Source organism: Watersipora subatra, chromosome 1 (assembly GCF_963576615.1).
Source record: "Watersipora subatra chromosome 1, tzWatSuba1.1, whole genome shotgun sequence".
NCBI classification, from domain to species: Eukaryota; Metazoa; Bryozoa; class Gymnolaemata; order Cheilostomatida; family Watersiporidae; genus Watersipora; species Watersipora subatra.
In genome coordinates this window covers 42,122,710-42,411,067 of record NC_088708.1, presented here as the reverse complement: position 1 = coordinate 42,411,067, position 288,358 = coordinate 42,122,710, and the positions used below count along the sequence as shown (strand labels likewise).

General features: G+C 35.7%; 12 protein-coding genes across 12 annotated transcripts in view; 6 read left to right on the top strand and 6 right to left on the bottom strand.

Annotated features, from left to right (window-relative positions):
• LOC137387823 (cadherin-87A-like) overlaps positions 1 to 21,943 on the bottom strand; it is a 54,722-nt gene extending 32,779 nt beyond the window's left edge. Inside the window, exons 1-20 of the mRNA XM_068074336.1 lie at positions 21,935 to 21,943; positions 21,337 to 21,395; positions 19,765 to 19,862; positions 17,153 to 17,352; positions 16,254 to 16,346; positions 15,623 to 15,733; positions 12,685 to 12,945; positions 12,189 to 12,273; positions 10,928 to 11,058; positions 10,405 to 10,629; positions 8,836 to 8,994; positions 8,458 to 8,622; positions 7,736 to 7,797; positions 6,874 to 7,114; positions 5,626 to 5,643; positions 4,367 to 4,570; positions 4,038 to 4,110; positions 3,348 to 3,529; positions 2,728 to 2,854; positions 974 to 1,119 (exon numbers count right to left, since the gene is read on the bottom strand). Of these exons, the coding sequence (XP_067930437.1) occupies positions 974 to 1,119; positions 2,728 to 2,854; positions 3,348 to 3,529; positions 4,038 to 4,110; positions 4,367 to 4,570; positions 5,626 to 5,643; positions 6,874 to 7,114; positions 7,736 to 7,797; positions 8,458 to 8,622; positions 8,836 to 8,994; positions 10,405 to 10,629; positions 10,928 to 11,058; positions 12,189 to 12,273; positions 12,685 to 12,945; positions 15,623 to 15,733; positions 16,254 to 16,346; positions 17,153 to 17,352; positions 19,765 to 19,862; positions 21,337 to 21,395; positions 21,935 to 21,943 (2,649 nt within the window). The remainder of the gene's footprint in view (positions 1 to 973; positions 1,120 to 2,727; positions 2,855 to 3,347; positions 3,530 to 4,037; positions 4,111 to 4,366; positions 4,571 to 5,625; positions 5,644 to 6,873; positions 7,115 to 7,735; positions 7,798 to 8,457; positions 8,623 to 8,835; positions 8,995 to 10,404; positions 10,630 to 10,927; positions 11,059 to 12,188; positions 12,274 to 12,684; positions 12,946 to 15,622; positions 15,734 to 16,253; positions 16,347 to 17,152; positions 17,353 to 19,764; positions 19,863 to 21,336; positions 21,396 to 21,934) is intronic.
• Positions 21,868 to 80,722, top strand: LOC137403521 (cadherin-87A-like). Its single transcript, XM_068089461.1, has 37 exons — positions 21,868 to 21,967; positions 22,974 to 23,028; positions 24,430 to 24,516; positions 29,134 to 29,273; positions 30,223 to 30,363; positions 31,082 to 31,318; positions 31,711 to 31,830; positions 32,259 to 32,337; positions 36,957 to 37,072; positions 37,616 to 37,816; positions 38,233 to 38,397; positions 39,056 to 39,198; positions 43,416 to 43,566; positions 44,104 to 44,255; positions 45,672 to 45,832; positions 46,845 to 47,026; positions 48,721 to 48,847; positions 50,010 to 50,288; positions 51,361 to 51,564; positions 52,687 to 52,954; positions 53,903 to 54,086; positions 54,720 to 54,894; positions 56,090 to 56,292; positions 56,593 to 56,778; positions 64,011 to 64,155; positions 65,264 to 65,371; positions 65,769 to 66,008; positions 67,051 to 67,277; positions 67,719 to 67,942; positions 69,698 to 69,839; positions 70,067 to 70,279; positions 70,800 to 71,000; positions 71,732 to 71,903; positions 73,601 to 73,758; positions 77,473 to 77,693; positions 78,319 to 78,548; positions 80,268 to 80,722. The coding sequence occupies exons 2-37, from the start codon at positions 22,986 to 22,988 to the stop codon at positions 80,426 to 80,428; spliced, it is 6,186 nt and encodes a 2,061-aa protein (XP_067945562.1). The 5' UTR covers positions 21,868 to 21,967; positions 22,974 to 22,985; the 3' UTR covers positions 80,429 to 80,722.
• A 2,950-nt stretch (positions 80,723 to 83,672) lies between these two features.
• Positions 83,673 to 84,128, top strand: LOC137387812 (dynein light chain Tctex-type protein 2B-like). The gene has a single exon (XM_068074325.1). The coding sequence runs from the start codon at positions 83,673 to 83,675 to the stop codon at positions 84,126 to 84,128; it is 456 nt and encodes a 151-aa protein (XP_067930426.1).
• A 17,875-nt stretch (positions 84,129 to 102,003) lies between these two features.
• Positions 102,004 to 102,480, bottom strand: LOC137387793 (octapeptide-repeat protein T2-like). Its single transcript, XM_068074305.1, has one exon. It carries the CDS (start codon positions 102,478 to 102,480, stop codon positions 102,004 to 102,006), a length of 477 nt encoding a protein of 158 aa, XP_067930406.1.
• A 988-nt stretch (positions 102,481 to 103,468) lies between these two features.
• Positions 103,469 to 116,563, top strand: LOC137387781 (myosin-11-like). The gene is made up of 14 exons (XM_068074296.1): positions 103,469 to 104,320; positions 104,448 to 104,521; positions 105,427 to 105,481; positions 105,609 to 105,679; positions 106,275 to 106,301; positions 106,765 to 106,840; positions 109,104 to 109,208; positions 110,544 to 110,644; positions 111,082 to 111,221; positions 111,483 to 111,571; positions 112,721 to 112,851; positions 113,662 to 113,707; positions 115,117 to 115,184; positions 116,509 to 116,563. The coding sequence occupies exons 1-14, from the start codon at positions 103,469 to 103,471 to the stop codon at positions 116,561 to 116,563; spliced, it is 1,890 nt and encodes a 629-aa protein (XP_067930397.1).
• Positions 116,564 to 117,312: 749 nt separating this feature from the next.
• On the top strand, positions 117,313 to 129,184 carry LOC137387757 (uncharacterized). Its single transcript, XM_068074266.1, has 7 exons — positions 117,313 to 117,383; positions 118,082 to 118,258; positions 122,082 to 122,173; positions 126,041 to 126,092; positions 127,023 to 127,181; positions 128,787 to 128,862; positions 129,038 to 129,184. Exons 2-7 carry the CDS (start codon positions 118,086 to 118,088, stop codon positions 129,182 to 129,184), a joined length of 699 nt encoding a protein of 232 aa, XP_067930367.1. The 5' UTR covers positions 117,313 to 117,383; positions 118,082 to 118,085.
• Positions 127,146 to 140,783, top strand: LOC137408353 (coiled-coil domain-containing protein 158-like). Its single transcript, XM_068094853.1, has 16 exons — positions 127,146 to 127,181; positions 128,787 to 128,862; positions 129,038 to 129,136; positions 129,761 to 129,937; positions 131,046 to 131,177; positions 131,537 to 131,695; positions 131,835 to 131,923; positions 132,204 to 132,318; positions 133,715 to 133,948; positions 134,637 to 134,786; positions 135,109 to 135,332; positions 136,133 to 136,238; positions 136,880 to 137,008; positions 137,137 to 137,286; positions 138,373 to 138,581; positions 140,132 to 140,783. The coding sequence occupies exons 4-16, from the start codon at positions 129,818 to 129,820 to the stop codon at positions 140,244 to 140,246; spliced, it is 1,932 nt and encodes a 643-aa protein (XP_067950954.1). The 5' UTR covers positions 127,146 to 127,181; positions 128,787 to 128,862; positions 129,038 to 129,136; positions 129,761 to 129,817; the 3' UTR covers positions 140,247 to 140,783.
• An 18,318-nt stretch (positions 140,784 to 159,101) lies between these two features.
• LOC137404751 (corticotropin-releasing factor receptor 1-like) lies at positions 159,102 to 179,455 on the bottom strand. The gene is made up of 11 exons (XM_068090986.1): positions 179,129 to 179,455; positions 177,261 to 177,371; positions 172,550 to 172,647; positions 171,875 to 171,981; positions 170,064 to 170,187; positions 168,378 to 168,531; positions 166,327 to 166,387; positions 164,209 to 164,278; positions 161,600 to 161,685; positions 160,562 to 160,697; positions 159,102 to 160,040 (listed from the first exon to the last, which is right to left on the bottom strand). The coding sequence occupies exons 1-11, from the start codon at positions 179,385 to 179,387 to the stop codon at positions 159,612 to 159,614; spliced, it is 1,635 nt and encodes a 544-aa protein (XP_067947087.1). The 5' UTR covers positions 179,388 to 179,455; the 3' UTR covers positions 159,102 to 159,611.
• A 13,286-nt stretch (positions 179,456 to 192,741) lies between these two features.
• Positions 192,742 to 198,276, bottom strand: LOC137406462 (G-patch domain and KOW motifs-containing protein-like). The gene is made up of 6 exons (XM_068093048.1): positions 197,887 to 198,276; positions 196,263 to 196,389; positions 195,326 to 195,490; positions 194,621 to 194,809; positions 194,042 to 194,350; positions 192,742 to 193,110 (listed from the first exon to the last, which is right to left on the bottom strand). Exons 1-6 carry the CDS (start codon positions 198,271 to 198,273, stop codon positions 192,884 to 192,886), a joined length of 1,404 nt encoding a protein of 467 aa, XP_067949149.1. The 5' UTR covers positions 198,274 to 198,276; the 3' UTR covers positions 192,742 to 192,883.
• A 1,157-nt stretch (positions 198,277 to 199,433) lies between these two features.
• On the bottom strand, positions 199,434 to 240,749 carry LOC137393981 (voltage-dependent calcium channel subunit alpha-2/delta-1-like). Its single transcript, XM_068080700.1, has 21 exons — positions 240,699 to 240,749; positions 239,694 to 239,932; positions 237,905 to 238,209; positions 236,703 to 236,855; positions 232,448 to 232,612; positions 229,859 to 229,990; positions 228,972 to 229,100; positions 226,885 to 227,006; positions 225,380 to 225,548; positions 223,550 to 223,732; positions 220,879 to 221,023; positions 219,533 to 219,760; positions 215,643 to 215,808; positions 215,103 to 215,295; positions 212,417 to 212,572; positions 210,937 to 211,151; positions 209,007 to 209,223; positions 203,509 to 203,716; positions 202,216 to 202,354; positions 200,769 to 200,931; positions 199,434 to 200,513 (listed from the first exon to the last, which is right to left on the bottom strand). The coding sequence occupies exons 2-21, from the start codon at positions 239,850 to 239,852 to the stop codon at positions 200,306 to 200,308; spliced, it is 3,555 nt and encodes a 1,184-aa protein (XP_067936801.1). The 5' UTR covers positions 239,853 to 239,932; positions 240,699 to 240,749; the 3' UTR covers positions 199,434 to 200,305.
• Positions 240,750 to 241,686: 937 nt separating this feature from the next.
• Positions 241,687 to 251,933, top strand: LOC137397200 (PDZ domain-containing protein GIPC3-like). Its single transcript, XM_068083491.1, has 5 exons — positions 241,687 to 242,146; positions 245,373 to 245,742; positions 247,593 to 247,699; positions 249,356 to 249,437; positions 250,745 to 251,933. Exons 1-5 carry the CDS (start codon positions 241,763 to 241,765, stop codon positions 250,927 to 250,929), a joined length of 1,128 nt encoding a protein of 375 aa, XP_067939592.1. The 5' UTR covers positions 241,687 to 241,762; the 3' UTR covers positions 250,930 to 251,933.
• A 10,265-nt stretch (positions 251,934 to 262,198) lies between these two features.
• On the bottom strand, positions 262,199 to 288,116 carry LOC137404972 (uncharacterized). Its single transcript, XM_068091202.1, has 11 exons — positions 287,911 to 288,116; positions 286,113 to 286,164; positions 281,356 to 281,499; positions 280,086 to 280,217; positions 278,267 to 278,464; positions 276,826 to 277,012; positions 275,286 to 275,371; positions 270,038 to 270,722; positions 269,067 to 269,248; positions 263,652 to 263,756; positions 262,199 to 263,482 (listed from the first exon to the last, which is right to left on the bottom strand). Exons 3-11 carry the CDS (start codon positions 281,470 to 281,472, stop codon positions 263,453 to 263,455), a joined length of 1,722 nt encoding a protein of 573 aa, XP_067947303.1. The 5' UTR covers positions 281,473 to 281,499; positions 286,113 to 286,164; positions 287,911 to 288,116; the 3' UTR covers positions 262,199 to 263,452.
• Between the last annotated feature and the right edge of the window lie 242 nt (positions 288,117 to 288,358).

Sequence of the window (288,358 nt, the reverse complement as noted above, 5' to 3'; positions counted from 1 at the left end):
TAGTTGTTTTTATACGAGAGTTAATATTGGCTATTGCGTTCAAATTGCAGCGTTGGGTGCCTTACTCTGTCGCTCTCTTTGCTACTAATGTATAGGCGTCATAATCGCACTTTTGCTTGATCTGAGTAGTTTTACTATGATCATGTTTTGTCGATTTTAATCTTGAAACATCCTGGCACTCAGACCACGTCAAACATCAAAAACCATCACAAATGATAGAAAACTACCGATACTTTCTGGTAATATCTACTAAATTTTGTGCCAGTCCATCCTTAAAGGATGAGATTATCACTATGGAGAACCCTAGTTACGGCTGATGTTACATATTGTAATATGTAATTAGTTTTTACTGTGATGAAAAAATCTATAATCACAACAGTGTAGTAATCATTTTTACATGTAAGCGTAACCTTGACAACAGTAGCCTGAGATTCTCAAAGGGTTTAGAATGAGCCGTGGGTGGATTGACTGCGGGCTAAAATTACTAGCTATACACTAGGGCTGTGGTTCTCAACCTGTGTTTCGTTGAACCCTAGGGGTCTGCTAAGTCAATCTCAGGGGTTCAGCAGAGGTCTCTCAAGGCAACAGCAGAAGTTACACTGAGCTATAAGGTAATGTCTTTATGAAAAGTAATGTAATTTGTGGTGTTCATGCTATGTATTGGTTTTGTGCTTTGAACATGGTGGTGTTAGTGCAGTTAATTGTTGCCCCAGTGAAGCATATACCAATGTCTTGAATGTGAAAAATATCATATTTAATTTTTCAATAAAGAAATGTTCAGTGAAAATGCATAGTAAAAGTGAAACTTGGGGAGTTCAATACATCCGACAAGGTTAAGAACCACTGCACAAGAGCCATGCTGACAGTACAGTTACCTATTGCTATAACATATATACCATTGTGAAAAATGCAATCGGGATAGTTTCAGATGCATGCGATTAGCATTGTTGATCAATAAAATCAATAAACTAACCATAAAATCAAAGTTTGCTGGGTCGACTGATATACCGAATTGATCTGTAGCTGTGAAATTTCCAGGGAGAATGTCATATCTCAGCTCACTGCCAGTGTCCAAGTCGAATGCATTTACTTGTATAACTTTGGATCCAATTGGTGTGCCTAAATAATGAACAAACAATGAATATCAAAGTTATAAAGTGCATACAACTCCAAATTAAATGGCATTGCTGACTTTTTGAACTAATCTAGCAAGATAGAGGACACTAACATAAATTTATTTAGGATGGTTTTGAAACAGCACCTGCTGTCACAGCTGGAATAGTCTGTTCTTGGGCTATCTATTTTTTTTCCTTGAAATAATAGCGATTTTTCATACATGTGAGCCAAAACCCTACTCACTGCCTGCCAACGGGGGTCCGCACCTCGATTAACCAAGTTGTTGCGCACATGGAGCCTTCATCAGTTATTTGTAATGGTGCATTTTTTGAAATTTTCTTTCTTGATGAAAAAAAATTCAATTCACTCTTACAAAAAAACCTCATCTACGATACAAAATGGAAGCAGAGCAAATGGTCACCGCGCAACATCAGATAGACTTACAGAGAAACTAGCACAAAGTTTTTGTAAATTTTATCAGAAAGTATCAGTATTTTTCTATCATTTTTAATTGTTTCTGATGTATGAGGTGATCTGACTGCCAGGATATTTTAAGATTAAAATCGATAAAACTTGATTGCGTTTAAAACGCTCAGAAGAAAAATACGTGCGAAACGATGTCACTAGTTGTTATTGCTGCAATAGTTGACATCGTGTTGATATAGTTTATATGCAATTATAGACATCATAATTGTACTTTCGATTGATCTAAGTGTTTGAACTGCGATCAAGTTTTATTGATTTTAATCTTGAAACATCCTGGCAATCAGATCACCTCAAACATTAAAACAATCCAAAATGATAGAAAAATACCGATACTTTTTGATAGATTCTACAACAATTTTGTACAGGTTCATCATTAATAGGGAGCTAAACCTTTTAGCTATCCGAAAAATTAGAGAGGTAAGGTAACATAACTCTTAGATAAGTACTGTATGTGGCGTCGGTATAGAAACGAGGTAAGGTAATACTAACTCTCAGATAAGTACTGTATGTAGGGGTCGGTATAGAAACGAGGTAAGGTAATACTAACTCTCAGATAAGTACTGTATGTAGGGGTCGGTATAGAAACGAGGTAAGGTAATACTAACTCTCAGATAAGTACTGTATGTAGGGGTCGGTATAGAAACGAGGTAAGGTAACACTAACTCTCAGATAAGTACTGTATGTAGGGGTCGGTATAGAAACGAGGTAAGGTAATACTAACTCTCAGATAAGTACTGTATGTAGGGGTCGGTATAGAAACGAGGTAAGGTAATACTAACTCTCAGATAAGTACTGTATGTAGGGGTCGGTATAGAAACGAGGTAAGGTAACACTAACTCTCAGATAAGTACTGTATGTAGGGGTCGGTATAGAAACGAGGTAAGGTAATACTAACTCTCAGATAAGTACTGTATGTAGGGGTCGGTATAGAAACGAGGTAAGGTAACATAACTCTTAGATAAGTACTGTATGTAGGGGTCGGTATAGAAACGAGGTAAGGTAATACTAACTCTCAGATAAGTACTGTATGTAGGGGTCGGTATAGAAACGAGGTAAGGTAACATAACTCTTAGATAAGTACTGTATGTAGGGGACGGTATAGAAACGAGGTAAGGTAATACTAACTCTCAGATAAGTACTGTATGTAGGGGTTGGTATAGAAACGAGGCAGCTTGTTATTGATATCTGTCAACTCTATATAGACAGTAGCAGTTGCTGACCTTCTTGGTACCCCACCATCTTCTGCTTTCACCTGCAAATAGCAAACGTATGTCAGATGTACAGCCGAGACAATGACTGAACAAAGATCACCTTCAGAATATGTGTGCAAAGAAAAACTGAGCGACTGTCCGCTATAAGAACATTTGCTTTAACGTGTGGTTCTTTAGGATTACAAAGGAAATTTTAGAATTAATCCATTTCATATATAAAAATTTAACTTATCCTTTAACTCTTGATAAGATTAAAGTTATAATCCTTCTGCTACAAAAACAGTAAGTTTGTAATAAACAAATTCTATTTTTTATTTAATTATATTTGTTATCAAATAACATCAATTTCTCCACATTTTGGACATTTTTTAGTGTAAGGGTCTCAACTATTGGAAAGACAACTCCTGTACTTGAAGTAAGCTAATGTGAACCTTTTGTATCTGAAGCCAAATATTTCATAACATACTACTCTAGAGTAATAGTATAGTTGGTATCTACTACAAAAACAACAAATAAACGCTGAAATGTATTGACCTGAATGGCGAAGTTGTTCTCTGCATCGTAATCTAACCCAGAGTTAACTGTCATCTCTCCAGTAAGAGGGTTTACATAGAATCGTTGAGAGTTGTCTCCACTTATTATCATGAATGTTATCTGACCACCTGGCTCATCCGAGTCATCCTCATCAGTAACACTGATGTTGACAACATTGCTTCCTGCAGAATAGATGTCTTCATAGAAACAAAAACGACTTCACTCGAGATCGCTATGAACTACAAAGTTTGACGTTACTAGACAACCAATTAGTGACTACATAGACTAATATTAGGTCAACAAATTAGTGACAACACAGAACAATATTACCTCAACTAGTCAGTGACTACACAGACCAATATTAGGTCAATCGGTCGGTGACGACACAGACCAATATTAGGTCAATCGGTCGGTGACGACACAGACCAATATTAGGTCAACCAGTCAGTGACTAAACAGGCCAATAGTAGGTCAACCAGTCAGTGACTACACATACTAAAATTTAGTAATTATAGTGGCAGCATACATGTAGTTGTGAACCAGATTTACTGTGTTACCTAGTTTGCCAAGGCTGGTCATTTAATACAACTATAATTTAGCATAGATAATACGCTCATTCTAATTATCAAAGAGTCGCAACTTCAACTTCATAAATTTCAAAATCAGCTCATGTTAATTATGTACACTCACCAATTGGTGTGGATTCTGGGATACGCTTCCTGTAAGTGTCAGACTGAAATCGTGGGGTATAATCATTGGAGTCCTACATATATAAAGTATAACCATAGAAAGTAAAAAAGCTTAAAGTGTCAATTACGTTCATACTCTTAAACTAAGGGTATGTCTATTAGAACAGTAACAAATTTTATAGTCATTTTGGCTATATTAAAAATGAAGCAAACAAAACTCAATAACTCTTGCAATAAGCTTTGAACATCTGATCTCAATAAATAAAACTCTTCATATTATTTGTAGTTCAGAAACTTTGAAAAGTTATAAAGCGATATATCGTTTCTTACAAGGAGAATGACGACTATCTTCGCTGTGTCATTAAGCTGGCCATCTGAAGCTTCAATAGTCAAATCAAATTGGCGGCCATCTTGTTTTAATAATGGTCGCCTGAGAGTCAGCACGCCACTGCTGGGGTGCAATTGAAAGGCATCATCAGCCGTGTTACCCGCGATGATCCTGTAGGTAACAATTTCTGAGTCCTCGTCTATAGCCTGTGATTACAGAGAAATATGACAGACAATTTTATAACTGCTCCAAATACATAAAAGATCTTCAAGGTTTCCATACAATCCTAAATCATTAATATCATTAATAGCATTAATGTATTAGTGATTGTCATACATATACTCAAGTCATTAAATTAACTTAAATCATTAATACATTTTATTAATAATAAATTAATAAAAAGCTATACATACGACATCGTTTATTTTCTATCGAGACCATTTAACGTTAACGTGGTTTGTGATGTAATAAGGTGTATGCTTGAAAATAAAACAGGCAGTATTTAACCACGATTAGAGGTTTTTCTCAGATTTTTCACTGCTGTTCAGTTTATGACAATTATAATTCTACTTTCACTTCACATATGTTAAAAGAATTCAGAACATCAAATCTAAATAAAAAGCTAAATAAAAATTATCTTTTATGATGGGCCAAGAAAGGATCACTAGGAAAGGCTGATGCCAGATTACTGGCACAGTCTACGAATTATTCAACTAATACCCAACATATTACTTTACTTTTTAAACAAAATAAAGCAAAATAAAACTCAACATTCAGTAAATTTTATTTAACATATAAATTGGGGTAAATAACATTAAAATGCAAAATCGAAACACGGTAATATCGAAACACAAAATCAAAGCGATAACTTAAATGTGTGCATACAAAACAAAATAAATAGGTAAGCGCGTAATGAGGCAAGCAAGCTAGTTGTAATAATCTAAAGTCCGATATATTGTGTATGTACATGAATATATCATCTCTCAACAACTAACACTGACTACAGAACAACAATTATTGCATGTGCGGCTCTATTTGCGTAGCTGTGAATGTGCTGTGCCAAGTTTACTCTGAAAAGCCGGAGTAGTGAGGATACCACCCTTCTCTCTCTCACTATTGTTATTTATCAACTAACTTCCAAATCGGATAGAGGGGTGGTATCTAAACTACTAATAAAGACGAGAGACGGAAATAAAGGAAACATAGACGATGTGTGACAATAACATATTGAGACAAGGGAACATGAAAGCAAGGAGCCTACCGTGAGAGAACTTGTGGCCTAAAACAGTAGTTAGTGTTATCAACTCTAACGGACATAGGCAGGTATATCCCACTTATATCCCACTTGTTGGTTAAGCACACAGAATACTAGTGTGATATTGATAAAAAGTTTGATTTTAAAAGCAGCAGATGTTAATTTTCAAAAATGAAGAAACACAGGCTACAACTATTCATACAAATTTTAATTTTCATGCAACTCCTTTGAATGAGTTCTAGTGAGTAAATTAATTGCAAAAGAGCTTGACTGAAATAAAACTTTGAGCCATGAGTAACCCTGTCAATTCAATCTCTGTTGGTGATACTCTACCGCCGTCTATAACATGAATAGATGATATCTAGTCCATAACAAATCATGTATTATCTGTCTATAGCATAAATAAATTAAATTTAGTCTATAACAAATCATATATTACCTGTCCATAGTGCAAAGAGATCAGATTTTTAGCTTAAGACTATGGATTGTAACATGAAGGTGATTTGATCTAGTTGCCTAAGTCAGTAGTAAATTCACTTAAACATCATATATAACCTGAGAGTGATCGTTTTCAAAAACAAGTGTCATGTATGTCAGTTGATCAAAGAAAACAGAATCGTGTAAATACAGCGCATTGTAGTGCAGGTCTATTGATCAGCTAAGAAATTAATAATTCTACAGCCCAATTTTACACAATTGCTAGTACCATAAAATATATATTTGAATACCGTGGCGCCATATTTTTCAACCCTTCCCCTATAATGGCGGTCATATAAAGGTGGCATTTAATTAGAGGTTTTACGGTGGGTTTAATTCTTAGCAAACACTTGTCACAGTCAAAAGAGATCTGTAACACACAGATTAGAGATTGCCAAACTAGAAAGAAAAACAATTAACACTGAACAAAAAGTTTAAACCTCGGTTGAGTGCTAGAAAAAAGATTGCATTGTAAGGGATTCAAACTCATTACTTTCAACACGATAGATTAACACTTAAGCAACTACATCAATAAACTACATCAGCTTTTCCAGAATAATTATACATATAACTATTACATCAGACAATCTCTCAAGGTGCACTAGGCTTCCAGGGTACTAATCATAAGAGTTTTATTTTGTGAAATTGCCAACTAAATGCTTTAGCAAGATACAAATCTTCAACTATGGAATATAAATCAGCAAGTTGATATCACGAATGATGTGTGAAAGTAATTCTCAGATGATGGAATTATGAAAGACTTCACTGCTGACTTACCCTGACTCTCACTGGCTGCTCAAGAAACATTGTTCTGTTCTCATAGACGCTAGCATTATAAATGTGGCTATCAAATCTTGGCCCATAAGGAAACTCGCTGTCAAAGTTTACCACGAAGACAGCAGTAGAAAATCTGCCTCCACCATCAGTGACTAGTAGCTCAAACTCAAACCTAGCCCCGGCATTCTCTGATGGGTCAGACACAAGATATATGCTCCCCGTCTCATTGTCAATTCTCACTCTATAAGTGTAGATACAGTGTACTGATTGTTAATCGGTCATCGACCAAAAGGTTTCAGAATTTATCTCAAGTCACGAACCTTATACTCAAGATCATTCTTACTAAACGCTGCCACGCTGCCTTCAAAGGTTATTAATGATGAACTTACATAAAAGTTTAGTATATTTTATCAGAAATTATCGATATTTTTCTACCATTTGCAACTGTTTTTGATGTTTGAGGTGATCTGACTACCAGGATGTTTCAAGTTTAAAATCGACAAAACTTGCTTGCGGTTAAAATGCTCAGATTCAAGCAAAAGTGTGTGCAACTACGACGTCTAGTTTTTAGTTATTGGTATAGTTATTATGAAGTCTTTACACTTCGGCAAATAAACCCAACATAATAAACGCATAACGCTACAACTTGAATACAACAGCCGATATCAATAACGAGAGGGACAGGCAGCCACTCAACTAGTGACATCATTTCGGTACGTTTTGTCTTCAATCAGTTAACTGTCAAACTAGACCAAGTGAAATTGCGCGCCACCACCGCTTATCTTTTCCATAACAATCCAAACATTTTTACCTGTTTGAAACTCAAGACTAACTGAGACTAAACACTATTAATCATACTTACATGTCTGAGGCATCTATGGTGTAGGTCAGTCTACCAAAAACTCCACTATCCGGATCAGTAGCCTGTAATTGACAAAGAAAAGAAAAGTTGTCATACAAAGTTACTGCTCCGGAGTAGAACCGCACACGATTTTACACAAATCATTAACAGCTGCTAAAGTACAAACCTTCCAGGCAGCAACCTGAATATATTGATAAACCATTGAAATCAACTTAGACACATTTACTATATGAATACGAGACCAACTCCCAAAATGTAGTCACAGACTAGTGATGTTGGTTCTATTACTAGTATTTTACTATAGAGCTTACTCTTTTAAACTATAATCCATATTTCACTCTTTTTCAAATAAAATTACGGTAACTCCATTTGTATAATACAAAACAGCAAAAAAAGCTAACGATAACACACATACTTTCTTTAGATACCCTATGTGTGTGCAAACCAATAGAGCAAAATGATTAGCCCGGATAAACATCTATGAGCTAGATTTTGTCTGAACACCTAGTTAAATGTCTTCATGAAAATTAAAACCTGTTAATGTATCACTGTAACATCTGCTACTCGATGGCTAAACCCTTTAAAATGAGCGACAAATCTTCCAATTTTTAGAATGTTGATAATGCAATAGAGCTTTCCAGAAGCAAGTAGGTAGGAATGACTATTAGTCCTCTAAACATTATTATGAAAGTCAAGGACAAATATTGTATAAGAAAGCATACAGTAACGGTGAGAAGCAGAGAACCAGGCTGCACATCTGGATTCACTAGCTGAGTGTAAACACCCTGTTCAAAGTAGGGCGAGTTGTCATTCACATCGAGTAGGTTGATCACCACGGTGGCCGATCTCGTCAGATTAACAGACTCAGAAGTGTCTCTTGCTGTTATCTGAAAAAAATCAAATGATTGGTGTAATGAACCATTGTGACAGGCTGGAATAACATGCATGGGAGTTATCCTTCCTATAAATAATAACTTTGATTAGAATTATAAACTTTTTTTAGTTTATTGAAACAATGCTAACCTCAATAAATGTGAATTTATTGGCTCAATATTTTTTTAAGGCAGACAATTCTAAAGCATTACATTTTATAAACTCACAATCAGCTCCATGTAGCGATATTCTGGTTTTTCAAAGTCAAGGTTGGCTTCCTTCTTTACAGCTAATGAGAGCACCGCACTACCAGTGCCATATTGCGGTGACAGCTGAAAAGTGTCACTGCCAAAGCCTGTCATTTCTACGCTAAACTGGTTGTTTGGCTACAAAAAAGAAAATATATCCCATCGTCATCACTGAGATATACTTTTATACTAGTTAGACAGAGTGGAATAATCAGACTGTGTGGAGAAATAAACAGCAGGTAATCTTATAGAGGCACTACAAATATTTTTATCTTGCGCAAAACTATAAAATGGCTAACGAGCAAAGCAAGAGGTAAATTCTAAAAAGGCAAAACTGCAAAAACTGAAATACTGGTCTTGTCTAACAGTACACACCAAGCATACTAACTCATACACAATAATGTTTATTTAACAACTGTTCACATGGACAAAATACAGGGCATGATATCTGCTTTGGACCACACAGAACTAGCTTCTCCAGTAGCTGAACAAAGCCATTGTGTAGAACCCTAACTTCTTGTCATTCAAGATAAGATGCATTGAAACATTCCAAGCCATATTTTTCCAAAGCAAAATGATTTAACAAATGCAAAATAACAAATATTGTATGAGTTGTGTACTCTTGCAATATTAACAAGCTAGCTGTTTAGTGAGTTCATTTGTCAATCTTCGTTTTATCTCTAAATACAGACATCTTAACAAAAAATTACCACTACAAGACAGTAGAATGTACACTGGAGTTGTGTTCTTCTAAGTTGAATAATTGTTCCTCTAATGATATGGCGATGATTACAAATAATAAAAAAGTTCCTAGTCCAGTATAGTTCAAGTACAAAATCTTAATAATAACAATAATGAGACATTGAACCCGGCGTACAGCTAATTTTTAACTGCTTAAAACTTCAAGGAATAAATGTTGACTTTCATTTGATTCAAAATCTCTCAACTGCAACCTGTGAGCTCCTTTTCCTACAACAGGCCATAAACCTCGCAAAATGGTACAGAATGACTAAACAAAAATTTAACCAATCAAACGACCCAATGACATTAACTATGTATTTAGATTGGTCAATTCTAGTTCCTCGCTGTTACATTCACAACTTCTAGTTTATGACAGAAAACATGGTTCATGAGTAAAACTAAATTAAACAAATAAATCACTACAACTTTGAACTCTTTGCTAGTACCTGTCTAAACGATTGCTCTCACCACAATTGGGTCATGCTATTGATTCAATCACAGAAATGTTTTATTTTTGTCACGAAAATAAGACATGCTTTTATAATTAATAAAACTTGTGCAGTAGTTATTTTTGTGAAGTTTTATTGTTTGAAATTTTTCCAATGCAACCTGAATAGAAAAATTCAGCCTGAAAAACAACCTACGTGCAAGGGATAGCTACAGATATTGGTGAGAAACATCATGGTTATAATCTAAATGCTGACATTAAACAGTAGCATAATAATACTTCAACTTATAATGTTACCTCAACACATAAACATAAAATGCTAACAAACATAGAGCGTACTATTACGCTAATGCACTCACTGGAATATCGATGTCTATGACAGACAGAAGAAAGCCAGGCAAGTTGGTGTTGACACCTAAACCTTCTTCAACATCCAGAACCAAAGGCGCAATCAGTCTCTCATCTGACAAAGCTCCCGTATAAAATTCTGGAGCATTGTCATTGATGTCGAATATTTGCACTGTTATATAAGATAATGTTGAAGCAGTCTCATCAATAGAGCCATTTGGGAACAACTCTGACCCCTGCACGATCAAAAATATTGAGATAAGTATTATATTCTAGGAGTTGTCTACTGTAGAGGAAGACAACTTTCATATATAAACATGTAAAAAGTTTTTTAAAAGAACACGGTGTGCGAAATAGGTATAAACTATGAAAACCAGTGGTAAAAATTATAAAATTATAAAGCACTGCAACAGCTTTTAAAAAGCTATAGCTTTAAAGCATTGCTCATCAATAAAATTAGACATCCCAAACGTCAGTAAGAACACTATAAATAGCTCAAACTCATCATGCAATACAAAAGAAGACAACACCAACCTTAATAGCTACAGTATAAACAGCCTGCTGGTGAAACTCCTCTCTGTCCATTCTACTCCGGACAGTAAGGTTGCTTTCAAATATTCCGCTGTTGTTTTGTAAAGGAGACAGGTCTAGCCATCCTCTTGTATCTAAAAAGGCAGCAAACGAACAATATAGAGGAAACTAGTAAAAACTAAATAAGTCAATGAGAATGAAGGACTTTCCACAAAACAAAAGTTTCTTTTAAAGGCAAAGGTATTTCTATTAATCTAATTGTACAACAAGTTCAATGGCTATAATGTACACCAAGCTACCCCAACAGTTCTAGAGATTCAGTGTGAACCACATTATCTCAACAGTTATAGGAGTGAGAATCACAACTAAAAAACTACCAACCATCAAAATTTGCTCTGCAAAAACTACCTACATATATATGTATATGCTGACTGCAGAAACATATTATATTGCAGATGTGCTGCACTAGTGAGCACAACCCGTGCTGGTAAGCAGCAACCTAGTGGCGAGATAAACAAAAACTGAATTCAAAATTTAGTAATATTTATAAAAGAACAAAATTTTACTTTATGTGAAACAAAGAAAATTTAGAATAAAAACCAATCTACTAACCTGAGGACAGGTTAGTAGATTATAGTTAGTAGACAGGTTATAAACTAAGAAGATGAAAGCCTCTTTGTTAACACAGTGGAAGGTGAACTGCAATAGTTTAAACCAAAACCATGGATTATGAGAAGCGGTTTCTTTTTATAGCAGAGATATGTCAAGTCTGGTCGAAATCCAACTGGGTACATTTTTAATCTTTATTACGATATAATATAGGAAAGCGGTTACAAATATTCAAACCACAGTTGTATCTTTGACATAAATGTACATATTTGTTACTGTTATGAAATTTTTCATAGCAACATATTTACAAGAGGAATATAGATACAGGTCAAATTAAATGGCTTACATTAAACTAGTATGATTCATGTTCCAAAAATCAGTCATACAGTGAGTGTAGCAAATTACATGGTTGGACAACTTCCGATTAAAGCGCAAAAATTGAAGCGCAGAAAGTAGCGGGCCTTGAAATCACAACTAAAATATTTACCATCAGTTTTTATGGGGGAGCCATGCTTATAAGAGAAAAAAATTTAACCACCTTATCACTAAAACCAGAAAATACGTTGTGGTGCAGACTTTCGAGAAGACAATTGTATTCAGTGGTTTGGCATTTGATGAGTCAGCAAGACCCTATTAAATGAGTCAAACTGTTTACCATTAAGTAGATCTAGCACGATTCTTCTTGGAGGTTGGGCCTCTCTATCTCCATCTCTTATTGAAACGACATCTATTACAGAACCCTGGCAAAGATAACATTTATTGTTATCTTTGAGATAGAAAAAAACAGCAGCCTACAAAACACTCAATAGTGATTGAAGACCATTGGTCATCAGTGAGTATAGTGACCATTGGTGGGTATAGTGACCATTAGTGGGTATAGTGGTCATTACTGGTCCTTAGTGAGTATAGTGATCATCAGGGGGTATGGCGGTTATTAGTGGTCATCAGTGGGTAGAGTAGTCATCAGTGGTCAATAGTGGTACACATACAATAGTCACAGTAGTCATGACATTGAAAACCAGTAGCCATAAATATCCCAGTTATCAGACACCTTAAGTACCAATTACGCTTGGCAAAAAATAACGAACTTGTTTTATTAAGCGTTGACAGACATAAATTAATTTTATCGACGAGTATACAGCAGCACTTACGACAGCAAGTTCTTCCCAAGGACTTGGAGAATATGGAGCTCTGAGGAAAACAGGCAGACGATCTTGAGAGTCCAAAATGTTGATTACAAAGTTTTTTCTTGTAAGATTAAATGGTGATGCAGTATTGATAGCCTCTACAGTCATTATGTAGCTCCTTTTTGTCTCAAAATCAAGAGGAGTTTTAATTACAATATCCACTGAATAGTTGCCATTGCTGACCTGTCGAGGTTCAAGGTCGAATGTGTTGCACGCCTCACGAGACTAAAATTATTAATAGAGATAAACAACCGTACAAGTAAATATTTCACTTGACACTACAGCCACTACATATACTGTACATGTCTGTAACCCAGGCTATATCATGGTCACATTAAAAAAACATCAGGATGCTTGATGAGATAGCAAAAATGTTCTCTAAAAGGTAGCTTTAGGTCTAACTTGATCAAAACTAGTCATTGCTTTACTTGACTCCTAAAATACATATTCAAGCTGAATCTATATAATATCTATACAACTTTTTATTTACACAGTGAATATGATAGCTCAGGTGGGTGGATGTTAAATCCATCTGGTGTGAAACAACTGCGCTTCTGTTTGCCAGAAGGCCTCATTGCCATCAATTTTATTCAAAACTGATAACATTATTCAGCATCTAAAATAATTAAGCTGACGATGTCTGTTGACAGCGCACAAGGTAAAATGAAGCTCAGCTCTATTATACCAGGTTTTCTGTCTTTAAACCTCTTCTACACCCGTCCCCTAAGGCTAAAGTGTATTATTTAGGGCTGGGATGCGCACATGCGATGGCAAATATTTGATAGCCGTGACCCTGAGCTGTAAACAGGAGTGTGAGCTGTATGACAACTGCCCTGCAACTTAGAGAACTGGTAACAAAAATCAATCCAATTTTGAGCAGAAAGACCTTGACCAGAGCAACTCATAAAGGCTGCTCTGCAGTACATTGTTATTGCAGTCGTTGAGCACTTATCAAGCTAAGCATGAAAAAGCAAACTGTCTCATATCTATGGTATGCAGGGCAATGCTAACTGATAAAAAAGAACAACGCAGATTGGGATTTGAACTTCGACTTTCGAACTGCATTCCTACAACATCTACCACTTAACCAAGAAAAGGCTATAAACCATAAACAGCTCTGAACATTTGAACACGCTCTGATAACTAACTACCTATGGCTATTGACCTGCATGGTGTTGCAAACAGTGCTGTCAACAGTGAAAAGTTCAGACAATATTGCGACAAATTTTGGCGCAGCATAGCTCAAAGAAAGCTAATGCTAAATGCACAGGTAATACTGTATTCTACAAGCAATGTGTCGCTTTCATCACACATTTATTCTTTGTATTTTGTGAGATAAAAGCGGTGACAGTTAGTTTAAACTCAACAGTGGCTACGCGTTGTCATAGCAACACTTACATCCTCTCTGTTCTGAAAGATGACAAAGGCAATGACTGTATAATGGAAAGGATATGAGACATTAAGCCAAGCACAACACAAAGGCCCTGCATATTTATCAATTCACCAATCCTCTAATAACCTAAGACAAAATCCGGTAGGACTAAGCTTATTCTTTAAGACAGCGCTGCCAACTCTTATCCATTTAGTTTTTACTGATAAGTTCTACAGCCATCATTATTTATTATTGTGTCAGTAAACGCATGTTCTATGGAAACTGAAAATGCGTAAACAGTTTGATTGGTCATTAATTTTCTACTAGATCTTACAGTACCATTAGTAGAGATTGTACAGTAACAATATTAGAGATTTCACAGTAACAATATTAGAGATTTTACAGTATCAATATTAGAAATTTACAGTATCATTAGTAGAGATTGTACAGTAACAATATTAGAGATTTTACAGTATCAATATTGGAAATTTACAGTATCAATATTAGAGATTTTACAGTATCAATATTAAAGATTTTACAGTATCAATGTTAGAGATTTTACAGTATCAATATTAGAAAACTACCGGTATTTCTGTTATTAAGTAGTCAATTCTTGTTGTCAGGTTACACACGGTATAAAGGAAACACAAATACAGCAATTACATGAGACGAGGCAACCTGAAAATGACAAGCTTTGTGTATTGACTTGAGGAAGCTAATATACTCTAATAAGAGAAACTGTCCCCTTGCAATAATCACTCAATTATTGAAAGAGGTCTGCCTCTAGAAAAACTAACGGTAAATTTTCACACGCCTTCATCTGTCATCATCTCAGTGATGAAATTCAAAGATGGAGAGTACTAACTATGACTACTGCCTGCACAGTACCCTGAAACAACAGAGACTGTAGATACAGTAACAAAAGTGACTGTAGATACAGTAACAACAGTGACTGCAGATACAGTAACAACAGAGACTGTAGATACAGTAACAACAGTGACTGCAGATACAGTAACAACAGTGACTGCAGATACAGTAACAACAGTGACTGCAGATAAAGTAACAACAGTGACTGCAGATACAGTAACAACAGTGACTGCAGATACAGTAACAACAGAGACTGCAGGTACAGTAAACCTGAAGTTCTTTAACAATGCATTCAGGTCAACAATAAAGTCAGCATTTTACAATATCCATAATCAGCATGAATTAATTAGTAAATATAAGACCATAAACATAGACTGAGTTCCTATAAAGACAATGGGTATAAAAATGGTGTGTGTTTATGCAGACTAAATATAAAACGTTTTTTAAAAATTGTATATAAACAACATGATTTTTCCGTGACCAATTTACCAACTGGATAAAGTTTGGTAAAATCAATTTCATACTGTAAGAAGCAGCGCTGACACAAATGTTTATTATAAACATTAAGGCTGTGTCGAGTTCTATTAGAAGTCATAAAAACCATTATTACAGCTAATAATATAACGGAACTGAACTAGGGCTATGAGAGCCAAAAATACATACCTCCTCAGATGAAGGATCAACGTAGCAGGAGATGTCGGTCTCAGCGTTGCTGCCAGTATCAGCATCGGTAACCGTGAAAGCATTACGCAGTCGATAACCAACTTCCTCTGCCTGTATATAACAAATCTTAAATCAGGCACTTGATAGAATCAGGGACTACTGGAAATGCAAGACTTCATGTTTTTCAATTAAAAAGTATCAGATACAACATCTAGGAAAAGCTCTTAAGAAGCCTCAGGCACGTTTGCAAGTGTAAAGAATTGACTCCTCATAATTTCAGACATCTATCTAGTAAGTGAATGCAGAAGCACATCATCAAAAAATACTCAGATGTCTATTAGAGATTTAGTGTTGCTATAAGTTAGAGCCAATTTACCTAAAATATGGCCATAGAATATCATATCAGTGTTAAGTACCACGTAAGGCCATAAAATATACCAGTTTTAAGTAGGCCACACTATAAGACATACCAGTGCTAGAAGTAGGTTATAGAATTATAGAATAACACACTAGTGGTAGAAACAGTTATAAGACTGTAAAATAATATTTTAGCGCTAAAGGTAAGTTATAATATCTTCAAAAGAAAACTCAAATCCACATTTACCAAGTATAAAATGAGTATAATATTTACCTCCGCTATAACGAATGAGCTGCTGCCTCCTTGAGCAAAGAGTGGCGTATTATCATTGGTGTCCCTGACATTAACAGAAATATCCTTTCTTGTCTGCAAGAATTCATAAATTCTATGGTTAATAGTATTCTATTGGTCTCAACCTATTAATTAACAGCACCAAGACAAGCATATGACTAGTTGCTATATTTGGGAGTAATCTTCTCATAAAAAGAAGAGATTTTATTTAATGCATGTATTTTGAATGTCACAAGCTTTAGGTACGAAAAATCCACTTCACAGAGGGTTTGAACCCAGAACCTCCAGGTCTACAGACAGGCGAGCCAACCCATTAGGCTATGTATCCAAATGGTCATAGCAATGAATACTAGTGCACATATTCATTACATTGGATAAAATAGGCACGGTTGAATTGCTTGGAAAAATATGTAATACAAAGTTGATTAAGCTGGTTTCTAACACGGCTCTTACTATAGTAAAAATTTAGACTCGCTTAAGTTACTAGCTTACTAGGTAAGTTACTAGCTTACTAAGTAAGTTACTAGCTTACTAGGTAAGTTACTAGCTTACTAGGTAAGTTACTAGCTTACTAGGTAAGTTACTCAAATTCAATGGGTAATTATTTTATTACGCGTGCAACTCCGGGCATTCAGTTAATCTTGCTATAAGCATAATATTTACATTTTTGCAAAAGATATGAATGATGTTGTACCAATGCTAATTTTTGTTAATTCGTAAACATAAAATAATGGTTAATTTATTTGTTTCAATCAAAATGAATAGTATAACTCATTAATACCATAGCTCAAGACACTCAGGCAAAGTATTCATAAATTGACAACGCTGCCAGTCAGAATTGCCAAAAGATCCAGAAAGAGGCTTAGAGCTACTTCTCTTACCATACTATTGCTGTTCTCATCAGTTGCTGTCACAGCAAACTCTATCTGAGAGTTCCGTTCATAGTCTATTCCTCGAGTAGACACCACATTCACTGTGTTGGCATCCACTGCTTCAATTTTAAAGTAGTCATCGATGTCTATGTTAAAACTGATAGGATCACCATCAGGGTCTGTAGCTCGCAATGTTGTCAAGATTTTATCTGTAAAAAAATCACATTAGATAAACTACGCGCATGCGCATAAGACCACACACAGACAAACCCATGCTCACACACATGCACATATATAATCACACAAATTTGCTTGTGTGATCACACACACTTACATGCCTACAAGAGCGTATAAGCTTGAGATGCCAGCATTACTCATTTGCTAAAAGACAGAAGGGTGGGAAATCAAGCAATATTTTTTACAAAGTTGGGTGATAAAGTTGCTTAGGTGGATTAGAATCAGCAAACAGTAAATCTATTTATGTCTCATCATCACATCATGGCAGTATGTCGATGAGAATGTCCTCATTTTAATCTGATCAAACATCTCCAACCATCTTTATTCTTAGCTTTTTTTGCCAACCAATCCCGTCTATACCTATATAGATGGGATTGGTTGTGTCTATATCTTGGATAGTATCTATACATGTATATAGGTTGATTCATATCTATATTTGTGTCTAAAACTTATAATCTGTACAGTCAGTTTGAACTCTCTCACAGGTTTGTTCTGGCTTCTAATTTGAGCTGCTGAGTTTAGCTCTCACTCTTATCATCTTACAAGGTAATCCTGCATCTGCTCTAGTCGTATAAACTTTTTTCAAAAGTCGTAGATGCACTCGAGCTGTCATAAGTACATAACTTATTTATCGATTTCATGGAGAGATTGCAGTTTCTTTAATTTCTAAGCTTTTTTTCATAATTTGTGTTTGAATGCTAATTTAGCCATGTAGGAGCCTCTTTGGTTGCATTATATATACAGAAACCTGTGTTTTTACTTTGATTTTGATAAATACATAAATATAAATCAAATATCAAAGACCACAAATACAACAGAAGAAGAGTTGCCAGTGATCTTTGCAAAAGAATGAATACAAATGAAACTGACTTAAGAAACCATGTAGACACTTTACAGTTTGAGTAAATGATATAGGTCTACTACAAGCAGAACATAACATGTACACACACAAGTTCCATTCAGCAAACTTCAGATACAATTACATCAACTACAGTATGTATGTTGGAATATCGGTCAAGTGTTATTTACTCGCACTACGGCTATATGGTGTGAATAGATGAACTGCCGATTGTACGAGAGACGAACAAAAGTTTTTCTCTCTTCCATAAGAACACAATGATAATATCAATTATTAGAAACACGATTGAATAGAGCTATTCAGGCGCACAATGCCCTTCCTACTGAATACAGAGAGCTGCGTGAAGTCAAGCGCCCACGACTCACTCATTTACCTTGAAGAGGCGAAACTGATGCTCAAATACAAAAAGATATGTGACTGTCTAAATCTAACACAGCCTTGCAGGCCAAGCGAGATCATTTTTAGCGATGAAAATGTTCATGGTACACATCTACACAGCTATAGAAAACCAAAGTGTCTTTCAAGTTATGTTGGCCATGTGGTCACCCGGTATGAATGCATCTCCCAGCTTTACTCATAAATACAGCAGATATTCGACTGTATCGACAACCACTCGCATTACTGTTTGAATACGAGCACTCGTAACTGACACCTCTGAGCCTTTCTCCAGAGCGCAGAACAAACTTGATAAACTCTCCTTTGTGAACAAAAGAGAGTGACGCAATGCTAGTAATTCCATTACTAGCACACACAGGTCTTTCTACCTCATAGCAAACACTCAATGATAGCTCAGAAATAACAACTGTGTTTGATGTACAACGTGTAGGTAGCGAGAGTCCTGTATTAAATGAAAGTTGACTCTCGGTTAATAGTTAGTGCTGGATTAGTAGGCCTACAAATCATTAGTGTATCATGGCACAGTATTACGAGAGTTCTCAACAGTACAGAGCATTCAGTACAAAATCACAAGCAAATCTAACACAAGGAAACGTCTGATTAGCTCTGTTAACATTCCCCAAAAGTTTAGTAAATATAGTAACTTTCTGCAAATTTTAACAGTTGATCAGCAGTAGTGACAAAAGTAATAACATAACTTGCATGCATTAATATGGAACCAGAAACATCAGTTTGTGTCAACTCCTTTTGATAGTATTTTTAGGTAAGTTAATGGAATATTATTATATAAATAAGTCAGTGTTTTTCCTAAGCTAGTCTAGGTTAAATTGGCTTTGCCATGACAGAACACTAAACGATTTCAAAGATGTAAATGCTAATTTTGTATGTATACACTTATTGATGCAGTTTGATGGTATAACATTTAAATACATAGGATCTAAGGCTATATTTCATCACAAACATTGATTCATGCTCAAATCGACTATTTCTGCCGCAAAAACCTTCTTCTAACCAGATGCACGTATTAAAGGCTAAGTTCTTACAAATTGAAAAAATAAAAAAATAACTAGAATGTCTTACAACTTCTCAAAATAATTTTGGTTAGTAAAACTGAAACAATATTGATCACCTTTCTCATTCTCATTCACATCGAAGGAAGATGGGCTGGAAGCAAACTCGGGTGGACTGTTAACCAGTTGGGCAAAGGAGCCTGTAAAAAGATACAAGGTTATGTAAAGAAATCATTTACGCAGTGATGAACACGACGCATTCCATTAGACTGGAATGCAGTAGTGGGGCAACAGGGAGCTATGCACACCCTACTGATCAGCTATATTCACATGGTAACAGCCAGCCTCTCCTCAGAGCTTTCGTCACCATTGCGACGCAATGATTATTCAATTAAACTGATCAGAAGAATATCTATCCAGTTAGCAACCCTGTTTTTACCTAATACCGTAATACAACAATATAATAATATCGTAATACAACAATAGCAAACTTGCTAGCATAAAGGAAAGATCACTTGAACATATTAATAGCACAACTACTGAAATGATGAAATTTGATGTGAAATAAGAACTGAAGAATTACAAAGTAGTAATAGTGGTCACTGATGTGGCACAACAGCAGCAGACTTGCAAAAGAATAATTCATAGTGGTCACTGATGTAGCGTAACAGCAGCAATATTGTGACCAGTTATGTGGTTCAGCAATAACATACCTGCTAGAATGGTTGTAAGAACCAGCTGTCCTATGAACATCTTCATAATGTCCTCTTGCACTTGTTGGCTGAAACATATGTGAGCAAGACTAGGTCATCTCTGCATGTTTGCAATAGGAAAAGGTCGTCTCCTCCTTATTACAAGGCATCAAGTCGTTTAAAATTCAAATTTCAACAAATTCATCGATGAAAATGAATTTGTTGCTGCACCACACAATTCATTGCAAGCTCTTTTGTAAACACTTAAAGCGTGTAGCAAAAAATGATGTAGCAATAATAGAACAGATGCTTGGCAACATTGCTCTTATAGCCGCTAACCATTAAATAAAAAACAGCTGTATGTAACGTCAAAAAGTTAATTGCTTTAGAATTTAAACCTATGAACTATCTGAAACCAGATGCCATTAATGAAAATGGCTTAATTTCTTAACGAAAAGAAAATTGCTGCTACTGCAAAGGACAACCAAAACCCAACTCAAACATAAATCTTTATGAAATTTTAGTATGACTATTGTACGTTAAAACAGAAGGCTCACATACTTATACAGTCATTCATAACTCTTTTACTTTGAACTCAGTAACAAAACACAAAAGTTGGAGTAAAAGACCCTTTGGATTCGCAACATTTGGGAAACAAATGACAGTCATTAGCACCACTAATATACACCTACTACCTCCTCTTATTCATAGGAAACTAGAAAACTGTTTGATTATTAATGTAAATTGTCTGATAAGTACAGGTAGCTAGTTAGTTATTACGTTGGCCAGTAGACTACTGCAGATCAAAAACGTCTCTGCTGTTATAACTTTTGACCGACGATCATTCTGATTATTCACCTTAAAAGCAGACTACATCTAAAATGTTTATACTAATCCTTAGACAAACAAAGCATTCTTACATAGATTGTACTTCACTAATGCATATTTCACTTTAATTCCGAATACAGCATAAAACACTGACTTAGATAAGAAAGAAATAAAATTAAAATAAGACGAATAATAAGACGCGTAAATAAGACGAATGATAACACGTAATTCTGAAAATACACACTAATAAATAATATGAAGTAATACTTACTAATAAATTCAACTATTGCAACTCATCTTTAACAAGACAAGAGAACGCCTAGAGTAGATATTGAGCTAAAACCTCTCTGCTGTTCTCAGTCCTGACACAAATCATAGACTCATTCACGTGCTTACGCTAGACGCGACCTATAGCATTGAATAAGCCCAACAGCGATAGTTTGTACTTATTGATATTATTCAACTTCAACGTGCACAAAGTATTTTAATTGTCGCAAAGGCTATAAAATAGGCGCGGCTTAAAAATACTCCGCCTTTTTAACATGTAGACTGTGATTGTAAAATTCTCTCCGAGTAATTAGGCCTTAAACTAGTTATGTGTAATGCGCTACTCACGTTTTGTATTATCAAAGGCTTATCAAGTTCGTTGTTAATGTCACTACCTTGGCGAGCTCTGAGTGAAAAGGTTGTTGACTATAGTGTGTTGTCACGCATTAGACACGGCAGATCTTAAACTTAATGTTTTAAATTACACTATCCTAAAAATTACATTAATCATTTGTACTGTGTGCAATTTTGGCTGGTAAGTTGTTATTCTTACATTTGCTAGACAGAATAAGATTCCATGTTGTACTTGATGTTACTTATTTTTATGTTCAGTCTGAGTTTATATTACGTCTTGTTATTTGACAACTACACCAGTGTTTTTTAAAAGTTGCATAAAGTTAAAAAAGCTGAACTTTTAGACAACCTAGAATGAGCAAGATAGTATCTGCTGGGAGAAACCTTTCAGTACACACAGGTCCGTGTAGCTCTCAAAAAGTTCACCTCATTCGTTGTATCAGCTAGCAGCGGTCAGTGTGTGTTAATATAACATATAGTCAACACATTTTAATGCCTGTAACAAAGATGAATTTGTTTACTGTTTGATCTTTGATAAGAATTCTCGGAATACTGCTGTTCTGCGGAAATTATTGAGGTTGTCAAGCATAACTAGTTGTCATAATTATTATTCATACACCACTTAATTGAAGTAACGACAGGTATTATTTATTAAGAGTCATACCAGTCACATGCACTAGTCATTGAAAACTGTGTTATTTAGATGTGTCTATTGTCTCTATTAAAAACCAGGCTAATGATATACAGTGATAATGAAAAACTGAGCTAACTTTTCATTAAAGTCATGTTAATCACAAGTATTTGTTTATTGAGTCTCATGCTATTTATATGAATTGCTCACTGTTGGTTATGTTAGCCTCAAGTAATTTTATAGTTGATTTGTAACTATGCTTTTGGTATTGACTAAGTTGCAGCTCAGCATAGGTTAGTGCAGTGCTCGATAAACACTCACTCACTTTAGATATCAGCTAGATATTTTCACACAGAAAAAATGCATTCTTGTTAGTCCATAGATTATATAACTTTTGGTGGTTTGTCTCTAGTGCTTTTGGCAAAACTATGTTCAGTTTTTAGCAAAAAATGCTTTCGTTCCGACTAATTCCTTTCTACTTATCAAAACTGCATGCGTTGATACTAGTTGTCACTTGATTAAACTACCTTTTAGTTGGCTTGCTCTGTTGTTGTAGCGAGTGCCTGCTATGGAGCTGCTGGGTTTAGCTTTCACTCTTATCATCTTACAAGGTAATCCTGCATCTGCTCTAGTCATATAAACTTTTGTCATGGTAAATGCACTCTGGCTACCATAAGTACACAATTTATTTATTTATTTTATGGAGAGATTGTAGCTTCTTTAATGTCCAAGTTTTTTTATTTTCTGTGTTTTGTGTGCAAGTGTAGCCATGTAGGAGCCTCTTTAGTTGCATTGTAGATACAGAAGATTGCGTTTTAACTATGATTTCGACAAATACAACACCACAAATATCAACTGTAATCATTGCAAATATTTTAGCACAAATATTAACAATGATAGATTTTTTTAAAACAACAACACAAAAGTTAACGCGGATTTTTGTGAACACAACTGTGCAAGTGATTATCAAAAAAATTGATCGATGAAAGAAAAACTGACTTTGTTACTGCGATGTACCATCGAAGGGAGGCATTAAATTTTATAAATTAAAAAGAACTAGTATAATATGACTAACACTCACCAATCTCAAACAGAATGCTTTTGATCATAGTTTGTTTTCCTTAAATATTAAAACTAGATTAGATTTAATTTTTAATCTGAGTAATTCTGCTAGACATTAATGTACCTCATTGCATTGAGCATGTGTTCTGACTGTTTTTTGTCAAGTAATTTGTTCGGCATAGACTAATTCAATCAAATTGGTTGGAATAGATCTGCTAGATTGTACAAATTGTTCACCAGTCATTATGACGCTTTTAATGTTCTTTATAATAAATAAAAAACTATCATTTTATTACCAAGCTAGGTGAATGCCCGGCATTGCACAAGTAATAAACTAATTGCCTAATGAATTTGCATAACTTACTATAATATGAGCAATGTCCTTCGTCTGAAGCCAGCTTGCGTTATGTTACGCGTAATATACTCTAACGCAATCAAGAACTTGAAGCGTGCTAATATTTTTGCAAGCAATGCATAGGTATGTGCCCTGCTATTCCATATTATGGCAAGGACAGCATAATGCAGGTTAGATCACTGGTCTGCAGACCCGCAGGTTCCGAGTTCGAATCCAGTAGGAAGTGAGTTTTTCATTAATAAAACTTTGCCGTCATAATTGGACAGATGAATGACAGACAAACACTGAGATTTATATATATAGACTCAAGTTAAATGTTTATTATCATTATCAGTGCTTGTGGCTGAAAGTTTTTGTGCTTGACATTGTTAATAACTACATGTAGTTCTATGACACTGAGTTACTGGAAATACATATATAGGAAATGCTTTGTTTGTTTTTTTCTGAAAAGAAGGTAACTAAAGTTCTTGCTGTTAGGAATGCAGTAAATGTAGGTAGCATAACAAACATTGCTCTGTTGTACAGAGAAAGGACATAGTGATAGCTTCTAAACTTTTACTATATTCTTCGTGTAATTCATCTTCAACTTTTTCAGGTGTTCTGAGCCAGAATTCTCCTCCCCAAGCCTCTTTTGTGCAGCTGTACGGAACTGACAACCACATACGAGAAGACACACCCCCAGGTCAGTAGCCCTTGCTCCACTTTTTTTCTTAAGCTTAAAATCAATTCTTACAATAAAACGTTATAAGCTCTACTTTAGATTATTCTATATACATGTTTGTGTTTAAACCCGCCTCAAATGCCTTGAATATCTAATATCTTTGTCAACCATCTCTACCATTCTTTGTATTGATTGTAAAAGGCGACAATTTAAACATTTGACAAACTGTTGAACCATCATACATCAGCTTCTTAGTTTGAGATATAAATACCTTTTTCAGTTGTCATTGAAGCTGCATATAAGGTTAAAAGAAGGTTTAGTTACAGACGAACCTAATTTATGTTGTTTATGGGCACATGGGAGTTTAGCATGAAATTTTGTTTATGTGATTTGAAAGCTATGACAATTAAGCTAACTTTTTTATTGGGGAAACAATGCTTTCTTAATGTTGAACTGAAGGTCAGATTTCTGACACTGTGATACCACCTGTCACCAATTTTTTCTGATACTGTAATACCATATTTCATCAACCTTTTCGAACACTGTGATGCCACCTGACATCAACCCTTTCTGGCAAAAGTGGTACCACCTGTCATCAACCTTTTCTGACACTGTGATACCAGCTGCCTTCAACCCTTTTTGACATTGTGAGATCACCTGTCATCACTGACACTGTGATACCACCTGTCATCACTGACACTGTGATACCACCTGCCATCACTGACAGTGTAGTACCACCTGTCATCAACCTTTTCTCATGTAAAATATCACATGAGTAATATCACCTCCTATTTACAATTTAAACACTGTAAGCACTGTTTATGACAACCTTAGTTTAACAGACCCGAATAAGTATGTGACTTTATGTTCCAAGTCAGTACAGAACCTGTCTTAGCACTACCTGATAATACAACTCCTCTCATCAACACAACTCCTACTACTTCCTTTCTTTACTACAAAAAATAGCCTTTAAACATGAACTTACACAAAATTGCAGTAGATGTTATTCAAAAGTATCAGTATTTTTCTATCAATTGTTTTTGATGTTTGAGGTGATCTGACTGCCATGATGTTTCAAAATTAAAACCGACAAAACTTGATCGCGGTTAAAATGCCCAGAAGAAAAATACATGCGGAATGATGTCACTAGTTGCTACTGTTGCTATAGTTGATATCAGATATTGCGTTCAAGTTGCAGTGTTGCGTGTCTCTTTTCTGCCGGTCTTTTTACTGATGTGCAACTATTATTATAGACATCATAATCTCACTTTCGCTTGAATTTGAGCCTTTTAACTCTGATTAATTTTTTATTAATTTTGATTTTGAACCATCCTATCAGTCAGATCAAGCAGTCAGAACACTTCAAACATTAAAAACAATCGCAAATGATAGAAAAATACTGATACTTTCTGATAAAATCTAATCAAATTTTGTGCAAGCTCACCTTTAAAGGTGGTAAACTGAAACCACATAATCTTTTACTGTCACATCCTCCCAAGTCTACATACTTACTCAACTCGTAACTCCTTTGTTTCAGGTCTTTATGATGGGCTCAATTGGGCCAACCAAGCTCAATAACCTGTAATCATAGAAAAACTTGTCATGTTATTTTTCTAGCATTCATTCTATCAACTCACATATTGTCTGCTTGGGTAAACAATGTTTATAAATTATGAAAAGATCATATCACACGTGATTTATAAATGACTTATCACCGTCTCAAGTTTCTCTTATTACACGTCCAGAATACAAACCGTTGCATCAATTTGGCCTTATGCCTCAGCAATTAGTAGCCAAGCAACCGTACGTATCTAGTTGGAATTTGCATATGAGATCATTTCTGCAGCAGGAAGCAAAATATATTTCCATGGTGACGCCAAGCGTTAGGCACCTTTTCATTTGTTTAGGATGGTTGACATAGCGATAAAATACAAAACATAGATGGATGATCCGTTCCATGAGCGGAGGATGAGATAACTTACTACAGGCGAGTTAAGCTATAATATCAACATTGTATTTTGTTTGCTCAGCCATGCGTGTTTCGAGTAGGGTTGCTGGAAAGTTCGGAATGCATATGTGATTACGCTGGACAAAGCCTTCCCAAATTTATTGATGGTCAAGTGCTCTATCACGCCGCCTTTCTTGGGACTAGCAACAGTGATACTAGCCATCAGCATAGAACTACCTTCAATTGTTGTTACGAATCAAGGGTCATGCAGAGTTGCATTTTTGCGCACAGCCAGTTTAAACAGCCAGTCCACACGAATCACAACTGTGAAGTTATAATAGGAGTATGATAACTCCTAAAGCATTGATTGGCTTGCAGCTAATGTTTGTACATGTCCCAATGAGTATCTTGTTAATAGTTCACAAAATTTGTAAATTTGGTTTTCAGAACTAAATTTGGTTATTCATATTATTTGTAAAATTTGTCTGTTCTGTACAAAGACACAGGCTTTAGTCATAAAGGAATCAATTATTATATGATAATATAATATAGTATTAATGATAATTATATGTGAATTTTAAATGAAACATTCTCATTTTTCGCAGTTAACCTACTTAATTTATAACAACTCTTGCTTTTTTCATGGTTTTAAATGATAATTTTTACACTAGAAATTCCCCTGCCATGCAGCCCACGACCAAAGTGATATTGAAAAAAAGAAAGGGTACTGATGGTTGAGAAATGCAATATTAGCAGTCAAATGGCACTGCAGTGCAATAGGAGAACTGCAATGGTAGCTGCAATGGTAGCTGTAATGTACTGGGTGTTATTATGTACAACAAACAGCAATAATGAAAGGAAAAGATTATATGTTTATATAATCTATATATATATCTACCCTGCAATAGGAGAAATGCAATATTAGAAGTAAAATGGCAAGCTGCTGTGTAATATACACCGTTGGAAAGTTGGTTGTGTTGAATGTGGAATGGTTTGACAGCGATCTGTAGCAGAAAGCAAACATTAGCATTCACGTGTGTCTGGAAGTTTTTTGCAAACTGGAGCAAAATAAAGAAATGGGTCATGATCACAGAAACCATGGTTAAGTCAGGTGTGTGAGATTTAGCGTCATCTACACTAGCAGAAGAAAATTCTCAGTTATTTTGCGAAAAAAAAATTTGATTCCAGCTTAATTACAGCAGATTTTATGGTCAATAAACTGAATGCATGTTTACCATTAGTGCAAAAACATAGTTTTGAGAAAACTGGTGTTAAAGTTTGAGAAACGAAAACCAATGAAATGTAAACAATTTTGTTTACATTTCAAAACGTCATAGCAACCAATATCAAGAAGTTGTGATATTTATTTAGATTTCTGAATTTGTATCCAAAATATTATGCTGAATTTAAAAATCTAAACAGATTTTAGTTGGTTGTGGTAGAAATAGCTGTATATCTATAAGAAAATGTAGGCCTATTACTTAATTTTGCAAATATTAAAAACGGCTCGGCAGTACCGCGATATTGGGCACAGCCGTAATATCATCAACAAAATCTTTAGAAAAATAATAACAGTAACATATTGCACACCATCGGTCACTATATACTTTGATCTTGTAAGTTCGAATGATTATTCTTATAATTAAATCTTATAATAATCTTATAAAATCGAATAACTAAATCGAATAATAAAATCGGCAAAAAAGAAACGATAACCTTTCAGTACTTCTATGTTAATTACAGAAACCTTCGGCAATTAGACAATGCCATAGATTGGTGAAATAGGCATGTTTTTCTCACGAAATGCGCACGACTTAATAGTTCTACTATCTGTCGCACGGCTTTATTGACGTTTTGTTTGCCGGTCTTAATTTTGATTAAAAAAGGCTTGTCAGGTTTTAATGGCGATTTTAGGCCAAATTAATCTGTCTAGTTATGTATTATCTGATTAGATGGGTAAGTTTTAGGATATTGTCTCAACTTTTCAAAGACTTGGTAACATATTTAAATAGGTTTATATGTGTTTTGTATCATTATTATACTTGAACGACTCTACACAAAAATGGTTAAATTTTTTGAGGGGATTTCGGTACAATGGTTTGGTTACAGCCGTTGACGGATAATTTTTCGGGAGTTGTGTGCGCATATGCATTTATCATAAAGCTCCCAAACAATCGCTTCGCGCGTGTTTGGTCGTGGGAAAATTCATAATGCTGGCACTAGAGATGCTGGTGATAGAAAATGACATCACTGGTTATGTTGGTATGGCTTATGTGGCCCAATGTTACTGGCATTGTTTCTAGAGCTGGAGGGCAATGCATGCTTATATAGATATACCTAGTCATTTTACACAAGCTATAGCTGTGCTTATAGATAAATCTACATCTGCAATCACGACATCAAACACATTTCACCTTTATATATTTAAAAGAGTCCAATGATTTCCTTTTCATATATATCTGGTGGTACTAGTCGTGTTTTGTACAGTGTAAAGCTAAAATTCTTACATCTTTACCTGCTAATTAGCTATCTAGGTTGGGCTATTCGGGTAGTTTCGGAGTTTCGAATGAATATGGTCTGACTCAATACCATATTTCATATTCACATACCAAATACAGTACTTCAGTTATGTATGCAACATCAGCCAAGGAAAACAGTCGTATGTAATGAGCATCACATTTGATTTTCAGGCACAGCAATTTACAATGTGACCTTATCTGACCCAGACAGCCCACTGAGCGCTCTCACTATGAGAATTGACTCCAACACTTTCAAGTTCCGGTCTGTCATTGACAACGAGATTATTCTTTTCAAGTCTCTCAATTTTGAGGTATTTAGTCTATAATATACCTGTATAAGTATCAGTGATTGATACCCCTGGTCTATAATGCAGTCACGTTCGTAGTTCTGGCTTACTACTTTATCTTTCTCGTGACTTCAACACATTTTAAATAATCTCAGAATGTATGTCATCACCACATTTTGGATAATCTCAGGACATATGACATCACCACATTTTGGATAATCTCAGGACATACTATGTCATCACCACATTTTGGATAGTCTCAGGACATATGACATCACCACTTAGATAATCTTAGGATGTATGACATACCTTCTTTTTAAGTAAACAGCAACGTGACAAGAAATCACTTTTTGAATGCACATTATCACTTTTTAAGTAATGGTGAAGTCATATGAAACCAGTATATTTGTAGTGAAACCAAAGACAAATTACTCCTTACCTTTTGGCTAAACTCTCAGAATTATGATCTACCAATTTTTAAAATAAATAATTAAAGCTACATGTATGTATATTGTATCATCACTTTAAGGTTAACTCAACGGCGCATGACATCAATAAGAAGAATTTAGGTAAAAGGAGGTTTACAGCATCGAGGCGTCTATTGTAGTCCCAGATACATATTACATCCAACCACATTTTCACTCAGCTTAAGACATTTTAACCTCACATTGTTCAATTAGTCTCATAAATATGTGACATAACATTCCTGTCTCACTTCGTTGTTATGGATTCTGCATTCCCTCATCTGAAAACACTCCAAAAAGATCTGCTCGAAGTAGATCAGTGATTTGAGTTAGTAGACTAGGTCATCCTCTATCAACTAGGTCATCCTCTATTAACTAGGTCATCCTCTATCAACTAGGTCATCCTTTATTAACTAGGTCATCCTCTATCAACTAGGTCATCCTCTATTGCAAATGCATGATTCTGAGTAAACTCTCCGATCGTTTTTAATCACTTTACCATTGTGCAGGCAAGTACAACAGCGTCTTTCGTGCTGACTGTATCTGATGGGGAGAGTGATACCCCTTATGTTATTGATGTTGCTATCGATGATGTCAATGATGTACAGCCTAGATTTACACAGCTCAGATATCAGAAACACATACCTGAGGTTTGTTAACTTCTTGAGGTCTAGTCTTAACAGATTCCTGAGCAGTGATTCTATCATTTGTAGTCTGTACTTACCACTGTTGTAGTTTGTACATACCGCTATGTTAGCTTGTTCTTGCAGCTATTGTAGTCTGTATCTGTACTTCCCACTATTTTTGTCTGTGCTTACCACTATGTTAGCTTGTACTTACCACTATGTTAGCTTGTACTTACCACTATGTTAGCTTGTACTTAACCACTATAATTGTAGCCAGTACTTTTACCATGATTTCTGTTTTAGTATACATGTAAATACAATAAAACAGTAGCACAAGAGATAAGTCTGTGGATTAAGGGTTATTGCAGCTGTAAATAAAAAATGTCACTATATATAATAGTATAGCTGGTGAAATTGACTGTATGATTATTATACCAGATGTGTCATTGTCCACTCTGTATGCTTACTCAAACATGATAATATTAACTTGTATCTACACTAATGAGTACATACAATGAATTTAGATCATGCAAATGATTACATAAATGTATTTCATGCATATTCATGCTTTATTGTCACAAACCTTGTAGCTCTTTGTACTTGCTTGCAGCGTGTCAACTTATTTCTCATGTCCCTTCCAATTGTGAACATATTTATTTTGAACATTGTTTTCAAATAACCAATAATATCATTCGTGATTTCTTTGGCCCTTTGCTACAATAAGGTTCATTTAATACTACAGTCAGCACCTGTTGGATCGGTTGTCTTCTCTGATGTGACAGTCAATGACCAGGATGTGACAAATGATGAATTACAAGTCGTCTGCACATACAACTCAGCCTTTCCTCAGGCGTGCAACATATTCTATGTGAACACTAGTGTGTCTACCAACACCGAATGGCGAGGCAATGTCTATCTCCAGCAACCTCTTGATTATGAGACTATGCAGGAGGCATACCAGCTTCACCTCACTGCTATGGTAAGCTTAGATGTCTCACTCAGCGCATGCCACTGTAGATGACATGTGTCAAAATAGTTTATGCACTATCAGTATGTGTCAGTTAATATATTTGTGGACACTGCTGTAGTTGCTAGCTCAGACACTTTGCTGTGCATGTCACTTTAGATGTCTGCTTAGAACATCGTTGTATATCTTTATTCAGACAACTCATCATGCATGTCATATCAGACATCTCAGTTTGTCGGATATTTTTTTCTGTTTGTTTCTTGTGGATTAAACATGAAATATTATGGTTTTTATGATATATGCTAACTTGATTGTAAGACGTATCTGTAGTAACACTGTTACTATTCATCATTGGTATGATAGCACACTGAACCGTGTCACCCGCATATTCTGACCTATTTCAGGATGGGAATGCAAACAATGACTTTTTAATGAATTTTGAAATACTTATTGATGATGTCACAGATGCCCCTCCCTATTTCACTGCCAGTTTTGATACTCGAGTCCTAGAAGATGTTCCACAGGTAAGCTATTAGTTGACTGTGTTATTTCGATGGCTACCATATGTCATATAATATCTGATTCTATAATTCCTTAGGGCTGGTTGGCTATAGATATACTATACTAAGGAAAACTGATTTCAAAAATAACCCTTCTATAGCCTTTTATCTTATCCTATTTAAATTGTAGTCATTCCTCTGTCTCATTTTGTGCCATCACTAGACTTGAATGGTGACACACAGGGTAATAGCAAAATTAGTGGAGTTGTCCATCCTTTTTACTAGCCTTGCTTATTTCAGCCCAAGCATTGGTTGCAACCTTTATTTAGATTTCATGTTCGGCCAACCAGTCTTTGTATCTTTGAATTATAATAATATGGTTACATATTAAAACATGCAGTTTCACTTCATATTCAGATTTTTATAACATACCTACTAATTTGCTTGGCCAGGGCACTTATGTACTGACCGTAGAAGCTGTGGATGGGGATGAGAAAGACCAACGACCAATCAGATATGCTTTTGTCAGCAGTAAGTGTTGAACTGTCTTGTTATTTGTTAGTTGAATATCTGCTGCCGGATAAGTGCTAGGCTAATCAAATGGGTGAAGGTAGATCAGCAGTCGGCCCCTAACTAGTAAAATTTACAAAGTACACTTGTCATTTTTAACAGTTGTATCAGGTTGACTATTGATCGATTTCCTATCTTTGATCATGAAAATTCAGCAGTATCAATTACTATCAGATCTACTATATAAACGGTAATCGTTGTCTGTCTGTCTATCTGTCTGTCCGCCTTATAGAGTACCGTACTTTTCGGACTATTAGCCGCTACCAGGTATCTAGGGCGCATTAACGAGAATCTCCGGTTAGTGCACCTCTATTCGTCGTTTGCCGTTTTTACACAAAAAAGAAAAAATGATTACATCTCTATGGCTTTCTTTTTGCTTCATGACATGCGATGCTTTTTTCTCCTCGACATATTAGGGCTGATTCGTTTTCGGCAAAACGATATCGACAATAGACTCTCTCGGTATTAGAATTAAGCGATTAAATTTATTAACTCTATGAAACACGATGCCATTTTTGTGAACCTCTATTTCTGGCTTTTCTTAAGGTTCAATTGCTAAATCGCTGTTAAGGTCACTACTTTTCACGCGGACAATTGTATTATCTCAATTAGGAATAACATCTTGATTCTCCCACCATCGATCTGACAAAGACACTACAATATTTTATTTTTACAAAACATATCGTCGTGCCAGTATCGTCGCATTCAGAGTTTTGATGAATAGCTCTTGGTGGAACAGTAACTTTTTTATACACACACTTCTATGCAAGAATTGTTATTATTAATTCAACATATTTGCGAATTTTATTTTGTTTTCTCAGTTCGTATTAATTGTATCATTACTGAATCATGTCATATTGTAATCGTAGCAAAACAGACTCAATTTAGCTATTACTTGCTAATTATTTCACTGTTACATCTAAACCCTTTATAGTCGTTTTATTTTTAAAGATTATTTGACCTGCACGAGACCTTTTTTTTCATGATATGAAGTTTAAAAGTTGTTTGACAAAGTAAGTTTGAAAACCTCTACAGTTGTTTTAGGTAAAATGGCAAGTGTTGTTATATGTTAAATACAAATCAATTTTCTGTTCAGTTTTTTATTACCCCGACAACGCTGGGTTGTACAGCTAGATGTATTAGCATACAGATCTTTCCTGTTAAACCCAACCAGTTAGTTTTTCGTAATTAATTTCACATTTTACAACAAACATTTGTAAGATTACTGTAAGATGTATCATGTAAGATTGCAAGTATCAGTTATTCTCCACTCTCTTATATTTACATACATTTACATACTTTGACAAATATATATATAGATAAATTTAAATTCTCTTATTACATTTATAAACTTCTTATGACTTTTGAAGTTTATAATATAAGCTTTTTAAAGTTTGTTTCATCATTGTTATTATTTCAACTTGCATTCATTTAAACATAAATTGAGTATCGTGTTTGAAGTTTAAACATTATTCATTTTCCTATCACTGTTATTATTACTTGATTAGTTTCCAATCTTTATTATTAATATTATTCTTTTATTCAACCATTTTTGGCAGACATTGTTTTAATAAAATTTCAACTACAAATTACCATGATATTCTGTCATATTTTTTAGTATCGTCGTATTCAAAGAATTGATGGATAGTTTCTGGTGGGACAGTAACCTTTTTATACCCACACACTTCTATACAAGAATTGTTATTATTAATTCAACATATTCACGAATTTTATTTTGTTTTCTCAGTTTGTATTAATTGTATCACTACCGTATCATCTTTTATTGTAATTGTTGCAAAACCGACTTAATTTAGCTATTACTAGCTAATTATTTGAAATTTACATCTAATCCCTTTTACAATTGTTTTATTTTTTTTAATTTATTAGACTGGCAGAAAACCTTTTCCTCATGCTATGAAGTTTGAAAGTTACAGTTGTTTGACAAAGTTTGATAAACTTTACAGTTGTTTTTATTTTCTCTTAAATTATTTCAACTACACAAAACACTTTCCTCATGATAGGTTACCTATCATGTTTTCTCATGTTACCTATGTAGTTTGAATGTTAGAATGGCAATTGTTGTTATATATGTTAAACGCAAATAGATTTTCTATGCAAATACTTTTTTATTACCCGGGTACAAGTACAGCTTATGGTGTAAAATGTTGAAAAAATACTTTACCGAAGTTGTTTTCTCGCCTTGAAGCGGATTAAAATTTACATTATTTTATTTTAATGGGAAAAATTGTTTTGGATCTCAAACTTCTGGAACTGATTATGTTCGAGAACTGAAGTTCCACTATACATTATCAAAAGATATAGGTCGCTAGAAGTTATGAAATTTTAAATTTACATTGGTTTGAAAACCTTTACAGTTGTTTTATTTATTTTTAAATCAGTTGTCCTGCACAAAACCTTTTCCTCATGGTATGAAGTTTGAAAGTTGTAGTTGTTTGAAAAAGTTTGAAAACCTTTACAGTTTTATTTTCTCTCTTAATTTATTTCAACTACACAAAACACTTCCTTCATGATATGTAGTTTGAAAGTTAGAATGGCAAATGTTGTTATATGTTAAATACAAATCAATTTTGTGTGCAAAGACTTTTTTTACTACCCGGGCAATGCCGGGTAACACAGCTAGGCTTGGGGCCGTGGCGTCACTCGGGGATGCGCAGGAGACCTTTTTCGACCCGAGTACAGCGAGAGTCTCCAGGTGAGGCTTTCCGGATGAATGAGTTGGCGAATGAGTTGGCGATTGATTGCAAAGCGATTGAGTGCTAGGCGATTGATTGTGAGGCGCTTGGTTGCGAGACGATTGGTTGCGAGTACAAGGTGATTGATTGCAAGGTGAGTTCGAGGTGATTGATTGCAAGGCGAGTGCGAGGCAATTGATTGCGAGGCAAGTGAGAGGTGATTGCAAGGCGAGTGCGAGGCGATTGATTGCAAGGCGATTGATTGCGAGTTCGAACCGATTGATTGCGAGGCGAGTGCAAGAGCGCGATTGTCAACTGCTCGGCGGGTAAAGACTGGTCAGCCGAGGCGGGGGCTCAGCGGCAGAAGTGCGCGATCGTCAACTGCAAATATAGACGGGTATGAACGGATGCATTAATCTAGACACATGAATCTAGAATATTTACTAGATTTTACACGCATCTAGCTGTAAGACACATTGTAGATTTCCATTGTTCTCCCCAACATTGACATGTATATGTGCATACATACTCTGATCAGGACAACAATTTCAGTAGACTGCATATTTTGAGTTGTTTTACAGCATGAAAGACAACTCTCAATAAACCTTATGCTGCACGTGAATCTGCTCCTGTAGGCGGGTAATGCAGCTAGTGTATTATATAATGGCTGTACATGACTATAATCTATATAGATTAGTAGATATATAAATTCAGCAGTATCAATTACTCTCAGATGTATTATATAATGGCTATACATGACTATAATCTATATAGATTAGTAGATATATAAATTCAGCAGTATCAATTACTATCAGATGTATTATATAATGGATATACATGACTATAATCTATATAGATTAGTAGATATATAAATTCAGCAGTATCAATTACTATCAGATGTATTATATAATGGATATACATGACTATAATCTTTATAGACAAAGCTCAGTGTTTGTCTGTCTGTTTGTCTGTAGCTCAAGTGGAAACGGGTAATAAAGATTTGGGCAATGAAAAAATTAAAGCATAGTTTAGTAAAATATATACTAAAACATAGCTTCAAGTGTCTGTTTAGTAATCTGCATTCATTTAAGTTAAATTCAAAGTTTATGTTTTACATCTGTCTTGAAGGTAAAGCTCTGTATAGTACATACTGCGCACCAAATACACTCAAGTGTTACGATTTAAGATCTAGGAAAGAAAAATCCCGTTAGCAGGTATTGAACTCGTAACCACCAGTTCTGCAGACGCTCGAGTTAACCACTAAACTACGTTGTCTTGGCCATACTGTGGAATGATTGTGCACATACTGATGCAGTGCTTTTTACGGACATTCACATTGTGTTTACCAATATGTTGCTTCAATTCTTCCTTTCACGTTATGCTTGTAAACCATTTACTAAAAAATAAACACTCTCGACTGTGTTCCAGCAGTGTTTCGCTAGATGCTAATCTAAGTGTTATGCCTTCCTTAACTTCAACAGCGTTATCAATTTAACCACAAAACAGCGCTTGCACAAATACTATCGATTACTACTAACATGCTTGAAGATCACGACGCTTCAGGACTATCAATCTACAAACTATCACTACTAGTGTAGCTTGTGGAGAGAATAACTCCAACTGGCTACACGCCGTGTCATGCACCGTGTTGATACAATTTTTTGACAATCGAAGCCCTATAAATATGATCTTGGTGTAAGCTTTAACTACCATCACTGAAACTATCTCTCTCATCTCTTACTTGTACGCAATCATATCCTATGTCTATTGTTACCCTTTGGTATGCAGGTGAAACTTTATCTCTACTCCCATAATTCGTGGGCTCAACTGAATGAATCATTGCATTCTTGTAACGTGTTGTTACACTATATATCCTCGTATTGATAGACCCAGGATCATGGTTTAATATTGACCCTGTCACGGGCAATATAACCACTGCCCGTACTCTCGACCGGAATTCTCCATTGCTAGGACCTCAAGGCACAGTCACATTGAATATCACGGTACGTACAGCACGAGCCAAGAGTTGAAATATAAATGACATAATATAAAGTATTATAATAAAAGAAAAGCATTAATAGCAAGCATTATGTTTGGTTTGTTTTCTTTTACTGCTTAGCAATAATAATATCAAATAAGTTAGAGCACGCAATTTAATTGGCGACAGAAAACTCCGAAAAAGGATCATAGTATTTTTATTACAGACATGGTTATGAGAGAAGAGAAAAGAGCTTCAACTGGTGACTTGCATTCTTATTGAATTGTATGAAATTTAATGAATGTCTGTACAAATATCAGATATACCTGTTCTCAGATGTCCTGTTTCAACCTTTTATTGTTATACTTCTCTTTGTTCTTACTCCAGATGTCTCTTTTCTCTGTGAGATCTTGTTGTAGGTTTTTAAATTGGTTTAAAGATTTTATTGCGAAAATCATTGCATTTGTGTAGTCTCTGTGGCTTGTATTAAAACCACTATACAAATCTTCCAATTAGAAAAAAGTTGTAAGACGTGTGCTTGTTTTGATCTCAACTCTATTTTTGTTAGGCTCAGGAGCTGCTCTCTAATGGCCAGCTCGGGACTGACCCAGCCACCCAGTCCTTCACTCTAGTTGTGATAACTATTATAGATGTCAACAACCATCCTCCATCTTTTGCACAATCTCATTACTCAGTCCGCATGCCAGAGGATTTACAGAACGGGCAAGCGGTGCCAAATCTCACTATGCACGTTAGCGATGCGGATGGGGTATGTGAACACGTGTTGGGTGTAAATATGTGTGTGATTCAAGGACAGTATCAAAAAATAGCAGTTTTAATTTTTTTTTATAAATTTAATGCTGAACATCTGACATGCATTTAAGATACTATTTACAAATACAGGTATATTTTGATTATGCGTTTGTTAACTTTGCTGAATTATTACACATCCACATCTATGCCTCTTGTTTAATTTTTCAGTCATTTTGACTGCCTCGGCTATTTTGCCATTGTGCTTAGTTGCTGTTCCTGTTACCCAAACTTGATTTTTGTTTATAAGTTGTTTTCTGGAAGAGTCAACTACTTCTCTTTTAATCTCTGGAAAGATTACGTCGAGTGTTTTAAGTTTACTCAATTCCACCATAAGATTAGAATAGTACATAAGTGAACATTTGATTATTGTAGATGGATAATGCGTATTTCAAGTTTGTTTTCTCTGGGCTCCAAGAGTATGAAGATGTGTTTAGAGTGAGCCCCCCGGAGGCGCAAGGCTCTGCCACCGCCACCCTTGTCATTGTCAATAGCTCAGCCCTTGACTATGACTATGGCCCTAGACAGTATACCTTAGAGGTAATCCTTTTTATTCATTACTAATATTACTATCAGTTCACCTCATCTTATAAGGTGGCTCTCACGCCTTGTCTGTTATCAGGGTGTGTGATATTCATGTATGCATGCCTTATTTATATACATGCCTGTTGTTTATCCATGTATTTATACTTTACATATACATATATGTCTTATATACAGCATATATACCTTATCTGTATACATCTATATCCACATCTTTATCTTTATACATGTATATTGTAGACACATGTATGTAATATATGCATGTATATATTGTAGATAAGGCATGCATGTATGTAAGATATAAATTTATATATACCCAATCTATATAAATGAATAATTATTTTATATACGTGGATACATACCATATATCCATGCATGTGTATCTTATCTTCATACATGCCTTATATAAGTCATGTATATATACATGCATGACGCTTATATATGTACATGTATGCATTTTAGATGTTTGTTGACTATTCTCTTCGATTAAATATTTTAGTGTAGTGATACTGCAGGCTTTTTTATATTTTATAGTAGCTACAAATTCCTAAAGCTATTTTGTGACAAATCTTGTGGCTCATAAAACATTGGAAGTTAAATAGTTTAATGTATGGCACCCAAGGTGATTTGGTAAGACTGCTGTCATGTTATCTAGGTAATTGCAAGAGAAGTACGTACGAATGCCAACCTCTCAAGCTCAGCAATTGTTACCATCTACCTGGACGACTCTAATGACAACAAGCCTACCTTTGATGTCTCAGCGTATAACTTACCGTATGTTTCTGAATTAACAAGGCCTGGAGAGCTTATTGCTACGCTGCCTTTGGTAAGAAAATTACATTGCCTGTTGTATGGTTATACGGACAAAAGCATTAATATGAACTTTACATTAGTTTAGTTTACTTACTTTTACATTAATATGAACATTACATTTTTACATTAGTGCTGTCAAGTGCTGCATAAGTGATGAACTGCTTCAAATATTTTTTTAATAATATATCTGAATAGAGGAGACTCATTGCTTCATCTTGATATATTATAAGTGCAACTTCAAAAAATTGGCTTGCAACTGTGACATCATATATATATTGAAATTGGTCAAAATTCTAGGGTGGTCCATTTGCTTTTCACACCAATGTAAGCTTCAATGGTGTTGGCCAAGTTTATTATTGCTATTATTTTAATGCTGTCTGTCTTAGTGAGTTTATTGAAAAGAAGTATTAGTCAACCTGAAGGGTTTTTGACCCGTAGTGTATTAGCCACTTTGTCACTTTGGATGATATTCAAGTTTAAAGGCATGTTAATTAACTTGTGCTTTGTTTTTTAGGAATGATTGCTCTATCGATTTAATGTGTTTTTTGTGGCAATACTGTAGATCATATTGTTTAACACGTGTGCTGAGTTTTGTTCATGGCATATTAGTCAGTATGCGTTGTCTGCGGCTGGTTCAATCAGTCACATCAGGGAATATCACTTGACTTCTGTTTATTATTCAGGCAACGGATATAGACACAGGATTATTCGGAAGTGCAGGAATTATATACACCTTGATTGGCTCTGGCAGCCATCGGTGAGTCATATAATCATTTCAACATATAAATCTTGTGCTGTTTATTCCCTTTATAGATAAACTTACACAAGATTTTAATAGATGTTATCAGAAAATATTGGTGTTTTTCTATCTGTTGTGATTATTGTTGATGTTTGAGATGATCTGACTGCCAGGACGTTTCATGATTAAAATCGATAAAACTTGCTCGCAGGTAAAACGCTCTGAAAAAAAAGTGCTAAAATCATGTCACTAGTTGCTATCGTTAATATCGACTATTTCATTTATTGTTGCTGTGTTATAGGTCTCTATTCTGTTGGTTTCTTTGCAGCTATAGACGTGATAATCACACTTTTCCTTGATATTTTGATCAAGTTTTGTCAATTTTTAGTTTAGAAACATCCTGGCAGTCAGATCACTTCAAACATCAAAAACAATCACAAATGATAGAAAAATACTAATACTTTCTGGTAATATCTACTAAAATTTTATCAAGTTCATTTTCAAATGAGCATAGAAGTTTCTACAGCATTTCATAGAAGTTTCTACAGCATTTCATAGAAGTTTCTACAGCATTTCATAGAAGTTTCTACAGCATTGGATCTGATTCAATTATGGGCTACAACACTAACCAAAATTTATCCATAACAACAATTCTATTTGTCAGATGGCACAAAATTTAGTTTGTTTATATTTTGCAAAAAATAGTCTATCATGTTTTGATGGGTTTAGGGGTTCTGTGTCTATGTTTACTATTCTAATAATGTTGAACTATACAATACCATGCTGGTAATATGGCAATTTTTGAATCTAGGCTTTATTTTAACAGAATACAGGTATGTTTGATTCTATCTATAAAACACAGCATTGAGATGATTGGCCTATAGAGATATTTGTGCAACTTTATACTTGATGTTTAAGTCTTTGCAAACAGCCAACCTAGAACAGAATACAATTTCAAGAATCTGTTAGTATTCTTACGGTATTTTCAGAAAAAAATCTTTAACTAAGGTTTTTAATAGTTGATCAGTTACCAAGATGAAAGAAGCGTGTAGATCTTCTAGAATCAGGTCTAAAGAATAGCCTGACTGAAGTCACCTTGTACTACTACTATATGTCATTGGGTGACGCTGAAAAGACATTTCATATTAAATTGAACTTATTAGAGATTTGATGTTGTGTCTCAAGCTACCACTGACTCATGTGTTTGCATCATCAAAGTGAATTGTAGCGGTATATGGCGTAGAATGAACGTTTTTTTTGCATGAATACTAATATAGACTCACTAACTTACTTTTTGTTTAATTTCATTTTATTGGCGATAATTTCATTTCAAACAAAGACGTTTTTCAAATTAAGCCATACAAGAATCATAAAGAAGGGCAGCAGTCAATCAATCAACACCAATAGACATATAATGTATTGTATGTTATATATGTATTATATGGTATTAGACATATAGTGCTTAAAATACCTTTCTCTGTTAAGAGAAAAGATATTAGTGATAAAACTTATAATATTATATATTATAATACATTATTAAACAATATTCTATAATAGTATATTTAAGAATAAATATTTATTATTTTAAATATAATAATATTTTAATATATTGTTAAATGATATCATTTAATAATATATATAATAATATATTATTGTATGATATTAGTTAACTTATGAGTGATAAAGTGTGATGCCTAATTTTTAAGATTGAAGTTTAATTCTTTTTAAATAGAGATATGTCATAAACTGAACTTGAAGTAATAGTTGTGAAAGGTTAGATGTTTGTGTTATTATTCAGTATGTGAATGAAACCGTCTTTTGTATCATTACATTCAAAGTTTGCTTTGTCCTTACCAACTCAAAGCCTGTGGTTGTACGAGTTTATTTCCACCTGTTTTGTTAGCTTCGAGTTAGACTGGCTGACTAACGAGCTGAGGCTGAGAGACTGCCCCACTCCTGGTACAAGGGCCTGCCTTGACTATGAAACTCTTGATCAGTATGACCTGACTGTTATAGCCACTGGTAAGCTGTTTGGTTATTGCCTTATAAATCCTTTATAGGTTTTATAGAGAATAACTTATGGCTTTGATAGGGTAGACTTGTCGGCTTCCTGTAAATTATAAAGTGAAACTTTGATCTATAGATTTACATTTACCTGTCTTCCATTCTATAGACAGTTGAACCTTGACATATAAAGTTATTTCATTCTAGTAGTTGTTTCATATGTCCAATATTCTATAAGAATATGTAGTGTTTCATTAATTTCTTTTTAGCTTAGTCTGCAACGATAAATTTTTCATGTAGTTACATGTTTCATAAAAATAAATGCATTAAATGAATTAAAAAGTAAAAAGCAGTAAAAAAATTTAATGTAATTTAATTCAACTCTAAATTATATGTAAAAATTAAATTAAAAACTAAATTAATAAAGGAATAATCAGGAAAGAAAGTTGCTGTTGTTCCTTTACCATAGAGAAACATAAAGTGTAGGCTTGGCAATTTGTAGGGGAGTACAATTAATGATATAAGTATGCAGCCCAACTTTTATTCAATATAGTTAAACTTCACTCAATTTTTACACATTTTGGTATTTTGTTTTAGTAATCTCTGCAATATATCTTTTATTCACAAAATTGTAGAATTCACTAAAAAATTTCTTACATCGTATACTGAAAATTACTTACATGTAGTATGTCAACAAAAATATTCGATAAATGCCTATCTTTGTTTGAAGAATTGGTATGTAGAGGTGATCATAAGTCAAGGTTTGATTCTATTTATACAAATCAGACCTGTCTTCAGTCTAAGTATATAATGAGTGTCATCCCTTGCTTTTAGGTTTAATTATCGGCTAATGATGGGATCTTGTCATATTACTCAGTCTATGTTCAGGGTTCACACCTCACTTTATCACTGAACTCTATGAAATAACAGATATTGGTTGGTTGTTATCTTATGACTATTAATAATTCCAGAGGAATTTTTATAAGTAACTTATTGTTTCAAAGATAAAATGGTTATTTGTAATTATATTTTTCTTTATGAATTTTATCAAAATTTTTTAACATTACTCGAAGGAGATAATTTATGGTATATTAAGGGTTATATTGAGCTAGTAACCATAGGGTGAGGGGGCGACTCTACAAAGGTCCAATAATTCCTATTCCGATGTAGACTAGGCTGCTTTGAAGTGTAAAAGTATGTCGAAACTCAGGACAGGGATTGCCATTATGTGAACCAAATCTAAAGATTTTATTTTATGACAAGGTTATTACGCCGGCGTGATATTTGTCAGCTGCCTTGGCACAAGCCATGTGGCTCTATGTTCTCTAATGGTTATAATAGTAGGTAAATTTGTTTGTTCCAGTCTGTTCATTATCAACACATGATAAAATCTTTTTCAACTGTTATACAGTAACCACACATAATATGTCCAAACTGGTATAACGTGACTTTACTTTTTAGATAACAATGGTACGGGACATGAGACACGCCTCCCCCTATTCATTACCATACTAGATGAAAATGACAACAGTCCAGAATTCACTCTAGATATCTATGAATACAGAGTTCAGGAGTTGACAACTCAGCTAAGGACAAATCAACCTATCAAAGTTTGTCTAGATTTTAAGCTAATATTGCTAAGCTTTGTGTTGGATGTTTCGGTCATCATTTTACTCTTATAATGTATGTTCGTGTTTAGAATAAACTGGACTCTTCTCCGAACAGTAAAGGAGTCGTCACTCATTTGGTCTCTCAATAACACCTCATGTGATCATACAATAGCACCTCATGGGGCTTTGCAATAGCACATCATGTGGCTTTGCAATAGCACCTCATGTGGCTTTGCAATAGCAAATCATGTGGCTTTGCAATAGCACCTCATGTGGCTTTGCAATAGCAAATCATGTGGTTTTGCAATAGCACCTCATGTGGCTTTGCAATAGCAAATCATGTGGCTTTGCAATAGCACCTCATGTAGTTTTGTGATAGAATCTCTTGTGGTCTCACAATATTACTCTTTGTTCTCCTTTGGTTGATGTGAATTCCCGACAATAGACAGCATGCTTGATTCTTTTTTTATTATTCCTCATAACTTCTGGTTTTACGATATTGATGATCATTGTTGGTAAATTTTTGCCGTTTTTTAGGCAACTGATGAAGACAGTAGTAGAAATGGTAACAACCGGATTCGCTATTCTCTGGTCACTGATCGCCTTAATCTCTTTGCAATAGACCCCATCACTGCTACACTTTCTGCCACCAGACCCATGCACTTTGAAGATGGAGGAGCAAATGGAAGGTATAATCTTTTAATCGTGTGGCTGGGTACTGTTATGTATATTTTAATAGAGTGGCTGGGTGCTGTCGTGTATGTTTTAATAGTGTGGCTGGGTGCTGCTGTGTATTAGTAAGCATTAGAAAAAGAGAAGACAACTCCTTATATCACATATTTGTATTCATTACTGTTTGCTGGACATATGCAAACAATTGTCGGAATCAATACTCCAAGACCCTTCAGTTAAAGAACTTGCATCAAATTTAATAAAAGTTCTCTATTGTTTAAGCTGATTAGCGCTAACATATACATCTATGATGAAAGCTATACAGATTGGTAGAGCTAATATACATCTATGATGAAAGCTATACAGATTGTTAGAGCTAATATACATCTATGATGGAAGCTATACAGATTGGTAGAGCTAATATACATCTATGATGAAAGCTATACGGATTGGTAGAGCTAATATACATCTATGATGAAAGCTATACAGATTGGTAGAGCTAATATACATCTATGATGAAAGCTATACAGATTGGTAGGGCTAATATACATCTATGATGAAAGCTATACAGATTGGTAGAGCTAACATATACATCTATGATGAAAGCTATACAGATTGGTAGAGCTAATATACATCTATGATGAAAGCTATACAGATTGGTAGAGCTAACATATACATCTATGATGAAAGCTATACAGATTGGTAGAGCTAACATATACATCTATGATGAAAGCTATACAGATTGGTAGAGCTAACATATACATCTATGATGAAAGCTATACAGATTGGTAGAGCTAACATATACATCTATGATGAAAGCTATACAGATTGGTAGAGCTAACATATACATCTATGATGAAAGCTATACAGATTGGTATACTCATTAAGCCTTGACATTGTGAATTTATATGGTTTTACTATTGTTGATTAAAGACATAACTGTGAAATAAATTTAGAACTTTGTAGCTTCCTAAAATCAGTTGCAAATTTCAGTTGATTGATTATTACAGAAAGGCCATCAAAACTCGTTTAAATTGCTTCAGGCTTGCGTAAGCCTTAGTCACATTTCTGTATCACAGTCTGGTAAAAAATAGAACCCTTTTTGGAGTGTTGTTAATTTATAAAAGAATAGGTAAGAATAATAATAATAATATTCACATAAGATTCGTGAATAACGGTAAAGCGGAATGTTCACTTGTTCAATTTCTTTTACAAATTGGTTCAGCTGTGTCATACTCTGAGCAATAACAATAATAAACAATAGTAATAATAATAGTAATAATAATAGGAACTAAAACTGGTCTAATTTTAATTAGTAAACTAATAAGTAATAATTAAACTAATTTTCTTTAGTAACTCCTCCTAAAGTACATATTGCCATTGTTATGAACAATTCCTGGTGTTGTTTTATTTTTGGTTGCTTGTTCATATAGAATCCAGATCATAGTTGGAGCTGGAAATCTACTAGATGGAGCAGACCAGGTAGACTTCACTCGTAACGTAACTGTTAATATCCTTATTGAGGATGTTAATAATAACGCTCCCATATTCCCTACGAACTACACTGCAAGCATTCTAGAGAACATCAGACCTGGTGGGTGTTTGAAGCCACCTTCTAGGAACTAAGGCTATGTTGTTCCACTAGGCTTACAGAAACTAAGGATATGTTGTAACACCAGGCTCATTTGCTCACTGTCGTATGATATTTTTAGTGACCTTGAATATTTTGTTGCAGATTTTGCATGAAAACAGATTTTGTCCAAAATAACAGTTTTACCTCGGTTTTCGACCATAATGTATTCCAGAAGTCTGTTAAAAAGGCAAATTGTTCACATTCCAATAAAAATGTTTATTACAAATAATGGAAATAATTTTAATCTATTCCAAACTTCGAAAACAATGTTTTTAACTATTTTACGTTATTTTGCATCATGATTTGTATGATGCAACTATTTGTTGTAGAGTAGATGACTAAAGTACATCGAAATTCTCATAAGTATTTCATTAATAGGCGTGAGAAATTATTATTCAAAATTTGAGGGATTCAAAAGTTGAGATGGGACTGTAGATAACTTTATACAATACAACTTTGATGATATAGTTAAGGCATCCAGCCTATGTTAACATATATAGCAGATAACTATATGCAGCAGTTACTCTTGATGGGCTCTCTTCTTTAGTGTAGCCGATGCAATTTTGCTTCTACATGATATTCATCCAATAATCATTTAGTCACGAAAGCTTTTTTACTTTTATGCTACTAAATATTTCCATCCACAATGAGATTTGCTTTAAAATCTACTGTATCTTAAATTCCGATGAACAAGCATGCACATGTAGAAATGTTAGCATTACATATTTTTAACTTTGTCTAAGGCACAATTAAGCCAATGCAGATGTTTTATATGGTTGTAATAGAATTATGCTGGTTCATTTAATGAGAAGACAACTCTTTTTAACATGACTCGTGTGCTTTTCTTCTGCAACTCAGAAATTATGAGTGCTGCTTGAGCGATGCTGTCGTTAATTCAGCTATTATTTACAACTGCGCATACTGTTTTTGGGTGAGGTGTGCAGGATATAGCCAGTTAGTCTGTGCTCTGCAGGTACACAGATTGTAGTGGTGAAAGCAGAAGATGCGGACCATGGGCTGAATGCGGCCGTTACCTATAGCATAGTGTCAGGTGATGACTCCGACACCTTTGAAATTAATGCTGATACTGGAGTTATTAGCAGACGAAGTGGGTCTGTCCTGGACTATGATATCACTTCGCGGTATTCGCTGACGGTAGCTATTATTCATTCGTTGTTTGTTATTTTTTTTCCATTTTCATCCTAGTAGTGTGATTTAGGGATGAGTAACGGGTAGTGATGCCTGAGACGAGACTTTGTCTTGATTTTTGGAGAATTCTTTAGTCGAGACACAATTTTGTCAAGATCTAGTCTAAACAATAAATCGAGACAGCACAGTAGTTATCTATCTCACGGTCAGACAACTCCATGTTTATTATCTGTGTATTATTTGTGAATCTCCTCAGCTTGTTCTAGCGAATCTAGTTAGGTTAGATGCTAGCAATAATTTGAGACGATATGTATTTTTTGTACACAATATTTCGTGATTATTAATTTTTTTGCTACAGTTCAAGGCCAGTTTTAGTTTTTATTCATCTACGGACTACGCTCAGTTGTATTTAGTTGTTTACTAAGTTTTTGTTAGTGCAACGATGTCCGAAGTGTGAAATACAAAAAAACTACGAGGCTATATGCATGCAATGTAAAGCTGTGATAAAATGCACTGAATCGAACAAAGCTGGATCAAGACGTCACCTGAAACTATGGCATGGCATTGATTTTGATGAAGAGGGGAAGGCTAGAGACATTAATTTTAAAAAGCGAAATCCCATTGAAGAATATATTGTCAATATGATCATAGTTCTAGAGCACGAGTGAGCTGATATACAGGGCTTCCACCTGATCAATTGCGTAATATTATGTGTACCCATTTGTGATTTCATATTACACTACATTAGCCTTAAAAACATTAAAGTGTGCAATTTATTTGTTCCCAAGTGAGATAATTTTCTTGCATTCACAGGAAACAGCTTTCTGAGGTTGTTGTGTATTATAATAAGCTGCAGATCGACAGTTTGTAGCACTTGTGCTTGTTAATAATCTACATGTGTTTGGTATGTCAATGTTGTCTCAATCTCGTCTCGCAATTTGCTTCTCGTCTCGTCCTGTCTCGCCTTACTTAGCTATGTTGACATCATTGGTAACTGGGTCTTCTAACTTAAGGTTTTACCTTTGCCTATTGGGAAGTTTTTTACATAAAATATTTTCTCCTATGTTTTTGTTTGACTTGAAAGACAATAAAAATCTCTGTAGTTATCTTATTAGCCCTGCTATTGGTCAGTTTTTTGCCACTTTGTATCATAGTGAGGATACAGTATGAAGGGTGTTGTTGTTGCACTGGTCTACCTTGAATCATATTTTATATGTGAGATTATAACTGCTACAAGGGAGGTAGTATCCAAAAGATTTTGACCAGCACTTTGTGCTGGTCAAAGCCAGCCAGCACATTAAGTCATTAGCCAGCACTTTGTGCTGAAATAAAATTGTTTTACAAGCTGAGCTGGGGAGTTAAATATATGTATTACTTGATTGGCAATAATTTTGTTTCAAACAGAAATGTTTCACTAATTATGTCCTACATAAAAGAAACAAAGACAACAGTCAATCAAATAAATGGTCTGACATCAGCATTTGAAGGTTTGACACATGATATTTCCATGAATACAGTTGTACAAATGTATATGTAAAGCTACTTTTTTCTCCACCAAAAGCATCTGACCATGATTACGATTTAGAATCAAGGCTTTGTTGAGAAGAAGCTTACTGGTATGTCTGGCTGTTGTATATGGCTTGGTCAAAAACAGACATTTCTCTTTTTCCATTGCTTATGCATTTAATTTTTTGTTGAAGGTGCGGGCTACGGACAAGGGCAATCCCAGGCTAAGCGGAGATGTTTATGTTATAATAGAAGTGATTGACAACAATGATAGGAATCCTGTGTTTAATCCCCCTTCTACTTTTGTCAATGTGTCTGAAGGTTAGCAGTCTAAAATTATCTAATGTATTGCAAGGTGAAACTCGCTGTTTTTACCTGCTGTATTTGCTTTCAGTCTTATGTGTCAGCATCATTTACTACCACTTGATTTTGATGGCAGAGTTTATTGATTCTCGGTTGATTAGTATTTAGGGTGAGAGTTATGTCACCCTGCTACAGATATTTATCATTGCATAAAGTTAGTAGGATAGGTTAGGGCTTGTGGTTAGTGGAAGAGATTAGTACATGTGGTTAGTGGGAGAGATTAATGCATGTGGTTAGTGGGAGAGGTTAGTTAGTATATGTAGTTAGTGGGGGAGGTTAGTGCTTGCGGTTAGTGGAAAAGGTTAGTGCATGTAGTTAGTGGGAGAGGTTAGCGCTTGCGGTTAGTGGGAAAGGTTAGTGCATGTAGTTAATGGGAGAGGTTAGTGCTTGCGGTTAGTGGGAAAGGTTAGTGCATGTAGATAGTGGGAGAGATTAGTGCGTGTGGTTAGTGGGAGAGGTTAGTGCATATGGTTAGTGGGAAAGGTTAGTGCATGGAGTTAGTGGGAGAGGTTAGTGCATGTAGATAGTGGGAGAGATTAGTGCGTGTGGTTAGTGGGAGAGGTTAGTGCATATGGTTAGTGGGAAAGGTTAGTGCATATAGTTAGTGGGAGAGGTTAGTGCTTGCGGTTAGTGGAAAAAGTTAGTGCATGTAGTTAGTGGGAGAGGTTAGTGCTTGCAGTTAGTGGGAAAGGTTAGTGCATGTAGTTAGTGGGAGAGGTTAGTGCTTGCGGTTAGTGGGAAAGGTTAGTGCATGTAGATAGTGGGAGAGATTAGTGCATGTGGTTAGTGCATGTGGTTAGTGCATGTGGTTAGTATGTAGAGGTATAAGTTTTAGAAGTTATCATAAAGCACACTTCGTGTCTCGCATAGGGTAAGTCTTAACCTGTGGTCATTGTCATGGTTAGTAGGCCTAATGTGCCCAGCCATTATCAAACAGCTGGAAAAAGCTGTGGCTATTCTATTAATTTTACACTTTATAAGAATGACTAACATTAAGTGATGTTTAAAGACGTGTACAGATATCTATATTTTATGTAGACTGTTGTCCTCAGATACTTTGCATTAAATACATACATGCACCTTTCTATGTTTTATGGATAGTGTCTGGCTTTTCTTACAGATGCTGCAGTTGGCTTCGTGGTCGTCTCTATGAAGGCAATTGATTTAGACATCAATGCTCTCCTCCATTACTCCTTTATTGAACCAATTGAGGCCTACGATACATACTATCGTCTAATCAGTCTCGATGCATATAACTACACAGATCTCTTCAGGATTCACCCTTCTTCTGGTCAAGTGTTTGTCAATGCAAAGTTAGACATCAATGTAGTGAAGAGGATAGTATACACAGTCCAGGCTATTGACACTGCAGCTTCAGGACCAGTTCAAAGTGGCACAGGTACTTATGTTTACTTGTATCCTTGTTTCATGTCTAGCTGTTCTTATGGCTAACTTTAGGCGTGTAAAATGCGCTGTATTACACTGAGGCTACAAGACCAGTTGTTATATGACCATTCTATATGAGATACATGTAGTCTGTAAGCGCATGACGGTGTAGGTATAATACTTACGTATGATACATACATGGGTATGTGCATACGTGTGAACATGCATATATCATAACACTTGAAAACGTGCATCAAGATGTTACTGGTGCGCATACTATACATTATGTGTGCACTATATGTACATGGCATATGAGAATTACTTATTTCTGTAACATACTATTTGCTGCAACCACAAGTTAAATTGCTTTACTAACGAATGATAATGCATCTCATAATTAGAAATATTTCTGAGCTTTTAGGACCTTGCCACCTCTGGTGTTACGCTTGTGGTTTGAGGAATCGTTTATGAGCAATTCTTTGGTGTATGCTTCTAGAACTGGTAACTAGTTGTTTATGCTATTTGCACGTACTTGCCCTGTGTTTTACTATAATGATCCTTTGTTTGATTTATTTAGTGACTTACCAGTCAAGTATACCCAAGATGGGTGGCTTTAGTAAAAGTGATTATATTACACGGAGAATGTGAGCTCGCTTTTATACTGGCTATGGAAAGTCATTGTATGTCTGAACCCTAGATAATTTATGCTGCTCATTTATAGGATGCTTTAGCTTTTTGGTTTATCTCCACTTATCTTTTCTAACTTGCAGAGTTGTCTCCACTTATCTTATCCAACTCACAAAGTTGTCTTCACTTATCTACCTTGTAGAGTTGTCTCCGCTTATCTTATTTAACTTGCAGATTTGTCTCTACTTATCTCATTTAACTTGCAGAGTTGTCTCCACTTATCTTATTTACTTTGTAGAGTTGTTTCTACTTATCTCATCTAACTTGCAGAGTTGTCTCTACTTATCTTATCTAACTTGTAGAGTTGTCTCTACTTATCTCATCTAATTTGTAAAGTTGTCTCCACTTATCTTATCTAACTTGCAAAGTTTTGTCTGCTTATCTTGACCTGTTTTTAGGACGACTTCAGATCGAAATTCTCAATGCCAATACGCACTCTCCTGTATTCCGTGACCTCGATAAAGTCAATAAAGTGCATGAGGAGCTGCCTGCAGGCAGCGTGGTAATGGTCTTATCAGCTGAAGATGATGACAGGGATCTTGTATATTATGAGATTGTTGATCAGAATGTTTCGGGTGCTCTCTCTGTTCATCCTATTACTGGTGAGCTTTCTGACATTTAGAGGTTCACCCTCACAACTATACAGTCGAGAAAATCATTCGTATAGCATGATTCCCCAGGTGTTAGTGTCTGTAAATACGAGTATTTATGGGAAGTATAGTCGCTGTTAACAATAAGAACAAATAAAAATAATGTTTGTGTTGATTTATGCTGTAATACATCGAGTGAAAAGTATATCGAAATATGACGTTCTTGACCTTTGAACATGTTCGTTTGCAGTGAATTCAATTTCATTTCCAAAAATGAAATTGTATCTGCTGATACATTTACCGTGTTTGTCAGAGCTATTTAAGCTGTATCATTGTTGGTTATTTTCGCACTGAGATGGAACCACATGGTCAAACAGATGTTTTCCATTTCTCCTTAGACAACTTAGCCATAGGTCCTAATGGTTTTGCGGGTGCCACTCTCTTGTTTGTACAGTGGCCTTGAAATATACATGTAGTAGAATATCATTATGCTTGACAACCCTGTTACGCCTATTTAAATTTGTTCATCATAAGAGTTGAGTTGAATACGCGCTTAATGTTTACAACTAATGATATTCTTTAATGTTTGTAGCTCTGGTCCTCAATCTAATTTTCATTAATAGATCTTTGTTGGAAATCCTTCTATTCGGTTGTTTCAAATAGAAATCAATAAAAATTTTATGCTAGTCTGCATCAAATACAGTTTGCTTATTTTGTTTGAAAATCATAAGGAGAGAATTTGAGCTTGTATACATCATCAAGCTTAGAGTAGTATAAAAGTATAAAAGTATAATGTTCTTACAGACTGCTGGCAAACCAGTCTTTGTGTTTAATTTCTGTGTAGATAACATGTATCTGAGCAATCAGTATACGCTGTATGTGTTGTAGGCGCATTAAAGTAGGTTGATACTGTAATAGCAGGTATACCTGCGGCTTAGTTACATTGGCGCTTTCCAAGTTTCCTTCAGACATTTGCTGGCTTTCTCACTCATAGTTTGAAGCAGCCAAATGAAACTCTAGTTATTTGAGTAGAAATTGCTGCTTAGCTAAGCACAAGTTACTAAGAGCGAGATTCACAACTTAAAGACATGAAAGCAGGTGATTGTAGCATTAATGCAATGTTACATGTTTAAGGGCTGGTGACTGTGGCTGGAAGAATCGATTACGAGGTTGTACAGACGTTGCGTTTCACAGCGGAAGCTCGCGATAGGCGGACAAATGGTAGACTTGCTCATACAGTTCGTCAAGAGTTTACTGTAGATGTAGTCAATATAAATGACAACCAGCCGAAGTTTAACCAGGACTACTATCAGGTGGAGTTGCTAGAGAACATTACCAGCCGTCAGAGTGTCGTCAACGTAGTTGCAACTGACCTTGATTTACCTCCCTATGGTCTTGTGTGGTTAGTACATATTTTATGTATATATATATACATGTATATCCTAATGTCTTACTGCTTGCTATATTTGACATAATGCAATGTTGTATGTTGGTATTTAGTATAAATAGGTGTTTTTGTATATAATAAAATAGTATAAATTACTTACACCAAATAAATTTGGTGTAAGTAATTGTGCATCGTGCAGTGAAATTGTGTGTGAATGTGTATGATGATGCAATGTGGTATGAGGTTATGTATGCTAATGCAATGTTGTATGGAGACATGTATGATGATGCAATGTGATATGACGATATGTATAATGATGATGCAATGTGGTATGGAGACATGTAGGATGATGCAATGTGGTATGGAGACATGTATGATGATGAAATGTGATATGACGATATGTATAATGATGATGCAATGTGGTATGGAGACATGTAGGATGATGCAATGTGGTATGGAGACATGTATGATGATGAAATGTGGTATGGAGACATGTATGATGATGCAATGTGGTATGGAGATATGTATTGCAGTGTTGTTTTTTTCTATAGCGTTTTGGAAATTTTGTAAGATTTCTATTGTTTTTTGGTAGTCTTTAATTGGTGAAATTGTTTTTTCAACAGCGAAACTGTTTACATAAGATGAATGAGATGCTAGTAGAATATTTTTATTAGCCAAGCTAACAGGATGTGACCATTCTAAAGAGCTATTGGTTGTAACGTCCTTCTAACTCCCCTGAACTCGCAACTCCTTCACAAACCTAATGAAACATGACATATTAAAAGCAATATTTTCTTATAAATAGTAAAGTCCAGCCTCGTTCGGTAGGCTTACACATGGTTTATTAAATAGTAGTGATGCTTGAGTTATTATTTCTTACTGTTTAATTAATCAGCAAATCTCCACTCTATTAGACTCACTCCTCTCTTAGCCAACAACAGAATGTCACTATTGTACCTTCAGGTATCAGCTGCCTGCAGACGTTGTGCTGTTTGAAGTGGATGCGCTAAGCGGAGCCATATATAAGAGAGATGGTGTTGTCCTTGACAGAGAGACACTTGAGGTACAGCAACTGTCTGTCATCGCATTTGATGGACCAGGTAGCCCCAGCCGATCCACGACTGTTCCTGTTCATATCTATATTAAGGTACCTACATTTTTGTCCGAATTTTCTGGAATGAATGAATGAATGAATGTACATCTTATGCAATCATTTGGTTTAGTCTATGTGTAAAATACATGAAACATCACATTGGCTCTCACACAGGTTCATATCACATAACCTCGAGTATGTTTCTCTGTCTAAATATAGGACTAGTTCTATGTAGTCCATTCATTTCATTTCTTCCACATTTCATTACTTATTCAATTTTCATCAATCGCAAAACTTGTTTGTATATAAACTATTCATAGCATAAATGCATATTTTAATTCAGACTAAAATTTATCTGGAAGATTGAATTTGTTTTTCATTACAAATATGTTTCATGGTGTCGCTTATTAGATGTCTTTGTTCGAAAAAGATTTTTTAAACAAAAACACCTGGCAGTGATATTGTAAAATAGATTTTTAGTGAAAAAAAGTTGTACTTTCCAGATAAGTTTTAGCCTAAAGAATTACTCCAATTATTACTATTAGTGTAGAGTTCCTTTGTAGCTTTAAATTTCACTTTATTTTATTTGTGTTCAGTTGTAGAATTACTTTTAAACATAAATGTAATATACTTGTCTAGTTATACTTGTTTCAAATTTTGTATTCTTTTATTATTTGGATTACACAGGATGTGAATGACAACAGTCCTTATTTTATGGAGACGGACATTTACAGAACTCTCCCCTATGATGTGCCTGTTGGTAGCTCTGTTGTCAATGTTTATGCATTTGATGCTGACGTTGATGATAGCATCACCTACTCTATCAGCTCGGCTGATTGTCACCTCGAAGCTTGCTTTTCTAGTGAGTCAGTTCCTATGATTAAGTTGTGGTTCCATGAACTGGGAAGGTATTGGAATGTCTTTCTCATTCTTCCTAATTGCATAAAGCCTGTGATTCTCGCTTGCTTGGTTTTGATAACTGATTGCTTCACTGTAATTAATGTAGTTTAGGCTGTATTAGAACCCTAAATATGATAGTCCGTAATATACTGAGACAGTCACGTCTCTACATATGAAGTTAATCCGTGACTGCACTTGTTTCTTGTGTTAAAACTCTCGTATGCTGGAGTAACTATTTTTATAGAAACATTTGTTTAACTCAGACAATTGCTAAAAAACAATCTAATATTTCTAGCGCATTAAAACAAATACATTATATAATACTATGTATAACAAACTTTATAAAAAGTTTAAACTACATGCAAAAACTATATTAGTAAAATAATAATCAATAAAAAGAATATTTATTGTTATCTTATTTGAACGCATGTTAATGAAAGTGTAGACTTGGTGATGTAGTTAGTAACTCATTAGTAAAGGGAGTAATAGAAGCACATGGCTTAACTCAGTAGTAAAGTAAGTAATATAAGCACATGGCTTAACTCAGTAGTAAAGTGAGTAATATAAGCACATGGTTTAACTCAGTAGTAAAGTGAGTAATATAAGCACATGGCTTAACTCATTAGTAAAGGGAGTAATATAAGCACATGGCTTAACTCAGTAGTAAAGTGAGTAATATAAGCACATGGCTTAACTCAGTAGTAAAGTGAGTAATATAAGCACATGGCTTAACTCAGTAGTAAAGTGAGTAATATAAGCACATGGTTTAACTCAGTAGTAAAGTGAGTAATATAAGCACATGGTTTAACTCAGTAGTAAAGTGAGTAAAGATGCACCTGGTTCAACTCACTCCAACTTACAAGTTCAAGTACTTTAACATAAATTCTATGTTTGCTTCTATCTTGATGTTTTGTTTTTAATTTCTTTATAGTTTTGACTTTTATTTACAAATTTATAATGATTTGATAAATTTTCTATGTATGTTGGAAATCACTTCGTATATCAAGATAAAGGTTTGCTCAAATCCCAAGTAGCATGTCAAAAGAATTCAAATATAGATGTTGACTGTCAGGCAAACATCTATCAATACAATAGTGTTTGTAACAGTTATAAATACAGTTTTTGATGCCGTTGAAATGAGTTTTTAATCGCAATAGGTTACTATGAGGTGACAGCAAGTGGAGAGGTCTATACTATTCGTAACCTGACCTTTGCCCCTGACCATATGATAACTGTTGTTGCTATGGATGAAGCCGGTCATTACGCCACCGTTCGGATACACGTGACTATAATTGGGAATAGTTACGCACCTGAATGGATATTCCCTGCCTACAATGGAGACAAGATAGTTATCTGTGAAGTAAGGCTACTTGATGAATACAATAATTGAATCTTATTGGAAGGGTTTCAGAGATGGGAGTTGTGGACTCATGTTGCTCTGGCAGTGAATAGCCAGCTGTGTTTTCAAGTGGTTTGCTCTTGGTATTATTTGTCACAATATCTGGGTTGTTTCACTTTAAACTGTCGCATCAGTAATTAAATGAGTACAAGTCAGTTTTGTTGGTATTTAGACTGGGTTCCTAGCATTGAGTTCACTTTTATCTAAACATGCAGATAACATTTGCTGATCAAGTATGGCCAATGTTGTTTTAAATTATAGAATCAACTGATAGGAATAGTCATAAATCCTGATACTCCTGTGTCAGCACGCGGGGCGGTGAGTTACTCATTCCTTATCAATGGTGAAAAAACGGATGACTTGGCCGGCACCTTCCGACTCATATCTACATCTGGCAGTATATTGAGCAAAGGACCTCTTGACTGGGAGCAAACAGCCAACTATCTTGTATGTATGATATGTTTCTTACTAATTGTTTTGTTTTAACCATGTGCATGACTGATCTGCTGTGGTTTAAATATATTATATTACATACTATATTAACAGCTCTCGTACTTGAGAAAATAATTACTAAAACTATTAGTAGCATGATAGAATGTAGACGATGAACTTGTGACAGCTGTGTAGAAGGGATCATTCTATAATTTATTCATATGACTCACATCTGCCCTCATGATAATTTGCGTCATTTTAAACAGTAATATTTGTTCGTGTTACTCAACTGTTCTCATAATTTTGTCAATGCTGCTCAACCCTGGCTCTTCTCCTGTTCAAGGTGTTTGCTATTTCTTATGAAAAATCTTATCTTAACCAGTATCTGATGTTTAATAGGAATGTGACACCAGACAGCATTTGTTTTGTAAAACGTGTGTGTGTGTTATTTGAAATATGCTTAGATCTTGTTAAAGGTGGAAATATTTTGTGAAAGTGTTTCGTATTTGGTGAAATTTTTAAGTATTTTGTGTGCATACAAATCTGCATGCAATTCTTGTTTGTCTAACAATTAAAATTTTGTTAAAGCAATTTAAAAACACTTTTTTAATATTAAAGTATTTTTCTAATAGTTTACTATTAGACTAAAATTACCAGAAAAACTAAATGAGTTCAATACATATACACTTGCACAGAGTCTAGTTGTTTGCTTTTGAAATAACACACCTTTATGTTTTAAAAATAATAAATAAAATAAAAATTATCCTGCATTGTTGAAGAGCTCAAGTTATTTGTAAATCGTCTCTAGTTATTACTTCAAATAAATATCATGCACAGACCTGCAAGGCTATAACTTATAATGGTTATTATATAAAGCGCCTGATTAGTTTTGATCTGTGTAACAGTTATTGTTTATATATAGTAATCTGTTTCTATCATCCTTCTGTTTGTATATTCATATATTATAATGATGTCTCTCTTATCACGTAACATATTATTACCGGTATGTTATTTTTGCAACTCTAGGGTACTTGAAAAACCAGATAGGCCTAATGATAACCACTTTAAAAATTATTGATAGAGTATGTATGGTAAAACAAATGTTCTTTGATTAGAGTCATGTGGTACATTTTTGTGTCAAATAAATAGGGAAATTCTTTTGGTGGCGCCAAAGTCAGATGTCTATCACTAAATGTGAAACTAAACCTGGCTTGTAGAGGTGGCACTGAGAGTAAAAATAAAAAAAGATTGTGAAATAAGCACAAAATGTGAAACTAATGTAAGATTGTGAGGTCGACAATAAATGTGAAACTAAGATTATGAAGTTAACACTAAATGTGAAATCAAAATAAGATTATGAAGCGTACACTAAATGTGAAACTAAGACAAAATTGTGAAGTTCACAATTAATGTGAAATCAAGATAAGCTCATGAAGTTAACACTAAATGTACAACTTAGACAAGGTTGTAAAGTTGTCATTATATGTAAAATAATGGAATGCGTATCAAGTTTACAATGAAAGTCTACTTAAGGTAAGTTTGTGAATTTGGCGCGAAATATAAAATTATTGCCAGATTGGAAAGTTTTAACCTAAATTTAAGATAAATGTGTGAGTTTTACTTTAAATGTTAAATTAAAATAAGTCTGTGAAAATTAAATGAAAATTGAAAATTTGTCAAGATGTGAAAATTGTGTCAATATACACATGTTGGCTTTATTATGGACTAACTGTGCTACCCGCCGTTGCCTAGGTATTAAAAATCAGCTTATAAACAATGAGAGGTAATGAGAGTTGCCAGCCACTTGTTATTAGTCTGGCACATTGCCAATGCATAATTTGAGTAAGCGTATTAATAAGAGCTACCCTCTTTGTGATGTTACGCAATCACCCTGCGTAGTACGTGAAGCCATTGCGTATTTGCTCCCATATAGCGACATATATCGCCTAATGAGTTGATTAAACTTGCGTGGCTGAGTTGGTAAGGCATCTGACTGGCGAAACGGAGGGTTCGAAATCAAATCTTCTGCAATACGGATTCGTCATCCCAAGATTTTAATAGCTATAGCTGGAACTACACACGTATTACATGTTGTATTACACAGATGGAGAGGATGGCTTGGATTATAACGAGAGCGATATAAGATCGTTTTTCTTAATTTTGTATTTAACCGAAAACGCATGGTCATCCCCAGACATGAATATAATGTGCTCGTTAAATGCAAGAGTTGTCTACTCTTAATGAAAACATAAACATGAGAGGATAACTCGCACTTGTACTAATATCATTACAACATCCCTTCACAAGCTCAAAAGCTGGCATATCTATATAATGATCTACTAAGATAAATCGGCACATAAAACCTGTGACAACCACATAAGCTATCGTAAATTTGTATGGGTAAATGCAACGCAAGTAAACAACAAGAATATTTGTCAAGATAAGGTACGTAATAATATGCAATAGTGATTGTCTAGAGTTCATACTTTGTTGCTCAGCGATATGATGTAGCAGCATGTCGCAGTATGGTAGTTACTATAGTTCATAGTTTGTTGCTCAGTGATATGATGTAGCAGCATGTCGCAGTATGGTAGTTACCATACTCTTAAGCTTATGCCTCATATTTATCTGGCTGTTGCCTGAGCCGCATACTCATCCTCGGAGTTGCCGTCATAGCTGATCTGACATTAACTCTGCGTCTTTCCGCATTTACATTAGAGTCATTAACTGAGATTACTGCTGACCTGTTCCGTACCAAGTGCTGACCATTATCTCCCTCTATGATAACCTTTCGATCGCCATCTTGGTTAGCTCTGACTACTGTGCCCTCCTGGCTACTATCTCTCACCATAACACGATCTCCACCACACACTGCTGGAAGATCTTATACCTTAGGATTGATATCGTGGTTCATCTTCATTCTCTCTTTGTAAAGCTCATTCTTGGCTTTAAACTTCTCATGATCGGGTAGCTTTGGCATTAGACTATCAGGATGTACTGCCAAAGTTGTCTTCAGCATCCGTCCCATAAGCAATTCAGCGGGAGAGTATGCTCCTAACTGTGGTGATGCTCTGTAGGCAAGGAGAGCTATGTATGGATCTTTCTCCTTGCTGAGCAAGGATTTTACTGTTGCAACCGCTCTCTCAGCTGCACCATTGCCGCGAGCATACTTTGGGCTACTTGTGACATGGGTGAATCCATATGCTTTTGCAAATATCTGAAAGTCCTCAGATGAATACTGCGGTCCGTTGTCAGACACTAAACAATCTGGAATACCGTGCCGGGAAAACATACTTTTCATGTGGGATATGACATTCTTTGATGTAGTATCTCTACCTAGTAAAGCTATCTCAGGGTATCTTGAATAATAATCTGTCACTATCAGGTAGTTGTTTCTCTCTAGTTGAAACAAGTTAGTGCCTAACATTTGCCAAGGGCGATCAGGGGTAGTGGAAGGTCTCAGGGGTTCGTATGTTATATTCAATTCTCTCTTACACACTTCACAATTAGCTATCTGTACCTCTATTGCCTTTGCCATAGATGGCCACCACAAACTGTTTCTAGCCCTTGCTTGGCATTTAGTAATGCCTAAATGTCCCTTGTGTATATCTTCAAGAACCTGACTTCTCTGGGATAGGGGAACCATCAATCTCATGCCTAGCATCAGCAGTCCCTTGTTCATAGTAAGTAGTCCTCGCCTTTCAAAGTACGGTCTCAGGATTGTGTCCATGGATGAAAGGTAAACTGGCCAACCCTGTTCAACATAATGAATAACCTGTCTCAAAGTTTCATCTTCCCTTTGTTCCATTTTGAATTTCTCCAATCTGTCGCAGCTTCCATTCCAATGCACACTCTCTCGTACGTAGCTCTCAATCCCTTCTACTCGTACTATATCACTCTGTTCTGGTTCCCTAGTGTTATATCGTGATAGTGCATCCGCTGCCTTGTTGTCAGTTCCACTCACATATTTGATGTCATAGTAGAATCTCTGTAGTCGCAATTTGAAGCCTTGAATTCTGGGAGGCAGCTTATCTAGAAACTGATTACCGAACAAGGGAATGAGGGCTTTGTGATCTGTTTCAATCGTTACATCTTTCATTCCTAAGACATAATGAGAAAATTTCTCCATTGCCCAGCACACTCCTAGCGCCTCCTTTTCTATTGCTGCATAATGTTGCTCAGTTTCACTAAGGGATCTACTAGCAGCCGCCACTAGCTTACGAGTGCCGTCACCTTGAAGTTGACTCAGAGTAGCTCCTAGTCCTTGATTGCTGGCGTCTGTGGTCACAAATGTGGGCTTTTCTGTACTGTATGGAGCAAGGATGCTTGGTTTGCTGAACAGCTCTTTGACTTCTTGAAATGTACTCTCCTGCGCATAACCCCAGTGCCATTCAATACCTGTCTTCAGCAAAGCCCTCAGAGGGGCACTCTTCTCAGCCAGTTTCTCTGAGAAGCGTGCATATTGATTTGCAAGACCAAGGAAACTTCTTACAGCTGTCACGGAAGTGGGTGTGGGAAAGTCTTGTATTCCTTGTATTTGCGATCCAGCGCTTATACCCTCCTTGGAGATGATATACCCAAGAAACTCCACACATTTTTGACCAAACTTACATTTTGACTTGTTCAGTGTCATACCCGCCGTCTTGATTGCGGCCGGGACCAGCTCCAAACTTTTGTCATGTTTCTCTTCCGTTTCTCCAAATACACACACATCGTCCATATGAACTATCACTCCTTCAATCCCATTCAGCATTCTATTCATTTCTGCTGAAAATATTTCCGGGGCACTACAAAGGCCTTGGGGAAGTCTTTCATACATGTATCTTCCCTTATGAGTCAAAAAGTAGTCAACTTTTTTTACTCTTGACTGAGTGGTATCTGAAAAAATCCACTGTTAGCATCAATTTTTGAAAACTTTACACCGTTTCCCAGACTAGCAAGACTGCTCTCTACAGTGGCCATTGGATGAATTTCCCTCATCACATATTTGTTGAGTTGGGTGAAGTCTGTACAAATTCTAACTTTGTCTTGGCCATTTTTTGGTACAACGACCATTGGTGCAACCCAGGGTGTTGCTTCAGTAATTGGCGTGATGACTCCATCCTTCACCATCTCATCTAATGCTTGCTCCGCTCGTTTCTTTAGCGGGAATGCTATTGGTCTAGGGACGTGTATGGCAAAAGGTATGGCATCCTCCTTTAGTGTGATGGAATGTTCACTCTTCACTTTTCCTAGACCCTTGAACAGCTGCTGGTCCACATTCACATCACTCACTTCACATCTGTCAACATCCACTGATATTAACTGTAGTGTTTCACAGGCTTTTCTGCTCAGCAATGGTGTCTGTTGATTCTCAACTACATATATATCTTCTTTTGTGGCAAATTTACCAGCTTGGATGCGGCATCTTATAACCCCTAAGCAATTTAACTGTGCTTTACCTGCCCCGTATAATCTTTTAGTTGAAGGCTCCAATCTCCCTTTGAAGTGATTTGGTCCACAAACACTTAGTGCAGCCCCAGTGTCGAATTTAAAGCTGGCTGTTTGCCCCTTCTTCAAGCTTGTGTCTACTTTGACTGTAGAATGCCATGCTCCTGTGTTGATGGATTCCACTAGGTTTATTTCCCCTAAATAAACCTCCTCCTGAACCTCAGTTTCATCTTCTTTTAGAGCATTTATTTCTGCTCTTCCTCTGCACTGTCTGGCAAAGTGGTTAAATTTATCACAGTTTCTGCATTTTTGACCCATAGCGGGGCACCTTACTTGCTTGCTATGATTCCTTCCACATCTGCCACAAAAGCCTCCACCAACTGTTTTTATTGCTGGTTTGGTTTTCCAGCTTTTCCTTTCACTCCTTACTACCACAATATCTCCATCCTTGATTTCCTGCTTTTCTTGCTGTGGGGTGGCAGTTACATTTTTGAACTTGACTGCCATTTCTTGCACTCGAATTGCCTTGACAACGTACTCTAAAGTGAGCTTCTCATCAGGCTCTCTCATTAGCTTATCACGAAGCTTCACATCATCCATTCCAAAGAGTAGTTTATCTCTGATGAGTAAATCCCTCTGTGTTTCAAACTGACACCCTTCAGCTAGCCTCTTCAGCCTCATAAGATATACATCACATGACTCACCTGACTGAGTGCAGCCGTGGAATTGAAATCTATTCATTATAGTTCCGGACCTTGGGTTGCAATAATCTTGAAATTTCTTTAACACGTCATTTAACTTCCTCCCATCCGTTTCTTCTTCTATCTCATGAATCAGACCATTTTCATCAGGGTCAGTTGTAAATTCTAGCTGTGAATATACTTCCCTTACATCTTCACCTCCCACATGTCTGAACAAGGCAAGCTTCCTTTTTTCTGCAGCCTTGCTTGTTGCCACCAAATCTATGGCCAGCAAATAATCTTCAAATGATCTGGACCATTTTCTCCACTCTCCAGAGAAATCATCAGCCCTCAGATCTAAGCCGTGTGGAGGCGAAACACCTTGCATGACACCCAGGAACAAGTTTAGACCGCTGCCACCATGTTGTATTACACAGATGGAGAGGATGGCTTGGATTATAACGAGAGCGATATAAGATCGTTTTTCTTAATTTTGTATTTAACCGAAAACGCATGGTCAACACCAGACATGAATATAATGTGCTCGTTAAATGCAAGAGTTGTCTACTCTTAATGAAAACATAAACATGAGAGGATAACTCGCACTTGTACTAATATCATTACAACATTACACACGGCCAACTTTGAGAAATATATATAGACTACCAGTCACAGAGTTTCATGCAAATGGAAATATTCTGATGCTTGTTGCTTGGTGATATTTAGTAAGATTTTATCCCTTTTCAACTAAACTGCTACCCAGTTGTCATTTTAGGTTATATTTTTGCTATTTTTGCTATTCTTTTGGGGTTAAAGTTCAAAATAGGATTACATGCATTCATTAAGGTCTATAAAAAAAACTTTGAGTTTTTATGGCTTTTTTGATACATTGTATTTATATTATATATATAATATATTATATGTATAATATATTAGATATGTTCTATATATTTTGTTGTTTGTGGAAATAGCAGAAACTGGGTGTAGGGAAAAAAGTTTCAGCTTCAATTACTGGTGAACTTGACCTATTTTTATCATTGTTTTATTACCATATTTAGACTATGGTCCCTACCCTGACATAAACTAGCCACCTTGTTATCATTAGCTTTTTTATGAATTGGGCTGCTCTCTTGACAGGTGCAAGTGCAAGCTGAAGCTGACGATGGATTTACGTCTCAAAGGTATCTTCAGATAGAGATATGTGATCTTAATGACAATGATCCAGAATTTCCCATATACAGCAATGGCTCCATTAAAGATTATAATTTTGAAATTATGAGCGGTAAGTTAATCATCCTTTGAAAGTTGTGCCGAACGATAAAGTTATTGCATAAAATTATCATATTATTAAACCAGTTCTGTACCAATTTGTCATTATTTGTATAGTGCTATGACAACAAACAGTATCTGATGTTTAATAGTGATATGACACCAGACAGTATCTATTGTTTAATAGTGATATAACAACAGACAGTATCTAATGTTTAATAGTAATATAACAACAGGCAATATCTAATGTTTAATAGTGATATAACAACAGACAATATCTATTGTTTAATAGTGATATGACAACAGACAATATCTAATGTTTAATAGTAATATAACAACAGACAATATTTAATGTTTAATAGTGATATGACAACAGACAATATCTAATGTTTAATAGTGATATGACAACAGACAATATTTGATGTTTAATAGTGATATGACAACAGACAATATCTAATGTTTAATAGTGATATGACAACAGACAATATCTAATGTTTAATAGTGGTATAACAACAGACGATATCTAATGTTTAATAGTGATATAACAACAGACAATATCTAATGTTTAATAGTGATATGACAACAGAAAATATCTAATGTTTAATAGTGATATAACAACAGACAATATCTGATGTTTAATAGTGATATGACAACAGAAAATATCTAATGTTTAATAGTAATATGCCAACAGACAATATTTAATGTTTAATGAGTGATGTGACAACAGACAGTATCTAATGTTTAATAGTGGTTCGATGAAGCATGTAATTTTATTTAGTGACATGTTAGCATGCAGCGTATGTGGCATGGTCTGACAGGATGCTACACGTAATGATTCAGAGTGCTATGACAACATACAATGTATAAGGTTGTGTATTGATATGACAGAAGGCAGCGTGCTATGTTCTTATTACATCATAAATTATTACTACTTAGTCTCTTGTTCTAATATTACTGTTCACTAGTAAATTATTGGTTATTATTTTATTGTCTGTTTCATTTTGCTTGTTATTATATTAATGTTTGACATCACGCTGAGGTATTATCCGTCATGTTAAACATTAATAATCAACTTCATACCATCGACTTCACACCATCAATGTGTCTGTAATGATTCTCAGGCGTGGTTGACTGTGTTAGAGATCCACGTCGAAATAATGCTTGTGGTCGAGTCATCGCTACAGATTTTGATTCACCTCCCCACGCATTGATAATGTACAACATCACAGGTATGCACTCATCTGCTCACTGGTGATGGATGACTGGGTTGATTTCAATAGCAAAATTTTATAATAATTTTAGAAAAGTAGCTCAAAATTACATCTGTTTCTAGTCTGTTATCTAGATGAGCAGTTTGAATAGAGAAATTGTCTACCCTTTTTTTGACAGTTTTGACTGGAAAAAGTAGATGAGTTTCAATTCAAGAAAGACATTTTCGCACACTTCCATGTTTAGTACAAGCTTGTTTAGTTTGTTGGTTTGTTTGTTTAACTGTTCCATTTGCTAAGGTTATATTTTGTTCACAGCTTGGTAGCATACAGGTAGTATCTGACGGGCTCATTTTTTCTCAGATGGTCTTTTGGCTTTGATATCTTTTTAATTTTATCACTGATTCCCTCGTTGTAGGTGGAAATAGGGAAGACTTCATTATTGACCCAGATACAGGAGTTATTAGCTCAACAAGAGAGCTAAACTCCACAATACAATCTCTTCATTATCTTGAAGTGACAGCCTACAATTATAGATTTGAGGGTGGAGGAAGAGTTGTCCTTCCAAATAATTCAGATCGACGTACCACCTCGGTCTATATCAGTGTTCTGTCGTCTGCTGGCACTCCTACACTCATCAAAGACCGTTTAAACCTATGTAAGTTGATAACTTTTCCTGGTTGCTAACTTGGGCTCTATCTAATTGTTGTATGAAAAAAATTGTTAGCTAATATTGCGTCTTCTATCTTGATGTTTACCAGCCAACATAAAATAGAAGTTCATACCTGAAAGTATTGTCTATTGATAATGTATTAATTAAATATATAACTGATAGATTTTATCAGAATGAGCAGAAAATAAAGATAGTTCACAGCACTATCAGTCTACAGACAGACATAGCTATTAGAGACATAGTTATTTGAGATATAGCTATTAGAGACGTAGCTATTAGAGACATAGCTATTGGAGACATAGCTATTAGAGACATAGCTATTAGAGACATAGCTATTAGAGAAATAGCTATTAAAGACAGCTATTAGAGACATAGCTATTAGAGACATAGCTATTAGAGACATAGCTATTAGAGAAATAGCTATTAAAGACAGCTATTAGAGACATAGCTATTAGAGACATAGCTATTAGAGACATAGCTATTAGAGAAATAGCTATTAAAGACAGCTATTAGAGACATAGCTATTAGAGACATAGCTATTAGAGACATAGCTATTAGAGAAATAGCTATTAAAGACAGCTATTAGAGACATAGCTATTAGAGACATAGCTATTAGAGACATAGCTATTAGAGACATAGCTATTAGAGAAATAGCTATTAAAGACAGCTATTAGAGACATAGCTATTAGAGACAAAGCTATTAGAGACATAGCTATTAGAGACATAGTTATGGATGGTCACATTACTATAGTGTGTAACTATCAGTATATAGTACATATAGATAGTCACACTACTATTATAGTGCGTAACAAATGCATATCAAAATGAAATAATTAATTACATGTTATAATAAGATATATAATTTTCTACTTTTGGTTATTTTTCTAATTTCTTCCAAGTGAAGTTTTATTAACCACTAATTCCTGTTTTTTTCGGACATGGAAAATAGCACACTCTCTATCTTATGTATTTCTTACACTTTATTTGGTTGGTCAGTCTCTATAGTTGCCTCTCGGTCAATCCACAGATGCAGCCATAGACACACAGATCGGAACATGTCTGGAGAGTGTGAGGCCCGCAGGGCTAAGGGCTAATGTGGAGTACAGCATGCAGAGAGAAAGGCTGTATAATGGGAAGGAAAAAGTATCTGAAAAAGATGGAAATGTAAGGTACTCTGTTGAATCTGAGAGTGGACGCATCTGTACTGTACGACTCTTCAACCCAAACATAATTGGGTTTCACTACAGATTGCAGGTGGGAGTTGTCTACTCATGGTAAATATAAAAGTAGAGTTTGATGTATGTTTCCAGTGAATTATAATTATAGCTTTGGTCAAGAAAAAGTAATTTTGTTTTGTAGGTACCATGAATTCCCTATTTTTAACAATATCAACAAACTTGACCGTTATGGCTTGGTTGTCTTTAACTGTTTAAATATCTTTACTTACTATGTTCAGTTTCAGGTATATTTGTTCTACGAGGAATTAAGAGAGATGCATAGTTTAGATAAAAGTTAACAAGTTACATAAATAAAGCTGTGTAAAATGAATGATTTCATACTCACACTACAGGAATACATTTGTACAATGTAAAATTTGGAAGCGTGTAAAGTGTATGTGCAGAAGATTATGATACTTAGCTGAGTGTATTTAGGTAGTCAGAAGTCACTATATACAACTATCATTTACACTGACAGGTAAATGCAGAGGCTGGAGGAAACTTTGCTGATGGAACGGTTTATGTCTGGGTTACAAGTAACCTACATAAGATACGAATAGTTGTTAATGGACCTGTTGAATATGTAAATGCAAACAGAGAAGAGATACTAAATGCTTTATATAGCATTTTTGGTACTAACATTCTCTGGATAGACTCAGTAGGACACTACACCACTAAGGATGGTTCTATCGACATTTCAAGGTTAGTTTGAATGAACTGCTTTTACTATTATAAGTGACTGGCTAAGTGTGTGTTCATTGCTATTCACTTAATCATTCATATTGCATCTCTACATCATGTCACGATAGAAATCTTTTTGATAGCCTATATTGCGGCGTAGTAGCAGATATTTTATCACCTATATACGATATTTTGTCTACACGTGATGGGTTATCACTGACCATAAAAACCAGAAAACTATTATAACAACAATCAGAGTCAATGATATCGCTTATTTGTTAGTTTTGTGTCTAAAACTACGCAGCAGCATTCTTGCAAAGACACATAACTTAAATAGAACTTTTACTATGTGCTTGTACAACTGTGATTGAGAACATTGGCGAGCCTCTTAGAAAAGAGCTTCTCTTTTTCTCTCCACCTTGTTCTACCTTCTCTCTTTCTCTCTACCTTGTTCTATATTTTTCTCTTCATCTTTCCACCTTGTTCTACCTTCTCTCTCTCTCTACCTTGTTCTATCTCCTCTTCATCTTTCTACCTTGTTCTACCTTCTCTCTTTCTCTCTACCTTGTTCTATATTTTTCTCTTCATCTTTCCACCTTGTTCTACCTTCTCTCTCTCTCTACCTTGTTCTATCTCCTCTTCATCTTTCCACCTTGTTCTACCTTCTCTCTCTCTACCTTGTTCTATCTCCTCTTCATCTTTCTACCTTGTTCTACCTTCTCTCTCTCTCTCTACCTTGTTCTACCTTCTCTCTCTACCTTGTTCTACCTTCTCTCTCTACCTTGTTCTACCTTCTCTCTCTAACTTGTTCTACCTTCTCTCTCTACCTTGTTCTCTCTTCTCTCTTTCTCTACCTTGTTCTACCTTCTCTCTCTCTCTACCTTGTTCTACCTTCTCCTTCTAACTTGTTCTACCTTCTCTCTACCTTGTTCTATCTTCTCTCTTTCTCTACCTTTTTTTACCTTCTCTCTTTCTTTCACTCTATATTTTTTTCTTCTCTTTTCTTTCTTCTCTTCCCTCTTTTTTCATATTCTCTTTCTTTCTCCTTCTTTTCCTCTCTCTCTCCTTTCATTTTGAGGTGCTATAAATATAAAGGCAAGACAAGATGACTTTAACAAATAGAAATGTTAAATAAGATGGTCACCAATGTTATGCATACATGAAATACTTTAATTGACTTTTAATGGAATATAATAGGTTAGTTGTTCTTAACAAATTTATCATAATAATGTAACAGTTTAGATAATCACGTAATAGTAAAACAAATCTACAATCTGCTTACTGAATAAATTTTAGAACATTAATTTGGACAAACATTGATGTAAATTAATTGAAAAGTATTAAAATTGAACTTGGTCATGTAAAGAGTTGCTTTTACTGTTTTTAATCTTTGTGAGACTGAAAGAAGAAACAACTGCAAGGAAAAATCCCTTTTAATCTTGTATTTATAGATAGTTGCAATGTATTAGTGACCCTTTTTAACAGCAACCTATATTTGTGGAAAAAGCGCAGGTCACAGATTTCCGTATTGCTTGTTAATCTGTGTAACACACAGTTTAAAAATTGAAAGATTTGTTCTCATAAGTAATTTAACATGGAGATTTTATGTTTTATGTACAAATAAAATTGTGTCAATCTTTTGATAAGTTATGGGAGCGCTTGTTTAGATTTATCTAGCTCAGCTTTCAACTGTCGGCTAGAACATATCTGTTGCCTGCGGTTTATTAACTTAAGAATCTTACTAAGGAGACATCTTTGTTTTTTACTTGACAATAGGTCTGATGTCATAGTCTATGCTGTGAACAAAACATCTCTGTACCTGTTGGAAAGAAACATAAATACTATTACTTACATCAACACGAGAATCAACGGCTCTCACCGATCCATAGCGTTAAGTGCCAAGATCCTTCGAGCAGAAGTAAGTTGTACACAGTCAGTACTCTCTTACAGGGTATATCAACCATGTACATCTACCTTTTGGTACCTTGATGTACACATTCATCACTCTCTTACAGGGTATATCAACTGTATACATCTACCTCTTGGTACCTTGATGTACACAGTCATTAATCTCATACAGAGTATATCAACCATATATACATACCTCTTGGTACTTTGATTTACACATTCGTCACTCTCTTACAGGATATAACCACTAAATACATATACCTGCAAGGAGAAGCAGAACCTCAGACAACCACTGTTTTTCCTATTGGACTCCTCATAGCCATGTTACTTTTGTTACCTCTTCTTCTGCTGCCGTTTCTTCTCTGTTGCTGTCTCTGTTGTCCATGCTGTACTTCTTGCTTCGGAGGAGGTGGAGGCGGAGCTAAGGGGCGAAAATATCTAGTCATTGGCGTAAGTTCAGGACTCCAGCAGTGAGCTTACTTACTGTTGGCATACGAATGATGCAAGTTTCATATAAAGTACTTATCACATTTTAAACATCTTATTTAGTTCAGACATTATATGATATTTATTAGAGTTAATTGTTATTGCCACGACCTTGCTGCCCCAGCTGCTAGTTTTACACCCAATTCGATATAGCCCATAAGCTAGCCTGCTTATTACGCAGTCGTACTAACCGATCCGTGCATGGTTCAGAGGTAATTCAGTTATTCAGTGTAAAGAATATGTTTTTATGCAATGCAACCTTCAAAGATGTTTTTTAGACTTAATCTCAGTTTTGTACAAAATAGTTTTTGTAAGGATATATCTGTTAAGTTTCGAGTGCTTCCAACTTATGTTTGAACATGCCCGACATATATGACTACAAGTATTTAAAACACGTCTAAACATTTCTAAAACAATACATATTTTAGGCATGAGTATCGTAAGGCTTTTTTAAACATGTTCAGACATGTTTTCTTATTGACAGGAGGGTGAGTCTAGCGGTGGGTATCATGAGGAGTCCTTTATAGATGATTGGTACGAACAGTCTAAACTCTACAACAACCCGGCATACATTTCAGACTGGGACAGCGGGTCTGTTCATATGCTCATCGGTTTAGACAAGGCACACGGAGGCAAAGGTGCAGCTGGTGTGGCAGGAGCTGGAACTGGACAGGAGATTACAGAGGTTTGTGTTCCGCTGATGTTATACACTGAGGGCAACTCGACAGTTGGTAGAGTGGGCAGAAAAGCTTGTTAATTGATGCAAGCCTTTTCTTGCCATAAAAGGTTAACTCTGCATTAGTTGACAACTCTAAAACTTTGTTCGGATGGTTAGTTTGAGAGTTCAATAACTTTAATTTGTAAGGCACTATTCTGTATTGACACACAGTTGTACGTATACACCATGCATGGTTGTATACACCATGCATGGTGTATGCAAGTGTGCATGGTTGTATACACCATGCACACTTGCTTTGTATAGATGCTGAAAGAACTTATCTTTTACTCTTAGCACAAAAGTTTATTGCTGTGTAGCTATGTCAGTAATATGAAAGCTTGTAGTATGCAGGTAACTTTTAATTGTGAGATAAAGTGCTTATCAACCTGAATAAATCAGTGGCGTAAAAGCTCTTTATACTGCTTAGTAAAAAGCGGAATCCAATTACGTAGTTGAAGCAGTTGAAGTGGAAAGAGAATAAACAGTTATTTCCTTACTATAGAGTGATTTGTGTAAAGTTTTTTGTTTTCTGACCCATTTCCGAACGACTTACCATTTCTTGACCAGCTTGTTAGTATTTCATTACACTTCCCTGACCAATGTCTAATGATTTCTTAATCATCTCCTTACCAACCTTTGAGACCTCTAATTAAATTTCTCAAGTATCTTCCTCTCACCTGACATGTCTTTTTTGGCAGGAAACTGAAGAGTATTACCAGCAGGATGTTTCTGGAGGCAGGACGGCAGCGCAGGGAGTAACAGAGGCTGTTCATGGGAAGGAGAGAGGGGAAGCGAGTGGAGAGTGGATAGCTGCTGGCTCTAGTCAGATAGATGGAAATCTCAAATCTCAATCTGCCGTTATAGTTGACTGTAAGTTAATGGAGTTCATAATGTATGGGCTTGAGTCTATTGTATATCTGATTGAATGTGCTAATAACTTTATTATCGTAAAACCTCTATTTGAACACCATGGCGCTCTATTTTTTAACCCTTCTTTATTGTGTCGGTCAAATAGAGGTGGCGTCCATATAGAGGATGGCGTTGTATTTTTCAAATAGCTACTCAGAATTTTGGGAAGCTAAATTTAATCTTTTACAGGCGAAGTGAATGTCACCTATATTTTGCTCTCTCCTTCGGACATGTCGACATCAACTCTTTTAGATGCAATAAATCTGCTAACTTACCTCCAACTTGTCTTAGATCTCTTAATAAATGTGCATTGAGAAACTGAGAAATATCTCTACTCGTTGATATCTGTTGCTTGCAATTAACCTGCGATGATATTATAGCCTGTGCCCTGCTTTGCAATTTGTTGGGGCTTTCAATTTTTTATTTCATTCTAAGTTTGAAGTCATATTTTCATTTTTCACTGTGTTTAACAATGTTACATAAAATCTTATTGCACTCATTGATATGTTCGCTACAGTTTGCAGTCAAAACTGATTTCTTATGTACAATAGAAAAAGAGTTATGAGCGTCGATCCATTATAAGCCGTGTTAAAATAACCGCAAGGATGTTATTAAACAATATGCTATAAATCTGAAAATTTATAAGTTATATAATGATAATCTATCAAATGCTACAAATATATGTTCAAGAACAAACGACAAACAAATCATACTTATAATACATGCAGAAACAAAAGTTAACAGCTTGGAAAGGAAAATATTTGCATTGTTTGCTCGACCAGTTGTGTTATGATTGTTGCTTTTATTTGAAATGATTTCATATTCTTCTGGCTGTTTAATACCTTCCGCAATATCTTCTTACCTCAACTCTTCTTCTGCACTGTTGAACTAGTTGATATTAGCGTCCAAACAATTTTTTATCAGAGCAAAACTTGTATGCATTGCACTTTGCACAAATAATGAAAAACTTTTAGGCGCTAAGCACAACTTTTAGACTATAACTAGTCATTCATATACCATCACACATGTAAATCACTTTTCACATGTGTCAAAGTATTAAAACAGCATTAAACAAGGAACTATTACTAGCCTGATACAGTTCATAATTATTTCTATGGTGTTGTAATCAAAGTTTTAACAAAAAAATGAAAAGCTTTAGAGTTGGAAAATGGATTTCAATACGAACAGAAACAACGAAATAATTAATTATTATTGATGTAACTGAGTCATTATTAGTACCATTTTGTGGTCACTTTTTTTACTGATCCCTTGCTATTATGGGTTCATAAAAATCAAAAAATGAGGTGCGCTCCATTTTTCAATTCTCTTCTTATAGTGGTGGTCAAATAGAGGTGTCGTTCAAATAAAGGTGGCGTTCTATTAAAGGTTTTACAGTACATTAGATGTGATAGAATTTTGGTATATGACTGACAGATTAGAAGTACAATGATAGATCAACACAAGTTCAATGACACGGGAACAATGAAACAATTAACTACTACTAATACTACTATTACTTCAGTCGCTGTTAGAAAAGATTCATAAAACAGTTAAGACTTGAAAAATCTCAATCTATGTTAATATCCTGGTTAAGCTTGTATATTGCACGAAGCAGAGTTGCTGAATAAATGCGGCCTTAATGATACTTCTCTTTTCAGCTCTGGCAACCGAAGTCTCGGCAGAAGGTGAGACAGTGGTGCTGGAGGAGCGTAGAGAGCAGCATTCATCAGAGGACAATCAAGCAATGAGAGAAAAGATGCAGCCTTTGCTTACAACTGGTGTAGGGGACTTGCAAATGTCCTCCCTCAGTCCTGCAGTGAGTTTTATTTCTAGCGGCTAGTGATAGAATAAAAGTCTAACTATCTAGCGATACAAACATTAGATAAATCACTTTGACAGTTGTGTTATTTTAATACGTTACTGAACAAAACTATTTAAACTGCTATCTTAATAGTTTATGTTATGGAAAGGTATGACAACTCATTCGACTTTAGCAATTCACGCTACTAAGTCTTTGGCTTTTACCCTTTGCAAGTTTATTTCCCTTTCTGTGGGCAAATTAATTTCAAAGAAATGGTCGTTTTTTGTGCTCACTAATTTGGTCAAAAACTGACAGTTTGATCTTTATGAACTATATTTATATAATCCCACGACCAAATGAGCGGAGTGAAGTTTGAGAGTTTTTATGATAAATGCATGTGCACACAACTTAGGAAAATTATTCATCAACAACGTCGGAAACCCTTGTATCGAAATCTCATCAACAAATTTAACCATTTTTTTGTAGATTCGTTAAAGTATAATAACGATACAAAACACATATAAACCTATTAAAATATGTTACCAAGTCTTTGAAAAGTTACCGCAATATCTTAAAACTAACCCATCTAATCGGATTATACATAAATAGACAAATTAATTCGCCCAAAAATCTTTATTAAAACTGGCCAAGTCTTAATTTTATCAAAATTAAGACCGGCAAACGAAACGCCAAGCGACAGAGAATAGAACCATTAAGTCATGCCCATTTCACACAAAAATAGCGTGCACATTTCACCAGTCTATAGCATTGTCGAATTGCCGAAGGTTTCTGTAATTAACGTAGAAGTACAGAAATCGTTTCTTTTTTGCCGATTTCAAAGTAACTGAAATTTTGGAAACTTTTGAGTACTTTGCTATTCTAACTGATGTCCAAAGCAGTGAAAGTAAAGGAAATGACGATGATATTTTTTTCTAACGATTCTTATGAGATTATTACAATATTTAATTATAAGTTTGGATGACTATTGAAGTCTTATAGTCACACTAACAACATCGATGATGGGCAGTATGTTACTGTTATAATTATTTCTAAATAGTTTTGTTAAATAGATTTTCTAAAAATCTGTATAAATATCACAACTTCTTGATATTGTTAGCTATGACGTTTTGAAATGTAAACAAACTTGTGCATTGGTTTTCTATTATTACTGTATTACTATTACTAAGTTTGGATATTCTTTTTGATACTTCTTGATATTATTAGCTATGACGTTTTGAAATGTAAACAAAATTGCGCATTGGTTTTCTATTATTACTGTATTACTATATTAAAAATATTGGTTATTCTAATAATATCAGTGCATTTTACTTCTAATATTGAATTTCTCCTATTGCAGGAGAGATATAAACATATAATCTTTTCCTTTCATTATTGCTGTTTGTCATGACCAAACACTTTTTTAAATATATTTTCTAAAAATCTATATAAATGTCACAACTTCTTGATGTTGTTAGCTATGACGTTTGGAATTGTAAACAAAATTTTGCATTGGTTTTCTATTATTACTATATTAATAATATTGGTTATTCTAATAATATCAGTGCATTTTACTTCCAATATTGGCCAATATTGCATTTCTCCTATTGCAGGGGGAGAGGTATAAACATATAATCTTTTCCTTCCATTATTGCTGTTTGTTGTATATAATAACACCCACACCCAGTACATTACAGCTACCATTGCAGTTATCCTATTGCACTGCAGTGCCATTTGACTGCTAATATTGCATTTCTCAACCATCAGTACCCTTTCTTTTTTCCAATATCATTTGGTCGTGGGCTGTATGACAGGGAAATTTCTAGTATATATAAAATGATCAGTAAAAAATTCTCCACAAAAAGTCTGACTAATGACAAAATAACATGATATAAATTAGCATTTTTTAGATAATAGTTTTTTCAAAACATTGTCGATACTTTAAATTCACTCTTTTGCTTGTAACTCAAAAGCCGTTTGTCTGATCTTTATGAGCTAAACATATAAATGATCAGTAGGAAATTTTCTACAAAATCATATTAATAATAATTAGATTACATCAATATAAACTAGCTTTTTGTGAAAAATATATTTTTAAAAAATGTGTCAATGTTTGTTACTAAAAATGACAAAATTACATTTACATATACATGAACTTTTCAGGGATGCAGTTCGTTTCCCCACATTTTTAAATATATTTTTTTCGCATACGCTATGTGGCCATCAATGTCTGCATCTTGCTGAAGTTAACTTGTAAAATTATTAATAACTGGAGGCATATCAGTATTTAAATTATTATTGTTAATAATTTGTAACCACTGCAATGATGTGTTACCAGCATCACTATCGTCTACTAATTGTTGTGGGTGCCACGATGTGTCAATGATGTGTTACCAGCATCACTATCGTCTACTAATTGTTGCGGATGCGGCGATAATAAAAGCATGTCTGGGAATATTGATCGTCACATTAATTCACTACAGTCCGAATCGAAATCACATTAGTGTAAATCTGATCCACTGTTTTTAACGTTGTCCATAAGCTAGTTCACATCTTCATCTGAACCTCAAAAATGTTTTAATGATTGGTTAGAGAAGCCAATTTCGTTGCTTACCAAAATCCTGTTTTAAACTCCAATGTTTTTCGGTTTTTCTTAAAATCTTGAAAGTAACATAATCAAAATAAGTAAGAATTTCATCGGTCTAATATGTCCTCAATAACATACATGTAGTCCCTCGTTTGACTCGGTTTGATCCTTGTTTGATGTTTCAACGTGTATGAAAACTTACATGTATTTCAAGAAATTGTTCAATTCTTTACTGAAATCTTTGAAAGTAACACAATCGAGATAAGTAAAAATTATGTTAGTCTTATATATTTTGCACAAAATCGTTTTTTGTTTGACTCATTCTGATGCTGCGACGTATAGGAAAAATCGATTTAAAAAAATGCAGATGCAAGCGACATAAATTTTGCACTGCCCGTAGGAAGGTGCAAATATAGGCAATATAAATGTTAGAATACATATGCAGATTTGTTTTAAAGACTAATTTGGTAATACTTGTTGATTGCTTGTAAATTCACACCTTTTTAAATTCATGTTTATCTTGAATAAAATAGTTTCCGAAATAGAAATAGTTCAACATTGTACATTAAAACTTTTTTCCCAAATTCATCTCATCAATTCAAACTATAGATCTATAACAAGTTTTGATTGCTTTTAATAAGGCAAGCAGCACTTCAACCCACAGATTTAACTGTTACCTAAAAGTTTATATATTTAGTTGTTTATTATATTAATGTTATAACAAGGCTATTTATTTTATGTTACATATAAATTCATGCTCTGCAAACTTTCTGAATTCTGGTTTTACCAAAATAGATATTTAGCCCATTTTGTCTGCTATTATTGGTTGGTAAATGATAAATTAGCGATCACAACACATAAATTTGTTTGAATGTGAAATTTTGTGTTGAATTACAGATTTAACAAGTTTCCTGTAGTTATTAGCTACAAATATGGATGCCAAATGCAAATATATTTTTTAGATATCGAGATGCTAGTGTTATCATGACAGCTTCCATGAATGTGATGGGATCGTTTACTCTATGAGTACACATGCTGGGGGTTTCATGTTTCATGGTCTTACACAAATTAAACGCTAAAGTCTGACTCATGGCTTTTGCAAAGTCTTGATTCCACTTTAAATTTTTTTCATCTAATTCTTACAGACAATCGATATGCTAGACTCGGCAAGTGTCTACAACGCAAAGATTTCTTCTGCTGGCCATAAATATGGACACCGTCAACACGGAGATAGCTTCTCCCACACAGCAACAGTGCCTCGCTATGGAAACCGCTACCACACAGACAGCGATGATTATGTGACATCACAAAGCTACGAGTCGGACTATCACTCAAGTCGAGAGCAATGGCCACCCTCTAGAAGCAGGTACTTTTGCTGCTAATATTAAATGTTGTTGTTAATAAAATCATTGTTTACCTTCTAAACATAAGGTTCTGATATTCCAATTGTAATGGTTACACGAGTGGAGATATATTGGTCATGAGTCAGGAGCAAGACTAGTGACTTCAAGAAAATAGAAGCCAAAAAGGCATTTTTCACAATTTAGTAAAGTTGTTAGAGGAATGCTCAGCAAAATACACTATTGGACTATATGTTTATAGCTATTTTACTTGGTTTGTGAGGGGTCTATTTATTAAAAGCTTGCCAAATAAAAGTTGATAGCTGACAAATGACACTCGATATATACCACGCTTGGGAACCGACTTTCATTAGGTGACACATGTAAAGAGACACACTTGATATTGGACATATGGCAACTGACATTTTATCATGTGACACATGACACACTTGATATATGACACTTGGCAATTGACATTTTACTGTGTGACACCTGGCTAGTGGCACACTTGTGATGTAACGCTTTGCAAATGACATTTTATTATGTGACACATAAGCAGCATACTTGATATTTGACACTTGACAACTGACATTTAATCATGTGGCACATGACAAGTGGCCCTTCATGTACATCAAATTTGTTTAATTATAGACATGAGGAAGAAGCTGGAATGACTATTGTTTTGGATGCACAACCACGTGCAGGAATGCAGGCAGATAATGTGGAGTATGAAGTGCTGACTACCAATTCTACTGACAACAGATCTCGGAGAAGAAGTGGACAGAGCTCATACAGTACTAGAGGTTCAGCATCTCGCGCTGGCACCCTGCCTCGCAACGGATTTACCATAGAGTTGGATCCTAGCACACATGCGGGCGCAGGTTGGTCCATGTTTTGCTTTTTTCAATGGATTATTGTGTATACCTCTCTACCCTGTCAGATGTATACACAGTCAAACATGGATAACTCGAACTTCACGGGACCGAGCGAAAGTGTTCGAATTATCAGAGCGTCCAAGTTATCAGAGCACTGTCACAAGTCCATGTATTTACTTATTTATTAGTAGATACATGTACATATACAAACTATAATATAAATCAAAAGCACAAATGGCTTGTTTCAAATTAAATGCTTCTAATGTAAAGTTTAAAACGTTTTTATCAAAATGTATAGATTTTTCTATCACTTGAGATTGGTTCGTTGTTTGAGGTGATGTTATTGCCAGAACGATTTTTAGATTGTCATTGGCAAAACTTGATCGTTGTTGAAATGCTCTAAAGAAAAGACATCTTTTTCTTTTGAGCGTTTTACCAACGATCAATTTTGCCGATTTTTCTTGAAGTTTATGCAAAGATTACCTCGCTTTACCTCGCTTCCGAAGGGCGATCGCTAAGCGGATGTTTGGTATAAATCAAATTTCACCAAACCTTTAGAAAAGTCGTTGACAAAAATATTTTGCCGATGGTGGTAATAACGACGCTTATGAATTACGAAAAGTTGAGGTTTACCTCTATGGCTTGGAATAAAGTGATTTTCGAAAGCGAAAACAACCGTTTCGGTAGTCGTTGGGCAAAAAACAGTTCGAGTTAACAGTGTTGAGTTCGAGTTATCTATAGCAATTTATCATTACGTGGGAATGGACCAAAGAAACCGTTCAAATTAACCATGTGTTCGAGCTATCCGTGGGCGAGTTATCCATGTTTGACTGTATATGGCTAGCTACAAATTAGCAATCTTTAGTAATATGTGTATGTGGTATTATTTAACACTTTTAAATCTATTTTATTCAATGTTTTTACATTATTATTTTACTTCATATTAATCAGTCAATGAGTATCTGCCACAATTTTCATTTGTACAAAACTCGTTTACAACATCATATTTTTTTTACAAATACTTTCTGGCCTAATATTTTATAAAATCATCAATTTTGTTGGCATCAAGCCTTAATTTAAGTTTCAAAAGTGCTTACTATTAAAAAATCTCCTTCTCATCATGTGGTTTTAAGGACCTTAACAACTGTAGCTTTGTGGTTAAAATGTAGGTGTCAAAATGTTTAAAGATGTGCTACTCTTGATCTCATCAGTAATATATGTCTGTGTGTTTTACTTAATCATTTTCATGTTGTATTTACCTTTGATTAATTTAGACTTCTCTTTGATCGCACTCCTAAATGGTAATAAAAGTTTGTTACTAAATTTCCTAACAATCTTTGGCAAAGTTTTTGTTTCTGGCTACTGGAGGCAAATAGCCTGGTATGGGTCATTGACTTTTTTGAACTTTCTTGGTGCAGTTTTAATTAAACAAGTGTTCTCGTGATAACAAATTAATTCCTAACATATTAAAATTACTAAATATTTGCAGTTCAGTGTGACAATACTTCTTTGCTAGGCAAAAATTGATGACTATTGAAAACATATTTTAAAACCATTCGAAGGGTTCACAGTTGTTTTTTATTAAAAATGTCACCTTGTAAGAGCAGATGACTCCAAAATTGAAGTTAGTTTGCGAAGGCTGTGTTAACTAGGTATATATTCTTTACAACTCAGTACCATGTTGCATTAGAAGCATTACTTATTCCTCCCTTAATACTCCTGTAGGGATGGTCGCAGACAAAGAGGAGTATGTGATTACGGATGATGAGGGCCTTTCATCTGAGTTCTTCAACAATGCACCGAGAAGTCCAAAACAACGTAGACACTACAAGAAGACGACTCTGACTAGGACCTTGACAGACAGAAGTGATGATGAGCGTTACTAACTTCGCTGCTGACACTAAAATGCTAGTAGATAGCTCTATTGCTTCGCTGTTAATGCCTGCATTTGGCACTTTTTGCTACTTTCACCTCACATTCAAATAAGTTAATTTTGACTGTGATCACTTGCTTTCCGTACTCTGTGAACTTCTGCCTGTGCTTAGTAATAAATGTTGCGCTACTAAATATAGTCTGGTCATTGGAAAACTGAATCTGAGAAGTATATATACAATGTAGTTTGAGTTCGAAAATACTTTTAGGTACTGCAAAGAAAGCACGATGAATGAGATACACAGATATCACAAGTTATAAGCTAAGAGTAAACTGCAGGTTGAATCTTATATTTTTGAACATTAGATAAAAAACTTACAAAAATGGCGTTTCTGCGAAGTATATCATACTCTGATATATAAAAACATGTCATGTTAAAATACATATAGTATGATAATAAGCTATGTCATTCTAAGGCAGTACCACTTAAATAGTGGAGTGCACGCCCCGCCCAACCCCCCTCCTGCCTTACATGGGGCACAAGGCTCGGTCAGAGAAGCGTGTCTAATCTCAGGGATCATGCAGTTCATATTTTTGATTTCGATTTTGTTACTGTCTTAGAATAAAGTTTATATAACCATCATTATATGGTAAACACGTTATATTATGACAGACTATCATATTATGGTAATCTTATTGAATTACGTTTAGTGTTACTTGCCGTAATAAATATGAATTTTGAACCAGGTTACTGATACAATGCACTGAACATATTACCCAGCTATTACCATTTCATATACCGGTATTAGCTCTAAGGTATAGAAAAAACAATCTCATGCATTACATAGAACATTATCATCAAAGGGCGAAATGAATATACAGCATATCTGCAGGAAGCTGAATTTACAACTTAGCTGAAAAAACTTGTGTAATATAATAAGTTGTGTAAAATAGTTGATAACCAAAAGCAAATATTACGATTATGATATGTAAACCAACATGATACAATGGAAAAAGCTTGCAAAATAGTATGCCAGCAAAACACTGGGTTGTTACCAGATAATCTAGCATCATGATTGCAGTTCACCAAATTAAATTTATTCGACAAGGTAGAGTACTGAAACCACTGACAATTTAGCAAAGTACAATAACAAACTGAAAAGATATATAATGACAGATTATCATGGAGCATTGATATATTAACAGAAGTACAATGACAGATTAACAGATATACAAAGACAGAATAACGGAACTACAATGACAGATTAACAGAATTCCAATGACTGAGTGACAAAAGTACAATGATAGATTAGCAGAACAACATTTACAGATTAAGAAAAGTACAATGAAGTATTATCAGAATGATCTATAGAAATGATGGTATGAAGGCAAGGTAAAGAAAATTTTCTATCAATAGCTTAGACATTTTATTACGTAACATAATAATTAGATAAAAACATATAATATTGACAAGCTGTATCTTCTTATAATACACACTTTCCAGATCATAAGTATCACTGAACCATTACTGTGGTGTTGCAATTCTGTTATCCCCTACGCAAATTTGATGTTCAATTTAAATTAATAAATTAGCCTATTGATCCCTGATTGCATGTGAGGAAGATGCAATCCCAAAGGAGTATTCACAAGCAAACACGGCTACTACTAAAGGATATTCATATCCTTAGTTGTATAAGAGCCCAAGGTTCGATGTTCTTATGTAGATGGGGTCGTTTGCTAAAAGCCTCAGGAGATGTTCTGAGTTCCTTCTTTAGATGATATGACAGAAGGTGTGATTGTTGAACACGCAATCAATTAGGTCCGTGAGTAGCTTAATGCATGTAGATCTGGTTTGAGTGGGATGAGCATCTCAGATAAATTGCATAGCAAGCCAATGCACAGAGTTAGAAGGATAAACAAGGGTGGCATTTTAGCTCTGGGTACAAAGTTGCTGGTCTACAACCCTGAGTCTATTGCTTTGCTGATATGGTGAGTACAGTGTGCTCCAAGTATTTTTAATAAGAACTCTGACAGATGTCTGCAAGTGGGTGAACCAGGAAAAGTACCTAGTGATGACTTAGTTGTCAATGCTTTGCTAAAGTTTAACAAGCTGTTCAAATTTGGAAATTTAATCTTGTTATACCATTACTATTACTAGTACCCTGGCAGTCTACTGTGCTGTGAGATATCATTAGCAGTGCCGATTAAGCGCAGAGAAGAAATATTCTGGTAAATAAATAATAGTAAATAATAGTGGTTGATTGGTGCAGGTGGTGGAGTGTAGTCCACCAAGCTGAAAGCTGTAGGTTCAAAACCTGTTGCAAGCAATATTTTTCTAACCTCTAAGCTTTGTTTTACCTATACACAGACAAGACTTTTATATTACAAAAACTAGATGAATGTCCAGCGTTGCACGGGTAATAAAAAGGTTTTTGTACAGAAAATTTACTTTTAATCAACATATACAACATTTATCATTCTAACATCTAAACAAAGGTGTTTTTTTATTTCTGTGTACTGTACTATTTCTGTTTACTGTGTTTATTTCTGTGTAATTCATACCGTGCCAGCTGCAGTACCTACTACAGCTCTATACTGATTGCAATAGTCTTGTTGGCTATATGAGTTTAAGCATTTCCTTTCACATATGGGCATGCAATTTTTCTTCTGGTATGGCTTCACGAATTTTTCTTTTGGTAGAGCTTTAGCATAATGCTAGCCGCAGTGAAACCATGAAAGATTGGCATGTGTTCCAAGTATGTGCCCAAATTATTCCATGGTATAGCCAGTTGAACAGTGTAGTGTGTTGGATAAATGGATGTCAGCAGAACTGAAGGTTGTGAGTCCAAATCCAGTTTGCAGTGGATTTCCTGTTTACAAAACTTTATTGCTATAGCTGGACAGATGGATGGACTGACAAACAGACAGACAGATGAACAAACATTGATATTTATATATATAGATTATCGCTACTACGCGGTATCTTTTTCTTATAAAGAAATACACACGTAATGAATATATTAAGTTTTTAAATTTAGTTCTACAAAATTGCAGCTAACACAAAATAATCACAGGTTCTAAGTCAAGTTTATTGCAGACCCCATTATATATTTCCTGTGATTGTCAGCTAAAGTATCTCAGAAACTCTCAGAGACACTCAATTTATGTTTGACCATGAAACTAACGAGAGTTACATATTTTGAACCCGACTTACAGTGACCTTACAGTAACCTTGTTAATTCATTTAGAAAGAGCATCATGGAAGAAATACTAAGTTCTAGCGATGCACCTCTGGGACTGATGGGAGCCATAGCAACCAACCAATTTGTTCAGCGTATCAAGAAGAAACTACGCTATGAGCCCACTTATCAACTCAGGCCCCGGACCTTACCAAACATGAGTCGCATTTACCAGCTCATCAGGCGCACCACTGATGCCCGTCTCTCCACTTATGTGTACGACCCTAATACAGCTCATACACTCTCTAGAACTATAGCGGCTGAAGTGAAAAAATGTGTCAAGGACCAAGAAGATGTTCGAGAAGGGCGATACCGGGTGGTAACTATGGCAACTATAGGAGAGAAAGCTGGTCAGGGTGTTCAGATAGCTAGTCACTATATCTGTTCGACACCCATGGACAGTCATGTTTCATACACACTCGAGTCCATTAGTTACTTTTGTATTATAACTGTGTATGTTATATACAAGGAGTAGTCTTTATGTGAAACTTCTGAGCTTTCCAAAACCTTGACCTGGGCCTCAAAGCATAGTTTTATAATAGTAATGGATGGATATAGATAGAAAAATTTACATTAGTCAACTTTACTCTGGCCTGAACTGTATGACTTCTCATATTCTTCATATAAAATTTTATACAAACTTAATATAAGGTTTACGAGTATAAACAAGTCAAGAATAGAAATATCAGGTTTCCTTAAAATCCTTAGAAACTAAAAACAGATAATCATGCAAAAGACAGCCAATATGATAGTTTTCTGCAGTGATGGACAAAAATAAATTCTTTATTCAAAATATAAGAATATACCAGACATAGGTATGTTATAAAGCTTAATCAAACTCCATTTAAAGCCTTTGAGGCTTCAATGCGATCAATGATTTCTCATGTGACAGCATCTGAACTTGTGCCTTCCATCAGCTGTATTTGTGCTTCTTTTCTCTGAGGTCAATATGAACCAAACGGCTCTTATGTTCCGGCAGAACTCCCAATTGCTAAATCTGAATTGATCCCTTTAGTGCGTTTGCCTATGAGAAATGTTTGTCTTTATTAAAATATAGTTATGATGGTTATATAGTTGTTATACTAAATCAAGTCCATTTTAGAGTACTTTGTGATGATTGGGTATTATTAACCAGAATGGAAGCTAAAATGCTACGAAATGCAGTACTTCGGCTTCATTTGCTAAGTTTGGTTTACCCGAGGCAACCGGGTATATTTTAATACATCGACTAAAGCTATTGTCAAAAAGTCAACGTACTTGAATATGGTTTGGTTACTTAATTCTCATGTTAAGGTTGTCTATAATATTTTGGACCAAAATATTCCAAAATGTTATAAAACCTGTAATTAAGCTCACAGTGGATATATGCTCATGGACGCGGTCCATAAAAAGTATTTGTAGCAACATACTGGATACAGGCAACTGATACCAACTTCTGTCCTAAAAATTAGACTTTATCGTTGGACGTAAAATAAAATAAGAATTCTAGTATTAAGTACCAGTGTCAATAAACATGTTACCTGACATTGATGGTCAAGATATAAACAAATATATCTACTTACAATATAACATCAATGACAAAAGCGCAAAAAGTGAATGAAAATGTAATATAATTATGGTGTAAGCGAGTGAGACTGAGAGATAAGATGGTTGGTGTTTGCATGATTAACTGTAGATAAACACTCCAAACCTGAGAAGAGAAATTGTCAGCTCACGCTCTAAAAGATGGCCACCTAATCACATGATTCTAATGCCATAAATTGTTAACACTTTGTTAACAATTTTTAACAATACTGAAGCAGTCCATTCCGCTGGCCAATGGCTCTAAAAACTGTGCCTTGTGTCTAGAAGAAAAATTTTATATTATATACAGGCCACACCTTGGTTCATTGAACAAACGCACTGGACACGCTAGCAAATTGCTCCTGTCCAATTTTAAAATCTAATGCTTCTATGAATCCATAATCTTCCAGCTACAAAGTTTTAGTAATTTTAATAGTTCTAGCTGTATATAAGTAACCAAAACTGGTATAAGCACTTTAAAAGAAGATTGCTCTTACCAAGCAGGAAACTAATAGTAATCAAGTGTTTTATCTAAAGTTATAGTCTGTTTTATTGATTATATATATATATGTACATATATATATATATATAATTGTTGTTTACCAACCAAGCACAGTCAGCAAGTACAGCTGACTACAGAATGTTTACAAGTATGACTAGTGCACTAATGCACAACTATAAAACTTTGTCTAATGTCAGAATTGAGTTTATATTTTTAAATACTACCTTCACGTGCCATATCTTGATTTATGAAAGTTTTGGTGCAACGGATTAAAATTTTTATTTTGTGTCACATTTATCTACAGATAAATGTGTAAAACAACTATATTTATAAACATCTAGAAACATCTATACAACTTATGGGTATCTATATTTGAGAGTTTTGTCTAAATACGGGTTAGCAACTTATAGTAGACCAAGTAAAAGTAGTGACAGTTGCATGAAAAGTTTTGTATAATACATGTGCACTCCTTTCTAATCTACAAAGGAATGTCTATAAAATAGAATAACACACTTCGAATCACAAATAGTATGCGTACCTAATTAATTTATACATTGCACTAGTGAAATTGCTCACTTTGTAATTTTAGTGCAGTTTGTTGGTTCTGATACAGCTAAAGAAACAATATTTTGATACAAAAGTTGCAACACTAACATATATAATATTAACGTTTTATTATAACCAGTTAGTTAGTAATCTTTTATTGTTTGATAACAAAATAATAAAAAAACAGTTAACCAGTTAATAAGTGTAACCAGCGTTATAACCAGTTAATTTAGGAAATGAAGATTTATTAGGCTCATCAAGTTGTTTTCGCCTCTCTACCAGGACAAGTTTTCTATGTCATATACTGGCTGTTCTAATTACAATTCCCCAATTCTACCTCTACTCTCTAATATAAACTGGTTTGCAGCAATTAAACAGCAACGTAACTATAATAGTGTGATGGATTTACTAAGCTGAGTTGTTTTAATTGCCATAAGCATTCAGCTATTCTCAGATTAGCCCTATAATTTAAAAGCCAGCTTGCGTGGAAAGCCCGTTGATTAACACTCAGCCCTTGCTATATAAGCAATGGTGCTTCAGTGTTAAGACGGGAAAACATAGAGCACAGAGCTAGCGATACAGAGTACAAACGACTGAACTAAAGACTGAGAGTTACGTTCTTAATCTGCATTAAGAACAGCGGTAACATTAACTTTGTGCAGCTTTGTATATCTTTGGTAACATATATATTGCTTAACATTCTTACATTTACAAGTGTAACTGTTTTGAGTATTTATTATTTAACTCATTTCAGCATTACGCTTGATTGTAGTGAATTGTTCTAATTGTTACACCTTTTCATGTTTATAGAGCTTGTGTGAATAAAAGCCATTATTCACCAGACACTTTGTTTGCAACAATTACAGTTGTGCATGAGAGCTATTACTCATTCGGTATAAGACAACTTTTTCGCAGAACCCACTTGCTAGTGGCTAGTCAGCGCTGACTTCCACAACATTGGTGGCAGCAGTGGGATATCTGTAATCCTGTTGCTACTGAAAGTTTAGCTGTACGCACAACTTAGTGATTGTTGAACAGCTCTCTGGAAAGGGATGGCTCAAGGCGGAGACTCCAGAATGTTTACTAATCCATTTCTGCCGATAAGTAAGCCATTCTTGGACGCGACTAATCCATTTACTGATACTGATGAGAAACAGCCAAAGCAAGTCATGCACTCCGATACATCAGTACACGTTGATGGGGCGACCTTCATTGACGATATGTACCGGAAATATGTGTTGGAACTGCAGGACAGACAGGCTGCCAGCAGTCGCATATCTTCTTCAGCAGCAGAAGGACTCCACAATTTGGCACATCCTACTGTTTCCACTCCCCGACCAACGGAGCAGCTACAGTCAACCAGGTTGGTCGAGCCTACTTCGGAGAAAAGTGATGGTTGTTGGTCTACCCAAGAGTTGTTGCGCACACTCAAAACAACTAGACCAAGTCTGTAATAAGAAGGCTGAGGTTCCTAACTCTACACTCAGTGGTCGAGTGGATCTCAGGTTACCACACTTTGATGGGCATGGAGATGTAAACTTATTTAAACAATTTATGTAAACATTATGTAAACAATTTACTGAAATTTGTGACGTAAGCGGATGGGATGACCGAGTCGCACTAATACAACTGAGATCCTGCTTAGAGCAAACAGCCAAAGACTGTGGAAGGGCTGAAACAGTTGCTGAAGTAAATAGGAAGCTGCTACAGATGTTCGGACTGTCTGCATCCGAAGCAAGAGAACAGCTGCACTATTTACACCGACGAGCAGGAGAAGATTACCTTTCGTTGGGTAACAGAGTAGAGAGGCTGTCGAAGTTGGCCTATGGTGGTCTTGGGTGTGCTGTCGAGAATGAGATGGCCTTAGAACACTCCAGCGAGCCGTGGATGACCCTGCACTTCGGCAGCACCTGCTGCTGGTCAAGGCTTCAAATCTGGAAGATGCCATTACCGCAGCAAAACATTATGAAATAGCTGGGCGTCAACCAGTACAACCCTCAAGAACTAGAAATCCTCCAAGAGTTACCCAAATAGATAATCCAAGCGGTACTAGTGGCAAAGCTGCAGAAGACAACTCTGAAACAGATCTGGCTGAGGCTCTGCTCTCCATGTCATTAGAACTGGAAAAACAGACAAAGCTGATAAAAGATCAGTCTGCCCGGATTGCTGCTCTAGAGCAAAGAAGTGTTGACACAACCAATGTCAAGTCTCATAGAGCCAGACGTTGCTTCATATGTAGAGACTCTTCCCATCTGATGCGGAGTTGTACAGTACGGAAGAAAAGACCACCACCATCCACAAACCCTAATCAGGAAAACTAGCAAGGTTCACTCCTAAGATTACGGGTAAAGTGGGTGGACCGGTGACAGATACCCGTTACGGAAAGCTAAATAAGCAGGACAGGAGAGAAACAAGGGCAAGCCAAGCAGACAGTCCTGGTGAGTTGTCACAATTGAAACCAATCATTAGGAAACCTGATTTGCTTTCCTTGCCTCTCCATTGCTCTGGAGATGCTGCGAACCCTCCGGTAGGTCAATCTAATTGCAGTACTAGGGTTGATGCAGAGCATCCTTGTATAAATTTTGCAGCCACTGCTTCTGCACTCTATATTCCAGGAAAAGTTGAGGGCTGTTCAGTACACTATTTAGTAGACAGTGGATGTACCCTCAACTTGCTGGCAAGGAGAATGTTTGATAGGCTGCCACGGAAGTTTCTTGGTGGATTGCTGGCATTTGAACACACTACAGGCACTCTGGCAGATGGATCTGGTTTGAAATTTTATGGACAGATAAAATTAGCTGGCAGATTAAGGTCAGAACCAATCGAATTAGACTTTGTTGTTGCAGATATTGAACCAGATGCTATACTTGGAATGCCCTTTTTAGTAAGCCATAATTGCTTAGTTAGTTGTTTAGACTCTACTGTTGTGATGAATAGTAAACACCTTAGATGCACCAACCAGCATGGTATAGGTTTTGTTAGTAGGGTACAGGTAATCGCTAATGAATCTATTCCCGCTAGATCTGAACAGTTGGTCCGGTGTCGGTTGTTAAATAATATTTGTACCCCTGTTGGCATAGTAGAAGACACAGGGGTTGCGGCTAAGCATGGCATAGCTATTGCTGCTAGTGTGAGTACATGGAGTGAGGAAAGGAAATTTTTTGTTAGATGCATTAATCCTGCAATGCAAGTATGTCACCTTAATGCTGGATCTATTATAGGGCAGTGCGTCAGCTTGGAGAAGGGACAGATTGTCAATTCATCTGTTCATATGATGGATGGGAACCACAGGAAGCGTGTCTTAGAGGAAAATATCCCTGCTATTCCATCTCACTTGGAGAGCCTATATGAAGAGGCAACTGAGGCATGTTCTCAGCTTTCGCAAAGCGATTGCCAAGTTGTTGCATAGCTTCAGTGATGTCTTTTCAAAAGGTGACTCTGATCAAGGACTGACTTCTTTAATGAAACATTCTATCCCTGTTAAGGCGATGTCAAAGCCAATTAAACAGGCTCCAAGACGTTTAGGGGTGGAGAAAGAAGCCGAGGTCAGCAAGCAAGTTCACGAGTTATCAAAGCAAGGTCTTATTGAGCCTGCATATGGAGCATGGAGCTCTCCTGTTGTACTCATGAAAAAGAAAGATGGCAGCTGGAGGTTTTGCATTGACTATCGCAGATTAAATGCTATTACAGTTCATGATGCTCACCCCTTACCTCGTATAGATGAAAGTCTGGAGGCCTTGGCTGGCAGCAAACTCTTCTCTACACTGGATCTCATGAGCGGCTATTGGCAAATTCCACTAGATGAAGATGCTAAAGATAAGTCGGCATTTTGCACTAGAGAAGGCCTGTGGAGATGGAAAGTCTTGCCATTTGGTTTGACGGCAGCTCCGGCAACATTTCAACGAATGATGGAGCAAGTGTTACATGGACTGCATTGGAAGACTTTGCTGCTATATCTAGACGATGTTATAGTCATGGGTAACAGCTTCGAAGAACATTACCTCAACCTTGAAGAGGTCCTATCTCGGCTTCGATCGGCCAAGCTCAAGCTTAAGCCATCCAAATGCCATCTCTTTCAAGAAGAAGTGGCATATTTGGGACATATAGTTAGTAGTAATGGTGTAGCAACTGATCCAAAGAAAATATCTGCTGTTGCTACTTGGCCATCTCCGAAGAATGTGACCGAGCTACAATCTTTTCTTGGGACTGTTGGTTACTATCATCAGTATGTCCAGGACTTTGCCAACAAAGCCAGACCACTGACAAAGCTAACCAGTAAAACAGCCAAGTTCGAATGGACTGAGGAGTGCCATGCAGCTTTTAACATACTGAAGCAGTCGCTACTGACGGCCCCAGTTCTGGGTTATTCAAACCCAGCCCTTGATTATATCCTGGACACAGATGCTTCTCTTAATGGGGTTGGTGCAGTTTTGTCTCAAATCCAAGATGGCCAGGAACGGGTAATATCCTATTATAGTCGTGCTTTGTCACGTGCTCAGCAAAACTATTGTGTGACTAGAAGAGAACTGTTAGCTGTTGTTAAAGCTGTTGCTCATTTTCGTCCATATTTGTATGGTAAAGAGTTCAAAATTCGTACTGATCATGCTTCACTTTTATGGTTATGCAGGAGGACTACGCCTTCTGCCCAAGTTGCAAGATGGTTAGAGATCTTGAGCGAATTCACCTTTGCCATAGAGCATCGACCAGGGAGCAAACATGGGAACGCTGATGGGTTATCAAGGAGGCCATGCCACGACTGCACCAAATGCGACAGAGTCACCAAACAATGTGGAGGACCAAGCATGGGCCAAATTCAACATGAACTATCAAAGCGGGCACAAAATGAAAACCCTGTGTGTACTAGGATTGCTGGAGAGAAGTTGATTGCACAAGAGTGTGCCGATGACTTATTGGATGAAAACCGCATTCATGAAGTGGTTGGTACAGACTGTAAAGCATCAGCTAGGAGTGGACCAGAGTCCTCACAAGCTGCCAGCCTAATCGTAACTAACGGTGATGGTTGTTGCATGGTAGAAGATTCCAGCACTAGTGATGACTCCCTGAATGATGAGAAGCAGACAACTTTAGATTATTCTTCTAATCAACAAGAGGGTCGCAACCAACCTTCACCAACACCACAGTCGGATACACCTAGCTCTGATGAACTGTGTCAGGCTCAGTTGCTCCCAAGTGATATTGCGACTATCTACAATGCTGTCAAGAATCAACAATCTCTGGATCCAGCTATAGTCAACCTTGGCAGTACAGAATTACGAAAGCTTAGCACCATGCTCTCTTTAATGCGAATAAGAGAGGATCATGTGCTGGTAACTCGTATACTTGTTGGGAAAAGATCTCGGGAGGTGACACTTTGTCCTATGAACATGCGGAAGCAGGTGGTGTGGAACGCGCATACCCTTTCTCATGCCGGGATAATGAGGACCCTCCGGAGACTTAGACTGACATGGTACTGGCCTGGAATGATGTCTGATGTTCGACGTATAGTGAACAGCTGCGAAATATGCCAGCGAGCGAAGTCTGGAGGGTTGCATCATTCTTCAAGTCATAGACCTCTCTGGGTTGGCCGTCCTTGGCAAAAGGTTGCGATTGACTTAGTTGGACCGCTGCCTTTGACCCCTCGAGGAAACAGATGGATTTTAGTGTTGACAGATCATTTCACCCGTTGGCAGGATGCTGTACCTCTACCTGATGCTACAGCTCCTATAATTGCTGAAGCTTTAGATAGCCGCATCTTTTGCTACTTCGGATTACCCGAAGAGCTCCATAGTGACCGAGGAACACAGTTCGAAGGTGACCTTATGGCAGAACTTTGCGCCATGTGGAGAATCACTAAAACTCGGACAACTGCCTATCATCCCCAATCTAACGAGGTGGTGGAACGTGGAAATAGAACCTTGGGCGATTCCCTTCGCTGTCTTCTACTTAGTCAGATGGAAGCGCAAGAAAACTGGGACATCGTGCTACCACAGATCATGAGGGCCTTTAGGGCAACCCCACATGCAGCAACAGAAGAAACTGCAAACTATTTGATGCTAGGACGGGAATGTAGGCTACCTGACCAGCTAATAGGTGGGACACATGATGTCGATGAGACTACACGAAGTGAATACGCCTCCCATATGCAAGACCAGTTAGATACTGCTTACCAGTTGATTCGCACTCAACAAATGCTACCTCCTAGATTACCTGAACAGGAGGATGCAATCTTCAAAGGAGATCTGGTGTTAGTGCAAAACAAACAGAGACGTAAAGGGATTCACCCAAAATTACTACCAAAGTTTAATGGGCCATTCATTGTAAAGAAGGTCTTTGACAACGGCACTTATAAAGTTGCTGGTCAAGGAACCATCAATGAATGCCGTCTCAAGCTGTTCACGCCGGCATCTGATCCAGCTGGACAACTGAGAAGCCCAAGGACCAGCTCGGATGTTGACCAGTCAAGGAATGATTTTCCCAGTGATATAGAAGAGCATATCGGGCCTGAAGAGAATCCAGCATCACCAGATGCTGCACTCGATCAGCATTTTGATGATCTCAACATGTCCTGGGAAGAACAAGTTCCGCTTCCTGAACGGCCAAGGCGAGCCTTGAGAAAACCTCCCTGGTTGAAGGATCATGTGTTATATTGAGCTTCGAGGCCTTAAAAGAAGATATTGGTATGTCCGATGACACCAAGTTTGGAAACTCACTTGGGGAGTCTCGGATGCCTTTATCTACGGTCTCGAGCCTTGCTATAGCATCAACCATCACTCAAAACATTCAACTCACTCGAACCAGCTGTATTATTAGGATAACTAAGCATTGTAACCTAAGGTTACAACAGGGTTGTCAACATTGTAGCTGAATCCCTAATCCATCCTTTATCGACGCTTGTGAGCCAATATTAAAATACCGGCACTGCATCTAGGGGTGGAGAATGTGATGGATTTACTAAGCTGAGTTGTTTTAATTGCCATAAGCATTCAGCTATTCTCAGATTAGCCCTATAATTTAAAAGCCAGCTTGCGTGGAAAGCCCGTTGATTAACACTCAGCCCTTGCTATATAAGCAATGGTGCTTCAGTGTTAAGACGGAAAAACATAGAGCACAGAGCTAGCGATACAGAGTACAAACGACTGAACTAAAGACTGAGAGTTACGTTCTTAATCTGCATTAAGAACAGCGGTAACATTAACTTTGTGCAGCTTTGTATATCTTTGGTAACATATATATTGCTTAACATTCTTACATTTACAAGTGTAACTGTTTTGAGTATTTATTATTTAACTCATTTCAGCATTACGCTTGATTGTAGTGAATTGTTCTAATTGTTACACCTTTTCATGTTTATAGAGCTTGTGTGAATAAAAGCCATTATTCACCAGACACTTTGTTTGCAACAATTACAGTTGTGCATGAGAGCTATTACTCATTCGGTATAAGACAACTTTTTCGCAGAACCCACTTGCTAGTGGCTAGTCAGCGCTGACTTCCACAACAATAGCTGTAATAGCACTTACGCCACCCTAAAAAAGAGAAGGCAACTCATTATGTAAATAACATCGTACCAAAAAGTCTCTCCGCGCTTGTTCAGCGTCCATTCCATGGCACCGCACTATAACATTTCACTCCACGCTAAGTTTGAGCGGATTCGCTAAAAAGCAGTTCTCACTTGAACTTAGCGCAAACATACAAAACTCCAGTGTCGTAGTGTATGCATAATTTGCATGCTGTGTTTGCTCTTGGCTTAGAGCGTTGAGTTGCCAGACACTAACGTATGTTTGAAATGCTTGTACCCGAGGAGATAAGTTTTAGTGTCGGTAAGTTTTCTATTATGTCAATTTTTTTACTTTATAGTATTACTTTGATATATTTACGTGATAATAAATTATTTTTGAAGTTATGCTATATATCGATTTTACATGTTTTGTGTGTCAGCTTTTCGTCCGCCATATATGCATGCAAGTCCTACTCGACTCAACAGGATTTGGTACAAAACGAAGTTTCGTATCGGCATAACATACCTGCCAACTCTCACGCATTGGGCGTGAGACTCACGCAATCACCCCAAAGAAAAAATGAAAATGCGTGAGAAATGCGTGAGATTTTTGCCCCAATTTCCACAATTTTATATATACTATCATTGATACATCAATTGCCCCAAAACCAAATCTCACGCATTGCCCCATTCTTGGGTTGGCAGGCCTGCGGCATAACTTGATCGACATTAAGAAAGTTTAATTAAACATTAATATCAAACTCGTGATAATTAAGAAAAACATTTGGTATCGATTTAGCTTAGCAGTGAGCTATCATCTGGTTGAATGTATTCGGTTTTAAACACGTGATTAATGCTTCATGTTTTAAGCTTTCAAACCATTTTAAATAATATCAAGCCATGTCAAAAAAATTAGATTTGTTTCAGATTAAACTAATTTTGTGAAGTTTTGATGTAGTGCTTTTAATAGTTCTATGCTTTTTTACTGCTAAACAATTTATAGAGCTAAACTGTTAATCTGCAAACTAAATTTTAATAAAAGTTTACTTGTTTTACTTAATTTTTAGTGGTATGTCCAAAGATGGATGGTGTTGCTAAAACTTCAACATAACTAAACTTGCAATTTCAAGCTATGTTCAAAAAAGGATTTAAAGCCATCAAATCTATTGGTAAAAAATCAAAAAAGAAAGATAAGAGTGATGGTGACAGCGTATCACAAGCAGAATCATTAAAGGGAGAGGACGCACGGAGGCTTGAAGATCAAGGTGAGCTACAATAACAGGGAAGATCAACTATATTTATTTCATCAACATGCATAGATGCTGGAACAAAATTTTCTCATGAAAGTGGCAGGTGTGCAATATTTATTGTTGTTAGCTCAGGGTTTTAAAGTAGGCTAAACTAAAGATGCAAACTTAGCAAATATCTATAGGTTCTACAATTTTTAGCCTTTGACAACTTACAAATTTTTTGGTGCAGGTAGACGTAATCGTTTGAGCACTGCCTCGGAGGTGGGAAGTGGTGATTATGCTGGTGCAACAGGATATGTTCGTTCACCTAGGCGAGGTCCGCCAACTCTTGCAGATGTTGTTAATTCTGCATCTGTTAGTTCAGCATCTCCAAGGCGACCAATATCTTCTCAACAGTCATCCACTAGCCGCTCCACTCGTGAGGTTGAGGCTGAAGGTATAGCACTTATATTCAGACTTACTAACTTTGATAATAATAATAACATTAATAACAATAATAATGACTTATGAATTATTTTTTAATTTGCAGTTTTAGTTTATGAAAACAGTACAAACCTATACACATTATATTTATAAATCTCCAAATGTCGTTGTTACACATCTGTTACCATATTGAAGAGCTGCTTAAATGAGATTATTTGGTTAACAGGATACTGAATTTTATTTTTGGTAACCAGATGTATTCTCTGTGCTGATTCACATGTTTTCTTTCTTATCCCGAATGTTCAAGTAAAACCAATGACTAGCCGTAGCAGACGTCTGCATGTATTAACTACTCTTCATGCACCTGTTCTATTGTTGATCTTTGACACCCAATCCCTTGTGCTTAACCATGTTCTTGCCGAGCAATTTGAGCCCGAGCTGATTTAATGCCAAAATCAACACAAACATTGATCTTAATGTAAATATGCGTTTTATTCATTCTTACACAATTGCTTTGAAACGGTAGCGGAATGCCTGCTCTATTGTCTTTAGGCAAATGCCTCTGGCTCACATTTCTAGAGCTTTTAAGTACTAAGCCTTGATACACAATCACGCAGTTATTGAATTAGGCTTCTTGGACGGTTTCTAGAGTAGAGCAGGTCTAAAAGCAAATGCATTTATCATCTTTTTAGATTGTCTTTTCAAGTATTAGGTTTAGAAATCTAATGGACAATAATTGGGCTTCCAACCTTAGTATCACAACATAGATATTTCTTTTAACACATGAATTTTCATAGATGCAATTTAAACATAAGACATCTGTAATGCCTGATTACAGACATTTGTCTAAAAGATTCTGTCAAAATCTGTTCAACTATGGGAATGTGATACAAAAGCAATGAGATCTGCTTTGTAGATAGTGTTGTGGCCATGATGGAGAGTCTAAAAGCCCAGAAGGAGGCTAGTAAGCAGGCGACGAGCCAGCCACCTACTAACGCTGTGAGTTGAACGCACTGTCTTAGTTGCATGTTCTTGTTTATGTGTGAGCGATAGCATGAAGGTTGAGTATGTCTGCTTAGTTATCTGTAAGCAAAGGCTTTGCACGTTGCAAGCAAAAGCAAGCACGTTGCGAAAGCAGTGGTCCTGTGATTTTGGTTGAACATGTGTGAGTCTAGTTGCAAGGGCACCCGACCAGCTGGAGACATGCCCAAGGTTGGATGTTATTCATGTCACCACTTTTCACCTTTTTTGGGAATTGAACCCCATTCTTTTGATTTCAGGTCGGGCATCTAGGCCACTAGACTATGACTGGTCTCTTGATTATGTTAGTTGGGAAACCAATCAAGTATTTGTCTAATCATTACATTTAGTAATTTGATTCTCTCTAATTAACTTATGCCAATTTCTTATCCCATCTCCGATTCTAAATATTGTTATTTTAGAGTTGTCTATTTATGCATGAACATTGCTAACTCAACATAGCCTTCTTACTAGATATTTAAACTGAGTGAGTGTGAACCTTGGTCGGGAAGGTCATCACTCGACTCGCTTTTTGAACCACTAAACATGAAGGTAAAACCCGCTTGCATGTCTCTACATATCTTGTCGCTCTAATATATCTATGCTTGGTTTCTAGGGATCTTGGGTATAACTTATATCTAATGGTGGTGGACCGTCTAACTTCCTTGCATATACTAATTTATTATTGCTTTGCAAGCAAGAAGTGTCTGACTTATAATCAATCCTCTTCTCAGTTATCGTCAACGTCTTAACATTGTTATAGCAGATTGCTTGACCACGAATTTACGATACCATTTATCTGGTTCTACCTTGCCGAGCAAGCTCTATCTTTCACTCCTACTCATCAACTTCTAAGCGAAAACCAAGATTTTGAGGTTTTTGTAAACGTTTGCGATCGTGTCTATTGAATCTGACTACTATAACATACCTATTCAGTCTTCAACAAAAGTTGTCAATTACAAAACTGTTTAATGATGTAAGCAAGTTTCTGAAGTTTTACTGCGATGACTGCATTTCTGCCTAGCTCAAAAGATTATTTAGCTCCAATCTTCCAAATTCATATCATCTTACTAATGTCATATAAACTTACTAATGACGCAGGCAATCCTACCATAGTCATATGTAATCCTACCATGGTCATATATAATCCTTTTATGGTCATATGTAATCCTTCTATGGTCATATGTAATCCTACTATGGTCATATGTAATCCTACTATGGTCATATGTAATCTTACTATGGTCATATGTAATCTTACTATGGTCATATGTAATCCTACTATGGTCATATGTTATCCTACTATGGTCATATGTAATCCTGCTATGGTCATATGTAATCTAGCCATGGTCATATGTAATCTTACCATGGTCATATGTTATCCTACTATGATCATATGTAATCCTACCATGGTCATATGTAATCCTACTATGGTCATATGTAATCCTACTATGGTCATATATTATTCTACTATGGTCATATGTAATCCTACTATGGTCATATGTAATCTAACCATGGCCATATGTAATCTTATCATGGTCATATGTTATCCTCCTATGCTCATATGTAATCCTACCATGGTCATATGTAATCCTACCATGGTCATATGTTATCCTACTATGGTCATATTTAATCCTACTATGGTCATATGTAATCCTACCATGGTCATATGTAATCCCACCATGGTCATATGTAATGTTTACTAGCATTGCACACAATTGTTTAAGGATCACATGTACTCCTAACCAAGATCACATAGAGTTCTACTAATAAGGCATGTAATTTTACTAGCAATGTATACTCCTACTATGATCGCATGTAGTCCTACTGATAAAACATGTAATTTTACTAGCCGTGTGTGTTCCTACTATGATCGCATGTAGTCATATTAATAAAACATTTAGTTTTAATAGAGTCACACGTATTCCTACTACCATGACCTGTGACCTTGCTAATATCATTGTATGTAACCATGTAATCCTTCTAAAGCCGTGCATAATGTCAATGCAGATGCACATAATCTTATTAAGGTAATACTCAGTCTCAGTAATAATTTTATCTAGCGAGACGCAGCAGTTTGATACATTTTCTGTATAATGGCTGTATTTTTGTATATGATAAGCTCTGCACTAGTAGTCTCTGGCTGTATGCCAAGACTAGACCTCTGTTTATTTGTTCTAAAATACCTTTATTTTACTATCTGTTGCATCTACTTGGTTAAGGAGCTGCACTCCGAGTCAGACCATGATTCAGATGATGAGAGTGTCTCCAGTGAAAGTGAATTGACATTCAAAAAGAAGGTATTGAACATTATTTATATTTCTGATTGTGCTGGTGTGTTGCTCCCATCCTGTGGTAATTATGGCCTCTCCTTACGGGCTCTAACCCAACAGTGAAGTGTATGTCAAAATGGTTTCCTGTTATAAATAATGATAGATTTCTGTTTTTCCAACTGCTTTGTGTGTTTGAATTATTCTACTTACATGCTTTTTACGTTCAATACAGGAAAATTTAAACCGGTTACCGTAATTTAAACAGATTCAGATTGGCTTTTTATGGTGCTAGAATATTCTATCTTTATATCATTAAAATAAAGATTGTTGTGTTTTCATATCAGTTTTAATTGTTCCTATGCACACTTACAAATAAACTAAACATCTCATATATAGGGTTGTTTTAATTGGATTAATTAATTACAGGTTTATTTATAATACAAGAAAATCCAGAACTTTTTGATACTAGTTAAAAATACTAGTAAGGTAGCTCCTTTCTTCTTTCTTTTGTAGCTCTCAAGTGTGTCATATGTTTTCCCTTTTGCTCTGCTTTATAATAGGTGGTTTCTGTTTCTATTTCGACTCAACCCAGTCTAATGTGTTTGTAACTGTTTGCCGCTTTCTAGCTAAAACACAACCAAGAAAGGGAGGAGCGCAGAAAGAAGGGTCTGAGTGTGTCATCTTCATCAGTAAGTTTGTGGGAATCTCTTAAGGTTTTCTTCTGTTTCTTGTTCTTTGGTAGATTAGTGGTAGATTAGTGGATTATTGTGTTCATCAGACAAGAGTAGGCGATGCTTACAATAAAAGAACGATGAATTACTTGAAAGATACACGCATGGTGTGGGTATATAGGGTTGAAAGTTTTGAAGGAATTTATACTAAAACAGCAAATTTTGCTTTGGAAGTTGCCAGATTGAATAAAGTGAGACAGTGACATGCAAAACCTAAAAAGGAAGTGATAGTAGTTATCGTATACACTACTGCTACATGTCTATAGATTATCAGCTAGTGTATGTAGTAGTTGTCGTAGACACTACTGTTACATGTCCATAGATTATCAGCTAGAGTATGACCACTATTAACATTGTTTTCTAACAGCCTTGTCCGTGTACTAGATTCTTCAGAGACAAATTGTTTCTCATGACTTGAATGGCAGCTCAAGTTTTTATTGGGTACTGAATAGAAAATACTCTAGTCAAGTTATGAAGCTCTGACCTAAATTACAGAGTGAAGAAAGTTCTTGGGGAGATACTTCGGATGTTCTTCCGAGTCCTACCAGGAAACCTACAAGTTCTGTACCCACTGTGAGTTTCCTAAGCTGTCTTCATTATACGGTCTCACACGTGATGCGCTTGTATTGGTTTAATTTTCCTATGATTATATTATTATGTGATTATATTATTATGTGATTATATTATTATGTGATTATATTATTATGTGATTATATTATTATGTGATTATATTATTATGTGATTATATTATTATGTGATTATATTATTATGTGATTATATTATTATGTGATTATATTATTATGTGATTATATTATTATGTGATTATATTATTTATATAAATCTAAATGTTTGTTGGTCGTATGTCCAGCTATAGCGATAAAGTTATCGACGCAAAAAACTGCCTCGCACTGGAATTGAACTTATATACACTAGTTTGGTAGACAGGTGTCCTAACCGCAACGCCACCATGCCATATTAGGGAATAATTGTAGACATACTTATTACATGTGCCAATCTTTAATGGTGCACAAGACTGCCAGTGTACTAAAAGAGAAATGTGTACCCAGATTTCCCAAAAGGCCATAAATATATGTGCATCTAGCATAAACTTAATTAAACTTATACTAGTTAGCCTAGTAGTTGTTCCCTCTGCAAATAATAAATCTGAACTTCTCGATGTATCTGATTGCGTTTTAAAAGCTATGCACACTGTCATCTCAAGTCTCTCATTTCCTTATACTTTCTTTAAAACTCTTAATTATTTTTGTTTACGAACACTGTATCGAAACGATAGGCTGGTCAACATTGTTTTCATCTTCTGCTGTTTAGCATATATGTCCCTGCGATGAAATTGTGTCAGTGTACGAGAGTAATATTTTCTGCTATATATATTTGAGGATTACTTATGCCTCAAGTAAGGGAATTCTCCATTTATACAGCCATCAAAAATTATTTGTGTATGCTAAGCTAATAGCAAACTCTCTAGCAAAAACCCTAGCTAGTTTATTTAATTGGTACTCTCTGCTGTATAGCTGTTGTGGATTGTTAAGTTCACTCGGTATGCAAGACATGACCTATCGTCATTCGGTTTAAAATACAGAAATCTCCTCCATCTGTTTTACTTAATAGTAAAGACTATACATGAGCCTTACACACTCACTTTCACCCTTTACAAACAAAGTTTGGTGCAGTTCTGAAGCGAAGCATATCACTGCTATATATCTGAGTGCTATATATTTCTAATATATAGCACTCAGAAATGAACAAACACCTTCATTTAAGTTAGAATAGTAAATGTTGATTAAAAATAAAGTTTCTGTGCAAAAAAGTTTTATTACTCATGCAACACCGGGCATTCTCCTAGTAATCATATAGAATTGTTATCTCGTATGATTATATTGTATGACAATATTGTATTATAGTCATATATACATGTAGTTGTTTAATAAGCTGTGGTGCATTGTGGTCATCTTTGCTGTTTGCTGAGACATTCTTGTCTTATAGCAGCATATACTTTATGTAACTGTTCGATTTAACATGCTTGCGGAGCCATGTCTGCTGTTTACAGTGGTGTACTCGCATTATAGTCATATTACTGCGGCGTGTCCTCATGAAAAGGAATGATAGTTGCATGCTCCAGGATTTTGTCAAAGCTATTCAATCTATAAATAGGCTCAGTTCCCAAAAGATTGCTTTTACTTTCCATTTTAAAAATGACTTCATTTGATCCTCTGTTATTTAAATGTAAATAGTGACTCGCTTCTATTTACTGGCATTTAAATGTCATCCCAAGTAGCCACGTAGTCGAATCCAAGTGAGTTATCCTTGCTTCATTTTAAACATTAAGTTCATGTTGCCAAGTTGTATTAAGGAGTTGTGAGGCCAGTTTTTTTAAAGAACTGTAGTTTTAAATTATTGTTAATATAAACCTTTTTAAAATTTCTCACAACTGTCTAGCAGAGTCTCTAATAATATCCCCATAAGTGACATCATTTCTCACAAGTCTAGCAAAGTCTCTAATAATATCCCCAAAAGTGACATCATTTCTCACAACAGTCTAGCAAAGTCTCTAATAATATCCCCATAAGTGACTCTAATAATATCCCCATCGTCTTTCTCTGTGTTCCTCTCTCTGTATTCCTCTCTCGGTATTCCTCTCTCGGTATTCCTCTCTCGGTATTCCTCTCTCTGTATTCCTCTCTCGGTATTCCTCTCTCTGTATTCCTCTCTCGGTATTCCTCTCTCTGTATTCCTCTCTCTGTATTCCTCTCTCTGTATTCCTCTCTCTGTATTCCTCTCTCTGTATTCCTCTCTCTGTATTCCTCTCTCTGCATTCCTCTCTCTGTATTCCTCTCTCTGTATTCCTCTCTCTGTATTCCTCTCTCGGTATTCCTCTCTCGGTATTCCTCTCTCGGTATTCCTCTCTCTGTATTCCTCTCTCTGTATTCCTCTCTTTGTATTCCTCTCTCTGTATTCCTCTCTCTGTATTCCTTTCTCTGTATTCACTGCCAACTCCAGCTCCATAGTATCGTTATCAAGCCAATAAACTCATCTCTTTTTTGTGACTTACCTTTTATGTTTCCACTTTACAGTTTGGTGCTCTTCTATGCTAATATTATTTAGTAAGTGTACTACTGTAGAGGGTGTATTCTACTATGTGTACTTTAATGAGTGCTGTATTGAGTATACTGTGTGTACTGTATGTACTGTGTGTACTATACTGTGTTTACTGTACTGTATATTGTCTTTACTGTACTTTATGACTCTATTGCGCGTGTGTCTATTGTAGTATATGCACTAAACTATGTATGTGGTGTTGTGTACTGTAATTTTGTATTGTTGCTTGTACTGTATGGTTTTTACTCTAGGGTGTGTACTGTTGTTTGTATCATTGTGTTTGTATTGTAGTGTATGCATGATAGTATGTGATATGTATAGTGAGTGTACTTTTGTGTATATCATATGATATTTGTATATTGTAGCTTTAATCGAGCCACTGTATCTAAGGTGTGCATATTTTGCTTATGTGTACCTACACTTTTACATGTTTGTGTTGTAGGTATCTGAGCAAGTGAAGCCAACTCCACAAACCGTAAGCTTCGTGTACTCACATTATCTATCATAATGCTTATATCAGTTGTCAACGCCGTTATTGAAATTGGCAGTCTTTTTCGCATATAAATTGCGTAAATCGTTAGTCTAATCATAAATTTGTTTGTGTTACATGTATGGATTACAGGTGGTTTGTACAATGGAGTGTCACAGAATAAAGAGCGTTTAAACTTCAATTTTTTATTTATTTTGTTTTTCTATTTAGTATATCTTTATTCATTCATCTTTATTTATCATTCTGCCATTCTTAATATAAACTGTCATCTCTGCCGCTGGCTCTATTTCTACTATTGACCTTGTCTATGTTCCAAGTGTTTCAAATATTTGCTAGGTGAAAGAGGGGGATGAAAATAGTAACTCGCCGTGGTCTGACCAAGAAGATGAATCCCACCCAAGAGAAATGGCCATCGCTAAACCACCGGTCTCTCCTGATTTAGTTAGCGAGCTCTCTGACTCGTGGACTGATGAAGAAACTGGTCATAAACCTGGAGCTCAAGCTGATAGTGCTGTCACTTCATCTTCAGCACCTGAACCCAAAGTCTCAGTTTTATCTGACGATGTTGGTGCTGAAAACAGTAAAGTAGCTGAAACAGAACTCCCTCTGAATTCTACATACGATATTAAAAAGATAAAAGAGACAGAACTCTCTTTGAATGCCACCTATGATGTTGAAAAGATGAAAGAGACAGAACTCTCTTTGAGTTCTACATATGATGTCAGAGCTAAAGTTCCACAAGTTGCGAGTCACTCAGACTCAGAATCCGAGTGGTCTGAAGCCGATGGTGAAGGCACGGGAACTCTACCTTTGGCCCAACACGACGCTAAAGAGGATCTGTCTGTTACGCATTCTATCGCAGTAAGGGAAGAAGGTGCAGACGGAGACTGGGAAGAAAAGGCAGTTCCCGCTGCACTCCCTCAATTGACAGCTTCTGCCTTGGTTGAAGCAACAGAATCTCCTAGAAATAATCCAGTTTTATCTCCACTGGTCAGCGAGGAGAGTGTGTGGTCGGATGATGACAGCGTTGAGCAAGCGGCAGCACCTCCAAACTTTGTAAAGACTCTCTCTCTAGACAATGAGGATGGGAGCGTTAGTGGCTTATCATTGGAAGATTTGATTAAACCAAACTCGGCTATAGAGAGCCTAGCTGAACGCAACACTGAGCGTAGACCTGGTGGGGAAGAGAATAAACCAGCTACCATTGACTTTGGTTTGCAGACTTCTTTTTCAGCAGCTAGTTCTTCTGAGTTTCAGGTAAGATATTTAGTTATTACTGAAAAGTACTTGTTAAAGGATGTCAATAGAAAAAGAACCTGGTCTCAACTGTGAGGGAAGGTGTCTAAGGAATTTGCTGACTTATGTGTGAAATGTCTGTTTATAGAAGCTGGGAGCTGAACTAGATTTGGTATCCGCTCGTCTGCTTGATAGTGAATCAAAGGAAGCGTCCCTCACTCGGTATGTTACACTTATTGGTTGACTGTTGTGGTATGTTACTTTCATTGGTTGTCTGTTGTGGGGTGTTACACTTATTGGTTGACTGCCGTGGTCTGATACAGTTATTGGTTGATTGTTGTGGTCTGGTACAGTTATTGGTTGACTGTTGTGGTCTGTTACACTTAATTGTTGTCTGTTGTGGTCTGTTACACTCATCATTTGTCTGTTGTGGGATGTTACACTCATTGGTTGACTGTTGTGGTATATTACTCTCATTGGTTGTCTATTGTGGTACGTTACACTCATTGGTTGTCTGTTGTGGCCTGGTACACTTATTGGTTGACTGTTGTGGGATGTTACACTTATTGGTTGATTGTTGTGGGATGCTACACTTATTGGTTGATTGTTGTGGGATGTTACACTCATTGGTTAGCTGTTGCGATATGTTTAAATTATCAGGTATGTTACTTTCGTTTTTCGACTAATGTTTTATTTGGTTCCAATATTACATTTGGGCTCTATTTGTTGATCTGTGTATAATGTAATTTGGATTTAATTGGTTGACCGGATATAATTCGAGCAGTTTGTTTCACATCCATTCCTATTTTTGTACCTGAACCCTTCATAAATTTGTTTCATAACTCAGAACTGATATGACTCCTTATTTATATTCCAAGTTATTATTTTTCATTCAAAGCTGTTGCAATGGAATATGTAACAGATTACTTTAATCTGCATGCCGAAGAAACAAATTATATGTAATTTTTTCTTGTTTTCTATTTTAACTGCCTTACCACTATTCGGTTACACTATATCACCGAAGATGTGAACTGTGAGCTCCAATCATAATAAAAAAAATGTTGCTACTGCCTGTGAATTGATTTTTTTATTATTGTTGTATTATTGTGTTGATTTCTTCTTCACAGAGAGAAAGAGAAGCTTGAGGAAGAGCTTGTAAAGGTGCGACAAGAAAAAGATGAGGTATTTACACTCTTTATAATGGCATTTTTTTAGTTTTAAATTCTGTTTTATTCACTGAGAAACAATTAATTAGTTTCATTCTTTTTTCAACCATCTCCTATCGCTACACGCTTGTGTTTACCGACAGCTTGAGGCAGCAACCGGTGACCTTAAGGATGAGCTCGAAGATCTGAAAGCTCTGAACAACAAGATGGCTGAGTAAGTTCCCTGACAGTGCATGATGACTCCTCGCAGCACCTAATATTTAAATATCAGTGATACATTAATTTAGAAGCACGTTTCTTCAACAACATAAAATATTCATCCGATAATTCTATTACATTTCCAAAATTCTCAGTTTTTGTAATACATTCGTCTGTCAGTATGTGTTGTTTTATGCTACAGCTAGATCAAGCTGTGTAAAAACATAAATTGGAAGTATGTCCTTGCATTGCGGTCTAAGAATGTCGCGATAGAATTGGAAATGCCGTCACGAAGAACTATAGTGATTTAGTAATTATAGTCATACTTCTGTCACGTAGACTAGCATTGTAGTGATATTGAAACTATATAACTTTTATAATTAAGCTTGTGCTATATAGCACCATGGTGATAAGGGTGTCAATATAGCTTTACAGTGATATACATGTAGATGCTATATAGCACTTGTGCTATATAGCATTGTAATGATACCTGTTGTATGCTTTAGCTATAACACACAATACACTTATAATTACCAGCATTTGAATAAATAGATGAAGTTAGTGTCTCTCATAAATGAGGAGAGCTAGCACTTGTCTCTCGTCTATTGCAGGGCTGAAGGTGGAATGGTGAAGAAGTCGTAAGTTTGTTCAAAGAGTTTATAGCTGCTTGCTATAGCACTGATGCACCAATTTGCATTTTTAAAAGTCAGCATGTTGACAGATCATAGGACAGTACCGTTACCAAAGCTGTAGTAATGGTGAATAAATGCATTAATGCAAATATAGCACTAAGCACTAGATTACATGTGAGCCAATATAGTGCATATGCAATTGTAATTCATTTAAACTACTGGAGTGTGTATTTGAGTCGGTGTAGTCCATCTGAGATTATGTGTTCAAATTGCGGTAGTGCGTATTTGAGTCAGTGTAATGCATCTGAAATTACGTGTTCAAATTACTGTAGTGTGTATTTGAGTCAGTGTAGTGCATATGCAATTGTAATGCACTTGAATTACTGTAGTGTTTATTTGAGTCAGGATAGTGCACATGAAATTGTAATGCTCATGATCTACTGTAATGCGTGCATTCATCTGGCTGTAGCATGTATGATGATGTGACACAGAAACTCAAAGTTATCATGGATGAGAATGAACGGCTCGCTGCCAAGCAAGTCGAGGTAAAAATGTTTGTTGCTTCTTGTAGACATAAAGTTTTTAGTCAAAGTGAATTATTTTCCTATTACTGCTATGTATGCAGCTTCAAGTTGAGTAGTTATCACACTATTGTTGTGTTGTGTATCATGGAGCCTCAGATATAATATTTGGGATACTGTTTTGTCTTCGACAAGTACTAGCTTGTGGCTAGAAACCATATAATGAGGCTATAAGTAGCAAGCACTATAAGCACTTGTGATAACATCAAAGTTCATCTTGTGTGGTCAATACTTTTAAGGAAGACAAGCTCTGCGTACTTATGGCAAGTTTAAGGATTTGTGAAACATCAGCAGTTTGCGAATCTTTTGGTTTCTTCTTTGTTTGCGTAGTAGAAGACAGACAAAGAAGAAATGATGCATCAAAAACAAGCTCGGAGCTGAGCATTTTACTAATGTTGATGATATTATTAAAATTGTCAAAAGCAAACAGAGCTTGTCTTCCTTAAAAGTACTGACCACTAAAGATGACCTTGATGTTAATACTAGTGCCTGTGGCCAATTGAACATGGAACTTAAAATTGAATGCTTGCCTCCTACAAAGCTACTGGTTAGCACAGTTAGTAGCCACAAGCTAGTACTGTACTTGTCGAAAACAAAGCTGTATTTCAGTCTCACTCATTTCCTTGTTCATGACCATCTCTCTCCCTCTCATCTTGCTCGTCAGCTGTGTTATTTGGTTTTTGCTAAACACGGCTCACGTCGTAACTACTAGTGAAAATTTGCTACCTGGAATACATATCATAGTATGTTAACTTAGGTATAAGGGCTTTTGTTTTCTAGTAGTTAAGGTTAGGTGGAGAAATAACCTGCTATCTACTGTTGCTTAGTATTTGTGTTCAATGCCAGGAGTCGTCTTATCTCACTTTTCCTGTAGAGGGAAGAGACTGTTTTAAGCTTAAAAAGAGATGTGGAGGAATTGGATCAGCTACGCAAACAGCATGCGGTTGTAAGTAGAGATTCTTCAATGGCTCACATGCATAATGCTAAAAACTGGTCTATGATGTTTCATTTTGGTAGATCTCTACTATGAAATAAGCTATGCTTGCATTACACAAACTTGATTATTGGGTGTGAGAAATCCTTGAGAAAGGCGTTTCAGTTCTCTCTGTTCAACGATCCTAGTGCAAGGTTAGACAACCAATAATAATGTGTTTTCAGCACATAACTGCATTATTAAAGACAGTTACATGTAGCTACTGCGCGTTGTTGTGCAGAGAGGATAATGGTCTCGTTATGTATCATCCTTTCCTTAGAGGGAGAGAATACTAACTGTCATAACGACTGACACGGGCAATAATCTAGTTGGAGGCTATTTAGCTTTCAGCTCTTGTACTCTTTACTCGTTTAAACATATTTGTGATTAAAAAATTATATAAAAGTTTATTATTTAAGATGGTTTTCCTTGATTAGGCTCTTTTAAACTACAGTTTTTTAAAGTCAGAGATCCTTTGGCTATGTGAAGGATAGTTTTACCCCCACCACAAGATGGTTATAAGTCAATCAGATTATGATTCCCAGCTACGTGTATTTACTATGTAGTCGTGTATGAAGGTAATACAGTAGATGCTTCTACGATGTTCATAACCCGTTCCGAGAGCATTTACATTATAGGGATTTCGTTATATGAACAGTGAAATACATGTAAATTGCCTAATCCGATCCAAGATCATTCCAAACTCACCCTTTAGGCTCTTCAAAAAGGCAAAAAACTTAAGTTTTTAATTTAATGACTGTACAATAGCGGGTGTAACCGTATATGATTATATATATATAGTATATGATTGAATTGTATTGACAAGTTTTCTTGTTTACATATCATTTTTACTCGATTTACGGTCCATTATTACGGTGCTTTTCCGTTAAGTTGAGCGCATACCTTTGGTGGGAATTGAAATCAGTTTTTTCTCATTTTTTTATACAACATATCTGTATACCACATGCTTGTGCTGCATAGGAAAAAATTTTGTCTAAAATAAAGTAAAGGAGAAATATATCATTACTATAATAAGAGCCTGTTATCATACTGTCTGTCTGTTCATCCAACTGACAGAAGCCAGGGTTAAAGGTTAGGATAATAATGAAGCAAAAAGTTTATATAAATTCTTGATTTTAACTAAAAATTTATGTTATAAGAGAGTCTACCGTAAAAAGAATCAAACGAAGCTTTGGTAGTTTGACAAATGTGCTCTCAACTTTCTGTTGTCTTCATTAAGTAAGTGCTCAATAGGTTCAAGAAGAATGGTTAAAGCGCCAGGAGGAGTTGCAGTCGTCTGCAACCAGTTGGCAGGAAAAGCATTCTCAGTTAAGCAATGCTCTCTCACTGGATCAACAGGTTGGTTTTTCTTTGTCTAACTTTTTTCCTCAAAAAATCGCCATTTCTGTCAGTGATTATCGGTTATTCACACGCTTACAGATTCTTAACTCAGTCCTTGTGGACTGTTTGCAATCTCGTCGAAGAAATGTGTTTACAAATAGTCCTTTAAATGCATGGTAAGGAGTTGAAGTAAACTTACCATAACCTATCAGCGTTGTTTCAACTGAGGCCTGTCTAGATATATTTACAGTAGGGGTAAATATCGCTAGCGATGCTCACTGATCTGGAACCAGCATTACAGAGTTTTCTGTGATATTTGAGAATCGTAAACTTTCCTAGTAAGAAGTCAGGTAGTGAAAGGCTATAAAATGGATGTAATCAAATGTATTTATTAATCGTAGCGATAAGCTTATCAAACAGCAGTTATTGACTTTGTGTGTCTTTTATTACTCTAATATAACGTCATACGAGACAGAGTACATCAGAAGTAATCAGCTGGCAGTAAAGTATTGTACATTACTTTTAGTAAGTACATGGCATGGCTTGCTCTTCTATTAATTTTTGTTTTGTCGGAGGAAATTAATTTGTATTTCTGACATGCTGTGCAATTTATAATATAATTTCTGCCGTAGCTGTTAAATCATCGTTAAATGCCTACTTAAGAAAGATCAGCTTTCAATACATTTAAAGTCAAACTTTCAACTGATGGTTTGTGATAAACAACAAGCATAGTTAGCCATTGCTTTAAGCTTGTACACCTAGTGCTGCACGATAAAACGATATTGCACGATAGGTGTCAATTTTGTGTGGGACGATTTCATTTTGAGGCGTTTTGTAGGTCGATTCTGTAATCGGGTATATCCACGTTTTCGATATCATGTCAAGACGATAAATATCTGTGTTTAATTGGCAAAACCAAAATCGATTATCGCCGGCTTTCGTGACTCAATATCGGCATAGCACTAGTTCCTAAAAACTTATTTGCAGCCTGCGGATTTCCTTTTTCTTTGGGAATCTTCTAGAAACGGACCTGCGATGTAGAAAAAAAGTTTCATAAAAGTTTCTAAATAAAGTTATAGAGAAAAGACAACTCCTAATTTTTTGTGTTTGAAAACGATTATCGCCCTTGTATTTCGGTTTTTAGTGAAATGTCACAATACTCTATACCGAGAGAGCATAACTCCAAAGTTTCAATTCTGATCGATATATGTAGATAGCTCATAGTGCCAATATGTTGTTTTGGCTTGTGGTGTCATATCGCACAGCTCTATGTACACTCACCACTATACCGCCTCCCTGTAGGCTGTAGATGAGTCACTGTACATGGTGGGTTTATATTGAATTATTTGTTAGAAGCATGTGGAATTGATGGAGGAGATGAACGGGCTGAAAGAGCAGTTGACAGCGTTGCAATCAGAGAAAAGGGAAACAGAGTTACGGGAACAGAGTGCAGTGTGAGTATTTGAATAATTACAGTCATATGCTGAGATGTGTGGGATTTTCTCCAGTTTTGTTTATACACATGCACTCTAGAGAGGCGTGTGTGATTTCAACGATTGTCAGCCATGGGAAATGCTTGCGATTCATATTTTCTGCTCAGAAAGTATTAAACATGAGGGTCTTTATGACTTTAATAGCTTTGCACTCCTCTATATTTCAGCTTTCTACTGTCATAAATTTATTTGTTTTTATAACAAGACTAGATTATATTAGAAGAGTGACAACATCTATTACTTGATTTATATGCATATATTACTAAATGTATATACATAAATTACTAAATGTATATACAGTATATATATAATATTATGAAATTGTATGACACGGTAAGTTTATACATAGATAAGAAGCTGCTAAAAGCATGCGCTGATAATGATTATATCCTCTGCAGTAAAAAGGTAGAGCTGCTGAAAGGTCAGCTGGAAGACAGAGAGGGTTATGATGTCATAAAGCTAGAGATGGAGCGCTCAACCAGAGAGCATTCGGAAAGGATTGCTAAATTAAACTCAAGAATAAAAGAGTTGGAAAATCGTAAGTGGAGGCTGTATTATTCACATTCTGTGGAATCTTATCTACTTCATTGTTAATCTAAACCAGACATCATTCAATCAGCGTTTGTTGAGGTTTATCGATAATCGTAGCTGTTTATTTTATAAATTTTTCATCATTCAAGAATTGCAGTCGTTATATTTATGCTATCATCTGAAAATCTTGCCTGTCTTGTGTGAATACAGTACTCAGCTCAGAACTGGAAGGTCTCAGCTTTGATTCTAATGTGTTTATATTCTGCAGAGCATGAGCAGGAGATTCGCAGTATAAGTGATAGGCATAAGCAGGTACTTGCTCAGCTGAATGCAGATCAGGAGAGAGATGCCCAGAGGGTCAGTGACCATTTTCATAGCCTACTTACACACATTTGTTAATTAATTGTCATTTACTATTGACTTTACTGTGGTGAATTTTTATATTTTGGTGCAACAAGCAAATAAGTAATACGAGTTTTCAGTTGAGTGAACCAATTCTGGAGAAAACCTTCACGCGGGAAAATACTAATTACATGCTAGCCTTAGCTCTAATCAAGTGAGTTAAGCAAGACGAAATACGGCGTAACAATTCAATCTTTTTTGGCGAGATGAGGTGAACACAAAGTTGTAGATATCAAATTTTTGAATTAGCTGTTATGCTGGCAGGCAAGTTCGAAGAACAATTTCGGCAAGAATTTTTCTTCTACACCCTCATGGCTTTATCGTCAACGCTGCAGCTAGTTTGAACAGACAGTAGCAAGTGAAACTAAAAATTGATTTCAGAAAGATTAAATAATTGCCTTTTTATCAAAACATGGTACCTATTATTATGATCGGAGACTTTATTATTCTGATGTGTCACTTTATTATTCTGATATGTCACTTTATTATTCCGATGTGTCACTGTATCATTCTGATATGTCACTTTATTATTCTGATATGTCACTTTATTATTCTGATGTGTCACTTTATTATTCTGATATGTCACTTTATTATTCTTATGTGTCACTTTATTATTCTGATATGTCACTTTATTATTCTGATGTGTAACTTTATTATTCTGATGTGTCACTTTATTATTCTGATATGTCACTTTATTATTCTGATATGTCACTTTATTATTCTGATAAGTGATTATTATTCGATTATTCTGATTCTTCTTATTCTGACCTTATTATGCTGACATGGACCACCAACAACTTTGACTGGTGCTTATGATGAAAGTTTTTGGAAGATAAACATTCTTAGAGAATTGCTATGCTATGATACTCATTAAATTCTTATCAATGCTGACATATCTATTGATTTTTTGTAAAAAAGACACAACATGGATATAGGTTAACCATCATTGTAATGATCTATTTTTACCTGCATACTAATAGATATATAAGCATGTACATAGATAGACAGTACTACATCACTTTTTAGCCTTACTTTAGCCTTAGGCCTAAAATGTTTGCACATTTAAAGAAGTTTTGTATCACTTGTCATCGATTGTTACTTTAGGCTGACCTTCGGTATGACTCTCTAAACAAAGAGGTAGGATCTTTGCAGTCGGAAAATAAGGATCTGCAGCAAAAGAACTCTAAGCTCAGGACAGAGCTGAGTGAGAAGGTCAAGGGTATGATAACTCAGAGGTGTGTTTGTCTATAGACCTTAATGTAATAGAACATTCTAGATCTCTAGTAATCGTAAATGGATAGAGATATACATTTCCTTAGCTATTGCGTATTCATACTTTCTTGAAGATGTGCACAATGTGTGAGTGACATCGCTAATACTTCTGCTAGTTTTGTCTGAAAGGTTCTTATCAAATTCTATACAGTAGACACTTGAACTATATAAAGAATCCATTCTGGCAACGTTTACGTTATGGGAATTTCTAATTATACGAACAGTAAAATACATGTAGATTGCTTAATCCGTTAGACCGTAATAACAGAAGGTTTAGATACTAGGAGCGTCTACTTTAGGTGTAATTTCAATAATTTCAAAATCATTTTCAAAGTGTTGCATTACAGTTTACGGATATGAACTATTTACATACAATAAACAAATGATAATGACGAATAATTATGAACGTTTTGGACAAAGCTGACCAATATTATAAAGACAGCAATTTCCTTTGTTTACTTCATTAGAAAGGCCGCATGACTAACATAATAAAGGTTCAATGACTACACCATGAATTTAAAAGAACTTTGGAATTGTGTTCTCCTTTTTGAAAAAATACTAATAGTTGTGGCCAAATGCCAAATTACAACTGAAATCATTGTTTTAATTTTTTTGTAATAATAATTTATAAACTCACTACGCAGTCATTTCAACCAATCGGTTGTATAACGTGAAAAGCAAACATTACTGAATCTTTGGCTCTAAGGCTAAATTCCTTTTAGGAGTGTCACTGTGAAATGTTTACCTATTGCATCTGTTCACTCTACTTTCAGGGATTATGAACAACTGCAGAGAGATCATGATTTGCTTCAAATAAAGGTAATTTGTCTCTCCATTTGCTATATTTTGGAAGCATATATTATATAAATGGATTGTGGAAAAAGTCAATTCCTTATAACTTGATAATTGAATGGAAAACAAGCAGATGGAAAATACGGTTATCGAGAAAATCCCATACATGTTTCAACTAGCAAGGCTAAATGAATGACATCTTTTATAAGTATTTGATGTTTTATTATCTTGTGTCTTTATGTATCGAGCTTGTGAAAGTGTCACTCAAACAAATTCATGCATCAAGTCAGAGATTTAACTTTGTTATACTTTTCACTCATGCTAAGTTATCATGTTATAAGCAAGTAAATTATATGAGGCTTTCTCATCATAAAGATAGACTGACAATAATAATAATCGTTTGTCCAATAATCGTTCGTCCAATAATCGTAAGGTCTGGAGTGTTGAATAGATTTACTCATGAACCTACGTTTCGGACTAGTCGTTCATTCAATAATTGTTCGTCTAATAATCATTCGTCTAATAATCGTTCATCTAATAATCGTTCGTCTAATAATCGTTCATTCAATAATTGTTCGTCTAATAATCATTCGTCTAATAATCGTTCATCTAATAATCGTTCGTCCAATAATCATTCTTCCAATAATCGTTCGTCTAATAATCGTATGTTTAATAATCGTTCGCCTAATAATCGTTCGTCTAATAATCGTTCGTCTAATAATCGTTCGTCTAATAATCGTTCGTTTAATAATCGTTCGTCTAATAATCGTTCGTCTAATAATCGTTCGTCTAATAATCGTTCGACTAATAATCGTTCGTCCAATAATCGTTCGTCCAATAATTGTTCGTCTAATAATCATTCGTCCAATAATCATTCGTTCAATAATCGTATGTTTAATAATCGCTCGTCTAATAATCGTTCGTCTAATAATCGTTCGTCTAATAATTGTTCGACCAATAATCGTTCATCCAATAACCGTTCGTCTAATAATCGTTCGTCTAATAATCGTTCGTCTAATAATCGTATGTTTAATAATCGCTCGTCTAATAATCGTTCGTCTAATAATCGTTCGACCAATAATCGTTCGTCCAATAATCGTTCATCCAATAACCGTTCGTCTAATAATCGTTCGTCTAATAATCGTTCGTCTAATAATCGTTCATCTAATTATTGTTCCGTCTAATTATCATTCGTCTAATAATTGTCTAAATCTGTTCTGATTAATTAGTTTCTAAGCTCTTATTTAGTTTCTTATTTGTAAGGGTGACAGCAGTATTCCCTGTAAACAATTTTGGGCAGACAACATCTTGTCTAATCGGAGTTGTGTACTCACAAAATGGGTGTTATATAGAGCCTTAGCTATTAAGTGCTAGAAGATTAATATATTGAGGTGATCATATGTTGAGGTTTGACCGTATGTCACTTGCTTTTGTAGGTTGTCGAGTTGCAGAAGTTATCTGGAAGTCTGCCAGTAGTCGAGCCTCAGCAGCCTTCTTTGGTAAAGTGAGTAGTTATTCTGTAATCGTTATCAGCCAACCTCTAACCTATATAGCAAAACATACTTTATATAATTCACTCTATAGTGTGTGTTCAGTTATTCCTTACATGGAGCTGCTCTGAGTATGTATGTGTGAAATTCTTTCTTAAAATTTGTTTTCATTTATTCAAGGCAGATTTCTGTTTAAAATTTGCTTTTTCAAACCTTCCTTTCCTTAAAAACCCATTCTATATCTAGCTGAACTGAATTGAGGTTACCCGTAAAGTTCTGTTGTTAATAAAAACACCATACAGAATTTGCCAGTTGAAAGGTCTTCACTGATGAACACCGCTACAGCAGAACAGAAGACACTCATATCAGTTATCAGTATTTTAAGGGCCTTCATGAGCCGACCGACTCTTTGAAGATGTGTCATCAAATGCTTTCTAAAAATCCTCCAATCATCGTCATTAATCACTTTGATACTTGTTTTTTGTATGCATAATCTATTCAGTTGATAGGTTGACGACATGCATCCATGTTCACTTGACCCTAAACTGTTTGCGTATGCACACAGACTTTTAAAGTTTTTAGTCACATCAGCATTGCCACACGCTCTCCCTTTTTTCTTTCTGGTCAATATTGATCAGACATCCATGTTTGTAAATACTAACAGTGAGGCTATATTTAAAAAATGCTATCAAGATGTTGCTTTATCCTATCTACTCATCCACACCTGATTCATGTTCATCATACAGAGTTCACTGCTCTGGGTCAGCAGACATGCTGTCAAACTACTATTCACACAACCCTGCTAACAGTTGTCTCTTTTCACAAGATGGCTATCATTGGGTTTGTCATAGTTCTCAAACGCCTATTCATAGTATGTTACTATTTCTCTTATCCCTGTTTATAGTATATTACTATTTCTCTTAAACCTGTTTACGGTATGTTACTATTTCTCTTAACCCTATTTATAGTATGTTACTATTTCTCTTAAACCTATTTATAGTATGTTACTATTTCTCTTAACCCTATTTATAGTATGTTACTATTTCTCTTAAACCTGTTTATAGTATGTTATTATTTCTCTTAAACCTATTTATAGTATGTTACTATTTCTCTTAAACCTATTTATAGTATGTTACTATTTCTCTTAAACCTATTTATAGTATGTTACTATTTCTCTTAAACCTATTTATAGTATGTTACTATTTCTCTTAAACCTATTTATAGTATGTTACTATTTCTCTTAACCCTATTTATAGTATGTTACTATTTCTCTTAAACCTGTTTATAGTATGTTACTATTTCTCTTAAATCTGTTTATTACTATTTGCATTTTTACAGTTCTGTAAGGGTTATGGGTATTACTCACATCAGGTGTGACAAGGTCTTCAGGTAGCTTGTTTACTGATTCGTTTTGCATAAATGAGGGAGTTTGAATGCCAAGTTTTTAGAGGTTCCTTTAAATGATGCAAAACTTAGCTATCGTTCTTCATCTACATGTATGATAAATTCTAGCGATAATTTAGTGTCATAGTGTTAAGAGAGCGTATCGGTCCAATCCACTTTCATATTAAGACTGAACCAGTTTTTATCGGCTACGTTCACGTCTGTAATGGTACATAACTACAGGATTCTCTAGTTCATATTGTAGCTGAGCTTTTGTTGATTCAAACGAAACTTGGAATACACTCATTGATTTCCTGTTGACTTTAAAAAATTTCTTGCCATTACAAAATATCTTTATCTTGGTTTATTCAGTGCGCACGCAATCGGTTAGTTTACCTTATTGATTCGCTTGCATTGAGGATGAGAAACCTCGCAATTAAGTGGCCGGACTCTGGAATTAGAAGCTTCTTACCGTATTCAGTTGTGTTACGAATTGAAATTGGCATTCAGCGCTGCGCTGAGACGTCTAGATGAAGATTATAAGGCAGCGGCTATGACAACGAGCTAAGCTACTTGATGCCTACTCCATTATGCAAATATCTTTATATTATCGTGCCTCTCTTTCTATGAATAGTAGTCGGCAGTATAACATTGTTTACAACTCAGCGTCCCTATCGCTAGAGTAGCGCTCTAACAAGAATGTAAAACCAGTGTGTGTGGATACTGATAGCTGATAGCTTGCTAGTTGCTCTTTCTAACGATTAATTTGGTCAGGGGATTGCGGAGGGCACCATCAGGTGTTAGTGCTGCACCACGGTTGATGTTCTTTCGTAAGCTTTCAGCAGACTGCTAACTATCATTGGGCTGCATTTCATTTGTTTCTATGAGTATACCTATCGAAAGAATAATTATTTTGTAATTGATAGTTTCAGATTTCCAGGTAATTTTAGTAATAACATTAATTGTTGGTATCTCTCTGAGTACTTCTTTGTGAATTGCGAAACCTTTCTTTTAGGTTTAGGTGTAATTCAGTCAAGTACAAATTTATTTTTGCTACTGTATTATATTTATTTTGTTGTGCTTGGGATAACTCTGTTAAGATGGTATTAATTATGCTATGAGTGTGATATCCACACGGCTAATAGTGTGACGTTCAGTACATTTTTAGTATAATGTTAACTCTATTAGCTGTATCATGTTCACTCTATTAGTCGTATGGTGTTCATTCTAGTAGCAGTAAGCTTTTTACTTTGTTAGTAGCATGGGTTCTATTAGTAGTATGATGTTCATTCTATTAGTAGTATGGTGTTTACTCGATTATTCATATGATGTTCACTCTATTAGTTGTATGGTGTTTACTTGATTATTCATATGATGTTCACTCTATTAGTAGTATGATGTTCACTCTATTAGTAGTATGATGTTCACTCTATTAATTGTATAATGTTCACTCTATTAGTCGTATAATGTTCACTCTATTAGTCGTATGATGTTCACTCTATTAGTCGTATGATGTTCACTTTATTAGCAGTATGATGTTTGATACTGGGTTGGAGTTACGCTCCAAAGAAATCCAGCTACGTCGAGAGCGTGCCGAGCATGAACTTCAAGAGGCACGTAAAAAGCAACGGATGCGTCACAACAGCGCTGGTACGCTGACACCAGCTAGCTGTGAATCAACACCGAGGAGAGGTCTTTCACCAGGGTATAACTACCGTGTGTGCGGCTTCCTCCGTGTGCTGCTCGTGGCGTGTTTTCTAGCGCCATCTAGTGCCATCTAGCTCTTGTCTATTTTCTCTTTTCTAGTCCACTTTATTCTAGGTGTGGCCAGAGGTTTCGTTTTGTTCATATCTCCATTTGATGCTTGCCTTTCCTTGAGCTGAGATTAGGTTTGAACTCCACACACCTGCATTTCACTATATTTATTACAGTAGGAGGGTTGGCATTACAAGTTATCTAGGAGCAGGATTTCACTATATTTATTACAGTAGGAAGGTTGGCATTACAGGCTATCTAGGAGTAGGATTTCACTATATTTATTACAGTAGGAAGGTTGGCATTACAAGTTATCTAGGAGCAGGATTTCGCTATATTTATTACAGTAGGAAGGTTGGCATTACAAGTTATCTAGGAGCAGGATTTCACTATATTTATTACAGTAGGAAGGTTGGCATTACAGGCTATCTAGGAGTAGGATTTCACTATATTTATTACAGTAGGAAGGTTGGCATTACAAGTTATCTAGGAGTAGGATTTCACTATATTTATTACAGTAGGAAGGTTGGCATTACAGGTTATCTAGGAGTAGGATTTCACTATATTTATTACATTAGGAAGGTTGGCATTACAGGTTATCTAGGAGTAGGTTTTTTACTATATTTATTACAGTAGGAAGGTTGGCATTACAAGTTATCTAGGAGTAGGATTTCACTATATTTATAACAGTAGGAAGGTTGGCATTACAGGTTATCTAGGAGTAGGATTTCACTATATTTATTACAGTAGGAAGGTTGGCATTACAGGTTATCTAGGAGTAGGATTTCACTATATTTATTACAGTAGGAAGGTTGGCATTACAGGTTATCTAGGAGTAGGATTTCACTATATTTATTACAGTAGGAAGGTTGGCATTACAGGTTATCTAGGAGTAGGATTTCACTATATTTATTACAGTAGGAAGGTTGGCATTACAGGTTATCTAGGAGTAGGTTTTTTACTATATTTATTACAGTAGGAAGGTTGGCATTACAAGTTATCTAGGAGTAGGATTTCACTATATTTATTACAGTAGGAAGGTTGGCATTACAGGTTATCTAGGAGTAAGATTGAAAAAATCTTTTGTTCTCTCGTGTTCCAAGCAACCAAGGAGATCGTCTAATCTAATAAACGCAGCGTTCTAATCACGAGGCTTACAGCATTCTTTAAATTTTACTATCAAAACGTATAACTTACATAGTAAATGTTCGTCTTTCTTTTATTTCCCTCCACTTGCTGCTATTGGATAGCATTTATCCTTTAGAGATATAATAGTATATCTGGATGGGCTGACACTTTTTTGACATTAAGACTAATGTGAAGGGTTCAAAGCAGAAGTTATATTTATGATAAAAATATTCAATAATGACATTCATTCAACCAGAACTGAGGGAGAATCATATGAATGATTCAAGTTTCTTTTTCGGTTTTTATGACTGGCTGTGTAGATGCAAGGTTGCCTGAAGTTGTTCGAAGTCTTCCCTCCTTAACAGCTGGGTATTCTACAAGCGCCTTTGTTTTGCTGCCATCGGCTTGTTGGAAGTAGTCATCCGGACATCGAATGTTTTGATATTCTTTAAATCTCAACCAATTTCGAAATCTCTCACTCGGAAAATGATGGTCTGTGTTACGGACTTCCTCAAAATAATGTTCGTTTTCAAAGTCGAGCGGGGTGGGTACAGTATAGGCCCGCGATATTTGTGTCAGCTGCTCATTTTCTTCTATAAGGTAGTCTATATACTCACACACCAGGGATTTGAGTTTGCCACGCTGCCGGCCGTCTCTATTGGACACGATATAGCGACGCTGTCGTCGGCTGGTATAACTGGGACCTGGAGGCGTAGTTGCAGCTGGAACTGGAACGCAGTGAGCGCTGCCTACTACTTCATACGTTTGATTCTGTACTGGTTTTACTGGTGGGCAGGTCTCCTTAGGAACGGATGCTTCCTGTGTGGTCTATAAAAGAAGAAAAGCGTATTCCTTAAAAAACGGCTCTTACTCAATGCTAAGTTGCTTCAAACATTTTTCCATAGTTCCATGTTTTATTTTTATACCATTTTACGCTTCAAATCTGTAAAAAATGGCAATTTCATTCCATTTGATAGAAATATTTGCTGTGATTTTTACTGTTAATGGCAGTTTATTACTATTCATGACAAATTACGAAAACAAGCTACATCTGGTGCTAGAAACAATTGGTGTTACAATTATGACTTCTTAGTCACTGAGAATGTCACTTTTTTCTTCAGATTCCGGTGTATTTTCTTACTGCTTACTGAGTTTTCTTTGTATGACCCGATGGTATTTCACGTCATCTATGCCTTTGTAAAGTTTGAATGGGCTAAAGTTTTCTTTTGCGAGTGGACACATTGTTACCTGCTGATCAATACCCATAACTTGTAAAGTAACTAGTAAACTTTGCAACATTTGACAAAACCACAATGTTATTGCTTACATTTATAATCTAACAACGGAGTATTATAGAAATATCGCGTGGAAAACTCCTGGTGATACAAATATTGAATAATTCCTGTCTGAGTATTTTGTGGTATATTGAAGCTGTTAATAGGTTGGATCTGAATATACTTGTGATAGTTAGTATGATATGTTGAAGTATAAAGAGTGCTTAGCTGTAGTCAATCACTACAAATTCATTTCCAACAAACAGAACTGCTCTCCTCAGGTGACAACTTTAGAGCAGTTGTCACCTGATGATGGCAAATTTATATCTGTTTGAAATATGTCTGTAGTGATTGACTAACGGCTAAGTACTCTCTGTATGCCATATTATAGTATAGGTATACCATTGATATTGAACATAGATTATTGAAAACAGATTTTAGCTAAAACCTTCTTAATCTGAAAGTATTAACAATAATACTGTAGTTTTCTTCAGGAAATCTGATGAATTTTTGCATAAACATTCCTCGTTTTATCTATTAATGGAAAAGCAAAAGATAGAATGTTTTTGCATTGACTCACTGCAAGTGCTAACCTTGTTATGGCAATACTCTGCTCTAAAACCGTCTCTTGGAACTATAGAAAACACTTAGAGGGATTGTTTGCAAAAGAACACTTAATATTTACTTGCGGTGGGTACGAAAATTGACTCATCTCTGTATAGACTTCTTGTCGTCCTAAAGTTAAATCTATTGGTTGTTCCGCTGTTTCCTGTGTGCTGTCTTGGTTGGCAATAACTGCGCTAAAGTCTTCTTCGCTGCCATCAACAGGTAGTGAACCGTCTGCTGGAATGGCTTTGACACTCTCCAGTGTGGTGTATGTGAGATTGCTGGTGTTTTTCTCAGACTCCATAGCGTCCAGACTCTCTGCAGGCAGTATAGAGGCTGTGAAAAGCTGATTTTGAGCATCGAATTCAGATCCTGGCCATTGTATCATAGACTCCTCCATCTTCAGCAAAGTTGAGGTCTTTGCTGTTGCGTTTGAACGCAGCTTTTTGATTGTTGAATTTTTCATAAACAACCTTTTACGTTGCTACACGTAGTTTGAGTATCATCTTCTTTCTCTCCCTCTCTTTGTTGTGCTCACTTTAAGTATTGTCTCCTCTTACTATAAAATTCAGCTGCCATAATTCTAACATTGCTGCGGTATTAATTATGGAGTTGTGCTTTCATTGAGTTTGAGATTTTGCTAACCACTAAATCCTTAGCCAATACAATTTATCAGTTTTGTGATTATTTAGCTCAGTTTATGTAAAATGGCTGCTGGAAACAGTTCTTGAATTTATATATACACATATTGTAATATATTTTTAGGAATTTCCCATTTTCTACTTCGTCCAGCGATGACGATGATGACATTCGACAGCAGCGATTCAGCGGCAACTTATCACTAGTTACAAACAGTGGTACGTCTTTATTTTTAAGAGATTCTTTATTAGTCATGCAGTTTACCTGTTATTCTTATCAGGTTTCTTGTTTGAATAATTAAAGGTTGACTTGCAACAAAATTCACATTACAGTTATTTGATATCAAAAGATTCACTATGTCTCACTCTGTTGTGTTGTATGTGCCAATTATGTAGAAATGTGATTAAAAGCTCTTAAAAGCTCAGAAACGAAAAGCCGCCGTGGATTGGATTCTCTTTATTTCTCTGATGTAGTCATGAAATTTATTTATTGTCTTGTCACGTGATGTTCTCACGTGAATTGAAAGACCAATAAAAAGCTCAATATAAAACTTATCGTAGCACTAGTTTATGACAAACACTTCGGGTTTTACCGAAGACCCCGTATCAAATATACCGGTAGATGCTCGCTACTTTACAGTTTCGGTTTGGTCTAATTGGCAAGTCGTAATCTGATCATGTGACCCAATATTTCGCAAATAATTTCTGCAGCACTTTGCGATTATCACAAGTGACCAACAGGCTCGTCATGATTATTAGACAATGATATGTACTCCTTCAAGCTAAGGTTAAAAAATTAAACGAGTTTTTACAGTAAGTTATAAGATATCAGTGCTAAAAGTGACAGCATTACAATGACGATAAAACAGACGCGTAAGAACAATAGACATGGTTTTATTGAATGTGTGAAGTATATTTGTAAAAATATTTCGACGAATAAGGTTGCATGAAAGTGTAATCAGAAACCATCTACCACAGCTACGTCACATTTGAGCCGTATTGGAAAGGGAATCCAAACTACGGCGGTCTCGTGTGGCTGCGATTAACTGTTCGCTTTTGAACTTTTAAGGGCTTGTAATCACATTTCCACATATTTTACACCTACAACACAACAGAGTAAGACATGGTGAATCTTTTGATATCAAATAACTGTAATGTGAATTTTGTTGCAAGTCAACCTTTAATTTCCATATGTTGCTACATGTAAATTGCTTACGATTGACAAGATAAGAAAACCCTTCAACATATAATGGATAACTTCTTTCATTGGCGCAATTTGTCAACTATTGCTAACACGGGGCTTTTATAGGGTAAATCTAGCAATTTACATACAATATTTACTAATTTAATTAGAATATTTCATAATTTAAATCTAATGCAGCTGTGATATTGTGTTAAGTTACGGGTTTCCTACAGGTTTAATTATATCACTGAAAAGACAACTTATAACTATTTTTGTTGTATATACAGTCTATTTATGATTTTCCAGCATACGATGTGAAAGTCAAGGAGATATTTGTCTCTAAAGCGATTTCCAATTAATGGCGTTCCAAGTTTCTGGAGTATTGCATTTATGACTGTCAAAGTGCTGAGGCTGATATCAAAAATTAAAAAGAAAGCATATAATATAAAACATTTTAACAACAAATAGTTATGCTGAGTTAGTTTACTTAGGTAGAGTAACCATCCGTATCCTGTATTGTTAGACCCACAGTTCCACTCGCTCGTCTTTAACTTTAAGTGAAAATAAAACCCATTTTTGCTCGTCATTTCCTTATTACCTTATTGTGACATTTTTATCATATTGCATTCATTTTATTGCTGCTCGCACTTATCGGCTGCATTTACTAAAAGATTATCGTCGTTTTTTGAGCTCTCTAACAAATTTAAGGCATTAAAGTGTATTCTTTGAGAATAAGTGAACCAACCAACATACCCGTGGTATGTTCTAGAATGTTCTAGAACATACCCATGGTATGTTCTAGAATGTTCTAGAACAAAATGTGTTTCTAAGTAAAGATTTGAGCGTATCAAACTGGTTGTTTTATGTCACTGAATCATGACTGTCATGTAGAAATAAGTGTAATAAGACTGAGAGATTAAGCATGTCTGATGAAGCTAATCCCACGACCAAACGAACAGAGCGAAGTTTGAGAGTTTTTATGATAAATGCATGTGCACACAGCTTACGAAAATTATTCATCAACAATGAGACGAACCCTTGTTTTGGAATCTCATCAACAAATTTAACCATCGTTTTGTAGAGTCGTTAAAGTATAATAACGATACAAAACACATTTAAGCCTATTTAAATATGTTATCAAGTCTTTGTAAACCGTCGGCATTATCTTAAAACTTACCCATCTGATCGGATTATACACAAATAGAGAGATTAATTTGGACGAAAATCGCCACAAAACGCTTGAAAAGCTTGGTTTAATAAAAGTTAAGACCGGCCTACGATACGCCAATAAAGCCGTGCGACAGATAGTAGAACTATTTAGCAGTGCGCATTTCACGAGAAAACCGTGCTCATTTCACCAGTCTATGGCATTGTTTACTTGTAATCGAATTTATTCGAAGGTTTCTGTAATAAACGTAGACCGTTTGAGGCGTAGACCAAATTACAGGTACGAAATTGTGGTACACAGTTTATCAGCCTATGTTTTTTGTCCAATCACCGAAGGTTTCATTATTTAAAATGTTAGCCGAAATTCTTTACAACTTATGTACAAGCTAGGGCGGAACTACAACGCCCCTTTATGACGAGAACATTTTTTATTTTGCTGCAGTTTCAGACGCGTGAATGCTCATACTTGCTTTCTGTTAAAGATCGCTATCAAAACCATTCTACATTCAACGCAACCCCAACTTTCAAACTGTGTATAGTACACAGTAGCTTGCCATTTTACTTCTAATTTTGCATTTCGAAGTTATAATAAACATATTTCCTTATTGTTGTTGAATTACATACATTACAGTAGATTAGGCCTACAGCTTTATAACACTTGTATAACAGCTTTTATTTTGCTGCAGTTTGCTGAAGTCTTCCAGACGTGTGAACGCTCATACTTGCTTTCTGTTAAAGATCGCTATCAATACCATTCTACATTCAACACAACCAACTTTCAAACTGTGTATAGTACACAGTAGCTTGCCATTTTACTTTTACTTATGCATTTCAGAGCTATAATAAACATATTTCCTTATCGTTGTTGTTAAAATACATACATTACAGTAGATTAGGCCTACAGCTTAAATTAATATTTTTTTATCATTGTAAAACAGGTTTGAGATAGTAGTAGATTAGGTGTGGTTTTTTGTGTGATTAGGTGTGATTTATTATTGTATTAAACCAAGCTTTTCAAGCTATTTCTAGAACATTTCTATTTCAATTTCTATTTCAAACAAGTCTCATTTACACTATACTCTGTCAATTCCTGCTGAGAACTACTTTTTCAACAACCAATAATACCCTTTCCTTTTTCCATTATCACTTTGGTCGTGGGCTGTATGACAGTGGAATTTCTAGTCTTTTAAAATGACTCATAATTTTGAAATCTTGCAGTTTCCAGCCATGTTTTTTAATGCTATAACATCAGTCAGGAATATTATTCTTACAGATACAATAATATTAGCATATCTATTTTACATCTGCCTGCTAAACCTGTATCACCTAGATAACAGTAAAACAGAACTGAAGCTCACACCGCTTGCTAACATGTGTGAAGACGGTGGTCTTTAACTGATTACAGTAGATACATGTAGTAATCAAACGCTTGCTGTGTGGCACACAGGATGACCTCTAAAGGTATAAGCCGACTAGACCCTTAGAGAGTTTTATACCAACTTTCATGTGCTGGAAGTAGTGATTTGTAGGTTGACATTACTTGGATATCTATTGCCCTTGAAAACCCTCAAAGATTCGCTAATGCATTTATACCTTGAATATTACATTTTATTAGTAGCTAGATTCCACCAGCAAAAAGCATATTTATGGTTAGAGCGGGTAATCGGCAGCTGATTCATTCGGACAACTCGTGTATCTCTAGTCTTTATTTCACTGTATACATTTCTCTATTGCAGCTCAGCAGAAGGAGGTGGAGCGGTTGGAAGAGAAAGTCAAGCAACTAAAACGGTAACGCATCACTCAGACCTTTACTGTAGCTCTAGTGCCTTATTACTCAGGCTTTTACTGTAGCTCTAGTGCCTTATCACTCAGACCATTACTGTAGATCTAGTGCCTTATCACTCAGACCTTTACTGTAGATCTAGTGCCTTATCACTCAGACCTTTACTGTAGACCTAGTGCCTTATTACTCAGACCTTTGCTGTAGAACTAGTGCCTTATTACTCAGGCCTTTACTGTAGCTCTAGTGCCTTATCACTCAGACCTTTACTGTAGCTCTTGTGTTTTATCACTCAGACCATTACTGTAGATCTAGTGCCTTATCACTCAGGCCTTTACTGTAAATCTAGTGCCTTATCACTCAGACCTTTACTGTAGATCTAGTGCCTTATCACTCAGACCTTTACTGTAGATCTAGTGCCTTATCACTCAGACCTTTACTGTAGCTCTTGTGTTTTATCACTCAGACCATTACTGTAGATCTAGTGCCTTATCACTCAGACCTTTACTGTAGATCTAGTGCCTTATTACTCAGGCCTTTGCTGTAGCTCTAGTGCTTTATCCTTTAGGCCTTTACTGTAGCTCTAGCGTCTTCTTATCAAGGCTTACACTGTGAATCTAGCGTCTCCTTACTCAGTTATTTACTCTAACTCTAACTGTAGTCTTTACTACAGCTTTGGTGCTTTATCACTCAGGCATTTACTGCAACCCCATTGCTTTATCACTAATACCTTCGCTGTACCTTATCACTCGCGGTAGCAGCCCTTCAGGCTTGTATTGTTTGTGACTGAGCCAACACAGTATTTTTCAATGTGTCAAGTAGTATCATTTGTGGTTATCCAGCAGCCTTGTCATCATTTCTACCAGCGGCAGAAGACTTGTCTCCTTTCTACACTTCTCTTTATACCTTACTATCTCTTGAGCTTGTAACTGTATCAGGGAAGTGGATGAGTTGGAGGAGGCAACAAATGAGCTGCAAGCAGAAAAGCGAGCTATGAACAGACAACTCCTTGAAAGCAAGGATGAGTCAGAAGACCTCCGTATACAGAATAGCAAGTTACAAGAAAAGCTGCGTATTAGAGACCAGGAAGTCACTTTGTATGTCTATCTATCATATCTGCATCTATTGACAATATCCACTATCACTGTGTTTCAGTGCTTGACATATCCATTTTCTGTACTTACCCTAACTTACATGTGTGTACATGGTATACATGTGGTACATATGGCATGTATGTGCACATGGTATACATATGGTACATATGGCATGTATGTATGTATGGTATACATATGGTACATATGGCATGTATGTACACATGGTATACATATGGTACACATGGCATGTATGTACATATGGTATACATATGGTACATATGGCATGTATGTACACACGGTATACATATGGTACATATGGAATGTATGTACACACGGTATACATATGGTACATATGGCATGTGTGTACGTATGGTATACATATGGTACATATGGCATGTATGTACACATGGTATACATATGGTACATATGGCATGTATGTAGTACATATGGTACATATGGCATGTATGTACATATGGTATACCGTAAATTTCGGCGTGCAAGTTGACCGGGCGTATTAATCGAAGTCCAAAGTTTGGTTTAAAAATCCTGGTTTTAGCATGTACCTGCCATATAGATCCGCCCCCTTCTCTGACTCAAATTGTTTGATCGCTAATAGTTCAGTAGGCATCTGAACGATACGTATCTGAAGAAATGGCATTCAAAGTCGCCATCAGCGAAATTGCCCATGTTTTTTTGTGCTGTCGGTAATACGTACAACAATTGACAAAAGAATGAGAGATGGATGACAGTTCTAGTGAAGATCACAAGGCACAAGAAAAAATAGCTATATTTCACTATCGTATTGGCCCGTCTCACCAAAAGAACGAAACAGCCACCTTTGATAATGTGTACGTTTTTACAGAAAAGCAATACCGCAAAACAGATTGCTGTCAGGAATTGTAACTCATGTATGAGAAAAAGAATGGATGGATGATAGTAGATGTGTCAAGTAGATTACCAATGTGTGGGCTTGTGGGCAGATACTACGAAAAAAGTATCAAATTTGAAAAAATACGTTATTCCAGAAGAGAATCCTCGTCATGACAATTAGAATGGTGTGAAGAATGGAACTTTGTGTTTGCTCTCATGTTGAGTAGGATTACTAGTATTTTACTATTTTATGAATAAATAGCTATATGTATATCTATTACGTGATCTATTATGTTGCGCTATGTGTGGCTCCTTTTAACTCTGTTGGTATGCTATTGTCTACCTAGGTGTGTTTCATAATTACTCTGATCGCTCCGTATCTATTATTGTAGAAGGTTTTTACATTAGAGTAACCTTGCATTTATCTGGTACATGTATCTGTAGATTTACATTTATCCCGTATGATGCAATCTTTTTTCTCAATTGCCAACAGTAACTTCAGACAGATGAACGGAAGGGCACCTTTCTTATTAAAAGGGAGGAGATTTGCGTTGTTTGTCATACACGCCTACAATGGTCTTCTGTGTAATTTTCTAGTTAAAAAACAGGACATGTGCCAGGCATAGTTACCAGTATGTGTAGTAAGTAATAACCCTCTACAGGTGCTGTATACTCTGTCAGTGGCTTAAACTTCTCTTTATGCCGTGTCATTTGTACTGCTTTATGATAATAATTTAGGGAACTCAACAAGAAGTTAGAAATAGAACTTACTGCAGATGCTGAGAAAAATAAACTTCGACAGGAAGCTGTTTTGGTAAATATATTTTTCTGTAATCGTTTTTCCAAGATTGTTTGCAGTGTTTTAGACTTATAGGAACAGCTAAGCGTGTTACCAAGCTTTACCGGGTCTCTTTCTATGTTGTACTTGTCAGAGTAGGAGACGCTTTGAATAACTAGCCAATGGTTTTTAATACTCATGCTTCGTTTAGCTTGAGAGCAAAGTGTCGAGGCTGAACGAGGCCAACACTGAGCTAGAAGGAAAGTTTGCATCTGTCACGGCGCAGCTAAATGCCAGACAAGACCAGCGGGTGAGTTGCATATTCTACACTCGTGTGGCATGTCTTGATTATACATGACCAGTATGTTTGCTGTATATCTTATGTGGAGCATATTTCTTTGGGAATTTTTCCAGTACAAATTCGATAAAAAAACAAAAATTGGGCAGTTTTTGTTTCGAAACTAAAAGCGATAATCTTGTCTATTTCAAGTAGTAATGTTGAGTAAAGAGAAGGAGATTCAATCGGTTCTTTGACTCAGTTTCTCAGTTTTATATTAGTCACCAATTTAAGTACTAATGCTAGAGGTTCCATAGAGTTACAACACATCACTAGTCATGCTATCATAGACATAGAGGTAGATCACAGTGGTAGACGTGTTACTATAAACATGCTCCCATAAACATGGAGTTACCCTACACTTCCAGACATGCTACCACAGATATAAAGTTACAGCAAAATGTTGGATATGTCGCCACAGGCAGAAATTAGATATGTATTACATATGTTACCACATACATAGAGCTACTCCGTGATGCTAGAAACACCACCATAGACATTCCACCATAAACACGCTACCATAGACATAGAGTTAAACCATAGTGCTAGACATGCCACCACTGACATAGAGTTATACAATAATGTTTTGTGCTGCAGAGGGTATCTGGTGACACAAAGACTGCTTTTGGTGAGGTGTCTGCCTTGGATGCTGAAATGGTGCAGCTGCGGACAGAGGTGGCTCAACTGAGGAGCAGCGCGGAGGCAGAGAGGACGACCTTCATGGCTGCCATAGAAAACAAAAACCGTGAATTAAATACTGAAATGGCTGAGAAGGTAATATATGTAACAAACCACATCAATTATGTGTTACGTATGCAAGCAGATACTACAAGGGTTAACAGTTGAAATCAAGTGTTATTACTATGATCTGTCTGGCAGTACACATACAGTACTTATATAAGATGTCTTGTATTGATTGATATAATAACATACACAGGTTGAAACTGTTGAAATGCCTTCTGGTTGTATTCATTTCAAGAGAGTAAATTCACAAATATGCAGCCATTGACTTGAAGGTTAAATTTTTTAGATTTATTTATGACATATTTTGGGTCTGCTTAGCGTACAAACAAATCCATTTTGTGTAGCAGTTGACATATTGTAAAACTAAAGGTGTCTTTAAATCAGTTGAAGTTAGACAGCCATTAAACTTGACATTTTGTAAATCAGTGCTGTAAATCACTATGATTTTGGCTCTTGAGAGAAAGTGCAAATGTCTACTCAGAATAGTCAACTTTTTAGGCGAGCCCATCATGAAACCTTTTTTGGAAATGATCAGCAAAAAAAATTTTTTTAAAGTTCTGCTCATTAAATACTAAAAGAATTAAAATTAAATTAGCAACAGTACGCCAGTGTTAGGTTTTCTTCTTCCTGTAATAAGGCTGTTTGTTGTAAGTGTTTCTTCTTTCAGGTCTCGATTTATTCAAGAGCTATTTTTATAATTATTGTGTAGGATATAGTTATATGATATATAGTATAATGGCTTTAGTATGAGTAGTAATAAAATATAAATACTTACAATAAAATATTAGCAATTCTTAATATAAATATTTTATTTATAGCATTATGGTATTAGTATTTATATTATAGTATTTATATTATAGTATTTGTACTATATAATCACAATGATTCCAATTAAGTGTGCTCAGTGTGTCTAAACAAGATATAGTTTCATTTTTGTAGTAAAAATAAATTTATCATTTTTATAGGAGGGAAGACATACATAATTTATTGTTGTCAACCCAACATACTTTTTAATTGTTCTGATGTTTAAATTTTTCAAGCATACACCTTGGATTAGCTTTATAAAATGCTTGCTTGCATACATTATGTACCTGGTAATATATTTAGAGTGGTATGGACTATTATAACTCTGTTACAGGAAAGTGCAAAGGCTGCTCTCGATGAGGTGACCAAATCACTTATGCTCCTACAGGACGATATACACACTAGTTATATTACTCTCTCCTCTCATCAGGAACTTCTCTCTAGGGCTACTGAACAGGAGGATAGGGTGAGACAACTCTGTTTATTTTTCTCTGACTCCTCTATTCTCATTCTTATTAGGTGACTAAAATGTGTTATATTTGATTCAACAATTCAAATAGTAGTTTAACCAGCACTAGCTGTTTTCTTGCACGGAGCTAATTGATTAATTTCAAGCGAATGCTTGCCTCTAGCTAGTTTGCAGCAGGTAATAAGTTTGTGGTAGGGTAAGATCAAGGCCGAAAGTTTAAAAATCTTTTATAGATTGATAGCAGAAAATGGTTGAACAGCAAAAGTAATTGAGACAAAATCTATTCATAAATCTTTAATATTTTCTTCCATGCACCCAGAACATATCCCTGCACGCATTATGGTTCTGTCTACTAGATGCATAAAGAGTTGAGTTCTGTAAGAGAAAAACTGGAAACATACAGTAAGGAGGCTGTAGAAGCCAAGAACATCTGCTCCATGCAGCAGATCCTTATCAATGAGAAAGACCGAGAGCTCAAGGACAAGGAGAAGGAGTTGAGAAGCATGAGGAGAGATGTTAGTTGTTCTCTCTTGACGCTATAGTGTAGCTAAACAAACTCATGTTATTTTTGATCGGAGTTGTCCAACCATGATCATTTTATGTCATGTTCACTGTGATGGTAATTCATCTCTAAATTTATCTTATTTATCACAGCTGGATGGCAAGTCTGAAGCGCTTTCCAGTGCTAATGCGCAGCTACAGCAGTCTGCAAGGGAGAGGGACAGAGATCATGAGAGAATCCGGTCAGTATAGTATGATAAAATTGTTAATATTGTGAGGTAACGGTGTGGTTATTGAGGGTAAAATAGAGAGTATCATCTAATATCTATGTGGATACTGCTAGTTAGCAATGCAGGTCCCACAAATGATTGTCATGTGTAGACATGGCTATCATGTGAATAACTTACTGTGGTTTTGTAACTAGTGTGAGGTTATACCGTACAGGCAGCATCAGGTCTGCAGTATGATAATTGTTTTAATACTTTAGAATGCGCATTTTAATAGTATTTATTTGTTCTGTAGAGGAGAGATGATGAACATGTCTCTGCGTCAGGAGTCGCCTACTCGTAGTGACTCTATCAACTATAAAACTATGTTTGATGAGTTGCGGTTGGATAAAGAGCGAGAGAAAGCTACAGTATGTGTTTGCAGTAATATTCATAGTCTTTGTGGCTGCACCAGCATTGTTAGAGCTTACAAAATCTATATACATGTATATAAATCTCAGTGATTGTCGTCTGTAGGTCCAGTCATAGCGATAAAGTTTTAGGAATGGAAAAACCACTTTGCACTAGAATTGAACTCTGAAACCCCAGATCTGCAGACAGGCGTGCTATCCACTACCGCCATACTATGGAATAATAATGCTTATCTAAGCACGCTAATAATCTAGCATGCTTGAAGATCATGATTGAGTGAGAGATCATGAGATCTTTAAAATATTTGAATAATAGCTAAAACAGATTTTTTAAAAACATTTCTTACTTCTTATGCTACACACTTGCTCAAGATTTAAAACAGTTTATAAACAGTAGCAGGTAATAAACAGTAGCAGGTAATAAACAGTAGCAGGTAATAAACAGTGGCAGGTAATAAATAGTGGCAGGTAATAAACAGTAGCAGGTAATAAACAGTAGCAGGTAATAAACAGTGGCAGGTAATAAATAGTGGCAGGTAATAAACAGTAGCAGGTAATAAACAGTGGCAGGTAATAAATAGTGGCAGGTAATAAACAGTGGCAGGTAATAAACAGTGGCAGGTAATAAACAGTGGCAGGTAATGTAGCTGCCATTGGCTAAGTCTCTTTACTCAATGAATTTGAGTAACTTAAGCTAGTAACGTAAACTAATATTTTAATGTTTACTATAATAAAAGCCGTGTCTATCTGAAGCCGGCTAAAAGCGTTAGGAAAAAAGATTACACCTCACAGGAATCGAACCCATAGATTCAGATGCACGGACCTGAAGCCAAGTGCACTTCCACTAAACCATGCAGCCACCTTGCTACACTTTAGAATTATTGTGTATATAATCATTACACCTCATGATCTCTCATGGGTACTGGACTGCATGCAAACGTATTTTAACCAATCCCAATTAACTGGACATACGAACGACGACAGACAAACACTTTATTTTATATATATATATATATAGATTATTATATACCAAGGTATAGTACACTCAGTTTAACATATTACATGCTGTGTTATATACATATTATATACCAAGGTATAGTACACTCGATTAAAGTGATGTAGAACAAACTATTTTTAAATTTTAATTTTTTTAGCATTCAATGATTACAAACACAAGCAACTCTTTGTAACACGAATCTGCATCTATTTTAGGAAAAATCCGTTTTTGCTTGTTTCATTTCACTTGTTTTTAGTGCAGAAAAGTATGTGAAAAGTAGATAAAATAGCAAACATATAATTTAGTGTGTCATAATAACTACAACATTAATTGATATATAAAATACTGTGGTCTGTATCATAATAATAGTTTAATGTAGCTCGAAAGTCTGTGTTGCAGTCAGATCAGCTGATCGAGAGGCTCAAGTGGGAGATATCAACACTGGAGGAGAGGCTACAAAGTGCCAAGGCCGATCTACAGGATAAAGTAAAGCTGGAGACAAACTATTTACTGTCCCAAGGAGAGGCGGACAGGTTCAGGCAGGAAGCTGGGGATCTGGCGAGAAAAGCTACAAGACTGGAAGAGAGAGTTGAACATCTGCAGAGAGAAACTGAGCGTTTCAAAGACACCAAAGTGAGTAAACTAATTGTGCTAGTAAGTGATACAATGTATGAGCCCAAATGTTAACCCGCTTATATTGTGTCTTGCTTATGGTGACTTCTGCCTATTGAGTAGGGTTGTTATTATAATAAATATTATTATTGAGGGTCATCAATAAACAATAGTCTAAAGATTCAAAGTTTGAACTTGAATTCAAAAGTTTGTTTTATTTATACTTTGAAAGTTGGTTGAGCGATGCTAGCTTTAGTTACTTTAAATTCTTTTTCAATTTCCAAATTGAAATACAGTAATGAAAAATCAGAAACGAATATTATTGGCTGAGCAAAGGCACGATCTGATGAACATTGTTACCCACAAACCGTATATAATAATGTACTCTCACCAACAAACCACCCTTTTTTTGCAGCCTCAAATCTGTGCTTTTAGTTACAACTTCAACATTAGTGAATCTTTATGTAGCACTCTAAATAACTGTCAGTAGATTGCTAACACTATTTTCAGATAAGCTGATTATGAGGTCTATTATGCCTGTGATATATCCTGTATTTTAATTAAGTAGCGTATATTTCAAATTGTTTTATTTTTGCAATAAATTAAGTAAAGTTGTATATACTGTTTTTCTATGTTGTCTGTATCACTCACTATTTTTAACTAAAACATATTTTGCATGAAATTTATTGTTATTTGTTCCGATTGGCAGGTTGAAGTGGACGTAACTAATCAGTCACTAAGAGATGAAAATATGAGGGTAAGAGAGGAAAACTCTTCACTCAAGTCTCAACTGGAATCAATGCAGAGGGAGTTGTCTGGCTACAGTGTGACTAGGGAGGAAATGGAGGCAGCTCTTGCTGTATGTAGGCTGTCTGTGTTTTGTTCAAGTTGTCTTCACCACGCTGAGCATATATACAGCAAGCAGAACTTGAACATTGTCTAAATAGTTTACTTGATTTTTAAAATGCGTCACCAAAAGTAGATTGATGTAACAGTAATTACTGGAAATATTCTTATGGTTAGCTGTCGATCATTGCTTTTGGCTCATCTATAGTTGTAAAATCAACACAACTTTTAGTTTTTATTGCATACTATTATATTATTATCTTATATTTGTACTTGCAATAGTCTGAATATAGCGGTTATTGAAGCTTGTCAATTACTGTTAGTCACTTGTTTAGACTGCCAAGCTGACAACAGATGTCAATGACATGACACGACAGGAGAACGACAACGAAGTGCAGCTGGAGCGTAAGCACAAGATGGTGCTCTACAGACAAGCGAAAAGTCTTAGGACAGAAATAAATGAAAAGAATGTGAGGTTGCGTGACTTGGAGAGAACAAGCGAGAAACTGAAAGCTAAAGTTCTCAAACTGAAGGCAGAGAATAATGCATTAACCATTCGGTAGGATGTAGGTCAGAGGTCATGTAGTGTTTTCTCATGAGTTAAAGTTATCTTACATAGGCTGCCTCAGTGAGGCTTAATTTGCTAACTGCAGTTGGTTAGAATGTTCACAGTTCATTCTATTAACATTGTAGAAATATTATTTATGATCTGTCACCTACGTTAAAAAGGATAAATAAGTTGGTCTCATTTAAATGAGGGAATCATCACTTACATTTGCCTTTGACCAAATTTCATCTGTCTGAAGACATAGGTGACAGAATATTTCTGCTTGTCTTTGTTTACCTGGAAACAGGAAAAAATCGATCGATGAATATTTTGCATATACCTTATGCTATATATAAGTCTTTTCTTTGTGAGCAAATGTCCACTCATTATTTATAGTCGTCATAGTACATTCACTATGTACATGTGTGTAGCCATGCAGTATCATCATAGTACATTTACTATGTACATGTGTATAGCCATGTAGTATCATCATAGTAAACTTACTATGTACATGTGTATAGCCATGTAGTGTCATCATAGTACATTCACTATGTACATGTGTATAGCCATGCAGTGTCATCATAGTACACTTACTATGTACATGTGTGTAGCCATGCAGTATCATCATAGTACATTTACTATGTACATGTGTATAGCCATGTAGTATCATCATAGTAAACTTACTATGTACATGTGTATAGCCATGTAGTGTCATCATAGTACATTCACTATGTACATGTGTATAGCCATGCAGTGTCATCATAGTACACTTACTATGTACATGTGTATAGCCATGCAGTATTAATGTGTAGGTTGAAGGACAGAATATCAGTAGACTCTCAAAGAGCATGGGATGTTAATACTGGTTTAACACAAGCTGATGTTTATCAAGAGGAGGTGAAGCAACTCCAATCACAGGCTAGTAGACTACTTACAGTTCCAATGATTCTATTTTTTCTCATAGTGGATGCTTGAAAACCAATGAGTCAATGTGAGAGTCTCTTTATTACGTCATGCAGGTGAATGACCATACTAAAAAGTTTGTTACTTGCATTGATATGCCAAAAAATTTCCTAATTTTAGATGAAAATAAAATACTGAATCCAGTCATGTTTTGTTATTGAAATTGAGTTGTGATACACTGTAGTAGTTTGTGTTCTATAGCCCCTGAATATCCTTAGAAAATATCTGAGAGGGATGTGGTTTATGAATTTATAAAAATAATTTCATAACTTGCTACAATACGAACAAGCCGACACTCATCTGTGATAGTCTGTGCTGTTTTTGAAGCTGGATTTGTGTGTAGGTAACAAACCAAGTGCTATAGTTTACAGTTTGCAAGGCTCTCAGCTTGCTTTTACATGCTGTATGTGTCAGCATTAACTATCAGAGCTAATATAATTGAATTTAATCGGCTGATGCATAGCTCACAAATTATTCAGTTGTGTATCTGGGGTGCAATGGATAGTGAATAATGCCTTGAGTAGTGTATGGTGCATTAGGTAGTTCATAGCGCCTTAGGTTTTGCACACCACTTCATGGGTAACTGTGTATGATAGTTGGAGTCAACAAATGATAACATGGAAGCTCAGGCTAGGAAAGCAAAACTCCGAAAGCAGGATATCAGTTACTTCCAGGGCAAAGCAGAGGATTTGGAAAGAAAGAACCGGCAGCTCAGTGTAAAACTGGTACGTCTTTTGAGGAGTTGACAGACAGCAGTAGCATGATGTGATTCAGAGCTGTCATGCATCTAGAATAAACCAACAATACCAGTTACAGCCGGTATCATTGTGACTGTTTGTCTGAAATCTTTTAGAATGATAGTCAGCTGATGGTAGAGGCAGCCGAACGAACTGCTGCTGACCTTAGGAACCACGTGGCACAACTGACTCAAAGGTTGCGACAGTATGATGAGCTGGAAGGCAGCGCTGAGATGGCCATGGATGAGCTGCGCACCAGCGGAAAGGTGGTATATTAGACACACATATATAGCAATAATTGTCACAGGGGTATTTACACAGATAAACTGACAGTTTTGATTTGAGTGAAAACAATCTAAATTTTTCTGTGTGCCTTTAGATTACAAATCTAGGTGAGAATATAGCATATTTATTATTAATCAGATATTCTTACTTCTGTTGCTCACCAATTTTACTCATCACTTTCCATGCTTGTTATACTTAGTGATTCCTTGTGGTGAACAGTGCAGAAATATGAGGAATATGTTTTACTACGAATGTGTTTCTTGCTTCAGCTGATCTTTTTCATAAGGGCTGTCAGATCTACCTGTAGCATGTATTGTCAAGTATAGCAAGAACCTGTCCATCAGTTACTAGGAGGTTATGTCTCTAGTGTTTTTTCACCTTCTGTGGGCTCTTTTAGATTGCTTTACACACTGCCTTGGACTGTCGCAGTTGTTCCTTGACAGTTCTAATCTGTTTTAGATTCTGTTTTTAGAATTTGTGTGTGATATATTTGTGATGTCATAATGAGGTTTTAATGGCAGTAAATGTAGTATAAGTGGAAGTGTTATAATTTAAAGTGTTTTACTAAAGGATGTTTTTGCCCCACGAGCTGATTTGTGTCTTAACGTATTGAATGAAAAGTTGGGTTGCCTTAGTTGTGCCTCTTACTGTACCAGCACATGTCATGGTTCAACTTTCAAAAATGTCGAGTGGTGATGACAGGAATGCATCCAACCTTAGATTGCTCTCTTCTGCTATTAGGCATGTCTCCAGTCGTAGAGGTTCTGTTGCCACTGAACTCAGACATGTCCAGACAAGATCACAAAACCATTGCTTATACAACAATGTTCTTAACAACATGCACAGTCTCTGCTTCCAGCAAGCTAGGCAGACATGATACTCAGTCTTTGAAGGATTGCTTACTCAATTTCCCTTTGTAAAGCCTCTCATAAGGAAGAAGCTTTTGGCACTCAGACTAACTGAAGTTATACAATTAGATATCTATCAAAAATATATGTGTATCTGCAACAATTACCTTATCTATTCCATGTGCTCATCATTTGTATTCTTTTTAAACTTGACATCAGAAAGAGAATAGAGATCTTGAAAGGGAAATTAATCACCTCAAAAGGAGACTATCGTTGGCTGAGTACGACCGATCAACTGGCAGGTCTTCACCTCGATCTCGCTCAGCATCTCCTACGTGTAACCACCCTCGCAGCAAGAGGAGCCACAACAGATACAGCGGAGAGCCGCTGACGGACTATGAAAAGGATAGACGATCCTTAACAAGAGCGTAAGTGCTCACACCAGGCATCTTTCTAATAGGTCTAATTGGTGTTTCAAGGTACATACTATCTGCTGAGCTAGCTGCAGCATGATTTATACATATTGTTGTTTGCAGAAGAAGCAAAGTGATGGGACATTTGATCGCACCTTGAACTTAATTTGTCTTGTCTAAATTTATTACTGACCAGCTACTTTAGCTTTTAACAGTAGATCACTACTTGTAGGGTTTTGTTTCTCACTGTGATTGGTCAAGCCTTTGGTTTTATTTGTCTTTTCTCATGTTTGATTCCGAACAGTATACTATTATTATTTGCATCTTGAAAATATTTAAAGGAGCTACCTCTTCTAGAGATTTAACTTGTCTGCTACCCTGAACATGTTTAGAGATGGAACTTGCAGTCAAATTTGCTGAGAAAATGCTATATATAATTTGGATAATAATATAATACAATATATATACTAATATAATCAAAAGTATAATAATTCGTAAATTATTTGTAATCAAGAATCTTTTTAGTTCTTGCATTAGCTAATAATATTTGTTTTGGACCCAATAATAATTCTCTTGTAACATTCTTTACCTTTAAAACAACCCATTATTCGCCAACATTTAAAAGTCCTAATAAGAAATGGTGGCGTAGTAACACTAACAATTGTCCGAATCAATGTGCAATTACGGTTTTTGTCTGCTCTCGGTTAGTTTAATTTGGCAACTCTCACCCACTCAGTGCAAGTAGATTGTTAATTGCTGTCACAGATATCGTGGCCTTAAAATTGTTTATTGTTAATGCTTGGAGTTTTTGTAGAGAAGGATTTGAGGCAGTAAGTTCTATCTAAAAATGATCTCGTGCAAGTGTAACTTACGCTAGAGATCCCGATTCAATCCTTTATCAGAGTGGCTTTAACAAAAACCTTCAGATGGATCTTTGTTGGTTTTTGCTAGCGTTTACTTGTCTGAAGTCTCTGGTTCGCCGTAAATTCCTAGCAAAGCTTTACTAAGCTATAGATATTAAGGTAGTCAGGTTGATGACTGGAGCAAGTAGTATTAATTATATTTCTCTCACTGTTGCTTTTAAAATATATATTATCGGTTGTTAATTGTACATTTCTTTAAGGACTTCTCATTTAAATGAATCCAAAAGCTGATTTTTTATTCACTGAAAGAAAACATCAAGAATTAATTTAGAATTAATTCTAGAAATATGACAATTAACATAAAATGAACATTTCATTCAAGTTATCACAATGAGGTTGTTTAGCAAGGCTCTTTTTTGGTTTATCATCACTTATAACAACAATGACACGCCATTGCCTAATATATTTGGTCATTTGCTGAATTGCTGGAGACCAGCAATTCAGCAAATGACAACATTTGCCGAATGACAACAAAGTTAGATGTAAATTATATCAACTCTATGCAGTACAATTTTGGACAGTGCTCAACAGTATTATATTCATGTAGACCTTCTGTAGGAGATTTTCTTTTAAAATAGATCTTCCTTTACACTTATTGGTCTAAACCAACCTTCGGTTTATTCCAACTGATTTCTATTGCAGTGCATGGGCTGTGCTTGATGACCACGGTATGGGGCCTCCAGCCGATCAGCGTGTCTTTGAGAACCTTGATAGAATATGGCGAAGGAACGCGAGCAGACCGACCCGCTATCTTTAGTTATAAACTATAATATTTACTTCAAAGATTTTAGTTGTTCATCTAAATGGAATGTAGGCTCCTAGGAAGTTATTACATTAATAATCACACTGCACAATCAAACTTTCATCATCGGATGCATTTTGAGTTAGTGGTGTCCGTCGGATGGCTTTTTCTGTTAATTAGTATGCGTTATTCTATGAGATGACTTTTAGTGATAACACTTTTTTATTGTTTCCTCTTCTCCGATGTTATTTTATTTCATGGAGGTTAATGCTCATATTTATTTGGTTCACCCGTCCAGTTAATGTTCCAACAGCGGACCAAATTATGCTTTTCAACCAACAATCTATTTATACTTTTGTGGCAACATATCTTTTTGTTCTTAGCTTTAAAGATCACTTGTAATTTAGGCTGTTGCTGGAAACGGCAATCATTTATAATTTGCTTCATATTCTCACTCATTATTTTTCTTATATAGTGTAATTATTATTTTAAGGTATCTCTTTAAATTTCAACTGTTCCGGGATGAGTATGTTGTTTTGTTCATGGACAATATTTAACTTAATATTTCTGTTGTTATATGATACAAATATTATCATTGATATTTAGATTGTGTTTTCATTGTTTTTGTATCAGCTCACAATTTAACCATTACTTATAGTTGAACAGAAAATCTGAAATTTCTCACCGTTTGCGGATTAAGCAAGCAAATGATGTCAACTGAAAACACGGAATTGTAAAATGTTGCTACTTGACTGGATCAATTGTTTCTTAATTACATTATTCCGCTACAGAACTTGTTAGAAATATCACTTACAACCAAGTAGGCTATGGACCGGAGCAGGCAAAAGAGCTCTAGAAATGATGTTCCGTTGGCACCCCTTTTCAGTGGCAATTTCTGCAGTGAATTAGACTAATTTGTGTATGGAGAATTCAAAACTGAATAGTTGCCGCAGCTGCCATTCCCACTTCTATAAGAAATTTGATAAAAACAATATTTTAGGACTTATCTCCCCTGTAAATAAGATTCTTTCCATAGAAGCATCAGATTTGCAACTTTTTATCATAATTATTTTGCTGTGATTTAGGATGTCATTGGTGAAGTCAAAATTCATCTTCTATCTATTTTCGAACATTCCATATCCTACGATTGTTACACCCACATGTAAACTATATACATGTATATACGTATATGTACATGTGTGTGTAATTGTATGGTTTAATAGCTTTATTTTACAAAAAATTCAAAACACTATAATTATGTTTTATAACTTGACACTGATGAATCATAGAAAATAATAAGATACAAGATAAGTGCATTCCTGGTTTGAGCTTTGACATGACTTGTGTAGCCCACATACAAGGCTCTCAAAAAATTAATTTGATAAACATTGACTAAGCGCACAGGTCAAACGCCTAGTCACTGTGTAGAAAGCTGGAAAACTACTTTTTAAATAGCCTGAAAGGTCTGTTTCCAATGGTGTATGCCTTCAAGTTATCTGCAAGGGCTACTAGATTCACAGAACATATGCTATCGGAGACTAACAACAGCAAAATTGAGCTTGTTATGAGAAAACACAGTGAGGTGAGTGAGTATTTTTTTTAGATTTGTGGTACTTTACCACTCGAACATTTAAGGTGAGATAACGGGACTTATAATTATTCTATAAAATAGTTATGTGATTTAATTACACAATTAATAATTATTATTAAGATGAAAGGAAGGCTGACATGGTAATGTGTGCAAACCAGTAGTGGTGGCTACTGATCAAGATGCTTGTATTCAGTTTGAAAAATAACTAAATTTCAATCCAGCCAGGCATTAATCATTAGTTCTGCCCTTGTTTATCAAATGGACAAATCATGTGTGTATTCACTCTAGTTTATTGGTTTAAGCTGACCAAGTGATAGTGATTTCTCCAGTCAATGTTGTCCTGGCAGTCATTTAGCTACATGAAGAGAGTCGAAAACCTGCTACTCATGATACACCTTGTCAAGATGAAGACGAGCCACCAAAAAAAATCACAAGATCCACTTATGTTGTCCACTTATACGCATCAAGACCTACATTTAAACATATATGCATGATTTTTGAAAAGAGCGTGTGGTACTGCTCACTTAAATCAACTACTCGCAAAGCTGTCTTTCATATGGCCAAAACTGTGTCTGCTGGTATGTCCATCAATCCTGTAAATTAACCTAAGATATGATTTCTTCAGTTGCATTGACTATGATTAAGTAATTGATAAGCAGTGCCCTGTGTTGTTTTGCAGACCAACTTGTACTGGTATGGCACCAATGATTGGCATCATATCTCGCCCTACAAGCAACTATGGCCCTCACAACGAATTTAAACTCCTATTTCCACCTTCAAGCATCATTTCACGTAAACAACTTGCTAATTTTGTGAGCGTTGCACCTGTCTACATATGCAGATGGATGAAGAATGCTGCTACCATCAAACAGGAAGAACATGTACTTTGTAGAACTTTGATCAAGATGTGGTTGCTTCAGAGATGGCCTCTCATAACAAGTGTTATGACGAGAATATCTGCGTAATGCTGGATACACAACTGCGTAAATGGTGAAAATGTTGATCAATCTTGCCTCAACAGAATCAATTAAGATTTTTCACTACTTACCTATGGTATCTTGGAACTTTCTATGTAAGGGAACAAGCAGCAAGCTGTGCCTCTAACTGCAGTTTGTGGATATCACAGCCCAGGTTCCCAGAGGGCAACTGAGTTAGAAACCTTCTCAATGGACTAGTTCACATCTATGGCAGACATGATCAAACTACCATAAATGCAGTGAATCCAAGCTATTGAGGATGTGGGGCCATCCTTATGGATGCCATGGGGCTTACCCAAGCCCTGCCTGCCATTGCCATTCCTTCAACGTTCCGTCAACTTGTTGATACCATTCTCGATGTGCTTATTGCTCATACTAAAAAGTACAATGCTGCTTGTGTGGATTTCGTGATCGAAAACTATTGCAAGAATAGAGCTACTAAGGCTACTAAGCTCAGAGATGAACTTCCAATGTGAAAATCTCAGAGGTTCGCATGGTTTCTCTAGCTGTGATGCAGTTTGATCTTTCGCAGACTAAGGGAAAAAGAATCATAGGAAACCCATAAAAACAGAAGTCAACCTTCAGCAGGCAACGAAAGGACTCTGAGAATCATCGGGGCAACTTTATTCTCTCTCGGGAAATTTCGGGACAACTTTATACTCTCTGTGAGACCTACACATGCAGACTCTATGGCCAAGAAGATAGCACCCAAGAAAATGGCACAGACTTAAACTGACTAAGGGACAGGCTTTTTGTGTTTATTTCTAGGCCAGTCAGTCCCTCCCTCCCTTCAATCGCTAAAAAACCATGTGCATTGTGTCAACTATGTAGCAGCTATACCTACATGTATAGGGAAAGAGTCGACCACACAACAGCCAATGCACCATTTCCTTATTTACATGGGTGGATACTGGGTAAGGAAAATGATGAGTATGCAGTGAAGTGTCATACCAGAATCATCGCCCCCCATCTGATATTCCACAAGCAGTTTTATGGGAGTGTCAAAAATCCAGGTGCTGAGGGAACTGATGTGCCCGTATCATGGCAGAGCTGCCTTACACAGAGCTTTGCACATGCGTGCACTGAAACAAAACTAGCAGGAGTAGCAGAGGATGCCGATGGTGAGGAAAATGACTAAGAACTCAACATATTGAACAAATAGTTAGGATATACGATATTTTGAAATATCCCAGATTGTTTTGTAAGACTGTTGAGATTAGCTACTAATACTACTACTAATAATAATACTAATAATAAGCAACAATTATTATCTTTTATGATTAATCAGTGTCAGGTTATAAAACATAATTATAGTGTTTTGAATTTTTTTGTAAAATAAAGCTATTAAACCATACAATTATACACACATTTACATATATGTATATACATGTACATGTATATAGTTTACATGTGGGTGTAACAACCGTAGGATATGGAATGTTCGAAAGTAGATGGAAGATGAATTTTGACTTTACCAATAACATCCTAAATCACAGCAAAATAATTATGATGAAAGGTTGCAAATCTGATGCTTCCATGAAAAGAACACTATTTACAGGGGAGATAAATCCCAAAATATCATTTTTATCAAATTTCTCATAGAAGTGGGAATGGCAGCTGTGGCAACTCTTCAGTTTTGAATTCTTCATACCAAAATTTGTCTGAATCACAGCAAAAATCGCCACTGAAAGGGGGTGCCAACGGAAATGCAAGATAAACTGCCTTGGCCCACGGCCTAAAGTAATGTGCCACTCCACAGGTGCTTAAAGGTTGACTCGCAACTAAATTCACATTACAGTTATTTGGTATCAAAAGATTCACCATGTCTTACTCTGTTGTGTTGTAGGTGCAAAATATGTGGAAATGTGATTACAAGCTCTTAAAAGCTCAAAAACGAACAGTTGATAGCACTACTCGCAAGACACACTACTTGTGCTGTAAACAGGTGTTCATAGAAATCAAGTGTTGAGAAAGTGAGGCTATACTATTACATAAAGTAGCATCTATTACCATTATTAAGTCAGCAATCTTGAACATATAGGGGAATGTTATAACATGATTTTGACTGTTGAAAGAATTTTGATAAATAACTTGTATAATATTTTAAAATAAAACTGCAAAGTTGAAAAGAGGAAGTAAAACAGATTTGTGTCTGTTCATATAAATAAGTTAAAAGAACTGAACTTCTGAATATATAAAATCAAATTGGTTGATGAAGGAATCTTTGAGTATATAGCTTGCTGTTTTTACTGCTAGAAATAAAGAATAAATGTCATATTTAAATTTATTAACAAAATTAAAAAGTGATGTAAAACATTAATTTACAAATGAGTCTCTATACAAGGTTGGCAGACAAGTTGCTAAATGTAATTGAATATTCTAGGTACTATACTTACCATACTTATATACTTACTTACCAAAAGGCTGCATTTCATTGATTTGTTTGTTTTAAAAGTTTTACATTTAGTAAGCAAAAAAATATCAAACAAGAATAAAACTTCAATTTATTAAATTTCAGTCTGGCAAGTTTTCTATTTTATCAATAAATTAGGTGCAGAAGAGCAGCAACATTACAAAAATCTTGGTATTTCATGTCCACCCATGTCCACATGTCCACATGTCATCCATGTCCACATCTTTTAAAGCAAAAGGTTGAAATATTTTACACTTGTCACAACATTTTAAAAGTATTAATTTATTTTTTTAACACAATTGACTCCAATAATTATTCATCAATTACAATCAGCATTGTTTGTAAATTGCTCCAAATTGTTCATAGCTTGTCTCAAGTGGTAAAATTGGTAATTACACATTAAGTGTGCTATTAATTTTGTGCATTATATTTTGCTTTTTATGATGTTTTCAATTTAGCCTTCTACCTGTGCCAAACATATGTTTTAAATCTTGTGTATAATTTCATAATGAAAATTACTTTAGAAATAGGGATAGAACATATATGATTTTTGCTAATATGCATTTTCAAAACATAATTAAAGCCCTTGATTACAGAAAGAAAGGATAGTCTATGCAAATGATGTTTGTTAAAAAAAACACGCAATTGAGGGGATTTACGCAAAAGGTCAAAGATACGCAACCAGACAATGTGATTGGCAGAGATATAAATAGCTCACGCATGTCATCCTCGGCATGAAAACAACAGCTTAGCCGGTCAAACATACATTAGACTATCGGAGTCGGCACTCGAGTGCTCTTAATTACGTTATTCAATAAGCATTATCAATAACGACCAGCCAAAAATAGCAGCGAGAATACCGGGCTGTGAACTGCTTACGTGATTGTTCAAAGATGATGTTTTGTAGATAACATTTGAATACGTAATGGGATACGCACGAATAATATTAATATATGTATAGACTCTGCTTGCAGATTAAACAAGAAATAATTCAAATTTTCTCAATAAAAAAGCTCCAAAGCTTTTGTCTCTTAGTATAGCGTTTTGACAGCATCCCTGTAACAGGATTTAATCTAAAGCTGATTGGCTTTAGATAATTAGGGCCCCTATAGGCTAATAAGTTAATAGGATATACATGTAATCCAAAGCTACATGTATATTTTATGCATATTTCAAAGCTATAAATAAATTTTATATATTCCAAAGCTCCAAATACTTTTTACATATCCATATACAAATAAACTTTATAGATACCAAATGTATAAATGATTTTTACATATCTCAAATGAACCAACATATTTTATTTATATCATAAACACAAATCGATTTTGTTTATTTCTTTGTATACACTAATTCATCTAGATTAAATTCAGCATATATGCAACTAATTTATTTATTGTTTATGGTCTTTCCTAAAATAATACTTGAATTAGTTATATGGATGTGCTGAATTTAATCTTCATGTACAGTATTAGTATATACATGAGGAAATAGGTAAGGACAATCTATTTGTATCTATTAGATAAATAAAATATGTTGATTCATTTGAGATATATATTTATTTATACATTTGGTATCTATAAAATTAATTTGTACATATGGGATATGTAAAATATGGTAGTATATATGGATATATAAAATATATTTGTAGCTTTGAAATATATGTAAAATATACTAATACATATACCTAGATATATAAAATCTACATGTACATTTGAGATACCTATATATAAAATACATTTGTACATTTAAGAAATATAAAACAGATTTGAACGTTTGGGATATATAAACCTGACTCAACCAATGGTTTTTTCCACGAATCAAAATCTAACAGCTATAATGATGGCCAATGATATCAGTTTAAAATGACTTACTTCTAACAAAAAACCAAAGTAGGTCTGATCCTTAAACTATTTATCACGCTTGACCTGCTTTGTAGTTTAAATAAAAACCAGGTATTTAAATTACACTGGGTAACACAGAATGGCAGCCTCATATTTTACGTCTTTGTTTTTTATAGTATTTTGGACCTACTATCATTGTCAACTTTATTCAGCTTACAACTGCCAGCATTTTCAATCAATCACAATTTCACCACTGTCATCTCAATGAGGTAAAGCATAATGTAACTATGTCAACTCCTGTTATGTTAATCAGTTGGAAAGAAAACCAGAACAAATGACGGTAGTGAAACTGTGATTGAGTGAGATTGATCCCATGTGAGCTGATACAATATTTATTCTATGCTTTACTTCATTATCTTCATCACTTAATCGATATCACTACTGCCCTGGATAATTGTGTTACCTAGCAATATCATTTCTGCCTTGTGAAATTGTAATTACCTAGCAATATCACTCCTTTCTTGCATAATTGTAATTACCTAGCAATAGCACTCTTGCCTTGCGTAATTGTGGTTGCCTAGCATTATCACTCCTGCCTTGTGTAATTGTGATTACCTAGCAATATCACTCTTGCCTTGTGTAATTGTGGTTACCTAGCAATATCATTCCTTCCCTGGGTAATTGTGGTTACCTAGCAATATCACTCCTTTCTTGCATAATTGTAATTACCTAGCAATAGCACTCTTGCCTTGCGTAATTGTGGTTGCCTAGCATTATCACTCCTGCCTTGTGTAATTGTGATTACCTAGCAATATCACTCTTGCCTTGTGTAATTGTGGTTACCTAGCAATATCATTCCTTCCCTGGGTAATTGTGGTTACCTAGCAATATCACTTCTGCCATGGATATTTGTATTGCCTATCAACATCACTCCTGCCATGAATAACTGTGTTACCTAACAATATCACTTCTGCCATGGATATTTGTATTGCCTATCAATATCACTCCTGCCATGAATAACTGTGTTACTTAGCAATATTACTTCTTTATATCATTAATTTTAATCTACTGCTATAATATTACTCGGCAACATCAGTTTTTATGCCACACTGCATAAGCCTGAGTTGCTTTGTATAAACTTGGTGTTCATGCTAAGATAACTCCGTGCTTCTGTCAACTGAGACATACTATTGTGGTTTGCTTCTAGATCGGCTTAAGTTCATTCAAGTACATCTGCTAGATTCAATCTGGTAGATTCCACAATTTTGTTCCAGCATACATTATAACAAACTATTAACAACAACAACAATTATTAAACTAACAAATTATACAAACGAGCTACCAATTTACAGACATGTTCACATTGTCCATATACCTCTTTTTGCTACATACATATTGTCCATATACCTCTGTTTGCTACATACATATTATCCATATACCTCTATGTTTGCTACATACATATTATGTTAATTTATTAAGAGTATATATAGCTACTCTGAGAAGTTTTTTTTGTTATTTCACAAGAGATAAAATAGAACTGCCATAGTAGAGTTGGGTTTTCAAACAGTCACAAAAGAGATAAGTTTGCCTGATGAATCAGAATGACTCTTGAAGCCCTCACTTATCTAATAAATGTGTCACTAAAACCGCTCTCACTCCCTCTCCTCCTCTTCAGTCGCTCAAGCAATTGTTTTATTGGTCCTTATACCTGATATATCAATATCAATACCTAATTCTGGTAGATTATTCAGAGTTCCAGAGCTAATAATATCACTTGATAACATTTGAATGCGGTGTACCTCGGTACATTACACAACATTTCGGCACAACAGGATAACCTTGCTTGGTTATTTATTTATAAAAATGTCACGTTCCTAGTTTAGTATCATCCCTTTCCACCAATTTGTACTATCACTTATATTCACACTGAGTGTATTTAGATATGGTACAATTACATACATGCGCACCGAACACATCTTTAGATTTGGTACCGTAGTTCATATAAATTTAGCATCCTTTTAAGTCAATCACCTTAACATCTTTGATTTTGAATAAAATCAACTTGGGAAGCCCGCTGGTCACCAACTAATAGCTATAGTGTATTGCATGAATGACCATCGTGTTGCAATTACTGCGCTGTTGGCTATCTATAGATTTACGCAATACTAACAACTACAATACTAACATTTCTGAAGATCACTTTAACACCTACAAACTTTATTTTATAATTTTTTAACTAGTGGTAGACTTGCCATTAGCTCAGTTATCTCCCCATATGAGTATGTGAACACCCACGCAAGTTTTCTGTGTATACCCAAGTTTTCTGGCACTTTCTCATAGGAAATGAGCTGCAACAGCTATGGTATTGTTGCTACAGTAGGTCATAGCACTCAGCCATATTTGTTGCAGTAGTTCCACTATCCAAGTATAGAGAAGCAATTACTAATGAGAGAGCTTAAGCTAGGAATACTTGTTGACCAAACACTATAGACTTCTCCATAGGTCGAAGAGTTTATCTCCCTTCACCACTTGTAAGCCACAAGGTTTATCACATCGTGAGAGGCAGTCTGGACATGAGCTATCGGCAGGGTGAGACAATCCTCACCCTTTATGCGTGTCCAACCGGTAGTGAGCAAGCGATAAGTCCATCTGGCTGTAGAGATGTACTTAGTACGATTGGTCTAATACAATTTGGACCAAAAACCTTTAGTCTATTCGCTGATTCGTCTAATATACCATTTAGTCTATTGGCTGATTCGTCTAATATACCATTTAGTCTATTGGCTGATTCGTCTAATAGACCATTTAGTCTATTCGCTGATTCATCCAATATACCATTTAGTCTATTGGCTGATTCGTCCAATATACCATTTAGTCTATTGGCTGATTCGTCTAAAGTTGATGCAAAGACAAGGATAGACTGTTTTATAAGCACTCACCACATCTTCACTAGCTAGAAGCGGGAAGAAGATTGCCCTCCAATACACCCTTCTCCATATCTATTTAGCTTTTCCTTAGCTTTCTTAATAAGCTGAGAAAGCTACATAATCCTGCAAGTCTGTGTGAGAGGCTTTGCCTTCTAAAGCCTATCTGGCTTCCTTAGCCAAAGTTCCTGTAACATAGTCAGGCGCGCGAGAGACGCCTGCAGATACAACACGTAGACATAAGAAAACTTAAATCAGAGACTTGTATTTAGTGCACAAAAGTTAAAATAACAAAAATTTTATAGTACAAAAAAACTTAAAATACAAAAAAAAGAAGAGAAAAATTTAACATGATGAGCAATATTAAAATTACCGTATACTGCTAACTCAAAGTTTTAGACCCTATATGCCAGTGCTCATAGATACTCTAAATATCATTATTGTCTGTTTCCAAAAACAGTGTGCAATGTAAACAGCCAGATGCAGCAAGTTTTTCCTGGTTTGGGTAACAGTTTGGGTAGCACAGTTACACACACAAGACACTCCAGTTTGGGTAGCACAGTTACACACACAAGACACTCCAGTTTGGGTAGCACAGTTACACACACAGGAGACTCCATTTTGGGTAGCACAGTTGCACACACAGGACACTCCAGTTTGGGTAGCACAGTTACACACAGGACACTCCAGTTTGGGTAGGTCAGTTACACACACAAGACACTCCAGTTTGGGTAGCACAGTTACACACACAAGACACTCCAGTTTGGGTAGCACAGTTACACACACAGAAGACTCCATTTTGGGTAGCACAGTTGCACACACAGGACACTCCAGTTTGGGTAGCACAGTTACACACAGGACACTCCAGTTTGGGTAGGTCAGTTGCACACACAGGAGACTCCAGTTTGGGTAGCTCAGTTGCACACAAGAGACTCCAGTTTGGGTAGCTCAGTTGCACACACAGGACACTCCAGTTTGGGTAGGTCAGTTGCACACAGGATACTCTAGTTTGGGTAGCTCAGTTGCACACAGGAGACTCCAGTTTGGGTAGCACAGTTACACACAGGACACTCCAGTTTGGGTAGGTCAGTTGCACACACAGGAGACTCCAGTTTGGGTAGCTCAGTTGCACACAAGAGACTCCAGTTTGGGTAGCTCAGTTGCACACACAAGAGACTCCGTTTGGGTAGCTCAGTTGCACACACAAGAGACTCCAGTTTGGGTAGCACAGTTGCACACAGGACACTACAGTTTGGGTAGCACAGTTGCACACACAGGAGACTCCAGTTTGGGTAGCACAGTTACACACACAGGAGACTCCATTTTGGGTAGCACAGTTACACACACAGGACACTCCAGTTTGGGTAGCACAGTTACACACACAAGACACTCCAGTTTGGGTAGCACAGTTACACACACAGGAGACTCCATTTTGGGTAGCACAGTTGCACACACAGGACACTCCAGTTTGGGTAGCACAGTTACACACAGGACACTCCAGTTTGGGTAGGTCAGTTACACACACAAGACACTCCAGTTTGGGTAGCACAGTTACACACACAAGACACTCCAGTTTGGGTAGCACAGTTACACACACAGGAGACTCCATTTTGGGTAGCACAGTTGCACACACAGGACACTCCAGTTTGGGTAGCACAGTTACACACAGGACACTCCAGTTTGGGTAGGTCAGTTGCACACACAGGAGACTCCAGTTTGGGTAGCTCAGTTGCACACAAGAGACTCTAGTTTGGGTAGCTCAGTTGCACACAGGAGACTCCAGTTTGGGTAGCACAGTTACACACAGGACACTCCAGTTTGGGTAGGTCAGTTGCACACACAGGAGACTCCAGTTTGGGTAGCTCAGTTGCACACAAGAGACTCCAGTTTGGGTAGCTCAGTTGCACACACAAGAGACTCCGTTTGGGTAGCTCAGTTGCACACACAAGAGACTCCAGTTTGGGTAGCACAGTTGCACACAGGACACTCCAGTTTGGGTAGCACAGTTGCACACACAGGAGACTCCAGTTTGGGTAGCACAGTTACACACACAGGAGACTCCATTTTGGGTAGCACAGTTACACACACAGGAGACTCCATTTTGGGTAGCACAGTTGCACACACAGGACACTCCAGTTTGGGTAGCACAGTTACACACAGGACACTCCAGTTTGGGTAGGTCAGTTGCACACACAGGAGACTCCAGTTTGGGTAGCTCAGTTGCACACAAGAGACTCCAGTTTGGGTAGCTCAGTTGCACACACAGGACACTCCAGTTTGGGTAGGTCAGTTGCACACAGGACACTCTAGTTTGGGTAGCACAGTTGCACACACAGGAGACTCCATTTTGGGTAGCACAGTTGCACACACAGGACACTCCAGTTTGGGTAGCACAGTTACACACAGGACACTCCAGTTTGGGTAGGTCAGTTGCACACACAGGAGACTCCAGTTTGGGTAGCTCAGTTGCACACAAGAGACTCCAGTTTGGGTAGCTCAGTTGCACACACAAGACACTCCAGTTTGGGTAGCACAGTTACACACACAGGAGACTCCATTTTGGGTAGCACAGTTGCACACACAGGACACTCCAGTTTGGGTAGCACAGTTACACACAGGACACTCCAGTTTGGGTAGCACAGTTGCACACACAGGAGACTCCAGTTTGGGTAGCTCAGTTGCACACACAGGAGACTCCAGTTTGGGTAGCACAGTTGCACACACAGGAGACTCCAGTTTGGGTAGCTCAGTTGCACACACAAGAGACTCCAGTTTGGGTAGCACAGTTGCACACAGGACATTCCAGTTTGAGTAGCACAGTTGCACACACAAGAGACTCCGTTTGGGTAGCTCAGTTGCACACACAAGAGACTCCAGTTTGGGTAGCACAGTTGCACACAGGACACTCCAGTTTGGGTAGCACAGTTGCACACACAGGAGACTCCAGTTTGGGTAGCACAGTTACACACACAGGAGACTCCATTTTGGGTAGCACAGTTACACACACAGGAGACTCCATTTTGGGTAGCACAGTTGCACACACAGGACACTCCAGTTTGGGTAGCACAGTTACACACAGGACACTCCAGTTTGGGTAGGTCAGTTGCACACACAGGAGACTCCAGTTTGGGTAGCTCAGTTGCACACAAGAGACTCCAGTTTGGGTAGCTCAGTTGCACACACAGGACACTCCAGTTTGGGTAGGTCAGTTGCACACAGGACACTCTAGTTTGGGTAGCACAGTTGCACACACAGGAGACTCCATTTTGGGTAGCACAGTTGCACACACAGGACACTCCAGTTTGGGTAGCACAGTTACACACAGGACACTCCAGTTTGGGTAGGTCAGTTGCACACACAGGAGACTCCAGTTTGGGTAGCTCAGTTGCACACAAGAGACTCCAGTTTGGGTAGCTCAGTTGCACACACAAGACACTCCAGTTTGGGTAGCACAGTTACACACACAGGAGACTCCATTTTGGGTAGCACAGTTGCACACACAGGACACTCCAGTTTGGGTAGCACAGTTACACACAGGACACTCCAGTTTGGGTAGCACAGTTGCACACACAGGAGACTCCAGTTTGGGTAGCTCAGTTGCACACACAGGAGACTCCAGTTTGGGTAGCACAGTTGCACACACAGGAGACTCCAGTTTGGGTAGCTCAGTTGCACACACAAGAGACTCCAGTTTGGGTAGCACAGTTGCACACAGGACATTCCAGTTTGAGTAGCACAGTTGCACACAGGACACTCCAGTTTGGGTAGCACAGTTGCACACACAGGAGACTCCAGTTTGGGTAGCTCAGTTGCACACAAGAGACTCCAGTTTGGGTAGCACAGTTGCACACACAAGACACTCCAGTTTGGGTAGCACAGTTGCACACAGGACACTCCAGTTTGGGTAGCACAGTTGCACACACAGGAGACTCCAGTTTGGGTAGCACAGTTGCACACACAGGAGACTCCAGTTTGGGTAGCTCAGTTGCACACACAAGAGACTCCAGTTTGGGTAGCACAGTTGCACACAGGACATTCCAGTTTGGGTAGCACAGTTGCACACAGGACACTCCAGTTTGGGTAGCACAGTTGCACACACAGGAGACTCCAGTTTGGGTAGCACAGTTACACACACAGGAGACTCCAGTTTGGGTAGCACAGTTGCACACACAGGAGACTCCAGTTTGGGTAGCTCAGTTGCACACACAAGAGACTCCAGTTTGGGTAGCACAGTTGCACACAGGACATTCCAGTTTGGGTAGCACAGTTGCACACAGGACACTCCAGTTTGGGTAGCACAGTTGCACACACAGGAGACTCCAGTTTGGGTAGCGCAGTTACACACACAGGAGACTCCAGTTTAGGTAGCACAGTTGCACACAGGACTCTCCTATTTGGGTAGCTCAGTTGCACACACAGGAGACTCCAGTTTGGCACAAACTAAATTTACTGGTAATTAGATCAATAGTATATTTTGTTGAGTTATTTTTCAGACCAGTTGTACCATTAGACGAGTTGGTTTTAGACCAATTGTACTATTAGGCGAGTTGGTTTTAGATGAATTAACTTTGGACCTATTAAGATTGGACTAATCATTGTAAGACCAGTTGTTTGGGACCAGTTGGGACGGCCAGCAGAGTATGCATAGTTTACAATATTTAGAGAACCAGAGAAGATCCAGTTTGTGACTACTCTGCTCAGTCTGCTGGTTTTAGGGTCAGCAGAGCTTATGTATTCTTAAAAACCAAGATAACTGTACATAACCTCAATTTCAGGACAGAGTGAAATAAATGTTTACATTAGCTAAGAAAATTTGATGCAGTTCGTAATGCGTGCATTTAGCTGGGTGGCACCATTGCACCCTCTGCCTTCTTAATACTACAATTGTGAGTCTTATAGACTTTTTACTAATGTTTGTAGACTTGATGATAACATTGCACATATTCAAGAAACTATATACCAAAGTGACCATTACAAAAAAATCATAACTGTACATTGATGTCACGGACGCCCAGATGTAAAATGCATTACAATCGCAGTAAATATTTGCCTGGATATCTATGTAGTTGCATTAGAAATGCATTAGAAGTGCAGTACCAGTACTAACTAATAAGCATGTTGCAGCCATGCAGTATAATTGCATTACACACTGTTATTACTGTACAGTACACAGTATACATGCAGCATAATTGCATTACACACTGTTATTACTGTACAGTACACAGTATACATGCAGCATAATTGCATTACACACTGTTATTACTGTACAGTACACAGTATACATGCAGCATAATTGCATTACACACTGTTATTACTGTACAGTACACAGTATACATGCAACATAATTGCATTACACACTGTTATTACTGTACATTACACAGTATACATGCAACATAACTATTTTCTAATGCGCAGTAAGCAGCCTTGGTGCAGAGGCATTATTGCCTATTGCACAGTATGCAGTGCTATATGTAGTAGGAACTTTGCATTCCACTGTATATACTTGCACGGTACATTTTCATAAAAACTCAATCAGAATCAAGCATTGAGTTGACTTAGTTGTGATCACAGTACAATTGCAAGATATGAATTCTGCTCAAACTTGAGTATGAGTAGGCAAACACAGTGGTCACAATTACCATGTTGTATATGGCTGAAAATAAAAATCTACAACAGTTTTAATAATTAATTACACTGAAAATACTATACAGTGATCACTATTTCATCGATTGAAATGGTGATAATGCCTGACTTCCTATTCTGAAACGATATCGGAGTTAGGGCACAAAATCATTAGCTTGCTGAATATTGCATCTGGCAATTTTGTACAAAGCAGTACAGATGCTTGGAAAGTCAGCAGTGTCAGTCAACCTACAGTATCAACTTCTCACTAATGCGCAGCTGCAGTATACATGCAGTTTCAAGTTTTGAGAAATGCTCTTTCCCGGTATGCATGAATTGCAAAGTTTCAGGTAATTTGTCATGAAAGTAAATGCGCAGTAGATAGTAGTGGGCGATTGCAGTAGGAGTGCGAGTGCATTATATGTCTACTGCGCATTAGAAAGTTGAAATGCACTGTAAAATTACTGAGTACTGCACTACAAAGACACAGTACACTTCTAACACTTCACAACAATGTATATATGCTCAACATCATATACTAGCATACAGCTGCATATGTAATTCTGCATATTACATCTTCTACCAGCATATAGCCGCATATATGTAGTTCTGCATATTACATCTTCTACTAGCATATAGCTGCATATGTAATTCTGCATATTACATCTTCTACCACCATATAGCTGCATATGTAATTCTGCATATTACATCTTCTACCAGCATATAGTCGCATATATGTAGTTCTGCATATTACATCTTCTACTAGCATATAGCTGCATATGTTGTTCTGCATATTACATTTTCTACCAGCATATAGCTGCATATGTAATTCTACATATTACATCTTCTACCAGCATATAGCTGCATATGTAATTCTACATATTACATCTTCTACCAGCATATAGCTGCATATGTAATTCTGCATATTACATCTTCTACCACCATATAGCTGCATATGTAATTCTGCATATTACATCTTCTACCAGCATATAGTCGCATATATGTAGTTCTGCATATTACATCTAAAACTAGCATATAGCTGCATATGTTGTTCTGCATATTACATTTTCTACCAGCATATAGCTGCATATGTAATTCTGCATATTACATTTTCTACCAGCATATAGCTGCATATGTAATTCTGCATATTACATCTTCTACCAGCATATAGTCGCATATATGTAGTTCTGCATATTACATCTTCTACTAGCATATAGCCGCATATGTTGTTCTGCATATTACATTTTCTACCAGCACATAGCTGCATATGTAATTCTGCATATTACATCTTCTACCACCATATAGCTGCATATGTAATTCTGCATATTACATCTTCTACCAGCATATAGTCGCATATATGTAGTTCTGCATATTACATCTTCTACTAGCATATAGCTGCATATGTAATTCTACATATTACATCTTCTACCAGCATATAGCTGCATATGTAACTCTACATATTACATGTTGGCAAGTAATCTCACGCTAGTCATTTTCAGCTTATTTTTGCTGACACACCAGGAGAACCCCTTTCATCAGAGAAACCTGTATATTCATGTTATCTCAAGGATCCATTCAGCATATGACAAGCAATCAAATCCTGTATTACAACTTTTTTCGATGGCCTTTCTCGACATCAATTGCTATCACCTGTTTACTCATGCTCTGTACGCTTAAGAAGGATGCATGCACAGATAGTAGGTGTTATCCATAAGCACCTTGATTCCTTATCGCAGCCGTTACGCCCTGAGAACAACCCGCACCGTATGTTTGTGAATTACGTGTAAATATCGTTTATCTGATGTCGTGATGTAGTCTACTTATCAAGAGGCATATAAAAGACTGATTTCAGTGAGCTACAAGCCATTGAGCATTTCTCGCCTTCCCTGGAAGCCTTTCTCACATCAGCCATGGTGAGCGCAAAATCATTATTCTTTTAGCGAAGTTAAGTGAATTTTTCCACAATTATTTATATTGAACCTGTCTGTATTGCAGCTAATGTTGTTTTGCTTAAAGCAGTTTTGTCATTTGGTTACATTGACGGCTTACAATCACAAGTTTGCCGGTTCAAGCCCAGTTGGTGGTATCATTTTGTAAAGGTTGGCTATCAACCTTTCACTTAGGTCTTAGTGCTGGCACAAGAAATTCATCTATAATGTGTGTATGGCTGGCCAAAAGTAAGTTAGCGGAATAGATTATATGAGAAACAATTTCAGGTAGGCGTATCAACCCAAGACTAGGATTGTTGTTTTTACTGAAGGTCAAGGCTAAGACAAACTTGTAAGATTTATGTAAGAGGTGAAATCTTGAATGCAGTCGTTTACTGTCAATATAAGTGTCATTACCTTCATTATGCAGCTCTAGAGAATATTATTATGGCTATAATACAAAACGGAACAAAACTATATTACAACAAATATATTATGTTTTATAATTACCTGCTTGTATCATTGATTAGCACTTGAATACGAAATAAACAAGTGATTGTTCCAGGTTTCATCCAAGTAATAGTTATAAGAATATTGAGAAAATGAGGAATTTCTAGATTACCTAATCCAGATAAATACATTATAAACGTGCTTTCTCAATAACTATTAATCATGAATAACATTATCTGAATAAAGTACAGTGTGTGAATATAATTTATACAGATGATGGTTTTTCTCTACAGTCCATGGGGACTGAATCGCAATGTGGCTCACCTATGATCCTCAGAAGCTACACACAAGTTCATGTTAAAATGGTACTCTGATAATACAAACAACCATATTGATGGTGTTATCTAGATAATGAAATTGTATTAAAATTGCTTCCGATATCAAAAGTAAAAAGTTGTATTTAAATGGTATAGTTGTTATAGGAAATAAAAAGATCGGTAAAAGCATGTTGGTAACTAGAGCTGTACGATAGTATACCTAAAGTCACAATATTGCCAGCCATTAGCTGGAACGACCAAACATAGCTCTATACAATCAAATATTTTCAATGGATTTATAGCAAGTACCTGCAGCCACATGACAATTAAATGCATTCTTAGAACTTTTTATTTTTCCCTTTTTGTAGAGAACCTACTTTCACCTGCTGCTAATCTCTTGTGCTTGTTGGTTAACTGCCAACTGTTCGCCTATCGACACCTCAGTTCATGAAACAGCTGACAAAGCACCTGTCGATACTTTTCGAGAAAATTCGTCACTTGCCAGAGCTAAACGCAGCTTTGATTTAGACTCAATCCTCCAAGACATGGTTAACAACAACTTCAACCCAACCCATGTGAGCACAGGCAATCAAATACCTCAACAGGTACCCGGGTCAAGATGGTCACGATCGATCAGGCACGATGATTCGTTGGAGAGTAGTGCCGCATCACAGCGAAAGGTTCGCAGCGTTTACAAAAAACTGTATGAACTATACAGGAGATGGAAAGCCAAAGGCAATGAGAATCTGAGCATGGCTGATTCCAATCGCAAGGTCTACAGTACGAGATGGATGAGTGTTGGCAAATGATAACTTTTTTTGAGAGTTGTTGTTTATGGCCAATCGTTTAGCTGTATACTTTTGTAGTAAGAGGCAGATCTTGCAGTTTTTAAACTCTCATAGCAAACCAATCATTTGTGCTTCAGCATTTATACATAAACTTAATAAAATCAGAAAAAAGCATTTCCATTTTATTTTGTGACTTCGCGGAAATATATATATTTACTTACATAGATTATATTATATGCTATATAACATACACAAATAAATACCAACATAATATACTGAAAGTTTAGATTATTTGGTATTTGTGAACATCCACCGGTTTGAGAATATTGTTTAGAGGGCTGGAAGCATTGTAATATATAAAACAATATATAATATATATAATATATTATATAGATAATATAGTACAACTTGTTTTATAAACATTTACATACAAGTTTGATAGTTGGCTAAAATCTGAAACATAACTTCGTAGAACTATCCAGGCTTTGGGCGATTACTGCTAGCCTAGATGATCCCGTGTGATGTCTTACTCACGCAAGACAGCTTTAGCCTGAGAGTCAGTATCCGTAACTAAGGGCAAGGTTGTCTGCTCAGTATCACAACAGCCACTCTTGTGTGTTTCAACAATAACCGATGCTTGACAAGTCAGTGGGCTTACTTTGCGAGAAAATTTGTTAATGTAGATGTCCGAAGGTAGGCTGCCTCTTCTGCTGCCAGATAAGGTGTCTTCACTGACTCTACGGCTGTTATTCGCTGAAGAATATTGGCACGCTGTAGTATCAGTTTCTGTTGTTTCATCTTTGCTTCGAGTTACAAAGTAGCTGGATCGACGTTTCTTTGACCACCAGTAGGAGGACGGCAGCGTCTTTTCATCTTTCCATCTACGATGACTTTTAGCAATCGATGTTCTTACTTCAGCATTCAGGAAACAGTAAACCAGTGCTACCACAAAACCCTGCAAATGTGAAAACTTTAAAGTTAGCTGGTTTCAAATCTCAAAATTTGAGTTTTCAAAGAGCGCATACCTATTTATTTCATGAATAAATGCGTGGAAGGCCATGGAATGAGGTTATCATAAGATTAGCCCATGCATTTTAGTTTCAGTTCACTCTAAAAATCATCAGGTATGAGATAAAACCATTACACAATTATATCATTTATACGATTGGCGATATATCATTTATACGGTGGCAGTATAATCATCATTTATACGGTGGCAGTATTTATACGGTGCCACCGTATATCATTTATACGGTGGCAGTTTTCAAATCATTTACCTAAAATGTTGCCACTAAACAATTAAACCCCCATCTTGAATCTCTATAATTCAGAGTACAGCGTCTTCTCCAGATTAATATCTTCACAACCTTAGAATTATATTTGTTCTATATGCAAACTCCGCAAAGCTAAGTAGATGTGACCATAAAACAAGTAGTCTAAGATGTTAGTATGCAAGTACGTAAAGAGTTTAATTACCTGCGTGGATTGGACTAGGGCATTGAGGTAGTACCAGATAGCTGATGTAGCCTTAACTCCTGGAGGAGAGTAGTAGAGCATAATATATGTCCCGCCTAGCAGTGGTACAAGAATGAGTGTAGCCTTCACCACTTTCCTATAAATATAACTCGTATATATACTTTTACTAGCTGAATGCCCGGTGTTGCATGAGTATTAAAAAACAGCTTATAAAACAGTGACAGGTAATCTAGTGGCCTGTCACTTGCCATTAGTTTGGCAAGTGTCAGCCTTTGGCAATTAGCTATTGCCAATGGTTAATTTGAGCAAGCTAGTAAACTTACTAATACGAGCCGTGAGAGCAAGCAGAAAATGACGTCTCCCCATAACGGAGAGCGGTATGAGTATTTTTACTCACATAGCGACATATACCACCCTATATGAATCCATCAATCTTACGCAGTTTAATCGGTAAGATATATGCCTGGTGAACGAAAGGTTCCGATATCAAATCTTCTGCGACATGGATTTTTCCTTCCAATATTTTAATAGCTATATCTGGACAAACCAAATCACACACAAACTTCGAGACTTATATATATAGATTAGGCAATCCGTAATCATCTTTATAGAAAAAATGTTTTACTTATGGTGCTACTAAAAATAATAAAATGGTGTAATAAACACAAAAATATACATTTATGCGAAGAAAACTTGAAACTGCTAAGCTTATGTACAAATCTTATCTCTTTTGACTAAATATTAAGAGAATTAGCAATACAATTGTTGAGTGCATCTTTTAGTAAGAATAAAATACAATCATCACTACATGGATATCTGTTACTTGAGAATTGAAACATTTCAGTGATATAAGGAGCTAAACCATTCAGTATTCATTTGATTACATAATAATATTGGATAGAAATTGTTTCGTTTTGCAACAACATAAGAGGAATTTTGAACGGCAGTAAAAATAGTGTCCTTTATCAATATCGATTTTCCAGACTATCTTAGTTCTAAATAGCTTAGTCTAAAGTTGAATCAGTTTTTAGTACTAACCTGTATTGTCTACTTTCGTTTAATCTGGATTTGCGTAATTTGCGATAGAGTGTGTGTATGACGACAGCCATGAAGACGATGTTGGCCTGAAATAACAAGAAACAGATTTGCAAATCAACAATAACCACGCTGCATAAACAGCCAATCTCAAGTCTGGACAGCCAGCCACTAGTTTAGGGAAAACCATCTGAAAATCTATTACCCTAGGACACTTATATTTCGCTAGTATTTAGTTTCGTGAGTAGCACACAGAGTAAAATTTCGCTGCAACTTAATTTCGCAGCTCAGATGAGTGCGAAAATATAGTGATGTGAAAATAAATACAGTGGAACAAACAAATTATATTCCTCAGGTCCGGTCCTCTAGTAAAAAAAGTTTTTATATTTGCGACTAGTTTGTATTTGTAACCCGCAGGTATAAATGTATGGCAGAAATCGATAATTCAACGTGATCGCTTGCTGCCATTTGTTTCTTGGACTATCAATGACGTCTCGGTCCTTTCCGTCGTGACCGATATGGTACCAATATTAGATCTCAAGTATTTATAGCAAGCGATGGCCATGGCACGTTTTGAGTTCACAATATTTCAAATTTAAAAAAAATCAAATACAGTACATGTCTCATAAAAAAGAAAATAGATAACAACCAACATCACAACCACAACTGTATAACATGGTTGGACCTGGTGAGGGTTGTTATCGTTTTTGGTTGGCAGTAAAATTCATCACTACAATAAGTATTATTTAATTGTATGACTTCACCTACCAGACTTTCATCCTCATCAGTTACAAATTCGGTGACTAAACTGATATCATCATCTTCTTCGTTTGTCTTGGCTTTTCCAAAAAAACTTGTTATCTTAATTTGCTTTGCCATGCTGCTCATTCGGTGTATTAACGAATTTACTAGAAAATTCCCAATGAGCTCAATCACACACAAAATTATCTGCATTTCTAATATCACGATTTTGTTGTGGATATCAATGAACTACAGGGCCGTATTCCCTTGGACAGCTGGCCGGCTAAGACGCCCCAACTTTTTAGGAATTTCATAGTCCAACGGCTATAGAAAGGTTTTTATCGCTGTAGAATATCACTTTATTCGAAGCCATAGATACAAACATCAACTTTTAGTAGTTCTTAGGCGTCATTATTATCTTCATCAGCGGCAAAATATTCTTGTTAACGACTTTTATAAAGGTTTGCAAAATATCAAGTTTTAGCAAACATCTGCTTGCCCATATCCTACTTAATGAACTTGAAATAAAATCGGCAAAAATGATCTTTGTTAAAACGCTTAAAAGAAAAAGATGTCTTCTTTCTGAGCTTTTTAACTGCATACAAGTTTTGCCTGTTTTAATTTTAAAACGTTTTGTCAGTCACATCAGCTAAAACAAAGCAAATCTCAAAAAATAGAAAAATGTTGATACTTGCCAATAAAATTTTTTAAAACTTCACGTGAGAGGCCCGGCTGAGGCCCTACATAAGAGAAACTTGTTGGGAGCTTACAGCACCCCCCCCTCCTTCTCCACACCCCAGATGTTCATAACTAGTCGTCTAACATTAGCCCCCCAACTTGCAACCAGTGAATACAGGCCTGTGTAGAACATAGCTATTTAATTTCGAATTTTCGCTAGTTCGTTATGATAGTTTAGTTTCGCGCATGAATTTTTCGCGTGATGATGACTCCGCGAAAACGCGAAAGTTAGATGCCGCGAATACTTAAGTGTCCTAGGGTACTCACTTTACAGTCAGCAACACAAAGATTATTGACGGTGCTGTTTGCATTATTATTATTATCATCATTACAATTCTTAACAATAATCAAATATGTAATTAAAAGTTTATCAGTTTGTATGTTTGTCTGGCCATTAACTTTGAAGTCAATAAGTTTGCGGACCACTTTGATCCCTCTTTAAAAAAAATTGTGTTGTTTTTAATGATCTCAGGCTTTTTTGGCTTTTATTCTTGCTAAGTTTTTTCCAATTCTATAAAATGTTGTATTTAATTTATATTATATTATTTATATATATTATATTACATTTAATTAGCCATATTTATTTTAGTGGATGTTTAATCTCGGCGGGTAAGACACTTGACCCCTTTTACTTGACACAGAGAATAATTTAGATGTCTTTTGCTTGGTTAGTTCTAGCAAAAGTCTTTTAGTTTCAGTTTATGAACTTTCTCTTACTACAACCTACAACTCACTATCCCGACTCCTCCACTATACTATAGTCAGATTAACAACTTTTGAGAGACTTTTATTAAACTCACTCAATAACTCCTGATTTATGACATCTTATTTTTGTTTTTACATGTAACGAAAAGCAACAGTTTTTTGATGATTGCCGATGCCAATAAAAAATTATACATACATACAATTCAAGGGATGGCAGTGAAACTGTTGGGTTGTAAGTCATGCATGACCTTAACGTTTTTTCTTATTTAGATTAAAAGTCGAAATGCACCAAAGATTCCCCAAACAAGTAATCCATATTTACTGTGACTGGAAACAGTATTCATCCAGCATTAAGACTTCAATGAAATATGATAATTTATACTTATATGAGTAAGTATTTGTAGACTGATATGTAAGTTACTACTTACGACTAGGAGAAGGGAAATAGATACAATCTCCATTGAGTTTGCAGGAGTTAAGTCCCCGACATTCCAACACCTGCAGTTACAAATATTTTTATGTACTTATAATCTGCATTTGGATTTTTTGACAATTTATATATATTTTTATAATATTTCCACGACCAAACACGAGCGAAGCGAGTGTTTAGAAGCTTTATGATAAATGCATATGCACACACAACTCCCGAAAAATTATCCATCAACGACCGTAACCAAACCCTTGTACCGAAATTCCATCACAAAATTTAACCATTTTTGTGTAGAGTCGTTTAAGTATAATAATGATACAAAACACATATAAACCTATTTACATTGTAAATATAGTACCAAGTCTTTGAAAAGTTGAGACAATATCCTAAAACCTACCCATCTGACCGGATAATACATAACTAGACAGATTAATTTGGTCTAAAATCGCCATTAAAACCTGACAAGCCTTTTTTAATCAAAATTAAGACCAGCAAACAAAACGACAATAAAGCCGTGTGACAGGTAGTAGAAGTATTAAGCCGTGCGCATTTCACGAGAAAAACGTACACATTTCCCCAGTCTATGGCATTGTCCAATGGCCGAAGGTTTCTGTAATTAAGATAGAAGTACTGAAAGGTTATCGTTTCTTTTTCGCCAATTTTATTATTCGATTTTATAAGATTATTATAAGATTTAATGATAAGAATAATTATTCAAATTTACAAGATCAAAGTATATAGTGACCGATGGTGTGCAATATGTTACTGTTATTATTTTCTAAAGATTTTGTTGATGATATTACGGCTGTGCCCAATATCGCGGTACTGCCAAGCCGTTTTTAATATTTGCAAAATTAAGTAATAGGCCGACATTTTCTTATAGATATACAGCTATTTCTATCACAACCAACTAAAATCTGTTTAGATTTTTAAATTCAGCATAATATTTTGGATACAAATTCAGAAATCTAAATAAATATCACAACTTCTTGATATTGGTTGCTATGACGTTTTGAAATGTAAACAAAATTGTTTACATTTCATTGGTTTTCGTTTCTCAAACTTAAACACCAGTTTTCTCAGAACTATGTTTTTGCACTAATGGTGAACATGCATTCAGTTTATTGACCATAAAATCTGCTGTAATTAAGCTGGATTAAAATTTTTTTGCCAAATAACTGAGAATTTTCTTCTGCTAGTGTAGACGACTCTAAATTTCACACATGACCCATTTCTTTATTTTGCTCCAGTTTACAAAAAACTTCCAGACACACATTAATGCTAATGTTTGCTTTCTGTTACAGATCGCTGTCAAACCCATTCTACATTCAACACAACCAACTTTCAAACTGTGTATATTACACAGTAGCTTGCCATTTTACTTCTAATATTGCATTTCTCCTATTGCAGGGTAGAGATATAAACATATAATCTTTTCCTTTCATTATTGCTGTTTGTTGTACATAATAACACCCAGTACATTACAGCTACCATTACAGCTACCACTGCAGTTCTTCTATTGCACTGCAGTGCCATTTGACTGCTAATATTGCATTTCTCAACCAGCAGTACCCTTTCTTTTTTCCAATATCACTTTGGTTGTGGGCTGTATGACAGAAGAATTTCTAGTTTATTTATAGCTATTTTATCACATTTAAGCAGAATGATAAATTAGCAAAGAAATAACTACATCTTGAACTTCAATACCATGATTAAAGATAAACTATTGAGAATGCAACGACAATTTAAACCAGATGAGGAGTTGCCCACTTTTTAACTCAAAACTAACGTCTCCAGCAGTTAAACTGAAGGTATAATTAACAAAAGAGCCACTTTCAAAAAATTTCTTAAAAGCCTGTATAGCAAAATAATACATCACTGTCTAAAAATACGGCTTTTTACTTTTTATTTAAGAAAATAGAATAAAATAATTTACAACTATAAAATAAAAATGGTCATTTTAGCAAATTTGAGTCAAGTTGATCTACAAATACATTATCAGGTAAAATATTATTTTACTGGTTTAACTAAAGACCTAGAAGCTAACAAAGAAGCAAAAATCTAAACGGTTAAAAAGGGAGTTGTATTCTCATAGTGTGAGCTTCAAATTACTTACCTGTCCTCGGAAAGAATTGAGTTCAAGATGATGCTTGCAATTATAACTACTGTTGGAATTCCTAAAAAGAATTTCAAGTAATTACAATTATAAAGCATCAGGTAAACATAACAAAATAATGTGTGATTTTAAGAAGTTATAAATTATCCAATTAAATCCTACCTATTTTAACATTGTTAAGGCTAAAACAAAACTAAAAAATCAATTAAATATACAGTCAAACATGGATAACTCGTCCACGGATAGCTCGAACACATGGTTAATTCGAACATTTCCTTTGGTCCGTTCCCACGTAATGATAAATTGCTATAGATAACTCGAACTCAACACTGTTAATTCGAACTGTTTTTTTGCCCAACAGCTACCGAAACGGTTGTTTTCGCTTTAGAAAATCACTTTATTCAAAGCCATAGAGGTAAACTTCATCTTTTCGTAATTCATAAGCGTCGTTATTACCACCATCGGCAAAATATTTTTGTCAACGACTTTTCTAAAAGTTTGGTGAAATTTGATTTATACTGCGATACGATGAATAGCACGGGCTAGCCGGGTCACGCGCGCAAGAATTTTCGCCACGCACATACAAAACAAAAATCGCATGTTGTTTTGTATGTGCGTGGCGAAAATCCTTGAGTGCGTGACTCGGCTAGCCCGTGATGAATAGTTTTCCGACGTTGATTCCGTGTTGAATCAACGTCGGAATGTTGAATGTTTAAAACGTCTTAAAAAATGTTGTAATTAAACGTATACGTTGTCTGAGCTACAAAAAACTATTCATCGTTTGACCTAAACACAGAATACGTGTGTACATTCAATAAGTATCTATTAAAAAAGCGTGAGTGATATAGAATGTACCGTAAAACCTCGTAAAACTTCTAATTGAACTGCCTCGGAGTGTTGCTCTTAACGAATCCCAGGTAAAGTAAGGTAATCTGCATAAACTTCAAGAAAAAACGGCAAAATTGATCGTGGGTAAAACCCCAAAAGAAAAAAATGTTTTTTCTTTTGAGCATTTCAACAACGATCAAGTTTTGCCAATGTCAATCTGAAAAACGTCCTGGCAATAACATCACCTCAAACAACAAACCAATCTCAAGTGATAGAAAAATCTATATACTTTTTCATGAAAACGTTTTAAACTTTACATTAGAAGCATTTAATTTGAAACAAGCCATTTGTGCTTTTGATTTATATTATAGTTTGTATATGTACATGTATCTACTAATAAATAAGTAAATATATGGACTTGTGACAGTGCTCTGATAACTTGAATGCTCTGATAATTCGAACACTTTTGCTCGGTCCCTTGAAGTTTGAGTTATCCATGTTTGAATGTACTGAGAAATGAGTGATGTTGAGGCTGCAGAAGTAAGTTGTGTGCTTTGTAGCGATTGTATAATCAACTAATACAATATACAGAGTACCGAGGCCGCAACAGACATGGCTCTAGTACATACTTTAAACCTTCAATATAGAGTTCAAACTGTATTCAAAAATTGTAAAACATTTATTTTTTTATTGACTATGATTATCTCTTGCATATCAATTCATAAGCCCTGAGTGAGACTTGTACACGGACGAGCATGAAATTGGCTCGTAATTAGCCAACTTTTTATTGCTAATTCTTTTAAGCTATTGTCAAAAGAGATTATTCTTTTATTTTTTAAATAAATTTTTGTTGTCGCGTTTATAACCTCATAATGCCATACTTTTTATTTTATTAATTTTTTGTGTCACCATACGTAAAACATTTTTTTTTATAGAAGTTATTATGACCATCCAATAAAAGTAAATACGTGTGACCTTGGTTAGTAAATTCTGTTGTAACGATTCTTTATTGAATCTACCACAAAATTGCTTCATAAATTGTAACCTTTGTATTCCTTTGATTCATGACGCAGCAGTTTGCTCGGAGACACTTCTAGTACTAGTTTTAGACACTATTACTGAAGCAACTAGAGTCAGCATATAGTACATGTATATCAGAGTCAGCATACAGCTATATCAGATACAAATGGATGCAAATGACTATCATCGTAAATAGAACTCACCCCATCCAATAAGGAGGCAGTGTTTGAATCTAAGGAGTGTTGTGGACAAGGCGTTAACGACAACAATGAAGAGATACAGGCCCTCCACAAACATCCATGCGTACTGAGCAACCGCAAAATATTTGTAGACCATGAAGAATATCTTGCATTTCACCTAAAACATTTTTTATAACTGTTAGCGCTGTCAGTTCTTGGCAGCGTTCATAGAGAGACTGAAATGTTAAGTCTGTACAATAAAACTCAAGTCTGGTACAACAAAATGAAACCATGAAAAAAGTTATTTAAAATTCATTGGGTTTTCTAACAATCTTGTTTGTTAGAATGTTTGTTATTTACAAATTAATATGTATTCACTATAATGTATAACAACAATTGTTTCTATTTATTAAGTATTTAAAAACAAGTTACATGCAGGCTTGGTGGAAATCTATGGCTGGACTTGAGCCAACTTCTGCGTCAACCAATGACCTTGTAAACAACAATTTTGATTGGCAGCACATACTTTAGTGTTGATTTCTCCATTTTGTAGGCTGACTCATGGAAGCCTAAGTTGATCACTATTTCTGACTTAACTGTGAGGCAGCCAAAACAACAAGATTGAAATACAAAGTGTATCATCATGTTTGTGTGAAAGCGGAATGACGCACAGATTTTAAACAGCGGTGAGTTGGCTGTCAGAAAAAAGTTTTAAATAAAAATTGTGACGCAACCCGAAACTATCGACAGAGCTGTATTTTTATGAGACTAACGGGAACTCTCAAATCTTATTCTAGACCGGTTTATAGCAACTAAAATGAATATGGCTGTTTTTCTATCAAGCCATTGTTTGACAGTTTCATGTTGAATTAACCAAAACTATATGAAAATAGAATTTTAAATATACTGTTGATGTGGTCTATATACGGTCTATATACGGTCTATATACGGTCTATATACGGTCTATATACGGTCTATATACGGTCTATATACGGTCTATATACGGTCTATATACGGTCTATATACGGCCTATATACGGCCTATATACGGCCTATATACGGCCTATATACGGCCTATATACGGCCTATATACGGTCTATATACGGTCTATATACGGTCTATATACGGTCTATATACGGTCTATATACGGTCTATGTACGGTCTATATACGGTCTATATACGGTCTATGTACGGTCTATATACGGTCTATGTACGGTCTATATACGGTCTATATTCAAATGTTAGCAGTTTTTGCATGTTGCTTTTGCTTTTTGTTGCTTTAAAAAATAATAATTTTTGCGCGTTTGTGATTTTCGTATTTTTTCGAATTCTTAAATATATTCCAACAATCTTACATTAATTTAAAACTTTGAAATCTATAGATGCAATATTTGCAGCAAAGGTAACTCTTACATATTATAGATACCATTATATTATTATTTTTATTAGGTAGTTGTTATCATTCTTACATATATTACACAAATGTAAATGAAAAAGAAACTTGATGGAATAAAACTTATTAGACACAGGGGTTGTTTTAGATTGGGTAAATAAAATTGATCGAGATGAAAAAAACATTGTTGAAAGTTGAAAATTGAATGAGCTCAAACGATTTTGATTTATTATTAAACATTTTTTTAAAGATGGCTTGTATTTGTGGGCCGGTAATTAACTCTCTATATCTACTAAAAATATAATTTTTATGGCTTACTGGTTGGTCAAAGATGGAAAGCTCTTGAAGTGATTCAAACATCAAAATCATCCACAAAAAGTTCTTTATGGTCATTCCGAGGAGTAGTTGGCTGTGGATCAGGTTTCTCAAGCATCTCAAATGTCTACAAACACTCAAAGAGTTCAAGCACTTGACCATTCTTGTCAAGCGCAACAGGTGATGCAATATCTAGTAATGTTCACTACTTGGAATTTTTCCAATTTTTCTGGCCACAAATATATTGTTGTTTGCGTATCTTTAAGAGGCTAGGGATGAAAACAACTTGCTCATCCTATCCTCTGTGTGAACAAACAATCATGGTGTGGGGAAACAGTGGTTCCTGATTGAATTGCCTATATTGCTACTGCTCAAACGGCGGTTTTCATGTAGAAAATTTTCTTTCTTCTATTGTCTGCGGTAAACCGCTGTGATATCTATTAATTTTGTCTAGCTTACAACATTTGCGTTGAGAAAAAAACGTGTCTCGCTTTCTATCTACTAGTAGCAATTGTTCATTATTATGACAGCAGCGCATGGTTCCCATATACTGGCAGCAAAAATTAGATATTATTATTTCTATTTAAAGTTGGGAAAATTGAATCCTATTACATAAGAAAATGCATGAGAAAGTTCCCCACACATACCGGATTCATTGTCTTCATACATGTAGGTCCTGCGATAAATACCTCACAATGGGTGCGACACATGCCAGCAAGCGACACATGCCAACAAGTGGTTGTGTGATACATAGCACAAAGCAGCTGACATCCGTACCATGCCAATATGCATTATCAAACATATAGCTGACTAAATGTCAGCACAACAGTCTTAAGTTACAGTTCACTAGTGAACTACTTAGTTCTACAGTTCACTAGGTTGTGATGACCGAAAATGTCGCAAAAGGTAAACAAGGACAGATATTTTTGTCATAACATCATAAACATTTAATCTTTGATATTTTTATGGCGCAGATATAAATGTATTTTACTGGCAAGCTAGACAAATCACTATGTGATTCACTTGACACAAGCAGCACAAAGGAAATGTTGTACAACACAACAAACAACCTTGTTTGGTTTCCTGGCGGTTTCACATATGAAACTGCGGTATGCCTTCTGTAATGCATATACAGAGCAATGTATTTAAATTAATTTCCGTGATTTGGCCTGATTTAGTTGAGAAGAGGTAAAATTACCAGACAACAATGTTCAAGAAGAACATGGTCGTGTACCTTAGTGCACGGTCAAACCCTTGTGATGTTAATAAATACTTTCACAATTGTGCGCAAGTATATTTAGCTTGTTATCATATCGGCTGTTCGAAACAGAGTACTAGATCAAAAGATTCTCATTTTGGATATTCTCGTAGTGAGAATACCAGACTGTCAATATCAAGGTAACGTCATGGAAAGGTAAACACATTGCAACCAAATCAAAGCGTCTGAAATAAACACATATGAAAGGAAGCAACAGAGGTTTTGCAAGAAGTGAATATACGGTTCAGAAGTTAGTTCAAAAATTAGCGCTCAGATGTCTCTCAAATGTCTCATATGTCTTTTATCTCGCTGTCGTCTGACTTCATTTGTTACATTTTGAATCACGATTGACTGAACCATAATGGAAATAATTGACTCGTTAATAGTAGGTTATCCAATCAATCGCAAGCTTTAATTACGATTGGCCAATCCTAAACAAGTTTCAAGTTCGGTGCCTTTAGTCACTTCAGCTGCCACTCTCAAGAGAAGCCTAGAGAAGCTTTGAATGTCAGCACCTGTGGTTACTGTGTGGCCTGCCCTTAAGTATGAAACTCACTTGTATCTGGTGAATATAATCATAGCGACTATCATGGCTGAGTTGGAGAGAAGAAATCCTCCAGTAAACACATAGACTGAGTTGGTCAGAACCTTCAACTCTCTTTCCTTTTCAAATATAATATAATATGTAATATAAACAAAATATATAATAGCATAAAACAAAATATAATTTAATACAAATAAACAAAATACGAGACACTAGAATGTAATAGAAAGTTGTACGCTATGATACAACAAGATATAATCTGATACAACAAAAATATGATATAATATGAGACAATATATTATAAAATAATACTTTATCATATTATGATATGCTACAACATAATGTAGCAGATCATCTATTATAATGAAATATAATATGGTATGATATATGGTGTGAAATTATACATTACAGCAGTAAGCTAGGAGAGTTAGGCTGTACTATTTATGTTTTATTTGCCGTACTATAACTTGAAGTTATTGCATAGTTACACCAAACATTCCAATGAGATGATCGCTAGATAATCATATGGATTATGTCTTACAGATATCCCATCTCTCAAGTTTTTAAGTTGCTTGAAGGTACAAACCCTCTGCTCTCGATTGCAGTCATGTGTTGCCTTTATTAATGGATGCATTTCAGACAATTAACTTAGGTGAAAAAGGACAGAGTCAAGATATGGCGACTCACCTTTTCATCCATATGCAGCTGCAGCTGGGTGATACAAGTGCTATAGTTAGCTATGCTGGCCCAACTTCCATTCTCATAGCACTGTCTACTCGCATATCCTAACAACACAAACTGTGCTTATTGAGGACACATACTGTAATCTCAAGGTCGTGCTAATGTCTTTACCATCATAAATAGGCCTAATAGGACATCATATAAACTATGGGCACGAGTAATAACCTCAGACTAAAATTATTACAATAAATTTCCTTTTCAATATTTGGAGGCCATCGGATTTGATGAGATTGTTGTTAAACACAATTGGGACTGCCCGTGTGCTATAAATCAGAATGCAATAATCTGGTTTTATTATGAACCAATATGTAATAAGACCATTTTCATTACAAACCAGAACTTAATAAGATCATTTTCATTATAAGTCAACCCCATTCATTACGCATAAGAATGTTTTCGAGACTTTCATATCAAGTGGAATATAACTTTGGCCAACTCCATAATCAAAAAAAACTTTTTGTGCTTTTAAGTTGGGCTAGCTTTTTCACATAGTAGTGATAGTACAACTCCAAATTTAGATATCTGGATTGCGGTTGATAGAGTTTTTTATGCCACTAGTGTATCTTTGGTGCAACACTTGGGTTTGTGATGACTCTATTACAATATGGGCAGTTATTAACGTAGGCCCTGCTATTGCTACATAGCAAAATGGAGAGCTGCGTTACAATGGTGACTTACTGGAAAGAAGCAGCCGAGTAAGCAGAAAAGATTTCCAGGATGACATGGTGGAAAACTCTTAAAAATTTTCTTAATGAGACTACAAAAATTTGGTTTAACTGGTGAGGTTTTGATGCTCAGCTGAGGAGGACCATACTACAGCAAATATTGAATAAAAAAAGCATTTCATGCAAATCTCCTCTTTCTAAGGTAACATAAATGGAAAAGACTAGGTGGATAGGTGGATAGGTGGATAGGTGGATAGGTAGATAGGCCGCAAAGTACAAAATTAATATCAATTCAAGCTGGTATTTACAACCTTGTTCTCCGACATATTTCCTTCCTGACATTTAAAATATTCTAGAGGGATGCCTAGCGGGACAACCAGCTTGGCATTATACAACAGTGTATGACCGTCTGTTATGACTGTTGGATACATTTTCCTGACCTTATCCTCTGCTGTCTTGTCACTTTTGCAGAATGTTGTTTCTCTCGCATTGTTTGTTAGGAAATATTTATGATCCAAAGCAAAGCAGCATATATGCGTAGTTCACCTTACCAGTGCCCGTAGGTAAAATCACTTCTCAATTTAGAATGTTTATGTAATTATGAACTACTAAATTACATGTATATATATTGGGTTTCTATGTATATAAGGAGTTTTTAGCATGAAAAAGACCAATAATTGATATTGAACAGCAGCTTTGGTATTTTCGGATCAAGATAATAAAATAATAAATCATTAAGTAAAGTTGTTATACACATTTTTAAAGCTTCTTCAATTATATGTCGACTTCATTTTATCTACTGAGTCGGAGTTTTTAGACAATTAAGCAAAAATGTAAATTTGTACAACATTTTTGTGAAACATTTTTTGTGTTACACATAGTACGCTGTTGTTTTGTTACTAGAATTTACACTGTTCTGGTATGCCATTAATTACTTATTCTTAGAGCGAATATTTGACATATATAGATAAGAATTTTCTAGGTATCGCGAGACAGCGTTTCGTCAACTATTCATACAGAGGATGACTTTTTAAATAGCAAAATTAGATCGACTTTTTTTATAAAAATTTTTTAAAAACTTGTAGAGAAAGTTTTGCAAAGCAAGTTTTGTTAAGCCTAGCATCAGACATTTTGTCCAGACTGGCGCCCTCTGTCATGATGTTTCAACCTCAATTCACACAGATTACTCTGTGATTATTTTCTCTTCTAAACCACAACTATTTGGAAGGAAAACCTTAAAGGGCAGCAATAAAACTATTTTTACTCATTCAGTCTGCTGCCAAAGAAAGCCTGGGAACTGGATAGACAACACCTAAAAGGACCAGTAGAGAGTCGATGTGGCATAACTAATGAGTGCTAGCAAGTGCTGGTGGTGTGACAAATTGCAGCGAATATGGTGTGTGGTTAATATGACAACTAAAAGCTGTAAGTTTTTAATTTTTTGAGCAACTCATTTTGTTGTAGGTCATAATAAGTAATCAAGGCATACATCTTTTTGAAGATTTTAATAAACTGTTTAAATAAAACATAATTTATTTAAAATTTTAGTTTTTAATAAGTTAGAGAAAATTTGTAGTTTCATTTCTGCTAGTAGGTGAGATCGTCAGCCACCTTCATCGCTAGTATGTAACAAATGCTAACAGCTGCTTTCTTTGCTTCCATATTTCGCTCCTTACATGTCTGCAGCTGCTTTGTAATGCAAACCCGTGGTTAATTACTATTCCTATCATGGGACTAGCATAAATTATCATCAATCACAGGCAATAAAAATTGAATCACAAAAAAATTAAAAATAGAACAAGACAAGTTTGACCCACCGTCTGCGGAAGGTCGACATTTTTATCCCTAAGTAAACACCATACAGAGAATATGCAATGGAATTTCTCTGAAGCCCCAGCCACTTGAAGTAGGTTATATCATTCCTTTGTTGACAAAGGAGGGCAGAGATAATTAGCATAACAACAACAAGCTCAAAGAAGGTTTGATGTTAATAATGAAATGAAGAGTATGCGCCGAGAGCCGCTCACCTAATGAATCACTGACTATCGATTTCTCATCACGCCTGCTGACAGAACTTTTTGTGACAAAAGAGTCAATTTTTTAAGGATTGTTACATAAACTAGAACTTATAAACTACATGAAATGGGATCATTTAAAGGTTAAAACGTCAGTTTTAGGCTATTAAAATTGAGGTGAGTGAGGGAAAAAATGGATGAGGCTGAGCTTGCATTCACCAGCCTGGTAACACGGAGAGTGGTATTTGCTTGCTTTATGCGAAGCCACAAGTTCTTTGTCAATTTATTTTTTGTATTTCTGGAGTACTCAGTTTCAAGGGGTGTGTGGTTACTCATCAATTAGGAGCCATTGAGTCTTTCCTCACGCTAACCGAGGCAATGGCTACGAGCCTAAAACAGCCAACAGTTGATTGCGCCACAACAGTACCTTTTCACCTCTTATCGAGTTGCCGCACGACTTTATGTACAAATCCTGAGGTTACTTTTAACATGTCTTCATAGAATGAGAATAGCAAAACAAGATCGTTAAAGATAAAAGGTGCTAAATTTACTCGAGTTTGAATCCTTTGATAAAAAATGTTTAGGAGGTTTTTACCCACCGCTGTTTCCTATGTGAGACAGCAGGGTGCTTATGTAAAAATTTAGATGAGTAAAACAGACCAAAGGGCTTACACTTGGGGTCAGTTCACAAGTATGATGGAAATAGAAAGGAAGTGTGGTTTACTCCGCTGACCATAGGGATAGGATACTTTTACAGCGCTGACTAATTGATGGTGTATCAGAGTACAAGCACTGCCTTGTTTCAGCACTGCTGCCTTGTTATATCTCTTCCCGTTAACCACTTTAAAGGATTGTTTAGTCGTTTGTCTTACCTAAATAGCACAACTAGCAGGCTAATCCCGGGCCTACCGGTGCCAAGGACCCAAGGCTACAGGTAACTCTAGTATTAAAAAAACAATATACATGTAAAAGCAACTCTTCTCAAATGATTGAAGCACAACAAGAAAGGGATGTGAGTTACTTACGGGCATGACCTGAGAATATATTCAAAATTATATATATTACACTCATGATGGTATGTTACACTCATGATGGTATGTTACACTCATGATGGTATGTTACACTCATGATGGTATGTTACACTCATGATGGTATGTTACACTCATGATGGTATGTTACACTCATGATGGTATGTTACACTCATGATGGTATGTTACACTCATGATGATATGTTACACTCATGATGGTATGTTACACTCATGATGGTATGTTACACTCACGATGGTATGTTACACTCATGATGGTATGTTACACTCATGATGGTATGTTACACTCATGATGATATGTTACACTCATGATGGTATGTTACATTCATGATGGTATGTTACACTCATGATGATATGCACTGTCTAAGCTTAGCATGTAACGCTGCCATTATAAAAGAAACAGAGATAAAGCTGAGAGTGTGACAATAGATTGGCAGCAGGAGGGCTTGTCTCCAGCAGAAGTTATGATATTTTGTTTGTCTGTCTCACTGTGAGATTTCTTTTGAGCGCAGATTTACATATTCTGGTAAAAATTGCACAAAAGGTAAAGAAATGAATTGTAAATGCGGAAGAGTAAGGCAGAGTGACCTTTTAATCTGCTATAAGATGCTGCTTGGGTAATTCATCAATTGCCTAGTGAATGCAAAATGTAGCTTTCCATTAGAATGGAGCTAAAATGACATCTCTGAGGATTTATCACTATGGTTTGATCTCCCAAGGTCAAAATGAAAAATGGTTTCAAAATGCTGTTAAACTGATAGAAAACCATATATTAAAATACAGTACATATAATTAACTGTTACAATTCACTGGCAGAAACAAAGTCCACTCCTGTAACATAATCTGGAAGATTTGTGTAAAACACTGAACTGGACTTTCTTGTATATAGAAGTGCAAAGCAACTAATAAACTAAAGAAAGCATAGCCTTACCTTCAAGAGGCGGTAAGTCTTGTACTAGTGGACAAGGAGCATAGGCTATCCTCCCAGCAGCTGTTGTGTTAAATAAAGCTATGCCATCATGGCAAGAATCACAGCTGTTCCCTGAAATTGTCGCAAGATTGTTTTCTAATATGTTGTAAGTATGTACATGGTGCATGGTAAGTACATGGTGCGTGCTAAGTACATGATAAGTACATGGTTCGTGCTAAGTACATATTTTGAAAATAGATTGAAGACATTTTCTAACACTGTGAACAATAATGTAGGTATTAACCCAAACGACCATAAACAAAAGTCTAAAAATGTAGACATGCAAAATTATTGTTTAACATATCATATCGCAAATATATGATATAATAAGTGTATCAAGTTGAAATACTCCATATACATGTAACATAGACACGCATAATGTAGACATACACCTATACATGTATATGTAACATAGACAGGCATAATGTAGACATACACCGTATACATGTAAAAGTCTAGCCACATAGCGTCATAGGTGACAAGTTGTGTAGATATAGGCTACGCACACCCACACCGCTAAAAGATGTGTCGTGTTGACAAATAGATTGACTATTGAGAATCAGTCTTAGACGGGTGAAGGCCATGCCAGCTTAGAGAAATTTTTAGCACCATCATTGAGGACTTTGTATTGTAAAATGCATCATCAACAATTTGTGATAGAACAAGTGTTTGTGTAGCTATTTGTGCTGATATATTTTGCTCCAAAAAAAATCCTATATGGTGATGAAAACAACCAAGTACAAAAATTTGTTACATTTAATTTGTAAATTGAGCTATATAAAAAAAGAATTTTGAGATTTTAAGACATTTAATTATCAAAAAAATTTATCTGAAATATTTCATAACCAACAACGATTTATACTACTGGCTTTCATATATCTGTTACAAGAGAGAATATATTCGTTCATATATAACTAGCTGCTTGTAGGAAGACTTGCCGTTATCGACATTTATAAGCCAGTTTTAGACGCAACTAGCATGCGTTGGAAATAAACAAAATTGAATCGATGTCATTATAATCAACTTTATCAGCCAATCACCAGTGCATCAAATCTATCGCTACCAACATAGACCAACATGTAAATTTTGAAATGATGCATCCACAATGTATTTCTGATCCGTCGTTAACATATTGGCTATACAATAGGCTCATTTCATCGACATACTGCCATAGCCCGGACTTATAACAGGCACACATTACATAGATGTGCACCATAGAAGCATATTGTAGACACCCAAACAACATAGAACGTAGTGACATGAAGTCAACATGCAATGTAAAAATACCTCATAGGTATGCAGCATAAACATGTACTGTGAAAATATTCGATGAATTTATACTATCGACAGGTAACATAAATGTACAATGTAGCAAAGTATCATTGACGTGTAATTTAGACATACAACATAGAAAGATAAAGTTGAAATTTAGCAGAGAATCACATCATAGATGTGTAATATAGACATATAATATAGAAATGTAACTTATACTCATACCACAGATATGTAATCTGAACATGTAATGTCTGTGGTATACGTAATACCACAGATATACTCATACTTATACTCATACCACAGATATGTAATCTGAACATGTAATGTCTGTGGTATACGTAAAGGATGTGACAGTAAGATTTTAAAGTTCAAACCAAAAAGTAGTTCTATACAAATTACACAACTAAATGTCTCAATTTCCATCCTAGGGTCTATTAGACCTGAATGCCCGACTATTCTCACACATCGAGGTAGTGACCCGCCACTGGCAAGAGGCAAACACACCGGACCTGAGCACAATACTCACATATACAAGTCAGAATTTGAACACAAACCTGTGTGATTATACGTCTGACAAGATTCATCAGTGTTATACAGCTCTTCCTGCGCATAGTTGCTTCTATTTACTGTGCTACTAAAATTGCTCTCCCATATTTCCCCTACTTGTAATGCTGACACCTGCTGGCCTTGCTGCCTCCGCTGCCCGGGCTCCAGTAGATTTTGCTGAGTAGATCTTTTAAACTCGCTTCCAATAGTCTGTGCTGCCACCACAGCAAAAGCGATCCCAAAACAGAACAATCGCAGATAATTCATGGTTGCAGAAAGGTTCTAGAGTAATCAACGATGTGTGAATTAGTTTAGAGTACAGCCATTTGCAACCACTTGTTTGGCACTGTCATTGGAGTGCAGTGACACGCAGCTTTATACGCATCACTCACAAGCTGATTGGTTGTTTGATTCCTAAGCTCTTGGATGACCGTAGACTCTGATATAACATTACTAGATAAAAATCGTTCTAATTTTGGCTTCATAAGCATTTTGAGATACAGCCAAGCTCGACATGTGTTGTTAATTCATTTCAATATTTGTTTTGAATGTCAAAATTATCATATGTTTGAGCATACATTCATTTAAAATTCAAAAAGTCAATTATAAATAATTCACGTAATTATAAATGCATTATTTTAAACCAGCCATAAAGCCATAAAGCACAATGTAAAAACCTAAAAAATGTGCAAAACTAAATCAACAGAGTGATAATCAATAAAAAGAGGTTGTCTTGTTACTTGGACTCATCCATGTGAACAAAAATGTAGGCATAGCCTTTTGTATGCTTAGTAGAGGAACACTTAGTATAACTTGCTTTAACTTACACTAGATATAAGTCAAATTAACTTACATGTGATTTACAAATTTTAGTTTTACGTATTTTATTTTAGATTCATGGCATCTTTTTAGTTTTACTTACAGAACTGGGATATTTGAAAAAGTTTGACCTCCTTCGTACTATTTAGCATGTTGAGACAGATATTTGTTTAAATTTATGGCGTATCTGAAAATAATGTCATATGATGATGGTTGACTGAACAGCTACTAAAGTTTTTTATTGTGTATGTTAGAGCTTGTTTCTTTATCATCCGAATGTACAAAAACCTACACTAAATTTTTACTAATAAAATATTAAAAATCACCAAAAGCTTATGACATGCAAATATTAACATCGCTATACTTGTAATATCCTGTCATCAGATGAATTTTGTTAAGACCTGCTTGCGAGTTACATTTTCACCCTGAAAATTCATAGAAAAGAACTTTTAGTGGCTTTGAAATCTTTATCATTCTTGTAAAAAGGTTCCATATAAAAGCAGAGCATGGCAGTATTGGTAAATGGGATTTAGATTGCATGGACATGTGCATGTATTGGTGTTCATGTGTGTGCATGAGTGTGCGTGCATGTGTGTGCATGTACTTACATGTGCATGTGTATGCATGCATGCCTGCACATGTGCCTAAATGTGCATACGTCCGTGCGTACATGCATGTGTGTTCATGTGCGTTCGTGTGCATGCGTATGTGTGCTTGCATGTGTGTGTGGGTGTGCGTGTGCATACGGGTGTGTGCATATGCGTTCACATGTTTGTGTACATGTGTGTGAATGCATGTGCAAGCATGTGTGCTTATGTGCATGCATGTGTGGGTGTCTATAAGTATACATGTACATAATAAAACCTTGTATTCATTATCTATATAATAATCCCTCAATTTTCTCAGAGCTTCCATGGTCTGCAAAACCTTTTTTTGTAAAATTTGTAATTAAAAAGTCTACATCAAGCCTGCTGTATTTCAGTTAATTTAGCCGCGCTTTTTTTGGATTAGTGATCCATAAGTCTATACAGCAACCAATGAGTGCATCGCTTGCTTAGGCCTACAACTCAGAGTTACATGTCCTGCTGTCATGGACAGCCAAGAAAGGTTTGGCAGCATGAAAAAAGCTAAAAGTAGAAGTTTTTTATTAATGTGGTTATAAGGCTCACCTACTGTTTCTCGCTGTTTTGTAGCAGTTTCGGGTTCAAGTTCTCTTCTGAATAACCTATTTAGAAATGGAGAAATAGTCTGTGGCATTAAACCTAACAGAGCTAACGATATCATGTCACATTTGGAGTGTTTGCAGCCTTTTTTTATCTTTTATTAACTCTGATGTTAGACAGACTATACTTTGATGTTAGTCAGACTATACTTTGATGTTAGTCAGACTATACTTTGATGTTAATCAGACTATACTCTGATGTTAGTCAGACTATACTTTGATGTTAGTCAGACTATACTTTGATGTTAGTCAGACTATACTCTGATGTCAGTCAGACTATACTTTGATGTTAGTCAGGCTATACTTTGATGTTAGTCAGACCATATTCTGATGTTAGTCTGACTATACTTTGATGTTAGTCAGACTATACTCTGATGTTAGTCAGACTATACTTTGATATTAGTCAAACTATACTTTGATGTTAGTCAGACTATACTTTGATGTTAGTCAGACTATACTCTGATGTTAGTCAGACTACTCTTTGATGTTAGTCAGACTATACTTTGATGTTAGTCAGACTATACTCTGATGTTAGTCAGACTATACTTTGCTATTAGTCAAACTATACTTTGATGTTAGTCAGACTATACTTTGATGTTAGTCAGAAGTCTGACTAACATCAAAGTATAGTCTGACTAACATCAAAGTATTGTCTGACTCAGACTATACTTTGATGTTAGTCAGACTATACTCTGATGTTAGTCAGACTATACTCTGATGTTAGTCAGACTATACTCTGATGTTAGTCAGACTATACTTTGATGTTAGTCAAACTATATTTTGATGTTAGTCAGACTATACTCTGATGTTAGTCAGACTATGCTTTTGTTGCGACATCTTGTATTAAGGAGAACCAAAGTGAGAGTTACTTGCTATATTATAGCATATCAAGACAGTGACTGAATGACCACTTTGGATCGGGAGACAAGTAATAGAAAAAAGGTAAATCATTGAACAGGGTAGTTTCAACAGATGTCTATGGCATGAATGCTATGTATGATAAAGATACTATTCAGTTATATGTGGGAGAGATGAATTAGGATGTGAAAAGATGTATAGGAAAAGCTGAAAGCAGGAGTAATGTACCGGTAAAGTAGAACATCAACAAGGTGGGCGAGTATAAGACAAATAGAGCATGCAGTAAAATTTACAAACAGCTGATAAAAGGTGAACATGAGTGCAGGAAATACAATATTGACCCTCGAGAAGTTACAGCAATTATCAAGATGCAGGGCAGTCAATTGAAACCAGTACATGGGAAAAGAATCAGTCTTGCAACCAAATCAGATTTGTTCAGACTGAATGAAAAATTTTCAAGAGTATTGTACTTACCCTCAAGGTTTAAGCTCTCTGCAAGAAAGTGAGTATGCAACACAGAGAGTGAAAAGAGGACGGAGAAAAAAAATGTAGGAAGTGTAAAAGGTTACATGCACATATCGCATGCAGTCTGCACTTTCAACAACGACATATTGCCCAATGGTTTTCATTTGTGTACTCAGTGAACCCAATTCTTACTCCACTAATAAATTGGCTTGTTGCCAATGCGCGAATCGGTTTAGCTTAGGCAAGTTTTGGTTTGGGCAGGTTTAGGTAATGGAACTGTCTCTGCTTGAGCAGCATTGCCTGGTTTGTGATTAGATGGGGAGATCTGATCAAATTAGGTTGACCAGTCCTGTGTTATTTAGCAGTGTTTTCTTAGTGTTTAGCAATCAACCACCCAGCAATAGCAATCAGTTCACAGCTGACTTTACAGCGAGCAACATTAGTAATCTCTGAATTGCAATCATTTTATCACATTTTTCTAAGAGCAATAGTCAGGGCCGTATCCTCCTATACTGCAGCTACTGCCATGGCAGTACCATTTTTTGAGGCTCAAAATTCCGAAATTCACGTCATTTTTGCTTGATGTTAACACTTTGGCTGGGCAAATGACCAAAATTTCGTTTATCGGTTGCGTGGGGAAAAGGCATTTATGTCGCTTTCGGTAGACGTTTATAAAGCTGCCGACTCATAACGTTAAACAAAAGATATGAATGCTAGTAAGTTTTAAATATCATCAACAAGATATTAGTCGATAAATTAAGATATGAAACGATTATCCGAAAGGCGTTGCTTTGTGCTAAAGAAATCGTGTCTCCTTGGAAAAGAATAAAAGCTGGAAATACCAGTCAACATCGGCTCGACTTTCAAAACGGTAAAATAAAATATTATTTGATCCTCCGATCGTAAGTAATTTTTGGTGTGATTAGAATAACAATAATTCAGATGATAGAAGGGATGTAAACTTTTAGACTTTTATTATATTTGGGATATACAGAGAAAAACGATCGTTATGCTAGCTCGCACGGCAACGTTATTGCGTTGGACTCTACCGAAAGGAATGCTTCCAAGCATTTCATACAGAGACAATTGTACATGGTTGTATTTTTGTGAAGTAGTAGATATGTAAATGAATGCTTATGCACAAAAGATTTTGTTCATAAAAATAAATTTAAGTTTGAGCTATGCATGTAACATGCATTGCTCAAACTTAAATCTACTACTACTTGCTCAGTATTATAGACTATATTATAAGTGCATTATTTTTAACATGGTGCTCTATTAATTTTACTTTTTAACTCTACAATATTATTTAATTAAACTATTTCTTAGGAGGCTACTCCGTCTATTCGTCTCCTACACCATTCAACATTGTACCCGGTGATAATTCTACCTCATGCTAGCTGTGGCCAACCCCTTTAGCAGCTCTCATTCACATTATATTTTTAATAAGCGTTGTTAAAGACAATCTCAATAAACAGTTCTATATTTAGAAAACTGGATTATAATGTCAAATTTGCTGTTAGAACATGTGCCCCATCAGAAGCCAAGTGTGCTAAATTTGCACCATTTTGACTAGTTATACTAAATATTCTCCCGGGGAGAACCCCCTTCCCCCCTCCCCCCTCCCCCCTCCCCTCCCCCCTCCCCCCCCTCTCCCCTTCCCCCACTGATAGGGCACTCGGTATCTCTCTTGGACTTTCTTTGCAGTACCATTTTCAAACAGGTGGATACTGCCCTGGCAATAGTTCATGTACTGCGAGTTTGCAGATAGCTAAAGGTATGCTTTTATTAATATTATTTCCTTGCCTTTTACTTGCCTTAATACATTGTTATTACAATAGTTTCTTATGCATTCTGGGAATCGGTGTATTATTATTATATGTATTTGTGAATTAGTGTATTTCTTTTTAATTTTAAGATATTGTTGCTTTTGATACTTTGTAGATTTCACGGTTTGGTTTGATGGTTAATAAACTTAATTACAAATCAGTGCATCAAAACCATCTTACTCGCATTCTACAGAACCTAGCGGGAAACCGCTATACCAAGGTATAACTAGAGAGGTGAGGGACTGTTGGAGAAGCTGGTGAAAATGATTCCTGTTATGCATAGAGCAATGCAAGAAGCAACAGATTTAAGGAAGGACATGAAGAAGTTGGATATAGTGGAGAAAGAAATGGAAACAGCACAGATTTTTTTACTTGATGGGATTCACGAGAATTCTATGAAAAATGCTTGGTGTCTGAGGGGAGAGAATCTTACAGGATATCTTTATATCACTAGCTGAAAAACTGGAAAAATCAACATTGAAAGCAATAACAACAATAGCAATCAATAAAAATAATAATTACAATAATAAGGCTAAAAAATCAAGAATAATAAAGATTTTTATGTGATGCAAAGTCAATCTAGAATGCAAGCGGACAAACCCCTAAAGTGAAAGATCCCATCCTTGACAACTATAAATATTTTGCTAGCAGTACAGCCCACACTCTTTACCCTCACATTGTGACCTTACCGTTGATTGAGAGTGCAACTCTGCATGAAACTATTACTACAATATATGCAGCAAACCTCTTCTAGCTGCGTACTTTTTTCTGGTTTATAGTTATCCAGGCACAGTTGAAAAGAGCTAAAATGGAATCCTTGTCATATCAATAGGAGCTGTTGAAATAAGATATTGTTCATTGTATTGTATCATCCTTACACTAGTCCTAGAGTACAGTGAGGCTGTTGATATGACCAGTCTTCTCATATTAAAATATATCCTGCTAGCATCACAGAACTGATTATTAACTTTCCAGATTTTTTATAAAAGCACATATAGTTCTATTATTTGTCTTCTGATACATACAGATAAGTATAAGCTAATCCCCATGTACATGTAGGTGTGAGGTTCTAACACTATATATACTGTATGTACTTTGGTGGCAAATTTGTGGTTATAACACTATGTATAAATTTTCATGACAGGTAAATGGTTATAAAACTAGTTGCAGAGTTAAATGGCAGGCCAGTGGTTAGGAAACTATGTATGTTGATTGATGGCAAATCTACAGGTATAAAATTATATATGTAGTTTGATAGCAGGTCTGGTGTTATAAAACTATAGGTGTATGTTAATGGTAGGTTAGTGGTTGTAAGACCATAAATGTGTGTTAATGGTAGATTTGTGATTATAAAACTATATAGAGATTTAGGTGGCAGGTCTGTGGGCATAAAACTATATAGAGAATTAGGTGGAAGGTCTGTGGGCATAAAACTATATAGAGATTTAGGTGGCAGGTCTGTGGGTATAAAACCGTGTATGTACTTTGAGTAAAGAGGTTAAAATCATTCTGTTTCACTTGGTTTATGATAAAGCAGATGATTTTTTGAAAGCAACTGTTTAAACTACTGGAATATTGTTTCAAAATTATTTAGGACCATATTTTGACCAACTTAAATTACAGGAATTTTATTGAAAATAAAAGATCTACCTAAGTGACTCTATTAAAAATAAAAGAGTCACTTAGGTAGATGCTGTTTTTGGTTGTCTCACCGACCGAGTTGCGAACAATAGGTTAAGATGTTTTATGACCATTTGGGTTTTTAGCATAAGTTTCATCTGTTTCTATAGTTACATTGTCCTACTGAAGACCACGAAAAACAGCAAAGACAGACGGAGATTTGATACTCTTGATTGCTGATATATAACAGTTTTTTAGGCGAAGTTACTTGTTATAATTTTAAGTTCACAGTCTTTTTCAGTCGATGTTGTCATCACTACGAATATATAAAGGCAGATCCCTAACTATATAAAGTGATACTTTGTAAATGTCAGCGCAAGCAGCATTGACAGCCTACGGTTTATGGCCAACTTCACATTTGCCGGTTGATATTATTAAGACTAAATACCTATTCCTAATTTCTCTATTTATGTACAGCCTAAGGTATCGTAACAGCTAAATAAGATTGCTTCCAGAAGGTTCTATTTATCTGAAAAAGGTTAAAAAACGTGCAAGTTAAACCACAGCAGTTCTTTATAAAATAGTTAGGTGAAAAATATAGAGTGACAAATCCAAACAGAGAGAGTTTCTCACTGATAGAGAGCAGTATTTCAAATGATAGACTGTAACAGGCTGTAATACTTTTGCTAACACTTATGTTATGGTGCAATCTTGTGCTTTCATCATTTAATAAGAAACCAGTTTCACACGCTGGTGTACACTACATCAGCACAGTTGTTATTTGCTATATTAAATGCTTTGGCCTGAATAGTACATTTTGATGAGACATTTTTCATTTCTGTCAATGTTTTTAAAAATTTGGTCTTTATTAAAATTAAAAACTTGTTGTGTTGGCCGCTGGTTTAACTGGCAACTTCTTTCTACATGTTTGCTCACAGTTCAAACAGTATAAATACAAGTGTATTCTCTTTAGACGTTAAACAAGAGCATTTATGGATGGAGCAGAGTTATAGATGGCCAGCTTGAACCTGGCATTTGTAGCTGTGGGTGAAACATAATTATTGCAGCCACACGTCACCTGGGACCACCTGTTGGAGGCCCTGAATACCAATTGTACAGGGACTTTATCACCTTGTCTAGTAATGATAGCGTTAAGGAGGGCGTTTGCCATCCCTAAAGCATAGGCTAACATCAATGACAATTGCTGAAAATTTATAGATCGCTCTTGAACAATAGCAATAGAGAATCTCAAAAGACTTGTTAATTGGTTCATGTCTAGGTAATGAGAAAAAAGATAGTGCCGGATATGGTTACCTTCGTCACTCCAGGCTAAAGACAGTCTTGCAAAGCATGACAGGTGAAACCACACTGAATTGTGTGAATTACTTAATGGCATATAAAGACATCCTGCTTCATTGAATTGTAGAAATCTAGAAAGGTAAAAAGATAAAACTAAATATTATACATTTATGAAGAAAATGACTTATGGGGAATAAGTAGGCCTATCTATATTCATAAATCACACTTCGTCAATCTGTCTGCCTGTTAGTCTCCGTAACCGCTATGGATTGTCAAATGTTGGCCCCATTTTGTGCAGACTTCACGCACATATACTCCGTGCCTTCTGTCAGGTCACTACACATGTTTGGTTTTAAAACTCAGCCTGGTTCCTGAGAATTAGCCCCTTCAACAACCACCTGTGGTCTATCAGATTAAAAATGGAAGAAACCTCGGCCATCGCTGGCCTTAGCGCTAGTGTTAGATAAAAATCCCATCTTTAAAAGACAATCAAATTTTGAACTCAATTAGCCTATACACTTTTGGTACAGACGGCATACATATCAGCACTTTCAAACTCAAAATTGTTGAATTTAATTTAAAAAAATTTAAAATGGTAAAAATTAACAAACACGTGTTTATACTTGCAAGGAGCTCATAACCTGAGTATTACTAGAAATTCCACTGTCATCCAGCCCACGACCAAAGTGATATTGGAAAAAAAAAGAAAGAGTACTGATGGTTGAGAAATGCAATATTAGCAGTCAAATGGCACTGCAGTGCAAGAGGATAACTGCAATGGTAGCTGTAATGTACTGGGTGTGGGTGTTATTATATACAACAAATAACAATAATGAAAGGAAAAGATTATATGTTTATATCTCTCCCCCTGCAATAGGAAAAATTCAATATTGGCCAATATTAGAAAATGCACTGATATTATTAGAATAACCAATATTATTAATATAGTAATAATATAAAACCAATGCACAATTTTGTTTACATTTCAAAACGTCATAGCTAGCAATATCAAGAAGTTGTGATATTTATATAGATTTTTAGAAAATCTGCGCTACGTAATCATTGTTTTGTAGTCATCCAAACTTATAATTAAATATTGTAATAACCTCACAAAGATCGTTAGAAAAAAAAATCATCGTCATTTCCTTTACTTACACTGCGTTGGACATCAGTTAGAATATCAAAGCACTCAAGAGTGTCTGAAATGTCAGTTACTTTGAAATGGGCAAAAATGAAACATTCTTGAAATGAAATGATTTCAGTACTCCTACGTTAATTACAGAAACCTTCGGCAATTCGACAATGCTATAGACTGGTGAAATGTGCACGATATTTTTCCGTGAAATGCGCACGACTTAATCGTTGTATTCTCTGTCGCTCGGTGTTTCAGTTTCCGGTCTTAACTTTTATTAAACCAAGCTTGTCAAGCGTTTTCTGAAGAATTTCAGCCAAATTAAGTTGTCTATTTGTATATAATCCGTTCAGATGGGTAAGTTTTAAGATAATGCCGACGGTTTACAAAGACTTGGTAACATATTTAAATAGGCTTATATGTGTTTTGTATCATTATTATACTTTAACGACTCTATAAAACGATGGTTAAATTTGTTGATGAAATTTCAAAACAAGGGTTCGTCTCATTGTTGATGAATAATTTTCGTAAGTTGTGTGCAAATGCATTTATCATAAAAACTCTCAAACTTCGCTCCCGCTCGTTCGGTCGTGGGATTAGCATGTATCCTGTAGCAATACTTAACATGGGCTGTTAAAAACGGTGAACAAAATGTTAACTGAAATCTTTTGATCCTGAAAGTGTGGATCAGACTGTTTTGACTAACAGCCTCTTATTACAATTGTACTCTTTATACTTGACTCTAATCTTCATGGTATCAGCTGCACTTCAGTCAAAACATTCACTAATGCTGGACTAGCATCTACGTGTATATATATATAAGTCTCACTGTTTGTGGTTTGTCTGTCATTCACGTATCCAATTATAGCAATAAAGTTTTAAAAATGAAAAATCCGCTTTGCACTGGATTTGAACTCACCACCTCCAGGTGTGGAGACAGGTGACCTAACCCATTGCGGAACACAGCCTACACGCAATACAATACAATAACTGTACAATTACTTATTACATAAGTTAAAATACGCATAACGAAATTGTGTAACGTGTAACATAACACGAACTGGCTTCACGACTCAAGAATTGACGGCTCACGACTCTTATTATGGCAAGTTTAGCAATATAGGCAAGCTCAAGTTACTAGCTTAAGTTACTCAACAGCCAATTCAATAATTTTGCCATTGGCTAATTAGTCAATGTAATCAATGGCAACTACATTACCTGCCACTGTTTACAAACTGTTTTTTATTACCAGCTAGCTGGGCATTCATCTAGTATTATAAATACATATATATCACTTGATTAGCAATAATTTCATTTCAGACAGAGATGTTTTTTAAATTATACTATACAAGAATCATAAAACAAAAAGGGCTAGAGTTGGCTAATAAAATTAAAGAAATGTTTTGTCATATAATGGTTAAAATACATTTCTCTGTTGAGAGAACCGATATTAGGTTTAAGATTATTAAAGGAGCTAGCGATGATATTTTTCAAAAAAATTGCTACAGGTTGAATGCAATTTATTCATGCCATGCCTGTTGAAATGAGTTGACTGGGTCTGAATGGGTTGAGAAAAACCTGTAATTGTTATGTAAAAACAAGTATACAAACCATGAAAGATATTGAAATTTGTAATTGATGTATAAAATAAACATTTAGCATAGGTAAAGTAAGATGAAGCAAAAATTTGGAAAGATCATTTGTTAGAATACGATATGTTGGAATATGAAGTAAATTTTCATTTAGTCAGCATGCTTTTTTTGCAATGAAAATAAATCATTTGTGACGTATCTTGAAGGTAAATATAATAAATGTGTATACCATAAATAATATAACTAAAATAAACTGATAATAAAATGCTGTGGCAGATTTTGAGTTAAAACATTGTATGTAAAATTGGAGCAGAGTCGATGACTTAGTGACCTTTTTACAAATAGTGTCAACATAATACTCCGACATAAGTAGCTTCCACATGATATCTACTTACTTATTCAAAGGTATTAGACTAATAAACAACAGTCAGAAATTTTTTTTCACATGAGTGTGTATGCAAAAAGTGCTTTATACATGGTCAATAGATGCTATAGGTAAATGAGGCATCATACACTCAGTAAATCACTGTCAAACCCTTAATTTTTAATAATTGGCTATTCTCTCCCACAGTTCTATAAAGATATCATTTCTATCTAGTCATTAAATTGTTTTATTAAGACTGTTGCTGTATTTAGACTTGACTATTCTTCCTATTTCAACAACATACACGTAAGCATTTTATTGACTATTATTTGGTTATATTATACTGGTTATTTAGTAAACTTGAGTTAGTATTGTTTTTTGCAGCTTCAATGAAGGCTTGACAAAAGACTTTGTTTTTTTTATTCTAGTGTCTTGAAGAAACACTGACTGCTCTTTGTGTTTTTACAGTTTATATTTTTGTTCTAATTTGAAAGCAAGTAGGCGAAAGTTAACCGTGTGCCTATTTACTCACATTCAGATAAAATTATGCACGACTTCAATAGCAGAATTAAATGTTAAATTCTGCTCAAACCCAATTTTAAAAGAAAATCAATGGAAAAGTCACTGACATAGTGCTACAATGTTTTTTGTACATACTGGAACACAAAATGGTGGGCTGGAGAGAATCCAGATATCAGTTTCTTTTGAAGAAGTATAATCAAACTGCGATTAGCCTGCTTGGTAACAACTAAAGAAACATTACTCATTAGAAAGTAATTTTAGAAATTAATGGCTTTAAGAGTTATGTGCTCATGTACGTACCAATATGAACAGCAAAGAATTGGAAGTTATATGTGATGTTATTTGGATGTCAATATTGATAAAGGTCACTGAAAATTTGAGCCCAAGTCAACAATTTTCACACAATGATGACCTTGAATATGAAATGGAATGGTGACTAACTCATTTGAGCTCCGGCCATCTAAGAATAATCACATCTCAAGCTCTCGTTTTTGGCCTTTACCGAGTTGGCTGCATACATTACATCATACATGACCATATCACTTATGTCTGTGAGCACGTGTTGCATGCATGTACAACATACACGACGATATTACTTATATGTCTGTGAGCGTGTGCTGCATACATTACATCATACATGACCATATCACTTGTCTGTGAACATGTGCTGCATACATGTACATCATACATGACCATATTACTTATATGTCTGTGAACATGTGCTGCATACATGTACATCATACACGACCATATTACTTATATGTCTGTGAGCATGTGCTGCATACACGTACATCATACATGACCATATTACTTATATGTCAGTGAGCGTGTGCTGCATACATTACATCATACATGACCATATTACTTATGTCTGTGAGCATGTGCTGCATACATGTACATCATACATGACCATATTACTTATATGTCTGTGAGCGTGTGCTGCATACATTACATCATACATGACCATATTACTTATATGTCTGTGAGCGTGTGCTGCATACACGTACATCATACATGACCATATTACTTATATGTCTGTGAGCGTGTGCTGCATACATTACATCATACATGACCATATTACTTATATGTCTGTGAGCATGTGCTGCATACACGTACATCATACATGACCATATTACTTATATGTCTGTGAGCGTGTGCTGCATACATTACATCATACATGACCATATTACTTATGTCTGTGAGCATGTGCTGCATACATGTACATCATACATGACCATATTACTTATATGTCTGTGAGCGTGTGCTGCATACATGTACATCATGCAGCGTAATCATGGCTTTCACGGCTAATCATACAAAAAAGAGATGGTTTCTCTGTACCAAGTCAATAATTCACTCCCCGGATTTCTGCTCTGCGTGATATAGCCATCAATCCATGTACATGGATTGATGGCTATATCAATAGTATAGCCATCAATCGCTCGTATAGTACGGTCACACACGAGCTTCACATGACTGGGCAACAGTTTACTAAATATTCCCCAACTGTTAGCTAGCTTTAGCATATGAAAGTGTGTAACTAACAATTATTGCCGCATGAGAATCCCTAATTCTAGATCTACAATAATAAGAAATAAATTACTGAGCTGATATAAATCAATGAGCTACGATGCATGGAGAGCCGAGTCAGCATGCGGTAAAGCTGCCTATAACACTGATGGATGTGAATACATTTACTGATTCACCAATTGACAATAATCAAAAGTTAGTTATAAAACTTATTGTAATCTAATACTTTTCCTCCAATCCAGCAGTTTTAAAACACGAAGCAACAGCTTCTATTTCACGAAAGGAAAAAGCCCAAACAGGTCGAGTACCCACTATCTCACAATCTCGGGTATTTCACTATAAAATGATAAATACAAAACAATGTAGTGACACATTTTGTATTTGTATTACCTATAAATACGCCGAAGTATAAAAATAATCTCATTGCAAATAATACGTATGTACAAGGTATAAAACCAGAGGGGTGCCTGCAAGAGCTCCCGTGAATAGATAAACAAAGTTTTAAACTTGGCTAGTAGTCTAAGAGATGATGAACGCTGCCTGTATATTCACATACGTAGTCATAATGTAACGTGATAAGAACAGATCTATCTGACAGCAGTTGCACAGTAACCTGTTCTTTGTCTTTGTTTCGCTGTAAGAGCAAGCCTATCTCTTTTTTGTGCTCACCAGCTACAACCATTACATGAGAGTTGCTCTCTCTTGGTATTACTGACTCGAGTTGATTTTCCCTTAAACCTGAAAAAGAAGAGATTTCACAAACATTTCACAGAGAGATCAGCAGAAGCAGCATCGAATCAATCCCAACAAGTTGTTCTCTCAAGCTAGAAAATATCAACAATTCCTAACCTAAAACAAAAATGTCTAAAATAACTTATGAATTGTATTTAACAGAAGAAAATAAAACATGGTGCGGCTTGTGTGGTTAATTAGTCTAAATGTAAAAAGTCTGTTAATGATTTAAGAATAGACAACTCCCAAGTTTCCAACAGACGTGTGGTGAAGAACACTACACATAAAATAAGTACAATGTATTTGTCATAGCATTGTCAATTATTACAGAACCTACTAGCCAACGCATTATATGACAGATCAGTAAGTAACTTTTACAGAGTAAACTTGACACCATACACCACATTAATGTTTAAAATGTAATTTTCTTTATAAAAACAAAGCCAAAAATGAATAGTTGAAATTATGTAGCTCTTATTCTTGTTACATAATGTCCAAGGAGATGACATCGGAATTGCTTCAAATGAAATTTTAACTTTTAAACAAGTGTAAAAACATTCACACCAGTCTAAAACTCATTTGACTGAGTTGTTAAGAACAACAGTAAAATTTTTGAATTTATAAATTAATAAATATTTATTGTTACTGAATGTGATAAAGAGAGACAAACGTGCGACACACATTCCGTATTTTTGTTTCAAAACCACTATTTTTGTTATCAAATGGGAATGATGTAGAGTTTTTTGAGAAAATACAGGTAGTTATGGAGTCTAGTATTGTTAGTCCTATAAAAGTACTCATACATAGAACAAGGTTTAGTTTTTAGATTGTAAATTGCAGTCAAACTAGAAATTACAGAACACAAAAACATATTTAAAACAAGCTGAGAAATACAGAACTGAACATAAAATTCAGCAGCTTGGATGTTTCTACAAACCTTCAAGGAGTCGTCCACTTTCCGTTTTGCACACTAAAGAATCTGGCAAAACATCATCGACTATAACTTTACTAGAATAGTAGCGTCCATCTTTGTATTTTCTGTCTACAATCTTGACCTTGAGCAACGGCTGAACCCAATGTTTCGGTGAATGGCTTGAGGAATGTTTGTTGTTGCCACTAGAATCACTAGCAGATGACTTTTTAGGTTGACTGGATGAGATTTCATCTATAGGACGCTTTCGTGAGCTCTTCTCAGTGCCATTGTTCTGTTTATTGTTCTGTTTATTCTTGTACTCATCAGATTTACCTGCAGACAAGTTGAACTCCATAATTTACACATCATGTAAACGTACGTATGAAATTCGGTGAAGAGAAAATAACTGCCATTCAATTGTTTATGCTACTGGCCAAGTTGTAGTAATTGTATATGCTGCTTACTGTGTCATCATTCAGAGACATTCAGTGCTCTACCTGCAGTGTGAAAATGATACTGGCCACAATACACTTGCATGTAGCAAGCGTGGCAACTGATTTCTTGTAATACGTACAAATAGCTGCGCACAGTATTATCACCCACCTTTGTTGAGATATCGTGAAAACTTGTCAAACTCCTGCTTATCCACTAGACGTAATGCAAACTGGCTGAGGTCCACAACCTCTTGGCTAAGTGAAAGTTTTACCACACACCGGCAGTTGTCATCATCTACACCCTCTATGGTCCCGTAGAGGTCAATGTGGGGCCCTTTTAAAATCACACAGTTGACTCCTGCAATAAACAAGTTTGCTGTAAAATAATCATATCACCTCGCCTACATAACACAGTGAATAAACTTCTGGTAGACGAAGTGGATTGGTGGCGAACCAGATATGTGTTCTAAAATCTCACACAGCTTGCTAAATCTAAGTTTACAAAACAAATAATAGCTACAATCTTAACTATATTATGCTTAAGAAAACTGTATTTATTACCATTAACTCGTTCAGATTACTGTATCTGAATGTAGGGATTGTGGAATTATCTGACTTCGTAGGATAACTCTAACAATCAGAGTAAAAACTGAAGACATCTTCCTCATACAGTACAAGTAGGATAACTCTAACAATCAGAGTAAAAACTGAAGACATCTTCCTCATACAGTACAAGTAGGATAACTCTAACAATCAGAGTAAAAACTGAAGACATCTTCCTCATACAGTACAAGTAGGGTAACTCTAACAATAAGAGTAAAAACTGAAGACATCTTCCACATACAGTTCAAGTGAATGACACATAATTCCCAACCTTTACGATAATTCAGTTCCTCTTCCTCCCTTTTATCACCTGGTTTTAGCTTATGTTTCTTACTAGACTGCTGCAAGACCTGACTCCTGTCCGCCCCCAAACCCATTCCCTTTGGCCTCAAGTGGGCCTCAACTGGCTTAACATTCTTATTGTTGCGCCCAATACCTAAAAGATGAGAAATTTACGATTACCAGTGTGCCATCGACTTCCTGCTATAGCCCAATGCTCATGTCACTGAGCATAGGGCTCATGTCATGCGCAATAAAAACTAATTGCCAACTATTGTTGCCGCAACATAAAACCTGGTTCCACACCCGAGAATTATAAAAAGTTTTTTAAACAATAGTACACGGTGTGAATCAGAGTGATATTTTATCATTTTTCTGTCAGCTCTAGGGAATAAAACAAGCCATGAGGTGAGAGCATTTCTTGAATTCTGTCAGCTCTCTGAATTTGACTTTATAATTGCAAGTTTACTGGAGCGATATGATTGTAGGCTTTCTGTAGGAAGATAAAGCACATTTATGATCTGATAGGAAAAGCAAATGACACGATTTCATCTACAAAACTTTCAGCAACAGTAATAGTCAATTTCAACTAGTGAACTACCAAAGTAAGTCATCAAAATGAAATGTGCCACTGACCAGCTGAAGCCTGAGCGATATTGACAGGTTAGGCGAGATAAAACCCTGATCATACGGTGCAATCTATTTGCAAAAAATACTTCATGCATAAAAGCTTTATTTCACCAAGCTTGACCCAAAACACAGGCCAATCAAAATCTGGTAGCCTTCCTGACCTACTTGTCACTGAGAACTGCAAACAGCTCCAACATAAACCACTTACCTTAGCATGAAAAATGGACCTGAAATGAATGAGCCTTAATCATTTATTTAAACAGCCAATGTTTCAGTATTAGATAAATATCGAATGTTACCTTGACCCTCCTTCCAGCCCATCCCTCTGAGCATAGCCAGACCAAAATCTTCCAATGGAACACTTTCATAGTCTTCAATAGTTGACTCGGCTTGTCCCAGCTCCTCTGTTTCATTCTTCTCAGAAACCTGAAAACAAGACCCAATGAACTATAGGATACATATAGGGAACTTGAAGTAATGTGTTAGGGGAAATATATAAACTATCTGATGTAAACAAACTATGACAGCATCAGTAGAAACTAAGAGATGAGGTATTTGTTAAATTAGGGTTGCTCTACAGCCTAGGATAAACTACAGCTACAAAGCAGAAGCTAAAGATTTTGCATGTAAAATTATATAATTAGTACCAGTTATATATATTAATACCAGTTATATAATTATAATAATTATATAATTGTCGGCATGAAGCTTGAACAAATGTATAACATAATGGTCCATTTGATACGATAAACGGACGAACTACAATTATAACAATGTTGTTATTCAAAAACATACTGTACCAAACATATAAACCTACTTTACATTTAAGAAGACACAAAGACTCACTGGAAGTACCAAATTAACAATCATTTTTTGAACATAACCTCTAACTGCTACCCTAATCGCTAGGCTAGCGAATGTGCACTTAATTTGCAATTAAACCCAAAACTAATTTTAAAAAAGAATTAGCAGATCTATGAAATATGTAAATTGACAAACAATTTATTGCATGAACTCTATATCTTTACTAAGTGATCATATTTGCATCTAAGATGGATTATAGTGATGTGCAAAAATTTTACTAAAGCTTTACAAAATAACATATGAAATGAGATCACTTGGGCTGAGATTACCTAATGTTGTTCACTGTTTGATAAAAGAGCTCCTTTTGTCATATGTTGTTATATGTCCTTTTGCGGCCCTAAATCGTGTATAATGTGATGTTTTTAATTTTGCAGTTAACAATCCCTCCACAGTTTTCACCCTTCCGTCAATTATTTTATATAAAAAGTTGACATCAGCAGTCCTCTGTCGATCTTGTAGAAAGAGCCAGCATCGCTGGGGCATGATATCAGTAATCTTCGAGTATTTTAAAATTATGTCTAGCAAAAAGCCTTTCTATTTATACTTTGTGGTTTTCGGATATATTTAATGAGGTAAGGGGACCAAGCAGTAGAGGTTTATTCCAAAATGGGACTACAAATGGTAAAAAACAATCTTCCTGGTCAAAAGCTTAGATCTTCTCAATGATCTCATTAGCATATGCAAAACTTCATTAGCTTTCTTTGCCATATTATCTAGATATGTTCATCGAACAACAGTCTATTGTGGATTGTAACACCCAGATATTTAAAAGAAAGGGTTTTCAATAGTTGGGAGCTTTACATATTGTAATTATAATGTTGTTTCAGACAGTTTTATTTAACAGTTAACATAGTTTATCATCTAATCGTGTTAAAAGGCATTTGTCAATCAGCCTACTTTACTAGATTGTCTAGGTCTTCCCGTATCATCAAGGCTCTCAACAGAACGAAACAACGAGTCATCAACAGAAAGCTTCAGCTTTGAGTTTTGCATTACATCTGGCACGTCATTAAAAATCTAAAATTAGTGAAAATCAAATGGCTAAACTTACACACTCACCTTATTTTGGAATAAAAGCGGTATTGATAATTCGGATTTTTTATCGTCTTGAGTACTCAGTGTTTTTTCCGCATTGATTAGTTCTTTGGCAGCCAATCTTGTCAAATCGGTGTCGTCTGTTTGTGAGTCATTTTCATTTTTAACACCTGATGTTATTGTTAAATTGGTCTGTCGGTTTCTCTTCTGAATTAATGGAATTACTAACGGTTCCTTCTTTTTCTTATAATTAGTGCCTTTGCTGCTAATAATATTGGTTCCATCAACAGCAGTAACAAACTCAGTTTGTTGAGTAACCTCATTAGTATCATCAACAATTGCTGACTTGCTTTTTAACGGACCATTGTCTGTAGAAGCCTTGAATGCAAAGGAAATTGCTGGTTTCTCCATTGTTTAATTTGATTAAGGCTGATAACTTATCGCAGGTAGTTTACATTTTCTAAAATCTGTTTATACTGCAATTTACCTGTTCATATAATCATTTGGACTATACACTATTAAAAAACGGACTTATTATCGGATCGTTGGTACCGACGATGAGAGCAGATAACCCTAACAATAATAACGTGCAAATTCAACGTTATTTTTTTGTCCTTTCAAGAAGATTGTAATAATTCATCTCATAATGTCTAAATGAGAATGGTAGTACAATAGTGTTTTAAACTTGGCATCTTTCTCAGCTTTATGGAGGCTCATCAAAACCACTGCATAAACTCAACTGGTCATTTTAAGTTGCAAAAGACGTATCCAACAAGTAGCCACGAAAAAAAACCTAAGACTTAATGAGAACCATTGTCTACAATGCATAGAGACACTTCCTAGTTAATAATATTCAACACCCATAAATCTATCCGTGTAAAATAAACCACAGAGACACTCGAGATTTAATAATCTATGCATAAACCTTTTTATAGTTTCAACTTACTACTTCAACGTAGTAGTGATGTAGCTTGAAGTGAAAGAAGGCTATTTAAGCCAACTTAAACATGTCAGTGAAGCCTTCAAGCCAACAAGAAAAATTAAAATTTTATTAAAACAAATATTACAAAGGCTTTAGCGCTGCTCTTGTACAGCATTTCCCAATTCTCTTTTATCACCTGTCTAACAAGATATGAGTTGAGAACATGTACTTTTTCTTTACCCTCTTTTAGTTTTCCAACATTGGCAAAACCTGTGCATATGCATTTCCTAGACACAGATAATCTAGGAACTATCCATTGAATCAAAAGCTTGTACATGTAATGCTATGTTTGCTGCAGGTGCCTCGCCTAGATAGGAAAGGCGGTTGAAACAACTGTATTGTTTGTGTGACTGCCTCAAAATGAATTGCATGATACTCTTCACTAGTACGCCTTTAAGCTACTTGTAGTCGGCAATTGTCAGAGTTGACCACAACTTTTTTGGAGTTTTGCGAAACATTTTTTAATGAGTATCTCGTAAAGCTAGCTAAGCGTGGTAATAATGTTAACGGGATAAGACAACCCATCTTCAGTGTAAATTACAACATATTCTTTTATTGCAAATAAAAAATAAAAACTGAATGCATGAAAATACACTTGGGTTTAAAGAGATAAACAACCAAGTTTACCTGTAACTTGGGAAACACAAGTGAAGCCACTATACAAGTTTTTTTGTTTACTAAAATCTAAAAATTTAAACGCACTGCATAAAATGACCATAATCGCTGACTCACAACATTAACTGTGAATAAAAATCTTTCTTTCCAATATTTCATCAGCTATCATTAATGCAGGAGAAGACAGATATATTTTGTTCTTCTGGCAACCATTTATGATGAACCTCAATACATTTACTAATGATATTCTGAGTGAATGAGAGGACAAAAGCCTGGTATGCAAGTAAAACATTGCAACTTGAACAGGAAATCTACCAGCAACAGGGAAATGCTCTGATGAATCTCTGTTAGCCAAATTTTTGAAAGATAAACTTATGCATGTGTCAGAATGAAAATCAATAAATTCAGTAAAATAGCTGTAACTGCTAACCCCCTTAGTTGATTATTTTAATTGAAGTGAGGAATATATTATCTTACTCTACTTGGTGTCACTATTATACAAAATGTTATGGCGGTCAGTGTAAATAAATACATGCATAATAACCAAACAAAAACAACATAATACGCAAACATCTGGAATGCTTACAATGCACAAATTAAATAAAAGAGAAATATAGACCTAACCAATTTGCACACAACCAAAAATAAAAAGCATTTGAAAAAAACAAGCTGGTAGGGAGAATGAGAGACAAACATGTCTATAAACTATAGGACTGCCAAGTGGCTTCGACTAGAAAATAGACTACAATACAAAAACGTCACCAACACAAACACCTCATTTATAATAATAAATACTAATATATTTATATGAAAGGCGTAATAAACATAGTATTATTAGGTAGTTATCTAAAACACGGGTAAAAAGAAATAAAGTAAAATTATGACTGAAAACAATGACTTTGATATAGAGTTATGATTGGCCTGCTGGTAAGTGCAGGGTATGTTGACATCCATTAGCTGGGGACATTTATTCTGCTCGAGGAGTGTAGATGAAGTTGTCCCCTCATCAGCACAAGTTCCATTGATAATCCTATAGGCTCCAGCGTTGACAATTCTACAATTGTTAACAATAACAAAGCACGTTCCAGAATATGTACAGCCTGTCATCGATTAAACTTAGTATACATGTATAGACACTGAAATACACCAAAAAAGTTCTGAATGACACCAATAGTCTTTCAAGTCGATAATAAACGCATATCCAAGATTTCTATTTCTACAAGCTGCGCACTATTCCAGGAGAAACCCTGCAGGGTTTTATGGCTATTCTACTATGGCAACCACTTAAGACAACTAGCGTAAAACTTACTTCTGCGTAATCCTGCAGTTGAAGTTAAAGAAATTGCTCTGTTGTTCATTCTTCCAGTTTTCAATAACTAAGAGGAACAAGTTGGTGCTTGGCAGAGCCGTCACGTAGTAGAATCCCTGCATACAAGGTCCACTGACATTGCCTGTCAGCATTCCACTTGATCCTGAAAATACAAATTACACTTCAACTAGAAAGAAAAACAGACGCAAGTGTACCAATTACTAGCCTATTCTATCAAGTGAAGTGTTAAACACTACAAATTGCCTTTCACTATGTTTTGTAGTCATCTAGCGGGCTTTCATCAACCTCAACATTTCTATTCACTTGAGTTTATAAAATATTAGAGTAAAAGTTCACTGGTTTTCAACGACATCTAGGAGCTGACATAAACTGCTCACATCTGCGAGCAACTATAAAACTATGCATGACATTTCAGAAGCGAACATTTGAAGAGTGAACAGGTGCTGAGACGCTGATAATGAACACACAACGCGTGTCATTTGAAAGGAAACACCCGTGATGTAAACAGATCCTTGGTCTTGCTAGCTGTAAGCATTGCATACTTATCATTAAAATAAAAAAATTTTGAACAGAAATTATGCCAAACATAACAATTAGAGATGTTTGAGAATGAAACAGAAAAGCAATAATTAGGAGATCCGTGCAGAGGCGAAGAAGAATAACAAGGTGACTGAAAAAAATGTATACGAGAAATGAACTGCTATCACCAGACTAATCATACATGTACATGATGTAAATGTGATCATACATGTACATGATGTAAATGTGATCATACATGTACATGATGTAAATGTGATCATACATGTACATGATGTAAATGTGAAATCCATGCTTTACTTGTTTGTGATTTGACATCAATGGATTTCATGTGCATTTGTAGAATTCACATTATCATCCGACTATTAAACATCAAATGGGTAGAGAGGGCCTTCAACATTCACTAAGGTATGAGTGTTCATACTGCCTAAATATGGGTTGACAAATTGCATTGCTTAAAAGAGTTATCTTTCCTATCTTTCTATTAAATCTCATTGGAAAGCTATAGTTCTATGAAAACTAGGCAGAATGGGGATGGTTCGCTATACAGTTAGAAGCAGCATATATATTTTTGTATGCAGTTACACTTGTAAAGGTCACCTAGCGAAACAAATGCTTTTATGAAAATTGTTGAGACAAAAACATCTAAGCTCTTTATTTATGGGTTTTGCTCAGCAATAAAAATGACCTGCACTTCTTCAATCATGTAATACCTCTATTTTACCACCAAATATACTGGAACACTTGCACAGAAAACGGTTCATATTATGACAACATCCCACTAATAAACCAAAACTCCATTAGTTCCTAACTAAACATGCCACCTTCTGAAAGCTGTCAGCGAGTAAATGTATTTAGTGATGTGGAAGGACACGATGGCCGAACCTACCCAGGGCAGACCGGTTGACAGAGAAGCTCACAAGATCTTGTATGCATCCATAATCATTAGAGAACTTTGGAATGGGGCCTTTAGTCTTATAGTAGTCGTCTTGTTCCTCAGGGTTGGTTGGCAGACCTTTCAAGGTCACCTGTGACCATAATATAACTCAAATTAAGTGGTTACCGGAGGACTGATGCACAAAAAAGATAAAAACTTGTATTAATAATTCTAGTGTTTGCTCAACTACATATATTTGTATGACAGGGATAGGTGAGAAGAAACTGTTCTAAATGTATTATGTTTTATTCACTGTATTTCTATGCTTCAAATGAGTTCGGAGTTGTCCGCTACCAACAAATTCGCACCCTAGCATTTCAAAGATTTGAAGATGCACTATATAGATCTATCCAAGATTCCCGATGTATATCACAGAACATAACTTGTTAAAGTAGACTTGCTTTTTCACAGCGCATGTCTTTGCACAAGTTTAGGGAAGCGAAACGTCATCAAATGTGTTCAGATTTTACCGTTTCTATGATTCAGAGTGGAAACAACTCCAAACACATTCAAAGCATGGAAACACAATGATCAACCCGTTCACTAACAAAGCAATACTCCTTTATACATGAATTCTAATTACTTATTCCTACAACAAGTATGTCAGCTTATTTGAAACTGGCTCTTGTTGAATTGGAACACAGAAGAAATTGGTAGTTTTTAAGAAACCAGCACACTATGAAGTTTTATATACTGAAACTGCCCGTAACTAACGACAATCTTTGTCTAACATTATTCTCTATACGGACCAAACTATTCGACCAATGAGATCGTTAAATAAAATGAAAGCCATATTGGAATACCTAATAAAGATTTGAGACTATAAGTTTGAACATAAAAATGGCACCAAAAGCACATAACTATCATTATGGGGAGCCAGATACTAGATGACCTTAGGTGGTAATGTTCTAACTCAATGCAAGCAAACCACGACATTGTCCCCCATCAATACTGAGTCAAAAACAGCTCACCTTTTTTTCACCCAGCAATACTGATCTATGCACAGCTCACATTTTGTCCTCAGGCAATACTGAACTAATCACAGCTCACTTTTTGTCCCTAACAATAACGAACTAATCACAGCTTTCGCCTTTTATAACCCCGGCAATACTAAACTATCACAACTCACCTTTTATAACCCAGTAATACCGAACTAAACACAGCTCACCTTTTGTCACCAGCAATACCGAACTAATAACAGTTCACCATTTGCCTGCAAGCAATACTGAACTAATCAAAACTCACCTTTTGTCCCCCAGCAATACTACATGTGCCTTGAAACTCGACCGAGTCCTTGCGGATGAAAAACTGATGTTTGAAGATAAGCTCCCTCATGATCTCACCCTCCTTCTTGCCCATGGTCACCCCAGCATACTTGCTCACTTCTATGTCTTTAGCAAGCTCAAAATCAGGGTCGACGATCATGTTGGCAGACGTGTCAAATAAGTAGCACCTGTTCGTATAATATAATAGTTCACTTATCAAGTGTTTATAGACAGCAGTGTTTGTGTTCATGTAGTATAATAGGCCACTTATCAAGTGTTTATAGACAGCAGTCTGTGTTCATGTAGTATAATAGACCACTATCAAGTGTTTATAGACAGCAGTCTGTGTTCATGTAGTATAATAGTCCACTTAACAAGTGTTTATAGACAGCAGTTTTTGTGTTCATGTAGTATAATAGACCACTTATCAAGTGTTTATAGACAGCAGTCTGTGTTCATGTAGTATAATAGACCACTATCAAGTGTTTATAGACAGCAGTCTGTGTTCATGTAGTATAATAGTCCACTATCAAGTGTTTATAGACAGCAGTCTGTGTTCATGTAGTATAATAGTCCACTTAACAAGTGTTTATAGACAGCAGTATTTGTGTTCATGTAGTATAATAGACCACTTATCAAGGTTTATAGACAGCAGTCTGTGTTCATGTAGTATAATAGACCACTATCAAGTGTTTATAGACAGCAGTCTGTGTTCATGTAGTATAATAGTCCACTATCAAGTGTTTATAGACAGCAGTATTTGTGTTCATGTAGTATAATAGACCACTTATCAAGTGTTTATAGACAGCAGTCTGTGTTCATGTAGTATAATAGACCACTATCAAGTGTTTATAGACAGCAGTCTGTGTTCATGTAGTATAATAGTCCACTTATCAAGTGTTTATAGACAGCAGTATTTGTGTTCATGTAGTATAATAGTCCACTTAACAAGTGTTTATAGACAGCAGTATTTGTGTTCATGTAGTATAATAGTCCACTTATCAAGTGTTTATAGACAGCAGTTTTTGTGTTCATGTAGTATAATAGACCACTTATCAAGTGTTTATAGACAGCAGTTTTTGTGTTCATGTAGTATAATAGACCACTTATCAAGTGTTTATAGACAGAAGTTTTTGTGTTCATGTAGTATAATAGACCACTTATCAAGTGTTTATAGACAGCAGTATTTGTGTTCATGTAGTATAATAGTCCACTTATCAAGTGTTTATAGACAGCAGTATTTGTGTTCATGTAGTATAATAGTCCACTTAACAAGTGTTTATAGACAGCAGTATTTGTGTTCATGTAGTATAATAGACCACTTATCAAGTGTTTATAGACAGCAGTCTTTGTGTTCATGTAGTATTATAGACCACTTATCAAGTGTTTATAGACAACAGTCTTTGTGTTCATGTAGTATAATAGACCACTTATCAAGTGTTTATAGACAGCAGTCTTTGTGTTCATGTAGTATAATAGTCAACTAATCAAGTGTTTATAGACAGCAGTCTTTGTGTTCATGTAGTATAATAGTCCACTTATCAAGTGTTTATAGACAGCAGTCTCTGTGTTCATGTAGTATAATAGACCACTTATCAAGTGTTTATAGTAAACTTATCAGAAGTTGACAGACATCAGCCTTTAGTTATACTATGAGAGATAACATCGAATGTGACACACAAACTTTACTCGTTGATTATGTTCAAGGGAGTTTGTCAACTAAAAGCAACGGACTGCGTAATCATCAGATTTGCGTGTGACTCCTGAAGTTATTCTTAGCTTTGTATATTGTGAATTTATTCTTAGCATTTGTGTTTTATTTATATAAGTTTTGCAGCAACTGGATTATATCATAAACCCTTACAAAATTAGGAAATAAAATTAATGAAGCTTTAACAAGGGCTGAAAAAAGATATCGAAATACACCATCTTGAATACATCAGTTTGACCGTGACAACCACAAATATACTTCACATGATGTCATATTAAAAAAGACAATCTTAAAATTCAACTAGTATGACTAAAATTTTGAGGTTGCTCCACACTTGATGAAATTGTACAAAAGGGCTAAAGTGTTGGCTTTCATAACAGTTTTAAGTATTTTAAACATCAGTTAAACAGCTTGTTGCAAGCGAAACATGTATGGTGACTCTTCATAAAAAACTGAGCTTATGCGACTGTACAAAAATTGTTACTCTTACTGAATCGACCGGATAACTCATTCAGATAATTTTTAAAAAGTTCTGAATTGCCTTACAATATTATTACATGTTGGCTTTGGAGTCTAACGGATTGTTTAACAGTCTTAAAAAGCATGGTCAGTCTTCTTAATGCGCTAATTGTTTAAGATGTATCTGTCTGTATGGAATGTATCTCTCTTGGCAGCAACAACTGCTTTTATAAACTAATCACAACCCGAATAATTATAATTTCATTTGAGCACTTTTTGAAAATTTAAAACATCTTCAAAATGCCTTGAATGGTGTTGCAATTGTGTATAAAATACTCTTAAACATTTGGAAAGTGTTTAACAATAGCTAAACTGCAAATAAATGATAGAGTCAGTTCTATATTTTATATGTTTACAAGTTCTATGTTTAATAAAGTTTTGTTGCAGGCGAGACAAGTGAAGCGCACATTCATGTCGGACCAACTTTGTACCAAGCCAAAAAACATTTTTCAACTATTTTGTTATGACAGAATTCGTTTTCCATCATGGTATATGAGTGAAATTCTGTTTACCAATATTTTAGGAAAGTTGCATAACGAATTTTATATGACAGCATCAGTAATCCATATTATATGACAGCATCAGTAATCAATATTATATGACAGCATCACTAATCAATATTATATAACAGCATCAGTAATCAATATTATATGACAGCATCAGTAATCCATATTATATAACAGCATCAGTAATCCATATGATATAACAGCATCGGTAATCCATATTATATGACAGCATCGGTAATCCATATTATATGACAGCATCGGTAATCCATATTATATGACAGCATCAGTAATCCATATTATATGACAGCATCAGCAATCCATATTATATGACAGCATCAGTAATCAATATTATATGACAGCATCAGTAATCCATATTATATAACAGCATCAGTAATCCATATTATATAACAGCATCGGTAATCCATATTATATGACAGCATCAGTAATCCATATTATATAACAGCATCGGTAATCCATATTATATGACAGCATCAGTAATCCATATTATATAACAGCATCAGTAATCCATATTATATGACAGCATCAGCAATCCATTTTATATGACAGCATCAGCAATCCATATTATATGACAGCATCAGTAATCAATATTATATGACAGCATCAGTAATCCATATTATATGACAGCATCGGTAATCCATATTATATAACAGCATCAGTAATCCATATTATATAACAGCATCAGTAATCCATATTATATGACAGCATCAGTAATCCATATTATATAACAGCATCAGTAATCCATATTATGAGACAGCATCAGTAATCCATATTATATGACAGCATCAGTAATCAATATTATATGACAGCATCAGTAATCAATATTATATAACAGCATCAGTAATCCATATTATATGACAGCATCAGCAATCCATATTATATGACAGCATCAGTAATCTATATTATATGACAGCATCAGTAATCCATATTATATAACAGCATCAGTAATCCATATTATATAACAGCATCAGTAATCCAAATTATATAACAGCATCAGTAATCCATATTATATGACAGCATCAGTAATCCATATTTAACAATTTAATGTACCCAGCGGCGGATTTATAGCCCAAGGGTTCCCAACCAAGGAGGAAATCCCCGCCCCTGTGTTGCATGCGTGCTATATAAAAATTAATAATATGTTGTTGTATGTTTAGATATGTACAATAAAATGGGATTATAACTTGTACCAGTTGTTTTTAGTCATGTGAGTTAAAAGTGCGAGGGGGGAGGGAATCAAATTTATGAAAAAGCAAAAGGGGACATGAATGAAAAAGGTTGGGAACCCCTAGTGTAGCCGGTTTAAGAAACCCAATATTTTGCAAGTTCATTTTTAGCTTTTAGCTTACAATTTCAACGGAAAAAATCAAATCCATTAAATTTTTTAAAATTTTAACACCCATTTTGTCATTACCAACCCCTAAAGGTTTACTTGCAACAACATTCACATTACAGTTGTTTAGTATCAAAATGTTCACCATGTTTTACTCTCCTGTGTTACAGGTGCAAAATATGTGAAAATGTGATTACAAGCTCTTAAAAGGTCAAAACGAACAGTTAATCGAAGCAGTCACGAAAACGCCGTAGTTTGGAATCTCATTATTTTGATGACGTACTCAAACATTGTGGCTATTGTTTTGACACGTGCTGTTATCCATGAAATGAAAGGCCAATAAAAGGTTCAATATAAAATGTCTCGTAGCACTAGTTTATGACAAATACTTCGGGTTCTACCGGAAAGCCCTCATCAAATATAGATGCTCGCTACTTTATAATTTCGCTTTAGTTTGTTCTAATCGTCTAGTCGTAATCTGATCATGTGACCCATACTTCCTGCCAAATAGCGTGGAAATTTTTTGCAGCTTTTTTCGCCTATCACTGGCGACCAACAGGTTCGTCATGTTCATCAGAGGATGATATGCCCTCCTTCGAGCTAAGATTAAAAAAATAAACGAATTTTTACTGTAGGTTTTGAAATATTAGTGCTTAAAGTGACATCATTACAATGATGATGAAATTGATGCGTAAGGACAATAGACAGTTTTATTAAATGTGTGAAGTATATTTGTAAAAATATTTCAATGAATGAGGTTGCATGAAAGTTCAAACAGAAGCCATCGTGTTCAAATCTACAGCGTTTTCGTGATGGCTGCAATTAACTGTTTATTTTTGAGCTTTTAATAGCTTGTAATCATAATTCCACATATTTGGCACCTACAACACCGAAGAATAAAACACAGTGAATCTTTTGACACCAAATAACTGTAATGTTAATTTTGTTGCAAGTCAACCTTTAAGATCCTTGTGAACTAAAAACCTTTGTTTACCTCTATGAAACTGGTTCCGTTACATGAAGTGAAGGAGAGAGCAACTCAGAAGTTCTTTATCTATGGCTCATTTGAAGATCCCATTAAACCATATTCAAGCAAAAATATTTGTTAACAACACATCATGTAGTAGCCGAACCCTTCCCATATAACAACCGTATTTAAGGAGTAGTTTTCTAAACGGTCTAAATGTGACTTTTGTTAAAGATAGCCTAACAGATAAATCACAGCCAGTGTTTCCTGAATATAACAGAAAATTAAAAAAAAGGTTTTACCTTCCCAAAAACCGTTTAAAATGTGGTCATTTATGTTACTGTCACTTATATAAAAGTTGCAGTACCAAATATTGCATTAGGGTACAGTGGTATTGTCTGTCTTATATACATCAACTTCTCACCTCGTTGAACAGCCTGGGTCTCCATTTGGGCACGTGTACGTGCTGGTAGAGGAACAAGACCGAGAGCTATTGGCATCACTAGACTTCATTATTTCCATCGTCTTCTCATGAAAGTCGCTGTAGAGAAGGTCAAGGCTAGTCACACCCTCCACACGCTCAGTGGCACACCGATGCTTAGCCCGGTTGTGTCCTGGCCCATCGCTTTTGTAACATGAACCTACGCAGAAATCAACTCTAGGCAACTACAACTACAGACCACTTCAACGCTGTAAATGAGACGACAACACGGAGTCACCATTAGATGCAAAAATAAAGAGTCTTCATTTGATTATTTTCTCTCTCTAAACGTTATCAATGGTCATAGCGTTAAAACATAGAATTATTTTCAAGTTCCAACAATGTTGGGCAGGCAAAACCGATATTATAGCTTACAGAACAGTTCGACATCAAAACAACGAGTCCTAAGAACTCAATAAGAAAAGTGGTCTAATATATCGAATCACTTTATATAATAAATCACTCTTCATATGCTCTTGTTAATTCTCAAGTCAAATCTGCAGTTTAAACTCCAAATATCAGCAAATTAAGCAAATAATGCTTTAGCATCATCAAAATCAACCAAACAAACAATAACTTTGTAAAGGTATAAAAAGGTAATAAAGGTATAACAGTCAAACCTCGACTTATGATCGGCTCTACATATGAATTATTCATCACTTGATGTAGAATTTGAGCTGATACTTGCCTCTACATATGAATTATTCAACACTCGATGTAGAATTTGAGCTGATACTTGCCTCTACATATGAATAATTCAACACTTGATGTAGAATTTGAGCTGATACTTGCCTCTACATATGAATTATTCAACACTTGATGTAGAATTTGAGCTGATACTTGCCTCTACATATGAATTATTCAACACTCGATGTAGAATTTGAGCTGATACTTGCCTCTACATATGAATAATTCAACACTTGATGTAGAATTTGAGCTGATACTTGCCTCTACATATGAATTATTCAACACTCGATGTAGAATTTGAGCTGATACTTGTCTCTACATATGAATTATTCAACACTCGATGTAGAATTTGAGCTGATACTTCCCTCGACATACAAAATAATGTCTAACGTAGAACATCTGAAATTTTTTAAACCATCAATGTTTTGTAAGTTGAAGTAAAAACAATAAAAATATTGTAATTAATTTACTTTGAACTATATTCAGTGCAAGTTACTATGCGTATTTTTATCCCTCACACTATTTCCAACCTTCACATTGCCAAACCTACACTTCTGTTTATGTATCTCCCAGTCAGATTAATAATAAAAAACTCTTTTTATTGATTATTAGTTTATAAATTATTTTAATGTTAAATGGAATTAATGGAAGTATTTATCACTGCTTTTGCTAAACTGAATTAAGCAAAATAAAATATATTGTTATAAGATTATTTGCTTTAATATACAAATGTGAAGTCTGAGAGCCAGCACTTTGATGGTTAGATGAGACTAAGCTAGTCAGTATGATTACAAACTCCGACGAAAAAACCTGTTTTATATATTAAATAAAATAGTGACATTATATAGAATATATTTTTAAATATTTTCTTTTATGTAAAAACTGACACCCTAGTGCGTATTTTTATTTAAAGTAAGATGTGCAAGGATTACACAATCGAAGCATTCAAGAAATAGTAACAGGAAAAAATATTGAAAATTGAAACAGTTACCTACAACTTTATCTGAACAATCATGCATCTAAATTTTTTGGATCCACCGCCAAGAGAGAGCGAAAAAGAGAGCGAAAGAGAGAAAGCTATGTAGCCCCATTTCTACAAAACCTTTCACAGAGCAACTATTCATGGTGATGCTCGCCCGCAATGGCACAAGCTCAGATGTTGACAGAAGATAGAACTAAGGCTTACGACTTTTGCAGTCTTCATTCCGAATGCATGTACAGCCGCCAGGGTACGGTCCTTCTCCATAATCTTGCTCACACTCTGTTTCATTGCGTGGAGTCATCCCCTCAAAGAGAGCTTGTGAGATGGTTATAATTTTTCCAACACCAGCAGCATCCATATAAGGAGTTGATATAGATGTTTTTGATGGGTCTTTGGCTGCTCTTTTATACCAAGGACGACTGAAAGAAAGGCTGGAAAAGTTTTGGCAGGAAGTTGGTGAACCGTGACTAGAGGTGCCAGATAATATATTTATGACTTTAGGCAATGTAAGTAATATTACATACATGTAACATAACAAACAAGTAACATAACATACATGTAACATAACAAACAAGTAACATAACATACATGTAACATAACAAACATGTAACATAACAAACATGTAACATAACAAACAAGTAACATAACATACATGTAATATAACATACATGTAACATTACAAACATGTAACATAACATACATGTAACATAACATACATGTAACATAACAAACATGTAACATAACAAACTTTAACTTACTAAATAAACTTAGCTCACTGTACACACATTTAAAAAACTTTTTAATCTTACGTTACACAAAAGTTAATTCTAATTCTGTGTCCATTTACATGTTTAAAGAACAGGTATTCAGCGAGGAGCCAATGTTGGTTAACAAAATAGTTATGGTCAACTCTACATAATACATTTTGACACGACATACGATGTAAGCCATGATAGCAAATATTTGTGCCAATATACAAATTATGTTCCCACATACAATGTTCCCACATACTATGTTCCCACATACAATGCTCCCACATACAATGCTCCCACATCCAACATGTTTGCAATAATCATAAACAATAAACATGTTTGCACGCTGCAAGGAAGCTATACAATCCAGTGCCTTAAACACTCTATACCAAATGATGTTTTCTTATCAGTATAAGAATAGGTGTTACTTAGGGTTTTAGATATGAGGGTGTCAATTTAAACGCATCATCAGTGCAAAACATGAACCAACCGCACAATATAAATCGCACAAATGCCTTTTTGAATTTTTTGTATAAACTAAGAACTGCCGATGTATAGTCAAGACAGTTTTGATGAGAAAAACAAACACTAAAGCGGTAATGACAATAAAACTATCAAGTAAGAGGTAAGGGGTCCACAAACACCAGCTCTGGGGCTAACTAAAACCAGTTCCAACTACCTGCTAAGCAACTACGAGTTGTTTACATAATTTAACTAATTTTTTCAACTTTCATGGCCAATAATAACTGAAAGAACATGTTATTTTCAAAAAGAATTACCATCAATACCCAAAATAAAATTTTTGTAATTTAACTCTGATTGAAATATGAATCATTTCTGAACATAAAAGGTTTGAAGCGCTTGCAGAACACGAGTTGAGAGCCTTACATAACAACCTCTCGTTGGTGACATAAAGGCAGCTCGCAACTTACGCAGTAGGATCATAAGAACGAGTGGATCTGTGGCCCGGGTATGTCCTGAAGACACCACTCCTCAGGCCAACATATGTCCATTTCACCTTATTGAGGGCTTCAAAATTCCTTTGCTTCCACTCGATCTCTATCGGTTGAGTGATGAGCACATCAGCCCTACCATCAAAAGACAACTCACACATACAAAGACTAGGAAACTATGCGATCAAAAGCATCAAACTTTGGCTCATAGAGATGCCTCACTACAGGTGGAATATGAATAATGAACACGGATCATTTCTACGATCACTACAACTAAAGCGGGGAAAGAGGATTGATTTACCAGGAGGAGCAAGCAAACTTGATAGCACTGGATCTGGTAATGACAGTGCTATCATAGCAGTGCTATGAATGGCTTTGTCTGAACATTCATAGACTAATAAAATGTACAAACTGACCGATGCATCTATTTTAAACACAAAAAAATCCCCTTGCATTACATTAGCCATAGAAATACGTGACACTTTGTCGTTTCCTTTTTGCGCTTAGACAATTGCTATGATTTTTCAATTGCCATCATTTTACTACTCAAGATAAAATGTCAATCAGATGTTATACATTATACCACACATGTTGAAGGAAAGCAATCAATTTAGATTAAAAACAGTTGATTTGGTTGATTGCATGAGTCAATAGATAAATGCAGTATTTACAGAAACAAGTAGGCCATTACAATGAGACCAGCGTGAGCAGGAGAAACAGCTGCGATTATGCATACATGAAAGATCTCAAAAGAATGTCTCATCTATATATATATTTCTCAAAGTCCGTGTGTCGTGTGTCATCATCCGAAATCCGGCTATAGATCTTAAAATCTTGGAATAAATATTCCGTACCGAAGAGGATTCGATCTCAGACCAAGCCGTTCACCAGTCTTACGCCTCGTCCACAAGACTACGGAATTCGAATTATTAGCCTGCCAATATAAGTCATTATATCAGAGCAAAACCTAACTGCTTTGCGTGTGACGCGGGTCATAGCATAACGTCATGAGAAGCTGTTCGCTCACATTATTAAACTGGCTAATAGCAAAACTCTCACTACTTCTCATTGTTTATAAGGCAAAAAACTTTTCTCATGATATGTAGTTTGAAAGTTAGAATGGCAAATGTTGTTATATGTTAAACACAAATCAATTTTTTGTCTAAATACTCTTCTATTACACGGGCAACGCCGGGTGGCACAGCTAGTATTCAAATATAAGAGACTAGCTGTGCTACCCGGCGTTGCCTGGGTATTAAAAATCATCTTATAAACAATGTGAAGTAATGAGAGTTGCCTGCCACTTGCTATTAGCCTGGCACATTGCCAATACATAATTTGAGAATGCGTACTAATAAAAGCTACCCTCTCGGTGACATTAAGCAATTACCCTGCGTAGTACGCAAAGCCGTCGCGCATTTGCTCCTATATAGCGACATATATCGCATAGTGAAGTGATAAAGTTTGTGTGGCTGCATTGGTACTGCGTCTGACTGGTGATCGGGAGGGTCTGAGTGCAAATCTTTTGCTACACGAAATTGTTATTCCAAGATATCAATAGCTATAGCCGGATGCACCTACAGACGAAATACGACCAACTTTGAGAATTTCAAATATAAGAGAAGTGTGTCTGATGAATATAGTGAGTTATCTTCTTGTGAGAATTATAAGTGAACCTTTCTCCAGAGGTACTAGCGGCGTAATAAAGGCCAAGAAGAATTTAAGCAAAACTAAATGAAACCGCGCAAACTTTGGAGAGCCACGAGTGTCTATCATACAGTTCGCTCAGGGTTCAAATATTCCTGTAAATTAGTTGAGATTTACGATTCGTCGAGATGTGATGTTCTCAATGGTCTATTTGCGAGCTCGGCTCTTAAATGGTACACCATGTAACAAACTGTATTCCTATATTGTAAATAGCTGTGCAGTACTTGTAACAGTTGATTGTAATGATAATAATATAAGCTAGTCCTTTGAGTGTTACAAGCCCAATGAAAGGACTTCATCAAAGTTGCAATAATAATAGAGAGGACAACTCTAAGTTAAGTATCAAAGTTGAGCAATTGATGGTGTGTCAATGACTCTTAGTTGAAGCCTAAGAATTCACCACCATTTCTGACCAACTGAAGCAGTCTCACTGAGCGGTTAAAGATAAAAATTGTGCGTAAAAGTCAATCAGTGTGCATCAGATAATGGCAATCGTATTTACTTTTAATAACTTTGAATGGAAACAATATTTAGCTCTTTACGCACTGATCATAGTTAATTTACTGAAAGTTACAGCCTGACGCTCAATTGTTGCTGATAGCAAATCATTTAGGGAATTCTTAAAACGCTAAGCTTATCTATTCAGTGTAAAAGGTTTTTCCCGAATGCTAACTTACCAATGACTTCCCTTTCAGTATCTTGATATAAATTATAAAACAATAAAACTCTATTATTAGAATAACTAAGCCTTCAAGTACTGCAAAAGCAATTCAAAGTAGAAATAATTATATCAGACTCACCACAACAATCTATAACAATACAATAAGTTCTAAGGTCCTACTCGGTTATTTGTTTAGACAGACTGCTTGATGTGAGCTCATAGTCCAACCAGCTCAATGCACATAGAAATAACGATAAAATATCCAGAGGCTTGTGTGTATAAGGAGCACAAACTCACCTGATACCCTTTTCATACTTCTGTCCAACCTTGCTGGAATCAGGGCATCCCACATCTGGCTCATTACCGTTGATCCACTCATGCGCTGAGACAGTCTTGGTGGCAAGGTCATCATTGAATATGTACTCCACGGAGTCACAGTGACATTTGGGGGCAAGGAATATGCTAGAATGTTTATAGGTAACTCGAAGCCCTGCAAAGGTCATAGATCGATGTACACCACAATTGTAATTACTCGTCTCAAAACTCATGTAAATATTGCTTATATCCCTATAAACTATGGAACTCATCTTGCTAGAATTAGTTTAGATCAAAGGCGGAACAACCCTAAAAATCATAATTTCTGTTATGATCCAACAGTTGACATGCAAAAAACAACAAATTGATACAATGCTTAATCGAATTACACCATTTACACTCCACGTATCCGTGTAGCGATAAACCTGCCTTGAAAAGTGCTACCAAAACGACATTTGTTTTCATGTTCTCGTATGCCCTTATGCCAACACATTGAAAATATTCAAACCCCGAAGAGCTCACCAGGATACTTGGGATCATCATACTTGACATCTAGGTAAGGAAAAACATTAGGGAACCTGTTGCGAACTACTGTCCTGTTATACTCTATGAGTAGGTTATAATAGCTGCTTCGTTCCATAGTCTGGAACACAGTCTTGTTCTCTGGCTCCTTAGACCGTCTGTACTCCTATTTGGGAACAACATCAAGATACATAACACTGCATCAGACTACATAGATGAAAATGAGTAATATGCTATTTGATTAACTCTTGAAAACAAAAGGTCAAAGAGCTAGTTGAAAATTCACTATTCCACAAAGTTTAAACTACTTGGAATAAACCAAGTGCAAATTACACCTCAAAGTAAATAACTTAAACAAATTAGATAAATTTTACATTTATTTAAAAGCTATCTATTATATTATTTATATATTTATGCATGATATTAAGGACTATTTGCATTTTTTAGTACTTTCTTGATTGGGCTCAATTTTGAGTTTACAAGCAAATAAAATAAAAGCATTCTTTAATAAATAAACTGGTAAACTTGTCTAATGCAGAGACTTTTCGAAACTTGTCATTTCTTAAATGAAATGTACATATATTCTATTGGTGTCAGTTGGTGTCTTGCTAACATGAGAAATGGGTTTTTCAAGGTCGGCATCATATCTATAGAAGAATACAGCTCTTAGATCTCTTGTTTGATGTATCAGAAATTATCCAAATATCTAGAGAGAAACTAAAGTGTGCTGAGACTTTGCTTGCGTGGCACCTTCTTGAGCTGTTATTATTATTAGTTGAGTAATACTCAGTGTAGTGCCTGCCGTAGTTTCCACTTTAAATTGTGTTAAATAATTTTTTGATATAGCAGACTAGCATGAATAGGCAGATTTATAGTTATAGAATACAATTTTTAATACAAACTCATATCATGCCCGGCACATGAAATCTTGAAAGATTACTGTGAGATGTTTTAGTTTTCTAAATTATGTTTCTATGGTTTATAGCAAGAGATTTTAAATAGCTAATGACAGTCTCTAAAGCGGTTACAATAAATTAGGGAACCTCATGGGTATTTAAAAAACAACACATCCTTCACCACAAATAGCATAGAAATTGAATAACAAATTACATTACAATGAAACTGGCTCTTTCCACAGAAACAGAATGGTAGTTATATTGTCAATTACTACTATGTATGTAATCAACTCAATCATATAAACTCCTAATCTTAGAGCAGATAAGATAGCTAACATGCTATTCCTGAAGTGATCACTGCTATTGGGACCAATCCCTTTTGGGAACAATTATACATTAAGGGGAGACAATCTGCAAATGATAAGTATTTCACAGTTACAGTGATTCAATAGCTTCAGAAGATAAAATCACAGTTAAATTCTAATCAGACTATAACATAAATTACATTGTAATGTCACATTTAACAGAGATAAAGTGAGAGCTCAATACCTCATTTATTAATTCTCAATAACATATTATTCATAGAACTTAGCAGTTGGTTCCGGTTCATTAGGAACAGCTAATATACCACCAATCACTAAAGAAAGTTGTGATAGGCCTTAACCTCTTCAACAGAGAAGGTAAAAGTGAACTCTGTGATACCAATGATATACAGCCCCCAAGGATAGCCGACGGCTATCATATGGGCGGGGTTTAATGATGGAGCTCTGTTAGGATTGTGCTAGCCTGGGTTTCGGAGCAAACACAACTCTCGCGGGGCGGTCGCGTTGCCTTATTAGGTTTTGGAAAACACGACTCGCTGTTATCGTTTCATTAGTTCATTCAGTCAGTAGACTCCGTGGTTCACAATAGCAAACCTTGAATTTCTACAATGTAGGGGTGATACCTAACCAAAATAATGGATCCATGCAAAATAAAACATTTCAAATTACCTACCTTTAGTAATTTTAAAATTGGTAAAGGTCATAGTATATGCTTAAAGTTGAATATAATTTACCCGAACAACGGCCTTTTTTTCCTAGTTTTTGATTAATATTTTGCCACCCTTAAAGAATAGAGAAAGCATAATATTATTATGCTTTATTAGTTATCTTGAGGTGTTGACTGATGTTCTAAAAAAAGAATCAAGGAGATTGACCCCCTAGAAGCTGAGATATAGACAGCCAAACACAGGTCTATCTAATAAAGAATCAGAGGAAAACCCTTCGAAAATCCCGAAAACTGTGACGTATAAAATCGACTTAATGGTCATGTGCCGGAGTTGCGCACCCTTACCGCCGTTACTTATAATGATTGTTTTGGCTACGAGATGTGAAACGCTTCTCGTGATAGTAAATAATTTACATACTAGCTCTGGTTTCTCAGGAAAATCATCCAAACATTGTGTGGTAAAGGCATTTGCCCACAACCCCTCGCCATGATTTTTTAAAGCAGAAGAGCAGATTTTGACTATTGTGCTTCAAATTTTAACTCGATCTCCACGGATATACTCCGAAGATCATCTGTTCAACGAACGGCGTGTGTATAGTCTATATGCGATATCCGCGATTGCAGTTTGTTTAGAATAAGAAATAGGAATGGGACTTTTTGTTCCTTCATCATTTTTCTACTGTGTATCTACTGCAGCATTCAGTTGATTTTCATGATTATCGTCACTATTAACAGACTGGAAGTTTACTACAGCCATAATCTTAAAAAGACTAACTTGACCGTGCTGCTCTTGCTATAAGAAAAGAAAACGATAACTTTTGCTTTGATTTTTCTATTGATCTATTATCTTATCTATGATTATTTTTTATGATTTATATAATATTCATAATGCATATTATACAAAATAATAATATAACTGCGTATAGAATAAATGATGTAACTAATATAATTTGTAGAAAATTCCAAATGATAACCGAGATTGATGATTGATTTAATTGATTCTATTTATTAGCTATAGTTAAAAAATCTGAACAACTCTAAAGATGAGTCTGAATAGGGAAGCTAAGTAGGAGAACAACAAAACTGAGCTGAACTAGCAAGATAGCGAAATGTTGCGAAATAATAGATGCGTGTAATTATTTTATGCTAAAACTAATCTACACGTCAGAGGGACTGGTTCGGAATTCTAGGAGCGATGATTGTTAGGCCCAATTTGATTGTTCTATACTTCCAGGGATTAAACCAATTAAAACGCCGTGATTGTTATAGGAGAGCGCATTAGTTGGCTTAATTGACCAATGACACACAAGTCGATTTCATACGTCATATATTGATGATTACTAAAACACTTTTGTTTTTTGGTAGACCTGTGTTTGGCTGGCTATATCTCAGCTTCTGGTTGGTCAATCTCCTTGATTCTTTTTTTAGAACATCAGTCAACACCTCAAGATGAATAATAAAGCATAATAATATTATGCTTTCTCTATTCTTTAATATAAAATGACAAAGTCTTTCATCGTTTTCACATAGTTTTACCTGGCCAATAAGATGGGACAGTAGGCAAAGCTGTGCAGTGTAGTTTTTATACTCAACATCTAAATACAAAACCAAATTTTGGCTATTTTATGATTGTGACTATTAATACCACGAATGCTTGCGAATGGCAACTGACTGATCATAATGGTGACGATATTGGGATACTATATTTTTTGACAACAAAATGAATTTAACAGATAAGTAAAATAACCACTATAGTTCATAATATTTGTAAATTTACAAGGGGCTTTATTCAGCATATTTGTTTGTTCGGGTGCCGTGTTCGGGTTCATCCCAACAGAGCTCCATCATTAAACCCCGCCCATATGAGAGCCGTCGACTATCCTTGGGGGCTGTATATCATTGGTGATACCACCTTCATTGATGAAAGCTAAAAGCTCGCCTTACACCAAAAATCCACTCAACATCAAGCCAAACGAGTCTCTGACTAGTGCTTTTGCTACTAACCTGGTCAGTGGGTGATAGAGAAAATGCAAATCCGAATTCCGAATCATTAAGCGCCGCATAAAAGTAAGTGGCAGACACACCGTCCCTGGCGTCTTCCACAAAAACTGAGCCGACAGTTGACCCAGTTCTCATGCCCCGTTCGACTATGGAGAAATTAGTGGGAGCAGTGCCGCCGCTCATTTCCTTTTCTAGTTGGAATATCGGTATAAATATTGGATCTTCTTTGAGCTGAAAAATATAATTGTCCTCTGAATTAGGGGATCACAAGATATGGGCTTACCTACATTAAAACCAGTCAAAAGTGCTAGTCACAATGGCATAGCTGTCACAATGTCATAGCTGCCACGATATCATATCTGTCATAATGGCATAGCTGTCATAACAGCATAGCTGTCCCATCATCACAGCTGTCACAATGGCGTAGCTGCCATAATGGCGTAGCTGTCACAATGGCGTAGCTGCTACAATGGCGTAGCTGCTACAATGGCGTAGCTGCTACAAAGGCGTAGCTCTCACAACGACATAAAAGTGCATGCGCTAGTTAACACCGAGTTATGATAATGTTGAGTATTTTTAAAAAATGCATTATTCACGACAAATGACATCAAAAACACATGGCTAAACCAGTTTATATTGTTTATATTATTTATATATGTAAAAAATAGATTTCAAGTTTTCAAGTTTAAAGAGCCGATACATCTGATAAAAATAAATGATTACCTATTCACAACTTATCTACATGTTTCAGTTTTCATCCATTATGTACTCGTTACTAAAGTGCTAGATAAAAGCTTTCATTATCTTCTAATTCTAATCAATAAGAAGCAGTAGCCTACAGACCATGGAGTGTCACGCAAACCACAAACCAAAATTGCTGCCTATTGTTACACAAACCTGCACTTTCGTCAGCTTGAAAAGTTACTCTCTCCAACAATAGAGGTGCCAATGATAAAAACGTACTGTACATACATACATATATATATATATTACTAGTTGTGCTATCAGGCGTTGCCCGGGTAATAAAAAAGTCTTTGGACAGAAAATTGATTTGTATTTAACATATACCAACATTTCCCATTCTAACTTTCAAACTACATATCATGAGAGAAGTGTTTTGTGTAGTTGAAATAAATTAAGAGAAAAATAAAAACAACTGTAAAGTTTTTAAAACTTTGTCAAACTGTAATTTTCAAGTGATTAGCCATTGCCTCATTGCCCCATTGCCTACATTGTTGTCCAGCTACAGCTATTCTAATAATAGCTATAGCCGGAATGACAGACAGATATATGACATACAGACATACTTTGAGAAATATATATAGATAATTGAAAATGTGGCAACGTACATTACTGCTAGGTTTCATCAACGGATGGAAGATGGTCTCACCATCCTTATTGACAAGGAAGGAATATACAGAGCCCCACTGGTAGCGTGCCAACTTGAACTCTATTTCATCGAGAGTGCAGTCAACACCAACCACCCCAATCACTCTGCAGCAAAAAATTGAATATAGTGAATAGCATATTATACAGCAGGTGCATATGATACAAATCCCAGTGTAACAGAGTAACTAACTGTAGATGATACAAATCCCAGTGTAACAGGGTAACAGAGTAACTAAATATAACTAAATTCCCAGGATGTCAGAGTAACTACCGTACTTTTCGGACTATTAGCCGCTACTTTTTTCTGATGTTTGGAGCCATGCGGCTTATACAAGAGTGTGGCTATTCTGTGGTTTTTTCTTTCACCGCTAGGGCGCATTAACCAGAATCTCCGGTTAGTTATCTCCGGCACATTCGGAACAGTGCCTAACGACACTGTTCCGTTTTAACTAGCAAAGTTGCTGCCGTGTTAAAAATCACTATTCTGAGTTCTGCGGCCTATGTATTGTTTTATAACATTTTTTTTAAAATAAAGCAGATGCGGCTTATATAGGGTATTGTTAATAGTCCGAAAAATACTGTAAATATGATACAAGTCCCAGGGTGTCAGAGTAATTAGCCGTATTTATATATAAAGCTCAATGTTTGTCTGTCATTCGTCTGTCCAGTTATAGTGATAAAGTTTTAGCAATGAAAAATCACCTTCGAAATAGATTTTAACTTGTGACATTTAAATTACAAGTCTACTAACAAGCGCATGTAACTACAAGGCTAAGATGTTCTGATCATTTCCATCGCTTTTACCATATGCTGTATATCCTTTTCATGATTGCACACTCTAAATGTGCACTTTTTATTATTAATTACTATCACCTTTTGAATTTGCTACTTTTTTGAAATATTGTTAAAAGCTAATTTTTTTACTATTACTTCTTTTTTAATTTGTAGTTCTCAAATATGCCATTACAGTCATATTTCTGGTTTCGGTGAATCTGCTACAGCTGAAAGCTTTTCAAGTGGACAATTGTACTATCTGAAGTAGGAATTGCCTCTACATACTCTCTCTGTTCGGTCAGACAATGTATCAGACAAAGAAAGTCCGATATCTCATTTTTACATTGGTACTAGTATCAAGAGGTATTAGTATCGTCCATCAAAACTTTGAATACAATGAGCTGCTGCAACAGTAGCCTTTTTTATACGCACACTTCCGTGTACTCATTGTTTATTTTTTCTTTTAATTCATTTGAACATAAAAACACTTTTTTCATGATATGAAGTTTAAAAGTTAGAATGACAAATGTTGTATAATTTGTTAAATAAAAATAGGTGTTCTGCGCAAAGACTTTTTCATTACTCATGCAATGCCAGGCATTCATCTAGTATATCATACAAATCACAAGGTAGAATGGTTATATAGAATGTATATATGAACATAGCACAGCTGTTATACATAAATCAGGGTAGCATTGTAGCTATATATAATGCAAGTGCCAGGATAGCACAGCAGTCAACATGATGCGGACCACAGGGTAGCACTCTAGCTATATACAATGATTACAGCAAAACCTCGCTATATATGATGATTACAGTCAAACCCCGCTTCTTTGGATTACACCTCCCGGTGCTTTCAATTGTCCTGGTCTGAACGACTTTTCAGTGTGGCCGCATTTGTCTGAAGACCAAAAACTTTTTGACCGATAGGTGGCATCATGACAACTCTCGCGCATGCAGCGCCTGTCAGTGTTTATAAGCGATTCTGGAAGAATTGGTGTCCTTACATTAAATTAATTTACCCACCCTTTATCGCTTTTGATACGCGATAGCAGATGAACTATGAGCCTCGATCCATAGCAAGTCCAGATAAGATAACGACCTTGATGTTATTAAATGTTATGCTACAAACCTGGAAATTTATAAATTATAAAATAATAATGTATCAGATGTTATAAATATTCAAAAACAAGTTACATAAACAATGTTTACAATACTTGCATAAACACTGAAATACAAACTTTAAAATAATTATTTAGTACCATTTAGCTTCTTGGCCTCAGCTACTAGTTGCAATCCAATTGTTGCTTTCAGTTCAACTCATTTCGGCTTCTTCTGGTTTTTCAACACCTTCCCAGCGTTCTGACCTGAAATCTTTTTTCTTCATCGCTGAACCAGGCGATATTAGCGCTCCAACAAAATTTTTAGTAAAGCAAAAACTTTTAAGTGTAGCCATCTTTAATAATTTTCACATAAAGAGAAACATTTAGCAAGGCGTAAAGCTTGCAAAAATATTAAATATATTTAAATATGGTTAACAATAAATATTAGCCTTAAAATAGTAGTACAGATCATATCACAATTACTCAAGCCGATTAGTTGTTATATAACAAATTTCTAAATAACGAAAAGGATTTAAAAAGAGTAGCCTATATAAAAGTTAATCCACACGGGGATTTTCAATTTTGGGACTTTTTCAATGTCTAGACAAGGCTCAGTCTGTATTAGTATAAACAAATAAGGATCGACTGTATACGAGAAAATTAATTTGTGCAAAGTGGAACCTCTGTTAAACTACAAGCTTGCCTTATTTTCTCTTATCTCTAGTAGCAAGTTGAAGTCAAAAACCATTCCTACCTATCAATGTCAGTGCTGAATATAGGTATGGCATGTGTAACCATTACTCCCAGTCCACCCATGTCCAAATACGGGGATGTCCACAGTCCAAACTCAGCTCTCACATTTGTTGAAAGAAAGCTGAAGTAGTTGCTCATCTCAGATATTAAGTTCTCACCAGAAAGTAACTTCTTCATACTTCCTCTGTAAATAACAGTAATACAACAGCTGAGCCTTTACAATGCTAGTCATGCAGTCATAAATGAGTTACATGATAGTTACAGTCATAGATGAGTTACATGATAGTTAGTCATAGATGAGTTACATGATAGTTACAGTCATAGATGAGTTACATGATAGTTACAGTCACAGATGAGTTACATGATAGTTACAGTCACAGATGAGTTACATGATAGTTACAGTCATAGATGAGTTACATGATAGTTACAGTCATAGATGAGTTACATGATAGTTACAGTCATAAATGAGTTACATGATAGTTAGTCATAGATGAGTTACATGATAATTACAGTCATAAATGAGGTACATGATAGTTACAGTCATAAATGAGTTACATGATAGCTACAGTCATAGATGAGTGACATGATAGTTACAGTCATAAATGAAGTACATGATAGTTACAGTCATAAATGAGTTACATGATAGTTACAGTCACATATGAGTTACATGATAGTTACAGTCATAGATGAGTTACATGATAGTTACAGTCATAGATGAGTTACATGATAGTTACAGTCATAAATGAGTTACATGATAGCTACAGTCATAAATGAGTTACATGATAGTTACAGTCATAGATGAGTTACATGATAGTTACAGTCATAAATGAGTTACATGATAGTTACAGTCATAGATGAGTTACATGATAGTTACAGTCATAGATGAGTTACATGATAGTTACAGTCATAGATGAGTTACATGATAGTTACAGTCATAAATGAGTTACATGATAGTTACAGTCATAGATGAGTTACATGATAGTTACAGTCATAGATGAGTTACATGATAGTTACAGTCATAAATGAGGTACATGATAGTTACAGTCATAGATGAGTTACATGATAGTTACAGTCATAAATGAGTTACAAGATAGTTACAGTCATAAATGAGTTACATGATAGTTACAGTCATAGATGAGTTACATGATAGTTACAGTCATAGATGAGTGACATGATAGTTACAGTCATAAATGAAGTACATGATAGTTACAGTCATAAATGAGTTACATGACAGTTAAAGTCACTGTTTGTCACAAACAGAAATCAGGATAAATGCTTTTAATATACTAGTTTTAAAAACAACAAAAGGTTGATTTAAGTAGATATAGGTTCCACATAAGATCTATGTGATGTCATCTCTATACAAAGTTCTATTTATGATTCATAATATGCCAACTGTAAATAAACACTTTCATATACATGTATATTGTATAAAAATCTCCCAATCAAATTGACAACTTGTATATATCGTATCACACATCCAAATTTCTGTATAAGTTATGCAGGTTTCATATAGAACTTACATATATGTTTCATAAAGAAGCCTTGATAGCTTGCTTCTAGGCTACCCCCTTGATAGCTTGCTTCTAGGCTACCCCCTTGATAGCTTGCTTCTAGGCTACCCCCTTGATAGCTTGCTTCTAGGCTACCCCCTTGATAGCTTGCTTCTAGGCTACCACCATTCCAATAGTTGCAACAGTTTAACCAAATGACATTGAATTTATACACGATAAATCTGCAGAAAACCGATATCGAAATATTTGAAGTTTTTTAATCTAAAAACAAACAGGCTGGTACTAATGCTAAGCTCGTACCAGTACAAACAACACACCTGTTCTCACATGCCAGCTTGCCTGGGAAAGACTCTCCATCATCTTTTGTAAGATAACTGAATATCCTTGTAGCTGTTTGTGGGTTCTTCTGCTTAACGAGATCCCAAGTCTTAGTCCAGTTGTACTTGCAGACTGGCCCGGGTACATAGCCACTCCTAGTGTAGTAGCCTGTCCAATGAAGCAAGACGCATGTCTACTCCACAAAACAACTGTACTGATAATAACAGAAAATCGAACATCGCCATCTAGTTTCTATGATAGCTCTATGCCTTGACAAATTGTCTGTCATCCATAAAATCATGAAAAAAATAATAGGGGAGGCAACTCTTGAGAGCGATTGGATATTTTGACCTCAAAGGTGTAGTACAAAAACTCACATCAACCAAAAATGACAACCTTCAATAATATAGCCAGTAGCATAACGTGGATGATTGCTCACACTTTCTATGTTTGATATAGCCAAAGTATACTGTACAGACAAACATCTACATGCAAACTTTCACTGTTCTTGGATTTGCTTCACAAGCACCAGCACATATGGGATTGGATAATTTCATGATAATTGTTTAAAAAACTTACAAAAACACCTAACCAATGCCATAGCTTATTTTGCTTTTACGGGTAACTATGGTATTTGTTAAGTGTTAACACGCGCTTATCATGCACTGCAATGAAATGTAATAAAAGCTCTTGCCTAATAAATCAACATGAAAAAATAATTAACAAAAAGAGTTTGGTGATAACAGCTTTACCTCAGACATGGCAGTGTAAGAACTCTAAGTGTAAGAACGGAAGTGTAAGAACCATGCATCGGTTCGGTGGCAGAAGTGGTGATAGAGATGCATTTTTACTCAGCTTTTAAGCAGCTTTACCTTATATGAACTTTCTGTTACTACAACCCACAATTCACTATCCCGACTCCTCAATGCTATTAGATTACCAACTTTTAAAACACTTTTGTTCAACTCATTTAATATTTCTTGATTCCTGTCTGTTCATTTTTTTCTTTTTGACACGTAACGAAAAAACATCATTTTGTCAATGATTATCAATGTCAATAAAGAGTTATAAATATAGTCCTTATATTTGTTTTTTCTCAGTAATTCAATTTTTTTTACTTCAACTTTCCACCTCTTCACTTTAATTTATAGAACTTTGAACTGTATTAGCTGGAAACTAGCTTGAATGCGGAGTCTAATATTTGGTCATATGTTGGAAAATTCAAATATTTATAGGTTAAGGTGAGAATAACTCAAGGTCTGACTGCTTACAGAGATGTTCCATGTTCAGCACATGTCAAAATATGCAGGAGTGAACCGTTACTATACCTGAGAACATCTCTAAGAATCATCAAACATTGTCAGCATGATGCACTGAGTGTAATGGTGGTTTAACAAGTTGAGAATATTTAAATCAGAAGACTAAAAAATCAATTCTTTTAACAGCTGTAAACATCTGTTGAAGATTTTAGTCCTTTATAAATATATTCTCGATGCTTACAAACCTGGTCCACAACGAACACTCTCCCCATCCGTGTCCTTTCCATCAGTGATAAGGACAATTAGAGACTGACAACCCGTACGAGAGGTGCCATGTAGAAGCTTGAAAGCCACCTCAAACCCTTTCCTGTAAATAAACATCATTCATTCATTCAAAAGCAAGAGGAGCAGATTGTTCATGAATGATCCGCTAGCAAAAGTCTAGAAATAGAAAATGATGAACAAGCCAAGTTAACAACCTACAAATTAAAGGCGGTATTCTGTAAGAGAAAACATACCGATGCAGTGAGATATATGCTTGAAGTTCTGATGGCCTGAGCAAATATGAACTAAAAGCCACCTAGAATAGCCCAAGTGTTACTATTAACAAATGAGATCTCTGTTTTTGTTTATATATATTAAAAACACACTAACACAGCAATTTTTATTTTAAATTCCCACACATATACACCAACAACGGAGAGAGGAACCAATTATCACAAAGAAAATGATTTTAGAAATCTTTAATTAGAATGTTAGTGTTAAATGTCAAGATCAACACGGCCAGCACAGAGTTGGAATTTCAGTCTATATAAAAACCACAAACTCCGCATTTTTTTGGCTTGACCATTGCTCTCTCCATTTTAATATCGAGCAAGTTTAGATTAGCAGCACAACATAAGCAACAGCCAAAGAACACAAAAAATTTTAAAACGAGAGTAAGAATTAAAACTGTTTAAAAATCCAAACGCTCTTCTCTAGTTCAGATGATTTCAACTAAACTTCAAAATTTACTTTCATTGAGTTTGTCCCTCGGATAAGATGAGGGGAACTCAATATATACCTGGGAACTTTAAAGGAAGTATAACTCCAACTGTACATCACAGCTACTGTAACAAACATACACATGTCGGAGCTGTGAACCTCTGCAAATAATTGGGCAGTCAAATGAAGAATAATACAAGTGTGTTCAGATGCAAGCAATCCTAGATAATCCTACATTGAGACAAGTTGGAGACAAAATAGTGAGTCCACTAATAGCCTCAGCTAGAGATGCCCCGATTCTAAATTCACCAGCCGATTCAGATACCGATCCGATATACCGATCCTAATTGAAAAATAATCCGATTCAGATCTTTTGTGTTGCATAGATAGTAGCTCATTTTATTATGCAAATACAAACATAATGCAAAGAAAACATGAATATTATTGTATTTATTTGTTTGCTATTATGGAAAAAATATATACATATTCACATACTGACATACCGTGCATGTAGTAACAAAACAGTCCATGTTTCTTGTAATTTGTAAATAAAGGTAATTACTGTTAGTGGTACAGTTCTATCTGTAATAACGAAGTCCCTCTTCTATTGTTGGATGAACTGCTGTGTCTGTACAAGTTTAGAGCAAATCAATGTTTCTTTTAAAAACCGTTAGTGATTCAATTATCTCAGTAAGACGTCTCTTTTCTTCCATCATTATCAATGTAGCCGAGCGTACTGAAGGGGGATTCCCTTGCAACAGATATTGGAGGACAGGCTACATACCGATACGCCACTGGGGTTACCGTTTTTTGTACAATACAAACGATCCATTGTATCGTCAGGATCAAGAGAGTGATGGATAACTTTATGCGTCGACTGTTTAAATTACTTTCGTAATGCTAGTAAATAGAAATATTACACTGCGTTCTTGTTTCCCACTTTTGTTATCTTGTTCGTGATTGCTTGCAATAAAACCTATCGCTGTAATTGGGAAATACCACACTTTTTGTTTACGTTCTGGCTAAAAAGTTTCCTTCGCTGTGTTGATCAGGCTATAGACATGAAATAAATTGTGTGGCAGGCCTGAAATTCATTAAGTAAAAGTAAGAAGCTTACAGCTGATGATGTTTTATTAGTATAGCAGGCTAAAATACAGTTTTCTGCTAAATGGTTGATCTGTAAAAAGTATCGGAAGGTTCAGATTTTTTAAGAAAAGATCGGCCGATACCGATTCAGATACTTGACACTCATATCGGCACCGATACCGATTCCGATACCAAAATCGGGGCAACTCTAGCCTCAGCGTCCACGAAGCTTCAACCTTACCAAAGACATCCTACCACTTACTCTAGTTCACTGGTGCCCATAGGCTCGAGGTTGTCAATCTTCTCAATAAGATCCTTGCGATGGGCATTTGTGGCAGCAACAAGCTTGTCTTGTTGACAGCTCAGCACATCTGTTGAATAGGCCTTCCATCTGCAAGCAAACTTGCTCATCATTGGAGAATTGTACAAACACATACCATGGACTGAAGGTGCAAACATATACTCATCATTGACCGTAAACATTTGAAGGTTAATTGGCTGATTGTGTAACACCCACACAAGTCATTGGCCGATGGCAAAGATAGTTGGATAAATTTATGCTCGATCTGCAGTGTTATAAAACATGCTGTATGTTATAATGTTATAACATGTTGTAATAGTATTGGCATCTTTAACATAGATTGAACAACCTTCAATTTCAGAGAGCTCACACTAGGTAATTTGGAAACCATCTTTTGTAGTTAAATAATTTATGTACAATTAGATGTAATCTGACATGCGATTCATGTGGTTACACGTGTGATTCATGTGGTTACACATGTGACTCCAGTGGCTACACATGCGATTCACTTGTTTACACACATGATTCATATGTTTACACATGTGATTCATGTGCTTACATGTGTGATTCACGTGGTTACACATAACAATTCATATGGTTACAAATGTGATTCCCGTGTTTACACATGGGATTCACATGCTTACACACGTGATTCATATGGTTACACATGTGATTCACATGCTTAAACTTGTGATTCATATGGTTACACATGTGATTCATAAGCCAATCTTTAACTTCTGGTGTTGCTCAGCAGAATTGCATACACAACAGACAGTTGAAATAATTATTAATCCTCAGGACATTCATTTTCTACTAAATACAAATTTAGAAGAGAAAGAGCTACTCACTTGCCAACCTCATCCCAGTGACTCGCGCGTGCACAGATCACATTTACATAATCCTGCTTAGTTAGTGTGTTTATAACAATCTTAGCCACTGCCTGGGCGATTACAAACTTGCCATCATCTATCATCGATAAACTAAAATATAAGACGCAATGTCAGATGTCGTATTTTTGGTAAGCTCATATTATGCCAATATCTGTGGTGCGTAACATTATAGCATTATATACATTATATATAATTATATATACATGTATATATTATTAATGCATTTGCTAACATCATACATTTATTACTGGCTTTCAAATACATGTAAACACCAAATAATACATAAGAACTGTTCCTAACATCTACAATATTTATGCTGGTTTTCTCTGAGAGCAGTAGGCCTCGGCTAACACAATGCGAATGATCGCTACAACCCGTTTAGGGGCGCTTTAAAAATGCTGTTGCTCCAGTAGTTATACCACAAATTGTCATACCCATAAGAATACAATTCAAACGTTTAGTAAATACAGTTTTTCAAAGAGTACTGAACACTAGCATGAATGTGGGCCCACAAGTGTAGACTTTGTCGCTTGCTTTCTTCCGCAGCACAATTACAATATCTCAATTATGTGCTTGTAATCATGGTGAGCGGTAAAGCAAAAAAAATGCTGAGTGTTAACCTGCTCCCAATTGGCTGCCTGGTTTCTTCTCACGCCTCTTAATCAGGGACAGTTCTCATTAAAATGCCTATACAGTACATGTACATCATATTAAATACGCAGATATATTATCTTCCATGTAGGCAATTGACCAGACCTACAGCCGCTGATGCTAGAGTCTGTAAGATAACTCTACAATATGTAATGGAAACACTTTCCATCTCAATGGCTGATAAATACTCAAGTCTTGCTTTTTCTTATGACACAAACAATGTGCATACTTATATGTGCCTCTATTTATCAAAATACATGTACTCTAGAGATCACTGCACCCTGCGATTTCAGTTATTTAATATGGAAATGTCTTTTGGCTTTCCTGTCTGATTTCCATTTGTCTAGCTTATTTCGCTAGCAACAAAAAATGGAGATTAAAGTAATGTTTCAATAGCTTATGTGCAGACCATTGACCCATACCAACGCATCAGTGATTGGCTGAAATAGTTTTTTCCGACGAACATAGTCTTTATTCCATTATATTCATTTTCAGTGCAAACTAGTATAATTTAAGATTGGTTTTTGAACGACAACAACGATGCATCACCCACTATTTATGTGTGTATGAAAATATTTGCACTGGTAACAGATATATGAAGGCCTCTCTTGTAAATAGAATCCGTTCATGAAATCTTTCAGATAATTGTTAAGGTAATTAAATCTGTTACATCCTTTTTTTACAATTTAATTTGTGTCTTGAATGCAAAATATATTTGCATTTTTTGTACTTTTATTTGTAGTGTTTTTATCATTAGTGCGTAGGGATTTTTTCTTGAGCAAAAAGGTTATGTGCAACAAAAAAACAACAATATAAATACTCGTAGCTCCACAAACCATATCAATATCACAAAATGTTGATAACCCATATGAAATAATAAATATGCTGCCAATGTTTTGATAAAGGTACAAAAAATCAGCAAAATGTCCATGGCATTCACATTACTCCGGCATATTCTTATTGGTCAATCTATTTGTCAAGTATTGCCTAGCAGAGTTATGTGTGTAGCCACTGCAAGTATCTACATTACTCATCCACTAGGCCCTTAAGGAAGTGCTACAGCGACAAAGTCTACAAACCGCTTATGTTGTCAAGGAAAGACAACTTGCTTTTAACTAAAGATAATTTCCTTCAGTATACATGTATAATTATTCAGCATGCCTGCATGAACATAAAGTTTTGTCATTACAGTCATTTAGCTGAAAATCTACTTGACTATCAATGGGTATGTTGTCATTCTAATTCTTCAGATATGCATAGGAATTTGTATCTCTAATGCGTTGCTGTCTATCAAAAAAGCAATATTATATTAATACTAACGAGATTCCTTTCACTTTTAATCCAAGCCCGCAGCTCGAGTGAAGATTTTCAACACAAAATGCTATGCTACTTTCATGACAACAATCCATGAATGCATTCATAGAGGGCAATTGTCCCTATAGCGTATGATGGCGCACTCATCAGTTTCTTATTAGATGGGTGTTTTAGAGGGTGGCACAGAGCATGTGCGTGTGAAGCTTGGATGGAATCGGTCAATAAATATGGAAACACACAGCGGTTATGCAGACTAACGGACTGAAATACAGACAATGAAAAGGGGGATTTATAATCTTCCAATTTTAGCTGCAATAAAAAGGTGAAAAAAGCTAAATTTTTCATCATGTTTGCGTATTTGCATAAAATGCGTAGCCTATAATCGGTCTGGTATATATCCAACCCGTATAAAGTTACTAAAATTCCGGTGTCACATCTACTTCAATGCTACCAGCAATTCGATGTCTTGACCACATCTGAGTAAATACTGGTCTGATGACATGAAGTGTCCACATGACAAGGTTGAAATCCTTTGTTGAAAACACTTAATTCCTACTTCTCTCTATCACTGACAAGTAATACCTGCAATCGAGGATTATAACGACGTCCTTTGGTCCGCTAGTTGCAGCGATGTACCAGGGCCTCAGTCTAGGGTCATAATCATTGTAGAACCCAGCAAAGTTGGTGTCCCATTCCCTTCCAGGGTAGAGTCTAAATACCCCAGCGGTTGAGCCATAGTACTGCCATCTGGCAACAAAACTTGATTATCAGATCTTACTTGATTATCAGATCTTACTTGATTATCAGATCTTACTGGAAGAAGAGACAACACAGATGATGATATACTGATGTACTCTACTTGAAGAGGAGACAACACAGATGATGATATACTGATGTACTCTTACTTGAAGAGGAGACAACAGAGATGATGATATACTGATGTACTCTTACTTGAAGAGGAGACAACAGAGATGATGATATACTGATGTACTCTTACTTGAAGAGGAGACAACAGAGATGATGATATACTGATGTACTCTTACTTGAAGAGGAGACAACAGAGATGATGATATACTGATGTACTCTTACTTGAAGAGGAGACAACAGAGATGATGATATACTGATGTACTCTTACTTGAAGAGGAGACAACAGAGATGATGATATACTGATGTACTCTTACTTGAAGAGGAGACAACAGAGATGATGATATACTGATGTACTCTTACTTGAAGAGGAGACAACAGAGATGATGATATACTGATGTACTCTTACTTGAAGAGGAGACAACAGAGATGATGATATACTGATGTATTATTACTTGAAGAGGAGACAACACAGTCGATGATATACTGATGTACTCTACTTGAAGAGGAGACAACACAGATGATGATATACTGATGTACTCTTACTTGAAGAGGAGACAACAGAGATGATGATATACTGATGTACTCTTACTTGAAATGGAGACAACACACATGATGATATAGCTGTACCTACTCTTATTTCTCCTCTCTCATAAGAGGCTTTTGGTTGACATTGTATCGAATACTTCTCCGAAATTAAAAAAAAAATTCTGTTCAATATAAAACCTGAGTTTAAATGTTCGTCAAATTTCCAAGTCATGGCTATGCAGTCTGCCATGCCTGGTGTCAGAGTAGGATATTTGGGTGAGTCGTAGGGAATTGAACTACTTTCAGTTATGTAACTTATATTATATATGAATTACTCCTAGCAATGCAGCAATTTTCTTCTTATTAAGTAAATAATTAAAACGATATCAAGTGTTATACAGCTGAATGGTTCATATAGTGGGTGACATCAGGACAACTATATACAAGTTAGTGAAAGATGTTTATAAAGTAATGACAACTATATACAAGTTAGTGAAAGATGTTTATAAAGTAATGACAACTATATACAAGTTATTGAGATATGTCTATAAACCAATGAAAACTGCATGCAAGTTAGTGAGAGATATCTATAAAGCCTTTTTAAGAATAATCAGAATAACCAATCAGCTAAACAGTGAACCAACAGTATTAGTTGAAATTATTATCTGCTGTGACTACCTCATGTAAATTAGATTCTTTAATTCAATCAGCCAGCAATCTCGATATCCAATCAAATGAGAGTTAATACACTGCCTGTGTTATAGTAAGCATTCTACTGTCAAACAAGTTGTTAAACTCTGAGAAATATAAGTATCAGACAAGCTTATGGATTGCTGTGAAACGTAAACAAATGTTCCCATCTACATGAGAATCTTTCAATATATGACATCACATTCGGGCAAATATTTGTCTCATTTTACAATATATGACATTAAAATTCTCAAAACATAGCAATTTTGTAAAAAGAAAACTTCTAGAAACTAAAAATATAATAATATGTAAATTACATCAATTTAAACTCTACTGTAGGTTTGAGTAGGTCGCATAACGAATTTTTGGACTTCCACCATTAAAGAATAGAGAAAGCATAATATTATTATGCTTTATTATTTATCTTGAGGTGTGGAATGGTGTTTTAAAAAAAGAATCAAGGAGATTGACCAACCAGAAGCTGAGATATAGCCAGCCAAACATAGGTCTACCAAAAAACATAAGTGTTTTGGTAATCCTCATATTAGCATAAAAATATGACGTATGAAATCGACTTGTGTGCCATTGGTCAATCAAGCCAACTAATGCGCGCTCCTATAACAATCACGACGGTTTAATTGGTTTAATCGTAGAAAGAATAGACTAATCAAATTGGGCCTAACAATCATTGCTCCAAAAATTCCGAACCAGTCCCTCTGACGTGTAGATTAGTTTTAGCATGAAATAATTACACGCATCTATGATCAGTTCAGTAAGTAATATATTAAATGATAAGATATGAACTTCAGCATAAGTATCTGCATAGTATTTTCTTCAATCAATCATCAATCGCGATTATCATTTGGAATTTTCTACAAATTATATTAATTACATCGTTAATTCTATACAAAGGTATATTATTATTTTGTATAATATGCATTATGATTATATTAATTAATCATAAAAAACAATTATAGATAACATAGACAGAAGAATCAAATCAAAAGTTGTTTTCTTTTCTTACGACAAGAGCAGCACGGTCAAGTTATTCTTTTCAAAAATATGGCTGTAGTGAACTTACAGTTTAATTAACAGTGACAATAATCCTAAAAATCAGATAAATGCTGCAGTAGGTACAAAGATGAAGAAGGAACAAAGATTTACACCCGCGTGTCTTATTCGACTGGTAAACAAACTGCGAATAGCGGATATTGTAAATTATAGACCGGCATAGGCTATACACGCGCCGTTTGTTCAACAGACGATCTTCGGTGCATATAGAGTTGAAGTTTGAGGCACAATAATCAAAATATCCTCTTCTGTTTTGACAAATCATGGCAGGGGGTTGTGGGCAGTTGCCTTAACCACACAATGTTTGCTTGATTTTTTTGAGAAACCAAAGCTTGTCTGTAAATTATTTACTACCGCGAGAAGCGTTTCGCATCTCACAGCCTAAAACAATCAGTATACGCAATGGAGGTAAGGGAGCGCAACTCCGGCACATATCCAATAAGTCGATTTTATACGTCACAACTTTTGGGGTTTTCGAGGGGTTTTTCCTCCGATTCGTTTTTAGGTAGACCTATGTTTGGCTGGCTATATCTCAGCTTCTGGTTGGTCAATCTCCTTGATTCTTTTTTTAAAACACCAGTCAACACCTCAAGATAAATAATAAAGCATAATAATATTATGCTTTCTCTATTCTTTAAATGTACGCATGCTGAGCCTATGCGTCCATCAACGTGTGTCTCTGATGTAAACAAATGATAATAACCACTTTCAGTGGTTAATTTTTTAGATTTAATTGAAGCTTTTCAATAGGTTTACATAACGCACTTGCTTTAATGTTATATAAAATTACTTGAAGGATTTATCACTTTTTTAAGTTATTGAATAAATTAAACAAAATGCAATGTATTCTTCTAAGAAATTTTTTTCCAACTCCTGACAGTTTTGACGTACAAACTAAGACATACAATTAGCTTTATATTCCGAGGTGTGACTATATATAAATTGGCAGTAAGTTTTGAGGAAGCCAACACGCAGACGGCTGTTATGTCTATTAAAATATATTGGAAGTGTTCTTTTTTAAATTAGAAAAAAGTTCAATCAAGATTTAAAACTTATCATGGACTAAAGACGGATTATTATAACATAGCAAGATAAATTTTCACTCTTTCTAAGACAGAGTTCAGCCAGTTAAATGGCTGGCTACATACACCCATGTTTGGCACCAAAGCTGGCACTCATTTGCTCGACATACGTTTCCGATGACATCGACGAAAAGTACAACATTTTGGTGTTCTTTTGAAACAATTATTGTTTTACCGGCTAACAATGGTAAAACGCTATCTAGAGTGATAAGACTGCTAGTGTCATAATTCTTTGAGCGATGAATTAAAATAAAAAAGGTCAATTGTTTTGTCCAATATTAAGTTACTATTAAAGACTAGCGAGCGCTTATAAACTTTGTAAGAAAAGCAACAACGTGCTTAGCTGTAGCATCAGAATGTTCCTCGCTGGAGACCTTATGAAAATGTACTGCCTTTAAACATCAACCAGTGTAGCTATGGCTTACAGTAAGTTTCTTTTGTAAAACTATAAAAAACTCACAAAATCATACTTTCATAAGAATTGCTTTTGATTATCATAATCATGTGAGGAAAGCGGTTCCATGATCAACAGCAACAGAGCAACAAGTAATTTTGTATGACAAGGAGATAAAAATGATCAACTTATACACATAGATGCCTACCTCATAGTAGAGTCTTGCTCTAGGTTGCTGGTAAACAAATCATTGAGTCCGGCTGAGAAACTTACGGCATCTACGGTTAGTTTGATGTTACGTGGAACTTCATCTGATATCTTTACAGTAGAGTTGGCCTTTGTAATGTGCTTCCGGAACTTTCTGCACAAGATAAACAAGGCCTCTTAGTTTGTGGACCAAATTTTACTATTTCATAAAAAATGAAAAGATGTTATTAACATGCTAATAAATGTTTTTGTCTTAAATATATGAAAATGAGCACGAATTGGAATCAGCTGCGCAGTTGAGGAAGTTAATAAGAACTGAGTCTTGCTAACACGAGTATGAGTGACAAAGAGTGAACTAGATATATTATACATGTGGAAGGAATACAAATATCGGAGGAATCAGTTGAGAGACCATAAGGCAGTTGGGCTGATGCAGACAGTTGAGGGCAAGTAAGGCTATACTATAAGTATTTGCCTTGGAGGAGAAGCTTACATTAAATCAATATCTATACTGGCCTGTTAATGACTCCGAGTAGAGCCTTTTCACTGGGTCATGCTCCTCACCCATTCATAATATTACTATGTTTACAGCAAGTACAGCACTACTATTATAGTCGCTAACAGCTCGTAATGCCTATTTAATAGCTATGTTCATGTTAGCCTAAATCTAGATGATTTGAAGATATTTATAAAGCTAATTTGTTGCCCTCCCCTCTCCAATCCAAATAATTCACAGTTCTCAGTTAAACAAACCCCTACTCCCTCTCTGCGTAGGTTCCAGAAAACTTTGTTGCCTTCTCGGAACAACTGATATTAGCATGCAGTGATAGAGAGACAACTGATATTAGCATGCAGTGATAGAGAGACAACTGATATTAGCATGCAGTGATAGAGAGACTCGGAACAACTGATATTAGCATGCAGTGATAGAGAGACAACTGATATTAGCATGCAGTGATAGAGAGACAACTGATATTAGCATGCAGTGATAGAGAGACAACTGATATTAGCATGCAGTGATAGAGAGACAACTGATATTAGCATGCAGTGATAGAGAGACAACTGATATTAGCATGCAGTGATAGAGAGACAACTGATATTAGCATGCAGTGATAGAGAGACAACTGATATTAGCATGCAGTGATAGACAAGCAAATAGCCAATGATATTATAAATCACACGAAGAGTAAGTGAATGACTCACGAGTCAAATAATAAGGTCTCATCTCGCAGCGTCGTAGGGACATCGCTGTCAAGGTACACGGAAGAGGGCAGCTGATCCAGGGTAGTTGGATGGACTGCTGACGCATTGGCCCGCTGCCTCTCATCATACAGCTCTCCGATCTTTGTTGCCAGCTTCTCGGCAGCAGATTTCTTCTTTGCGAAATATCCGCTAAGCTCGTTACGAACCTCATTGACAATGTGAGTACCATTCTTCTTCTCATATGTGTAGTTGGCGGTGTCGAGTAGACGCTGTGTCTTGTCCCTCATAATGCCATCACTGGCAAGCTGGTAGCCAAAATAAAATGTCTAATCAGTCAAAGATATACTGTTTGTAAAGAAATTAAATAATGGTTTTATTATTGCCAGTCCAGATGGAGGCTTGCATCCAGCAACACACACGTGGAGCAACTCTTCTAGCGATGGCCCTGACAGCGCACAATCAACTAAAGAAGCACCCAATAATATTTGCAAGTAGATATTTTAGCTTTTGTTGATGTATAGTAGTACACCAACTAAAATCAAGTGGGCTTTTGAACTCTATAATGCCCTGGGAATGTTATGCATATCATGTAGGTAAACACGATATCTGAATGTTCCTTGCATAACAGTTACTCAGAAAACTTCTAACTTTTCCATGAATTGACATTTTACTGCCCCTAGTAACAGCACAACTACTCCATGATGAGTACACTGAGAATCTTTACACGAATTGATAACAGTGAGAGTGAAGTGGATAAGATGTCACTATTTAATACATATAGCTATATCATGATAATAGTATGAGGTAATCAACGTAATGGTTCCCGTAAGTCACTTACATGACTAAGAAAAACAGTCCTATAACTACTTTGCGCTTTTCACGGACTTACTACTAAAAGGGATTCGATTCTGTCACCAGAGCACCTCACTTACCCTGATTTAAACATTACAATTTTTATTTATTACTAATGCATTGGTGAGGTATGGTAGAGGCACAGTATCTGAACATCATCATAGGCATTTCATATCACTTTGGGCCATACATGTAAAGCCTAGAAGCATTGTAAAGGCTGTAAACAAATGTAACCAATACATTTGTGTTTTAATTTTGAGACACAATGATTGATTAACAAAATGAATTGGCAAAACAATATTTGTGCAGGTATGTAAGACACAACTATAGCACATAATATAATCAACTATCCGTAATATTTTCCTACAAAAAAGTCAGCGACCGATGAGAATTATACTTGTTTCCTTTTATTTATTGACTTTAATGTTGCCTTTACAATGCAACTAAACAAACACAAATTGATGCTGTTTCTCTTAATATTGTATTGGGCTGAACCATCCTTAATAACAAGGGAGTGTTGGCTGTTTTAGAATGGTATTTGATGAATTTTGATAAATTTCACAACTTTCAACTACCAGTGATTTGTTTTGTTGCTGTCATTTAATGCAACAAAACAAAAGTTTACTAAACCTATACATATAATATCTGCTTTAGAGAAAAGTTCAAGTGCTGATTTTATATTTCTGAATGTGAGGTAGTAATAATATACATGCATCTATTAAGGCTTCAATACAATGGTGCTTTATTACAGCACCGATATTGAGACATCAAGCAGTAATAAGGTTTTGATTTTCAAATGATAGCTGATCTTTTCTTACTCATAACGACTGTTTGACTAAATATTTTTGACAAAAATTGCCAATGGAGAGCTAACATTGCTACATTTAAAGCCTGCATAAAGATTAATAAGCCTGCATAAAGCTTAGTAGTTTCCTACCTGCGAGATATAGTTCTGTATCATAATAGCCCAGTTCTGAACATCGCCAGTGAGTGAACCAGTAACACTTTCAGGCTGATAGGAAGGAGAATAGTAACAAGAGCCGTGCAACACAAACAGCAGCATCAGCAACACCACAGGACGGAGGAGAGAAGTCATTATTAACTTGATAATTAAAACATTCCAGAGGCACAAAGCATCAGCCTCTAACCTTCAAAGATATATTCTGCTTGGCGAATCTACAAACAATGAACATATACAATATTACTTAAGCAATGTAGGATCATAGGGCTGACAATTGACAACTCTTACTGTCTACAATTAAGCATTATGATATATTTTAAACAGCTCTAACTAGACACATTAATGTATATAAACACTTAATTATTACTACATTAATAATAACCACTTGCTGCTCACAAACAGAAATAGACAAGCTATTTTTATACTGTCATCACAAATTGCATAATCCACAAAAATATCAGGTACAAAGAACTGTAACTCATCATTTGATATTCTATGACCACATCATTCCGACTCACGATTGTACATGTACATTCTCTTTAACCTAGTAATCAGTGGCTACCTTGTTTATTTTTATTCATCCTAACCATAAAAAGTTCCCTGATCAAAAGCTATCAGTAAAAATTTAAGCAATAGTAATAGGAGCCTGCTTTTGCTAGCCAAGTGTTATGATAAATTACATCTGTAGAACAGAATCAAGAAGTCAAAGATTAAGAAAAATAAAACAGACGTTCAGAATTTAAAACGCCGCTTAAACACATAAATTCTTTACTTTTTACTGAGAATGAATTTGTTGTGAGTGTTTTTATGCAAATTATATTTAAAATTAAGATCTCCATAAACTAGGAATGTAGTTCCCTACAAAAAAAGAGTCAATTTACAAACTATCACATAGCTTTGTCAGTTTGAAACTAAAATTGGTCGAATTTGTATTTGTTAGTTAGTTAACAAGTGAAAGTGCAACATTTAAAAAGAACTAACTTTGTAATAATTAGAAATAAATACAAATTGCAATAGCTCCTTCAATATACGTTCCTTACTACATTACAATGGACGTATTAAGTTATTTACATACTGTATATACATAAATATATGCGTGTATATCAGCTCTTGCAGTACGTTGGTGACTTCAACGTCCAATCAAAACGCTTAGTAGCGATTTTTAACCAAAAGCGGCAATTTCACAAAATTTGTAAGTCTTTAAACAATCAATTTACACATAGTTGAATAAACAAAACTTCTCAGTCCTATAAGATTACCGATGACGGATGTCGCCTAATAAAATGAGCCGCCTAAGAGGCTAGTGACAACATTCCCCGAAAAAAACATACGCACTCGCTGATCGCTCAAAACTACCGTATACATAAAAACGAAACATATAGCGCGAAATCTACGCTTGATACGTTAGTGCGATGCAAAACTGGACGGGTATAACTGGAGTATCTCAGAACCTGGTCGCAACCTCAGAACCTCTATGTATGCATGCATGCATACATGCATGTATGCATGCATACATGCATGTATGCATGCATGCATGCATATGCATGCATGCATACATGCATGCATACATGCATGTATGCATGTATGTATACATAGAGATTTTGAGGTTGCGACTAGGTTCTGAGATACTCCAGTTATACCCGTCCTGCAAAACTGGTCCAACTCTAAGCGCATGCGTGATTATAACGCTTTATCCGCCATCAGCTTGAATGACAGTCACATAACCGTGTTACTGTACCACGTCGCCACATCATGCTACGCCAAATTTCTTCAACAGTCTAACAACCGATGCGAAGTTAATTAAACTACATAACTAGATTACTGAGCGAATCGGACCGTTTGTAAGTCGATTTCATTGTATGCAACTAACAAAATGGAGTTTGTTTTGGCGAATATTGCAATCATATTTGGTGTATCGATGTTTGTTCTAATCGGCGGTGTTTCTTAGTTGCTCTGTCGATCATTTCCGCCGACGCTTGATCAAACAGAAAATATTCATATGAGGAAGCTTGTTGAACACTCAACTTGGCTGTTTTGATATCAGAATGCCACTTTTTGGTAAAAAGAAGAATGAAAGCAAAGGTTCTGGACATAAATCAAAGTCTGCTATACAATCTCCCACCAGTCCTCAATCACCTTCAACTGATAATAACGGCAGCTTTTCAACATCCGCCCATTCTTCACTACCGCAACCATCAAATAGTAAAAGCCATTTGGACAATGTTTTAAAGGATATAGCAGATATTCCAACGCCTACCGACAAGTATGGGGAACAAACAACGGCTGATGAAATGGCTCAAACAAAGCCGAAGTTGGTTTTTCATTGTCAACAAGCTCACGGCAGTCCTACGGTCAGCATCTCGGGATTTACCAATGTTAAAGAGCTGTATTCGGCAATTGCAGACGCTTTTCAGATTGATCCAACAGACGTGAGTAGCATAACAAGTGTTCATTTGATTTTAATCATAAACCTTGCATAACTTTGTAGCTGTGTGTAACAATGTAATGCATACTTGTAACAATGTCGAAGAAATGTGGGAGCTGTTTACTGAACAACTAATAAATGCGGTCAATAAAACAGTCCCAGTTAAAATAATACACAAGGCAAATGAGGAAGAGCCTTTATGGTTCAATAAAGAAGCTAGGAAACTAGTCAACAAACAGAAAAACTTACAATCTGTTTAAGAAAACATCAAACCCATTCTATCTCAAGCGTTACAAAGAAGAACGGAGGCTTGGTAAACATAAACTTCGAGAAATTAAACGAAGTTACTTGTACAATAAAATATGTAGACCTCTGGAATCGGGAAATAGTAAGCCTTTTTATCGTCACTTGAAATGGATGCAAAGCTCCACCAAACCAGCTATGAAGCTTATTGACAATGATGACACCATTACTGAAGAGCCAGTTACATGTGCAAACCTGCTCAATAGTTTCTTTCATAAACAATTTTGTACTGAAGATCAACTTACCCCGATTAATCAACGTACACAATGTGATAACGATAACATCTCCATTACTTATGAGGGCGTATTGAAATTATTATATAGCTTAAAAAATGGAAAATCACCAGGTCCAGATGGACTGAGAAAGGAAGACCTTACAATTGATCCAATAATGACTGCCAAATGTCTCACATATATATATATATAACGAATCATATAAAACATCCAAGTTACCAACCAAATGGAAATTAGCTCATGTAGCACCACTCCACAAGCGTGGGCATACAACCAAATAAACAACTACCGGCCAATTTCACTGACAAGCATCCCTTGTAAGCTCATGGAGCACATTATTCTACATCACCTCAATGATAAACTTGATAAAGTACTGCACAATAGACAACATGGTTTTAGGCAAGGCCTTGTGAAATTCAGCTGTGTAGTACTTATCATGATATTGCACGCAGCACCGACCAGGGAGACACCACTCATGCCGTAGTATTAGATTTTGCCAAGGCCTTTGACAAAGTACCTCACCAACTCTTGATGAACAAATTATCCAGTATATCTGACATAGATGATAAAATTCTTATGTGGATACATGACTTCCTAATGGCCTGAAAACAAAGGGTGGTAGTTGATGGACATAAATCCGATGAACTAGCTGTGACATCTGGAGTTCCACAGGGATCAGTGCTAGGTCCCACACTGTTTTTAGTTTATATTAATGACTTGCCCCAGCAAGTTGACTGTAATATTAGTTTATTTGCAGATGACACCTTGATATACCAACCCGTAAACTGCCATGCTGATAAACAACGATTTCATGTAAACATTAATGCTCTGGAATCATGGGCTAACAAATGGAAAATGCCATTTAATGTATCTAAGTGCTCTGTCATGGTTTTTAGTGACAAAAACGACTCTCTCTCAGCTGAATACTTCCTAGACACTGAACAATTAGAAATAGTTGAAGAAACCAAATACCTAGGTGTTATCCTACAATCTAACCTGAAGTTTGACAAACATATACATGTAGACTCCAAAGCCAGAATGGCGAGACAGCAGTTAGGCTTGATTAAGCGTGTGCTATATGAAGCTCCTGAAAAGGCCAAACTCTTAGCATATACTAGTATTTGCAGGCCACATATTGAGTATACCTCCACTGTGTGGGACCCTTCTACTAAGCTACTACAACATGAACTTGAAATGGTGCAAAACAACGCACTACGTTTTATATGTAAACTGAAAAGAAGAGATAGCATCACCAAAGCTTTAGATACTTTAAATATACAAACACTATGTGAAAGACGGAAGGTCAGTAAACAAAATCTGCTAATGCGACTCCTCTCCTCTGACCAGAATCACAACTCATTAATTACCACCTATGATAAATTAATGCAGGACCGAGTTAGTACGACTGTCACACGAGCTGCTGGAAGAGGAGATCCTCCTACTATATATGCAAGAACGTCTGTTTATCACAACAGCTTTTCACCAAAGACTGTTCGTGAATTTAAAAGCTGTACATCACATCAACAATAAACAATTAATTGCTAATATGGCAATAAATTACAATATTATCTAGTGTTAACAACTGCTCAACATATGAGGCGTGCCGCTTGCCACAACCGGCTCTAGTACGTTCTATGAAGAAGATGTAAGATGTGTGAGAAGAGAAAGGTGCACCTGTTATGATATTTCCTTAATTAGAAACTAACGGACGCTATTTGCAATGTAATATCTGTTTCAATTTGGTAAAGGTAGAGCACTTTGGGGACAAAAACTTCTATCGCTGCAAATGATGACCGCTGTAGTCGGTATATAGATTGATATTTATGATACAGTAGAAATCATGATATTCGAGTAGCCCTAATAGTAAAAGTTGTTAATATATAGAGTACAAAAAATAATTTTTGACTTTTCGAAATTTGTAGCTATAAGTTTTAGCATACTTTTGTAAAAGATAACTAATTTTTGAATAGATTTAAATTTGCAAGTTTTTATATAATTTGTAGTCAGTAAATGGATTTTAGTCAGTGGATTTTTTTAATGTGGCTAGTGGAGTTGTTTACGCCCCGATTGGTCAGTATCTTGCTTATATGAGGATATCTTTTTGATAGTCACTAAATGCGTGTATTCAAGTTTAGTCATGATCCAGCTGGATTTTTTTAACAAAGTAGTTCAAGGTGTAGATTTTATAATTCTAATCTTTTAAGCTATTGGTGAATTTTTTTGTCAGCCATAAAACTAAATGAATAATAAAACTATGGTAATTTAGAAAGTTTTACTTTGAGGTATTTTGTTAATTAAAAAGCTAAAATCTCTGTTTCTGTGAACTTAATATAATACATTTATTGTTTATAAAGCATCAACTGTTTATAAATATTATCCTTGGTTATAGACATCAACTTTTTATAAATATTATCATTGTTTTTATGGTATTTGTTTGTCGCTGTTCTCTTTGACATGCTTAAGGAACACATTAACTATACTATTTTAATTTTCAAGTTTTTAATGCTGATCAAATTTTAGCATAGGAGTATTATTTATAGTAATAATGTTTATAGTGTAGTAATAGTATAGTATATACTATAATAATATTATTTATGCTAGTAGTATTTATAGTAGTAGTATTTATGGCATAGGGTATAATCATAATATTTGTAATATAATAATGGTTTTTCAAGTCCTTCTCTATGTTTGTAGGTTTTATTCTGTACACTAAACACACACAAGGTCGACATGTCAAGAATACTGGGAGGCCAAATTGGACTTGACGATTTTATTTTTGCACACGTTCGAGGTCGCCCAAAGGAAGTCGAGGTCATGAAGGACAACGATGCCCTTGGATTAACTATCACAGACAATGGGGCGGGGTTCGCATTTATTAAAAGAATTAGGGAGGGCAGCATAGTTCATAAAATTGAAGGAATCTTTGTCGGTGACCATATTGAAAAAATAAATGGCATCAGCACTGTGGGGATGCGGCACTACGAGGTTGCGACTATGTTGAAAGAGCTGCCAAGGGACTCCCCGTTTCTTCTACGTGTCGTAGAGCCGATGAAGTCTGGCTTTTGTAAGTTACTTGTGCATAACTTCAGTTCTAGTTTTATACGTAGTATAATATGTACTAGTATTACACATAGTATTACATATAGTATTATACGTAGTGTTATATGTAGTATTACACATAGTATTACATATAGTATTATACGTAGTGTTATATGTAGTATTACACGTAGTATTACATATAGTATTATACGTAGTGTTATATGTAGTATTACACATAGTATTACATATAGTATTATACGTAGTGTTATATGTAGTATTACACATAGTATTACATATAGTATTATACGTAGTGTTATATGTAGTATTACACGTAGTATTACATATAGTATTATACGTAGTGTTATATGTAGTATTAGTATTATGTGCTAGCAGCATAATCGGTTGGCAAGAATCACGATGCACAATAGAGTTAAATTCTGTAATAATATGCAAGTGTAAAAACTACTATTTAATTTAACATAAAGGGTTTATTGGAAACAAATAAAAATGGCATGATTGCTTGAGTGCATTCATACTGATGGATTGAGAGCTTGCAGTCAAGAAAAGTGTCAAAATTTGCGTAAGGGAAGTTGTCTGTCCCACAGCTGTAGTTTGAATTACATAGATTCTATCGCTGCTAAGCCTCCTTTGAAGATTTGTAAGAAGCAATACTATGAAAAGCTATGTTATGATAGTTGCATCATATAATTTTTCCGCTACTCCTTGCATGCAGTGTATCTAAGAATATGCATGAACATAGCTTAATGTTTTGCTAGGTTCCCTAGTTCCACCTGTGCAATGGACTGTTCATTTATGTAGATAAAGACCAATACGTATACGTATGACCTATATACTAAGGTGCTAAAGGGTCTGACTCATCATACACGTACAGGTCTAAATAGCAAGGGACTGCAGCTAGATATGGAGTTGCTAAGATAGTTGAAACCTAGATATAATGGTTGGTGTCCTCGGTCATCTACTGTCTCTGCTCTTACTTCCTATTTACATTGGTTTCTCCTGGAAGATATAATCACCTCAACTCATCAGTTAAAGTCAGATTAAATTTACTGTTATTGCTTATTTGCTATTATATTAATATTCATTGTATAGATTTATTGTTCATAAACTGTCCCGTGTGTTTAATAGAATAGTTGGCTGTCTTTATGTGGTTTCCATGAATCGCTGAATGTCAACCTTAAATCGGTGGAATCTGTTCACTGCAATCAGTGATGAAGCTACATTAATGTTTTGTAGCGAGTCATGTTTCATTTTCAAAAGCAGTTTATATAAATTGTTGTGTCTAACGCAAAGTTCTTAGTGTTAGAGCTCAAGGTAAACGGCTAAGATATCTGCAAAGCTAGTAGTGACTCTGTTTTACCACTCTATTACTGTACAATGATTATATTCTCGTATCTTTTTAACAGTAGAATATGGTCATTCTATTCTGTCATATAGTTTATCATGCTGCTGAAATTGATGATGCCAATGGCGGTGTATATAGATAGTCACAATATTTTACTCTTTTATTGCACAGCATTAGTATAGTGCGACTCTGGCATTGAAACTGGTATTACCTAAAAAATATGAATAATATTGCCAGCAAGCCATGCTTTCTCTGCCCCTAGTCATCTCTCTAGTTCAGCCTCGCTGAGATCAGCCTTCTCTTTATCCCCATCGGGCGAACTATCAAATGGTTGGCCCAGATTGTTCTACAAAAAGCCACTGTTACCCTCCACCCCGCAGTCTCCACATCATACTATTTGCAGCAATTAGCTTACATCATTGTCTATCATGGACCCAACTGTATTGGCTATTGACTATAATCTATGAAATCAGCTGAAAAACCTTATACTTGAATGTTTCATTCTTTGTCAGCCAACATCGGTGGTGTCAATCGGTCAGCCAATAAGAAGGGAGGAAATATTTCAAACGGCAAAGGGACATTACGACTGCGATCTAAAGGCCCTGCTTCTGTTGAAGTTGTAAGTTTATTTACAAGACAATTTAACTTGACTAAAATTACTGAGCCTTTCTTTTACAGAATAATGCTGTTAGTATTACAATTTGCTAGTAGCCAACATTTCCTATTATCAGATAGCAACGCAGTCTTATCATTAAATGCTAGGGTTGGTTCTACCTCACACAATGGAGCCAACCATTTCATAAAACTTCCTCGTTTATTTTTCCAGTTTTATCAAGGCTGGTTAATTGCAGTCCGTGTATATGGAGTTGTCTGTACTATGCAATGTGTAGTATTTGTGCTTTGGTTTACTGTAGACAACAAGTTAATGTACTCATCCGCCTTCAAGCGAATACAAAAGAGTATTTATAATGAGTATGTTCAAACTTTGTTAGGCTGATGCACTATATTTGTGATAGTAGTGCATAGGCAGTAGCACACTAAATCTGGGTCCTACATGTAGATTTTTGCATTCTTTCGCATGCTTTGTCATTAACGACCTTGACAATACTATCAGCACTCTTTAAGTTAGGCATCATCTTGCGTTCGCTCTTAAAATGGATGCTAGTATAACTTGCTGGTGATTAATTAGATTGAGAAATGTTGTGGGTAGGGGTGCTGCTTAGATAGTCTCTATATATTTGAATAAGTGTCTCTTCAAGGAACTCTAAACATTACAATACCTTTAACAGACTTAAATGCTAAAACACATGTTAGGGACTTTAGACACTATGATATCTTTAAGAGATCTTAAATACTATACAGTAATACCTTGAGATACAGACTATGCTCATATGTCAATTCTCTCGCATCAATTCTCTCGCATGTCAAATCAATTTTTCCTACATAAAATAATTAAATTCAAGTTTATCCATTTCTACCCTTTGAAAAACCTATCTAAAAACAGGATATTATAATGAAAAAATATGTTTTATTCCAATTTAAGTAAGTATTCACTGAGTAAAATTTACCTATGTAGTGGTTATGGTCTGTATTAAATTTAACATTTTTATGTACCGTAATATACCATAAGTATGAGCTCCTACCTTTGAGGCAGGCGGTAGCGGCTAACAACCGGTATAAGAGAAACTTGATGGCAGCACGTTCAGTACACTACACTTTTATGACATTACGTAACAAACTTTAAATTTAACTTGAATGAACTTAGCTTACTATACTTAGCTTACTATACACACAAATGAAACCGAGTTTTAATCTTACACTAAACTTAATTCTAACTTGGTTTTAATTTTCGGTTTTTCAAGCAGCAAGCTTTTCTTCTTCCTGCTTGGCTTTTTTCGCCTCGCTTTCACCTTCACTTTTAGTAAGCATCTTAAAACTTTATCAAAATTATTTGATGAAAAAACGAGCGATGCTGTTCTCGTAAGCGGCCTTTCACCTACTTAGTCACCTAGCGGCTGCTTCGAAAACCGTCTCATTTATTCGCATCATAAATTTGTCTCATATCTCAAGGCAAATATTGGCTCACAATTTTCTTCGTATCTCAAATCTCTCGTATTTTGAGACGCCCGTATGTTTAGGTATGACTGCAGTACCTTCAAGGAACCAAAAACAACATGATAATATCTGTAAGAAACCTTAGACACTATGATACCTATACTGTATTTGGTAGATTTTTCTGCGCATTTCTTGGTCAGTCTTCCACCTTCTCTTGCAGCCTGATGATGTGGTTGATGTGGCTGTGGACAAAATAAATGCTCGGCTTGAATCCTTCCTTGGCATCAATGACAATGAACTGGGTAGGTTTCTCTTACGCATTGCTCAAGTGTGCTTAATATCCCCTATTGGCTCAAGTAAGATGTAGATGCAAGTAGAGCAAGAAAGGAAGGGTCCTTACTCAAATTATTTGTGACAGAGAGGTCCCCACATTAGTCATACATGTATGTAGAGCAAGTGGTTGAACAATGACAGTGCTACAAGTCTTATTTACATGTAGATCAAGTCTTAGGGAAGATATTCGTACACTGTTCGTGTTTAGAATGTCTGATTGAGCAATGACCCTTCTACAAGTCATATGGTGTAAAGTTTTCAGTATCACACGCTTCAGAAATGGAAATGTCTACAAAGATTTAGCGTATTGATAATGAGAATAGGTAGAATCTTCTGCTAGATTATGCTGATCTTGCCAACTCCCAAAGGACGGTGTTCGTAGTCCAGTCAACATCAGTCTTAATGACATTTTCATCATTGTTAAGTAGACCAATTTTAACATTAGCATTCATGGCTGTCATGGCAAGGTATGAGAAGAAGGCTACGAAGATAAAAGATGAGTAACGGAGACAGAGAGCTGTCATGAAAACAGAATATGAATCTCTTTGAAGGATGTAATGAGGTTACAGGCCATTTGGTCTGAAGTGTTTGAAGATAGTTTTATGGAGCTGATGGGCTGGAACAACACTAGACGCTAAATAACATCTATGAGAATAAATTTAACATATGCATATAGTGTATAGACATGTGCATATAGAGCGTATAGACATATACACATAATATATAGACACATACAGTGTATAGACGCATACGTATAGTGTCATATTATACATATAGCATTTAGATAAAACTGTATACGTTGTTGATGGTCGTTTCCAGAAATATTACTGAATGAAAAACAAGTACCGTAAGTTTTGGGGATGAAAATAACTCTGTTCTTGCTGTATACTTCGGTGAAAATAACCTCTCTCAGAATCTGCTGTCAATCTGGTCGCTCTAACAAAGTTTCAAAAGCTTGTGATGCTCTGTGCTTTGCAGCTTTTGAAAATTTTATTTAGAACTTTCAGTGGACCTCAATCTAAACAATGGATGAAAAAGTTACTATGTTTATTTTAAAATGATTTTGCGTAATTTGTCATAGGATAATACATTTTTTTTCATGTTTTTAATTTAGTTGTCCTTCAGTACCAAACATTAGTTTGTACCATAAATTTAAATTTCAAGCATTGCAAAATAAAATTGTCAATCTGTAGAACTATCTAAGTAAATCAGTGAAATCTAATTTACATACATGTGCAAGTGCCAGCCATGCGTACTCATTGGTTCTATATTACAGCTCAAACCATATGGGAAATAGGGAATCAGATGAAAAACCCTGTGGAATTTTCCGAAGAATTACAGAAGACAGAACTTGCCATGTTTGGTTTCTCGGATGAGTTCATCTTTGAAATATGGGGAGATATTGGCGATGCCAAGAGTGGTCGAATGGTCAAAGTCGCTCAGTTTGATGAGCAGTTTTAAAGATTGACAACGACTTTAGATCTAACTTGATGATGGCTTGTTCGAGATCTAACATCACCCCCCTAATTCATGAAGTCTTCTCGTTAATGATGTACTGGTTATTCCTATAGACTGTTGAGTCTGGAGCAGTCTGAGTTACTACAATCGATTGTCTATCGGCATCACGGGAGCACAGGCTTGATTTTGTTTTAGGTCTTCGAGGCTAGAATCATAAACCCTAGTAGTAGTGTAACAAGTTGGCTAACTAAAGGCAGTGCTAATTTCTCCTTCCCCCTACTCTTTAATAAAACATGCAGCAATTAATATGCTACATGGAGAAAAGTTGAGGCGAAATTCAGACACCAGTCCTAAACCTTTTGTTTTGAATTCTCAGATTCTCCCTCCAATGATAATTAACATTGACAACATTTGTATTCTCAAATTCTGCTATCAGTGTTGTAACCTAAAATTGAAACAATTTAATTCTGATTTAAGTTTCTCCAAAAAAAGGCAAACATGAAATTGAAGTGTTCGGAAAAATTGGAGAAGTTGAAAGCCCATTTATTCCATCTTTTACTTGATATTCTGTTTAACTTTCTAGGATTTCAACACTGCTTGTTTCATAGAAAATATATATTTTTGTGCTTTTTATCTTCAAGAAACGTGTCCAGACATGCTGATCACCTTTATGTAGGTAATTCTTTTACATTGAGTCCATGCTCTATATGCAAGTAAATATCTTTCCAATGGCTGCTCTGTGTGACAAAATTTTCCATACACATTCTACGTAAATCTTTTGTGTAAACTTTTCTTTCCTTTCCACATTATGATTTGTTTTAAATCGTTTAATTTATTATTTCTGTATTTCCATCTTTGCACTATTTCAAAGCAGTTAATTTTGGCGCTTAGGGTGTGGATACAAGTTTTTCTTTTTATATGTTATATACAACTGTTCATATACAACAGTTCATCACTAAAACCTCTTCATTCCTTTCTGTTTTAGCACGTTGTTGACATGCTAGTTTGCAGACATCTCTAAATAATATACATGTATCTATATCATGTACACTGTAGCTGTGTATATTATTCATTTTGTCGCATATATTATATATACACTATATACATGTATATTATAGCCATAAGTGAATAATATATAAACTTATAAATAAGTTTAATAAATAAAATAATAGGGAAGGGTAGGGTAAGTTGTGTAGCATGATGGTGGCCATATCATGTTTCTTAACCCATAGAAAGGATAACTCCCACAAATAAACCTTTGATACTGAGATTGCATTGGCACAACTTACACCACCCCTATTTAAAATAATAATGAAATAAGCATTCATAGGTTTAAACTAAAACTGATGGTTATTTGCGCTACAAATTGTACCATGCTCTCACATTCATCAATATATTCTGTTACATGTACTAGTGTGTATATATTGTTTGTACTAGCTATATATGCATTATCTTTACTGTATCTGTTTACATTATATATAATGTAGCCACGTGTTTATAATATAATTTTCATCTTACATAAAGTTAAATGTACATTATATGTACAGCTGACTATTCCAAGTGTTTTATACAAACCAAATTTTTTACATATTTAGATCTTTAGCAGCTAATAAGTTGTTTAACGTGTCACCATATTATCACAACACGGGCTCACTTGCTTATTTCTTGTTCAGCAACAATCACTCTACAATTCGTCGTATTATTTTGCAAACCATTTTTGTTGAGGTTGATAATACACAATAAGCATGGTGACGCAATGCATGTCGCAATGCCTGTCACAATGCGGCAAGGCCATTATTACTGTTTGCTCTACTTATTAACCCGGTAGATACGAAAAGCCGAACGCGCTGAATGACCGAACAGACCGAACAGAATATTTTTTAGGAGTTGTCCTTCCGTATGAAAGGCTAATTAAAGAGCAGACAACTTACACTAAGTTTGAGCTGAATCTTAAGAATGCTCAGCGTTAGCATCACTCGTACAGTAGATCTTCTCAAGGGGAGTTATATACCCTCAGTCCAGTCTCCACCAAGTCAACAAGTTACAGGAAATAAGTACAGGAAATAAGTACAGGAAATAATATCAATATGATGACAACTATAAACCTAGTTTTCAATTTATTATTATAATTGATTATCTTTGTTAATATAAAAAACTATAAAGAGCATACTACAAATTATTTTAATAGAAAAATCATGTCAATACAGACAAGAATATTCAACTTGATACAGAGAAGAGTTTATTTTATCCAGATACTCTAGACAAAACTGTAAAAATAAAAAATAATTGCTAAATGACTTCTAGGTTCCTAATTTAACGTTCTATGTAAGACCAAGCATGAACACATATCCCATTGAGCTGGTTAGTATTTACTGCAGAGTGCAGAGCTCGATGGATGATTTAGGCAGCTGAGAAACCTTGTTGTGTTAGAAAACCATCCGCCTCTGAAAAACTATCAAACTCATCTGGGCAGACATGAACTGAACAGGCTGACAGACATTTTTTATTTACATGGTAATAACCCCATTCTTTATTGAGGGTAACTACAAGTTTTCTCGTATGAGGGTGTGGGTATGATCTATGTACCTTTTTGGCTAAGGCAAATCCTGAATGCTTGATATGGGCAAGATCCTTTTTACCACAGCCAATACACGTTGAAACCCTAGTGTGTTTTCTCAAGTTAACCAATATTACTTCCTTACTGTGGTCAACTAAACATGGTAGGGTTGACTTGTTCGTGGGCGCTGGAAGTGATATTGACTGGTTAGGGGCTGCTGGCAAAGGTAATGATATCGCTGTGGATGGTGCTCGCTTCCTAACTTTTTGGTTGGGCTTCAGACCAGCCCTACAAGTGCTCACACTTTGAGTGAGAAAAGCAACAGGATGGCGTTGTTTTTTATTATGTCTAAGCCATAGTATATAATTGAACAGTGTTCCATCTACATGTGCCGCAGCGATTGCATGGCTGCAAATATGGTAGATCTTATACCCCTTGCAAGGGCATTCTACTCTGTAATCACTCTCTCTAATCGATACATTATGATTAGTCTTGAGTTCTGCACTCGCACAGGAATAATTTGAAAAACCATCACATGATGGTGCTGGCATCACACCAAGATTTTGAATTAATTGGCATGCTTTCATGAACATCAACCTTAGAATATCTATGGGGACATTTACATTACACACTTCAGGTAAAACACTGAAGTTAGTCACAATACCAATCCTCATATCCTGTGAGACTTCTTCAACAGTAACTTTGTTGATATACTCAGAGTGGAGTTTTTTGTCAGTTTCTGAAAGCGAGTACCATGACTCTGTTTTAAAATAAGGCCGGTATTCCATTTTGAGCTGATAGACTTGACTATTACCTATGAAACCATCAAGTGCTTTACCTACTTCTTGGTCAAAGTAACTGATAACATTAGATAAAAATCCCATAAGTGGTAGGGGTTTGCCACCCAAGAAAGCTTTGAGTTTAGAATTCACACTTTCAGATGCATTAGTATAGTATAATTGACCATTATGGATACAGCTACTGATTGCTGACTGCCTTTCTTTCAAATATAGATACAGTTCAGGATATATAGAAGAATACTCTATTAACATCTCCCTAAATAACACATCAAAGTCATTGGACAACAACATACTTTTAAGTCTGTTAACAAGCCGATGGTAAATGCTACTCAAGCCTAAAGACTTCAACTTTTCTTGTATGTTCTTTTGAGTGTGCAAAAAGCATCGTAATGCTTTTGCTTCAGGGAAAGCATTCTCTAGAGCTTTGATAAGCTCTGACTCGCCATCAGTACCAAATGCTGTCAAATAACTGAGCTCTGGGGCCAAATCTAAAAGGCATTTCATCAGACTGCCATAACTACGCTGTGTTTTACGGTAATGAATGAGCATTGGACCACAAAACACTGCATTGGTGCCTTGCCTGTTTCTAAGAAATAAGTTATTATACGTTATTGGAGTAACATAGAAATTTCCTACATTAAAAGTAGGGTCAACACTAATAGGGCACCCTTTTGCACCAGTGGCAAACCTCTTCAGATCGACCAGATGTTGATCAGTAGCTATTACAACCACAGGCTCCGGGTGAGCAGATATCACCCGACATTCAGGATTTTCCTGAGCCCAATGCATCAAGGTAGCGAAATCATCTGGAAACTTGACATTTGTGCTTGCTTTTTGGGACCTGTGCACTAAATGTATTGGTGGATTAAGTTCAGGTCTAATAGAAGCTCTACCCCCATGTTCATTTATATGCGACTCTAAGGAAGCACCAACAGACAAATGGCCAACACTGAGACCTATTTCTTTAACGACCGATGGCTTTTTTCTTGTGTAGCCAATAGCATTTGTGCTATTACCATGCGGTCTTAACTCTAGTTTATGAGGAGCACCCTCAAAGAGGTAACCAATAACTAAGAGCTGGTTAAAAAATGTGCATCTAGATGTTTCCACAAATGCAACTATTCTTTTGACATCTTTATAGTGCTTATGTTTGTAGTAGGTTTTATGCACTACAAACACATCTTTATCTAGAACAGCTTCTTTACTGCGATATCTACTTCTCAAACAATTGAAGTTTTTATCATACTTCCAACAGTATTTCCCATCATTTTTGTACACACCCGTGCCATCTGCTAGGGCATCCTTGAGGGTTTTGCCATTCATATCTAGCACCACCAACATGCTGTCTGTGATATCAGCCGGAGTGTCTTGTGAAATTGGAATCAAAGTGTCCTGATCTCTTACAATTTTGAGAATGTTATGACACTCCAATAATGAGCGCACATCCACCTACAACGTTAGAGAAGTTTTGCTACAAATATACCACATGTGGCTAATAGAGCCGAGCAAAGGTTGGACACATCAGCATATTGCTTACCTTAGAACTTTCTCCAAGGGATGAGTTGGTTCTGGCTTCCCTCTTGATGGAAGAAGACTCACACTCAAGTAGCTGACAGTCAGAATCTGAATCCTGCAATAATGAAATTGAAAACATCAAACAAAAATTGCAAAAATGATATCAGTGCCAATAGAAACAATGTTAACAGCCAATGTGTTATCAATCAGCGGATAGCTTACCTTACAATCGCTCCGTTTTACTCGGACTTCTTCCGTTTCAAAAGTCTGACAATCTGAGTCTGAGGACACAACTTGAGCATAACTCCTATTAATAAGTATTAAAACATATGATGCTTTGTTAGAATTGGTTTTCAAGTTAACATTGATTTGAGGGTCACTGTGCACACATATATCCTACCTCTTTTTTGGGGTGGATAACTTCACTTCTTCTTCAGAGCTAGAGACAGAAATTACAGAAAATTATCAATAAAAGTAAAAATTCAGTTCATTTGACCAACTACCAAGAGTGTGAAACCACTTAAGCGCATAAGGTTTGCGGCTCTTGTTTTGCATTCTTTATTTGGATATAAATTCATTTCATCTTACTGGGTTTCTATGTTGTCGAATATCCTAGGGTGCTCACACATGTAGCAATATGGTGTGTCCAGGTTGATATATGTGCACTTGGTACAGTCCCATTCCTCATCATTCCTTTCACTAAAATAACATTGGCTGATGTTATGTTATACTTTTAAGATGGATAGGCACATGTTCATTATTAATCTTTGGAGCTTTACTCGTATGATGAAATTACAAAACTAACAGCGAACCAAACAAGCAGCAGGCTTTCAACAAGCTAATTATAACTATTACCTTGCAGAGTTTGACTGCTTGAAACGAAAGAAGAAAGTTATAAACAGAAGGCGACATGAACATAACATGAATAACCACTATGAACGTAATAGCAATGATATATTTAAGTTCTACAGCTTGTGACAGTATGCAGGTCATATTTGGCTGCAACCAGTGCTTTAGGGGTGGACATTGTTACCTGTGTTAGTACCTAAAAGCTTTGTGTGCAAACCTTAGAATTGAATCGAAATGAATTACGATGGAATATTCACTTTGCTTAAAGCTACTAGCTACACCAGTATCCTGATCGAATACCAATTTTTAAGGTGGGGTTTCACACCAGCAGAGGAAAATGTTGCTCAAAGCATTTCTATTTGACTTGACAGGATGATAACCCTACTTCATAAAATACTTACTGTTGGCTCCCCACACTGGTCTTTCAGCCGGTGATACCATCCACAAATCTCACAGAGAACTCTAAAATGCAGTAAATTTTGAACTGTATTTCTAGCCAATTAATCGGAGGAATGGATCGCAACATTAAATAAAATATGATTATATGATTAAGGTTTACCCCAATAATATGACTGATCAATCAAATACTAAATTATGGTCTTTTAGTTCACAAATAATATTATACAATACTATAGGCGTACTACAATAGTGTAATATTATAAAAATATCACTTACTAATATTCTATTGTATTTATATATAGATAATTTATAGCTAATAGTTGCTTTAACGATGATAAAAATACATGTAGTAAAAAAAATTATTGTATCAAGTTTAATTAAAATTAATACATAATATAATTTTTTTTAATTTTAACTGTTATTTCAGAATTCTATTATTGTTATTATCATTATTGTTATAACTATTATCTATAAATCAATTATTATCTATAAATAATATTAATTGAATGTTCCATATAATGTCAAGGCCGTAGGAAACGCCCACCCCTATTATAATACATATAAATCTTTGCTTAGACCTAGGTAGTGCGAGGGGCCTACGAAAAACAAATGTTCTGAAAAGTTCGAGTGCCTGTTCAAAGGCCATAAAATTACCGAACGATAGTTCTATGCATGAAGCCATAAGAAAGTGTCTTTCGATACAGCGAGTCTTTCGTTATAATTAGATTACGCGCATCGCGTTAATGCTATAGCGACTGATAAATAAATGGCTCGGTATTTTTTCCTGAGAACAAAACATAAATCCGGGAGTTTACCGGGAGATTTTATCTTTGCAAGAGGGTAATCTCAATTCAAGGAAGATCTCGCAAAATCTAGAAGAGTTGACAGCTTTGTCACCATATATAGAAATAAATATATTCATTTCCAGTTGAATAAAGAAACAATTTTGTCTAGTTATCTAGCTACTAGTTTATCAATGGTTAACGATACTACTAAAAATGAAACACTTACCTTTTGCTTTTACCAGGCATTTCTCTTTTATCTGTCAAAAGTAAGGCGAGTACTGACTGGACTAGCGACAGCAAAAATACTTCGATTGAATATGCAATATTTTCATTCACAGCGTGCTTCACTAGCGCAAAAATAAACAAGTCTCTAAAATGTTACTAAGCAATTCATCGAGCTCTTATCCATAAATAGCAACATGAGAGGGCAACTGCCAAAGATATTCGGTCTGTTCGGTCATTCAGCGCGTTCGGCTTTTCGTATCTACCGTTATTAACCTGTAGGAGTCATGATTTGACACCTGCACTGTAACACGATTGGTTTTGACTACAGTATTTATATTTTGCTTTACACTGATTTGTATTGTCTTATTCTGGTCTGTCTGTAATTGAGGTTCAAGATGACAGGTGGTCACAGGTAGTAAATACAAAGCTGAAAGCTAACAGGTTATGGGCCCAGGCTACAATGGATAGCAGAAGTACATGGAATCAACTACTCAACGTGGAAAAGGCAATGTCGTACGATCTTAATCAGTGATGGTGTCTGGAGCATAATGAACGGGACTGAGAAAGCACCAGCATCAACAGAAACAGATAATAGTGCAAAGTTCCTGGTTCGTAGTGACAAGGCATTGGCAACGATCGTACTGAGTGTAGAGCCATCACTGTTTTATTTGCTTGGTGACCCTGTTGATCCAGCTGTTGTATGGAGTACTCTACAAGACCAGTTTCAGAAGAAAATTTGGGCAAACCAATTTGCACTGAGGTTAAATTCTTTGAGCTTAAAACATAGTGATTCGGTTAACGTAAAATCCAAGCTAGAGAGTGGAAATGGAACTCCTGGTGGAGAGCGAAATGTCTTGACAGTATGGCATAAACACAGGCAGCAGAATGGACCTCAATGTTATAACTGTGAGGTTTTTGGACACATTGCCAGACACTGTCCAAAGAAAAACAGTTCCAACCAACAAATGAAGAGAGAGAAAGAGAAAACAAAAAAGTCCAAACACAGGGCAAATAAAGCAGAGGTTACGCGGTATAGCTAAGTAGTAATGATGAATCCACTAGATTAATAGCCCAACATGTTCTATCCGTGACATGTAAGTCAAGCAATGATTGTATTGTTGATAGAGGTGCAACTTGCCACACGTGCCATGATAAAGCAGTTTTCTGTTTCTACAAAGTGTTAGCCAATTGGTGAAAGTTACTTTTGGAGATGGTAGGCAGGTCGACGCACTTGGACAAGGTGATGTGAGCATCAAGGCTCACCTCAATTCTGATAAATACAGGAGGCTGCGCCTGCACGATGATCTGTGAGTTCCTGATTTCTCATAGAATTTGCTCAGTGTAACAAAGGCTGCCGAGTATGGTAAAACCACCACTTTTAGTCGAACTGGATGTGAGATAAGTGATAGCGACGGCAGCATTGTGGCTTATGCAGAGTGATTGGGAGCCCTGTTTCGATTTCGGTGTTCTATACCAAAACAGAGCGCGTTTGTGGCCAAGAGCGATGCTGAACATGCCATATTATGGCATCAAAGGTTTGGCCATCTTGGTTGGAAAAGAATAAACCTGGATAAGGAGAACATAGTCAACGGTTTTTGCTATAAGCCTGGTTCAGTTGATAAATTCTTTGAGCCATATGTTTTGAAGGAAAGCAAATAAGAAGTAGCTTCAAAAGAAAATCGAGTATACAGACTAAGAAACCACTTGATCTGGTCCATTCTGATGTTTGTGGCAAAATGGATGTGCCATCGCTGTGTGGATCAGAGTATGTACTCACCTTTGTTGTTGACAATGCAAGATTTTACATGGGCGTACATGATCCGAAAAAAATGAAGTCTGATAAATTCAAGGAATGCGGAGCAGTAGCAGAAAGGAGTGTTAGAGCAAGATTGAAGACTCTTCGAACTGACAACGGTGGTGATTATGTATCCAAAGAGTTTGAAAGCTACTTGAAAACAGAAGGCATAAGACACGAGTACACTATTCCAAAGACCCCCTGGACAAAATGGAGTGGCTGAAAGACTGAACCGTACCCTTAGAGAAAAGGTACGCTGCATGCTGTCAGACTCATCATTGCCCAAAGTTTTTTGGGCCGAAACTTTCGCTACAGCCACTTACCTTCACAATCGTAGTCCTACAAAGCTACTTGGAGCGCTAACTCCCTTTGAAGCATGGACTGGATGGAAGCCAACAGTCGATCACTTGAGACGTTGTGGATGTGTAGTGTATGCGCATATACCTTAAGATGAAAGAGCTAAGCTGGATGCAAAATCTAGAAGATGCATTCACATTGGCTATGGGACTCGAGTCAAGGGATATCGACTGCATGATCAGGTAAAAAGGAAAGTCTTCTATAGTAGAGATGTGAAGTTTGATCAAGCTAGCTTTGGCTACAAACAAGCATTTGCTGAAAGAGAAGGTGAGCCAAAAGAAAGGGTCAGAACAGTATCATTTGATGAAGAGATCAGTAAAGGGCAGAATGCAGTTGCAGAGCGAAAAGCTGATCTGAGAAGATCTAGTAGGGAAAGAAGGCAGACAGAGTTTTATGGTCAGAGAGTTAGTTTAGCCACTGACGAAAAACTTTAGCCAAAAACCTACCATGAAGCTGTGAGAGGATAAGTGGTTACAAGCAATGCAGAAGATGGCATCCCTTGAGGCCAATGATGTATGGGACCTTGTTGAGCTGCCAGCAGAAAAAAAGGTTGTAGAAAGTAAATGGGTAAACAAAGTGAAGCGGGATGCAGAAGGAAATACTGATAGATATAAAGTGAGACTTGTGGCAAGAGGGTTTTCGCAAAAGTTTGGAAAGGATTATGACCAAACATGCACCACCTGCATTTTGCCCGGTGGTCAGAATTGAATCTTTCAGGACACTTCTCGCTCTCGTGGCAAAATACCAGCTCAGACTACATCAGATGGATGTTACTACTGCCTTTTTACATGGTGTTTTTGAAGAAGTGTTCCTCAAACAACCTGGTGGCTTTGTACAAAGTGGTAAAGAACATCTGGTGTGCAAGTTGAAACGGAGCCTATATGAGTATATATAGCAATCTCCACGACGCTGGAATGCTGCATTAAATAAGAAGCTTGTCAAAATGGTATTCACCCAGACAGGCGCTGATCCATGCATCTATATGAAATCAGAAAATGGACCGATATATCTTGCAATCTATGTGGATGATTTGGTGATTGCTTAGCTTGTCTTGGCAAACTGTTGTTTTTGCGGAGTTGTCCCCCATTGAGCCGGGTGAGCAAAACAACAGTTTGTCACAAGACGCACTGCACCTGATGCATCAGCTGCACTGAAAAGGAGCTGTTCCCTTCCGTCTATGTGGTTTGGCTGCGATGTTATGTCGGTCGATCCATTGGTAATCATAACGGATTTCGCGCACAAATTTACGTAGAAAAAAATAAGATTGCAATGTTTAACGGGAGACCAGTCTCTGCGGTAAACTTTAGTAGAACTTGGAACAGTTTGGATTTACATGTAGAGGTATTTGCCAGTCGTTGGAAGTTAGCCTATTCTCAATCAATAAAAGCACTGGTGTAAGCAAATCTCTGTTTACAAATATAAAATAAAAATATAGCAAGTATTAGAGTAACCAACAATTAAAATTATTGTAGCATCTTATATGATACAAACATTTTACTCAGCTTCTTGACATTGTACCGACATGACCGGACAGAAGTATGTTTATATTCTAATGTTCCCAACACAACCATTGCGTATCATTAATAACTTGAGTGTTAATGCTATTCACTATGAGAAATAAACTGCAGACCTTTCTGATGGGCAACAATAATCAGGTGCAGGTGCATAAATATGTACCAATCTAAAACCTTAGAACGCAGTATATTGAAACATATGTTATGCCAAGAAATGCAGGAGAAAAACCTGCAGCTTATTTTTTGCATTAAAATGAATTATTTATCAATTACAGACAGTACTACAACTAAAAAACGCAACCCTACTTTGTGAATAAACTAAACACCTTTTTAAAATTGGTTTTTCATGCAATACATGAACAAGTATTTTCATTAGTTCAGTAAACTTGTTAACACGGTAACTTGAATTTTGGATTTACTGGTTTTTGAAAGGGTCTGAACTAGCACACTGAGCACTTCTCCTGATGGACTTGTATGCATAACTTTTTATTAGTATTAGTAAATCAACAAATAGGCCTACGATGATTATTGTTATATGCCAAAAACAAAAATGAGAACACAGAAATCAAGAATTGTCGAGTGAGTTGCACAAAAGTGTTTTAAAAGTTGGTTATCTAAGAGTATTGTGGAGGAGTCAGGATAGTGAATTGTGGGTTGTAGTAACAGAAAGTTCATAAACTGAAACATACGATGGTGTATGTAGTATGTTGGCGTCACAGAATAAAGAACGATGTTGGTCATATAAGATTTTAGGCAGTCAGTATCAGTACCCCTACTAATTAGTCGAATGAAACTTCAACAAACTAGAATTATCTATCAATGAAGTTTAACCTATTTCATAGAGTTTGAACGGGACTCTCCAGCTCTCATGGTGTGTTGGCCCTTCAGAGTACATCACAGTAATATTATTATAAGCAGGAACTACAGTGATCATACTCGGAATATATTTTTGGTCTCTCTAGATAACATGCAGTCTGGCATATCTTAGTAACAGAAGGCGGCTTGCTTTTGTGTCTAGAGTTGAGAATATAAAATTAGCTCTAAATGCTGCTCAACAATGTTTGCCAATTGCTAGTTTGGTTGTCGTTAGTTCACTATACACTAGGCCTTCCTAAATATACATATACGAAAGCAGTTTTTATGTGAGCAAACAAGTTTACTGCAATTGCGAAGCAAGAACCATTACACGCATAGGCACCTGGTAAAAGTTCAATTTACAATCTTGCAATCAGAACTTCCAGATCTATCCAATGAGCTATCTGCCTTTTAACGTGCCTCAAAGAAGGTACAACAGAAAATTTTAGGGTTACTACAAGCAAATCGCATTTCAGCAAAAGGAGAGTGTTACCCAGACAAAATGGGGAAGGTTAATTATTTTGTACCTATGTATAGAATGTGACTAAAAAAGGATTATAAGAATTCAGCTGCAGCCGTACCAGTTGAGAAGCTTTGCATACCAGCTTTATGCTAGTCAACTTACTACTTGTACATGTATTGTATGACTTGTCTACCCTTTATGTCAAGTTTCAGGCTTTATTTTACGAACTTGAACCACCTTTTATTGCATAGGTATAATATAGGATCCTTGCATTTAGATATAGTTATTACTATGGGAATAGATGCTCTTGGATAGCTGAACAACATGATGAAGTGCAGGAATAAATCTAGCGAAGCTGAGGCGTGAGGAGGGGGTCGACGGAAGGTCCGACACTGCTGGTATATACAGCTATTCAGCTTTCGACTTTTTTCTTTTCAGGAAACTGTCAATATAGCAACACAATCTTGTTAGCACAAGGAAATACAATCGCAGAGCAATTGCAAGAATTTCATCTTTGCTGCGACTGTGAAACAAAGTTCAGACTTGATTGGAAATACTTTGAACAAATAAAATCTACGACTTAGAAATGATAATGGTTATATCATACGAACCGAAAACCCTCCACTATTGACAAAATCTGGACTGTGTGGAGTTAATGGGATCACACATTCAATGCCGGGAGTCTTCAGATCTGCTGGACTAAAATATTTCCTTGACTAAAATGGAAAATACCATGAATTTTAGTGCATATGTAAATGTAAAAGAAGTTGTTTGTTAATTTATCAATTTTTATTTGATGAGTATGACTTAGAAAATAATATAATAACATTTTGACTTATTGGAATTACATGGAAAATTATATAACAACATTTTGACTTACTACTATGACATAGAAAAGAATATAACAACATCTTGACTGACATGTATTAGTATGAATTGGGCACATCTTTGCATAATAATTTTCCAACATGCGACATACAAGTTAAGGAAATATTTGTCTCATATAGAAAGTCATTTCTAGCTTATGACATCTGAAATTTCTGCAACATTACAGCTTTGATAGTAAAGTAAAATAAGTTAGTAAAAAGAAGTGAGAAAGTAAAAAATACTAAATTAAATTAAACTACAGTAGACGTTCCTATAACGTATACCCCATATAACGTATACCCCATATAACGTATACCCCATATAACGTATACCCCATATAACGTATACCCCATATAACGTATACCCCATATAACGTATACCCCATATAACGTATACCCCATATAACGTATACCCCATATAACGTATACCCCATATAACGTATACCCCATATAACGTATACCCCATATAACGTATACCCCATATAACGTATACCCCATATAACGTATACCCCATGTAACGTATACCTCATATAACGTATACCCCATATAACGTATACCCCATATAACGTATACCTCATATAACGTATACCCCATATAACGTAAATTCCAGATAACGTAAAGAATTTGTGAAGTTTTTGCTTCCTACTATGTAAAAAATTTCCTATAACGTAAAGTTTCAAATCGGGCGAGTTCTCAAATTCGACTTGAATGTTACTCAATCTCACCGCACTTGCGAGAGAAAAATGACTGGCGTATAAAGCTATATCTATTATATATACAACTTTCGCCACATTCTAGTTCATTGTGATAGATAATCATGTTGTTATAGCTGAAAATCATGTTTTTGAAATAGCTGTATATTAGCAATGTTCCCACAAACGTAAATGTCAAGAGAATAGGTAATAGGTAGGAAACTTAACAGTTACAATACATTCCTACAGCATATATTATCTCCCACTAACGGAAACAAGTATGCATCAACAACCATTGTTTACATGCTGCATACGTGTACAATATTCTTACCATTTGATTGTGGAGTTGGGAATTACTTACTCAGTCCATAGCAACACTATAGTAGGAACACAACTCCTATTCAGTCTATCCATTTATATAGAAGTAGCTTTATAGTTATATTCATTCCATGTCTAGCAACTAAGGAAGCAACATCATTTAATTGTATACTAATAGTTGATCGATCAACATGTATATTATATCATAATACCTTACGTCTAGACTGCTAATCTAACCCCAACCCAGTCTTTAGAGGGTTGGTTGGAGGTGTACATACATTAGCGTATATATGAATGAGGCATCGTTACATGAACTACAGCATTGGATTAGCCTTGTTGTAGAACCGTAACCTGATCATCACTAGACTACCTCCCACCTATCAGCATCGACACTCACATAGACGGTGAATAACACTATAGCACCAGCTAACCAGAGTCCTCTGCACCTAACGACAAACACAACTGAAGTGAAGACTATCCATATATAAGGAGATTTGGACTCATACTAATACTGAAGGTAGATAGCTCATTTACAACAAAATAAGCTACAACAATGTGTCGACAAAACAGAGAACAGCTGCTGCGAAATTGTTCATACAAAGGCGATCGATTGGTGTAGGCGTTACAGCATCGGCCTACCAATCTGAATGTGACAGGTTGGAGCATCATTGAAAGTTCTCTTTTATCCTAACCTTGACCCCGGGATACAGATATACACGAACATGTAGTACAGCTTTATTATAGTAAAAATATTTTGTTGTTTTGCTTTATTGTAAACGTATAAAATATTTGTTATTAGTTTTACTTTGCAGAATAGACTTTGCTGTTTGAAAAAAATAAGCAAATTGTTGTAAATGAATGTTGAAGATGTGCGCTCCCTATCAACTTATTGTAAAAATTATCGCAACCACAGTCTATAAAACCTGTGATATAGACCAAAAAAGAGAGGTTGTCCATGCAAACCAATAATGCTGAAATTACGGTACAGCCCACAAATTAGAAGTCAAGTTTTTTTCTTTTTGCATGGCCAAAGGAATGACTTTGGATAGATCTTGGAATGAATTAGGCAATTTACATGTATTTTACTGTTCTTATAACGTAAATTCCCTATAACGTAAATGTTCCTTGAACAGATAATTTACGTTGTAGTAGCGTCTACTGTATATCTAATATAAGTTACAGTAAGTAATGCTGTATAATTCAAGCATTCATAAATACAGCTGTAAATGCACGCATTGTATATACAGGCAAACACGGAGAACTCGCCCACGGATAGCTCGAACACATGGTTAACTCGAACGGATTTGTTCGGTCCATTCCCACGCAATGGTAAACTGCTTTACATAACGCAAACTTAGCATCATTAACTCGAACAGCTTTTTGCCCAACGGCCACCGAGACGGTTGTTATCATTTTATAATATCACTTTATTCCCAGCCATTCATCATTAGGCGTGACGCCTAATGATGAATGGCTGGGAAAATCGGCAAAATATTTTTGTTAATGACTTTTCTAAAGGTTTGGAAAAGATCTAATTTTACCAAAAATACACTTTGCAATGGACTTTCGAAAGCAAAGGGAAAGCGTGAAAATCTTCGGATAAACTTAAAAAGTAAAATCGGCAAAATTGATCTTGGTTAAAACGATCAGAAGAAAAAGATGTCTTTTTCTGAGCGTTTTAACAGCGATTAAGTTTGCCAACTTTAATCTGAAAACGTCCTGGCAGTCACATCACCTAAAATAACAAACAAATCTCAAGTGAAAGAAAAATATCTATACTTTCTGATGAAGTTTTTTAAAACTTCACATGAGATGCCCTTAAACTTGCAACATGCAATCTATGCTTTTGATTTATATATAGTTTGTATATGTATATGTACATGTATCTACTGATAAATACATGCACTTGTGACAGTGCTCTAATAACTTGAACGCTCTGATAACCCAAACACTTTCGCTCGGTCCCATGAAGCTTGAGTTATCCATATTTGACTATATATATATAAATTTATACATATATATATATATATAAATTTATATATATATAAATCTCAAAGTTTGTTTGTATGTACTTCGGTATGTCCAGCTATTAAAATTTAGGAATTAAAAGCTCACACTCTGCTGGATTTGAACTCACGAAGATCAAAACTGCAATAATCAAACCGCAAGACTCGAACCGTGCACTTAGCCACATAGCTACGCTGTTCTCACTATTCTAATGCTCTTATCACACAACGTATACCGTTTTCTCGATTGCCCATGCAAAATGACGTATTAATTGAAACTCTATGAAACACGACGTTTTTTCGCGTTTTCGTGAACTTCAAATTCCGGTTTTTTGTAAGGTTCAACTGCTAAATCGGTAAAGGCCAATACTGTTTATGCGGACAATTGTATTATCTTGAGAAGGAATAGCAGCTACATTCTCTCTCCGTTTGGTCAGACAATGACAGTCCGATATCTCATTTTCACATTTGTACCAGTATCGAGAGGTACCAGTATCGAGAGGTACCAGTATCGTCGTATTCAAAGTTTTGATGGATAGCTTCTGCTAGAACAATAACCTTTTTTATATATACACACACGCACGCACACACACACTTCTATGCATAAATTGTTATTATCAATTCAACATATTTAGAATTTTTATTTTGTTTTATCAGTTCGTACTGATTGTCTCATTACCAATTCATCTTTTATTGTCATCGTAGCAAAACGGACTTAATTTAGCTATTACTTGCTAATTATTTCACATTTGCATTTAAACATTGTTATAGTTGTATTATTTTGTTTCTTAATTTATTTTTTCCTTAATTTATTTAAACTGTACAAAACACTTTTCTTATGAAAGGAAGTTTGAAAGTTAACAATGGTAACTGTTAATGTATGTTAAATAAACATACATTTTCTGTGCAAAGACTTTTATTACCCGGGCAACTCTGGGCATTCACCTAGTATATACCTGAATATATATATATACGAATCTCAGTGTTTACTACTCAACTTTTAAACTTTTTATCCAGAGAAAAGTGTTTCGCACAGTTTACATAAATTAAGAGAAAAATAAAATTGCAATTTTTTAAATGTGAAATAATTAGTGTGTAATGGCTAGATAGTCTGTTTTGCTACAATGATTACAACGAAAAATGATTTGATACTGATACAATTATTATCAACTGATGTAACAAAATAAAAATTATGAATATGTTGAATTAATAATGAGTACATAAAAATGTGTGCATAAAAAAGGTTATTGTTGTAACAGAAGCTATCTATCAAAACTTTGAGTATGACGATATTGGTACCTCTCGATAATGGTACAAACGTAAAAATGAGATATCAGACTGTTTTTGTCTGATGCTTTGTCTGACCGAACAGAGAGAGAATGTAAATGCAAATCCTATCTGAGATAACACAACATCCGCGTGTAAAAGTTTTAAATTTAATAATTTTTAGCGATAGCCATGAGGAAGAGCCGGAAATTGAAGCTGGTAATGGGACATTTGAAACTGAACTGTCACATTAGAAAATTACAAATTAAAAAAATGGGTAATGAATTGTGAAGCAGCTTTTAAAAATCAAAAGCAAAACAAATGCAAAAGATAATATTAATTAATAATAAAGAGCACGTCCTCATTTAGCTTGTAAACTGCCCAATAACGATACCGTAGATAAAATAGCTTAAAATGGTAAGAATGGCTCAGCCTTGTGGTTAGGTGTGTGCGTTTGCAAACATTGTGATTGCAATTGTCGTGGGTTCAATCCCAGCACCATGCGGATTTTTCTTTGCTACATTTTAATCGCTATAACTGGACACAACGACGACAGACAAAAATAACAAATTTTAAGATTTATATATTGAAACGTATCTTTTCAACTTTAAAACCGAATGCTTTCCTGTGAAGTCTCTATCACACAACGGTTAGCCACTATGCCTGTCTCGAAGGTATAAAAATTTCATATAGTAATGTTATATTTTATTGCAGATCATAACCATCAAATAGGTATTTGTTACTTTGTGAGAGTAGGTAGTGAATTAAAATAATTAAAAACACGTTTTCCATCGTAATATCCTGTTTTTAGATGGTTCTTCATTGTATGGGAACAGATTAATTTGTATTTACTGACTAGATACAACGTTATCGCTTACTTGAGTTTCTTCAGAGATAGGACTTTTAATAATAACTTCTTGCCAATCCAAAAAGTCAGGAAGGTTGAAGAGATTTTCTGGGTATTTGTGACTAGGTGAAACCATAGAGAGACTAAGCAAGTCCTGGCGTGTATAGAGCGGCTGAGAGCTGGATATAACGGGTTTGTAAACTGGTGACTCCTCTACAACATATGTAAGTTAGATATACTAGTCTGTAAGGTTTGTATGCTATATAGAGAACACTGCAATAAGCTAAAAATTATGACCTTCAACCTAAGCCTAAGAACTCATCATTGTATTACTCAATATGTTATCGATACAGGCAATATTACTGCACTAAGGCGTGGAAAAATTTGACATTCTAGTCAAATAATTATACAGTATTGAATAAAAGCAACTGACAACTCTATGAAAAGATTTGTCATGATGTTGCAGTTACATGTATGAAGCTGAGGCATTTATTATCAAAACTTTATTTTCCACGACTCATAACTCCTTTGTTTGCGTAGTATAGTCATAGCAGCTATACGTTACAGTATCTATTGTTCTACAATGACAACAATGTCATATAAATATATGTAATTGATAATTAGATATCGGTAATTGGTAACAATACTTGAGCTTTCCTATATAATATGATTTGTGCATAAAATTTTATGCGATTAACAGTAATAGACAGTGAGAAACCAAAAGTTCACTGAGCGTAGTACAAGACGGATGATCTAGTCGTTTGCAGCATCTGTGTTTGTGCTACATTAACACAACAAGACTTAGAGCAGACCTAGAGTTATTTTTCTGTGCTCCAATCATTATACGTCAAGCAAACTTGTTTGTTCAAATAATTTCATTTTTGAAACTTTGACTAATAAAAAATTCTGCAATACGTTATTTAAAACAATGATTGAAGCTGAAGCACCATAATCCATCACATTTTTTATTTTAAAAAAGGCTGAAGAAACTAATAGACTCACCACTGCTGGTAGTGTTGATAGAGATGTTCTCCGGTCTCCAGCGGCCCTTCTTGGCACTCTCCCAATTGAGCCGAGAGGTATTTTGTTGTCCCCTCCAATTGTCAAAGGATGACATCCGCTGGAGTGAAGGAGGTTTGTTGTGGTAAGAGTCAGTTGAAAATGATCGCTGAGTGACTGAGCGGTTGAATGCAAATGGCTGGAAAGATTTTCCGTTAATTGAAATACAGGAGTTGAGAGTTTGAAAATCGGAGTTATCTCCATCAAAAAGACTTGGATACTGGCTAATTTTGAGCTTTTCAACTTGCGCGTTGCAGGATGTTATATCATCATGGGTTGAATGACACTCATTGTTAGGTACCTCATTCCACTGTGACTTCCCAGTTCCTGATATATCTCCTGCACTTCCGATACGGCTGGGATTAGCCATGATTTTAGGACCAGCTGATTTAACAGTTGATAGCGTATGTGAACTGGAATGTTTAGAGCAGTTACTCACACAAGGGTCCTCTTGTCTCACCGAGTGCGCTATTTTCATATTGTTAACAGTCTGAGAGTGGAGTGGCAAGGCAATGTTATTGTTCTCCGAGTCAACAGAAGAGTCTAACCCATTGTTCGAGTCCACGCCAACTGTCTTGGAATGACTCACACAGGGCTTCAGACCTGGTGTGTCTTTCACATTGGGCTCCTAAAAACACAGAAATACATTCTTGGTAAAGTTTAAAAACTATTTTCACCGAGTCTATACTATTTTTAGGACTAATTACAACAAAAGATTTACTAGCATGTTACATGCACCAAAAGTCAACACTAAATAGATGACTTGAAAGCTTTCAGTAATAAATACTTTTTCTTCTCAAACTCAGTGGTGTCTTAAGTTAAACTTGTTTTTATGAATTTTTAAATAATAATACGTAAACTGTTGTGTAGAGACCAAAACATCTGATTTTATTCGCATATATCTTCAAATAAAAAAACATCATGGCTTCTAAACGAGCTCCACTAACGAACATCTATCTGCAGAACATGGCTATGACCTTTGACCTTTTTAAATATTACTAGTGGCTATAAGCTTGTTAAAGCGATTTTAGTTAGTGCGCTGGTATTCCGGCTAGAGATCTAATAGGTAAAGCAAACTTTCATAGCCTGAACAATAATAAGCAAGAAATGAAAAAGATTAGAACCTTTATAAGACATCACCATTTAGGGTTAGTGCTTAAGAAAAGGTGCACAGTGTAAGTCTTTCAACCTGTGACAAACACAGAGCACACATTTGCATCAGGAACTATATATTTTTTAAGATAAACATACAATTCGATAAGCTGCATGTTTTTGTGGTTAAGGTAACAAAAACAAAGCTCAATTTTACTTTTTTGGCTGGTCAGTGCAAACATTATACTCTTGTGAGCAGAAAACAATGGAAACTCAATCACACTACTCTAATGACTTTCTCACACAGTCAAACCTCGACTTAAAATCAACTCTACTCGCAAATTTTTCAAAATACAACTTTGAGTAAATATTTGTGACATGTGTAGTAATTTCAACATATGAAAATTGAAGTTTCTCAAAAGATTGCCGTGATGTAAACCAGTACCCAAGCATGCAGTTCTCCTCATAGTTTGGTTCTATGTTATTCAATGAATATTAGTCAGTCTTTAATATTTCATTTCTTTAGTTTTAAAGTTGAGAATCTCGAGAAGGCTAATGCGAGTGGCAGCAGTTGTAAAAACCGAAAAAGGTGACGGCTGTCTTAGAATTCAAAAACAAATATTACTCAAACAATTTTAGAAAAATTTCTGAAGCTATCTTCTTGAAAAAAAGTGAAGCGCAAAATAAAGATGAGAACAAGTGAAATTGGAGTCTGGACATGATATAGAAAGAGAAATTTAAATATTAAACAAAATGTGAAAAAGTAATTCTACTTTATAAAGATTTTCTTTTTGAAGGGCCAAAAGAGTGAGTTTGGGAAGATCTTACAACAGATTAGGCTATTTATATGTATTTTACTGTTCTTATAACGTAAAATCATTGTAATCCAAATGTTCTCCGAATGGATTATTTACATTAGAGGAATGGCTACTGTATTTATTGATTCTTGAGTAGTATTTTTCCTTTTTTTGACATGTTGAGGGGATATAAGAGTATTGAATTTGAAAACGAACACTGCGTACATATATAATCCTAGAGAAATAGTGCGGGAAGATACTTAAGGCTGGTTCACACTGCATCGCTGTATCTCAGCCTTGATGCCACAATACTTCGGTGATAGTCTATCATAACAATGTTCACACTATCGCAAACCCATCCACGTTTGTATCAGCGAATACTTCATGACGTAGTATTATCCCATTTCTTTTTAATTTTTCTCGAAGGAACCTCTTTGTTTTCGCGTGCTCGAATCAAGTAATGTACTAGCCCCACAGTAACTATCATCAACGGAAATAAATCCCGCTATCCGCGATCTCGAATTACTCTCACTGAAATGGTGCACCTTGTACAGGCTGTTGTCAATGCTTAGCAAATTATTGGGAAGTTTGACAGCTGCAAACGTATCCTTCCTTCCTGACGTATCCACGTATCGGTTTACGGTGTACACAGTTAACGATGAACGCCGAAAGAACAACTCCTACATACGGCGATATAGTGTGAACCAGCCTTAAAGATGTGGTTGCGTCAAAAAATTTGATTTAATGAAATTAAGACCCACAAAAGGCTAAAACATCAGCTACAATTTGATGCCATTTTTGTCTTTGTAGACCAACCCTGTCCAGAGATATATGCGTTTGAATGAGGCCCTTTTTTAAAAAGCTCACGTTCCAGTGGGTGCTTCTTTTGTGAGTTCACTAGTAATACATCTGAAAAGAAACCACGAGCGATAAATATGAGGTCGCTTCATTAGCCAATCATCAGCGCGAAATTTTTATATAGGTCGTAATAAATGTTATCACTCGTAAAATGTGTTGTCTGTGATCTCAAATTTAGGGATTTTACTTTATTATTAAATCGCATGGACATCGATATTTACTAAATTAATTAACATTGTTACTTTGATGAATTACTCGACCGACACGTTTTATTGGCGAACAACATAATTGTAAAAATTGCTGTGAAGTTACTGCGAAGGTGACTCCAAGTTTTCTGGACATCAGGTGGTTAAAGTTCTACGGAGGAAGATCGGATAATGGAGGTAAATTTATCTTTTACTTTGAGTCTCCTATAGAGTTTCCTGTTGAGTTTACATTCAGATTATATTTCCCTGTTTGAGGCTAAAATGTAATTTCCAGCGCGTGCGAGATACGTATGTACAGTGAGTTCTTGATGGCTTCTCTTTAATCCATAGCATCTAGCAATACAATGGCTTAGATTGATGAAACTACTAAAGGTAATATTTTAGTACTCATTAATACATGTACTAATTAATAAAATTATAACTTTTTGCTATCACTAATCATCGTTTTATATTTTTTTATCGGTTCACCTAGCTACATTTGCTTCAAATTTTCTGTGACAGTTTTATCTGGTAATTTAGATTGATGATTTGACTTTAGATGTTCACTTTTCACTTGTAGAAAGTAAAGAAAATCGATTGATCAATGAAAATCTTTAACTTCCAGAACCAAAGCTTCGAATCGTTGGCTCGGCGTACTTGTGCCTTTGTTAAACATTTATTCGTTTTTAAAATTACACTCGCAATTTATCCAACTCCCAATTTGAAAGCTTTCAGCAGATACGCTTTAGAATGACATATCTATGAATGTCATATATTTATTGCATTTGTTTTACTGATTAAACGGATGTTTATGTCGTCCCACAAGCCGAAGCAGCTTTGTCAGTGTAGAAACTTCCATAAAGGGGAAAGAGAGACTTGAATGTGTGCTGCATAAACCATGATGTTTTGTTTGAGTTTGCTGCAGTAGATGAATTTGTCTTATTGTATCAGCTAAAACTATGTGAGTGGCCACGACTTGATGAATATTTTTAATAAAAGCTTTATGCCGAGATGAAAATCTTTTTGCTTGTAAAAATTATATAATAAATTAATATTGTTGAAGATAATGCAAAACATGATTTGCAGAATATTGTAGTGAATTGGATACGGTATATGGATGTCCGCAGAACTGGAGAATGTGAGTTCAAATCCAGTTTGCAGCAGACTTCTCATCCTTAAAACTCTATCCCTATGTATATTATTTTCAAAGACGCAGCTTGCTTATTTTACTTACGGTAGTAAAAAACTAGTTTTCGGTGTGGGCAATGATATACAGCCCCGCCCCAAGGATAAGCGACGGACATAATGTGGGCGGGCTTTTGGGAGGCTGTATATCGTTAGTGTGGGTAGCGGCGGAACTGTGCTGATACAAAGACCTTATTCTGCATAGTTTGCTTGACAGAATTACCATAGACCGGTAGAATTGGTAGTCGGTACTCAAATGTTTACACAGCATTTGGAGAAAGTGAGTAAGACAAATTTTCAATTTTCGTTATTTGAGGCCTTTGAAACATTCATAATAATGTATCTGTAGCGGGGTTTAAAATTTTATTCTAACCAACATGAGCAAATACAAAATAAAATATATGCCAATAGAGCTGCGTAGGACTAGACTTTTATCGCAAATAGCCGATGTGAATACGAGATATATTGACAGATAAATCACGCGTGACATCATTTTGGGCAAGTCTGGGCATGTTTTTTTGGCCTGAGCGTTTTTACCGCGACCAGATTTTTTCGATTTTAATCTTCAAATATCTTGGCAATGAGACCGCCTATCACAACAAACAACATATCAACTAATAGAGAAAAAAAATGCTTTCTTTTAAGATCAACTCAAATTTGACTCAACCACATCTTTAAGCCAGGGATGGGGAGAGAGTGGCTGCGTTGCCTTAGCAACTTCTCATACGTATGCAGCATGCAGTTACACTCACAACTGTGCAGCTACTGCACTGTCATATAGGCAAAGGATTTGGGTTCAACGGATATTGGAGTAGTTTCAAAGTCTGTCGTTGCTCCGAGTTAACTGTTAGCTGAGCACCTCGCTAAACAAGGACTTTGACTATCTGTACAACTGGACAAAGGCAACTGGATGCCAGAGTATTGATTGCTGCAGCTGCGCTTTTATGCTCATATATCGTGTGAACGGCAACAACATAACAATTTGATACTGACCTAACCTAGGGAGAATTGGACAAGATGGCATGTTACATAAAAAGACACAGAAATAAAAATGATTAGACATTCTTGATTCACCTTTTCTAAATCGTCAAATAGCCGTATGTCCCTATTGTGCGCCTTCGTGCTGAGTTCTGTTGATACAGCTGGTCGTGGCTTGCTGCCTGATAAAGAAACCAGATGAATATAAACATGGAATCTAGAGCAACAACATATAACTGTATTTAAAGACGTGGGTTCTGGAAGATACGTTCCATAGAACGTTATAAGTTTTATCATAGATAAATGAGGGTAGCGCAAAGATTTCTCATCAGATTTTGTATCCTAAACTGTTCATAATTATAATTGGGTTAGTTTTGGCAACCCTTTAACAGGATATGCAAAGCCATTATTCGGCCTACAGCAATCCATAAATGCCATGATCAGCTGTCAGTGAAGTTATGTTATTTAATATTACTGTTTGTCAAAACCGACAAATCTTTAATATGTACACTACGCATATAACATTTTGATGTTTTTCCACCAATACGTGTTTACATTACATAATTTCTATACCCCTCTATACGACATTTTCGCCTTACAATGCCAACACTGGAACAAATTAAAATCATGTGGCAAGGTTCCACTGTATATAGATTACCTAGGTGAATGCCTGGCATTAGACAGGTTATGAAAAAACAGCTTATAAACAGTGGCGGGTAATATAGTTGCCATTGGCTAAGTTGATTAATAAAAGCCGTGAAGCAAGCTTGTGTGACAATTATTCAACGCTATAGCCAGTTGGATACGTAGTCTAGTGGATGGAATGTCTGCCTGCAGACCCGAATTCAAATCCCATGTGAACTGGATTTGTCGTTAATTTTCGTTTTAGGTTAGCATTAACCTAAAGCTTTATCACCATAACTGGACACATCGACGACAGACACTGAACTTTATATTTATAGGTTAATAACTGAGTATTCTGCTCAGGCAACGCACACATGCACATACATGTATATATGGCTTGCTGTCTGTTGGAAATCAACAATGACTTGCATCTTAGTGATGCATGCTTGCATGCTAGTGGGTCAAGCAGTATGGTAGAGTAGAGGTGACCCAGTTCTCAGTATCTACCACTTCCGGAACTGTCAGATTAACCTGAAGGGATGCCTTTCACAACACGTTCTGACAGAGCCAGGTAACCATTTCACTTGTCCAATGTGTGAAGGACAGAGGTGGATTTTAAGCATGTTCACAATGTCAGTGTGGTACACGGGACCTCCAAGTTATGGTCTAGATCCGAAAGACCCAGCAATTTAGCGTTGAAAGTTTGCTGAGAGCTTTTTGTCAGATCAGCATTAAGCAGGAATCGAACCACCAACTTCATGTTTGATAGTCAAAGATGCTATCACTAGCCCACCCTGACACCCTAAGTCAGTGAAGTACAACGACAAGCCCCAGAATATTTGTAAATATCTCCCGGATTGCACCACTTTGGAGCAACAGCACCAGAGCTGCTCGAGTATTTACTATATATAGACAAAAACTGTCTGTCTGTTTGTTTTTGCAGCTATTAAAATTACCTTGCCATTTCACTGTACTATGATGGTAATACAGGTAATGTATGTATAAAACTTACTATATTTGGAGAAAAGTTGAGACTTTATTTCCTTCTTTGTCTTGTTGGCAGCGAGCCTGTTCCACTCAGAGGTGGAGTTGCTGCTGTTGCTATTTATAGCAACTGAAAAATGCTTAAATTGCCCTTGTCCAAACTGAAAGGCTGGCCTTTCCTCGCCTGCGACTTCCTGTTCCCAGTCCTCGTTCGACTGTAGTAATAGAAAGAAGCCAAACCTTACTTTACAAAATTCGCTAATCTTTACACAATCTCTCACGATTTAATCGCATGATTATCAACGATTACCAATGTTTCATTTGGGTGCCAAAAATGGTGCATGCAACAAATTCAAGTTGTAAACAGCTAACTAAAATAAAAATGTTGACTAATGAAGACAAAAATGTTTTTTTGTACACGTCACTTAACGGTATACAATTCGAAAAACTTGCAAAATAGCATCACAGACACTGGGGTTCAGTGTATGAATCTCGATTAACAACTTGGAACATATATGCATAGTCATTATGATAAGATTGATGCACTTGTGAGATCAAACCTGATAGAACTGCTCTCAAATAACAGAAAGCAGTGAGAAAATATTTTAGTTGTACTTTTATTGCTTTTCATTTTACGTTCACTCCGTACCCCGGCAGTCCAATGGGCCGCGAGAGGTCATCAGGTGTAATAAGTAACTGCACAATTATTCCAAAACTAGCAAAGCAGTCGATCAGCGCAAGTGGTAGGGTGTTGGTCTACCAAGCCAAAAGTTTAATCCCATTAAAAGCAATCTTTTTTCCTCTATGAGTGGCTTCGGACAGACAGACAGGCATGGCTCTTATTATAGTAAAGACTGTAGGTAATTTTCATTAAAAAACTATATTTCAAACACACTCTCTAGCTTCCAAGACAAAAAATAACACCCATGGACATTTTTGTCTAAGATGTTTATCTCTGTCATTTCCACAACAAAACAAGCTATTGCACGGCAAGCGAAAGACCCAAATGTTTTTCATGTAAGTAACAAAATGATGCCCCTACTAAATGGACAATGTTATACAGCAATAAGAAGACGCATAACATCACTAAAGGTTATCAAGCAATGTACATTCTTTCTGCTGAGAGTCTTGATTGATCTAAAGCCACAACCCTGTGACACCAATTGATGAAGCTATTTATAAAATAAACTTTGTACAACGGGAGAAGAAAACATTGAAGTTGACAGGTTAACATGTCAAATAAAAACTCTAAGGCGCCACCTACTGCGGACAGATTGGTCTGGCATAAAATCAATCCTGAAGACATAAAACATAAAAACAGAATGTGATCAGAATGTGAGGTCAAAACTTGCAAAGTGTTTTAATAGAGCAGCGTTTTACTGTTTCAGCCCAAGGCCAACCTGAGCTTAAGTTACAAAAACATGAAATAAGTTCCAGTGTGTAAAGGAGGAAATAATAGCATCACTCACACCGACAGCGATGGTGGATTGAGACACACCGATGCTGACACTGGGCTTGTTGACACTGGGCTCGCTGACACTGGGTTTGCCGACACTGAACTGGCTGGTAGGCAAATAGTTTTGTAAAACTAGAGCTCCATCCATAGAGCTACTTTTTGTAGATTTTGGCACAGCTTGACAGACCTGCATAAGTTGCTCTTTGGTCTCCTACACGAATAGTTTACAAAAGTTAGAAGGTAATATCTGCAGTTAATAGCTTGGCTTAGAAATTGCAGTACATATCTTTAAGCACGGTTATACAAGATTGGGGCTGACCTGTGAACTGTGGCCATATCTCTAGACCAAGGGTGTCCAAAATTTTTGCAATGGGGGGCCAGATTTAGCTTGTTAGAAATTTAGGGGGGCCAACCTTATCGGACATTTTTACATATAACAGCAAATAATTTAAATAAACTTTACTGAGCCAATCTGTGTTTCAAATTTGCTTTCTTATTTTAATTTTAGCTATCTTAAGCATGTTTTTTGGTTCGTTTGAAACACGCATATCAAAATTGCATTGACATTATAATTGAAATTTAATAATCACTCAACTTCACTTTTTTAATATTAACTTTTTTGTAGCAGTTGAACAGAAGTAATTGTACTCTTGGGTACAAATTAAAATTGAAACATGAAACAATATCTCATTATGGCAGTTTAATATTTATAGAATTTTTAAACACAATTACAGAAAAATGAACAAGTAATAGGCATATCAACAAGTGCAGGCATCATTTAAAATATGACAGTAACTATAAATGTTGATTGGATTTTTAAATGTTTAACACGCATGTAAAAGCGCTTCTGCCCAATTTATTAACCCTTTGAAATCTGGTCATTTTTGTCAGTAGTGTCAGCAACCCTAAGCAATCTGTCCAACGATCCTGAGTTTTTAAACTTTTATTAAATATAACTAAACATGCTCATAGTACAATGATATTTAGTAAAACATTAGTAAAAAAAGTCGAGCAACCCACAGCAAATGTCATCAAACAAAAAACAACCGTGCGTCGCCATTATTCGGGCCGAAACTATAAAAGTTCGTATGATTTTTAAAAACTCATAAAACATTTACAGTAGCATCATATCCATTGAGCACATGTTCATCATCCTTTCATGAGTCAAAATATAGTGGAAAATTATAGTTAGTATCATAAAATTCTTTGTTTGCATCACAACCATTTTCGATCTGCCAACAAACGAGTCGTATCAATCTTTTCGCGATACCATTCTAATAAAATTTGTTATTAAATTGAAGGAAGTGAAGACATTTGAAAACTGTTACGAATGGATGATATATTTCTGGTCAAGCATCCTGTGCAGGAATTAATCCGATTGGTTTGCGCTGTTACTTAGAAACTGCTTTTGTAAACAAAGCCCTGTGAATGCCAGAATTCCAGCCATTAGAGATTTTGACACACACTACGCAATGCTGGAAAATCGGCGGTTAGGGTTCGAAGGGTTAATTTTACAGGCAGGCCAGACGTTAGTGATTTTATGACAGAGGCTGCAGGCCGGATGAAAATTAACCTTGGGCCACATTTGGCCTGGGCCAGACTTTGGACATGCCTGCTCTAGACTAAAAATAGTGCTGATATAAAAACACAAATAACACAGAAAATGCACAAAAATAGCTGTCAGGTAGTAGGTGTTTGTTTCGCCCAGTTTCTGTTTCAGTAAATGTTTCTGTCAACACGGCCTAAAGCGTATACTAACTAAATAAAATATAGGCCTACATAATCGACAAAACAAGTACAAAACCAAAAAGTGATGATATATCCTAACATACCTGCAAAAAATCACAAATTTCCAGATTAAGTGAAGAATGTACGCTACCAGTGATGAGCACCTTTTCGTCTCCAACTGACAAGGAGACATGTCTTGATTTCTCACCATCTCCGCTGCTATTACAGAGAGTAGCCTGAAAGTTAGACGCGCTGATAAAAACACTGCGTTATATTGTAATGCTAATTATATGTAAATGAGAGAGCAGTCAACATCACCATGTTTTCAACTTTGGCAGCTGTTGAAGAGTGACCATACTCACAACATATAAAGCAGCCCTACCCTTTTACCAGTATAATCTAGTCAAAAATCAATTTGCTAAAGAAAGGGTCAATAAGACAGAAGTGTAAATTACCTCGTGTTTTGTATTACCGACTAAAGTAATGAGCTGCCCTAAAATAAAGGTAAATATTTCGAGTATAACAAAAGGTGAACAACTGATTGTGCAAATCTCAATACAGTGAAGAACTTCCGCCAAATCCGCATACAAGTTATTTATGAAGCATGTTTTAAAAACTGTTTTTTAACATTTGGAAGCCAGGGCTGAGATAATTCAAGGAGTTGTCTTCCCACATAATCCTACACCTGAATAAACTCGGCTGAGTGGTTTTGCTTTGTTTTTCCTACTTCCTATTTATGCAGGATTACATAATTTTGTGTGTAATAAGTTTTCAGGATACTTCCGAAGTTTCGAGTCAATTGAGCTATTACTTCTTGAGCTTTCACTAAAATACTGAAGCATTTAAAACCGACCAAAAAATGAAAATGGCTGCTGACAGAGCATTAGTCATTAGTTTCTAATGACACCGCCTATGATCGAAATTCTCGGCGATAAATGATCAGAAGTAGACAAAGCTGAAAAGGTTCTTCTCCTCAGAAAGAAGAGCTTTACAATAAAACTCTTTGTTTTTCTATTCATCAAAAATACACACACTTTATTAGAATTGATGTGCTGCAGTTATTGTTTTTTCAGTTACCTTTAAAACATGGCTTCTTTGAAACAGTGTGAAAAAACCATTTACTTATTTGATTTCTGTTTTTTTATTAGGTCCTCTAAGCTTTAAACTTCAAAATGATATTCAGGGCAAAAGGAATTGTGCTATTCTCAGTGCTATTCTAAGTTTCATATATACGTGTGAACAGAATAAGAGTGATAGAGCAACTGTAATGAGTTTTCAGGTCTCCACAATTCTTCTCTTAGTGATCATTTTACATTGAGACAAAAAGCTAGCGTGTGCCAAGTACGTTAATACGAGTGGAGCGTAAGACCAAACCGAGTTGGATGGTGGTCTCTGAAAAGATTTCTCAATGTGAGATAATATGCAGTGCTTGAGGACTCCATCACTTGCCACAGTGATGATAACACACTCGCCTCCTGTCCGGTACTGCATATGCTCTGGAGCAGAACATTCTATAGGCTACAAAGTAAATCGTGAGTTGTAAAACAAGAAAATCTGGAGAAAAATCGATCTGAAGGATACAGACAAACCTTGACATATGATCACCTCCACATACAAATTTTTCGACACACAATGTAGATTTAGAGCAAATGTTTGTCTCAACATTTTCACGTAGTTTATAGTATAAATACCTTTTTTTAGCGTTCTATGAAACTAGTAGTTATTGTCTTTTGAGGTCCGTAACGGTATTAATCAAAATACAATGTTTTGTAGAAATATTTTCTGCAACAACATGATTTCACCATACAAAGCAAATGTTAGAACGGATGAACTATGTATGTCAAGATTTGACGATATTGATGGGTCAGCATGGGTAAAGGGAACAGCAGCAATATCATAAAGCACAGCAAGTACCAGTATTTGAGTGATGAGTACAGATGAGTACATGTACTGATGAAAAAACAAATATATAAATATTCAGAGGAACATAGATGGGAATAGTACTAAAAAATGCCATATGATAGTTTAAAAACCATAGTATAAAAACTGCTTGTGACATTGATATGTTAGTATCAAGCTTGTCACACTAGTTACATCTATTGTGTCATTCTGCTGCCAAAGTAAAAATTACAAGATTGCTAGTGTTAGAGATTACAAAATTACTGTTACAAGATTGCTAGAGTGTTCGTGTTTGATCTTCTTAATGTAATCAATATTATCCAAACTATACATACGTATTCTATATACTCCTGGGCTAAAAAAATGAACCATTTTCCAGTTGGGCATGGTTGAAGCAAAGATGAAACAAAATGATTAAAAATGGCTAATTAAAAGTACATTTCAAATACATAATGTACTATGTTATTTAACGATCTACAACTTTTTGTTTGAAAACTGTGTTTTACATTTGGCGACAACAAAAAAATCTATATTATTTTGTTCTGAGAATCTTTTTATGGCTGTAAAACATATGTATAGGGGAGAGCATTTACATAAGTTCAGTTGAGTGATGAACTCGACGTGTGATGAAGGCTTTCAACTCAGTGATTAAATAATATACATCTGCTTCTAGCAAATGTATACTATTTATACATGTATATTATGCATATACAGATTATATATGCATACTATTGTATCCCATAAAGGTCACATAGCATGCTTGTGACCTTTACAAGGAGATTATGACTGCGCATTGATAAGTACTCACTTATGCCCAGATGTAAAATGTGTTACTGTAAATTGTTGCCTGGATATCTATGGAGATGCATTAGCAGTACCATAGCGGTAGAAAGCATGTTACAGCTATGCAATATAAATGCATTGCATACTTTTTTACATGCAGTAAAACTATTTTCTAATGCTAAGTATCGGTGCAGTTGCAGTATAATTGCCTATTACACAGTGTGCAGTGCTGGATGCAGTAAAAGTGTTGCTAGTGCGCATTTTGCAGTGTTAGATGCGGTAGGAACTGTTGCATTACACTGTACGTACATGCGCAGTGCATTTTTGTAAAAGCTCATCACAGAATGGAGAATTGAGTTGGTATTGACACAAAACAAACACAATTGCAAAAAGTGTGAAATGCGAGTGTGGGTGGGCAAACAAATTGATCACAACAGGTTGTATATGGTTAAAACAAGAATCTATTACAATTTCAATATAAGCATTATGTTAATGACAATACAATACAGAAACCCTAATTTCAGTCGAAAGATGATATGAATGCTAGAGAGCAAATTCATGAGCTAAAATAAAATCTGAAAATTTTCTACAATGCAGTACAGATGTTGGGAGAGTCAGCAGTGCCAGTTGATTCACAGTATCAACTTCAAAATAATGCCCAGTTTCAGTACACACGTAGTTTCATGTTTTGAAGAATACGCATACGCATTCGCATTATGGATGAATTGCTGGGATTCAAGCAATGCATCATGGAAGCAAATGCGCAGTAGATCACAGTGGGCGATTCGCAGTAGGAGCACAGCTGCAGTAGCAGAAAATGTCTACTGCACATTCGAAAGTTGAAAGGCACAGTAAAATTACTGTGCCTCACAACAATATTGTTCAGTGTATTGCTAAAGCCTGGTTCACACTATATCGCCATATGTCGGCGGTGTTCTTTCGGTGTTTATCGTCAACTAAGTGCACCGGGGACCGATAGCATTGACGAAGCAACACGGATTCATTGAGAAAGTTTGCAACTGTCAAACTTTCTCGATATGTCAAACTTTTCTCTTTCAAAAAAGAGGTTTTTTCACAAAAAGTGAAAACACCACGTCAAGGAGTATTTGCTGTTGCAAATGCGGATGGGTTTGTGATAGTATGAACATTGTTATCATTGATGATCACCGAAGTATTGTGTCATAAACGGCGAGATACGGTGATGTGGTGTGATCTGCATCAGGATTATGTATAACATGATTGTATCGACAATAAATAGATAAAAATGGAACGTTAATTGAACACAATAATAAAAATAATCAGTAATGAACCCAAATAATGCTTTTATATTAATTTTAAAACTCCCATATTTGTATTACTAGTGAGGGACGTGTGTTAAGTTTGCAATTAACGATTGCAGTGTTAAGCATCTATTGACATATTTTTTATTGTGTATTTGTTCGTGATTGTTAAAATGAAACTTCAAATAAATCTTCTGATCCATTTCTATACATGTTTCAAATAATTTAAAGATAGGTTAGGTTAGTAAGAAATTGTCCAACATTCCTCTTTAAATGCTGAGTAATCATATAAGCACCCAATGCCAATTGGACCGTATACCGGTATTTCTCCCTTATAAACATTGTGCACAAATACTGATGTCATTTTTGGAGAAGTCTGGGCACGGTTTTTTTCTGAGTGCTTTGACCGCAATCAAGTTTTGTCGATTTCAATCTTGAAACATAATGTGCAGGCAGATCACCTCGAACATAAAAAGCAATCGCAAATGATGGAAAAATACCGATACTTTCTGATAAAATCTGCTAAAATTTTGTGCAAAGAAGGTTTCTTTAAGAAGGTGTTAATGCAAAAAGTAATTTTAGAAAGTTTGTGATAATCATACACACTAAGTGAGGTTAATCAGGTACGCATTCACATACTGACAGAGTTTTCATTACTGACAGAGTTGGTAATTAAGCATTTATTTCTAAGGAATACGTAAATAAAACAATCAAGCTGTCGGTTTGCACTACTAGTCTATGTGTTACAGACCGCAGACTTGTACTGTCACATGAGCTAGTATATTAAGGCTCATGCACATATCAACCGCCACCACAAATGTGTCGACTCATGACAACTCAACAGGAACAGACAAAGGACAGAAAGACAAGGTTAATAACTGGATAGGGAGATATACAAGAATAGGTGAAGATGAGTGAATGGTGCCATTCTCAGATCTGAATTTACGCACTATATCAGAATGAACTTGATAATAATTTTGTAAAAGTTCGAGAAATTTATTGATAAAAATGGTAAAGATGGTAAAAATCTATGACCTAATACTATAGATATTAGTGACAGCTTAGACTGCAAGAAGCTCATACAATTTCAAATAACTGCAGCTCAGTGAATTACTGTTTAAACAAATAAAATTACTCTCAATAAAACATTTCCATTGTTTAATAAAAAGCGAACATCTATCTACATGTATATCTAGTAAAAGTGAACATCCATCTACATGTATATCTAATAAAGATTTCTCAAAATATGTTTTATTGCTGTATGTCTTGTGTCTGCATTCCGGCTATAGCTATTAAAATCTTGGAATAAAGAATCCATACCGAAGAAGGTTTGATCTTGGACCCTACTATTTACCAGTCCAACACCCTACCCAATAGGTCACAGAGAATTAGTTGTCAGCTAGCCGATATATGTCATTATATGAGAGCAAATACCTAACTGCTTTGCGAGCGCGCAGGGTGATTGCCGAAGTAAGTGATTGTCATTAGTTGGCGTACTAAAATTTTCCATTGGCAATCTGCCAGGCTAATAGCAAGTGGCAGGCAACTCTCATTACTTCTCATTGTTTATAAGCTAATTTTAATACTCGGGCAACGCTGGGAAGCACAGCTAGTATCTAATAAAAGCGAACATCTGTCTGGAAGAAGCTAATTTTAAAAAGCAACAAATAACTTAAAATGTGACTATATTGCCATATGATTGAATTTTGCTACTGCTGTGTGACCCATCCTACTCTGAGAACTTTTAACTAGTTTGATAACTGGTTGGTAACAAAGAATTGTAACGAATCATCTATTACTCGGTGCTGTGCCAAGATTTACCAGTTTTGGGCTGAATAATTCTACAATTCAACTGCAAAAAAAACAAGATTTCACAGTCATTACTTTGAACAAGGAATGTATATGCTGAGAAGACACCAAACACCCACAACCTGATGAGTATACAATACCTTAGATGCCTGGCTATAATTAAAACAAATGTAGCATATAATAATAAGAAATGGATTATGTTTATCAGGTAAGAAACATGAGACTGCAATGGCAATAGCATAAAAGCTGGAGAAATCCTTCCAAAAGTAAATGTCATAAAAGCACCAAAGGTCACTGGCAAGTTATGAAAATCAATATATCTGACATATATATTTGTCATAATAGATTGAAAGAACTTACGGGACAGAGGAACTCTTAATGCTCAAGCACGGCTGCTGGCAAGGCTTCTCAGCTGCAAGTAGAAAAGGTAATATATAAATTGGCAATCTAAAACTCTATACAGGCAAACCTTCATTTACGATCACCTCAGCATTTGAATTTTTTACTATTGTAATGTACAAGACTAGAGAAGGAGTTGCCTTAACAATGCGAGAGCAACTCCCTGAACATTACTCTGCTTGTTAGTACCAAGCCGGGCAAACGGACACTTATGTAGTCAACGATTGCACCAGTTTCAACTACCAGAGTTGAAGCACCAGAGTTATCACGCTGATAAGACTGGCCAGAGATCACACCGGCTAATGTCGATCTCAGGCCAGTCTTTATTTATTTTGAGATCCTTGGATGCACTAACATCCAAAAAGATACATGTAAACTTGTGCTAAAAATAACAGTGGTACAAGTTAAGACTAAAAATCAGCTTGTCACAAGTTATTACAAAATAACCATGTCCAGTTAATTATAACTATTCATAGAAGTCAACTTGTCCCAAGTTGCAATAAGCTACTCAGTTAATTATGACTGTCCAGAGAAGCTCAGTTGATCCAACTTTGTAATTCAAGCATTGAATGATGAATGTCTAGCGATATATCATTCCTACCATTTATACTAAACTGATATGGAGAATAGAGCTCTCTTTATAAATAAACCATTTCATGGAGTATGGGGAAAAGTTATCCTGATAAACAAGCAATTAAACAGAGAAAATTAACCTCCACGCACTAAACCACAATTATGCTATCAGCATGCATAGAGTGAATAAACACAAACTAGCGTGAGTGCACAGAATAAAATAGGACAATGAGTACAATGCTACTCACTAAAAGTAATAAGATGGAACTGAATAAAATACAATAATATGTGGTCTATGGACAACTAGCACTGCACCCCCTTCCACTCGCAATATATGCGATACGCAGTTTGAGCATATGCTTAATTGTACGCCTGAAGTATGACATTAGAAATTTCTTAAAGTAATGTAGTTTTGTGGGTAAAAGGGAACCGTGATAAATAAGTTGAAATAGTGAAGAACAAAATAAGAGCTATAAACTGAATTAAAGTTCACCTAGTGTAAATTAGAGGATGTTACGCTACGTTACGCTATGTGGCGCTATGTGACGCTACGTTACGCTATGTATCACATGTAAGTTATGCATTGGAAAGCCTTTCGCTAATGTCTTCAACGTAAGTGATAATAAAAACCTTTTTTAATCGATTAATACTTCATTATTTGGTTTTTCGTAAATAATTTAGTTTTCTACATCATTTTATGTAATGTATTTGTTTTAATGTTATTTGTAATTAATTGAACGTTTTAGGTTTTGGAACAAATTTAGTGTGTTCTTAAGTGAGTATTGTCTTCAATATATGAGCAATTTTAACATTAAATTAACCAATCAACTCTGTATGCATATATTTGATTGCACAACAATTTTGCAGCCTGGCCAACTCGATGCTCAATGCTTCCTTTTTGATGGTCAAAATATTTAAAATTCTACGCTCCGAAGTAGTTAGTAACAACGAAATCGGTACATAAAAGTAAACTGACAATTTAAAATCAGTTAACAAAACTAGTAGGTCAATTCTATGTGTTCATTGATGCTAACTCGCTTTTAAAACAGAAAACAAGTATTCACAAACTACGACACATACGCATGGCATAAACATGCAACAGTTTATTTAAACAAAACAGATTGAACAATTATAGCTGCTAGATCAAGCCAGACAACAACTGAGAGTAATTGCTTTTACAACTTACGCAGACCAGTTGACGGAGTGGGTTTATTTTCAACGAGGAACTTCTTAGGTATACGAGGACTACCTAATGGTGTACTGACAGGTCGTATTTTAGGTCGTCTTCTCAACAGCTGTGAATTAACATTCTCAGACAGCTGACTACCAGGAGTGACCGGTTCACTAGTCGACCGTTGCAGGATCATTGCCCGCCCTCTACCTGGGCTCATTCTTGATTGCTCCTACATAAAAAAATTTGCACACTTGCAACATTAAAAAATTAGACCAAAAGAGAATCAACTCTTGTGATAACTGATAATTCAAAAGCCTTTAGTTTAAATTACTGCAGAACTATTTATTGGCTTTGGTACGTTTGTTTGATTGCGTCAACAGCAAACAAACGTAGCAATGATTAATCAAAATTTTAGCTAAACGAGCTGCGCCTCCAAGCAGGGTTGACGCATTATTCTAGT

What these genes read in the sequence shown, in the direction of transcription:
- LOC137403521 (XM_068089461.1), top strand. Translation starts at nt 22,986, where the DNA reads ATGGAGCTGCTGGGTTTAGCTTTCACTCTTATCATCTTACAAG. An exon ending in TCAAGTCTCTCAATTTTGAG is followed by an intron (nt 29,274 to 30,222) that starts GTATTTAGTCTA and finishes ACCATTGTGCAG; the next exon opens with GCAAGTACAACAGCGTCTTT. An exon ending in GAAAATATCTAGTCATTGGC is followed by an intron (nt 70,280 to 70,799) that starts GTAAGTTCAGGA and finishes TCTTATTGACAG; the next exon opens with GAGGGTGAGTCTAGCGGTGG.
- LOC137387812 (XM_068074325.1), top strand. Translation starts at nt 83,673, where the DNA reads ATGGAAGAAATACTAAGTTCTAGCGATGCACCTCTGGGACTGATGGGA.
- LOC137387793 (XM_068074305.1), bottom strand. Translation starts at nt 102,480, where the DNA reads ATGGAGCTGGAGTTGGCAGTGAATACAGAGAAAGGAATACAGAGAGAG.
- LOC137387781 (XM_068074296.1), top strand. Translation starts at nt 103,469, where the DNA reads ATGGCCATCGCTAAACCACCGGTCTCTCCTGATTTAGTTAGCGAGCTC. An exon ending in TGCGACAAGAAAAAGATGAG is followed by an intron (nt 105,482 to 105,608) that starts GTATTTACACTC and finishes GTTTACCGACAG; the next exon opens with CTTGAGGCAGCAACCGGTGA. An exon ending in ATGATTTGCTTCAAATAAAG is followed by an intron (nt 113,708 to 115,116) that starts GTAATTTGTCTC and finishes TTGCTTTTGTAG; the next exon opens with GTTGTCGAGTTGCAGAAGTT.
- LOC137387757 (XM_068074266.1), top strand. Translation starts at nt 118,086, where the DNA reads ATGATGTTTGATACTGGGTTGGAGTTACGCTCCAAAGAAATCCAGCTA. An exon ending in ATCACTAGTTACAAACAGTG is followed by an intron (nt 122,174 to 126,040) that starts GTACGTCTTTAT and finishes TCTCTATTGCAG; the next exon opens with CTCAGCAGAAGGAGGTGGAG. An exon ending in AGAGACCAGGAAGTCACTTT is followed by an intron (nt 127,182 to 128,786) that starts GTATGTCTATCT and finishes ATAATAATTTAG; the next exon opens with GGAACTCAACAAGAAGTTAG.
- LOC137408353 (XM_068094853.1), top strand. Translation starts at nt 129,818, where the DNA reads ATGGTGCAGCTGCGGACAGAGGTGGCTCAACTGAGGAGCAGCGCGGAG. An exon ending in AGCGTTTCAAAGACACCAAA is followed by an intron (nt 133,949 to 134,636) that starts GTGAGTAAACTA and finishes TCCGATTGGCAG; the next exon opens with GTTGAAGTGGACGTAACTAA. An exon ending in GGCAGCTCAGTGTAAAACTG is followed by an intron (nt 137,009 to 137,136) that starts GTACGTCTTTTG and finishes GAAATCTTTTAG; the next exon opens with AATGATAGTCAGCTGATGGT.
- LOC137404751 (XM_068090986.1), bottom strand. Translation starts at nt 179,387, where the DNA reads ATGAATTATCTGCGATTGTTCTGTTTTGGGATCGCTTTTGCTGTGGTG. An exon ending in TCAGACGTATAATCACACAG is followed by an intron (nt 177,372 to 179,128) that starts GTTTGTGTTCAA and finishes CGACAATTTCAG; the next exon opens with GGAACAGCTGTGATTCTTGC. An exon ending in TCAATTCTTTCCGAGGACAG is followed by an intron (nt 164,279 to 166,326) that starts GTAAGTAATTTG and finishes TTGTAACTGCAG; the next exon opens with GTGTTGGAATGTCGGGGACT.
- LOC137406462 (XM_068093048.1), bottom strand. Translation starts at nt 198,273, where the DNA reads ATGGAGAAACCAGCAATTTCCTTTGCATTCAAGGCTTCTACAGACAAT. An exon ending in TTCACGATATCTCAACAAAG is followed by an intron (nt 194,351 to 194,620) that starts GTGGGTGATAAT and finishes ACTTGTCTGCAG; the next exon opens with GTAAATCTGATGAGTACAAG. An exon ending in AAGTGGACGACTCCTTGAAG is followed by an intron (nt 193,111 to 194,041) that starts GTTTGTAGAAAC and finishes CTTCTTTTTCAG; the next exon opens with GTTTAAGGGAAAATCAACTC.
- LOC137393981 (XM_068080700.1), bottom strand. Translation starts at nt 239,852, where the DNA reads ATGACTTCTCTCCTCCGTCCTGTGGTGTTGCTGATGCTGCTGTTTGTG. An exon ending in ATGGGCACCAGTGAACTAGA is followed by an intron (nt 227,007 to 228,971) that starts GTAAGTGGTAGG and finishes GTTTATTTACAG; the next exon opens with GAAAGGGTTTGAGGTGGCTT. An exon ending in GAGTGTTCGTTGTGGACCAG is followed by an intron (nt 225,549 to 226,884) that starts GTTTGTAAGCAT and finishes TTCATTGGACAG; the next exon opens with GCTACTACACTAGGAGTGGC.
- LOC137397200 (XM_068083491.1), top strand. Translation starts at nt 241,763, where the DNA reads ATGCCACTTTTTGGTAAAAAGAAGAATGAAAGCAAAGGTTCTGGACAT. An exon ending in GCCGATGAAGTCTGGCTTTT is followed by an intron (nt 245,743 to 247,592) that starts GTAAGTTACTTG and finishes ATTCTTTGTCAG; the next exon opens with CCAACATCGGTGGTGTCAAT. An exon ending in GCCCTGCTTCTGTTGAAGTT is followed by an intron (nt 247,700 to 249,355) that starts GTAAGTTTATTT and finishes CTTCTCTTGCAG; the next exon opens with CCTGATGATGTGGTTGATGT.
- LOC137404972 (XM_068091202.1), bottom strand. Translation starts at nt 281,472, where the DNA reads ATGCAGTACCGGACAGGAGGCGAGTGTGTTATCATCACTGTGGCAAGT. An exon ending in AGAGACCACCATCCAACTCG is followed by an intron (nt 280,218 to 281,355) that starts GTTTGGTCTTAC and finishes TCTAACTTTCAG; the next exon opens with GCTACTCTCTGTAATAGCAG. An exon ending in AATCCACCATCGCTGTCGGT is followed by an intron (nt 277,013 to 278,266) that starts GTGAGTGATGCT and finishes CTATTACTACAG; the next exon opens with TCGAACGAGGACTGGGAACA.